This window comes from Xyrauchen texanus, chromosome 2 (assembly GCF_025860055.1).
Source record: "Xyrauchen texanus isolate HMW12.3.18 chromosome 2, RBS_HiC_50CHRs, whole genome shotgun sequence".
Lineage (NCBI taxonomy): Eukaryota > Metazoa > Chordata > Actinopteri > Cypriniformes > Catostomidae > Xyrauchen > Xyrauchen texanus.
In genome coordinates, this window is record NC_068277.1 from 47,796,782 (window position 1) to 48,085,139 (window position 288,358).

Consider the following 288,358-nt stretch of genomic DNA (forward strand, 5'->3'; position numbering starts at 1 on the left):
AAACGTGGCTGGTGCTCCAAACAAACCGAAAGGAAGCGTCACAAATTGGTGTAATCCAAACGGCGTAGTGAAGGCTGTTTTCTCACGGGACATTGGTGTCAAGGGGATCTGCCAATACCCCTTTGTTAAATCCAAGGTCGAATAAAATCGAGCAGTACCTAACCGATCGAGCAGTTCATCAACACGGGGCATTGGGTACACGTCAAATTTAGACACTGCGTTGACTTTTCTGTAATCCACACAGAATCGAACAGACCCATCACTCTTGGGAACAAGAACAACTGGGCTGGACCAATCACTGTGGGATTCCTCTATTACGCCCATATCAAGCATCGCATCTAATTCCTCCAGTACTATTTTCTTCTTATGTTTGGGTAAGCGATAGGGGCGGCAACGCACCACCGCGCCCAGTGCTGTATGATGTTTGTACGACCCGGTAGAGGGGAAAACACATCCGCAAATTCCTTTTGTAATTCGGAAACCTCTGTGAGTTGACGCGGTGAGAGGTGGTCTCCACAAGCAACCGGAGTGTTAAGATTACAGTTTTTGTTTACCTCCGGTCCGAGCTCCGCCCTCTCCGGAACTACCGTGGCCAACGCCACAGAGGCCGCCTCCTCCCTCCACAATTTCAGGAGGTTGAGGTGATAAATTTGATGTGCGCCCCCTCTATCGGTACGTTTAACTTCATAATCGAGATCCCCACTCGTCGTGTGACCTCAAAGGGTCCTTGCCACTTGGCGAGTAATTTAGAGCTCGATGTTGGGAGTAATACGAGTACCTTATCTCCGGTGCAAATTCCGTAGCCGAGCACCCCTGTCATACAGCCGGCGTTGGCGTTCTTGAGCTTGGAGCAAATTCTCCTGTGTTAGTCGCCCCAGTGTGTGGAGTTTTGCTCTAAGATCAAGAACGAACTGAATTTCATTTTTGCTATTAGAAGGTCCCTCCTCCCAAGCTTCGCGGATGACGTCAAGGACACCGCGTGGGCATCGCCCGTACAGCAGCTCAAACGGGGAGAACCCTGTGGAGGCTTGTGGGACCTCTCATACTGCAAACAACAGGGGGTCTAGCCACTTATCCCAATTTCTAGCGTCATCGTGTACGAATTTACGAATCATGTACTTGAGCGTTTTATTAAACCGTTCCACTAGGCCATCAGTCTGCGGATGGTAAACGCTAGTGCGAATCGATTTAATGCCCAAGAGCTCGTAAAGTTCGTGAAGTGTCCGTGACATAAAAGTCATGCCTTGATCGGTGAGGATTTCTTTCGGAATCCCCACCCGGGAGATTATCTTGAAGAGTGCCCCTGCAACACTACGTGCAGAGATGTTGCTCAGAGGCACTGCTTCCGGATATCGCGTCGCGTAATCCACTAGGACTAACACGAAGCGATGTCCGCGTGCTGACCGTTCTAATGGCCCGACGAGGTCCATCCCAATTCTTTCGAAGGGGACCTCAATTAATGGTAGAGGGCGCAATGGCGCTTTTGGGGTGGCCGGTGGGTTTACCAGCTGACATTCACGGCACGCCGCACACCACCTGCGGACGTCACCGCCAATGCCCGGCCAATAGAAACGGGCTATTAGATGGAGAAGTGTTTTCCGTTCCCCAAGGTGACCGGCCATAGGATTATAGTGAGCCGCCTGGAAAAACATTTCCCGGCGGCTCCATGGGATCAATAATTGTGTCACTTCCTCCTTTGTTTCAGCGTCCTGCATCACTCTATATAACCGATCTGTAATCATGGCAAAATATGGGTATGCAATGGCGATGCCCGGCCGGAGCTGTTGACCATCAATTACTCTCACTTGGTCAAGAGCATGTTTAAGGGTTTCGCCCGTGACTGCTCTAGAGGGAAGTCCCCCCTCAGGGAATTCCCTGAGAGGAGGGGTGGCCACCTCGCCCCTTCCCTCGTCATTCCGAGCAGCCGAGGACGGCCCCGTATCTGCCTCCCCTGCCAAAGCATCGTACACCGCACACCTCTTTATGCAGGACCCATCCGCACAAATACCCTCTAAAATATCTTTAAAATTCGGCCAATCAGTACCCAAGATTAGCGGATGGGTGAGGCGGGAACTAACCGCTGCCTCCACACTATGGTTTCTTCCCCTGAATTGAATCGCCAAAGTCACCATGGGATACTCGTGAACATCTCCATGCACACACCTCACCCTCACCAGTTTAGCTAAATCCAAAGCCCCGGGTTAAACCAAGCGTTGGTGGATGGTGGTCTGATTGCAGCTGGTATCCAGCAAAGCTTGGTAAATACCCCCCCTGATCCTTACCGGAATCCGGTATGCTCCAGCCTGATAGGGGGCAGCCTGCGGGACGTCGGAGACCCGCACCACCGTCCCCACCTCCATCAGCGGACACTGATCCCGGAAGTGGTCCGGGTCTCTGCACCTCCAACAAGCCGGCCCAGGCGTTGCGGCCGCACTTGTGCTGGCGGGCGCCCCCACCTGAGGAGGAGAGCGGCTGAATGACGGGGAATGGGAGGGTACATTCTCCCACGGCCGGGAAGTTGGTCTCTGGAACCCTCCACGCCTGCGTGGGGCAGGAGCGGGCCCTGGGGAGAGAACAGAGGGAGAGAACATAGGGGAGGGGGAGAGGGCAGGGGCAGACACAAGGGAAGGGGAAAGAGAGAGAGAAGAAGAAGGCTCGTCCGCCCTCGGGATCGCCGCCAAGTGGTCCTCCGCCATTCGAACAGCTTCCTCCAGCGACGCCGGGCGATGGCACTGGACCCACCCCGTCGTCTTCCGAGGCAGCCGTTGAACGAACTGTTCCAGTACCACCTGGTCGATTACTCCCTCGACGTCGCGGTCCCCCGCGAGCAGCCACCTCCGACAGGCGTCCCGGAGCCGTTGAGCGAACGCGAACGGGCGATTTTACATTTCTAATTTCATGCCCCGGAAGAGCTGGCGATTCTCTTCCGGGCTCCGACCGACCCGCTGCAGAATAGACCTCTTCACATCGGCGTAGGCCAGGAGGTTCATCGCCGGCAGCTGCTGTGCCGCAAGTTGAGCTTCCCCGGACAGGAGGGGAATCAGGCGGGCTGCCCACTGTTCGAGGGGCCAGCCCCAGATTTCTGCTGAGCGCTCGAACAAATCGAGGAAGGCCTCAGGATCATCTGCTGCCCCCATCTTCTGAAGCATGGGGGGGCAGCGTGGCGCGGGTGTCCGGGGTCGCGGTTGTGTCCGACGCGGCCTCTTGGCTGAGGAGGCTCCGGAAGGCGAGCCGGTCCTCTGCCTGAGCCCGCATGATTTCGAAAAATCGGCGATCTTGGTCCTGCCGGAGCTCAAGCAGGGATTGCTGGTGGCCTTGATGCAGCGTCGCGAGGGACTGGAGGACTTCTGCCAGCTGGGAGGACTCTATGGGGCGACCACTTTCCATGCTTGGAAATGTTGTTTCCTTTAAATTCCCGGGTTTCGGCACCAGTGTAGCACTCTTCACATGAAGGACGACAGGAAACACGTATTCCCCACAAGGTAAGCTTTTTAATTCACGTTGCTCTTTACACTATAACTTAACACACACAACACAATAACAGCGCACTGGGTTAGTCTGTCATCTTCCTCCCCTGGAGGCCCACTCGCTGCCCTTTTATGCCGCTCTCCCCGTGCTCACTGAAATTAGAGACAGGTGTTAGACATAATTTAGCTCAGGTGTAAGCGCCCTTACCGCTTTTCTCTCCCGGACGGGCGATTGACCACGCCCCCGCTGCCACAGCCATGTTAAGCGCTTTTCACATTCTGCGTTTTAGAATTTTCTGTATGCTTGACCATTTTAATTGATTGACTGGAACACTTTGTGGTCAGAAGTGGGTAATATCAACTCAGGTATTCTCAGCTGCGTGCCTAAAAGGGAAGCATCATGCAGGGAAAGTCGCACGAGAGTCACATTTGGTTAGGCTTAGGGGTGAGGTTTTAGATAGGCTCAGGGGAAGGGAGAGGTGTAGTAGCTTTTATGTGAGACTCCAAATAAACCAGTGTAAGGGTGATATTTCTTATAATATTGTGATTGCGTGGGAGTGAGTTTTGCACCTACACAGAAAAAAGCAAACAAGCACACACATACAATTTCCAAAGTCAATGGATTTATTTCCGTTGCACTGAAGTTGTTCACAGTAGTTACATGGGGATACATTAGCGGCGATTCTATTTTTCGCGCTCTGTATTAATAAAATCTGTGATACGTTACAATCCAGCTTTGCTCCTTTTTTTTCTCCCAAAGTACAAAATAGGAAGGACAACAATGTGTATTGCTTAGATTACATCTCCGCTTATTGTCCACGCTGTATATTCCCATAAGTGATCATGTGTGTTATGACGTCCCAGACCCCTTACCCCAAGAGCATGATGCAGTAGAGAGAGACAGAGTCTGTGGTGTGAAATCATTAATGATAAGGGAGGTGTGAGGTAAACGAGAAACAGAAAAATTAAGGCATGATAAATGGTGGGAAATAAGTTGCTTAAATGTGATGATGACAAAGGTGAAGGGGAGGAGAAATTTTACATCCACAACATCATGCAAATTAAAGCCAAATGTCAGACATGCAATACGAGAGATTGAGTCAGGAGCAGCAGCATCCCCTTGATGGTTTTTAAGAAAGTCCTTTGCCCAAAGTTGTCTATTTACAATGAGAGATTTGAGCTTGTCCACCTGTTATACAGGCACAATGAGATGAGTGACAGCCATCAATACCCCACCCCCCCACCCCCAACCTCCGTCCACCCTAAAGAGGATAGTCTACATTCTTAAATTACCAGTAAATAATTTAACATATACTACAGGCTCTTTTATCTGGTCAAAGCCGGGAAAGAAAGAGTGCTTGATTCACAAAATTGGATAAGTGTTATCGTCCACAAAACACAAAATCCTTCACACAATCTGACGAGTTGCCCTGTTGCAAAACAATCAAATCTCCACCACCCGGGTTTGTGTACAGTATATAAATATTCCCCCAGCTGAATAAATAAAAAAGAGACAACAACAGATAAATAAGTTACAAAAGTTAGGTTAAAAGTTCTCTGAATCCTGCAGATGTTTTTGAAAAACCTAAAATAAATAAATCAAAATTTTAAATTGACATCATGAGTAACCCTTGAACACATTCAAAATTCAAAACTAATGCTACATGTGGAAAAAAACAAGATGTGGCAACACAAATTATCAAAGCAATGTCACTGACAGACATTTGTTACATAAGGAATATTTTCAGTCTGTACAACAGAATAAATCCCACCCACCACCCTCGTATCCCAGTCCACAACCCACACCCAAAATGTTCTCCTCATAATATTTCAAATAGGATCTCCAAATCTTTTACAGCAATGACTCAGAGTCCATAAAATGCTTAAATTCTTCATTTCACAAAAAAGACTACATTGAAAATAATATAATCCAACAAGAGTCCTTGAGGGCAACTCCTCAATTGCATGATGATGTCCAGAGCAGCAACCTGTCCTTTTGTAACGATATCCTGGTATTTTATTCTCTGTTTTGTGTTTTATCATATGAGAGAAAGAGAAAAAGAGAAGACTAGCAAAGAGATATTTAAATAAAAAGATAGAAAGATGAAGAGTGTGACAGCTTAGTAAAAATTCATTTCATCTTTATTTTAAGGCTTCACTCCAAATCCTTGGATACGAGTGGCTTTATGTTGCTGCAGAAGAAAAGCATTGAAGAATGAGTCGGAACAGGTCTTGTTGGCATTTAGGGTGTTTAGATGCATCACAAGGAGTTTCCCTCAGTTGCATCTACTGTACTTCCAATGTGCCATACATGAATCTTGTGCAATAGCAGGACTTGGGCTTTAACACGTTTTCTGGATAATTCCTGGTAGCAGAAATAAATAAAGGCATCGTAAAACAGAACATAAAGAGACTGTGAAGAACAGACAACATTGGAGAGAAATGCTTGGATTAAAAAATATATATATGTGCATGTCTGTATGTGCCTTTTGTAAAGTGTCAGGTTAGTACATATAGTACTTCAATATTCATATCACAATATAAAACTTTGCAGGCATGTTTGTTGCAGGTCTTTCACACTTCAACTTGAGTCAACAGCATCCTTTCTGTACCATGACTAGATTCCTGTTTTTCTTTACATTTTAAAACTAGTAATCTAGTATATCTCCCGGTTATAAGGTTGTTCCTGTGTCCCAACTGATGGTGCCATCTAGGCATTGTCTTGGCCAGATGGACATTTGGAGTCATTAGGTTCTGGGTCATGTCTCTTGCTGTTGGCAACATGCGTGGGTGTGCTGGGCGGATGGGACACCTGCCCGTTCTTCTCGTCTGAAAAGAGCTGTTTAATTACGTCAAAGAAGTTACTCAATGGGCTGCCTGGGTGCACACACAGGAGAAGAGGAGAACAAGAAAGGAGAGAAAAAGAGACAGAGAACAAAGACATGAACAATGAATATCACAGAATGGGCAAGGTGAGATGACGAGAGGCAGGATGAGACTGCATAAACTGGAGACAATAAGCCATGAATCAGAACACACTCATGGGGTTATTCGGAGGTGAGGTAAGGTATGTTCAGCTGTTGGACAGAACATTTGTATATTGCTCAAAGAAATGATTGTGGTAGTGAGTATCTGTGGCTAGGCAGTCTCCATTTAATCGGTGATCTTGACTGGATGGAATGCAACAAAATATGTGAGAGCATTACATTCAGCATCTGAATTAATGAGGTTCAGGAAGATGGTCAGTGACTTTTATTTTCCTTAAAGGAATATCCTGGGTTCAATACAAGTTAAGCTTAATTATGGCATAATGTTGATTGCCACAAAAAAATATTTTATTTTTAAAAGAGGGTCAAGTCGATATAAAATTTGTGGTAGTCAACATCATGCCACAAATGCAGTTGCTTGATCTTAACCTGTATTAAACACAGAATATTCCATCAATAGAACGCCACAGTGCCCGTCCACTTTTTCATCCATCTTGGTTCTGGACTTATTTTTCCTATTCATTTTTTCCATAGAGATTCCTGAAATCTGTCATAAAACCATTCTAAGCCATGAACCTAAACAACCAGCTCTGAAGTGAATCATAGCATTACAAATTCACTTAACAGAGGAACAGAGGTACTTTTACAAGGTACAAGACCATGTGCTTAACATCTTTTTATGTGGGCACAAACTACAATCTCACGAAGCATTGTGAATGACAAAACTATTGATTTAAAGTTGTTGATTATAAGTATAGAAACCAAATATTTTGAATTGTCTCACAACGGAAGTTTAAGTGTAGGGAGACTGACTTGATTGCGTCATTCGCAGTGTGTCATGGAATAGGCGTTTGCTGTTGGGCTATTTTGTTGCACATTGTTTGCCACGATTCTCTGATTGGTGTATTTTCCCCCTCAGGATCATGGACAGAGTAGTTTTTAACGAGGAACTCCACTATTTACAAGTTGAAATAACATGAACTGATGGCTGTATAACATTGATTAACAACACTCTGAGCTCTTGGTAGGCCTTTTGTAAAGGTTTATTTGTTAAAGTAAAAAAAAAAACATTTGCCTATGGACAAAATGTATGGGTTTTTTACTTCCGGAATCAAGCTGTATTAGAAATCAAACCTCAAATTCATGATAAATATACCAAATTGAGCATTTGTTTTTAAATGAAGAATTTAGCAAATATAGTATATAATATAAATGAGTAAAAATGCATCAATGCATCTGACCATGAAAATTCAGTTATGAAATGTAATAATAAATTAGAATTACTATAATAATACCCAATTTATTATATATTTATTTCTTACTCAAATTACAATTTCTGTCTATGAATGTAAAAGCTGGTGTATTTTTTTTTGTCAATATTCCTTTGTGGTGTAAACCGTCCCTAGTCACGTTTTTGTCAACAGCAGACTTTTGCACAGTACTGTATATGTGTGTGTGTGTGTGTGTGCGTGCATGCTAAATTCTTCATTTCTGATGCCACGAAAAAATCTTATAAATGGTTTGAAATGTAGTGGTAAAAATTGTTGCAGAGTCTGAATACACCTGACAGCCAGCTCAAAAGTATTAGGTAAACATCCTATTTGCAACCAACATAGGCATGAAAACTGTCCTCCCTCTTTCATAAAAGAATTAGCAACATTTGGCCCCAACAGCACTGGCTGCAACATGGCAACACGTTACATGTCTTTCTCACTCTCTTTTGGGTCCTAATCTGAGTGAAAACTAGAATATATTGCAACTTTCTCTTATGTGGCATGCACTGAGCTCCACTGAAATAGCTCTGGGCTAAACGTGGTGGATTTACGCATGTCTCGCTCTAAAAAGTAAATCATATATTTGTATTTGCTGCAAAATCTTCAGCTAAAATATTCCTGATCTTAAATCCACTAGGCTAGTGTAGCCAGATTTGAAATGACACACTATTCATTTTAATCTTATGAAATGAATAGGATGTTATCCTATGGCATATAATAGTCATAAGGGGGAGGATTCATGTTGCTGGTTCTCTTGTGAAAGCAGAGAGACTGCATATAAGCTCACAGATATATAGCCATGTGGAAGCTATGAATATATTTTGTTCTATAAATATAAACTGTGTGGCTTTATTCAATTTTTGCTAAGATCTTGTGTTAGTATCAGATATTACATTATTCAGAAAGAAGGTATAATATGCTTTAACTTATGCATGCTAATGTATTCATATTTTAATAGTAAACCCACAACATTGTTTATCAGACTTCAATGTTGCTAGTTTTAAAACAACACTTCATATTTTATTATGGAGACCTATTAAGTAGGTCACTCTGAGAAAACAAATTTCTGTACAATTCTGATTCCTCATCATACAGGGATTCTACAGATTATTATTTCTACTGTAAAAGTCAGAACAACATTTAAAGGAGGAGATGCTGAGATAGATGGTAAAATAACATCTGAACATTCTGAAGAGCTGGAATTTTGTTTGTGAAGTGACTCAAATGCAACAATTTCTAAGCAAAACAGCAGAATAATGCAATAATTAAATTCTGACACAAACACATCATGAAGTATGTATTGAAAATGTTATGGATTGCCCTACCAAGTGAGAGCATGCAAACACAAATTCAAACACTCACTCACAGACACACATCTGTGCACATTGTCTTTTAAATTGTAAGGGGTTCTGTGTACAGCCATGGCCAAAAGTATTGGCAGTGACTTCAATTTTGTGTTTTGCAAAGTTTGCTGCTTCAATATTTGTAGATTATTTTTTCACATGTTTCTATGGTATAAAAAACAATGAAAAGTATTTAATAAATTTGAAAGGAATGTATTGGCAAAAACATTCAATAGATGCAAAGAGTCAATATTTACAGTGTTGGCCCTTGTTCTTCATAACCTCTGCAGTTCGCTCTGGCATGCTGGATATCAGCTTCTGGGCCAAATCCTGACTGATGGTGATCCATTCTTGCCTTATTAGTGCTCTTTGTTGATCACAATTTGTGGGCTTCTGCTTGTCCACTCGCCTTTTGAGGATTGACCACAGATTCTCTGTGGGATTAAGATCCGGGGAGTTGCCTGGCCACAGATCAAAAATGTCAATGATCTCCGAGACACTTCATTTTCACCCTTGCCTTGTGACATGGTGCTCCATCATGCTGGAAAATGCTCGGATCATCACCAAATTGCTCCTGGATTGTTGGGAGAATTTGCTCTTGGAGGACGTTTTGATGCCATTCTTTATTCATGGCAGTGTTTTTGGGCAGAATTGTGAGAGAGCCCACTCCCTTGAATGAAAAGCAACCCCACACATGGATGGTCTCAGGATGCTTCACTTTTGGCACAACACAGGACTCATGGTAGCGTTCACCTTTTCTTCTCCCGACTATCGATTTTCCAGATGTCCCAAACAGTCGGAAGGGGGCTTCATCAGAGAAAATAACTTTGCACCAGTGTTCTGCTGTCCAATCCTTGTACTTGCTGCAGAATGTTGCAGATGTTTTTTTTTGGGAGAGAAGTGGCTTCTTTGCTGCCCTTCTTTACACCAGGCCATTGTCCAAACGTCTTCGCCTCACTGTGCGTGCAGATACACTCACACCAACCTGCTGCCAATATTGAGCAAGCTCTGCAGTAGTGGTGACAAGATACCATATTTGACTCCTCAGGAGGAGACAGTCCTGACCCTTGCTGGACACTCTGGGATGTCCTGAAGCCTTCTTCACTGCAGTTGAACCTCTCTCCATGAAGTTCTTGATGATCCGGTAAATGGTTCTTTCAGGTGCAATATTCTTTGCAACAATTTTCTTGCATGTGAGGCCATTTTGATGCACAGCTATGATGGCTGCACATCTTTTTTTAGAGTAACCATTGCTAACAAGAACACAATGATTGAAAGTCTTCTTCCCACCTTTTATAGCAATCTTATAATCCAATCAGAATGATTGTGATTTTACCTGACTAGTACTCGTTCACATTTTCCCAGGTGCTGCTGATATGATTAGTGAAATTATGTTAGCTGGTCATTTTGTGTCAGGACCAAAAAAACTGTGAAATTTGGGTTTTTGTGATAAAGTAATTTTTTTTTTGGCCAATGAAGCTTTTTGCAATTATTTAAAATGCATCTGATCACTCTGCACAATAATCTAGAAACAATGTGAATCAACACCACAAAAACTTTGCGAAACACAACATTTATGTCACTGTCAATACTATTGGCCACAGCTGTATACTGTAAGTGCCACGCATTGGATGGCGTGTGTATGACAAAGTGAAGTACACTGTGGCAGAAGAGATAAAATAGACCTCTTACCACACTTTGAATGCTTTCCTGTCAAAGGAACATGACATATTACTATGACATGTCTGATCAAATCAAATATCCACACTTAAATTATATTCTCAATGAACCCGATTGACTTTACAGTAATGCTATAGACACAGTGATTAAATCTTGCACAGATGTTTATTACATGGTCACATCTGTTGAGGGTGAAGCATGCTGGTGCATAGTGCTGTGCAGGTCTGCTCACGGTCAGTAAGGACACATCAGCTCACATGCCTGTTCACGCAACAGCTGCATAGCGCATCCTTCATGACCAGGGAGCCGTGAGAGAGCAAGGGTTGAAGGGCAAAGCCAGAGGGAAGGGAAGGGTGTGATTGACAGAATGAGAGTGTGGCACATCTTTAAAGCTACAGTACACTGTTAGTGAGTCGTGATCCTGATAGCAGCTCTCCTTTCAGACAATCCAATTACAAAGAGATGTAGGACCATTTCAAGAATCAGGTAAATATATTAAATCAAAATGGCAAACCAATTTAACCAACTAATACTATATTTGCAGTATGGAAAATGTAGACTAAACTGTGCACAGTATAGTTTTTATTTAAAACTATTTTGACATTACATGGTTCATTGCATGTATTATGGTGGTTCCGAGGTGAAATGTTCACTGTGTGGCGCTAAAATCAATTTACATGTTCCCCCCAAACAGATGAAGTTAATGCTCTATCGCAGATGTTTTCAAACCGTTTGATGCCATGGACCCCCAAATATGACAATCACCTTGCAAAGGACGTTAATATATTTATGAAAAAATGTTGTGTGGTATTGTGCAGACAATTAAATTAATTAGCTTTTATACTGTTATTGTACCAAAGTCAAAAGAAACTATTAAAATATGATCTGTAGGGATGCACCGATTTACTAGCCAAATATTGACCAAATTAAAACCATGGGCTATAACAATCTATATAACCAGAGTAATAATCATTTGTTTTTCATATCTGCATTTTCATGCTCATGACTGCATAAGAAAACACAGATACAAAAAAAATAAATGTATCTTAATTATCTGGAAAATATTTAGCCTACTTTGTAGTATTTTGACAACATATATTTTTTCTAATCAATAATTGAATAATGTTGAATGTATTAACCCTAAAAGAGAAACATTTCGATTAAACTGAAATGGCAATAATGTCAAATTCTGTAAATAAAGTTTTCAACGTTTTTACCATTATGAACACTTTCTTTATCTTCAATTTTCCACAGACACCCAAGCACCCCTTAGTGCCCTCCTGGTGGTCTTGAAAAAGTTTAAATCCTACTTTCTTTACCCAAACCTTAAACCTAAACCTAAAAGATAGTCATAAAAGCAAATGTGAGATAAAAAACTCAATTGCTGAAGCAACCAGGTCATTTTGTGGTGCTTCAATGACACTTTTGGCTCATGTGTGCACTCAAGAAATGTAAGATATTCTCCTTGACTTGGCAGTCCAATTATATAATAACTCAAAAACAAAAATATTAAAAACCGAGGTTGATATTGCTTCCAGTTCATTCTTCACACTGGTAAATTCGAGCATATTGTGGGATATAGTACAGTGCAGGGCGATCAGATTGTATACTACACATTCTGGCAAATGATGTAGGTCATAAGTGCTCAATGCATCCAACAAATTTGTATACTGGGCACTGTATACTTACTACTCTATCTAGCCTACTGCAAACATAGTATGAGTAGCATGGTAGTACTCTATTTTCAACATATCCTTGTATTACTTTGTGCTTTTTGACAGTAAGATTTTGGAACAGTGTTAATACATCTGTCCAGCAGAGGGAGCTGTAACAGGCTCTTCACCATGCGCAGACAGTCATGTGAGAATATAGGCAGAGGATTTATCTCTTTTATTTCATTTCATCATCTCCAGCAGGAACCACAGTCTAGCCCATCAGATTTCTGCTTGTCGAATGGATAGTCTCTAGACACATCCATTTACTTGGGACACAGGTTTTATTTTAATATAAATTTAAATATGCTTTTGTATTTCCATAACCTTTAATAAGTGCGAGGTTGCTCTAAACATGCTCTTTCAGGGGTGCACACTTGTGTGTGACTGCTAATGAAAGTGAGTGTGTGCATGTGTGACAGTGCCTTGCAATGCAGTTCTGTGCAATGTTCTCTGATAAGGTCAAATATGTATTTCTAGCACCTTTAGATAAGACATCAAATCTAGAATACTAGAATAGCAATTTGGGTGTCTTGTATCTAACCCTTTGAAGTTAGTTTATTTTAATTACATTAATGATGAGAAGGCCTGAAAATGCATATCTTATTAGAAAGCAATGGAAACCACATCGAAAACTAGAAAGACTCATTTGACCTTGATGGGTGTGTGCAACGATCAGTGCTCTGCAAGGGTGGGCTAGGCACCATGCAAATTCAGGATGCCGTGTAGATAGAGACAGGTAGAGAGAGAGATCTGGCGGTGTGTCTCAGTGAAGTAACTGGTCACTCACCAGACAGCTGCTGAACACCAGGCTGCTCATGTGTACTTAACAATTGAGCCTGAATCGTCTCCACCACCCGTTTGAAGCGTCGGCTGGGACCTGCCGGGGACATGCACACAAACGCATGTGTCTCTTTGAGTGTTTCAAAAAACAGTATGTGTATCATTAGAAATGAATGCTCATTTTACACAGATATATCCTGGGTTTATTTCCCTTAGCGGCCGCCACATAAAGTCTGATGTGATGATGGTGCCTTTGGCCCATTTAGCTGACTTTATGACTCTCACTCTCCAAAGTGAAATTAATCCATAAAACTCCAGTGGTTAAATCCACATCTTCAGAAGCGGTATGATAGGAGTGGGTGAGAAACAGATCAAAAAAGTCCTTTTTTACTATAAATCTCCACTTTCACTTTCAGATGTGAAAGTAAAACTAAACATGTGCCACATGTGACATTGAGACGTGAAAATAGTGAGAGAATTTACATTTTTGGGTGAACTATCCATTTAAAATGTGTGACTTTAAGAACAATACTTAAGCTGAGAGAGAGGGGGGGAGAGAGAGAGAGAGAGAGAGAGAGAGAGAGAGAGAGAGAGAGAGAGAGAGAGAGAGAGAGAGAGGGAGAGAGAGAGAGAAAATAGGGTTTGCAGTAATGGCACCGGCAGCGTGGGATTTTTTGGATTGTCCTTTGAAACTCAGCAGGTTCAAAATGCATAGTGATTACCTGGAGGCAAAAAGGTCTCTTTTAGTTAATTTTTTTTCCATTAACCCCCCGAGCACAGTTCCTATTTTAAGCATCTTCATGAGAGAGGGGAAGTTAGGGAGGAGGGGGCTGCTAGCGTAACAAGAGAGAAAAAATTATTTCACCGTTGAGAGACACAGTTCAACTTCATTAACCAGCCTCTATATCACCCACACACACACACACACACACACACACGCCCCTCTGATTTCCAGCATTTCTATAGGCTGCCAAGGAGTTTATGACACCAAAATGAGGTTCTTACTGTCTGCATGGTTACCTGAGAGAAGTGTAAAAGTGACAGAGTAGATGCCATTCTCCTTTGTGGCAGCCGTACTTTCGGTGTAGGTGATGTCCACCTGGAACTTCACTGGTTTTTGGAATACAGTGGGGCCAGCAGTGGACTTGTATTCTGCCCTGAAACTCGTCTGAGACATCACGCTGTGGCTGAGGCTGGGAATCTGACAGAAAAGGAGAACAACATTCAACAAAGCTCTTAAAACTGAAGTGTGACTAACAACATTCTTCTATCCCCACTACATATTCAGAGACAACAATAAGTAAGCCATTCAAAAGTTAGTTTACTCAAAATGTGTAATCATTGTGGCTCTGTGGCTCTATAAATATTCCTCTGTTTTGAGTGACCTGTCCAACCCGACACAACAACAGTGAGTCAAACAGTGGTGTGAGTTTGGGGCGAGACCATCTGTTTGGCAGACTGGGGGCACATTCGACAACCTGTTTAAAAACAACTTTTATATTTGCAATTCCATTCAGTGGCGCTAGTAGTGCAGAAATTACACACTTCATCTTGAAAGGAATAGTTCACCCAAAACTGAAGATTCTCTCATATGCTCACCCTCATGATATTCCAGATGTGTATGACTTTCTTTCTTCTACAGAACACAAATATTTTTAGAAGACTATCTCAGCTTTGTAGGTCCATACAATGCAAGTGAATGGGTACTAACGTTGAAGATCTGAAAAGCACATTAAGGTAGCGTAAAAGTAATCCACACTAATCCAGTGGTTAAATCTATATCCTCAGAAGAGATATAAGCATTTTTACTATAAATTCTCCTACTAGCCCAATAGGTGGTGATATGAACAAAGAATTTGAATCACTAAAAACAAAAGAAGAAAGTGAAAGTAGAGATTTATAGTAAAAAAGGAGATACATATTTATCTGTTTCTCACCCACACCTATCAAATTGCTTTTGAAGATATGGATTTAATCACTGGAGTCGTATGAATTAATTTTATGCTGCCTTTAAGTGATTTTGGAGATTTTGGTCACCATCCACTTGCAAAGCTGAAATATTCTTCTAAAAATCTTTATTTCTGTTCTGAAGAAGAAAGAAAGTTATACACATCTGGGATGGCATGAGGGTGAGCAAATAGTTAGATAATTTGTAATTTTGGATGAACTATTCCTTTAAGGCAAAGAAGTAAAACCAATATGCCAATTGTGCAACACAAATACACTGCATTCCTGCAAATAATGAGAAAGCAGCAAGAGTATGGCAGGTAAGTCTCTTACTCTTTACAAAAACATCCACAAAGATATGATCACGCACTCATTGGAGACTTACTGAAAGAAAGGCGTGGACGATATCTGCTTTGATGGAGCTCAGAGGCTTGTCCCGAATCACCACAAATATCTGTTCCTCCTTTTCAAGGTTAATGAAATTTCCAAACCAAGATTTTTTGGCAAGTCTATGAAAAAGGGAAAACAGGGGTGATCAAGGGAACACAATACACACAAACCTCACTCAAGTCACACTGTACACCAAGCATGAATCAAGTGTAGATGTTTAAATAATACATATACTGTTACATATACTGTCTGGGGTGTAGCAACCATTATAACCACTTTGTTACACATTATATTTTGGAAGAGTTTCAGATGGCGTGCAGATAAATTGTAGCCATCTGCAAAAAACAACGGACTGAACCAAGGAAGGAGTTCTAAATATGGATATTATGCATATACGTAACAAATGCACAAGTGGTGAGTGGTAATTTATCATGGACAGCAACAACTGCTTTTCATTGTAGACAACTAGGTGATCAAAGTAAGATTTATTGTTATTTTACACATTCCAGAGCGATCAACAAAACTTTCCTATAGGAAACTACATTGCAACATTTAACAAGCATGCAGACATACACAATAAGCTATATTTGATGTTTGGCAGTACATTTCAACAGCTACAACATTAAACTACATATAATAAACTGGACTTAATAAGTATTTACACAATAAAATAGTATACACTGATCAGCCACAACATTAAAACCACTGACAGGTAAAGTGAATAACATGTGTTATCTTGTTACAATGGCACCTGTCAAGGGGTGGGATATACTAGGCAGCAAGTGAACAGTCATTTCTTGAATTTCATGTGTTGGAACCAGGAGAACTTGGCAAGCGTAAGGATCTGAGCAACTTTGACAAGGGCCAAACTGTGATGGCTAGATGACTGGGTCAGAGCATCTCCAAAACAGCAGGTCTTGTGGGGTGTTCCTGGTATGCAGTGGTTAATACCTACCAAAAGTGGTCCAAGGAAGGACAACTGGTAAACCGGCGACAGGGTCATGGACGCCCAAGGCTCATTGATGCGCGTGAGGAGCGAAGGCTAGCCCATCTGGTCCGATCCCACAGAAGTGCATCGCAGCTTGCTGTGTCTGGGGCTGTGTAGTTGCAGACCAGTTAGAGTGCCCATGCTGACCCCTGTCCAACGTGAAAGCGCCTTCTATGGGCACGTGAGCATCCAAACTGGACCATGGAGCAATGGAAGGAGGCGGCCTGGTCTGATGAATCACATTTTCTTTTGGATCATGTGGATGGCAGGGTATGTGTGTGTTGTTTACATGGGGATGAGATGGCATCAGGATGCACCATAGGAAGAAGGCAGGCCGGCGGATGCAGTGTGATGCTCTGGGCAATGTTCTGCTGGGAAAACTTGGGTCCTGGCATTCATGTGGATGTTACTTTGACACGTACCACCTACCTAAAAATTGTTGCAGACTACGTACACCCCTTCATGGCAATGGTATTCCCTGTGGCAGTGGCCACTTTCAGCAGGATAATTGTTCAGGAATGGTTTGAGGAACATGACATAGAGTTCAAGGACTTGGCCTCCAAATTGCCCAGATCTCAATCCAATTGCGCATCTATGGGATGCACTGGACCAACAAGTCCATGGAGGCCCCACCTCGCAACTTACAGGACTTAAAGGATCTGCCACTAAAATATTAGTGCCAGACACCACAGAACACCTTCAGAGGTTTTGTGGAGTCCATGACTCGACGGGTCAGAGCTGTATTGGATGCACGAGGGGGACCTACCCGATATTAGGCAGGTGGTTTTAATGTTGTGGCTGAATGGTACATATACAAAACCAAACACAAAGACAATGTTAAGCTTAATTTAATGAACCAAATAGCTTTCAGCAGTGATTGGTATTATGGCAAGTGATATTCTAGTATCAAATTCGCAATATAGCAGGTTTATTCAAGGAAAAGGTGTTGGAATGATGGCGGCCTGTCTACATTTGATAAAAAATTATCTTTTGTGCTGTTTTTTACATCAGTAATGTCCTGACTATACTTTGTTATCAGTTGAATGCCACTTTGGTGAATTAAATACCAATTACCTTCCGAAAGAGCAAAGTCTGTACATTATTCCAAACTTTTGGCCACCAGTGTGTGTATATATATATATATATATATATTATGAGCTCACTGATGGCTGATTCGCTGAGAAAGTGAATCTGATTTAAACCCTAGCTGTGCCAGAAAACACATATATAGGAAATAGTGAATGAGTGAAAAAGTGAGCCATTTTGGACACAGCTCAGTTTTTTTTAAGGTGATTCATGAAAAAGACCATATTCAAAAGAGTCATTGGTAATGACTGGGTTTGTTAATGTGTGCAGTAAGCTCATCACAACAGAACAGGTGAAAAGAACCATGAGACACACTGATGCACGCTCTAAAGATGTATTCAAGATATCTGACGAAACCACATATGAACGCACACAACCTGACTGTCGCCAGTAGCAACTAGATTTTAAATTATTGTCGCAATCAATAATTTTTGGTCCCATTTGTGACCATTTTAATCGCAGTCTGGATCCCTGCACATAGGTTGCATATTAATTGCAATGGGCATTAAATCCCTACCTCAACATGGAGGGAAAAATCTTTCATCCTCCACAATATTCATTTGCCAGTGGACTATGGCTTTCCACTTTCCTACAGCAATCGTGAAGCTGTGCTTATGATTCACGTCAAAGCAGCAACACCAGCATCGTGCACCACTTTAAACTCCATGAAAAGCGCTTGCAAACAAAAATGTCTCATTCTGCGTTTTTTTGATTATTAAGTTTTGGTGTATTTTAATTAAAACGTGCCTTATAATGGCTGAAAAACACTTGATTTCCATAAGTCCTTGTTTTGTATCAAATAGTGTTAAGAGCTCCTTTCTCCATCATTTTATCATAGACAGGGAAGCACTCTCAGAGATTATTTTATTTACTGAGATAATAACCTCTGTGGCTCTATCATTGGATAGCGGATATGAACGGTCATCTAGCGTGTTAAGACAGTTCCGCCCACATTCTGCTGTTTTATGCTAAGCTTGTAGGCTCTCTTTGTAGAAGGGCTCTGGTGCTGTGATGTGTGCCTCAGTGTAATGACTCCGGGTGGACACATTACAAAGTTTCACCCTTCACACCAGTATTTATGCTGTTTTAACAGTAAATGCGTTAATCGTGATTAAGAAAAATGAACGTGTTAAAATGTTTTAATTAATCGCATGCGTTAATGTGTTAATTCTGACAGCTCTAAATTAAATCAATACTTTTTACTTGACACAATTTGAAAACTAAGATGTAGTGCACAGATTTACTAATCTCAGTTAGAGCAGACATTGCACATATAGTACATGACAGACGTTTGTAATCATACAGGATTAGTTTACAATTTAAAAGCCTGAGGCCACCAATGTCTGAAGGAGGCAAAATAAAAAGTTGCTGGTTTCTAAAACATTTCAAGGCCAGTGTTTGCAAATTGAGTTCTGGCATATGACTTATTTCTCAAACCTGCTGGGTTTTCATCATAGGCACTGGCTATCTCAGCCATCTTTGTGCCAGCTCAACATATTGCACCACTACTCCACCAAGAATTAAAAAATGGTAAAGAAAAAAGTGGAAAAACGCCCCAGAAAGTACATTTCTGCTTTGGTGCTGCTCTATAAGTAAAACACTTATTCATAAGGAACTGTTTCCTGATAATGTCTTTAGGAACAAACCAATGGGGCCAAGAACAAAGTTTGGACCACCCCATTAACTTAAGCATTTCAACTCATAATACAGATTTTATTTAGGGAAAATGTAAGTGCAAAAAGCCAAAGTTAAGTGTCTTAATTATGCAAGCTTTAATTGAGAATTTGAAATGTAGCTCTGCACAGCCCAGGAAATTCATGATGTGAAGCATTTAGTCCCACACATAGTAAAATAATGTGTATTGAAGCATCATTTTAATTTAGATATAACTGAGTATTATTATTTTAATGTTCAGTTAACACTCTATTTAATAGAACTGCAAATTGTGATAATATTAGAGAATGGTGATTGCTTACTCAGGGGAAGACTCTGGTGTTAGGCTGGACATTTCCTCTTGTGTGGGAACTGGAGAGAAACAAAGCACACAATCCTCAGTGGAATAAAAACAGTGCATCATACTCTATATCCAAAGAGATTAGGCATTCGCAACCTGAGGAAGGGAATGCTGATTAACCGCTGCTAATTACTCCAAACCTGCAGAGATTAAGAGTAATTCAACTCCCCCTGCTATCAGCTGATCTGATCCTCTCCCAGGTAGAAGCAGGAAAGAGGAACAGCCGGAGGTAAGGGGAGACACTTGTGCAGTTTTCATTATCATTACTAGATATAGTCTCAGATAGAGCTGATAATAGAATATCCTCCATTTTATTACCCAGCGATCTATAAAATCAGTCCTTAGATATCCCTTGTTAAGAGGGGAATATCAAATGAAAACTGCAATAAAAAGGAATTAGAAAGCATCATTCTTTCTTCTAAATACTATCTATATGCATATAGGCTTGGATGCATTACTTTCAGCCTGATCTAGGATATTATTGCTTAAAAGCCACACATAACTAGGTCTTAATTTAGGCTTATCTCATGAACATTGTGACTGTGGCGACATTTTTGCAAAATGACATTATTAGGATTATTGAACATATTGCGATAGTAATGAATTGCCCACTGTGTTGTGCTAAAAGTCAGTTACATTTTCTCTAAAACAGATGCTATTTTAAAGGTTAATGCTCTATCAAGTTTTAAATCAACAAATCTGAGCTCCCTACCCTAAACCCTCAACCTAAACCTAACCGATAGTGTCATAAAATGCAAAAGTGAGATACAAAAATGAGGTTTAATGGTTAATATCTATTGAGTTTAAATCAATGAATCTGAGCTCCCTACCCTAAACCTTAAACCTAAACCTAATCGATAGTGTCATAAAAAGCAAATGCAAGATGGAAAACACATAAGGTAATTACGGTTAATGCTTCGTCAAGTTTTAAATCAACAGCTCCGAGCTCCTTATCCTAAACCTATCCGATACTGTCAAAAAAGCAAATGTGAGATAAAAAGAAAGTGCTGAAGCAACCACAACATTTTGTGGTGCTTCTGTGACCCTTGCATTATATGCCGACTCAATCAGTTGAGCTACCAGGCAATTTGATCTTACTAAAACAAGCTTGTAAATGTAGTTGGTTATGTAATGTTAACATTAAAAGGTATCACCTTACAAGCCATGTGCAATGGCAAAATTTACTTAAAAGTTGTTTTTGTAGTAGCACCTCTAGTGATTTTTTTCCCAGGAAACTTCCACAATACAAGTACAACATGGCACGTACAAATCATTTTGCAAAAATGAAGGTATATAACGTGATTCTATGAGCGCAGGTTGTTTTTATTGAATTTGGATGCCTCCAGCACCATTGGTACCTTGTAGTTTCCTGCGGTGGAAGCGTGGTGAGCCAAGGAAGTTGTTTTTAATGGAATTGAGCCGTGTCCTCCAAGGCAGTCCCCCAATTGAGGGGCTTGGGGGTGGCGTGGGGCTTGGGGTCCCCGCTGGGCTCTCCTTAGGCGTGTGCACCGGCGTTCCTTTTGGAGTTGGCAGAGGGCTCCCCCTGGGGGAGGGGTGGGGCGTAACCTGTATGGTGGGGATAGATTTGCCATTGTGGTCAGTCCCGGCAAGCAGGTGAAGGTGGTGAAGCCGAATGGGCGAAAGGGGAGAAAGTGGAATAGTGAGTTTGGGCGGCACCGTTAGCGGTGGCCGCCGCACTTTAGGGCTGCCGTTTATTGGTGGGGGCAGTGGGTGGCAGGGCGTGGAGGGCATAGAAGGTTCTGATTTGGCTGCTGTTTGCATGGCCATTGCGCTAGGCAGTGGATTTGACCTGGTGGCCTGCAAGGGCTTGTCTGCAACTTTGGGCTTGGCTGGTAGGGTCTGGGTTTTGTTGTTGGGCTGAAGGGCAGCTGTCTTTGGTTGGAAGTTTTTGGGGGAGTGGGGGCCTGTACCATTAAACCGGGACAAAGGAGCATGGATGGGGCTGTGGTTGGGCGACTGTGTCAGTTCTGCGGATTGTGGAGGAACAGCAAACCGCCGCATGGGCTGTAAGAGCGCATGCACAGAGCCAGCAGAATAAAAAGAGCCCAAACACACAAAACACAGCCCCGTAGTTCACAGGCATTATGGCGCAGAGACATACACACCAAGACCAGACATGAAAGGATGGTGAACAAGGCACCGGTGATGAGAGGTGAGGGAGGAAATGCAGAAAGAAAGAAAGAAAGAAAAAAACACATGCCATTAGCACAACCAGCCAAAAGGCAACAAGACAGTGGAAATAAATTGTTCAGCATTACAAGTGTTCTCAAAGCAAAATTTGGCAGCAAAAATTAACAACAAAAAGCTCCGGGTTGCTGTTGTTGGGGCAAAACAAAAAGGTTTTGTCAGCGATGACTAAGCAAGCAGGAAATCTGCACAAGGCATGTGAGCTTTGCTTTAAAAGGACGCTATTGTCGGAATGCATCATATAATTTCCAATCATTTTCATAAAATTGGTAAATATCTCCTATTTTGCTATTAGAAAAGAAATGCTAAGGAAATAAAAAAGTACACAATAATTAAAAGAGCTCTTCAAGACAATAGCGTCACAGTATCAAAATGGCTAGTGAAAGTAAGTGCAATTGACCACTGAACAGAGCATAGAGTACAATGCTGCTGCTTTTGGTATGACATGAGGATGCTGGTGAAACTGGTGAAATTCCCATCTTTTTGAGAGATGTATCAAGTAAATTATGCTGGATGCGGGGGGTAGATACATAAAAGGCCACTTAAAGTAAAAGTGTGATTAGAATCGTTGATGTGAAACCTCATCAAGCATATTATAAAACATCAAATAAGAACAGCAATTGTAGGAGCTATCATACCAAATGCATTAAGAATAGCAAAAATGCATTGAAAAGGATTTTTAATGCTCTTTCATAGCGCAGGGAAGATTCCTCCATGACAAACTTTTAAGTCTATGCCTGGGTGGTAAAATCGAATCTTAGATGAGCTGTATCCAGGAGTTCTTCACAGGCTAATTTAAATTACTTCCACCAAACACTCTACATGAGCCATTTTCATCAGTCAAAGGGCGACACTGCAGAAATTGTGAAAATGTAGAACATTTGAAACCTTAAGAGTATTTGATCAGGCCGGATTCAGATTCAGCTCTGGGCAGAGTCCTGAGGGGACGTCCTTGATATAACTCAAGGACGGCATATTGTGAAGTCTTAGCAGTGGATATATGATCGGTTAGCCTCTTTAAACAAGTCAACTGTAAAATCTGGCTACATCCAGGGCTCCCACTGTTTGTAAGGAATAAGGGATTTTCTAGGGATTTCAACAAGCCATTAGTGACTGAGGAGTCTAATTTTTCAAAGCAACAAGCCTGTGAATTGGGCATAGATTAGCTGTAATTATGCAAAGCATTATAGATTGGGCTAGAAGTAGTAACGATGAGTGCGTCAGAAGGGACAGGCAGCAATTTTGCTGTATTTTTAGAGCTTTAGGTGATATATAGTGTGCTGTCTTGTTTAATGTAACTAAGATTATGATTAGTGTTAATGTTCTACAGTACATATCATTACTAAAGCAATGCAAATTGACATCTGTACATCACTAACAATTCTGAGACATAATCTTTTGTTTTGTCTTATATAATCTACTGTATGCTACGGAAGCCCTGAAACACAAAGTGAAAAAAAAAAAATCACTAGGTGAGGTTGGTACCACATGCTAATTGTTAGCTAGCAAGAAAAAACGTTTTTATTATTTGTTGCTTATTGAGAAGAAAACAATTCAGAGAGAGAGAGAGCGAGAGAGAAAAGATTTTAGAGAAAAAATACATTTCAGAGAGAAAAAAATCAGCGGTTAAAGATGGATGGATGGAAAAACATCAGATGACATTTTGAAAATTATTATTATAATTTATTTATTTTTTCAGAGAGAAAAAAAAATACGGGGAGAGAGAGAAATTGTAGGACAGGAAGGCATTGAGACACCAAAATAAAATTCACCTGGTGATTTTCTTTTTTTTCTTTTTGCTGTTCAGGGCTTCCATGGTATGCATACATGGGCCCCAAAAGTATTTAGACACTCAAGCAACACTTAATAATGAATGAATGTCTTTGCAATTGAAACAAAAAATCTAACAAATGGACAAACAAAAGCAGAACATTGCCGAAAAAAAGGTTGTTAGTTTTTAAATCATAAACCAATATATAGATTGTTTACAATTAAGACAATACTTATTTGGAGACTTTCTGGGTGACTTCATACGTCCACTAAAAATGTCCTTAAGAACAGTTGGTTAAAAGGAATCATAGATATGGCTAAGAAAAGTGAAGTTCTGAGAAAAGGTCCAGGATCATTTGCTTGCAGATGTCAATTGGTTTTTAAACTGTATCTAAATCAAGTGACTCCTTTAGTGTCCAAAAGCATCCAATTAATTTTGGCAGCCACTGTATATTTTGAATGCATAATAAATGCCTGACATTGAATGCATATAGATGCCACACCTTCAGAAGAAAGTCTATCAAGAGAACAGCTGTCTATGGATTGTAACGGCATCAAACTTGCTGAGTGAAGTGAATGAGTAAGTTTGGATTGGGGGCTTACCCGAGGACTGCTGAGGGGACTAGTGGACAGACCAGAAGATGCTCCACTGATGGACCGGGACCTAGAGTTACACAGCATAGATTAATAAACATTATTAATATATATACTGTACAGTAGCACACCCCTGTAAACCTACAGAACATGCCAGTTGAGAGAATGTGTGGATGAAACATGTTTAATCAACTGAGTTTGCAGACCATATGTTTCACTAATAAAAACATAATTTCTCTTAATTATGTAAACTTTCGACATAAGTCTATAAGCCTTTTTCTATAATTGTATTTGTTTCAGTTTATATTGAGCAATTCATCATTATTTGTTCCAAGCATGCAAAAGGTCATCCCTAACCATTTTTTAAGGTTAGGTATGAAATAGATGTTGTTTTTTTATGATTTCTTCTGAACTTCATAGTGCAATAGATGGTGAGCTTCATTGATTAACTCCAATAAATTAATCAGATTTAATTGACCATGGACACAATGGGTTTTGTCATCAAGGCAAATTGAAACTGTAAATCATCCTTAAAGGTTTCAACATTTAGGCTCACACAGGGAAGGATTTGATCCATAAACTAATCAATTGCCTTTGCTAATGCTACTTAAATGAGAATTATGCGATGGTCTCAAATTGTCTTTGATTATCCAAGCGTAGAAATCATAACAGCAAAAACAACATGCCCTGATTCAGTGGAATGCTGATGGTAATTATGTGCCTCCTGCATTTAATATAGATAATTGGCTTGTAGTAACCAAACACAGTGTAAGGGAGAGAGTTTAGACTTTATAAGTGTAATAAATGACTATGGCATAAAGTGGTTAATGGAAAGAAAGATCAGTCACTAGAGGCCAGTAACTACAGTATATAAGGAAATATTTAAACTGTTAACACAATGTACAGTTTTTGCGATTATTATATTTGTAGAACATCATTAAGATTTTACAAGAAAGAGGCTATGACTTCATTAAGTCATAAGTGGCTGTAAAAATGCTGCATAGATTGGTATAAAAGATGCAGGGGAGCTTTTGAATATATTATATAATCCATTCAATTTCATATCAAATATTCAAATGCGTAAACAGGTGAAGAAGAAAGACAAATTTGATATATCAGTTTGTCAGTAAAACATTTTTGTTTCTAGTGCCTGATTCAGTGAACCTCTACACAATGTATTGATTAAATATCAAAAATCAAAAAAATATTCAGGGCCTGTCAAAGTGTTATTATTTGGCTGGTAGACTGAACAGGCTCTGAATGTGCAAATTAATTAGAAGTAGGCTGTAAAATATCCAAAAATCTGTTAACTCAAGGTTAAGAAAACAAATGCTTGAACAGATTAACACAAACAATAAGATAACCACTCTCTTTCACCTATGCATTACTGTTAGAAAAACAAACAATGACGGGTGAAGGGGGAGAAGCATGAAGGCAAAACGAGAGCAAGGGGAAGAAAAATTAACAATTTGAGATCCACCAAGGGACAAAAATGCCAGACATCAAAGAAACATGAAAGGCAAAGTAAGTGAGATAAGATGCTTTTGATGTGTGTAGAGAGAGCCAGAGGGCCGCTTATTTACCAAAACTCAGAGGCCAAACAAGGAGGAAAAAACTCTTATTTACACATATGACCTCTACTTTACTTTTTCTTCTTTTTTTTTAAATCAAGCTCAACTCTTAAGATCTTAAATGTCAGTGGTTGAAATAAAAAGGCCTGTGCTCTCTGTGGCAGCAACAAGTACTATAGATGTTTTGAGTATTAAAAACCCCACTGCATCTTCAGGTCAGAACAAAAGCATGGCAGTGGTTTATACCTCTCCTCCTTGCTTTGCCGTAAAGGGTGGGCATCTGAGATATCCAAGCTTTTACTGAAAACAGATTTACTACAGTAAGAGAGAGTAAAGTTAGAGTAAAGTTACAAATATAATAATGGAGTTGGGCCAAAGCATCTACACAGGGAAAGGACACCGTTCTGATGAAATGGATCACAATGGACATGGAAAAAAGTAAATTTGTAGAGAATTTGTAACAAAAACTTGCATAGATACAGAAAAAAAATTATAGGCAGATTAGCAACTTCCCATTCCCATTACATCCCCCGGAATTAAAAGTGAGAATACAGATTTTACCATATGGCACATTTAGAAAGCGACTTGACTAGCCGAGAAGCTGATTGAAAAAGAATAAAACTTTCTGTCATTGAAATCTTTGCTTTCTGTTTGCCCAAAATTAGTTGAGCTCATTATAGGGTTCCCACACAGTTTGACAAATGCATTAACCTCTTCAACTCTGGGGCATTTTTTTGCTGCCCCCTGCAATTTTTCACACTCAAATTTAAAAGCTTACCATTTACACATGCTGTGGACTAATTGCCAAAAATTTTTATAATTGCTTCAGAATTATTAGGGCCCAAGCCTTGAAAAGGCAAGGCCCTATTGTTTTCGTTAGGATTAATATTATTATTTTTTTTACGACTATTGGGGCACTTTTGGGGCTCTTAACGTGCTCGAAAACTCTTGAAACTTTGCACGCGGGTCAGAACCCGCGGCCATTAGGGCCGGGCTGAAGCTGGTACCCGGGCGTGGCAGGGGGGCTCGACGGCGCCCCCTGGAACGGGGTGCGAAAACTTGGTCCATAAATCAAACACGCTTGCATGTAATAATATGAAACTCGGTACACATATAGATCTCATCGTTTCATATATCCTTCATACATTTTACTTTTTACCTCAGCCCAACAGGAAATCGTCTATTTAGGGTTTTTTGGAAAACGCATGCAATGGAATTTGAAATACTCCTCCTAGAGAATTCCACCTATCACCACGAAACTTGGTCAGCATGAAGTCAAGACATTGAGGATGAAAAATTGCCGGCGGATTTTTTATATGTCGAACGGTTTCGCCGTGGCGAGGAAACGAAATGATGGCGCGAAAAGAGAAACAGGAAGTGTGTTATAACTTCTGCATACATTAATTGATGTCGATGAAACTTCAGCAGTGTGTTCGCTGTAAGAGGCCGATCGCATGGATGTGACTATTGTGAGTCAAAGTTATAGCGCCACCAACTGGCAGAAGGAAGTGTGTCACTTTCACAATGCTTTGAAATCACCCTCTTATTTTTACCCGATTTACTTAAAACTTTAGGTGTATAATGTAAACACACGGCAGATGTAGACATGTGAAAGGATTATTGATATCTTTGATACTGTTGCCGCGGCAACACTTCAAACTCGAATATTCTTTTTGATGCTTTTGAGACTCTTAGCATACTTGAAATTGCATGAAACTCGACAGACACATCACATTTATTAGCCAGTAGACATGTGCAAAGTTTCAGAAACGGGCGTGGTGCAGGGGCTCAGTAGCGCCACCTTTTGACAAAAGTGGGGGTTGCTTTACACTTTGACCCACAGTCACAAAACTCAGCAATTATATTGTTCTCATCGAGCCGGACAACTTTCTAATTTACAGTCATTAGCTCAGACCAACAGAAAGTCAGATATTTTGGTTTGAATGTGGATGTTTTGGAGAATTTTCTCTGCCTCTCTCACTGACCCTACGTCTCTCTGTGTCTGGGGGGGAGGGGGGTAATTTGGCTGTTGAATGAGAATGCTTTTATTTTGGTTTTTCAAGGTTTTGGGGCCCTTAACGTGCTCGAAAACTCTTGAAACTTTGCACACGGGTCGGAACCCACGGCCATCAGGGCCGGGCCGAAGATGGTACCCGGGCGTGGCAGGGGGGCTCGACAGCGCCCCCTGGAATGGGATTCGAACACTTGTCCATATATCAAACATGCTTGCATGTAATAATATGAAACTCGGTACACTTGTAGATCTCATCGGGCCGAACAACTTTCGTGCTCTAAGTTTTACGCCAGCCCAACAGGAAGTCGGCTATTATGGGTTGTTTGGAAACACGTGCTCTGGAATTATATATATTCCTCCTAGAGAATGAATCCAATCGCCACTAAACTCGGTCGGCATGAAGTCAAGACATTGAGGATGCTACATACCGGACGGATTTTTGATATCTCGAACGGTTTGGCCGTGGTGAGGAAATTGATTTATGACTAAAAAAGGACACATGAAGTGTGTTATAACTTAGTTAGTTCTATCTGCAGTTACAAAACTCGGCGTGTATATTGTTCTCGTCAAGCCGAACAACTTTCTAATTTACAGTCATTAGCTCCGACCAACAGAAAGTCAGATATTGTGGTTTGAATGTGGATTTCTTGGAATTTTTCTCTCTCTGACAGACAGAGTGGTGACTCCTCCTGCTCTGTGTTTTTTCTCTCTCTCTGTCTCTCTCTGACAACCTGCCCCCTGCCAATTCTGTGTGTTTCTGGGGAGTGGAGGGGGGGGGGGATTTCTCTGTTGGGTGAGATTTGCATTAAGATGTTGTTTTTCAAGGTTTCCGGGACTTTTGGGGCCCTTAACGTACTCAAAAACTCTTGAAACTTTGCACACAGGTCAGAACCCGCAGCCATCAGGGCCGGGCTGAATCTGGTACCCGGGCGTGGCAGGGGGGCTCGACAGCACCCCCTTGAACGGGGTCCGAACACTTGTCCATATATCAAACATGCTTGCATGTAATAATATGAAACTCGGTACACTTATAGATCTCATCAGGCCGAACAACATTCGTGCTCTAAGTTTTACGCCAGCCCAACAGGAAGTCGGCTATTATGGGTTGTTTGGAAACACATGCTCTGGAATTATATATATTCCTCCCAGAGAATTAATCCAATCACCACCAATCTCAGTCAGCATGAAGTCAAGACATTGAGGATGCTACATTGCGGACGGATTTTTGATATCTCTAATGTTTTGGCCATGGCGAGGAAATTAATTTATGACTAAAAAAGGACACAAAGTGTGTTATAACTTAGTTAGTTCTATCTACAGTTACAAAACTCTGTGTGTATATTGTTCTCGTCAAGCCGAACAACTTTCTAATTTACAGTCATTAGCTCCGACCAACAGAAAGTCAGATATTTTGGTTTGAATGTGGAACACATTGCAAATTAATCTTTGAAGCTCCAGAAAGCACATAAAGGCAGCATAAAAGCAATCCATACGACTCCATTGGTATAATTCATAATTCCCGCAGTGTACTTGCTTGTTATATTAGCTACTACAAAATATATAAATACATTTACTATCTTAACTTTAATGATGTACTTAACATAATGATAAATAATCTTAAAATATTATATCGTATGCTATGTATTGTGAATACACCCATGTTAAACATAAAAATGTACTTCCATTGCATATCATAGGAACACATAAGCGTAAATTATAATTACATTAATAAACCTGTACAAAGACCTCCAGATAAATACTGGCCTTCTGGATTAACATATTTAAGTGCTGCAAAAGATATTGACCTATGACATCCTATGACATTAAAAATTATTCTACATTTGAATTACCTCATAGATGTGACTATTGTGGTTCACGGTCATAGATCCTGTCCCAGATGGCACACTTCATATGAATTTTCAGTCTTGTGTACTTATTTCATGTGTCCATTAACTCCATGAGACCGTAGGGTGTCTACTTTTTCATTTTAGGTATCAGAAGGGTGCTCGCGCATACTTTGTGGTTGATATGTGCCCTCGATGCGCACTTTTGCAGAGCCCATACTGATGCAAGCTCTACAGCACACATCTTCTCGACAGTCAAAGCGAGGTTATGTTATTGCCCATCGTGCACAGCAACCCTAAAGGCACGGGGGTGGCGGTGCCACCGGCTTGGGCCCGCCATCGCTGCTTGCAGCTATATTTATAATTGTTATTGTTGTTGTCCTAACTTTGTAAGTATGTAATTCTGGTTCCCTATCGAGAGGTTTCTCCTATTGCGTAAGTAGCTTACGCTATGGGAAAACTCCGTTTCTCGAGAAATATTGAAGTCTTTATGTAAAACGCATTGCAGCTGCACAGCAGACAGTAATGAGCGAGGCAGCTTGGTCATTGGCTGTGCTGCGGCAACTGCTCAAACCAATGACGGGGTGACTCTGAATGCACGACCAATGGGCGCGCGCCTGGCGTTCGCGCGCTCAGAGCCCGCCGAAATTAGCATAGCCAGGCTATATAATGGGCACCCCGTCATACGAGTTCCTTTAGATTTAATCTCCTTCAGCGAAGACCTCCTCTTCGCTGGATCCTCCGGATTGTTGGAGTCTTTCGCCCGCCGTTGACAAGCCTACAGCAGGACTGCTAAGAGGATGCCGGCGCCTTCAGCCGCCTTCGAAGCCTTCTGCTACGCCATCTGGCGCGCATCACTATATCCTTTTTACTAAGCTACTTTGCAAGTGTTCGCCTTTGCGACACTTTTTGTATTTAGTAAAAGAGCAAATTCGAGGCGTTGTTCCAAATGCCTTCGACCTGCGCCTCGTGCAGAGGCCTTCTTCCTGACAGGGACCGTCACATTATCTGCACTCGCTGCCTGGGACCTGACCACGCAGAAGCTGCTTTCACTCGAGGCGGATGCCCCGAATGTGACTCCCTGGGCCTCAAAAAGCCACGCGCTCGCTTCGCCGCCTTCGCCGCGAACGAGCCTGCTACCACCGTGCTGCCGTCCCCTCTGATCGAGCCACGCAAGAAAAAGCGCCGCTCACGGAGGCCGCCAGAGCACGCGGACTTCAGTGACGTCACGTCTCCCCGCGTGCTTCACCACCACCCGAGAACTCCCCGCCGCCAGTAACCAATTTACGCAGACGGACCAGCACCCCTCCAACAGAGCGGTGGGTCTCATCTCGTTCGGCGCACCAGGGGACGACGGTGAAAAGGATGACAGCCTTTCCAATTGGCGCTGCATCCGACGACTGGCCGGGCTCGGCCTTCGACCCCGCGCCGTCGACATTAGCGGACACGAGCACGGGCACCAGCACGGTAAGAGAGTTCGCTGAACGCTTCACTGCAGCGAGCAAAACGTGTAAAACATTACTCAGTCCCCTTACAGGCGGCTGGAAATGTCTGTACAGCAGTCAATGGGCTAGTCACAGAACTCGCTCACCTGCAATCAAACGCCGTTTTAATGGCAACACACAGAAATCACAAGAGTCAATTTTCTGCCTGTGTCACTAAGGGGTCACGTGTCCACACTAAAGTGCTCACTCCCACATATCAATACTGTCCAAACAGTGCCGAATACTTTCCCAGCTCGAGCTGGACGCCCCATAAATGTAGATTGTGTGCCTATTGTCATGTATGCACCACTACACACAAGCACTGTTCCCACAGTTATAAACACTTCCCCAGTAAAAGCGGGAAATACTATAAATGTAGCACGCGTGCCTGCTGTCCTGCACGCACCCCTACACACAAACACTATATGCATGGCCAAAAACCCCGCCGCTAACGGGAGGCTTTATGAAAGTGGCGCGCGTGCCTACTACAGTAGATGCACCCCACCCATAAGCGCTGCACATACATTTTGCCGGTGGGGCCCATACGTCACTGCGACATGCCCCCAGCCAACATTCAGCCCATATCTGTGCGAGCAAAAGCCTGGGAAAAAATCCCCGACATGCCAAAATGGGTTTTGAACATAATAAAACACGGTTACTCACTTCAAATCGCTCGCAGACCACCCCGCTTTTCAGCGGTGGTCGAGACGAAAGAGAGGAAAGATGTGTCACATGTTCTACGCACCGAGGTGCTCAAACTGATAGAGAAGGGCGCTATAGAAACTGTTCCTCCCTCTATGAGCGAGGCGAGGCCACCGTCCTTTTTCGGGACGAGAAAATGGCGGCTGTAAAAAGGACAGCCGCCATTTTCTCGTCCCGAAAAAGGACGGTGGCCTCCGCCCCATCCTAGATCTCAGACATCTGAACAAAGCTTTAAAGGGGTCATGACATGAGAAACCAAATTTGCCTTGATCTTTTGGTATATAAGAGGTCTTTGTATCATTAAAACGTCCTGCAAGTTTAATATTTTAAGACGTCCTCCCCATTCTAAACGAATCATTTATTTAATCAAGCTCAAAATACAGCTCGTTCTGGATTCATGGTTAGAAGTGACGTGTCGGTTAGAAGTGACGTAACAGCGTTTGCATATGACCGCCTCCAGCACAAGATAACTACGCTTTAAGCGCCAAGACAGCTACGCTCATTTCAGTATCGCCGTCGCCTCACAAGTGTTCAGTCGATGGACAGCGAGCTCTGACAGAGACTACTTGTGCACAGGAAAATTACGATGCCACACAGATGTGCTGTTCCTGGCTGTGGTCAAACAAAACCTCTGAATAAGCTGCCGAAAGATCCAGACGTCAGGGAAAAATGGATGCAGTTTATTTTTTGCGGACGTTCCAGTCACGGCAGTGTTAACTTAAGCGTTTGTTCTGTACATTTTAAGGATGACTGTTTTGAGAACAAATCTCAATATGATGCTGGCTTTGCCAGAAAACTGTTGCTCAAAGATAAGTCCGTGCCGACTATTCTGGGAACAACGACGACGCAAAACTGTAAGTAATCTATTTTAAACTTTAAACTACTTTTTAAAGCGCAATTTCATTCATTATGAATAATCACAGTGTTTTTACTTAGTTTACTTGCATATTGTTCTGGCTGGAGGCGTCAATAATTGATACATAGGCACTGACGTTAGCCAATCATAACAGTGGGCGTTAACACTGAATTCTTAAATGGAAAACGCCCCCAAAACAGACTGTTTGAATCAGAGGATGAGAAACAGGGTGGGAAAAGGTCATAAATCACTAGATTTTAAAAGTTTTTCTTAAAAAAAAATATATTAATACTATAATTGCACCTAAGGGAACATAATAATACAATAAAAAAAAACCATGTCATGACCCCTTTAATGATTCGCTCGTTCAGAATGTTAACAACCAAACATATCCTCGCGCAAGTTCGCCCCGGGGATTGGTTTCTATCAGTGGATTTGAAAGACGCTTACTTTCACATTCTGATAGTGCCTCATCACAGGCCTTTTCTGAGATTCGCTTTCGAGGGACAGTCATACCAGTACACAGTACTACCATTCGGCCTATCATTGGCCCCCCGTACATTCACGAAATGTATGGACGTGGCACTTTCCCCCCGAGACAGCGGGGACTGCGAATACTGAATTACCTCGACGATTGGCTAATCATAGCACAATCAGAGGGTCAGTTAACGACGCACATATCTTGGATTATCAGCCATCTAGAATGCCTGGGTCTGAGAATCAATTTTGCAAAGAGCGTGCTATCCCCCAGCCAGAATATCTCTTTTCTGGGAATAGTGCTAGACTCAGTGCAGATGACAGCGCGCCTCTCATCAGAGCGCGCGCTCTCTATTTGACGCCTTGCAACATCATTCAGAACGGGCACACACGCCCCCGTCAAACGATTTCAAAGAATGCTCGGTCTCATGGCCTCGGCATCAGCGGTACTCCAGCTAGGATTGTTGCACATGCGTCCTCTCCAGCGCTGGCTCAAGAGCCGTGTCCCCACTCACGTGTGGTGCTCGGGACACTTTTTGATCAGAGCAAATCACGGCTGTATAAAAGCCCTGACGCCCTGGAAAGCCGTCAACTGGTATCAAACCGGCGTGAGTCTGGGCGTAAATACGCGGAGAAAAATGATCATGACAGATGCCTCCAAAATAGGATGGGGGGCCCTTTACGAGGGCAGGCCTGTATCTGGCTTTTGGTCAAACCCAGAAAAGCGCCTACATATAAACTGTATGGAAATGAAAGCGGTCGCCTTGGCTCTCAGAGCCCTGCTTCCGTACCTGAAAAACGAACACGTCCTGGTCTGAACAGACAACATGACGGTAGTTTCGTATATAAATCGCCAGGGTGGACTCAGGTCGAGCTCCCTGCACACTATGGCCAGGGAGCTCATCTTATGGTCACAACACCACCTGCGCTCGCTGAGAGCAGCGCATGTGCCAGGCGCCCTGAACCAGGGAGCAGACATGCTGTCCAGAGACAAGGTTCTCCCAGGAGAATGGTCTCTCCACCCCCTGACGGTTCAGTGGTTATGGCAAAACTTTGGCGAGGCAGAGGTCGACCTCTTCGCCTCCAGGGAAAACGCGCAATGCCCCCTTTTCTTCTCAAAGAGCACGGACACGCTCGCCCAAGTCTGGCCGAGCCGCCCCTTGTATGCTTTTCCCCCGATCACGATGCTACCTCAGGTCATCAGTCGGATCAGGGAAGTGAGATGTGCAGTGCTCCTGGTAGCCCCACTCTGGAACAACCAAACGTGGTTTCCAGAACTGATGCAGATGATGCAATCTGCCCCATGGCCGATTCCGTTGAGGCTAGACCTCCTCAGGCAGGCCAACGGGATGATTCTTCATCCCCGCCCCGATCTGTGGGCCCTCCATGCATGGCCCCTCAACGGGTTCCCAAGAACCTCCCCAGTGGAGTTTTGAGAACCATCACTGAACCCTCTACGAGGCGCTTATATGCCCAAAAGTGGAAAGTGTTCAGTGACTGGTGTGATACCAAGAGCTTGAACCCCAAATCGTGCGAGATACCAAGTGTACTCGCCTTTTTTGCAAGAGCTGCTGGAGGCGGGCCGCACACCCTCCACGCTCAAAGTCTATGTGGCTGCCATAGCGGCGTCACACATTCCTGATAAAGGACGTTCATTAGGGAAAAACAACCTAATCATTCGTTTCCTAAGAGGCTTAGGAGGATGAACCCTCCTCGCCCCCTCGGTGCCGATCTGGGACCTGGCCACGGTCCTGGACGCACTCAAGAGTGCCCCGTTCGAACCTCTCCGAACCGTGCACCTTAAACAGCTCTCGCTCAAAACTGCGCTCTTGCTGGCTCGCCTCAGTCAAGAGAGTGGGCTGACCTGCACGCACTGTCATCAAGCTGCTTGCCTGGAATTTGGACCTAACGACTGCAGAGTTGTCCTTAGGCCAAAGCACGGGTATATTCCTAAAGTGCTCTCCACACCCTTCAGAGCACAGGTGATATCTCTGGCAGCGCTATCGTCCCCAGCAGACGAAAGCGACGCTAATTTTCTCTGCCCGGTCAGGGTGCTCAGAGTATATTTAGAACGTTCTGCCCTGTTCAGACAGACGGAACAATTATTCGTATGCTTTGGCGGCCGCACTAAAGGTCTCGCAGTCTCAAAGCAAAGAATATCGCGCTGGATAGTGGATGCTATAGCTTAGCTTATGAAGCCAAGGGCCTTCAATGCCCCTTAGGCGTCAGAGCTCACTCTACGAGGAGCATGGCCTCCTCGTGGGCTTGGTCGAGTGGGATACCCATTGAAGATATTTGTGCGGCGGCGGGCTGGGCCTCGCCTTCGACATTTATCAGGTTTTATAATCTACAGGTCCCCTCATTGCATTCCAACATTCTATCAGCCTGACTGTAGAATGGACTGGAGTATGTATATGCTGAGCATTATCTCCTCCCTTATAAGGTCCGTCTCTGACGGATTTTTTATGGATATCAGTACATAGAAAAAATGCATTCCAACATTCTATCAGCCTGACTGTAGAATGGACTGGAGTATGTATATGCTGAGCATTATCTCCTTCTAAGCTACTTACGCAATAGGAGAGACCTCTCGATAGGGAACGACTCGGTTACTAACGTAACCTTGATTCCCTGAGAGGTGGGAACGATTATTGCGTAAGCTGCCGTGCTTGTGCTTGGTCAGTTCGCTTCAGTCGATTGAACCTAAAGGAACTCGTATGACGGGGTGCCCATTATATAGCCTGGCTATGCTAATTTCGGCGGGCTCTGAGCCGTGAACACGGCAGCGCCCATTGGTCGCGCGTTCAGAGTCGCCCCGTCATTGGTTCGAGCAGTTGCCGCAGCACAGCCAATGACCGAGCTGCCTCGCTCATTACTGTCTGCTGTACAGCTGCAATGCGTTTTACATAAAGACTTCAATATTTCTCGAGAAACGGAGTTTTCCCATAGCGTAAGCTACTTACGCAATACTCGTCCCCTCCTCTCAGGGAACCGAGGTTACGTTAGTAACCGAGTCATTTTGTTCACGCCATCTCCCTCCAAACATTCTTATTTTATTCCAGAAGATGGCAGCAAGTACTATAAAAAAGATTTCCTCCATCGCATTCCATCTCAAAATGCCGATCTGAAATATAGGTGGCACTCTTATGCATTTTAGGCCTCACAGATGTGCTTGTTCATAGACATTTAGTCTCATTTTCAGTTCATGCACCACCACCATTGTTTCATTTAATATCTCGGCCTCCAAGTGGACTAGAAGCTCAAACTAGTCATTTGAAAGCTCAGATTTCCACCTTTGTGATTATGTATAACAATTTATCATTAATAGTCGATAGCTTATATTTACGATGATTTGTTTAGCAGGCTTTTCCTGCTGGACCACATATTTTATTCTGAATGTCTAAAATATAACATTTGATTCTTCAAACAAGCAAGCTCACAGACAAGTAAAAAATGGCACATTTTTTAAAACATGCCTAGGGTAAAAGCAGATTATTTTTTTAGCTATTTGAGGCTTACAGAAGCAGTGATTCGGCGCACAAGAGATGTTTGTAATGTATTTGACATGTTTCAAATATCATATTTCTCTTTGTGATTCTTTTAATATAATTAAACTGTGGTATTAGTGCAACAATAATAAACTGCACAGTCACTTTTGAGAGAATGATAGCTTTCATTTGATACATGATCTGTTTTATATTCATAATAATATTTCCACCACATGAACTTCAGATGGCGCTGATTTGTGACGTGAATGTTTTCAGGCCTTATTTTGTCATTTTGTGTAACGTAAATGCAGAAGTGATGGTGATTTAAGTTCAGATTCTAAAATGATACCACTGATGCCTGAGTTATGTATTTGGAGACTTGAACGTTTTAAGCACAAACTTTTTTCGTGACATAGCGACCCCTTTTGAACTCACCAGCGAGTTTGCAGAGTTGAAGAGGTTAAAAAACATTTTATCGAGATTGTACATGCACAAAGCAATTTCTAGACAATGGCTAGAAATTAGCCAATATAAATTGTATTTTCACCATTTACAACACTTTTTAATTTTTAAGATTCTAATAATTTTCATGAGTTTTCAGGCTTGGGAATCACCATTTTAAAATAACCTGATATTTCCAAGTTTTCCATGATATTGGGAACCCCCGTCATTAATCTAATTTCTTCTGTAAACTCTGAAATTCATTTGGAATTTCCAAAATGTTTATTTGTATTTTTAGACAGAACATCATTGTCTTCAACATTTCCTGTAAAGGCTCTACAAAATGTAACATCTTTTCTAGCATTCTGTCAGATTGTAGAGCTTTGTTAATAACAGAGGAAAGAGAGAGACTATTTTCTGTACCTCTGTCCGTGTTGTGCCATGTCAATGGCTCGTCTCACAGGTACAGGCGAACCGCCCTCAGTCACACTCAGCACCTCCATAGATTTGCGCTCTGGCCTCCTCTTGTTGTGCCTTGTCAAGAGTGGAGAGTCCACACGCTTCCTTGGAGGATCTGAGGAGTCCGGGAAATGAGAATAAATGTAATGATCCCTAACACATTAAAACAGCCCATTAAGCCCATAGCGTTCATAATGGAATCATTTTTAAAGTGAATATTTTTCATAATGTGCTCTCAGCACTCCAATATGCCCAACTATATACTTGACGATAACATGAAATCAAAATTGGCCCTATTTAATTTATTAATAGTGCCCCTCTTGGTCTTGTTGTACATGATTCATCAGTGCATGTAATACTAAAGAAAATAACATTCTTATAATCTTTAATTTTGATAAGTGTAATCATTTTCTCTGCCTTTGAAGCAACCTTTCGTTTCTTCTAATGTATCCAAGACCATGAGGGCATGAAAATTACATCAGATAACAGAGATTATAGGGATACTTAACCAAAAATGAAAATTCTCTCATCATTTCCTCACCCTCATGCCATTACAGATGTGATTGATGCTGAACACGATCAGAGATTTTTAGAAGAATATGTTAGCTCAGTAGGTCCATACAACACAACTGAATGGTGGCCCAAACTATGAAGGTTAAATTCATGTCTTCAGAAGAAATATGATGAGAAACAGGTCAATATTTAAGTCCATATTTTCACTATTAATCTCCATTAATAGTTTTATTATTTTTTTCTTTTGTTTTTGGTGATTCACAGTCTTTGTGCATATCGCCACCTACTGGGCAGGAAGGAGAATTTATAGTAAAAAGCCACGGCACACTTTTTCCGAATAAAAACTTTGATGGCACACCATCCCACATAGGCTAACCATCGTCAATATTTTTCCTTTTCAAGAACATGTCTATGTTTTCAGTCCATCTTAGTAGCGTGTTTGCTTGTAATGTTTGAAATTCAGCTATGCAAAAACAAATATATAAATAAAAATAACGTGCTTGCGGACAGGGTCGTAAAAATTCTGTCATAATCTATTATTACCCGTCATTTTAATTTTCATATTTTAATGATAATAAGACATTTACTAGCTTTTATTTTAGTTCACATTTTTAATCACGAATTTACAGGACCAGCCTATAGCAGATTACGCATTTATTTATTTATGAAGAGAACAGAGGAACAACCGAGACACCACACAAAGCAGATGAATGTTTTTTCCCCCCGCAGTGAAAGTGAAGGCCACTAAAACATGACATATGAACAACAAAATATTACAAAAAACAAATACGATTAAAATATTAACAAAAAACACATAAAAAATGAACTGAATAGAACTCAATAGTATGGATTATTTTCATTTTAAGGAAGAGAGCAGCTCAGACACTCTACTAAACTTCACTTTTGGTGTTCCAAGTAGCATATAAAGTCATACAGGTTTTGATCAACAGAGGGTATATAGAGCTAACTATAGAACCGACAGACACTCAGTGAAAAAAAAAAAAAAAAAAAACGGACTGAAACTTTCTTACCAATTTCATTTCTGGGTGGTAGATTCTGATCCTCATGACTGGGATATCTCTCCTTACGGTCCAGCAGAAGGAAGTAGATCATCTTTTCCTGATTGTCACTTGAACAGATTCATAAAGGTTGTTAGGGCCCAGAGGAAACAAATGTGTGTGTGCATGTGCAAACTTCAGAGCTTTAGAATAATCCTTTGCCTTAGCTAATTAATTTAATTAGTTTAAGAGCAAAGAGTACGAAGAGCTCTCCCCTAAAGAGCTAAAAGATCACAGGATATTTCATTAATGATGCACAAAGACATAAAATATCCGACAGGAGACGGAGAGAGTTCAAAAGTCTTCAAATTCTGCCAGCGAGAGGAATTGTGTTGAACATCTCTGCCCCAGACCACACAGTAGGAAGTAAATATTACCAATCTTTGCTGCAGGCACCATATGAATTGTTTAAACACTGGGCAAGAGAAGAGACAGAGGGTCAGATGTTTAAGGAGAGAACGCCCAGGCCATCTAACAGGTGGGTGAACAAAGTGATTGCATACATTGAAGCATGCAGGAGATAATTGTGAGCATGGGAGATGATATACGAGTAGGCTTCTCTAACAGCCTGCAGGCTGATTGCTATACTATAATGTGGGTTTAATAACCCTAGGAAACATGGATGAAAAATAATAATACCCTCAGATATGGTCTCCCAAAGCAAACACAGTCAGGCTTCTTCCAAATCCTGTATTTTCATTGTACAGTTTAACCACAAGGAACAACTTTCTTGGTATCCATAGCACATCAACTTGAAAGAGCTGCTTGGCAAGAGAAAAACCTGTCCCTGACTGAGGTAATTGTGAGGTATATCCCCTCAAATCAGAGTGGGTGCAGTTTTCCATGACATGGCCCATCTTTTTCTACAACCCCTGCACTTCTTTCCTTCCTCTTCCTCTGTTACTTGTTCTTATTTACTCACTCGTCTGACAGCAGGTCTTTCATCAGTTTGTTCTTGTCTCGAAAGCAGCCCAGCGAGTGCATGCTTTCCAACACATCTGGGTCGATGTCCTCAGTAGAGGGTAGGGTGCGGATAGCCACTTTCCGTGGCACTGGCTGTTCTGGTTCTGGCTCATTCTTCCCTCCTCTGTGAAAAGATCCATACATGGAAGATCAGACACAGGAGAACGGAAATAAGCCATGCTTGTTTCTATTTCATTAATTGAGCACATATGTCTATTCTCTCCGGCAAGTGTTGGGATCCTTGCTGGTGGGATAAGTCACAAGCCATGACTAATACAAAAAGTTGAAAAAGTTATACTTGAGGAATGCAGGTTGCAAAATGAAGAAGTTCAAGATTATAAACAGGTATTGCTTGGGGGGGGCATAAACATTGAGTGAAGCCAGCATGCTAGGACATAGAGCTCTTCACTGAAAGCACACATACACACTTGAGCTCTCTCTGCAGCCATGTATGTATTTAGAGAATATACTAGAGGTTGGCCAATAGTGGATTTTGCTGATATCATAACTAAGATAACTAAGGCAGATAACCGATTAATTGGGAGATAGTTTTTAATGGAATATAATTTCATAGAATGTTAAAAAATTCTTAGTCTTTAATTACTATAATGGGAACAGACACAGAATGAAATAAAATCCCAGATACAGTTTATTGTTCAAATCCCTAAAATTCCCAAAATAACCAACAACATAAAAGGTTTGGTTCACACCAGGGACCAGGAGACTTGGCTCCATTACAATGCTCTATATATTTCAGTAAACCAAGTAGTATTTATTTAAAAGATAGAACAAGCACATTGTTAAGCTAAACATTTAAAAAAAGGTTATACAGATTATACAAATAAAAAACAGTACAAACACAAGTTTATACTCACATGTACCATGTGTGCTTCTGTATCTGTTCTAACTGTAAAGAGAAGTGTAAACAACACATTAGCTAAAACATTTATATCATTACAGTATCACACAATCTTTCAGAGAGGACACTACAACAGAACCAAACAAAAAGAGCAGAGCACGACATTAAAAGCATCTCTGAACATCAGGCAGTTTCCTGCTGGCCGCCTCTAATCTCTCTCCATTTTGTCGCATCTTCTGATCTCGCCAGATTTTACTGTAGAAGCTAGAAAGACATGTGCATTAAAGCAGCCCGCTATAGGAGAGCTAATGATTTTGTGCTTGTACATGTATCATCTACAGGGATAGCTTTAAGACTAGCTGAGATCATTCATAATAGTGGTAACCAACAGAATTAACAGAATAAATCACATCTGACTGATGCTACAGTACATTTTTCCTTCTCACATACTTGCTATGCTTGGTGGTCTCCTTTCCCCTAAAAATATTTAGGGGAAAATTAAAACAAGAAATATAAATTTTTGGCATGAAAATATAAAGTATTGTGAGGTAAAATATTGCAATACTTTGAAATATGGCTTTTCCAACACGATCTCATGAAAAGTCGTACATAATTTACGAGTTGGCTATTTCGTATGGTCTTGCACAATGTTGTTCGCATCAGTTGAGTGTGTAAAAATGATAGAAAACTGTTGTGTGAGACAGAAGCAAACAATTGTCGTGTATTAGATGGAAACGATGTCCAGCGACGTTGGCTGAAGTGAAAGTCATACGAATTCAAACAAGAGTGCAATCGCACGATATAATACGAATTAGACAAATTTTACGAAATTTCACCGTGAGAGTGTGTTGGGCTTTTCCCCACTGTGGTACTTAGTGCTTAGCAAAACTTTGTTGGATCCTTTTAATTGGACACCAGATATTATCGCAAATTGCAATAAGTCAGCTCCAGCATCTAGTGTACTTCCTTCCCACTCTGGAGTCATTGGAAAGATCTCTTTTGAATCATTGACTAACCACAGAGGAAATAGGCTATGTTTGGATAGATCCTAGGAGAGAGCTAATATTTTCAATCACAGAGATGTGGGCAGAGAAGACAGCTTTCGGTTTTCTCTGGGAAGCCAAAAGAAACAGGAACATTTCAAAGGGTTGGAATTAGGACAAGCTTCTAAACCGTTGTCACTCCATCACGCTGTAGGGAAAAGGGGTTTGCTCTGGAGCAGAACAATGAAAAAAGTAGCTGCGAGGGAATAGGAGAGATGAGGAGACACCAAAAGAGAGAAAAAATAGACAGAAGAGCAGACACACAAGCTTTTTGAAGTTCATGTGTGAGATCCGGACAGACAGGCTGGTTGGATTAGTTCTGCTGTGTCTTGACCTGAAGTGACAGCTCAAAAGCACAAGAGCTCTTAGACCCATAACACTTTATTTGATAGAAATCAGCTTAATATACAATACCGGTCAAAACTTTTGAAACACATAACTGAAATGTTTCTCATGATCTTAAAAATCTTTTGATCTGAAGGCATATTTGTAGAAAAAAATACCTCAAGGAGTTGGTTGAGAAAATGTCAAGAGTACATGTCTGCAAATTCTAGGCAAAGGGTGACTACTTTGAAGATGCTAAAATATAACACAGTTTTGATTTATAATTGCCATAGTTCCATTTATGATATTCCATAGTTTTGATGACTTTACTATTATTCTAAAATGTGAAAATTCAAATAAAGTATGTTTTAAAACATTTGACCGGTAGTGTATGTTGGATGTCTGCGGAACTGAGCAGCCAAACACTGTCTGTAGACAATGTAAAGCCGGGGGGGGTCACACTTAATGACTATTGTTGCTGATTTTGCCCTCCTTAGTAGGTGGGCCTATTCTTAAATGGGGAAGTGTGACAGGCCCACCTCCTTAGTAGGTGGGCCTGTCACACTTCCCCATTTAAGAACAGAGGATAGGAGTCACATTAAACGACTGCCTTAGACTTTTTGCAATGCTTCACTATCAAGCCCCAATTTGCAGCCAATCAACCTAAAGCTCACCGAGCTTTCAAGCAGCGTTTCACAGCAGTGGTTGCAGTTTGTGCCTTATCATTTGTGGTAATAAGCACCGAAAGGTTTGGATGAGACCACATCTGCAGGGTCGCAGAAAATATGGCTTGACAATTCTCCAGCGGGAATGGGATGTAAGAACGTGTGCAGATGCTTATAATAAGTGTGAAGGTTTATAAATCGATATTCACTGACGGTTAAGTAAGATATAATGTCCAGTCACTGTGGACGGATTTATTTAGCAATAATGACCGGCTAACTAAATTTATTAAAAAACTACATATGAAACAAATAGACTTTAAAAAATGTAACCCACTTTATATTGGGTGTCCTTAGCTACTATGTTCTGAAGCAATTCATACAATGTACTTATTAAGTACATGCGTGTTGTTGCATTGTACTTACATTTAAAGTACCTGTGTTTAATTACATCTGCAGTTACACTGTTTGATGACCTCCCACTGGCAGACATTAATGGATACTCCATTTATGTGTCCCTCCCCTTCAAACGAACAGCAAGTAGCAAATCATGGCTCATGGCTGTGATGAAACTAAAGCCTGTTTGCTATTTAAAAAGGGGGTTGAGCCATAGGCGGAAATCGCGGGGTGGGGCGGTGTCAGGGGGTCCCCTATCTGAGGGTTGTCCCCCCCTAAAATATCATTAAAATATGTGTATTGTAAATAATATAATGATATATTCTTAAAATAATTGTTTAAGAAATAAAATAATACAAATACAAACGGGGCAACAACAAAAAAAACCTTGGTGTCTCCTTCAAAAATTGCTCTTGAGAATTGTTATGTTTATTGTCCCCCCCAACATTTTGATGAAATTTTCGCCCCTGGGTTGAGCCTTTCATTATGTCCCACCCCAACTTCCTGTTTCAATAAAAAATGTCAACATAAGACAGAAAATTGCACTCATCAAATGTTTTCATGCTTGGGGTCTTTAAATTATGCTAATATTGTAAGATAAAACTGTCTAAAGTCTGGATCAAAATGAGTCAGTGAGTGTGTGTACATGCACACCAATACGTGACTACATAAAATAACTACCAAAAATCAGCTTCTTACAAAAATTAGACAAAGCAAGAAAAACATGTTTATATAAGATTGGAAATCCATGGGTTATTCTCTGCTTTTGACGTAAAAAGTAACAAGTCATATGCACAACACTTGTACATAATATAAACCCATAAGAACTCAAAAGTGCTCATTGATGTCACAAAGCTCATCGTAAGAATGCTTCACACTTACCGTGAGTCGCTTGGTGGCGTCAACCTCGATCATCCCCCTCAGCAGGTTCTGACACTCTGGAGGAATGAAATGGGGCATGTGGAAGACCCCCAGTTTCACTTTCTCCAGCAAGTTCCTCAGGTTATCATCATCAAATGGCAAAGCACCCTGACAGTGAGAGAGACAGACTAAATAAAGTACATATTTACACTTTCTAAACCACATAAATAAGGATGAATGTGAATGTAACCTCTCACATATACAAGGCATTTCCATCCACAGAACTGCCAATCACTGGATGGTTTTTTTTGCTTTTGGCACCATTTGTAGTAAATTCTAGAGACTGTTGTACTCAAACCAGCCCGTCTGGCACCAACAATCATGCCATGGTCCAAATCACTGAGCTCACATTTTTCCCCATTCTGATGGTTTATGTGAACATTAACAGAAGCTCCTGACCCGTATCTGCATGATTTTATGCACTGCACTGCTGCCACACGATTGGCTGATTAGATAATCGCATGGATGATTGCTGGTGCCAGACAGGCTGGTTTGAGTATTTCTGTAACTGTTGATCTCCTGGGATTTTCACACACAACAGTCTCTAGAATTTACTCAGAATGGTGCCAAAAACAATAAACATTCAGTGAGCGGCAGTTCTGTAGATCGAAATGCCTTATTGATGAGAGAGATTAACAGAGAATGGCCAGACTGAACTGACAAAGTCTACAGTAACTCAGATAACCACTCTGTACAATTGTGGTGAGAAGAATAGTGTCTCAGAATGCTGTTCTGAGATGCGGGTTGGTGCTGTTTTGGCAGCACGAGGGGGACCTACATAATCACCATTAATCATGGTGCATTGTACATTAAAACACATTTTAAAATATAATCATATATATATATTTACTTTATAAGTCATCTCAAAGATCTCTAAAGAAATTGGATAGTTATCATTTATATGAAATATTTAAATATATAATTGTTAAAAAATATTTTTTTTGTGGCAGATAAAGTTAAATAAGATACATTTTACAGGTATAAATCTTTGATACAAGTATAAATGCCATACAATCAGTGGACATTCTGTAATTAGAAGTTGGGCAAAATCTTCTGCTGTTTCCATTGGACATTTTTAATAACAGAATCAAATGGGCAGATTCGATTCATATCATGCAAGATAAACTTATGTATACATTTCCAATGCATTATTAGACACTATACATACATATGCTGAAGTTTAGGCTGGGGCCTAAAGACAATATTTTTTAATGGCATGATTTGTAATCGCTTTATTAATTTAAATCACACAATGAGGACTTTAAGACATTTCAGCATTTTCTGTAACAAAACATTTTATCTGTAAAGCTGCTTTAAAACAATATTTGTTTAAAACTATAATTTTCTCTGGCTGCTGGCTCTATTGAGCACACGCTGGGCCTCTCTCGAGCGGTTTCGCTTTTGACACTGGTTAAGATGTCAGTAAGTGAGCGTTTTCGGGTGATGTGAAGAGATGACAGCCTGTCCGTGTCTCTCTCACACCTGGCTCACCACTTGTAGGTGAAGTCTTCATTCTCTGTACAGTAAATCCACTCCCATATTATGCTCGAGACATGCATTGCGCATATTGAATAAGTACAGTATAGCCTGTACTGCTCTACACAATCAGTTTCTGTGCTAGGATGTGCAGTCGAGTTGAGTGTATACCTTATGGAAAATTACCTATGCCAACTGTTGCCACAGGAAGAGGGGAAAAACAACAGAAAAGTTTCAAGAAGTGAAAAAAAAAAACCTAAATACTGCATTAATTGCGTAAAAAAAAACTTGGTGAAATAGGTGAGGAATGTTGAGACAGACAGGGAGCACACTTACTTCATTATAGATAGTGTTTTATGAAGGATATCAGCTGTGGAAGTCAGACCACAAAATAAATAAAGAAGGCTGGCAAAGAGAGATGATTGCACTTTGATAATTAGTTTTGTTTTGTGCCAGATACACTTAATCTTTTTCAAATCAGAGAGAATCATCAGGGGCCCTGACACTAACGAGATGTCAGCGCTTGATAAATGACACAAAAAATTCACAAGCGTGACTGACGACAGGGCAACGTAATAGATTATATAATCTAGTGAATACTAGCAAGGACTAAGAGAAGGATATTATTCTCTAATGCAGTGGTTCCCAACCCTGTTCCTTGAGGCCCCCCAACACTGCACATTTTGTATACCTCCCTTATCTGACACTAATGAAATGTCTTTGAGAAGTGAAAGATCAAAGAAAAAGGTTTCCTGGATACGCAAGAATAATTTGATTGTTTTGTGAGGAGGATGTAATTATAATGGAGCACACAAACACAAAAGAGAACAGGGAATCAAATCGGCTTTTCCATTTCACTGGGGCGGGAATTTCTTACGGGTTGTGATTCTGTTGGGCTCTTGGTCTTGAGCAGTAATTACACTGGGACCAACTTGATTACCCAGACTCAAAGCGAGTCTTCTGCTGTCAGAGAATCAGAGGAGTTGTCATCTGGTTTGAGAAAGATTAAATTATAAGCTTGTCCCATTTGTTGCAGTTACTAGACACTGGATAATGAAGTAAGCATGGAAAAGAAAGCTCTCAAGTTGATCAACAGCTTGGTCTTACACTGTCAACTATTTGATACAGTCACTACAACTAGCATCCACTAAATGTTCCTTTTGCAGACAGAAACCTTAAAAGGTTTGACAAGACAAAGTCACTCAAATGATACTTTAATTCCCTCCACTGTGAACTCGAAATCTTTCAATGTCAAAGTATTTAATGGTAATAAGATAAAAGTAGATTCAACAGGATGAATAAAAGAGCTGATCTCACTCATGTCTGATATAAGCATGATTCAGAACTAAAGTGAGGAACCGTAATGCAGCTTTGGTGCTGTCAGTCGTTTGAACTCAGACTACAGAGACAGTATAACACCTTGCTTCTCTTAAAACCCAATTCTTGCTTAGCTGATGATTAGCCATCATTGAAATATCCTTGTCTGGATTTGTTCACAAATCCGCCAACATACTTTCATTCAGACACAAGGTGATATCTTCCATTGCGAGAGATGCTTTAGCACAAGAATCATGTTTGGATTAGATTAGTTATGTGGAAAGGGCAGAAGGGTCTGTACACTGAAAAAAATGGAAAGCAGCTCTATTGAATATACTATAACAGTACATTTAAAATCAACCTAATACATTTATGTTTGAGATGAGAACATAATTATTGTGTAAAATTGAAAAGTCATAAAAAAGTGACATGATTACATTGATATGAAATTATCAAATTGATTTGTTATTCTAACGTATAGTGTTCACTCAACATTTTTTTTGGTTTCTCAATTTACTTAATTAAATTGAGTTATTGCAACACAATTATTAAGTATTTGGTCTCAACTGAATTTCATTGTGTAAAATCCAACTATGTTTACTTAATCCAGTTCTGTTGGGACTATGTGAAAAAGATTTGTTGCATCAAAGTATTTCTGAAACGTGCCAGGGATTTACATTTCCCAGCATGCTTTGCATGAGACTGGATTGGAAGAGTACATTTTTAAATTAAGTGTTATTTCAATGTATTTCTACACACAATTAAAGAAGTAGGAGACTTGTAAGTGTTTAATGTTATGTTGGGATTTAGTGAAGTTTCTGTCATGGTGGAGGTTACCATTGTGGAGATGAGTGAAGCCTTTGGTTAGGTCGAGGATGGGTGACTTACAACATTGTGCATTGCTAAACAATATGTGTATACTGCTTTTGTCATGAAGCAAAGACTGATTGAGGATCAGTAGACTCTCAACAGCATCATCCTTGTCATACTAAACAAAAAGATATCTATAATATGCTAATGTGTATTGTTGCTAGCTAGCTTATTTAAATGAGATTACTTTAATTCCTTTGGGTTTATGCAACACAAAACATTTAAGTATGTAGAGACTACATTTTAATTTCATATTAAGGAAACACATTTTCATTATGTGGAACCAATGTCCATAATTGAATTATGTAAAACCAACAATTTTATTTTCCTGTTTAGTAAATTAAAGTGGAATTATACGACAAAAATTCTCGTTTTTTTCCTCCGCCATAAAAAGCTTTCACTCACCACTAAAAGTGCAAAGAGAATGACTCCACAGCTCCATACATCAGCTTTTCTGCCATCATATTTCTCCCCCTGACAGAGAGAGAGAGAGAGAGAGAGAGAGAGAGAAGTTAGAAGCAGAGAGGAAGAGAACAGAGGGAACATTAGACAGAACAGGAGGCACAATTATAAAAAGACGCCATTATGAGCACATGCTTACCCTTATAACCTCTGGGCAGGCATAATGAGGGGATCTAAAAATAAAAAAAGAGTACAATATTTAATCATCATGATTTTCCCACCTTGATAAACACACTCATTAGTGGACATATACAATATAATAATGAGGTATATTCAATTTGAAAAAGCATTGCACTAATACTGTCTGAAAATCTAAACATAGATACGTACCAGCAATAAGTAATAATAACACTTGTGAATTGCATTAGGAAGTTTACCATCTTTTTGAACCACCCAATGTCTGCCGATGTCAAAAGATCCAGTAATGTAACATTATATTTTTAGGACTTTCTGCTGGGAGTGCGTAACACAGGCCTGTAATAATTTGACATTTTTAATGTATTCTAATGGCATGGCACATCATCAGATGGTGCTCTCCAGCATAGTACAACATTATTCAGGTATTAAATAGTCAGCTTTGTTGAATGGTGAATGGTGACCAAAATTGTGATGCTCCAAAATGCAGATGAAAGCAGCATAAGAGTAATCCATACGACTCCAGTGTTTTAAACCATATCTTCAGAAGTGATATGATAAATGTGGGTGAGAATCAGATCAATGTTTAAGTCCTTTTTAACAAAAAATTCTCCTCCCTTCCCAGTAGGCGTCGATATGTATTAAGAATGTGAATTGCTAAAATCAAAAGAAGAAGAATGCAAAGGTAAAAGTGTAGATTGATAGTAAAAAAGGAATTTATTGATCTGTTTCTCACCCACACCTGTCATATCACTTCTGAAGACTTGGATTAAACCACTGGAGACTTATTATGCTGACTTCAAAATTCTGGTCACCATTCGCTTAAATTATAAGGAACTACAGAGCTGAAATATTCTTCTAAAAATATTTGTGTTCAGCAGAAGAAAGAAAGTCATACAAATCAGGGATGGCATGAGCTTTAATTTTTGGGTGAACTATCCCTTAAAGTATATAAATCTATAGCAATAAAGCATTTGGTTTATCCTTTAGAAACATATCTCTTGTGAATGGGCATTTAGTTAATTGCTATGATGACCTTATAAAGCTACCCCCTAAAAGTAAAAATTTAAATTTTCTTGTCATAAGACTATAATGAAAATGTGATGCACTTTAAACAGATTTACAGTTGAGTGCATACGTTTTCATCCCTCTTGAAGAATCTTCAAGATGTCATTTGAAAAAAATAAACAAAAATATGCAGGATGGACCATAATTTTTTTATTTTATTTAGTACTACCCTGATGAAGCTATTTGACATAACAGAAATGTAAATATATTCTACAAGACAAAAAAATAACTGATTATACATAAATGATCCTGTTCAAAAGTTTATATCTCCTTGTTCCTATATGGTGTGCTGCTTCATCGATGATCAATTACTGTTTGCATGTTTTTTGGTTACCTAGCATCTTCTAACTGTTTCCCTGTCTGTCGCTCACTTCGACGTTGTGTCGAAGAAGCGACACTAGGGGTCTCTCTTGAGCGCCGAATATGCCTCTGATCTATGAGAAAAGACCATTGAGAATTAGGCAGACAGTATTTGCATACTCCGCCCCCGGACATACGGGCATAAAAGCGGGCAAATACGTCGAGTTCATTCAGAAATTTTCTTCGGAGCCGATGGTCGTGTTGCAGTCAGCTGCGAGTTACACACCCATTCCTGTTCCTCTGAAGCTGCCTGCTGTTGGATCTACGGCGCACGCCAGCGGCTTTCTCCTTCAACAGCACAAAAAACTAAAAGAGTGATTTTCTCTGAAAGAGATATTTTCCTCTAAAAGAGCAATACGCAGCTGGCGCTGAACGTCCTTTTCAGTATGCGTCTTTGTAAAGATGCCCTTCCGCCCCTGTGTAGTTCCTGGATGTGGTAGAGTGCTCTCCACTTCAGACGGCCACAGGCATTGTCTCGTGTGTCTGGGTTGCGATCACACCGAGGCAGCGTTTGTGGATGGTTCATGTTCTCACTGCGAGAGCATGACCATGGCAACGTTCTTCCCACGGGATTGAGGACGATGCAGCTGGCGATGGAGGCGATCTGGGGATGGCAGCGGGTGCTCCCTGGCATGGGGCCTTCAGAGACCCCCCTTCGAGCCGCTAGAATCAGTTGGACTCAGGGTCCTCTCTCTAAAGGCTTCCCTGCTAATTGCGCTAGCCTCCATCAAGAGGGTCGGGGACCTGCAAGCGTTATGTGTTAGCAACACTTGCCTGTAGTTCGGTCCGGCAGACACACATGTGATCCTAAGACCACGACTGGCCTACGTGCCCAAGTTTCCTACCTGTGTCCGGTATGTGCTTTGTGTACCTACTTGGACCACACGCAGAGCTTTAGACGTTCGGAGCAGCTCTTTGTCTGCTTTGGTGGACAGCAGAAAGGGAACGCTGTCTCCAAACAGAGGCTTTCCCACTGGATGGTGAACGCCATTTCATTGACCTATCACACCCAGGCCGTGCCCCACCTCCCCTTGCGATTCTGAGCACACGCAACAAGGAGTGTTGCGGTCTTGTGGGCACTGACCAGGGGCACCTCCCTGGCAGACATATGTAGAGAAACGGGTTGGGCAATACCTAATACCTTTACAATCTCAGGGTTGAGTCAGTATCGTCCCGTGTTTTCTCAGGTCCGAGCCGGTAGAACTCGGTAACACGCTGACGGACTGGCCGGGTGGATCGCTTGCACCTAGCGCCCTTTCCCTCAGTCGAGGTAAAACTGTGAGCTTTCTCTCCCAGGAGATTCCGTATATTCGGATATCTGGATGAAAAATCCTGAATGAACTCAACGTATTTCCCTGCTTTTATACCCATATGTCTGGGGGCAGGGTATGCAAATACTGTCTGCCTAATTCCCATTGGCCTTTTTTCATAGATCAGAGGCATATTCGGCGCTCAAGACAGACCCCTAGTGTCGCTTCTTCGACACACCGTCTCGTTCCCTCCATCAGGGAACGGAGGTTACATCCGTAACCTAGCCGCTTTAGATCCAATTTTGACACTTTTTGTAAAATGTATTCATACTGTACACAACTATTACAAAAGGTACAAACATTAATTTATGCTCAAGAAGACAACACACTATATTATGATCCAAGTGGATGCAAACTTTTGAACAGAATCACTTGTGTAAATTCAGTTATTATTTTATGTTTGTCATATTTTGTATTTAGTACTGCCATTCAGTAGTTTTACTCAACTGTGTTCTTTGGACCTAATAATCTGAAATACTTCCCTACATCAAAAGTCAATGTCAAAGTTCCAGCAATGATATAAGAAATAAAGAAGCCTGATTCCTGTAAGTGTGGTGTGGATATCTCCTATGGTGTGAACATGAGGAAGGATTGATATGACGAATCAGAGAAGCCACAGGGGGTGAATAAGTTGTTGTGAAAAGACCCTGATGGAGAGAAATTACTCATTTAGACGAGATGCGGCTCATGGTATTGTGCTGTTGGTCTGACTTGAGGGGAGCTGTTCAAATAGTCAAAAACACTCAAATTGGCTCTCCTTTTCTCTACATTTGCATGCTTTTTTTTTTTACTCTAAGCTCATCTGCCAGACTTAGTGCTAGTTAGTTTAGAAATATGCTGTTTCTTGCTTTTATGCCTCAGAGAACAAGAAGCAGCAAAGCAAGCTTTCTTTGATGTTACTATCAAACTTGCAAGCTTAAGGGATACTGGGCAATGATCCATATATGACCAGTGGTACCAGGAAATCGTGTTTGCATTGTATTGCGGCGTAAACTAGTTTCACTTGACTGGGAAGATTTAATATTTTTTCTCTAGGTTCTAAGGGAATCAAATTAAATTTACTGGAATTCCAAGCAGCCTTAACACTATTTATATAATGACTACTTCTCCCAAAATTACCACTGGGTTGAGAACATTGCAAGATTTTTTAGAACTAAAGCTATTTAAAAATTGGGTCAATCCATCCACTAGGGAAGGAATGAGGCACAAATACAAATGAATGAATGCCTGGCACAAAGATATGACTTGGTCTTCCTGCATCGTTGTGTTCATCTGTGAGGGGTCTAGCCCTTTCATATTCAATTGGAGTTCATTAGCTGTAGTAAACAGAATATATTTGCATCATTCAGACAGCATTCAAGGGGGCTAAAGATGAATGTGTTTAATTAAAAAGTGTCATATCTGTGCTTAGAGATGGGAAAATCACAATCAATAATTACAGCATGCCTCTGTCGAAGGAAAGCATCAAAACCTTGGCACTAATTTTAGTCATTGCTCATTGGAGAAGCAGTAGGATTGGAGAAGTCAAGGCTACGGTTTGGTCTCTTGGGCAGATATTAAAGTCTTGATTATGCTCTGCTCTGTGGCACCTTTCACCCCTCTTTTTATTAATAATGGTGCCTTTCATTCCACATACACTGTGCCTATGAAAGCCAAAGTAAGGTCAGGACTTCATGTTCATATTTTTCACTAATAGTAAGAGTCCAGGCAGTGCCCTAGTGTCAGCAGGCTTAGGGCTAGACACTGAAAAGAATTCAGCACATCTCAATGATGGACCTTTCTGTTTTTTAAAAACATGCTATTTTTACAGCACCTTCGTTTCCATAAGGGACACTTATCTATCTTAAAATGTTACAAATGAAAGTTCCTTCATATCATTTTAATATTTTCTCTTTTTATTTGAAACATTGTGGATATGAAACAAAAAAATTATATAACATTATTCAAAATAAATTAAGTCTGGCATCAGTGCAAAACTTTACATAAGCTTCACACAAAACAAAAGTCTCAAAACAGTTAAGCTAATCTAATGAAATTGATATTTCTGGGGCCTGGGTAGCTCAGTGAGTTTTGATGCTGACTATCACCCCTGGAATCGCAAGTTTGAATTCAGGGCAAGCTGAGTGACTCCAGCCAGGTCACCTAAGCACCCATATTGGCCCGGTTGTTAGGAAGTAACCTTCTTGTGTTCGCGATTAGTGGTTCACACTCTCAATGGGGCGCATGTTAAGTTGTGTGTGGAACATGGAGAGTAGCATGAGCCTTCACATGCTATGAGCCTCCACGGTGTCATGCTCAATGAGCCACATGATAAGATGAATGGGCTGACCAAGTGAGACTTGTCCTCCATCGCCCGGATTGAGGTGAGTAACCGCACCACCACAAGGACGTAGTAAGCAGTGGGAATTGGGCATGCCAAATTGGGGAGAAAAAATTTATACTGGATGAGCCACACTGAAGCCGTTGTGAAATAGATGATATACTGTACACACACCTGTGACCGCACATAATTCTGAATTCTATATTAATGCAGCAAGTTGCAACCTTGCTTGGTAACCATTAACAACAACACTCCACTTTGTTTTCAAGACTAAACATCCTGGAAACACCCTGCTCTGTATTTTCACATTGCTCAAAAGTAGTCCTGCAACTATAAGCCATGCAGATATATATATTGCTGTATAATAGGTATAGCAAAGTCTCTACCAGCTGACACATATCTACCATTGCACGATACAGTATATACCGTCATACCACCCTGCCCTAGTTCTAGATGTTGTTTTAAAAAATGTTTGATGTATATTCTTAGTAATTGTAGAAGATAGATGGAGTATGACTCACCCGCAGCTTGTTTCTAATAGATTGTCTCCAACCTGTAGAGAAGCCATCCCAAAGTCTGCTATCCTGATGTTATTCTTCTCATCCAGCAGCAAATTCTCTGGCTTTAGGTCTCTGTGGCTGCAAACAACATTGGAAACAAAATGCTTTAGGTATAAACCATAATCATCAATATGCATAGAATATACAAAACATTTTCTTGAGTGTCTTGCTATATACACTGTTCAGCCACAACATTATAACCACCAGCCTAATATTGTGTAGGTCCACCTCGTGCCAGCAAAACAGCACCATAATTGTACGGAGCGGTTATCTGAGTTACTGTATATTTTGTCAGTTTGAACTAGTTTGGCCATTCTTTGTTGACCTCTCTAATCAACAAGGCATTTCCATCCGCAGACCTGCCGCACATTGGATGTTTTTTTTGTTTTTGCCACCATTCTGAGTAAATTCTACATTATTGTGCATGGAAATCCCAGGAGTTCAGCAGTTACAGAAATACTCAAACCTGCCCATCTGGCACCAATAATAATCCATGCGATTATCTAATCAGTCAATCGTGCAGCAGCAGTACAGAGCTTAAATCATGCAGAAATGGGTCAGGAGCTTCAGTTAATGTTCACATCAACCATCAGAATGGTTATAATTGTGATATCAGTGATTTAGACCATGGCATGATTGTTGGTGCCAAATGGGCTGGTTTGAGTATTTTTGTAATTGCTGACCTACTCAATATTAGGCAGGTGGTTTTAATGTTGTGGCTGATCAGTGTACAGTAGGATACTTGTTTAGGGTGTCCACCTCCAATGAGCATATATGTTTTTACAGATATTTTGCCCACCCTTATGCTTTAATGATTGTATTGTATCGTGCTGCTTATCTACATGTTTTATTCCTTGTTTAACGCTTGTGTTGTGTTTGTTTGTGCTGGAATGAACGGCCCCCTAAGATTGTTAATAAGTCTCTCATATTGCATACATTATCCCAAGATATTGCATTAGATATGTTTGTCAACTTCTTTTTTAGTATATGTGACAGGTTTTATAGTTCTTTATTTAACATATTTTAAAAACATATATTTTTATAGAAGAATTAATTGAACTGAGCTTATTCCGAGCTAGTGGGGGGCACTCCGTGCAGAATTTGTTTTTAAATAATAATAATTATGTAATAAATGAATAACCAGTTGTTGATCTAAACAACATTTGTGTCATTTTAAAGCTTAGAAACTGGACTTAACAATGCATATATCTGATCCTATTAATTCATATATAATTTATCTTCATTTGCAGAAATTTAGAACTGTTTTGTTCTCATAATAGCACATTTTGTTATCTAAACAATTATAATCAGAGATGGTAAAAACATAAAGATGACATAATTGAAATGGTCTCAATTAGCAAAATACAATGAGAAAATTTGTTTCACTCAGAGGCAAAACTGCAATGAGAACACATTTATGACACACATAAATATAATAAACAGTATTTTTTGTCATGTCTTTCCTTATTACTTCCTGAAACAAACATACAACATAGACAATTACATAGCGTAACTTACAGCATCTCAATTCAAACAAGCTCAAACACAACATAATATGATAACTACATCTTAAAATATTCCTCAAAGAGTGTACATGAAAAGACGATGCACAAAAGGGTGCTCAACACGTGTGTGTGTGCGTGCGTGCGTGTGTGCATGTGTGTCCGAGGTCTTTGTATGTGCAAACACACATCCACAGATGTGATCATCTAAAAGACTGGGATGCTCCTGAACACTTTTGTATTTTGTAGTCTAATCCATTAATTTCCAATGGCTGGTCATTTATGACCTGGAACACAACAGGTGTAACAAAGGGAAACATAACCAATCAAGCGTAAAGAAAATGGTACACGTGCGCGTGTATGCGTGTGTGTGTGTGTGTGTGTGTTTTCAGATACCATATTTGAGATCAAGGAATTTTATTCCAATTGGATTAAGTAAAAAAAAAAAATAATAATTCTGAGTATAAAAAAAAGTCATCTGGGCCAAAATGACTGGAACACCACATAAGGGTAAAGAAAACAGAGGAGCTGCCAGCATTGGACTCAGCCCAAAATCTATTGATCAGACATCATGGGAAACATCTTGGTTCCTTGTACAATCGTGAAATCCTCTGATCTGAAGATAAAAATTCGAGCTTTCTGTGCCAGTGTCAAGAAGTGAAGACTCTTTCATCCCGAGCAGCTAAGTGATCAAGGAACACAAGACAATTTTAGGCCCAGGAGATCAAAAACAGCTTGTACATTTCAACTATCTTTTCAAAAGACGGCTGATCGTAACATGTTAGCCAATGATAATTTATTAAAGCTCATCATTAGGAATGGTTTGGCAACAACATCTGGCCAATAATTGTTGGTGGGACAGAAACGTGATTTGAACTTACTATTCCCCTTTTGCCATAATAACTATAACTCCACTGATGCAACCAAAGCCCTTCTTGAAACTCATCAACTATCTGCAACCATAGGGAACACTGGCGAAATGAAAACATCTGCCCAGGCACCTAATTACCTGATCAAGAGATAAGAACACTCAGAGGGTTCTTTTTGCTTCCTGTGAATCAGCTATGGATTTCTCTGTTGGTAACTGGCACTATTATCAACATGCTTTAGTTGGATCTCAAGCTCTATTACGTCAACACAATAACCACATTACTTGTAGAGCGTGTAGCCAACAAATTGCACACGTTTTCATACATAAAAGGCTCCACAAGCTGGAGTTCAAGCAACTGATTGGCATTAAGCATAGATGAGGAAGCACGTTATAAAAAAGTAGATAAAGTTAGTGCAAAGGTTAAACCCAGACCAACAATAAAGTTTTTTACTGTCTTTTACCCAGAGATTGAGTCATCTTTCCCATGCCAAGGCAACCAAGAAAAAGGAGGAGCTCTCAGTAATGGAAAGACTGTGTGGGGGTCCCAGTCAATACAAGTGTGTGCTTATTGAGAGTCTCTTCTGATTAGCTGCCAGCTAGAAACTGATTGGGTAAAGCAGGGCTGACTGATTGATCCCAGGGTATCAGGCACAAAAAGTATTGCTCAGGAACAATCATAAACATCTTTACAAAATAAATCCATCTTCTGTTTCAACTCTTTAACTAGACATTCAAGCCTTTAAATTTGCTATATAAACTTGCTAGAAATAACACACAGTATGACAGTGACTAACAGTAAGTAATTACTAAAACAAACCGTTAAACCATTTTGCTTCAGGAAGCCGCATAAATAGAGGCCATTTAGAGGACATTGTTGTGTGTCCACCTGTGTTTTTTTTTTTTTTTTTTTTCAATTGTTTTTCTATTTGAACATGAGCTAGACAGATGTCTTTGGAGGTTGTGCCACAAGCTCTGCATGTTTTAGATGCTGTGTTAAGTTAAACTTTTAAAAATGAGTCTCGATACACCTATGTTCTGTTGTATTCATTGTGCTGCCTCTAGCTTTTTTTAGTGCAAGAGGGTGTTCAGGCTGAATGGTCCCTTGGATGGCATCAATGTGTAATGTGTAACCCTCTGTGGATTTAGACCCATTTGCTTTAGCATAATATTGCCTTAAATACAGACACTATCTGCCAGTATTGAAACAAGATACTATATCTGTTCTATACAGCAATATACAGTAAAACCAGTGACCAAGACATGCCCACTACAGTATGTCCCAACCATACCAATTGAAAGATCAATCTAGAAAAAAGGGTAACTAGGTATTTTTTTATGGTATAATGGGAATATGGGATATTTGATCAGTTTTCCACAACCTGCTTTAAAAAAAAAAAATAACTAAAACATTGTCTCTTCCCCCCAGTTATGGTGCACATGAGATTTAACAGTTCAGTGGTTTGCAGAAACTTAGCTCCCTTTCTCTTTGGTCCTACATCATTACACACCTTTAGGTAGGGAGTTGTGTGGAATGGATGTCATTATCCTCCCTGACCAGAAGCAGTTCATGAAACCAATAAACACAATCCCTCCTTGAGGAGAAAACTAACCTACCCACTAAGTTTAGCGCTCGGTACATTCTTCTCTGAGGTTTTCCAAATCCTAGTGACACTATTCATGATTTCATTGCAAATTTAGAATGTCTCACTGCTAATGCATGGAGCTAATATTGGTCTTAAATAGAGGTCAACCGATATCATTTTTTTAAAATGGCCAATGCTGATATCCAGAGGGCCGGGTGGCAAATAGGTAGATTTAATCCTGATTTATCACACAATTTAACATAATAGTAAATGACATATACAAATTTGGCAAAAAAATTACTAACTTTTATTTAGCATAACTTTTAATTAAACTTTCACACAAAAATTGAACTTCATGAAAATTTAAATCTTAAAGAAATGTGTGTGTGTTTTAGATGGTGGATAGCAGTTTCTCCTGGTTTCTGTTTAGCCTTCCCATTTTAGTAATTGTTTGCACATAAATAAATTGTAATACTTTACAAGAAGGAACAACACAGTAGTCCAGCAACCACGGATGGTATGTGTCACAGACTGATGTTTGTGAATTAAATCTGTTTAAACGAGATATCAGCATATTTGCAGACAATATATGATAGAAGTATAATTGATATTTGCCTTTTTATCATTAGAGAATACAGTTAACAGTTACAGTGAACAGGGAAAATAAAATGCGCAAGCACTTCAGCATCATGAGCTCATACGTGTCTGTCGAGGCTCTGATATGCAGACAGTTTAACTGAGACTGTGTTTCACACTGGTCTATTATTGTGGTAACACAAGGGCACATAACAACATGAAAAACTGAGATTGGTCATTTAAATGTCTCAGACGGCTCCATATGACACTCTGTGATATTTCAGTCGACCACTAGTCCTAATTAAAGGCATACCACAAAACTTTCAATTTCCCATGAAATATGCAAACATGCTTTGCAGTACATAATGCAAAACAGCCAGAACTTGTGAAGCTTTTCATGCCTCACATCACAAGTATAGCTCTTGCATGATTTTACTTACGTTAGCTTTTCTTTTTCTTACGTTACTTAAACATTAAGTTTAAGATTTGTATTGTTATTAACTGTATTGTTCCCAACCGTCCAGTAAAATACATAATAATCCCATATTTAAGGCATCAAATTTATGTTCTGTGTTAATATTTTCCTTATTAATTCCATATTAATCCCTACCGGATGCAATTTGTCCCTTATATAAGCATCTTCAGCCTACAGCTGAGAAAGCTTTGGTACTTAGGCTATTGCATTTAAATCATATACGTTAATATCAACGCTAAAAATATCCGATTTCAATGAAAAACAAATTGCTAAAGATCACCATTGGCTGCTGCTATGTTACATGGTCACTTTGTGTGACACTTTAGCGTGACATACAAATTCATACATTTTTTACAATAGATGCAATTAAGTTGTATGTTAGTACGTCAAAATTGAAGTAAATGCATCTCAAATGCATTTTAGCATTTGAATCCATTGCTCTTTTCATACACAATCATAGCCACAGGCATTTACAGTGTGGCATGGTCAGTTGTAACATGCCACCTTAAATATCACATGGCAAATGTGGTATAAAAGAAACTGAGAGTGACTCTTATTTATCTAAAAAAGAACCTGAAAATGTCCTGATATTTTACTCTGCTAAAGTTGACAACTCTAAATGTGAATCAACTTGGTTAAACTCTCTAGTTTGATCTCTTTTCTTCTCCCTTTAACAACCGTTTGTACCTGACAGCACTTGTGCCATGGATAAAAGGCTGATGAATTTGAATGGCTTGTTACTCATCAGTCTGACAGTCCAGTCCAGACTCTGCAAGGCCTTTCTGCCTGTCCTCAAACTGAGGCCAGAAAACAATCATTTCATCCCTCTGAAGGCAGTAATAGCAGAAGGCTATCAGCCCAGCACATTTGCCGGTTTGAGCTTTCAAACTCCAGAGAGGAAAATGGCTGTGAACGAGCAGAGGAGAGAATGAGTGGCACCTCCCTGCAATGCTGTTTATTCAGTGCTTTCCATCAACTATCGAGAGAGGCCTTCAAAACTATCCATCAGCTAGCTGAGTTGTGCTGGAAGCACACAGCAGTCTTCATTAAGCTGTGCATTTGCTGAGGCACATGGTAAACAGATGTAAATATTGTGGTAATGGCTGTCCCTTCAGTGCATTAGTATATTAGCATATGAAGAGGATATGGTCGTGAAAATGACTAAAATGTGCAGGGAGGTCATTTAAACAGACACATTAATAGCATCAGCAATAGCTCTTCCAATGTCAGTAAGTTAGAGTGAACTTCTTTTAAAATGAAAGTGCGTTCAGGACTACAAATGAAAACAAAGCTTGCCAACTAAATATGACCTGAAGACAGGTTCATTTATATTATTTGAAAGCAAAATCTGAGTATCCATACATTTCTCCCAGTCTCTTATAAGGGTCAGTCCATCTGAAATGGTCCAATAATTGTAAAGTTGTCCCCCTGATCCTACAGAATAATGACTGTGTTGCTTGTGTATATAATGTCCAGTGGTGGTTAGGCTTGGTTGAGGATATCAGCGAGGAAATCTGTGATGTTTTTGTAAAATTCTTCCACCCACCTTGACCAAGAACATCATTTTAAGATATCTACTGAGGACAAAGCGTAGGATCCCATGAACAATGTTCTCAGAAAACTGCCACCTGCCAAGCTGACTACTGCCACCAGACGCCCCCACAACATTTCCAAGAGACTGAGTGAGTAAATCTCACAGCTTCTAATCAAAAATGTAGCTTGAAATTGTATGTCATAAACACAACTACTGTAAAATACTGTTCATTTTTATAATTTGTTATGCATGTGTTCATTTCTCAAAACACATGAATAAAGTAGGCTTTTCCCCAGATTTCTACTAGCCCAAGCTCTGTAACCAATGGACTCTGAAACTCAACATTTTACAGCAGAATGCTACCATAGAGGACTTATAATTGTGAAAATTTCAGGTTCCTATCTGGTCCCCCACCAGAGACAATCAACCTGAAAGTGAGGGGAAATGTAAACAAATATCACATTCTCATCCCATGAAAAAGGGTTCGATACTCGAATCCTTCCCATTATAAATTGACCCTAAAAGTGGAATAATCAGCAAATAATCAACGCTTGTTCTATGTCTAAGCAACAAGAATGTGCAAAATGATTATATATGAAGCTGACCATCCTGAGCTGAGAAACTGAGGTTTCCGTAAACATCTGTATAACCAACAACTGTTGTGCGCCATGACACAAAGATGGCCGTCATGGTTAAACCAAGTAAAATAAATCAAATAAAAAAAATTGTGGTTTTGCAAAACCATTACAAAGAGGTAACCACTCAAAATAAATAAATAAAATATTAAGATTAAAAATTCAACCTATGTTTGACCACTTGAGATGGATTAACCCATAACAAAATAAAAGATTGAAGAAAATCCAAAAGACACAAAATAAAATCTTAATTTTATTTCATGTAACTCAATGTAGAAGGCCAAAACCTTTATTATTTCCTGCTGTTATGAGGTTAATTGAACCCCTCTCGGCTCTGAAGTCAGAAAAGATGGAGAGAAAATATTGAGAAAAGAAAATGCAACCACATTTTTTATTAATATCTAAAAAATATGGAGAGAAAAGAGGCTGGAGGATACACTCAGTGATAAAACCTCTATTTTCCTCAGCTGCACTGGAGGGGCGCTATTAAACTTTGACCCAGAAAGCTTGTGTGTGTGGTTAGAAAAATTAGCAATATCTCAATATTATGGTTTAAGTATTCACAACAATGCTTTGTAATGACTGAAAAATGCTTCACTTGAGGTTGCTTTCACCATACATAATAAATGAGACCACAGCAGTACAACACACAAAGCAACAACAGCTTGTGGGTATACATGATGTATGAAAACAGGCAAAAATAAATAAATAAAATGTGTTAGTGGCTACAAAACCAACACATTTGATTTTCTTGAACTGAAATAATGAGATCCAGACAAGCTGTGACTGCTCAATCTGAATTTTGTTTCCCTATGCAATAGACTGAGATATTCACACAGCACAAATGTCCATAACTCTTACCATATAGAGTGACTGTGGCAGAAGTCCAGCGCAGAGATGATCTGTCTGAAGAACTTTCTGGCCTCTTTGGGTGTTAACCTGCCTTTCTTTACCAGGTAGTCAAAGAGCTCTCCACCTGACACATGCTCTAGAACCAAATATCTGTGGGAAAACAGGAAGTGGAAATAAAAAACACAATATAGCTGTGAAGCTTACAGACAGAGACTATACTTCCAACCAGGGTCCAAAATTAAATAAACTATCAGATAGCTGATAACTTTATTAAAACTGAACAATTACTTGGTTTAAGTCGAATTGTAAGAATGATTGTTTGACCCTCGCCAATATATACTATACGCAATGTTGAGTGTAATCAAATTACAAAGTAATCAGTTACTGTAATCAAATTACTTTTATTCAAAATAAGTAATGTAATGCATTACATTTTAAATTCTTGCAATCAGGTTACAGTTACTGACTCAATTAAGTACATTATAGGGTTATGCTTATTTGTAAAATAGTATTTATGTAGCATACGAGTCATTGTGAAGGAGAAATGTGAGGTGCTGAGTGTATGAATCGATGAACAAGAAAGAAATATAGACATTACTGAATTTATTGAGTTTAAAATAGTTTTGAAAGCAATTTAAAAGTAAAAGTAATTAGTAATGTGATTACTTTTCCAATTAAGTAATTGGTAAAGTAATCTTCTTACAATTTTGGAAAAATTATTAGTAATTTGTAGTGGATTACTATTTTTAAGTATAGTATACACAAGTATAGTATACCCTACAGTAGCTGGGTTTCCATCCAACAATTTTTCTGTGCATTTTCAAATTGCGCATAAGAAATCATGAATGGAAACGCTCAAAATACACATCAAATTGAATGTGCTAGGAGGATGTGGATTTTCTAGAGCTTCGTATTATTTAAAATGCGCATTAAGATGATGGAAACAGTTAATCCGCAAAACGATGATGTGTTTTGACCATTCGTACATGTGTTATGAGTGTGCGATAGTTTGATATGAACAAAAGTCCGACCTTGGCACACAATTCTTCATGCATATCCCTTGGCATATGGAAGTGTTTAACCCACAGCTGGACTTTAATGTGGGTCCTCACAATCAGCTCCCATGTATGCAGAGTTTGGCAGCGTATGGGCATCACATCCATTTCAGCCCTCATTATTTCTGATATTACACTTAATATGTAGCATCTCCTGGCAGCATTTAATAAAACGAGGTACAATTGCTCCAATCCTGAAAATAAAACTCTCCCCTAAGCAAGGAGGACATTCAGCTGCTCCATCAAGACAAGGCGAGCTCCCTCAAGATAATGCGCATGACGTAGTGCAGGGTTTCCCTAAAGGGGGTTCGTGAGAGAGTGCCAATTTGTAAAAACATTGATGGATAATTCCAAATGTTTTCCATCATTGACAAATAAATAAATAAATAAATAAATAAATAAATAAATAAAACAAGAAAGGCCGCAACTTAAAAGCACATACATTTTTCCTTTTTTCCATCCATGTCATTATGGATTCAGTGCCATTTTCTCGCCGTCAGTCAGTTGCATGACAGCGATCACTCTCTCTCTCTCTATCTCTCTCCCAGCTTGCACAGCATATATCAGTGAGAAAGAGAGCAACTGACTGATGATGAGAAATTTCATTTTTTAATCAAAGTTTTTAATCAACAACGCAATCATGTTTCAAACATATCCTTCATTAACCTGACATTTATTTGCCCTGTAGTCCTGAAAAGCAATAGGTGATGGCTGCACCTTCTTGGTCTGTACTGTTACCGCTTGTGAGCTGGTTGTGTTCACTGCCAAACGGACTAGTTGATGAAGGCTTCTGATGGGCCATAAAGGTAACATTTAGCAGTCCACCAATATTTTATTTCACAACTGCTGAAACTTAAAATATAGGCTAATCTAAAAATCCCTGAAAAATATAAATTTTTCATTTAATAAAAATATTTATAGAAGTAAAGGGGGCATGTCCCTCCACCCCAGATTATAATTGTTGCTAAAGACATGGCTTTGTTACTTCAATGAAAATACCTTTCTTTTCTTTTCTTTTCTTTTTTTACAACTGTGACTCAGGGACGGATTATGACTTGCAAAGGCCCTGGGGCCAATTATTTCCAAGGGCCCCCCTCCACCCGAAAGTTGTTGAGCGGGGGGATCACCAAACTAGATCGTGCAGCCTTGAGGCCCAGGACACCCCCAGGCAGTCAAGGGCCCCTGGGCACTGGCCCCATTGGGTAATCCGGCCCTGTGTGACTGTAGTGCAATCTCTGATTGGAATAGAAATTAATTTAATTAAATGTATGCATTTTATAAGAAGAATAGATGTTAAAAAGGTTAATTAAAAAACAACTAAATAATTCCATTGTCATAAGGACAAAAATAGATATTTAATAAAAAAAATATATATAATAATTAAACTAAATATGGCCGGTAAGACATATTTATGGCCAGTACATCGCCTTAAGCAGGTGTGGCAAAAAGTTATTTTTGGACCCTGCTTACATCAACCTAATTTATCTAAAGCTGAAGTATGTCATTTCTGTTTTCAAAAATAGATTTCTGAATACGCCCCGTCTGCCATTGGTCAAACAAAGAGATAGCCTTGCCCCCAAAACTAACGCCATTGGTTGAGTACTGTTGTAGGTCAGGCATAAACAGGTCCATCAAAACAAACAGAGCAAATTTCATAGCACAACAGAATCACAGTGTTAACAGTTTTCTAGAAAATGTACCTATAAATGGCTTACTTGTAATCATCTCTGCTATTAAGCTAGGATAGGAGAAAGTATTTTAACACAGAAAAAGTTACATACTTCAGCTTTAATGTGTTTTTCATTCATTCAGTTCTGACAAATAACACTAAAAGTGTATTGATTTAAATTTCTTAAGACATGAAACATTTTACATTTGTAAATAAATATAATTTAGTTCATACTTTCAGTTTCATCCAAAGCAACCTATGTTTCACTAATTACATGGACAATCCTGTGGAAAGACCTCAATAGAGTGCAATTGTTTGTTCTTCTCCAGTTCTCAGATCGACCCAACCTGAAAGTGAATTTGTAATGTTTGCACTATACTTATCCACTGATCTACCACCATCCCAAAACAGATTTGAGTGAATGTGTAAATGTGTGAGAAATATCGTCCAGCAATTCCGCTTGTCTGATGAGCAAACACATATATTTCATACTCATGCACTCATGTATTCATGAGATACATGCGTATTCTCATTCACACACACACACTGACACACCAGACGTCTGATTTATTAGTCGATTAAAGGATTTTCTCATGCGATTACCTGTCAGTGCTATTTAAATTAAGGATGGATTCATACTTGATTTGTGTGTGTAAAAATGTTCAGAGGCAAATACTTTACGACCGTGCGGGCTATACATCGGTGCCATCAGAATATTAAGAAAACAAATTCCTCTGCTGCTTCCATGGTGGCTCATATATCAATTATTCAAAACTACATTCAGTCCAGCTACTGGAGCACATCAGTGAATGAGAGAGGGAGCATTTCCAGTGATATCATCATGTCCACTCTTCCGTATAGATAGCGTTTACCAAAGTCAGCCATACACTGCTGCACACTGAAATCATGCATTGCATGGCACATTGATATAACAAATGTGGTTTATACTCACAAATATTTCTTATTTTCATAGACATCGTGCAACTTCAAAACATGAGGGTGTTCTATGAGCTTCAGAATAGCTATTTCTCTCTCCACCTGTAGAGAGAGAGAGAGAGAGAGAGAGAGAGAGAGAGAGGGAGGGATTAGAAATATTGCAATTTCTCACCAAATATACAGTAGCATAAAGACACAGAGTAAAACACAAGGAGACATGGCTTTAAACACCTCTGTTTAGTCTAGTCCAGCATTGTGATGTTGTATGGTATTATCTTGCCTGGCCATGTATAATTAGCATCCCACCACTTTCATTAAGTGGTTAACCCATGAATCACTTCTTGGCAAGTAGAAAATAAACAAGACGACAATGGCCCACAAAAATACACCATTGTAAGTGCCTGCCCTCAGAACCAGGGATGCAATTCTTTCTGGAGAGATCAGATGGATTATAAGTGAACAGTACAATAATTGCATTAGGGGCCATTCACAGTAAACAAAATGTTTGCATCCATCTGTGCTGTTTTTAGATTGTTTTTCTATCTAAACATGCACTAGACGGATGTCTTGTTTTTAGTATCTTGCACAGGAGTGGCAAGTTTTTTAAGACGCTGTCTCAAGTTACAGTATAATAACTTGAACTTCAAAAACGTCTTGCATTCTGTTCCATTCATTGCACTTTTTCTAGGTCTTTTTTTTTATGCAAGAACTCGTTCGGTCTGAATGGCCGTTCAGTCTTGATGATGAGGTCATGAGGTCATACAGTACATCATAATTGATGCATGAATTGTCCAGCATCAGATTGGAGAGCATTTCATTCAAATGAGGTGGTACTTAGTGGGCAAACAGTCCTTCACCAATGTGTTGTACAAGTTCATGTGTTGTATTAGGCAGCATAACTCTCTTGGTGGTGTGGTCTCATGTTGCTTTGGGGAGCAACAGAAATAATTAGAGTTCATTATCAGAGGGAATATGTGCATGGCTAATACGGATAATCCCACACTAATGAAAGTTACATTGCAGAAGCCAACACTGCATGAAGTCTCCCATCATGCACCTGCTTCAGAGTCTAATCTTATTTAGCACTATATTTACTCAATTTCACACAAACTACAAAAATGAATATTGTATATTAAATGGTAGATAGCAGTTTTTTCTGATTTCTGTTTAGTCATCAAATTTTAGTCATTTATTTGCACATGAAGGAATTGTTAATATATTAGGAAGAAGGAAATAACATACAGTAATCTAGCAACCATGGATGGCATGTCCACATTAGCAATCGCATTTATCAAACCAATTGTACATTCAGTACACAGTGAATAAGACATTTACTAATAGCACACGTGAAGCGCTTTTACTTTGTGCTGCATCCGAACATGTAGGCAGCTGACTTGCTACCTTGCTGCCTAATCAGTCAATGGCTAAACTGACAGATATTTTGAATGAATGGAACTCAAGGAAACTGGTCTTCGAACAGAATGAAAACACCTTATTTTCATCCTACCTCCATATACAGGGTCCGGAGGCAGCATTTTCCTGGTTTCGGACGCAGGCTTGAAATTGCACTCACGTTCATGTGGATCCAGCACGAGCCTCAATCTCCTGACATATTAAATGGCCTGGAGTGCCTGCTTGGAGTAGCATGATTTGTGAATCAGAGGAACGTTCTGATCCTGAGGTTTTTGATTCTGGCTGATGGAATACGATGGAATACAAGGGAAATGTTTTGGTGAGGATAAATGTTTGAACAAATGGATGAAATCTTTTGCACCCTGCCCTGCCTTCTTCCAGTATGACAGTTTACTGTACAAGTCAAAAGTTTGTAAACAATTACTCTTTGTTTATTATTACTGTGTTCAGATTTTATAATAGTCATTCAAATATAAAATAACACAAATGGAAGTATGAACGCCAATGATGAGTTTTCATTATTTGTTCTCAGATCAGTTTGCAAGAACAGTGTCATCTGTGAATGCTATATCTGACCTCAGAAAATCTCATGATACATACATAAATTATTTTTGGGATGATGCAAATACAATTGGGACCCAGGTGAATTGTCATATGCATCATCACAATTCAGTACAGCCTCAGAAAACGTTCTTGAACAAGAAGTTTCACTTTTGTGCTTGTCTACTCTTTAGCCTACATTTTCATGTTGCAAAATTATCATTATGATAATAATAGTAGCCTATAGTATTACAGTATATTTTTATATTTTATACTGTATTTTATATTCTTAAATAATATTAAAATGATTATATATAATCATTCGCTATTAATCGCGATTAAAGTCAATATATTGCCCTCATAGTTCTTCAAAAGTTCAACACTTGGACCTCTGCAACATAGCAAGAAAAACTAAATAGCCTAATAACATTTCTTTTTTTAATCTATGTCACACTGACTGCCTTATCAATACCTGTCATGGCAACCCCCTCCTAACATTTTCTCTCTCATGCTTTCTCAGTGTTTCTTCTACTTTAGTAAATGGCTTTGAGTTCTGCTTTGGTAAATTACACAGTGAGAGAGGTCTGGGTTGCTTAAAAGCCTGCTCCCTGATCTATAATGGTCTCATTGGTGTTAATGGCAGGGTGATTATTCTCTGTGCTATCTGACCAACTAGTCTCACCTGCATTATTTGGCCCTGCCAACTTGGAATGAGCAAACTGGTTATGAAGCATATTCTGAGCCGAGACCAAAAGGTAATGTCTGCTGGAAGTGATCGCAAAAGTGAAAAAATACTTTACAATCATAGAGATTTAAACTGAACAGACTCTCTGTACAATCGGATTGATTTATCCCAAAGGCAATTCTTGGCTCTTGTCAGAGCTGCGTTGTCAGATGTTAATAGCGGGATACAATCCTCCAAAATTAGCCCTTAGAATAACATGGCCTTTTCTAAATCAGTCAGTGGTCAGCAGAAAAAATAAGGAACAATGACAGACCTCTGTGCAAAACAAATGTGTATGTGTGTGTGTTGAAGGGCTGAGGGACTCAAGAACAAGTTTTTCCATAAAAAAAAACAACAAAAAAAAAACAATGACTTTCCATTGACTATTATTATGTTTATATTGGGCCATTAATATTTCTGTATCCCTGAAACCAATCCCATTACTGTCTGGGACTCATAAAAACATGAAGGTGACAACTGTGAATTGCCCCGATGGTAGGAATATTCCTTATTATGGTCTAGGGTAATGATTAATTGGTTTTATTTTTTTTACATTATTTTTTATACAATTAATCACACTGAATTAATGTGTTAAATCGACAGCCCAAATAATTACAACACACTAACCCTAACCCTCCCCCAAAAAGGAAACTTTTTCCATTTCGAGTTTTATAAAACAGTATTTTGTCCCTTAACTATAGCCATGTATGTATACACACACACACACACACACACACACACACACACACACACACACACACACACACACACACAGAGCCGAAGTGTCGTTGCAAACGAAAGTATTTTTTTTCACAAAGGAGTTTCCACAAGACTATAAGCAAAGGATACATTCATACAGCAATGCATGCTCCCTTTAGAGTGCCCACATCAATAGCTCTGTCCTTCTGAGTGAGTAGGGCATAGGCATGATCACATTCGTTTGGTAATTACCAATAGACACATGAAAGAAAGATGTCAACGGACCCCTGCGACTCAATAAACAGTTGTTTAGCAAGGGAAATCTATAGTGTTACATAAATGAACATATCGGCGACTGGAAGTTACTGCTGATGAGAGCCACAGCAAACACAGGTAATCCAATGCAATCTATCTGTTCTCGTTTTTTGTTTTTTTTCTCTTTATCGCTCATGCACACAAACACACACACACACACACACACACACACACACACACACACACACACACACACACACACACACACACACACACATGTTGTGTTTCCATGTTTTATGGGGACTTTCCATAGACATAATGGTTTTTATACTGTACAAACTTTATATTCTATCCCCGAAACCTAACCCTACCCCTAAACCTAACCCTCACAGAAAACTTTCTGCATTTTTACATTTTCAAAAAACATAATTTAGTGTGATTTATAAGCTGTTTTCCTCATGGGGACCGACAAAATGTCCCCACAAGGTCAAACATTTCGGGTTTTACTATCCTTATGGGGACATTTGGTCCCCACAAAGTGATAAATACACGCTCTCACACACACACACACACACACACACACACACACACAAAACCTTGCTTCTCTAATAAGTTGTTTCTCTAATAAGTGCTCGTAAAAGCAGCGCAAGCCTCCATTGCTGGTTCAAAGGCTTTGGCTGTATCAAAGCAAGACACTCTATTTTTGGTGAAAGAAAGTAGTTTGACACACAAGAAAGTTTTAGGCATGAAAACCAGAAAATATCTTAATAAACAACTGTAGATTCATAAATGACAACTTTTAATTTTCACTGTCCTTTTCTGCATATCGTGGCATCGTTTTGTGGTCTGTTCTGCATAACGTGGAGGCTCATTTTAGCTTATCGTGGCCCATTCAGCCCGTTTTGCGGCCAACCCACCAGCCCGCACGGTTCTCCCGATGGCCAGTCCCCCCCGATCGGCGCCAAAGTGCGTCAGCACACCGGGAAAATGCCCGGTATGCCAGATTACCAGTCCAGCCCTGCTACTCCAATTCTTACACTGAGAATTCAGGTTTGAGAAATTATTTAAATAAGATCCAGCATTGATTGAAAATACAAAAACTGAAGTCATTTTCTCTATGATTCAATAGAATTTCCATTCGTATAACAGTGATCTTTTATAGATTCAGTTTGGTTTTAGTTTTTTGAAAACTCAATTTTTATTTCTATTTTAGTTCAATTTTAGTTTTCTTCTTAGTAATCATTTTCATTAATGATAAAAACCTTGACCCTAATACAGAGTGAACATTTACAGTCAGTCAAATCAACAAAGACAGGGGCAAAACACCATGTATCTGTTATGATTTTACTGAACCAATAAAAACAAACACAAGCACATACATCTGTTTATGCGCACAAATAGGAGCGAAGTATCTCTCTGCATCATTTCTCATTATAAAAGAGAACACCACTTCTCCTTAGTGCCCTATTTCATTGTGTTTCCATGTTTAACAATCATCACCACTGTAATGGCATCTTTCTGGCCAACCAAAGTGATTATCGAGTGATTACTTTCCCTGGAGAGAAAGATTTTAGCTTGGGTATGCCACAAAATTACAAGGTTAAATGGCTACCTGTCACTGACATTAATGACATTGATGTTCTTTTGAGTATTTTATTTCAATCGATGACATGCAGGGCTTTAGTCAGGAAAGAGATTTCATTTCTATATTAGCTTTGACCAGAGAGGGAAAAATGAATGACTATTCACGGATACAGGAAGAGTAAATGGGAGAGATATAGACAGAACGTGTGTGTGTCATAGAAAGCCTTGCAACCTCCTTTTTTTCTGTGCAATTAAAATTGAATTAAGAACACTGCAATATTAAACAGTGTTTAAACAAAAACATGTCCTAAACAAACAACCTTCTACCCCTTCCTTTGTTAATGGATTAAACCTAATTTATTATGCTCAATTATTGTGTGATTTCAGGTTGCAGATGGTGCGTTCAAGCATGCTAATAAAGCTGCACTTGTGGGGATGGTCACATAACACACGGCAAATGAATGAAAGCAGACAGTGCTCATGTTCTCACAGCTGGGGCTGGAAAACCACTGGTGGAGAGAGGCTGATGTATTGGAGAGGTGTCAGATTTTACCCAATAACACAGCATTTAACCATGTACTGTAGGTGACTGTGTTTGTTTGTTAGCTGTGTTTGGGTGTAAGCAAAAGGATTGGATACATGCTATGGGTCTCTTTATGAATGTTTGCTGCAGTGTGTTGTTTTGGCTGCTTGCATGTGTGTGTATCTGTGTGTTAGGAGCTCATCAAGTGATGATGAGACAGTAGGAGGTGCTAGTCTCTTGTCTCCATTGCTCTGCCATTCTGTGCTGTCAGTGCCCAATTGCTGAGCAGCATTGACACCTTTGTTTTTTACATCATGATAGGGACTTTCTAGTGTTGTTATACTGAGTTAATTATATCAGATTCTGCCCTAACCTAACCCCTAAAACTAACCTCCGGAATTTTTTTGTTGCATTATTACAATTTCATTATTATGTATGTTTATTAAAACTGTTGTCCTTGTGGGGATGTTGTGTGGTCTTCACAGTGAAGGTGATTTCAAGTTGTCTATCCTTTTGGGGATATTTGGAGAACAAGTTTTTATACTGTGCTAATGATTATACCAATTCCCTAACGCTACCCATACCCCTAAATCTAATCCTCACAAAAACATTTTTGCATTTTTATATTTTCATTAAGAATAATTTAGTGTGCTTATTAAGTCGTTTGCCACGTAGGGACTGTCGGCTGGTCCCCACAATGTAGGTAATTTCAGATTTAAATATCCTTGTGGGGACATTTGCTCTCCATAATGCAGGCACAACCTGACAAATGTTTACTCAGCTATCTAAATGAGGACATAACATTGACTTCTATTGTTTTTTATAAAGCTAATAAATACTTACTCATGAGTACACAGACCAACAATTAAAAATGGAGCAGAGGGAAGTAGGCAATAATAGGGTAATGTTCAATGATATGGACATAAAACAAAATATATATTTTGAATTTAAAGCCAATTTTGTATTGTCTAACTGCTTTTAAATTGTAATTAATCAGATTAATTAATTGGCACATCATGTAATTAATGAGAATTTTCAATTTTTTTAGAGAATGACCAAAAGCACCAGGCCTTAATGTCTCACCGAATCTTAGACAAGGAACGCATAGAGGCACTTCATAGCATAACTAATACCTCCAGAGACACACCATACAGGATATCAGTGGATATTAAACACAATTGCCATCCCTCGATGATACCCAAGCCATCTATATAACCAACCAGAATAACAAAGGGAAAGAGGACTGTGAGATCTGATCAAATTTAAAGGTAAAGTAATTCATTTCTGCACACTTAGTGGCACAAAATGGTATTGCAAAAATCATAACGGTCCTACCACCTCAGGACGTAACCACATATTCAATATTAGGGGGACCAAATTGAATAACTTAAGATTCAGCCACTGAAAAAATGATGTTAGTCGACCACTAAGCTGAATATTTGGTCAGGGGTGGGGGTGTCATTTTTAATAGAGCACAACAAATGTATCATTTTCTTCATAGATACATTTTATTCATTTTCTCATTAATTATAGCATATCAACTTTTCAAGACAGACCTATCATGAGCTCTTACGTGTGAAAATCTGACAAAAAGACAAAGGTACAAGACTGTGTACTTAACAATTGAACTACAATCCCAAGAATCATTGTGGATGACACAATCAAATTTAAAACAATGTAATATAATTATTGATTTAAAGGTGTTGATTGTAAGTTCATTGCAAATTATTCAGACATATTCAAATATGTAAGGAGTTTGAGAGTGTAGGGAGACTGACTCAGTTGCATCATTCAAAGTGTGTCATGGGAGTGGGCGGTCGCTGTTGAGCTCGTTTGCCAGGGTTTGTTTGCAGCAACTCTCTGATTGGTGGAGCCATTTCTTCAGGATTCATGGGTAGGATCATAATGAAACAGAATTTCACAGCAAAGGAGCTCAGCGATAATTGGAATGTAATGTCGGACATAAAGAGCCATGTTTTCAGTCTTTTGACACTGAAAGCATCAACCTTTAAGACTAATTTAATGATATGCATACCAGCTCCTATCATTGCAAATAAATCAACAGTTGACACAGAATGCTGATATGAATGACAAGTCTATTAAAATTTTAGCTCAATTCTGTTATGAATACAATTAAAAATGTGTCTTAATATCCAAGCAGTCCAAGCATATTTTCATTGTTTAGGTGTAAGGAGACATGTACAGTAACAGTAAACATAACCAAGGCTGCATCACACATCACATCCCATCATCCAGCACAACAAGCACTTCCTGTCTAAAGAGGCACCTGAGTGACCCACTAAACCAGCACTGCTGACATCCAAGAGATCTCAGATTTCAGCTTCAAATTTGAACAAGCAAAATGTTACTGCACGCAATCCTGTTCATCTTGCTCCGTCCTCTCATCTGGACAGAGCAGATAACCATTCTCTCCACTCAGTACAAAGCTGTGTTCTGTTTGCAGTCAATCTGTTTCTTGACCCATGACACGCACAGCGTTTGGTCTCACAGTGTTCAGCTCCTTTAAACCCACACACGATTGCACGAGTGTTCAAAATAAAACTACATGCTCTAAGGCCACACACACATGACAAAATCTGAATATTTATGATTGAAAGGTTGAATTTCTCTAAATTGCTTTAGAAAACCCATTTTAGAGGCGTGTGATTAGCATGTTTGCTATCAAGAAATTCAATTTGGAAATAGAGTGCAGCGAAGCAGACTGTGGGGTGGTGGGTTGGGGGATCTTCAGTGGGGAACCGATAGCTGGGTCCATCCAAGATGACTTCTTGATAGAGTTTCTGGGGATTTTCATAAACCGTTGGCTTTAGTTGAGGTCAACAGTAAACTTTAAAGATTGCACTTGTTGTTATGTTTTTGTTTGCCTAAAGTAAACTTTGCAAATTATATCTTGCAGGGCAATGTCAAAACAAGAAACATTGGGTGTCATGAATACAAATTTATGCACACACATTTGCATAGGAATATTGGTTGCTTTAAGAGTGCCTAGCCTTAGTAAACAAGTGCTTTGATACCATTTGACCTTCTAGAAATTACTTGCCCTGGGCTCAGTGAGAAATAACCATGTAAAACAGTGATTTAAATATGAAAGGAATGTATTTTAATTGATCAAATTTAATATCTAGTGCCAAACTGTCTCTGTATACTTGTGCTGGTTTTTACCCCTTCACTTTGATTTTTTCTTACATATGAACAAGGTAAAGCGGTATAAATGGATGAATGTGGCCAAATGTGGCAAATTTGCTTAGTCCTCACTTTTCTATTGGATATTGATATATGAGAATATAAAATGGGGAGGGGAATCCTTGAATTGCCTGCTGATGAGAGAGACAAGAAAAAATGAGTATTCTTGCAGCGATGGCAACATTAAACGTGAGCACAGTTCTCTGGATATAGACTTATGACAGAAGCCATTATAATCATCCTAGCGTGAGCACGGACACACATGCTAACAGACTTCCAGGCCCATCGGTGAAGTAATTATGATCTATCTTTTGAATCACTCACTCATCCTGGAGAGGCGGCTTGATGTCGCACACGATGGGGCACTAATCACAGCCACACATGCTGTATTTAAATCAATAGTTTAATGGCACATTTCTAGTCTCAGTATTGTGCTGTGTGGCCAATTACAGATCTATTGTATGAAGGAAACCCTATCCAGAGACTTCATTCTGGCTCAGAGAATCATTCTGTAGTCCACAAGTGCATTGATCTTCCATGAATCATAGACTTATCCTGATAAATGACTCTTATCCTTGAAAAATGACTCTGTACTGTACACTATGCACTACGAGACTTTCCTTTAAGGTTAAGCATGTATTTGTTTGTTGTTGTTGTTTACTTTTTTGTTGTTGTTAAAATACTTCTAGTCCACACTCTGGTCATTTCAGGACTAGACTATTGTGATACTCTGTTGGCCAGCCTCCAAGCTAGCAGGATTGAGCCACTGCAGATGGTCCATAACGCAGCAGCGCTTCTGGCCTTCAATCAGCCAAAGAGTCACGCCAATCTTGATTTCACTCCGCTGACTGCCTGTAGCTGCCGGCATCAAATTAAAGGATTTGACACTGGCCTTCAAGACAGCTTGTTGGACAGCACCCTGTTGCTTCAGTTCACTCCTCCAGGTCTAGGTCCCAACTCGCACTATGCGGTCAATGATGGAACAGCACCCGGTTGTCCAGATACATAGAGGCATAAAGTCTGTTTCACAATCATGTGGTGGAATTAGCCTTCAACCTCCACACGATCTGCTGAAACCATTTCAACATACAAGAACCAGCTGAAAACACATCTGTTCAGAGAGAACTTAACCAATCCACACTAAATGCACTTAATATGTGTGTGTGTGTGTGTGTGTGTGTGTGTGTGTGTGTGTGTGTGTGTGTGTGTGTGTGTGTGTGTGTGTGTGTGTGTTTAAAGCGTGTCTTTTTTTCTACGCTCGCTTCTATACTAATCCAACCACTTTGAGAACCTGGCAGTAGGCTCTTGTATGACAAATTGCTTGCTATGTTCCTAATTTGCATCTATATTTTTTCTCCTAAAAATTATGAACACTTAAAATCCCAACCAGCATGTCTGTCCACCCAATAAAAGCGTGTTTAGGAAAGCTGTTTTAAAACTGCTTTTTATTTCTGTTTGGTGCTGCTAATGGCACATAAATGCACACTTCATCTTTAAAACAGAACATTAACAGTAACCTTTTAAGAAAGTTCAGCTATCAGTTTTAGTCTATAAAACTGCTACCAGTTTTTAAGTAGACATGTGTGAAACCATTTTTTAAGTAGACTGATCTGCTAGTTAACATTACGAAGAAACATGCCACATCTTTCACCTTCACATGCTCTCAGGGCGTCTATGCAATCATAATCAAGGAACACAGGTGTCCACATCAATTGATTTATCTGTCATTGTAGGCCACCATGGACATGGACCATAGTTATAAATCTAACACAATGGACATTTTCTCTACTGCTCCTGTCTCGATTCAGGCATAATGACTTTGGTAAGGAAGGAAGGAAGGAAGGTTAAAGGTCACTCAAGGGACCATATGAAATGGTATCGCAGTTATTTTTATCTACTACTTCCTGACTCCTCATAGCCATCTCACTTTGATCAAATAATCATTCAAAGCTGATGCTCGAAGTGTCGGCCAATGGGGAATATGCTGGTGAAGAACATGATTGTGAAGGCCAAAACGGTAAACATACCATAACCACAACATAACCATAAAATCGACATAATTTGGAAAAACAGCTTTACAAACAATTATGGTTATATTTACTTTAAACTGGCTATTAAAAGCTGTTGGTAGCTGATAATTACAGAGAGGCACCATTATCACAGCAATTAGAATTGTTTAGATCTTTCTCAGATAAGTCAATTGCCTATGGCTTATTTAGGTGAAAATGTACAGTAGGTCATGATGGAATAAAAGAGGAAAATATTTAAAGATGATGAACTCCATTGGTTTTTAAGCTCAAAGACAATATATTCAAAATACATACCTATTTACTGTAATCACACCCACAAAATATTAATATATAGTAACCCTTACAAAAAAATCTAAACTAGCAGACAGAGGTGGATAGAGTAGCCAAAAACTGTACTCAAGTAAAAGTACAATTATTTCAAAAACATAATTACTCATAATAATCATTTTTAATAATTACTCATAATAATAACATAAATAATTACTTGAGTAAGAGTAAGAAAGTATCCAATTAAAAGAGTACTCAAGCAGTGAGTAACTCGTTACTTTCACAAATGACATAATGGACGTTAACTCCGGTTTGGAACCACATGGGGGTAGAGAAATGATAACAGAATATTAAATTCTGGCATCTCAGATGTGTATGACTTCCTTTCTTCTGCAGAACACAAATTCAGATTTTTTTAAATAATATTTTAGCTCTGTAGGCCAAAATTTGTATGCCCCAAAAAGCACATAAAGGCAGTATAAAAAAGTAATCCATCCACTCCAGTGGTTAAATCTATGTCTTCAGAAGTGATATGATAAGTGTGGGTGAGAAACAGATCAATATTTAAGTCCTTTTATGCTAGACAGCAGGGGGCGATATGCAGAGAAGAATGTGAATCACCAAAAACACAAGAAAGTGAAAGTGATCTGTTTCTCATCCACACCCATCACATTGCTTCTGAAGATAATGATTTAACCACTAGAGTCTTATGGATTATTTTTATGCTGACTTGTGTTTGTTTGTTTAGCTTTAAAATGTTGCCTTGCCACCCATTCACTTGCATTGTATGGACCTACAGAGCTGAGAAATTCTTCTAAAAATCTTCATTTAAGTTCAGCAGAAGAAAGAAAGTCATGCACATCTGGGGTTGCATGAGTGTGAGTAAATAATGAGAATTGTAATTTTTGGGTGAACTATCCCTTTAAGGGCTCTAGTCAGATCTGGATGAATCTGTCAATAAGAAGAGAGGTTTGGAAACATTTCTAGTAATTATTACAGTGAAAACATGAACTGTCCACAAGGACATTATATATAACGCTGAAATATAAACCAAAGCAAGATTATGCTTTATTAATGCCTTCTTTTGCTATTTCATAGCTTTTAAAGTCCTGTGTGGATTATTTCAGTGTAGTTACAGTTTTCGGTGTCGTAAGTATATAGATAATTAGTTCTGTACAGCAGTACAGCACTCTCTAAATGCAGAGCACACAGCCTAAGTAGGGCACCAACACTGATCGTGGAACACACGCTGTGTCTGAAACTGCCCACTATCCACTATATAGTGCACTATTTCGAGTTTTCGCTATTTTGTAGGAGTGTCTGAATTCTGAGTGAGCCACTCGTTCCCTACTTTTGTTCACTCATTATTACCCACAATGCACTCTAATTTCAAGTGTATATTTCAAGTACACTCGCTGACGGTTAATTTCCCACAATCCACCATGGGGAAGACGTAGAAGCTGGGAGTTTACTGATTCCTTCGCTCCTGCAATGTCTTATTTCATGCTGAATGTAGTAAATTACTTTTTGACAAATCATTACTGGATTAAAATAACATATAGAGAGACAAAACATACAGATACATTTTAAATTGTACTCTTTATTTGATCAAATGTGTTTACTCTTTATATTAACACACAGTATATATTAAAATGACAAACAGAATGAAGATTTATTGTATTAATATATTATTTAATAAGAATAACAAATAAGGCCCAAGTATTTTAAGATTTCATATGTGACGTTTCTGCACCAGCCCCAGAGCTCTGACACTCACGTCTGAATTCACTCATTTCGTTCACTTACTGCTGAGATATAGTGCACTAACTGCCATTCACTATATAGGAAATAGTGAATGAGTGAACGATTGGGGACACAGCCACTCTCGTTGCGGCGATTGTCTCGCGCCCGCACATCTCACATGCTAAATGTACACTTAACAACTGATGTCATAAGAGCCCAGTTACAGAATCACCCTGAAAATGCTCATCTCATTACACAGAACAGCCCATGTTAGAATTAGAGCCAAAATTTACCTCAACGTGCTGCCTGAAGTTGGAGCTGTGACTTTAATCTTGAAATATCAGCTTGTCTTGGTGTTAAATGAAGGCACTGAATGACGGAACTATTATTTTTTTCACTGTGTGGAGCGAATAATGTGTTTCACTTTGAAGAGTTTGATGCTGCTGCACAGATGACTTGAGTGACAGTCTGTGATACCGGCTCATCGCGCGCAGCTGTGAACTTTCACTCTCGAAAGTCCCATTCAATAATCTTTCAATAAATTACACATAATTCAAATTAAACCCAGTAATGTAACAACAGTAACGCCACACATTGTAAAGAAGTAAAAGTAAAAAAAAAATCATTAGAAATTTACTTGAGTGAGAGTAAATAGTACCCACTTTAGTACCCTACTCTAAAACGTTACTCAAGTAAAAGAAATACTCAAACCAGCCCATCTGGCCCCAATAATCATGCCATGGTCAAAATCACTGAGATCACATTGTTTCCCCATTTTGATGGTTGATGTGAAAATTAACTGAAGCTCCTGACTCACATCTGAATGATGTCATGCACTGCACTGCTGCCAAATGACTGGCTGATTGGATAATCACATGAATAAGTAGGTGTACATGTGTAACTAATAAAGTGCTCAGTGTGTGTACAGACAGACAGATGGACGAATGGACGGACGGTTGGATGGTTCTTGCATTTAAATATTTTTTAATAGTGACCACTACACTTGACCTTTGCCCCAGGCAACCAAAAAAGACATTTATACTCAAATTAATATTTCATGGCCATTTATTTCTTCATTTGGTATGTACCTGAAATAAACCCCATATAAAATAAAACCCTTCAGGTTAATAACAAGACCCCTCTCCTCATCACCCTGTCTGCATGGGTTTATTTTGCTCTAATTACAGGCTATATTTATTGTATCCCTTCTTCTTAAAAGCGCAATACTGATTAAATGATAGTAGCCAAACAATTAAGGATTTCTAACACAAAGGTAGTCTGAGGTAGGAGTGACTCACACTACTGCTATATCACCTTTGCAAACCTTGAGCAATGTTCTTCAAGTTGTTCCAGGTGGATCCTCCCTGCAGTGCTGTATGTTGCATTGGTAAAAAAAAATATCTAAAAGGAAAGTAATAAACACTCTGCAGCAATTAGTCACTACAATGTAAATGAAAGGTGCAATAAAGATGAACAAATCCATAGCCTGAGACAGTATATAAATCATGAAAATGACATAAATATATGAATGGGAAACATATCTTTTGAGAATATGTCATACTGCGAAAGACAAACTACATTAATTGACATATATCTTCTCACAAATTCAAAGAATCCATCTTGCCTTCTTTATCAGTTGTATGATGAGAAACTGCATGTAAAAAAAGCAATACTCAAATCAGATATCTTGACTGAAACATGATTCGATTCCATATTAAAGTGAACAAAATAAATTGCAGAGTCCCAAGTGTAAATTCAATCACTCTGTTGCTATAGTAAATGATGGGCTTTGAAATAACACCTTTGTTTTGAACATGCAGACAGCGTGGTGACTTTCACACAGTAGCAAAGCAACAGCACACCGCAAATAACAAGTGAATTCAGCTACAGTGCTGACTAACCGAGCTTACATCAACCATGCTGTGATGGGTTGAACAAAATAACTGTGGTCACTCAAGCAAGAAGACCTCCAATGAAGTACTAAAACTTGGGGTCAATGTTATTAATCGCTTGAGAAGGATGTGTCGATGGAACAGAGTAAAGATATAATGTGCTGCAGTGTAGGGATTTTCCCTTCACATCAAAGTCACACAGTAATATTTCAGAATATGTATGTGAAAGGAATGCCAATGAGCTGCCCACATGGGCATAGTGAGAGTCTTTCTTTCTTTTTTTTTTTTTTTTTTGCGTTTCCTTTTACATTCAACAACATGAGTTGAGTAAATGATGCATTATATATTAATTATGAATTATTTATTTATTTTTGGGTGAACTCGAGAAGTGGATCAGTCAGTCATTTGAGCTTGAGAACCGGATCAGTCCGATTCATGAACAAATTGTGCTTTTGAGTTCATTCTTTTCAGTTAACAAAGTGATTCAGTTCACAAATCGAACTGGTCCAATCACTTCATCAATGACCCAGTCACAATGTATGATTATAAACAAAATATTATAATTGTAGTACTATAGATATAGACTTAAATGTGGGTTTATTCCTCACACAAAGCTATTGTATAGCTTTAAAACACTTGGTAAATAGCATATCATGAGTCAAATAGACTACTTTTATGGTATTTGTATATTTATTCTTTGTCATGACCTGTCTTTATATGGAAAAGAGCTGTGCTAAGAATGTAAAAAATTATCCTTTAGTGTACCAGGGAAAAGGTAGAGTATAGAAAATGTTATTTTTGTTATTATTATTATTATTATTATTATTTCTGGGTGACATATTCCTTTATGCACCTGAGCTTAAATTAATTGTATAGGATAGCTTAAGTTGAATGAAACATGGGCAGTAATTCAGCTGCTTAATGAAGCTGCTCACCTCTAAGTAGCTCTTCATCAATTACATAAGATAAATTGTTTACATTTGCGCCAAAGTCCCTGAGTGAAACCTAAAACACTTGGCTTAAATATATTAATAACAAATACTAATAAAAAATTCAGATTACACATGAATCCAAAATCTAAAACCTTTAACACATAATGTGTAATAGTGCGACAGCAGAGATGCGATGTTACTAAACATAGTATGAGCTGCTAACAACACAATGCTCATTTGGGTTATCAATAAACTAAAATCGTATAAAATCAGCCTGCCATCTTTACTGAATTATATATGCTAATCAGATGGAGATGCACCAAGCCGTGTCAAGGGAGATGATGCATGATACATAATCATTTAGAGCAGAAAAAAGAAATGTAAATGACACCACTGTCATCAATGGCAGGATAACACGATTAGGGTCAGCCATCATTCATCAGCCATTCACTCTGCTTCTTTGTCATTCTCTGTGGTGAATCTTTCATTCCCTCCATCATTTACCCATCCTTTGTGACTCCTAATCTTTTTCCTTACTTTCTCTATCATAGTCGTATAGTTCAAGGACAAGGACTGCTGCAAAAAGTTTTTTGTTTATTTAATATCAGAACTAGATTGATTTCCTGAAGGAAATACTGGTCAGTGCTTGCAAGGAAATTTAAGAACATTGTGAAAGATTTAGATAAGTTCAGGTTTTAGGCTTAGTTTCTGTGTAAATGAAATGTCACCTGGCAAGATCAATCACAATTTAATTTGAAAATGTTATGGTGAGGTTATCGCTGTTGTATATTAAAGGTGCAGTATGTTAAAACATGTTTGCCAATGTGTGAATGGCTTGTAATGCAACTTAAAATATGAGCCCATCCCAGACTTCCTAGGTTGCCTATTAAGACCTGTAGACTGATTTGCATGCGAAGGAAGCGGGTCAGTTTTGCCGGGAAAATCCAAAGGATGTGATGTTTATGCTCACTCCCGAGAGCCTTGCCTTAGTGCCTCAGTGCACAGTCTGCCACACTAGGTAATGTTATCTTAGAGATGGAATCCAGCAAACAGTCGGTTCCCAGCACAACACAAACACCGACTCCAACACAACCTCAGATTAAGCCAAAAAAAAAACATTTATCTACTGAATTCAGTCTGGATATGCAGGAATGTGATCGTGGTTGAGCGAAAACTAGAGTGAACATCGGCAGGGCATTTGATTCCTGGATTGACCCTCGTTCGGTTTGGAGATCAAAACCGACCCTGAATTGGTGTTCTTCTTATTGGACAGGTTGTCTTACATAACTGCAAAACATGTGAAATATAGTGCCACAAGGATTGATCTGTGTCATTTTAGCTAAACTACAATAACTCATGAAATGAATGCTAGACAAAGTTGAAGATAATGCAAAAAGCTTCATTCATTAGTGTAACGTAACTTGGTTATACAGAAAATATATACAATCTATTATGTAGCGAATCAGCTCTATGAAATATTAATAATCAATCATAACTTGTTATAATCGATCATGAATATTTGGATCAGTTACAATTATTATAAAACAATAGCGCATTGATATACCAAAATGACATCACATCAATACTGAATTGTGTCAACTTATTTATAATGTACAGTCTATTTTTAGAAACTACTGTCATCATCCACTAAATTTAGCTAACAGCTATTGATAAAGCTGGCTATCTAGCTAACACCGACATAGGCTATTGTATAAATGCAGTCAATGTATCATGCAAAGAAAAGTGATTAATTTACTTCGTTTTAGCCCTGTTCCAGCACTGGAGAGTCAAATATAATATACAGTCTCAAAGTTTGTAGCAAAACAATCATAACTTTGTAATTTTAATTATGCTACCTCATCTGTCAGCATGATGTCGTTGAATCACGTTCATTCTCTTTGTACGTTACGTCATTGTTTTGGTTGATGCTCGCTCGCGTCCCTATGGAGTGTGTGCACGAGCACGAGCAACAGGTATCTGACTGCAGTTCACTTAACGGCCACAGGTCATTAATAACAAGGGTTTCTGAATCTTACATCCTGCATCTTTAAATGCTCAATATTCTCAATGGGAGATTTTTATACTTTAATCTAAAATTTTCTAAACTGTATAAAGTTGACAAAGACCAAACATATACAGCACATCTAAAGGGGCAGTGCGGCATATCTTTGAGCACACAAATGTTTTTCAGACAATGCAACTTCTGGCGCAATTAAATATTACAATCACAAATGACAATACATATTATATTTAAAATGTTAAAATATATTGTCTTTTCAATTTCCTGCAACAACAAAACATGAAATATGTATTCTTTGCAATGAGCCAACAGGTCAGCGGGTCACGTTATGATCATCTATTGGTCACTCATCCTCTCGTCATGGATTTGCAGGTCATGGTTCACCAAACTTGAATTCTTGTATGCAGCGGAGTATGACATTTCTTTGCATGAGCTTGTGTTTCTGGTCTCCTGCGTTTGGATGCGTTTGAATGGAAGTGAATGGAGCGCAAATTAAAGTGTGACTACCCCTTAAGTCTGAAATTTTAATGTATGTTAAGAGGTTCGGGCTGAATTAATTGTAGAATTTAATACTTACTATAAGCCACATCCATACTAGGGTTTACTGGACTACTGATATTTAATACTCGCCCATTAGTCGAGTCAATATGTAGGTATATGTGTAGCTGTAACGATTGGACAATTCAGTTATTTTCATCAGAAAAGTGCGACCTGATTGGTCAAACAATAACCATAACCCATTACCCAACCCCTATTCCTAACCCTAACAAATCCAGTAGAGCTTTCCACGTTAATATGAATCAGCCTTCTCTTGCTATCCTACGTTTCGGAAATCTCCATTCTCCAATATCAAGTCTCCATTTACAGAGGAACGAAAATGCTGTTTCAGTGTGGAAAAGATCCTGTAGAAAAAAATACATGTGTTTTCAACTGAAAACAAAAAAAAAAAACGACATAACCACCAGAGTATGATGCATTGTTGGAGAAATTAAACTAAATTAAACTAAAAGCGACTGTTTTCCTGTTGTAACTATTTCGCACATCCATCATTCAAACCACGTTGGTACAACAACATAGAGCTGTCGTTAATTATGTTACGGAGGGGGTAGAGTAATAACTTTTTAAATCATAATAGCTTTATTACACATACTCCAGAAAGCTGTTTAATGCACGAGAGCTGCTGAAGGCACGAAATCTGCATGCAATATGTAAATGCGCACATAAATTGCACTGCAGTAGTGGGTTTTCACTTTACATTTTACATTTGGGATTCCCCCGAAGCGTTTGAGCACATACGCACATTCACATTCTTCAAAAACATATCCACTTATGCGTTAACATGGACACATAAGCTGTGTTTTCAGACAAAAGCCACGTGTGTTAAATCACTTTCTCCTAACAGCCTTTAACCCCTTAGTTCGGCAGCATTCGCATTTACATGACATTTCAGAATTCTGCTTTCTGCAAACTAAGCTGTTTTCTTAAGTGCATGTAAACATTGTCAGAGTCTTGAATATAAAGAAGCCTCAGTGAAGTGAAATGATGTCCAGACAGCAAACAAACAAGGAACTATGCTTCTAACCATATAAAGAGCTGTAGTTGTGATGTAACAGCGATGCTGCTTGCAAAGGTTTTGGGATTGATTAACTATATTGGTAATGATGGAACCTGTGACCATAGGTGGCTAATGAAGCTTTTGGGAAACTCACCCCAGAATCTTTGAGGAATATCAATGCAGTGCTGCCTTGTAGCACTGTAATAATCAAAAATTCTATTTAATTAGGCAAAAACGTTTTCTGCTTCAAAGATGCAGAGAAAATGTTTTTGTAACTTATACAACCAATTGAAACTCTAAACATTAAAAAAGCCTCTGAGCTCAAGCAACCATGCTTTCGTTTTCTGCCTCAAAACATTTTTGCAGTGCCTTATCACTGCATCAGTGATCACATCATTAAGACCTTCATCTATCTCTCTTTACAAAGACTAAAGTGCCCATAAATGTGGATTAAACAAACACACCATCTTAAATCACTTCGCTTCTGTACAGCACCATTAGCGAGTCAGTGGTTCATTTGACTGAGGGATCATGGATAGAGCTCACACCAGGGGGGAGCGTTGAAGGATAAGTTATACTTACATGTGGAGCTGCATCTCTGGGTAGAGTGTCACAGTTCATCAGCTCTTGTTGAGTATCGTTGCGAAGAGCGGTGTAGCGAGGAGTTGACTCCATATCTCACTCAGCCAACCGTCATCACCACACAAACACTTGAAGTTCAGCGAGAGCTAACGCATAGACATTAATATCAGAAGGGGTTATAAACATAGTCTTTGCCTTTGAGAGTGTCCAATTAATTACATTTTTGAAACTTAATTTTATCATTCACTTTGGTGCACCACAGCAGCCCCTAATTTTATCTCAGTAAGGGAAATTTAAGCCATCAAGGGCATGGTCAACCAACACATCTAAAAGGCACATCAGGTTTTTCCACTAATTACATTATTGCACCAGCCTAATAGTTCATATCAATATTTAATAATTCCACATAAGCACACGCTTGAAAAAAGAAAATGTCCATAAAGTGATAGTTTACATTTCATTTCCTCATGTTGTTTCAAACCAATTGTAGCGAATACAAGTTGAGACAGTCACAATGTCGGTGTAAAAACTGCTTTATTAAAAATAAAAGCAGGCAACAGTACAAAACAAGGGCAAGTCCAGAGAAGAATGGTCAGGGTGAGCGTTAGGTCAAAAGCCGGGGAATCAAGATATAAACAAGGGGGCAAATCCGGGAGAGAGTAGTCAAAGGGAGCGTGAGGTCGAAGCCGGGGAATCAATATACAAGCAAGACAAGCGAGAGGTAAAGACAGGGGAACAAGGGGGGCTGGCAAGCTAAGGGGTAAACAAGAGGAGAGCAAAACTAGATGAGACTAGCGGGGGGCAAAGACACGGGAAACTAAATACAATAACCAACACCCGTGAAACGGATGTGCTGTGGTATTTATAGGGGAAGGTGCAGGTGTAAACAATGAAAGGTGATGAGACGAGTGCAGGTGAAACGATTAAAGGGCCCGAGGAGAGAGAGACCTGCTAACGAGCAGGCGATCTCGAGGGAGCAAAACGAGCGTGAGAGCTCGAGGTGACCACCGGACAGGAATAGGGTCCGGAGGCCAGGGAAGAGGCCACAGGACAGGGAGAGGGTCAGGAAGTCCGGGCTGAGCCGTGAAAGGCGGTGCCGTCAGAGGCGGCACTGTAGGCGGCTCTGGAGGTGAGGTTCTGGAAGGCTCTGGAGGTGGAGCCGAAGGAGGCTTTAGGGGCGAAGGCCTGAAAGGCTCTGGAGGTGGAGCCGAAGGAGGCTTTAGGGGGGAAGGCCTGGAAGGCTCAGGAGGTGGAGCCAATGAAGGTGGCGCCGTGGGAGGTCCCCGAGGCGACGACCTGGCAGGCTCTGTAGTCTCGGGGGGTAGAGCCGTAGGAGGCTCGGGAGGCGGAGCCGTAGGAGGCTCGGGAGGCGGAGCCATAGGAGGTTCGGGAGGCGGAGCCCTAGGAAGCTCTGGAGTCTCTGGGAGTAGAGCCGTGAGAGGCTCGGAGAAAAAGGTCGTGGAAGACTCGAGAGGCTCTAGAGGTGGGGCCCTGGAAGGCTCGAGAGGATCGAGGGGGGGAGCCATGAAAGACTCAAGAGACGGAGCCCCAAGAGGCTCGGGAGGAGGAGGAGCCCTGGAAGACTCGAGAGACGAAGCCCTGAGAGGCTTGGAAGGGGGTGGAGCCCTGAAAGACTCGAGAGGAGAAGCCCTGAGAGACTCGAGAGGGGAAGCCGTGAGAGGCTTGAGGGACGGAGCCCTGAGAGGCTCGAGGGGAGGAGGAGCCCTGAGAGACTCGAGAGGCGAAGCCGTGAGAGGCTTGAGGGGTGGAGCCATGAAAGACTCGAGGGACAGAGCCCTGAGAGGCTCAAGGGGAGGAGGAGCCCTGAAAGACTCGAGAGGGGAAGCCCTGAGAGGCTTGAGAGGGGGAGGAGCCCTGAGAGACTCGAGAGGCGAAGCCGTGAGAGGCTCGAGGGGGAAGCCTTGAAAGACTCGGGAGGAGAAGCCCTGAGAGGCTTGAGAGGCGGAGATCTGGGAGGCTCGAGAGGAGGAGCCTTAGGAGGCTTGAGAGGAAGAGCCCTGGGAGGCTTGAGAGGAGCCCTGGGAGGCTTGGGAGGAGGAGCCTTGGGAGGCTTGGGAGGCTCGCGAGGCGGAGGCCGCGAGGGCTCTGAGGGGCGAGCAGAGGCTGGCAGAGCCGTGGAAGACTCTGAGAGCGAAGCAGAGGCTGGCAGAGTCGTGGAAGTCTCTGAGGGCGGAGCAGAACCCGGCAGAGCCGTGGAAGACTCTGGGGGCGGAGCAGAACCTGGCAGAGCAGTGGAAGACTCCGGGGGCGGAGCAGAACCCGGCAGAGCCGTGGAAGACTCCGGGGGCGGAGCAGAACCCGGCAGAGCCGTGGAAGACTCTGGGGGCGGAGCAGAGGCCGGCAGAGTCGTGGAAGACTCTGAGGGCGGAGCAGAGTCTGGCAGAGTCGTGGAAGACTCTGAGGGCGGAGCAGAACCCGGCAGAGCCGTGGAAGACTCTGGGGGCGGAGCAGAACCCGGCAGAGCCGTGGAAGACTCCGAGGGCAGAGCAGAACCCGGCAGAGCCGTGGAAGACTCTGAGGGCGGAGCAGAGGTCGGTAGAGCTGTGGAAGACTGAGGGAACCTCTGCGGTCTTGAGCACAAGACGAGACTGGGGAGAAGGGGCCCTCTTCCTTCTCTTACGTCTTCGGCCAACAGGGGACGTGGCCATGGGGACGGTCGAGGCTACAGGCGCTGGCTCTGGGGCGGTCGAGGCTACAGGCGCTGGCTCGCTGACCGTGGCAGACATGGGTGCTGGCTCGCCGGCCGTGGCGGGCATGGGCGCTGGCTCTCTGGCCGTGGCAGGCATGGGCGTTGACTCGCTGGCCGTGCCAGGCTTCGAGACTGGGGCCGTGACAGGCTTCGGGACTGGGGCCGTGACAGGCTTCGGGACTGGGGCCGTGTAAGGCTTCGGGGCTGGGGCCGTGTCAGGCTTCGGGCTAGGGCCGTGTCAGGCTTCGGGGCTAGGGCCGTGTCAGGCTTCGGGGCTAGGGCCGTGGTAGGCTTCGAGACGGGGGCCGTGGTAGGCTTCAAGACGGGGGCCGTGGTATGGAGCGCTGGTTCAGTGTCTGCCTCCCCCACAGTAAACGAGGAACCAGCGTACAGTAGGGCGAGGTCAATAAACTGAGCCAGGTTGAGAGAGCAGCGACCACCAGGCATGAATGATGAGGCTGGCTCATTCAGTCCAAATTGAAAAATGTCTTTTAGAGCCACCTCATCAAAATTCACCTGGTTAGCCAGGGCACAAAAATCAACAACAAAAGCCTCAATGGGTTGGTTCCCCTGACGAAGAACCAAGAGCTGGGCCACTGGGTCCATAACATGAAGGGTAGGGTCTCTCGTACTATATACGCTGTCCTGCATCAAAACCCCTAGGCGAGCGTCCGACGAACCGTCAAACCGCTTGGGGGTTTGAAAGCTTGCGGCGCTGGGAAATACAGTGGGAACATCAACGGACACAGGGACAGGCGCAGGCGGAACAGGTAAAAACTGATTAGAAATCGCACGTACCGTCTGCAGGATCTCCTGTATCTGCTGTCCCTGAGCCGCGATTGTTTGATCGTGTTGGCCGACCGTAGATCCCTGGGCGGAAAGTGCCGTGTAGATCCGCTCTAATGAGCTGCGGAATTCTTCAGCGGTTTCCATTGTGACTGTCTACGGTGAGGTTGGTTATTCTGTAGCGAATACAAGTTGAGACAGTCACAATGTCGGTGTAAAAACTGCTTTATTAAAAATAAAAGCAGGCAACAGTACAAAACAAGGGCAAGTCCAGAGAAGAATGGTCAGGGTGAGCGTTAGGTCAAAAGCCGGGGAATCAAGATATAAACAAGGGGGCAAATCCGGAGAGAGTAGTCAAAGGGAGCGTGAGGTCGAAGCCGGGGAATCAATGTACAAGCAAGACAAGCGAGAGGTAAAGACAGGGGAACAAGGGGGGCTGGCAAGCTAAGGGGTAAACAAGAGGAGAGCAAAACTAGACGAGACTAGCGGGGGGCAAAGACACGGGAAACTAAATACAATAACCAACACCCGTGAAACGGATGTGCTGTGGTATTTATAGGGGAAGGTGCAGGTGTAAACAATGAAAAGTGATGAGACGAGTGCAGGTGAAACGATTAAAGGGGTGATTGAGACGAGTGCAGGTGGTCATAATGTTCTGGCCATAGGAGCGTGCATGTGAGCCCGAGGAGAGAGACCTGCTAACGAGCAGGAGATCTCGAGGGAGCAAAACGAGCGTGAGAGCTCGAGGGAGCAAAACGAGCGCGCGAGCTCGAGGGGGCGGAACGAGCGTGCGAGCTTGAGGAGTGAGTGTGTGTGCGACGAAGCGGGGATGGGGCAGAGGAGCGGGGTTCGTGACACCAATACTGTGTACCTATACTATACTGTGTTCACCACAGAAGAAAGAAAGTCATACAGGTTTTCGAACAACATGAGGGTAAGTAAATGTTGAAAGAATTTTCATTTTTGGGTGAACATTAAAATTTTAATCCCTTTGAAAGTGTCCAACTTCTCTCTTCCTCCCTCTCTATGCAACATTTAGTATGTGTACATTGGCAGTAATCTACATTTTGAGTTATCTCTTCTCTGCAGGGCTCCAACATGCTCCTCCTTCTACTCTCCATCCATTCTCCTGGGCAACACTGGGCTTGGTCTCAGAAATGTTGGCCTTCCCCTCAGGTACCCATCTGGATTCGACACCTCATGCTGAGAGCAACTTTCACTCCCACTATCCTTTGGGGCATTTAACATTAATCACCCAAGACTTGATTAAACCAAAGAGTGATACCTTTCTTAAATGTTTATTCAGATCATCTCTGCAAAGTCGAGCTGATTCATTAGGAGGGGATGATGATTAATGTGTGGTTTGTCATAGATTAAGAGTTTTGAGTAGTCTGCCTCAAGGGAAACTGACAGACAAGAACACTATTTAGCATATTAAAATAGGTTTGAAGCCCAAAATATGTCCAGAATAATCTAAAATGAAGAGCAGCAAGGGCTAAGGAAGCAAAATGCCATACGCCTTTCCAATATTCAAAAAGAGTTAAATATTTAAATTCATTCTCCATATCCACAAAACCTTTGTTAATAACGTTGCACATACATTGAATGCACGACAGCTTGCTTTAGAAAAATGACATGTTGCTGTGAGGCATCTGCTGCAAATCCTCTAAGGTAAAGTAGGCAGAGGTCACATCCTGACATAGCCCTCGTTAGTATGATCGCAAAGTGAGACAAAGAGTCTTTTTTCATGTCTGAAAATGTCAGAGATGACTTCATTAGCACAGACGGGGCAGAGGAGTTCCCTGTGAGGAGCATGTTCTCAAATGTCAGGCCTCTGTTTTGTGTGTGCCATGACCAAACACACAACACCGCCTCTCCCTGGGAGCAGACATGAACATCAGGCCTACACACACACAAGACACACTTTCTTGAGTTTAGACAATCATACCACCACACAGTGCCTTCATGTACTGCACACAAACAGTAGTGGTGATTGAGCCTTGCCCTACAATTACATAATGGCTAAAATGACAAATGTCAATTTTTCAATAATTTAGTGAATGAAAGTGTAATATCACACTATCGCAAGGGTTGGGTATCGATACAGATATCCTGATTTAATTTGATTATGCATCACAAGCTCTCGATGACATTTAATTGCGAGTTCATACCATTTTGCTACCAAATTAAAGAAACTATTTCTCAGCTAATTCTGCACATTTTACAGGGAACCATCTAATTTGGTACATTACGAATATACGGTATGATTTTTTAAATATTAACAACAGGGCTCAAACTGCAGTTCAATTGCTATTTATTTAACATATTTAATAATCAACACGACCAAAACTAAAGCCAACTTTAAAGTAAAATCAAGAGATAAATATTGAGATTTAAAAGGGATAGTTCACCCAAAAATTGTAATTATCTCATAATTTACTCACCCTCATACCATCACAAATGTATATGACGTAATTTCTTCTGCTAAACACAAACTAAGATTTTTAGAAGAATATCTCATCTCTGTAGGTCCATACAATGCAAGTGAATGGTGGACAGAACTTTGAAGATCCAAAAAGCACATAAATGCAGCATAAACGTAATCCATACGACTCCAGTGGTTTAATCCATGTCTTCAGACACGATATGATAGGTGTGGGTGAGAAACAGATCAATATTTAAGTCAATAAATATTAAATATTACATAAATATTCATATCAGTTCTGCAAGAAGAATGTGAATCACCAAAAACAAAAGAAGATAGTTAAGGTGGAGCTTTATAGTTAAAAATAACTTAAATATTTATCTGTTTCTCACCCATACTTATCATATCACTTCAGAAGACATGGATTTAACCACAGGAGTTGTATGGATTACTTTTATGCTGTTTTTATATGCCTTTCAACATGGACTTTCAAATTTCTGGTCACCATTCACCTGCATTGTGTGGACCTAAAGAGCTGAAATATTCTTTAATTACTCATCCATAAAATGTTTAATCAATGTCCTCTGAAGCAATACGATTGGTTACAGGTAAGAACAGGCAAAAATGGAATTCCTCTTTCACTATAAATCTTTACATCGCAGTCCCCTAGGCGTGATCATGAATTGAAACTTGATTACACTTCCTCATGCTTGAAGTATGCGCAGAGCACATGTACATGAGCAGAGTTGTGTGGATTACCTTTAAGCTGCCTTAATGTCCTTTTCGGAGCTTGGAAGTTTTGGACCCCATTGACTTGTATCATATATCCATCAAAATATCTTTGTTTGTGTTCCAAAGAAGTACGAAAATCTAGTGCGGGATTCGAGTCCACCTTAGTCGAGTCAGAGTGAAGTCCGAGTCTTTAAACAATCAAGTCCGAATGAATCTGTTCATGAATCTGAATTAAAATTGTAACCGTAGACTCAACATCAATATTTATAGCTTATTTTACACTTCACAAATAAGAAAAATAGTTTGTCAATATAACTGTAACAAAAACACCTCTGTTGCCTTTCATATATATATATATATATATTATGATTAGTATCCTGCTGAACAATCTTGTGGTTTCAGAATGAAAGAATATGCTTTAGGTGTATGAAGACAAACTTGTCCTTCAACACAACTCTTATTATGTTCTGTTGGCATTTCAATTATTTGTTGATCAAACATAGACTGAAGAAAGTGAAAGCTGTGTTGGTCATCACAACCAAGGTTATTTTGTTTCAAATTTTTATTTCGTTTTTATTTCTAATTCATTTTCAATTTGTCAATTCAATTTAATTTACTTTTATTAAAATGATCCCAATCTAAAGAAATTATATTATATATAATAGTCTGCCGGAAATTTAATGGAGCTCTTCTTTAACCACAAAAACATGGAGAATAATAATTTTGAGTCATGAATTGAACAGAATTGTCCTTCAAAAGTGTTATGAATGCAGACGAGGGCAGACAAGGAGTGGGATCTAAATGCGGGTTCTTTATTAACTGAAATGAGTAAACACAAAACAAGCAGGAATAAAAGAAAACATCCACGGGGGGACAAAACTGAAACTAAAACACGAACACAACGGAGGAACACGGAACTAGGGAAACACAGCAGGAAGAAAACATGGCAAGACAGGCAACGGAGCAAACATAGGAAAATCAACATTCAACGATCGACAAGGAGTGGAGAACAAACAGGATTTATATACACAGACACAGGATGATCACAAACGACAATCAGGTGCGAACAATGACAGAGTGCTGGCAGTGATGAGATCCGGGAATTGTGGGAAGTGTAATTTTAGACAAAGACAAGTGAAACACAGGGCAGACAACAATAGTAAACTGTGAGAGACATGATGTGAGTGACTTGACTCAATGAAGTTCTTGATTAAAATGTTTAAATCATGATGAAACTGCAATGCGAGCACCGTCTTGGCTGCACAAACGCCACACGCAATTGTCAGGTCCCATGTCGTGTGAAACTGCCTTGTTTAGTTTGAGTTTCTAAAACATAAGATACATACCCGTCTTTATGTTTTTGTCGTGCCAGCCACCCCGGTAGTCGATGTTATACAGTAGTCTCTGTAGTAACATTCAAGAGTATTGGTTGAATGATGAGTGTGCATGTGCAGGTCGCGGATGTGTATGTGCATGTGTTTGCTTAAACACAGTGAAACAACTCGATGACTTCAGGAGCAAATACAGCTGCATGCAGACAGAGATATGTTCATTTATTTCTGTTTTGTTAATTATTTTTGTTTACATTTACATTTACGCATTTGGAAGATGCTTCTATCCAAAGTGACTTACAGTGCACTTATTGCAGGGACAGTCCCCCCCGGAGAAACCTGGAGTTAAGTGTCTTCTTGCTCAAGGACACAATGGTGGTGGCTGTGGGAATCAAACCGGCAACCTTTTGATTACCATTTCTGTGCTTTAGCCCACTATGCCACCACCACTATTTGTTTTCATTGCATCAAAAATGTTATGGACTCAGCTGGACTCCCAAAGGCTCGAGTCCGAGTCAAGTCCGAGTCCATGACAAGTCCAAGTCTGTTAAAATTGGACCCGTGACTTGGACTCAAGTCCGTGTCCAAACTCGAGTACCCCAACTCTATGAAAATCATTCAAGTTTGAGATGGCATAAGGGTAAATGATGAACTAGTGAACTATTCCTATAAGTAATTTCGTTGTTTAAGAAGTCGTTTGAGAAGCAGCTTTTGGAAGCAACACTGCAAACACCAAAATGAAAAATAGTCAGTGCTTCTAGTGGGGCACTCTTGAAAAGCACTAACCACCACTGTTACACAGACACGCATACAAACTGATGTGGAGCACCTCTCCCCGCACTCTTTTTACACACATACACACTCTTACTCACACAGTCCTAGTGAGTACACACTGACAGGAAGAGCCCAAACCCCCTTCCTTCATACAGAGACACATGCACTCCCACACACTGACAGCTGCACATTGGCTCCACGCTATGCAAATGCCAACCAACAAGGGGTTCGCTGGAGGCTGAGGAAAAAGAATAGAAGAAAACAACAGAATGATAGGTGACCTCCTTCTGACTGTCTAAAATTATGCTAATAAAGTCATTATTGTTTATTTATTCCTTTAAGACTGTGGCGAGGAGGAACTCCAGGAGGAACATAGCTGACAATGACAATGACTCGATTCCACCTGTCTCTCCCAACCCCCGCAGGTCACATTTCACATTGTATTATTCGGGTCCACACCATGGTCATCAACATGAGTATCAATAAGAGTACAAACTGCACTCCATGGTACTGTTTACCACTGTAACTTGGTAACGACTAGGCAGACGCTAATTTTATTGTGTTATTGAAGTATTTGTTCCTTTGAATCTACCAACAAAAATGTACCCAAACAAAATGGCACTTGCGAATGTCTGCTGCAGATGTACTGCAAGAGATGCAAAGATTGCAAGCTACTCTCCAAATACAATGTATTCAGAAACAAGCAGCTATGAGAAATGCATTATACCATGAGAAATGCAACCGGGAGCATGCAAATGTGCAAATTATACCATCAATAGCAGTTTACTTTCACAAGTTAGGCCAGATTGTTTTCATACAAATTGCAAGCTGTTAACCCTTGTGTTGTGTTCGTTTTGTGCTAACACCTTTTGTGTTCTGGGTAAAGAATGACCAGCTCAAAAGATTGTTAATAAATCTCTCACATTGTATATATTATCCCAAGATATTGCATTAGATCTTTTTGTGAACTTTTTTTGTACACTGTAAAAAAAATTGCCAGGATTTGATCAGATTTAACAGTAATTGCTTACAATAAAATCTGTTTTTTGAAAACTGAATTTGACTGTAAAATCAATGCAATCTAGGTCATTTTCTGTCACAACACAACAAATTATGTCAAAAGAGAAATTAGAATATTGCACTGCACAGTCTGAGGTAAATTATTAAATTTATGAATGTTTTCTAATATTAAAAATGTTAGTCAGTACAAACTAAATGTGAAAATCTTGCGTATGACATCCGAGCATGTTGTTTTCTTTCAGACAAACTGTCTTGATTACATTTTGATAGAAGTAAAATTAAAGAAGTAATTAAAAAAATGATTAATAATAAAATGTGTCAAATTAACCTTAAAAAATTATAAAAATTAAAAAAAGTTACAAATAATCTTTTTCAAAGTATCCTATAGTTTTTTCAAGTTATTTCAAGCAGAAGTCCTTGACATGGGTTTGCGTTTGATTTTCTCAAAATAATAATAATGATAATAATAATAGCCCACCTGCTGGCGATGTCAAGCCCTCTAACATGATTGGCTGATATTAATTTTATTTGATATAAGCTCTATTATTTAGATTTCATAATTTAGTATATGCATCGGTAAATCGCATTCAGTTGACGTTTGGTCAGTGGTAAAACCATGAATGAACACATTGCGGGCAGGTGCGTAAACAATACAACTGGGGGAAAAAAGAAAAAGGCCCGCACACTGTCATAGCTTTTAAATCTGTAATAACTAAAATCATAAATTCCCTTCTAAAGGGACTTTGTTACCTTCTCACTCGAAGCACTCGCGCTTGCTAAAGAGTGGCGCTCTGTCATAGCAACCATGTTAAGTTCCATTTCCGTTTGTCCTATGAAGGCTGACTCGTTTAAACAAGGCTTGTTTGATATATGTGATTAAAATTGTTTTTATTGATTCATATATTAAACAAAGAAAAGCTAAACATATACAAACAGAATCAATACTTAACCTCCACTATTACTATTATATATATATATATATATATATATATATATATATATATATATATATATATATATATATATATATTAGTAGGGAGTAATACACTGATGCCTCATGACCTTTTCCAAAAGTAGTAATCACCACTCCCAGTGTCTTTAGGGGGGTGTATGCTACATCCAAAAACGTACAGCACAGGTGGCGCAGCTGTAAATACCTAAAAACTGAGATCTGGGAATCACAAAATGTTGAACCAATTTCAAAAACCAAAAGGATCTCAACACTCTATTCTCATATAGGTCACCACGTGTAGCAACCCCGCTCACAATCCAATCTGACCAGCAGAAAGGGGACTTATTAATACATAATTTTGGGATCTGCCATATGCTCAAGGCAAAATTTAAATAAATGTCTGAGTTAAACACTCTGGACACTTTTGTCCATACCAAGTGCAAATGCGAGCTAACGGTGTGTAACTTAACTTCTCCGGTTAGTTTCATAGAAATGCTTTGCAATGGCAAAATAGGGGCAATAACTTCCTGTTCAATACAAAACCAGGGAGGGACTCTCTCAGGTGGAAGCAACCAATGAGCCAAATGTCTGAGACCAAATGCATAATAATAAAACTAAATCTTGGGTAGGCCTAGCCCACCATTGTCAATTGGCCTATGCAGCTCACTAAATGCAACTGGGACGTTTACCATTCCAAATGAAGGACTTCGCTATGCTACAAATTGCTTCAAATAAGAGAGGGAGACATCTATCGGGAGAGACTGTAGCAAGTAGTTGAATTTTGGAATACAATCCATTTTAATAACATTAACCTTCCCAATCATAGATAAATGTTATTAAGCCCACCTACTCACATAACTCGAAAACCTTTTTATTAAAGGGTCAAAAATAACTGTAACTAAATCACACAAATTTGGTGGGAATAAAATTCCCAAATACTTAATGCCCTGTTTGGGCCACCAAAAGGCACCCAGCTGAAAAGCTGTTACTGGGCAGTATGCTGTCAGAGACAAAGGTTTGGATTTAACTCTGTATACCAAGAACTTAGAAAAGGAATGAATAATTCTGTGGAGGCAAGGCTTAGATCTAGTGGGGTCAGAGACGAACAATAAAATATAATCTGCTTAAAGCAAAAGCTTACTGTATGTGCCATACCTCCCACCACCTCCCCTGGAAAATCATCTTCCTTTCTTATTGCGGCTGCAAATGGTTCCAGGGCAAGACAGAACAAAATGGGGAAAGAGCGCAACCCTGCCGGGTGCCCCTGTCCAAAGTAAAATAATCTGAAATTAATCAATTTGTTTGGTATCTATAAAATAACTTAATCCATCCAAAAAAAGTATTCCCGAAACCGTATATATATACATTTTTTTAATTGAATCCCATCTACTATATCAAACGCCTTTTCGGCATCAAGTGAGATGGCAGTGACCGGAGTCTGATCATTCACCACTGACCACATGATATTGATGAAATGCCTAATATATCAGAAGAGCTACGGCCTGAATAAACCCCACCTGATCTGTAAGTATAAGAGATGTCATAACTTTACTTAATCGGTTAGCAATAATTTTTGACAATATTTTTACATATAGCTGGATCAGGGAAATTGGATGTTAACTCGTTTACACTCGTTTGGATCTTTGTCCATTATAAGAATCAGACTGATCTGGGCTTGTGTCATGGTTGGATGAAGCTTTCCAGTCTTTAATGATTCTTTATAAACTTCTAACAAAAGTGGAGCCAGTTCTGTAGCATAAGATCTAAAACATTCAGCGGCAAAATCATCTGGCCCCAGAGCCTTGCCTGTAGACAAGACCTTAATTACCTCGTCAAGCTCCTCCAAGTTTACAGTATCTCAGAATCAATAGAGTTTTTTTGCTCATTCGTCAGTTTAGGTAGTTCTAATGGTACACAATGTTTCTAATATCTTCATCAGAAGTTGAAGAAGTTGGACTATAGAGATCAATATATAATTCTTTAAAAGCATTATTAATATCAATGGCTGAGGTATATATTTTACCAAAACCAGATTTCACTGAGGGAACAGTAGAAAAAGACTCTCTGCTTTATATATCTAGCCAGAAGTTTTCCTGCCTTGTCTCCTAACTCAAAGTATGACTGTCTTGCCCTGAATAGCCAAAACTCCACCTTCTGCGACAAAATAGTATATATATATATATATATATATATATATATATATATATATATATATATATATATATATATTTCAATCGGGTAAATTAAATTATGCTATCAGATGACATTCAGCGCTTTAGCTCTGCATCGGCACTTTTAATATTCTCTTCCAACTCCACGAGTTCTCATGCTTTGGATTTTTTGATGATTGAGGCATAATGTGTGATCCAACCCCTAAGAACCACCTTAAGTGCCTCCCAAGCCACGCCCACAGAGGATACTGAGGACCAGTTGGTCTCCATATAAACTTTGATTTCAGTCTTTAACATTTGTTGAAATTCAGTTCAGATCTTGCATAAGGGATACATTAAAGCATTAAAGCAAACAACTATATGATTTATTTTTCTATGTATGTGGCAAAACCTCTAAACTCACCAGGGCATGATCTGAGACTAAGATGTTTCCAATTGAACAGTTAACAACAGATGAAATGAGGGACTACACATCCTGTGACGCATCAGTGTTGCTCTAGGGGGCTTACACACTTTTGCTTCACTGTGATCAAGGACTGAGTCCATCCAAAGATTAAAGTCTCCTCCCATTATTATATCATGAGCGGTGTCAGCGGCTTGCAACATCCCTTCGAGATCTATAAAAAAGCCCTGACCATCAGCGTTAGGTGCGTAAATATTAGCCAAAATCAAACTTTGCCCCTGAATTTCTGCTAAAACAATAATGACTCTTCCTAATTTATCTTTAGTCTGTTTGAGACATTTGAATTGTAGATGCTTATTTATTAATGTAATGACTCCCATGCGCTTACTTGAGCAAGCACTAAAAAAAATGTCCACCCCATATCTTCCCAAACTTTTTAGTTTCTTGCAGGGAAAGATGTGTTTCTTGAAGAAACACTTTATCAAATTTCTTACATTTAAGAAGAGAAATAACTTTCCTTCTTTTTATGAGGTGCCCCAACCCATTCACATTCCACGTGGAGAGAGACAATCGACTATTATGAAAAAATAGATATAGAAATAGAAATAAAATTATAAAGACCACATTCCAACATTATTGCAACAATAAAACCCCAATTTTTTTTAGGTTACAATCTGGTAATTACATTTAAATTTATGCATTTGGCAGATACTTTTATCCAAAGCGACTTACAGATCCCTTATTACAGGGACAATCCCCCCAGAGCAACCTGGATTCAAGTGCCTTGCTCAAGGACACAATGGTGGTGGCTGTGGGGATTTAACCAGTGACCTTCTGATTAGCAGTTTTACCAGATTACCAGTTATGTGCTCTAGACCACTACACCACCACCATAATTCATAATTCAAGTCATTTAAATATAGAAATGCAGAAAGTTTTTTGTGAGGGGTAGGTTTAGAGTTATGGGATATAATCTATAGTTAATACAGTATAAAAATCATTATGTCTATGGAGAGTCCTCATTAGGATAACCGCACTGACGTGTGTGTGTGTGTGTGTGTGTGTGTGTGTGTGTGCGTGTGCGTGCGTGCGTGCGTGCGTGTGTGTGTGTGTGTGTGCGTGTTTTTGTGATTTACGAGGACAATTTTGTAAGTTACAAATTAGTAATTACAAGGGTATTATGCTATAAATGTGATTTATGAGGACATTTCTAGTGTCCCCATAATTCAAATCGCTTAAAAATCATACTAAACAATGTTTTATTGAAAATGTAAAAATGCAGAAGGTTTTCTGTGAGGGTTAGGTTTAGGGGTTGTGTTAGGTTTAGAGGATAGAATCTATAGTTTGTACAGTATAAAAGTCATTATGTCTATGGAGAGTCCTCATAATGATAGGTACACCAACATGTGTGTGTGTGTGTGTGCACTAATCTAGAGGATTGGGATGCTCCTGAACACATAATATTTCTGTATTTTTTTGTGTGCTTTCAGAATACATATGAGAACAAAGTTTATGTTTCTTCTTTTTGTTGATATCAGTTATGTACACTGGGTTGTTTTATGTTATATTTTAAGATGTTCATGTTTTCTGCATTATTTCCACTCCTCATAAAGGGCTACTCTTAATTAAATTTAAGTCACCATGTGGCTTTTACTTTATCACCAGTGTTACTATGGTGGTAATAACATTATATCATTTACTTATATACTGTGAACGGTAATGAACTATAAAATATAAAGGCACCAAAATGACATCCCGTAATGCCTGAAACATGGTCACTTTATTTTTTATGTGAACTTTTGGCAACCACAGCTGCTAGTTTTTCCACTGTAAATGTAACAGGATTTTTTTTTACAATGCACATGAACCGTATCCAGACCAACTTTTCAAGTGTACAAGGTTATAGTTCGCTGGTGTGCACCAGAGCCTAAATCTGAGGTAAAGTTCGAATGTAGGTGGAATTTTGGGAAATTTCACCACAGAGGAGATTAGTCATATATTCGGGGCTCTCTGTGGTAAGATGATATTTATTTTGTTCAATGAAGCAATGAGAACTGCAGGTTGCTCATTCGCTCTTTTGCCTCCTCTGTTGATTCCCGTTGTTTGAAAAATCTTAGACATATTAGAGGAGGCGTAAAATGTCGGAGGCCATTTTTATTATAAGCATATAATTGTCTTCCCCACCTCCCTCCACAAACCAATTGTGTCAGGTTACCATGACAACAACCCTGAGAGAAGCTAAAATAAGCAAGAGATACAATAGGATGGGTTGCAGGGTGACCTTCAGAAGAGTAGGACTAACTATCAATCACAAAAGAGGCTTCGTTTTGACTCTACATTATGATCAGAAAGCATCAGTTTGTTTGCTTACACACTGGTGCTCAACTGCTTGCTCGCGATCCAAAAACGGGTTGCAGATCTGTTCTGATTGGTTCTTCGACAGCAGGGAAAAACAATGCTAAATGCAAATAATAAATGGCATATAACCATATAATTGTGCAAAGCTTAAAAACTTTTAAATGGAGAGAGATAACACTTTCCATACATTTAGATGTTGACAACAAGAGACACAAATGCATGCCTACACATTCACGCTCTAATGTAAACCAAGTCTATTTCCTTCAGAGAGCCAATTTCCCCCTCATTCCAAACACCTTTGAGTGAGGGGGTCTGGGGACTGAATGTCTACTGGATGACTGTAGCCTACTCTCACATCCAATTACAACAAGGAACCAATCAGCTCATCTAAATTACAACTGCCCCACAATCCACAAGGAGTTAATGAGCCATTAACCGTTTAATGAAATCCATATGATGCTGAATGGACACTGTAATAAAGTTGATTGGGTCAGAAGTTAAGGTGATTCAATGGTTTTTTTTTTATCCTTTAAGTTAAAACGCAAAACGGCAACATCAGCACCTTCTTAGACCCATTTTGTCATTTCATTTTTTTTATTATTTCTTTCTCTTTAAAAAAAAAAGAAAATACAAAATGAGCACAGTAGAACTGCCATACAGTCAATTATTCACTACAGCTAAGTGATTTTTTGTTTTAAAAAGGTCAGCGCCCTGAAAAGAAAATCTGCTGCTGACTTTAGATGACATTAAAATAGAAAAGAATATAGGTACCAGCATATTTATATTGCAAAAATCCTATTTTTTCTGTATCTTTATCTTGTTTACAAATAAATATAAACTAAACATCTTCCTAACAAGTGTGTAATGTGTAATGTCTGCATCATTAGCAGTACCAAATAGAATTGCAAAAATAACTAGACACTCCCTCTGTCTTCCATTCTTTAGCCAAACAGTGTGTATATATAGGTATTTTATATAGGTATGTTATTTAGTTGTGTAGTCTCATGTGGTTCTGTGTTTGTACTATGCTGTTTTTATGTAGCACCATGGTCCTGGAGGAACGTTGTCTCGTTTTGCTGTGTACTGTACTAACTGTATATGGTTGAAACGACAATAAAAACCACTTGACTTGACTCCAGATTGCCACTAGTGACACAGTAATTTCACACTCCATCTTAGACATAAACATAAATCTCAGTAATTTTATAATTGTATTTATTATTTTCAAACAACCATTTTTGTAGTGTAGAACTGTTTTAACTTTGGTACTACTTTAATGCAAATCAGGTGCACATGGCTGTTCTTAGATCTGTAATCTGTACGCTATTGAAATAAATAAATAATGCTCTCAGCATGTGCAATTCATTCTAAGTGAATTCTCCCCAAACATTTCATTTTCAACAAATGGAGAGATGAAACTATATGTATCATGTGCTCAAGTGACAAACAGGCCAACCACATTATCACAGGCAGAATCAGACGAGGGCTGTCCAAACAACACTCACTGATGTGATTCGAACTGGATAATGGAAGATTAAGAGATAACCATAAGTGAACTCCTACTAATCAATGTCCAGTTTGAGGTTGTGTCCCCCCCATACTGATGTGGCCTTAAAAACTAATGACATGGGTGAAAGAATAGTGGGCTATTCCTAAAGGGATAGTTAATCCAATCATGCCATCCCAGATTTATATAACTTTCTATCTTCAGCTGTACACAAACAAACATTTTTAGAAGAATATTTCAGCTCTGTAGGTCCATACAATGCAAGTGAATGGTGGCCCGAACTTTGAAGGTCCAAAAAGCACATAAAGGCAGCATAAAAATAATTCACACGACTCCAGTGATTAAATATATATCTTCAAAAGTGATATGATAGGTGTGGGTGAGAAACAGATCAATATTTAAGTCCTTTTTATTATAAACTTTCCTCCTGCCCAGCAGGTGGCGATATGCACAAAGAATGTGAATCGCCAAAAACAAAAGAAGAATGTGAAAGTGAAAGTGAAAATGAAGATTTGCTGTAATAAATGACATACATATTGATCTGTTTCTCATCCAGACTTATAATATCACTTTTTGAAGATATGGATTTTACCACTGGAGTGGTGTGGATTACTTTTTAAGACCTATAAAGATCTGGTCACCATTTTCTGAATTGTATAGACCTACAGAGCTTCTTAAATATTCTTAAAATATTTGCTTGTATATCTCACACATCTGGAATGAGGGTGAGTAAATGATGAGAGATTTTTTTATTTTTTGGTGAACTATCCCTTTAAATATTAAAAGAATCCCTAGATGACAGTTCAGCACCACAATGACAGCTGCCTCTGTTTGTCCTCAAGACTCTTTCATGTTCTGTTGCTATATCAAATACCTCTGCATAGTTAGGTGGGAAATGGCACTAACTTACTATTTCAGTAAGAGCAGACACAAAGAAGCAAACATATGGTAATATATCACAAAAAGCTTTGAGTAATCTTGGGGAAATTGAAATAATCAGACTCACCCACCAAAGCATGAATGTAATATTATTGGCAGATTTGGTTCTCACACCAGTTGAACTCCATTATAGCTCAGTGCAAAGTGATGCACAGGCTTTTTAGTTAAAGAGAAAGTTCACCCTAAAATGTATCAAACGTCATCATTTAATCCTCATATTGTTCCAAACCCTTTCTTTCCTTCGAGGAACACAAAAGGAGAAGTTAGGCAGTATGTTAGTCTTAGTCACCATTTACTTTCATTGCATTGTTTTTCCGTTTATTTAAAGTGAATGGTGACTGATGCTAGCATTCTGCCAAATAATCTTATTTTGTGTTCAATGAAAGAAAGAAATTCAAATTTTGAGTAAATTATGACAGAAGTTTTATTTTTGTGTGATCTATCCCTTTGACTCATGTAGTACAATGATAAAACAGCATTATCTTACCTTCATCAACACAGATTCGCTGAGTTTTTCCCGGTTAACAATTTTTATGGCAACTTTCTGACATGTGACACAGTGGATTCCCAGTTTCACAAGGCCTGGAGCGAGGATGAAAAGAGAGAGAAGAGAAAATAAATTACGTCAACAAGCATAAAAAGTACATCAACCAAAAAACACTTCGATAATAAAAGGCTGGTCCCAGCGTGAGTTTCACTTCAGTAAAATGAGACTTCTCCCTCTAAAGCCCCTGGTATCCATAATGTGACACCCAGGAGCACTTTTCATGTTGCAAAGTAAATGTCAGAGAACATACATAAACACAAACAAGGACAGATCAGCGTTGGATTTCCCTCAACAGCTCTTTGTCATATCAATGATAAAAGACTGTCCCTGCACATAAAGGCTGACACAGGCACATATTTATATCAGCATTCATATTTGGCTAAATGTCACATCTGTGCATTCCTTTATTACCCCCATACAGTTTTCAGCATGGTTCAGGTATGACACTGTTGATTTCCCTGTAGGTTTACCCGTGGGGCAGAGGGGATATAAACACCTGACAGGTCCCTGCATTTCTTTTATATGTATGTCGTTAAAGCCGAATGGCATCTTGCACCACTTTCACGACGTGTCATTGATGTTGTATCACAGGAGAGGATGCTCCGCAGATGCAATCTACCTCATTCGCCCCGGGCTCAAGGGTGCAGCGAAGAGCGTCCGGGCACCCAATGCATATTTCATCTTAGCGTAATTGCCTTGTGCTGAGATCAACACACACAGACATGTGTAAAATGCCACACACTGGATAATGCCATCGTGAAAACTTTTTAGCAAGACAAAAGCCTATAGCCGTTTAACAAAAAAGCAAAGGATGAAAAAGGCCAGGTGCATTTCCAAAAAGCAGCTTTCAAACAGACGTTCTTTTGCATACACATTAAGGGGGAAGATTTTATTATACTGGCCATAGTAAACAAAAAATTATTTGAATGGCAAGCAATGCTGAACCTGCTGAAAACGCTTGTATGGCACGTTGTGTTTTGGATGCTGGTATGCTTGTGTCCCCAACAGGCTTTTTAACTAGTTTAACCAGCAAGACATCATTGATCATCCAGCTACAGCAGAAAGACCATGGCTGCCCCCACAAAGTTTTCTGATACACAGCATGGCTATGCTGGTACACCAACTAGACCAGCACCATAAACCAGCTTGGTCTCCTTCACAAACAAACTATTTTCTTGCAAACACCTGTGGTGCACATTGCCACCAATTTGTCACAAATAAACTGTTTTATAAGGGCTGTTTCAGCAGGGAAGCAAGATATATGCAAACATATCTAACAAAGTGATATCTAAACTAGAGATATGCATGGTAACAGTTTGTAATATTCAGATAACCGCAAGGATTCACAAATGGTTATTCGGTTATTTGTTGGGAGTCGGGACTCGTGAATAAAAAAACGTTCTAAATAACTAAATAACACAATACAAAGATCTTCAAATGATAAAATTATTCAACAACTAAGTCAAACAAATATAATCTAATTTTCACTTCCTGTAACATGGTATTCATAATCAACAGAAAATTTGTAATTTAAGTGCCAAATCTGATTTGTGCTCTTCCCAGGCAGGTTCACTTTTCCATGGCAGCAAATGCTAACATTGTCATGTGCATGGAGTTACACTGCGATTTATTAGCCTCTTTGAGATGCTTTGATTTTTAAAGGAATATTCCAGGTTTAACACATGTTAAGCTCAATCGACAGCATTTATGGCATTGCTAATTAACACAAAAAATAATTACAACTCGTCCCTCTTTTTCTTAAAAAAATAAGCAAAAATAAAAGTTACAGTGAGGCACTTACAATGGAAGTGAAGAGGCAAAAACATAAAGTAAAGTTAAAGTTTTTAAAAGATTTAAAGGCAGAAACATGAAGCTTATAATTCTGTAAAAGCACTTACATTAATTCTTCTTGTAAAACTCTTTTATTTGAGTTGTAAAGTTGTTTAAAACTGTCATGGATTTGGAGGGAGGACCCAAATGCAAGAGATGAATTTAAATTTTTATTAAACAAAGTAACAAAATACAAACCGCAAACTCTCAAGGGGAGAACAGAACAAAAAGCAAAACAAAAATAAAACAATAGCAAAACAAAGATAACAGGAACATGCTGGAACAGGCTTATACAGGGGAACAAACAAAACCCAACGATCTGGCTGTGCAGACGAGACAAAGGAGAAACTAAAAAGAAAAAAGAACATTGAAGACAGGTGGTGCAGATAATACTAACGACCAGTGCAAATCAGCACTGCCAATACAACGCTTACAACATTGTACCTGTGAGAAACACGTGGGACGACTCCCAGGCATCCCATGATCAAGAAAAAACAAAACTATACAAAAGACCATACAACGGAATGGGAGGGTGAGTGAAACAGGTAGGCAGCACTAAATAACACAAGGCAGACAAGAAAAAACTGAGTCTGACTAAAATAAACAGGGGATAAGGTAAGGTCCAGGGAGGAACCAGTGGAATGGACCAGGCCGGTACCAGTGGGACAGACCAAGGAGACCCCAGCAGGACAGACCAGGACTGCACTGGCGATATGGACCAGGGAGGAGCCGGCCGGTAAGAGCAGTGTTGTGCCAGCGGGATGGACCAAGGAGGTACTGGCAGAACAGACAAGGGCAGCACCAGCGGGATAGACAGGGAGACACCGGCAGGACAAACCAGGACAGCGCCGGCGAGATTGACAGGGGAGGAGCTGTTGAATCAGCCAGAGCCAGTGGGACAGACCAGGGAACAGCAATTTGGCTAGGTGTGACTGATAGACTTGGCTTGGCTGGTAGATTTGACTTCGCTGCTTGACTTGGTTTAGCGGCTTGCCTTGGCAGCATGACTTGGCTTGGTGGCATGACTTGGCTTAGCTGCTTGACCTGACTTGGCGGCTTGGTGACTTGACGGCTTGACCTGATTTGCCGGCTTGACTTGGCTTGGTGGCTTGACTTGTCTTGGTGGCTTGATTAGGTGTAAAATTTGGCTTGAAGTGTCTGCTTGACTAGGTATAGCATTTTACTAGGAGTGGTGGTTTGGCTTGGTGTATCGACTTCACAAAGTGTGGTGACTAGACTTGGCATGGCAACTTGTCGTGACGTGACAGCTTGACTTGTTGTAACAGCTTGATTAGAAGTGATGTCTTGACTGGATGGGATGACTTGACTGGACATTATGACTTGAAGTGCCAGCTTGACTTGACAGCTTGGCTGGATGAGAAGACTTGACTGGACACGGGGGCTTGAACAGGCTCATTGACGTTCAAATGGAACTGGACTGGCTCGTCAACAGCCTCAGGGGACTGGAAAGGCTTGATGACCACAGGGAACTGGACAGGATTGTCAACAGGTAAAGGGAACTGGACAGGCTGTGCAGCAACCACTGTGGTTGAGAGCACTGACAGCAACTTGGGAACGACCTCCGAGGCTGTGAGTGTTAACAGAGGTAGCGGAATGGCGTCTGTGGCCACGAGTGCTGGCAATGGCAGGAGATGACCTCCATTGCCGAGAGCGCTGGCAGCTGCAGGGGAAACGCCTCCGTGGCTGGGAACGCAGGCAATGGCAGGGGAACGGCCTCTTTGGCCAGAAGCAATGGCAGCAACAGGGAAGCTGGTGCACCATCAAGCTGTTGGCTATAACTTTACACAGAAATGTTAGTAAGCAACATGTTAACATGCATATTGTTTGTCGTGTGGCTATACTATGAAAGTGGGTATTTTAATATTTACGGATTGGCCCCATTCACTTCCATTGTAAGTTCCTCACTGGAACTTAGATATTTTGCTTCTTTTAAAGAAAAGAAGGGATGAGTTGATTCGAATGAGCTAAACTTGTATTGAAACCAGAATACTCTTTTAAATGGTTTAGCATTAAACTATTGATGTATGTAATCATGCTCAACAGAGCAAAAGAAAAAACATTGGCTCAGCATTTTTCAAGTGATGAATCTTTGCTGTGTGAAAAAGAATCTAGAATCATGTGTAATAATGTGACAATGAAACTAAGTCTTCTTTGCGACCTACACTACTTCGAAACATTGAATCTTTGGATATTGTAGTGTCCCATCAGACTCGGGTCAGGTTGCAGACATCTATTGCACATATAGAATAACCAAATAGTGATTTTGGTGTTTGAAATTAAGCATATAGAATGGTTAATCGAGTGGCCAACAATCCGTGCGCATCCCTAAATTAACATATGCCAGACAGGCAAAGATGGTGCACTGTGGCATCTGAACTTAGCAGGCCAAAGTTTAATGTAAAATATAAAAATTAGTAACCGACACCCATTTATTCCACACACAGGCACACACTAAACTGCAAGCATATTTAACCACATACTCTTGTGTCTGATACACCTATCAGTAACTATTTTGTCGGTGGCTGTTGGATATAAGGAACAGACTAAAGTTGGAGCCAAAATGGGTACTCCCCTAATTTTCTGTGTCACAATTATGGGGAAACAGCTGAACTCTGATATTTTGGATCTCCACTAATTCCATTCTGGATACTCAGTCTTGCTAAACAGCATTAAAGCATACAGAAAAAAACTTTCTACTAGGCAGCTGGAAAGGAAACCATGGAAACCCATGCTTGAGTTGTACTGCCACAAATCGAAGAAGCTAAAGATAGGCTAGCATGCCTCAGTCAGTGTTCTGTGCAAAAAAACAAATACAGATTAATTAGTCAATGACGTATAAGTTTTCCGAGCAAGTAAACAAGATGTGTTCTTGATATTTTTGTAGAGAAAAACAACACTTGCAAGAGTTCAACACTTGTTTAACACTTGTCACGTAACTCAAAAAATCCGAGTTTACCGAGTTGTGAACTAGTCGTGTGAAAGCTTCCAATTACTGGGAAATGCAGAAACCAGAATGTTGGGGAAAAAAGAAAGAAAAACAAACGGTAAAATGGAGAAATGAATGTGTTTAATCCATATTAACAAAAAAAACGTCGGACATCACATCAAAACATGAATTAATTAACTAAACACATGGTAATTAACATATGTAAATAGTTAACAAAAACAGACAGAGCTTGATTTTTTAATTTTCTCAAGAAAACGTGAGTGGTTCTTGTCAGTGCAATTTGCTGCCACAATGCTATAGGTGTTGTCTGTGAATGTTTACGAAGGCATTGCCGTGCGCTGCGCTCTTAGAGGTTTTTAGCATGTTGTTACATGGTTTCCAGTGTATTCTTGGTGGTTGTCAAAAGAGCCCACTAATAATCTTCAAAATATTCTGGTCCCTAGATACAGTATGTCTCAAGTCTCTCCTTCAAGGTGAGTCATTGGTATTTTTTTTTACATATTTTATGGCTTGCCGGGCAAAAATCCTAAGTCTTATTGCTTTGAAATTATATATTACACTTTTCCTCAACAAGCCGAGGATTTGAGTTCAAAAATGTGAATTTTGAAATCATTTCCATTTGTTGTTGTTATCTGTATGACTTTCTTCCATGGAACAAAAAGGGAGATGTTAAAGGTATAGTTCACCAGTCACCATTCACTTTCATTTGAATTTTTATTCTCTTCATACAGTGAAATTCTGCTTAAACGAATAGTTAACAAAATGAAAATTCTCTCATCATGTACTCACCCACCTATCATGCCATCCCAGATGTGTATGTCTTTCTTTCTCCTGAACACAAAGATTTTTAGAATAATATCTCAGCACTGTTGGTCCTTACAATTCAAGTGAATGGTCCAAAAATCCAATGAATCACATAAATGCCACATAAAAGTAATCCATTAGACTCCAGTGTTACAATGTATGTCTTCTTCACCGATACGATATGTGTGGGTGTGAAACAGATACAAATATAGCTCTTTTTTTTACTATAGATCTACACTTCCACTTTAAAAATGTGAAAGAATGTAAAAGTGGAGCTTTTTTAGTAACAAATGACTTAAATATTGATCTGTTTTTCACCCCTATCACATCACTTCTGAAAACATGAATTAAACAACAGGAGTCTCATGGATAAATTTAATGTGGCCTTTATGTGATTTTTGGAGCTTTAAAGGTCTGGTTACCATTCACTTGCATTATAGGGACCAACAGAGCTGAGATATACTTCTAAAATCTAGAAAGAAAGTCATACACATCTGGGATGGCATGAGGGTGAGAAAATGATGAGAGAATTTTCATTTTTGGGTGAACTATCCCTTTAAGCAGAATGTTAGCTTCAGTCACCATTCACTTTCACTGAATATCGAGAAAGAGAAAATGCAAATGAAAGTGAAAAAAGGTTACTGATGCTAACATTTTGTCTTACATATCCTTTTGAGTTTCATGGAAGAGAAAAACAGGTTTGGAACAACACGAGAGTGAGTAAATGATGAAATAATTTACATTTTTAGGTGAACACAAATTAATGTAATAAAAGTCCACATATGTAGCGAGAGCTACAATATATTCAAATAAATGTCCACTGCAAGTGGTTTAATCAAAATAAACCATCGTGGGTAATCAATTATAGCTCTATAACTAGTACTAAACTGGAACATGGTGCACAGCTTTGATAAGCTATGACACACAGCAGCATGATATCATGCTGTTAGCCCATGTTTTCATGGCATGCAGCAGAGTGGTACTGCATCCCCAGAGACTCAGCATCTCTCCTCCGAGGCTTCCCTCATCCCCCCACACAGGGGCTCAAAAGATCGATAACTGGGAGTTCATCAGTTAAGAGTGAATTGCCTGGTGGTGACCTTCAGCAATAACATGCATCAGTAATCACCAAGGCTTCCCATCAACCACCACTCTGTGTCAGATCCTCTCTCTTGTACGTACACACAACACACACACACTGGGCCTCCCCTATCATACCAATATTTCCCATACTGTACTCTCTGCCCTCCTTTCTTCTATGTACTACACACATTCACACAAAGATACACACAAAGTCTCTTTTTAATTACACTGCTGCTCTGTTCTTAAATCTACTGAGCTGCCTATGGAGCCAACATTTTAATGCATTATATTATATTATATTCAACAGTGAAAGTTATAGATTAAAAAATAGTTGTAATTGAAAATGTGTGTTATGTACGTCTATGCTTAGTATTGCACCATTAGCTTAACAACATTTTAATATCAACCACTATTGAACTAAATTGCGAGTTGAGTTTCTTGTGCAAGTTGAGTTGCTGCCTATGTAGAGTGTTCCAAATCGGTCACTTATGGGATTCCAAGATGGTTAGGATGCAGCCTAAAGTACATAGTATACTTCGGTTAGACGCAAACGTTAGATGTCTGTGTGCAGGACGCATGATGCAAATTTCATCATCAGCAGAGTGCTCGACCAATAAACGCATGCGACCTGATTTGTTTCTATCTCTGAACACATTTGCATTTGCCTTGAATTATTTAAACTAATTAGTGCATCCACAAGATGGCAATACTCACAGTTGAGCCATTGCTGTCTTGAAGAAGCATTTGAAGAAGATGTAATTGATGCTAAACTACAAGAGACGAATCTGGAAACAACAACAGTGGATGTGCACACCATTAATGTGTGTTGGAGGTCAGGACATACCTGCATTTGTATAGCTTGAGTCTGAAGGAATATAAAGACACCTTTATGGGTCTAAACTCCTGAAGATAAATATTTCAGAATCTTAAAGCAGTTGTAGCATGTATGCGCCAACCCCTTTTGTATGCACGCACAGTAAAATTAAGCATACTCTGAAAGGCTCCAGTTCGACTAAGTGTTCGTGTCAAAACCAAAGTATACTTTGGGCTTAAGGGGCCACAAAATTCTGGCCCGTTAATAGTTCCTAGAATATCAAAATCCACAAAAGGATATAGATACTTTTCCTATTTGGCTCCTAAACTATGGAATAGTCCCCCTAACACTGTTTGGGATGCAGTCACACTCACTCAGTTTAAGTCTAGACTAAAGACTCCTGCACCTAATTTATCCATCAACCCACAATAAGTCCGCTTTATTTTGGTCTGCCAGAACCAGAAACATTTATCATGATCTATAACTCTTCAAAAACATTTTATGGCATCTATGCTAATATTATTCTATTTGTTTCCCTATCTCAAACGTGGGATCCACATCCCGAGGTTAGCGGAACCGGCCAGATCCACCTGCATTCCTGCTTGGTGTAGGACTCCACTGCTACGTGTCTCTGAATGATGATGACTACATGCAGCCGTTGCAAGCCAGACATCACTTCAGTCTATTATGATGGACTTCAGAGGATGAACTGATGCCAACTCCAACCATAAGACATGGGATACTTCATATGCCACTGCCTGAACCTTGAACTTAGGATAGACCTCACCGAAATGACGCTGGTTGAACTGCGATGCACCTCCATTGATCTCTGCCTGCATCACTTTTATCTACTGATGGACTACACTCTTAAAATGGAATACATAGACTATCAATTAATTGCCAACAAAAGCCTTCATCAGCCAACTAACAAAGGGCAATTCATCTTTGTGAACTTCTGTAGTTAATCTAGGATGAACTTCTAAGACATTAGTTATTAATCTTAAAGTTCATACAAAATCATTGTTTAAACACTGGCCCTTAACACTTACTTAATTTACTAATTTTAAACAATAACATGCACTGCACATAAATAACTAATATTGGCATTATATTCATGACGTTTAGCCAGAGGTAAACTGGCCCCAACATTGAGTCTGGTTTCTCCCAAAGTTATTTTTCTCCATTAACCAACATCTGACTTAAAAAGAACCTCAACTTTTCGCTGTTACGCATGTGTTCTGTTCTATTCGATTTTCTGCATCTAGCTTTTTTAGCGGATGAACAAGTTTATTCTAAATGGCCCTTTAGAAGGCAGTAGGCAGCAAGGGAAATCAAAAGGTTTTGTAGAAAAGCTTGTGCTTGTAATACAAAAAATAAATCCCAAGTTATGCCTTAAGAATATAAGATCCATTCGTTTCGCCAAGACTCATTTTCTTTTCTTATCTGAGAGCAATAGCATGAAATTTGGCTGCTACAGTAGATGTTGGGCACACAGTAGATAACCACGGCTCATGCCAAGGCCCTGTAGTCCTACTCAGATCTATTTTTGATTAATATACTAGCATCAGCACTCCAGAATATAAACTTCATAATTAAACAGTGACGGGAACAAAAGGAGTCTGTTTGAGGCTAAATGGAGAGGGTTACTTGTGTTTATTTATAATGCTTACTGATACATGTATAATGTAAGTGGATCATGATAGTTAACTGTCCTGAATATCCACAACTGTTTGTCAACAACCTATGGATTGATTGTTGACCAATCATCTAATGTATGACTTCAATTAAAAAAAAAAAAAATCTGGTCTATAGTCACCATAACATAGAGCTTAACATAGTGCAAAACAACATATACCTGCTGTTTGGGAATATTATATGTATGGTAATGAATAGAAGCTGGCAACCATCCAACTTAAGGCCCTGATACACTTCCTAAAAAATCAAAAGGTACGGGTGTGACGTAATTTGGAACAAAATCTTGTCAAAAAGTAGTTGTTTTATCGTTCGTTTCGGTTGGTTCCGTTGGTTCGTAACAGCTCATCTGGGTGAACATTTGGGAAAAATTCTTACCGGCTGCTAAACAACTTACTGCCATTGGTCCACGTCCTCGGTAGGTGTGAACTAGAGCTCCACCTACCTTGAGGCTGACTGCTAATTTTATTTAAATTGTTCAGTCAGTCAAAATCAGTCAAAATGAACAAACCACCGTGCAGAGTTATTAGCGAGCTGGTGCAAATTTACCTACATCCGTACAATCGTTCACTTAGAGACATTTTCCAAGACCATGTCATGCATTTTGTTAGTTATTTTTTAATAGTCTTCAAAAGGTATAAAATATATAAAATATATAAATCTATCAAATACTCTCAAGTGCCCATTCTCTCATGTGACTGCAGCAAAAGCCATTCACACATCTGTCCAAAGTAAATGCCTACGTCATTCCTTTGCTTTTATCTGCCCATTAACACTCTTTTATACACCCATCTTTGCAGTAGTATCAATGTCACCTTATATTACAATTACAGAGTTTAACTAGTGCATATTATGGCTGCGTATAGCATGTTAGCGCATTAGCGTCATCAATTCTGAATGTAAACAAGACAAATAAAACCTTTTCTTCTGCATATATATTACCTTAAATCATCGAGTGGTTAAAACAACTTCTTTTACTGACCTCATGTGAATTCTACTCACAGCATGGTGCATAAAGTCATTGATAACACATTTTAATGTCACATTAGTTAAGATTTTACTGAGCATCCTTATATTTAAATGCTCCTCTAAACGCCTCTAAACGGTGTGGCAGGTGTCTGCATGTTTGCAAACAGTATACAATTGCTTGGCTGTGTAGAATGTCTTTTGAACCTTAAACAGAGAACCAATAAGAACTTCGAATAAGACGTATATCGGAGCCTTTAGAAACACTTATTTCCCATTCAGCCAATGTGGCTCCAAACATAGCCACTCAAAAGTGTTTGACAGTGACTCTGGGCAGGTGTGAAATGTTTAGAACAGGTCAGCAGGGGTGTCTACAGTGATGATGAGCGCCAACCCCTGAAAACAATAACACAAACTGCTCTTATAACAGTCAGTAGCTCATAAACCCTGGAAGTCAGGCATTATCTTATTTGTTTATTTATTTCCTCGCATCCGTCATTGGTTTCACTGTATCAGTTAGTCCTTTTATAGCCTTTGCCTGGGGGAGATGGCTTGATATCACCACCCACATTTCCACCAATGCTCTTCCCTTTGCTTTAATTTAAAGGCAGTTTTTAGCATTTGCTGGTGAAGCCAAATATAGCGCAACAGCCTGGTTCCGGAAGTAAAAAGTCCATTCATTTTCTCCAAAGGTGAATAAATTTTTAACTATAAAATTTAAACCTTAAAAGACAGACCTACCGTTAGTTCCGAGATTGGTAATCAATGGCATATGCTTCTGTTAAAGCATAAGGCCACGCTGTATAAACTTTGACCAATTAGAGATTTGTGCCGAACAAAGCACATAAAACAAGCTCTGCAGTGACCACCCACTTCCATGAAACACTGTTTATGATTGAGTCTGTCTTCCTACAATCTCATATACCTGTATCAGAATATTTTGCAATAGATGTAAAATATATTGTTCCTATGTTCATAATTAACTACTTTAAATCAATAGTTTTATGTTTTTCCATTGTTTTCAGGTTTGTAATGTTGTGATTCCCCTCGGAGCTGATTTGCTTACTTAATGGCTTAGAATTATTTTATTATTATTAAATCCCAATGGAAGAAATTTATGGAAAAAGAACAAAAACGGCTGAAAAAGTGCGGAGGCACTGTTTGCGCTGGTTGTATATCATAGTCAAGCATTTATGGGGTCTCTTACTTTCTGAGAAAAATACCAGTTGGCACCAGCTTGACCAGATCAGGAGACTAGCTAAGACCAGCAAACTAGTTTAGGCTGGTTTAAACTGTTTGTTTGTCACCTGGAACCCCCTGACCTACTTATGTTCACAGATTTACTACAACCACAACTTGAGAAAAGGCAAAAAAAATCTTCCACCAGAGGGTTGGAAAGAGGAATGCTACAGTATACTCCTCATTGTCACACTTATTGAGGGTGTGATAGATTCATCTATCTAGATTTGATGTGGTTCTTGAATTGAAGCAACACTCGGGGTAAAATGAATATTATCAATTTTCTCTTAAAATGTTTTGGGCCTGAATAATCAGAGTGCTACCAGTAAAGAGCAACTTTGCATTAAATATGAAATAGGTATCACAGTTGCTTAGTTATTATCTTAATATCAGCAGTAATTCTGATTACAAATGATGGAGAATAGCGTTTTTAACCAGGCATATAGGTTATCCAGATGTACAGGCGCAGTGTTGCCATGTTTAAATATAATTCTGACACATGAACATAGTAATGCTGTACAGTCCAGGCAGTGTGTGTCATATACAGTGGTCTGCTGCATTCTACACTATATATATATATGATCTATATGGATATATATATATATATATATATATATATAGTGCTCAGAATCGGCCCACAAGATCAGAATTGCACATACATATTATGTTCATCAGTGATTTTGTGTTCGTTGTTGCACTGTTGCCTGATCTGCATTATTCCTTTAGTGAATTGGTCACTAAACCAGCAGAGACAGCGCATGCAGAAAAACGGCACTTTTACCGGGTGCAATTAATTCTTAGTGAATTCCCCAATGTGTTACTCGGGCCACCTTTAATTATATGCATGTTCTCGCAACAGATGTGAAGCACGTGAGATTAAAAAAACAAGCAGGCACTTTTATTAAAAATAATAAATCATAAAAAGATCATGCTGGCGAGTTCAGCTTTCTGTGTATTTATAATTGTGCGAATTCATATTAGCAGTGTATTTTAATTGTTGTTATTTTCTTCCTCATTATGTTATATGATGCATATTTTTGAATATTCAGAGAATATTGGTAAGGTGATGACACTTTTTTCATAACATTTAATAGGCAGATGACATTAAGTTGTTGATTCTGTAACCCTGCTTGATTTAAACCAGATACGTATCTGTATTCATGAACAATTTAATTTATTTTTCAATTATTTGTCCAGTAAATGTTCCCGATGACGTGTAAACCTGTTACGCACACAACATTTTTTTTTTACCAAAATATGTGCATGGTAACATCTAAATTAACTGGTTCAATTGAAGTCAGAAAAATTATATTACATCAGTGAATCAACCTCAATGAAATAGGTTTCACCAACAAAGGGTTAGATCATCGAGCACTTTAAGGTAAAGAATGCAGATAATCACCTTTTACAGTTCACAATCAACAGTCTATTTACCATATGTTTGTCTTTATTTACGTCAAGTCAGACATGTCATAATTGATTCATATTGGCTCAATAATTAAAGAGTTAACCATAAGTATTATTTTTCTGTTTAAATTTGCATATTTATATGTCTGTTTATATTTGCACATTATTACATAAACTAAATCTTCCTGTACTCCTAAATGAATAGAAAGTTCAGTACATGTTTTGAATCTTCTTACTGCTGTGCATTCTTCTGTTCCAATGCATCACACGTATTTCTTATACAAAGTTTGAATTAGTAAATGTAAAATCAGGTTTATAGTTTTTGTCTATATTTATGTAAAATGTCAACTGTCCCTCCATTTACATTTGTGCCTCCAGCATTTTCTGTAAAAAATTATTAATTGTTCCATAATAATCATAATATGGTGGAATTTCATGATTAAATATTTTGCTGATGAGCAGCTTAAAAAAGACAACAGGTGGAACAATACCAATATAAATTAGATCATAAATACAATTGTAAATATAATAATAATATTAATAAATGAAAAATCTGCTGGTTGAATCTCCAAACTGCAAATGTGGGAACTGATTTTAAACTTTGCGCTGAAACATGCTTTTGAAACTTCTTTGCGCAATGACCTATTTCTCAGAAAAAGATAGCAAATTTCGCTTTGCACCACTTCATTAACATACAATACTCCCACAGTTTGTGTGCATACACCCACAAATAGCGCAAACACTCCCACCCATTCCAGGGACGTGCCGTCCATATAAGCAAGGTAAGCAGTGCTTACCTAACAGAATGAAAAGAAAAATTACTCTATGAAATATTTTAATATACTTGTTAATATAAACTATTGTTTTCGTTCAAATTCGACATCTTTCATCTCAGTTGAGCAGCACAGGCAGTTATTCATTTATTTGATTTGGCACCACCCTCAGGTATACAACACTGAACACTCATTCAAAGTCACTCCCGCTACTACAAATGGCCAAGGTAAGCATGCTTACCAAAATGAGTAAACCAATCAGAAGCTCCTTTCTTCAGTCACGCATCTGATTGGCTAGATTTTAGTTTTGCGTCAAGACGTTAAAGTTTACATAACTAATTTGTTATTAAGCGCTAAAATGGATGCATTCTGCATTGTAAGCATCAACGAACTACACGGATTTGGCAAAGAAATTAAAAATCGAAAAAGAAAGGCTATCAAAACTTCAACTTCAACTTTTACAACAAAGTGACAAAGATGTTAATTCACAAGGTGAGATGCATGGGTTTTGTGTTCAAGTAAAGGTAAGTTAATATATTTATAAAAAATCTGTGTTTTTGATACTAGGTCATAGAAACTAGGTAGGTCATTGTTTCTGGTTAGTCTGAGGCTATGAAGTGGTGATCTGGAAATCATGTCCTTCTTGTGTTATGTAAAAATAAATAAATATATATATATATATATATATATATATATATATATATATATATATATATATATATATATATATATTAAGGAATGTAGACTGCCTTGTTTACGTTACATTTGCTTTGTGCATTCAGGTTAAGATTGTTGGCTTTGGTGGTGAGATTAGTTAATTGCTGCTATGGCATAATTGTTTCCATTGACTGGTGGGTTCTAAGGCAACAATTTACATCTATATCATTTCCGTGGCATTACACTCACCCCTATAATGTGTTTTTGGCACAGCGTTAATAATACGTATTAAAAATCTCTGAAACTTGCCCAGTCTCAAAGTCCATGGCACGTGCCTGACCCACGCCTACTTGCACTTTGTGCTGGCATAAAAATTGGATAAGAAGTAATACATGGTCATTGCGTGTAGCGCTACTAAAATAGAGCCCTAAAACGGCTACAGATTCAGAATTTTTCAATTTCTACCATTGAAAATGTGTAACATTTATCAATTTATGCACTGAGCCACATTGGGAGCCCCACATTTCTGGGATTTAACCACTTAGGGCCTTAAAAATGAAGATTAAAGAAAAGTAAATAAAAAAGGAAATTACAATATTATTACTTCTGGAACTATAGGCACTCTACTTTGGAAAAACAAAACAAAAAATTTGTTTTTCTAATTTTTGGACTCATACTATTGCATATAATGCAAAAAGCGGTGCTAAAGTCAACCAATATTGGTAAAACCTGCCTATATTTGTCCAAAAATCTAATAGTGACACTACAACCTTTCTATGGTTATTTTTTACCTCTAGTTTTGCTCAAAAATCATCAGGTGAAAACTGTCATATTGACCGCCCTGCCAGTCACTATGGATTGCTCAATAAATAAAGATCCATGGCATTTAATATTTTCGCTTTGGAAAGTGACTATGCACCTTGCTGTGATGGTAACACCGGGCACTGCCCACTCACAGATATCCAAGGGACATTTGTATCTGTGTAGGCAGGACATCCAGTGGCTGTTATGTAGGCAATAAACAATGCCTTACAAATGTGATACGCAGCTACTCTTAGCCAGTGGAGTGAAAAAGTTAAAGATCTTGTATCTACAAAACAACAACTTGTCAATGAATGAAAAAATGTGTTGCTGGCCAGAATGACACTAAATTATATTTATGCACATTTTTGGAAAATGCAGATGTAAAATGAAGCTATGAGGTTTTCATCGAATTGCACTGCTACATAAAAATGCTTAGTAGACATTCACTCAATATTCTGTCAAGGCAACTACTTCTCTCACCTACAGGCAGAAATAAATAAATTAACAAGTCTCACGGCTTGACCAAATCCCAGATCTTATTTTGGGCCAATGTCCAAAAGCCAGTCCCATAGCACCAACACAGGATCCATGGAAGGGGGAAGCATTGGACAGCAGACATATCTCCAGCTGCCCCTTAGCAGCACATGCTCCATCAGCATCTTGGGTCCGATTCAAATAAAGAGGCTGTGTGCTAACGGCATTAAACATGTGTTTATTGCTCTTAATGAAAGCCAAGGGAAGCCAAATAAATCCTCCAAGGCTAAGCTGTTACTGCTGCCTCCTGGTGGGCTATGAAAGTGACCAAGATATAATAGCAATTGGATAGTGAGGGAGTGCCGAATCAAATCCTTAATATGATCAAATTTACAAGCAAATATATCTACAAAACCAATTGCTAAAGTGAAAGTTTACCCACAAATAAAAGGTTTGTCATCATATACTCACCACCCCCCCATAGAACACAAAAGGAGAAGTTAGACAAAAGGATTAGCTTCAGTCAGCATTCCATGAAAGTGAATGGTGACTAAAGCCGGTGTCACACTAGCAGACTTCAAACAACTCGATTTTGGCCTAGGGTGTCACACTTGCCGACTGTTTTGCTCCCCCATAACGACTCCCCTAACTCTCTCTCTCGCTCTCTCTGATTCCCTGTCACATAGAGCTCTCCAATTACAACAGGAGTACTGCGTAAACATAAACAATTGTAATAGAGTGATTTAGGATGTGATTTTTGGAGTAACTTCACTTTTTGAATGTGTGGCCACATGTATGTCCATATGCAGCTTTCAGTGAATAAATAAATTGCTTTCCATAAAAAAGACTGAATGCCTCTGCTTTCCAATTTCATTTTAGTGTAGAAGAATTCCAAACAACATGAGGGTGAGTGTCTGAAAAAGCTTGAGGGTGAATAAACGTTGCATTTTTATTTTTTAGGTAAACTACCCTTTAACATGTCCGTAACATGCTTCCAGGCACATGAAATGCAATGCAAAAGTATTTGGGGACAGAAAAGGGAGTGTTTTTTTAGTTTTGGGGGTTGCAGGGTGGTGGAGCCGTTATAATGGTCACATTGTAGAAAGCTGCTGACATCTCTATCAAGGACTAGACGATTCAAGTGCTACGTCAGTGCTCCTCGCAGTCTTCCTTTTGATCCCCTGTCCTCTTCATTCATTACTGATAAAGAAGCCTCTAAAATGGCTCTGTCTGGTTTGGATAAAGACAACAGAGGATCATGGTGGTGGTCGAAAGGCTTAGTCAGTTACTGCAAATGCCACTGCAATAAAAAATAATACTGACCTTTAGTATTCAATCTATTTAAACTAATTAATCACACAGTTTTCTGATTAATCGCAATTAATCCTGGTACATAAAAACGTCAAAATATAATCAAATCTATTTTCTTTATACTTTGTCTCAAAGAACTTGCAAAAAATGGTTCGTCATCATTAATTTTAATTATTTAAATATGTACGTGTTAAATTAGTCAAATTTTTACAGGTATAAATCTTTGATTCAAGTATCCACCGATCAGCCACAACATTAAAACCACCTGTCTAATATTATGTAGGTCCCCCTAGTGCCACCAAAACAGCTGCAACCCACATCTCAGAACAGCATTCTGAGATGACATTCTTCTCACCACAATTGTACAGAGTGGTTATCTGAGTTACTGTAGACTTTTTCAGTTCAAACCAGTCTGCTCATTCTCTGTTGACCTCTCTCATCAACAAGGTGTTTCCATCTACAGAACTGCCGCTCACTGGATGTTTTTTTGTTTTTGACACAATTCAGAGTAAATTATAGAGACTGCTGTGTGTGAAAATCTTCTTGTGTTTTCCAGTAGACGTTTTTAAATAATAGGATCACTATGCCACCACCACTCCCAAAAGGTACAATGAAAGTGAATGGTGACTGAAGCTAACAGTTTGCCTAAGATGTACATTTATGTCCCATGGGTGAACTATCCCTTTAAGAAAGTGCGAGCTACAATACTAGAATATAATAAAAGTATAGTAATATTAGTATAGACACACAAACTACCACCATGCCATTTAAAATAATGCAGCATTATTTTATGACATGCCTTCCTGCTATGTATCAATAAATTACATTTACATCTCAAATTTGCGTCATGTGGCTAGTTAATGTGAGAACTGTGAGACCAATATTAATGTCATTCAATTATTTCAGCTGAAGAGCTGATGACCCGCTCTGCTCTCCATCCTTATTTACTGTAATGACAGCTTGCTGTCACTCTCCCTCCCTCCACCTCAGCCAATCATGTCAACCCGCTGAAGCTGTTACAGCCAATGGGGTATTGATTAACTGCCTTTGTTACTCCTTGGATGAGATTTAGGACACTGCAGTTGGGGTCAGTTCTGTGACCACAGCAGAGGGGAGATTTATATTTTCACATATCATTTAGTTACTTAATTTATCACGCAATTAGGTTTAAATCTGTCCTCAAATCCTTAAAAGGAGTGAATTCATTTTAATGATGCTTTGACAATGGAATACTGTATATTTATGAGACAAACCCATCTATCTTGTTTTTTTATCAAATGAAGGACTGTTTACATTTTGCTGTTGTCTTCACTGACAAAAATGGCCAAAAATTTGCATGGCACTACCATGTTATTTTTGACATGGTACTATGGTAATGTCGTGTTTTTTAGACATGTGCCATTGTAATCCATTGTAATTCACGTCCTTTGGAGTTCCTTGGAGTGCCATGTAAATACCAGGGCAGAAGAATATGGCAATCATTTACTGTAGTACAATTATATTTAACAAATTACAATGATATTACCTGGTAATTCCAGGTGATGATTTCTTGAACATGTGCGATTGTAATGCAATTGCTTTGGAGTTCTACTACCTTTGTAGTACCATGTAACTACAAAGGTATATGAATACAGTAATCATTCAGTACCATAAATCAGTCCCAAAAAGCATTACCATGTGATATCATGTACCGTGGTAGAGCCACATTACATTTTTGTAAAAGTGACAGGTACTTCCTGCACATCTTGTACTAATCTGTAACTGCAGTGGATGTTTGGTCCTCTGCAGCCCATCAGTGATGGGTATCAGCCGCAGCAGCATGCATTACCTTGAGTAATCAAACCGCAGTCTAAGACCTGCACCTGGGCATCAGGCCAGCATCAAAGAGCCTATCAGACCATTGACACAACCTCTGCTTTCCTCTTTCCCAGCACTCTTTTTTCAATCAGCCCCTACACAGGTGCACTCTGGGACCGGAAGAGGGAGCGAGACAAAGAGAAGTGAAAGATTAGAGGAGACATGCCTTTCAGAGTCATGAGTATTCACACAGCATCATACACAAGAGAGTGAGCATGCCTTGCATCCAGAGATAAGAACACAGAGAAAAGGATGAGAAGCCTGTTACGCTGCATGTCCACGCAGGGGTGTAGATTCCGGGGGGATGGGAGGGAGGTAACCACTCCAATAATCAAACCAAGCAAGTACAACCCCCAAATATACATACCACGATCAATGGAAACATGTAAATGCTTCACGCTGCAAACCCAATGCTTCACGTTTCATTACCAATGTTCAAGATAAATCTATGCCCTTGTGTGCACGTATAGAGAATTGATTCTCAACTGGTTTTGCTTCAGGACCTAGATTTTATATTGGACTATACCAGTGACTCAATACAGTTACAAAACTGTTGAGTGCACAAAAAGAAACAAATATTTGCTTAAAATCAAACATGAAATGTATTAACATTACCATGGACTGCACAGGCCCAACAATAAGCAAAATACAAGCTTAATTAGAAAATGGACTATTTTGTAAATGCATGAACAACCACAGCCTTTTTTTAAATTGTGTTGAAATTGAGATCTTAAGAATAGGCCTGGAAAAGGACGTGTGTCTATATTGTCTCCACGCACAGTGAGGAGGATGGTTCAAGTGGCCAAAGAGTCTGCAAGGATCACAACTGGAGAACTGCAGAAATGAGTTTGGTCTTGGGGTCAGAAAGTCTCAAAAAAATATCAGACATCACCTACAACACCACAAGTTGTTTGGGAGGGGTTCAAGAAAAAAATCCTCTGCTCTCATCCAACAACAAACTCAAGCATCTTCAGTTTTCCAGATGCTACTGGAACTTCAAATGCAACTGGGTTCTATGGTCAGATAAAACAAAAAATAGCTTTTTGGCAGCAAACACCAGAGATGGGTTTTGCGCACACAGAGATGAAGAAGTGCCCAATACCCACAGTTAAATGTGGTGCTGTATCTTTAATGTCCAGAGGTCCTGGACATCTTGTCAGATACATGGCATTACAGACTCTATCTAATACCAACAGATATAAAATAAAAACTTGACTGCCTCTGCCAGAAAGCTTACAATGGGCCCTTGTTTGATATTCCAACATGACAATGTTGATTATTATTGCTATCCTAACAATTATATAGATTGTTGAATTTTATTATTTGCATTCAGCACTGTTTTTTTTTTTTTTTTTTATCAGTGGTGTGTTTCCCAAAAGCATAGTTAGCCAACTATGGTCGCAAGTTCTATCATTACCAACATACATAATGATTTAGTTTCACCCCAGACCATAGTTCCAACAAACATTTGCAAACAGCATTGTAAAGTTGTGTGGTTGGTACTAGAGCTCTACACCTGTGATTAGAAGCATAGTTTCTTGATAGTTGCTATGTGGACATCATTTAACATAGCTGAGGCTTCTATATCTTTCATTCCATACACATTTGCATGCATTTAAGAAGGCGTTCTAAAACATCACATAAACGTGAACGCAGTCATTTAAGGGGTTAAATGCTGTTAAGAGAAAGCGCTATATCATACATGTCGGAGAACACGGCTTTTACTGTATTAATTTATGTTAATGCATAAGTGGTGTTTATGAAAGGTGTGCATGTGCGTATGTGCTCTAGTGTGTCAGGGGAACCTCTAAGTCTGATGTAAAAAGAAACCCCACAGTTGCAGAGCAATGAGTCTGTTGCATTTACATATTGTATGCCGTTTTCATGTTTTTGCATGTCAACAGCTTTTTGGTGTTCGTGTAAATGAGCTTTTATCATTTAATATTTTCGGAAGTTATTACTCCAACCCCAGAGTAACATCATTAACGGCAGCTCAACTAATGATGTTCGAAAGATGGATGTGCGACACAGTTACTACTAGTTTCGGTAACAGTCATGACTAGCTAGTTAATTTCTCCAACGATGCATTGTACCACGTGAACAAAGCTGCAACCAATTTTCTGGTCACGACCCACCAGTTGATAACCACTGGTATAGAGTATTCCTCTGGCACTGCAAAAACAGACAGGCATGTCCCAAGACCAGCCATCTCTCACTTTCTCACACACATTTCTCCTGTTCTCCTGTCTTATTTTTCTTGTATATGCCTAAACTTTTGGTAACCCCTTTGGGGTGTGTGTATGTGTGTGTGGGTGGGTGGGTGGCAGTAGATTAGTTCAGCAGGAGTGTAAGAGCACAAGGTTAGGGAGGTTACAGAGTTAATACCTCTGTGTTCTGGGGTTTCTCTGTGATTCTCTCATCTCCCCAGGGGAGAGAAATAAAGAGTGACTTAAGACAAGGAGTGGAAATACAAAAATAAAGAAAGAGAGGAGAGTGGGAGAGAATACGCATAAGATTTTGAACAAAGTTTCTAGAGAAAGTGGAAGTCGCGTTTCTGGTTTTTATTTATGATGGCCATATGCAAGAATTATGCCAAATGCATGCTGGCAGAGCTAGACATTGAGTTCTGATAGAGATCAGTGTGGCATCTGGTTTGATCAAAGGACTTTGGTTGAAACTGCGGTACATTTTGTGATTTGAACATCAACTGGAACAAAGTTTTTCCAATAATATTAAAGGAATGGTTCAACCAAAAATGAAAATGTCATTCAATTGAATGCAATTTAGATTGTTATTCATGAAAATGTTCCCATTTGCCATAGTTCTCAAATCAAATATAGCTCCATTAGATGTGTTGGGTGAGGTTTTACATCAATGATGCCTGGTCGTGAGACACGTGAGAACTAGGTATCTGCAAAACTGTGACAGTCAAGCTCCAAAATCACATAAAAGCATTGCACATTGAATCCTTTCTTTTTTCTTACTTTGATAGTTTTGTGCAATAAGATGTTATTGTTAGACTATTGTTATACAGTGTTATACAAGCATTTAAACTTAGTTAACCCTTTCACATGTACGATCAAACCAGTGTGATTACACTAGGCTAGGCTCACACGAGTGCGATCAATCCAGTGTGATTACACTAGGCTGGGCTCACAAAAGTACGATCAATCCAGTGTGATTACACTAGGCTGGGCTCACATGAGTGCGGTCAATCCAGTGTGATTACACTAGGCTGGGCTCACATGAGTGCGGTCAATCCAGTGTGATTACACTAGGCTGGGCTCAGATGAGTACAATCAATCCAGTGTGATTACACTAGGCTAGGCTCACACGAGTACGATCAATCCAGTGTGATTACACTAGGCTGGGCTCACATGAGTGCGGTCAATCCAGTGTGATTACACTAGGCTGGGCTCAGATGAGTACAATCAATCCAGTGTGATTACACTAGGCTGGGCTCACATGAGTGCGGTCAATCCAGTGTGATTACACTAGGCTGGGCTCAGATGAGTACAATCAATCCAGTGTGATTACACTAGGCTAGACTCACACGAGTACGGTCAATCCAGTGTGATTACACTAGGCTGGGCTCAGATGAGTACAATCAATCCAGTGTGATTACACTAGGCTAGACTCACACGAGTACGATCAATCCAGTGTGATTACACTAGGCTAGGCTCACATGAGTGCGGTCAATCCAGTGTGATTACACTAGGCTGGGCTCATATGAGTACAATCAATCCAGTGTGATTACACTAGGCTAGGCTCACACGAGTACGATCAATCCAGTGTGATTACACTAGGCTAGGCTCACGCGAGTGCGATCAATCCAGTGTGTTTTACACTAGGCTGGGCTCAGATGAGTCAGATCAAACCGGTGTGATTACACTAGGCTGGGCTCAGATGAGTAAGATCAAACCGGTGTGATTACATTAGGCTGGGCTCAGAAGAGTACGATCAAACCAGTGTGATTACACTAGGCTGGGCTTACACGAGTGCGATCAATCCAGTGTGATTACACTAGGCTGGGCTCACAATAAAAGAACATTATAATATATGCATTCCTCTTCAATGTAAGCGCACCATAGTTCTAGCAGGGAGACTACAAGCTGTACATCATAGCACCATTAGCTGGGTAATTCCTAGCCAATCACATGTAAGCCATTGGTTTATAAGTCTGCTCACAATCTATCACATTGTTGTTTCAGTGTGCTAACACGGCAACCTCCATCACCCCACCACCACTATTTGCACGGGGTAGGCTCCTTGCCCCTGCCTCCTATCTCCGGAAGGATATGATGGTTCAAAGAACAACTTCTTCGGACCGCCAGACGGGGCCTACGCCAAAGAGAGACATTACTTTCTGTTTTGTATTCATCAAATAAATGTAATCTTAAATGTCACTCAAGTCTGCGAGTCTTCCTGATAGAACTATATTACAGCCTGTACAGCTGAAAACAATTTGTTTCACAACTCGCTTTTGGCACCCCTCCTTGGACGTTTCACCTGGAAAATAGAGCTCACATGTGCCTATACACCCAAGATCACTTACTGCTTTGGCCATTGGGGGCAGTATTTTGAATTTTGTTAAGCACAGGCCGATTTTAGCTTTACAAAACAAAACAAAAAAACAAAGTACTTTTTGCAACACAAATCAAACTAATGTGTATTCAATTTATATTCTTAATACTTATGCAATATAACTGACAATAAAGTGAATAACATAACAAGCATCATTACACTGTTTTTAAGCATTTCCACTCATTCTCACTCTCTCAAAAAAAAAGACCTCTAAAAAACAAAAATGTAAGTCCGACATCAGCCTGTTAGAGGCCGTTTGAGGAAGACCCATGTCTGATTAATCTTCCCCCACAGAGCAAGAGCACCCCACTGGGGCAAAAGGAGATACCGAGCTGTCCCATTCATTATTAACCAGCTAATTAAAAAAGGTTCACTCCCCTTATCACACACTATATGATGAATGGAGAAGGAAGGATGAGAAAGCAGGACAAGTCCCCTGAGGTAGAAGGAAGAAAGTGAGATAGAGAGACCAAGTGGGGGAAGTGAGATTGAGCTGCATCTAAGATGTGCAAGTAACTGCAAGCAAACAAACAAAGTTTCTTCACATTTTAAGCAGTTTAATCCCTATACAACAGAACAATCATCTTAAAACCACACAGATTGTTGGCAGTCTTGATATCCATTGGTGTATCTAAATAAGAAAACAAATTCATCACTAGAATTTAACTTATCAAAAAAACAAGCTACAGCTGGAACTATAAGCAAGAATGTCATGCACTAACATTAATTTTCTTGATACTTTGCTCAGGATAAGATCATTTGAAAGTAGGGTTGCAACGGTATGAGATTTTCACGGTATGATAACCGTTTCAGAAAATATCACGCTTTCACTGTATACGGTATATCTCCTGACCTCAAGAGGTGCACTAGCGACTAATGCTATAGGCTGAAGCCTTTAGCCTCCTTGTTAGCGCACCCGCCTCCCATGCTGGAGATGCAGGTTCGAGTCCCGTACGGATCGGGTAGAACAGAAGCATCACACATAGCATGTTAAATTAACTAGACTGACTGTAGCCAGACTGCTCCTGTCTGTACCTTTAACTCAGTAATTCTCAACTGGTTTTACTTCAGATTAGATTTTACATTGGAAATCAAGTGGCGACCCACCATATTAAAAATGTAACCTGTATTTGCAGATGAGATGCCTTTAGCTGATTGAGAGATTATCATTAAGGGAATGTTTACACGACACAATGTACTAAAAACTGAAACGTTTTTCCTTTGCGTTTTTAAAAGTCTCGTCTACAGATGACAACATTGTCGAAACGATCCCCGTTCACACGGATCCATTAAAACAACTAAAAATGCTGTATTATGCATGCCAGGCCAGTAGTTAGCGATGTCACTTTATAAAGAAACACTATGCACCTGTTCACATAAACATTCTTTCACAGAGCGGAAGGATAATGTATACACGGTGATGACAAAGGCATAATTTTCAAAAACTTGCACTTTGAAACAAGTTTTCAAAAGTTAGCATTTTCAGGCCCCAAAACGCCGTTGTCGTGTAAACGAACAGCCAAATCGCATACAAATCGCATATTCTCTGCTGCATATGTGTGGCGCAAGTTGACGAGTCTGACAGGCAGTCGAGAAGGAAAGGAGATGCGCAGGTGAAATTCTCCGTCTGGTTGTATTTTTTCCTCAATACCGTAGATAAGCAAATGTACATGGTATGAAAACCATAATTTTTCCTAACGTGTTATACCGTGAAACCGGTATACCACTGCAACCCTATTTGAAAGCACACAATCTTTCTGACCAACATGTTCTCACTCACAAGGCATCAAAAACCACTGATGTTTCAAAAATGTGCTTTTGGACATGTAACATGGTAACACAATGATATTCTTTCATTTTCCATGTAAACACTATGGCATATGAATAAAAGGACAATTCAGTACCATGGTATAACCATCTGATACCATCTGACATCCATCATATTTTTGAAGGGACAATTTTTACAGTTTCATTTCACTGTGTAAACAAACAAAAACTGAGTAAAATTTGGCAAACATTGCATATAATGAGTTGAACTAGTTTTCTTTACCTTCTCTACAAATCTCACAATATACGATGGTATAATCCACATAATGTAGCAGTGTGTTAGTCTGCAATTCTGCCCTCATGCAGACTTTTCTCAGAGGTGATGGGGAACTCCACATCTCCTCCTTAATAGACCCTTTTCACACTCCTGGTTTTGGAATGCGGAAGTAAACGTTTGCAGGGTAAACTACGACAGCGATGAAGACTATTACATTTAAGTGGCTTTCCAAAAGAGGAAAAAATAATAGAGGATAGTGGATTAAGACAGTAAAATGGGAGAAGATGCCAAATTTATTGTCACTCTCTCAGCAGCTGCAATAGAAACCCCCTTGCAGCTGTGGTAATTATTTTTTATATATATAATTCCAGGGTAATAAAACACAAAGCATAATGTTATTACACTAATTTACACTCAATATTTAAAAAATTTATAATATAAACAAATTGCACTGATATATAAGGCGGAAATGCATCTTCACAGTCTGTTAAAAAAGGTCTATTACAAGCCTTTTATATAACACACACACACACACATGAATTCATACACACATAGACACTCTGCTCAATCTGCCTCCTCAACTTAAAAACTAATTAAGCCACAGGACGGTGTATGCTCCAGTTTCCTCCTCATCAGCCATTTGATTGGAGAGACTGAGTGAAATAGTCCTGGCATCTGAGGAAGTGGAAAAAAGAGAGGAGGAAGCAGAGAAGGTGCCATGCCACAGACACATGCTTTGAAAATATACTTAAAACATTTTGTGGACATCCTACATTCTGTCCTAAAAATGATCCTCCTTCTGCCCAATAAACACAAACTCACAAAACATATAATTGTGAGTGATACTGGTCATTGTTAGTTTTTGATTTGGCAACCCAGACTCTTTACGGTGAAAAAAGTCAACCAGCTTATCTTTGAATGTCAATTGAGTTTGTCTCATTCCTTTTTCATTCAATAAATCTTTGAAGTGAACGAATCATCCTCATTCTCTTCCATTGCTCTGGTCATGAATGACTCATTTGTTGCCACCTACTGGCATAAAGATGTAATCTGCAAAAATGATAACTGAACAAATCTGAATGAATCTCTCTTGAATCAATGAGATCAAATTCCTTACCACTATAAAACACAGTAATCTTGCACCCCTGTTAACAGGGGCCCATCAGTCTCCACTTTCACATTCTTCTTCTTTTGTTTTTGGAGATTCATGTTCTTCATACATATCGCCACCTACTGGGCAGGGAAGAGAATTCATAGTAAAAAAGTACTTAAATATGTATGTTTCTCACCCACATTTATCATATCGCTTCTGAAGACATGGATTAAACCACCGGAGTCGTATGGATTACTTTCTATGCTGCCTTTATGTGTATTTTGGAGCTTAAAAATGTTGGTACCATTCATTTACATTGTATGGACCTACAGAGCTAAAATATTCTTCTAAAAATCTTTGTTTGTGTTCAGCAGAAGAAAGAAAGTCATACACATCTGGGATGGCATGAGGGTGAATAAATTATAAGAGAATTGTCATTTTTGGGGAAAAATTACGACCCTTCAACTATTTTTAAGTCAAAAATATTGCTAACACTTTATTTTCATCTCTAACATCACTGTTCATATAACACCTTCAATGAATCTGCAACAGAAGCTGAATCAGCTTCATACATACTGACAGTGTCCCTAAAGGAAAACAGCTGGAACCACATGGCTAAGAAACCAGTCAAACCAGTGCCAGACAAGTTAATTGAAATGGAGTAGACTGATATAATGATTGATTTATAGCACTTTTAAATATTTAATTTACCTTTAATTAAATTAACAGTAAATATAATGTCAATATATGTGTCAATGTATTTTAATATCAATATAGTGTCAATGTATTTTCTAGACAGATTGTGTATTCTATGGGTGGGTGCAAGCAGAACAGGTCTTAGCCTGACAGACTGCCAAAGTTCGCTATACTCCACAGACATCCCATCATGCCTGTGCTTCCTTTGATCTTCACATCCAGAAAAGTGTCTTGAATTAGAAAGAAAAAAACCCACAATATTCCTCATTTACCTTACTCATTAACTCCAAACAGATGTCCTCACAAATTAAAATATGCAAAACTCTTATGCACAGATATGCATATACAGATAAACATGTTAATTCATAATTCAACCATATTTTTCAGGATTCAAGGCATCTGTATGAGGGGAAATGTTCCAAAAATGCAGACATAATGGGTTTGTGAAGAGATATTCATGTTATCAAGCAAGTAGGATTGTGTTTGAGGCTACTATTGCAAAGAGTGCTGTATTTTAAAATACATTATCCCAACTGTATTCCTCAGAAGTCTGAAATGAGTGCTGACCAGGGAGCCATTAGGCAGCAGACATTCCTATTTTACTTAAGCCTTATAACATCATTTTATGACAGATCTGTTCACATTAAAAATTCTTTCATGTCAGTAGCTTTATTGACGAAGAAAGAGATTAATTGTAAGTCTTTTGAAAATGGTATTTAATTGGACACTGCATCATATAGAGTTTGACATTTTGAGTTTTAGTTGGTTCTCATTAAGTACTAATCTATTATCTTTATCCTCAAGTTTTTTAATCATTGGGGTTATTTTTCATTGGAGTACCATTAAAATAATATGATATATGGGATATATAACACTTTAAAATAAGGTTCTGTTTGAAAACAATAAACACACATTGAATTATTAAATGTTAATGTTAGTTAATGTTAGTTCATTACACATAAAGTGAATTATTTCAAGTCTTTTTTTGTTGTAATATTGATGATTATGGCTTATAGCTCATGGAATTCAAAAATCCAGTATCTCAAAATATTATAATAAAGAATTTATAATACAGAAATGTCGACCTTCTGAAAAATATGATCATTTATGCACTCAATACTTGGTCAGGGCTCCTTTTGCATGAATTACTGCAAATAATTATTGCTCAGTGGTCCAAAGTCCTCTTTCCAGATGAAATTACATTTTGCATTTCATTTGGAAATCAAGGTCCCAGAGTCTGGAGGAAGAATGGAGAGGCACACAATCCAAGATGCTTGAAGTCCAGTGTGAAGTTTCCACAGTCTGTGTTGGTTTGGGGAGCCATGTCATCTGCTGGTGTTGGTCCACTGTGTTTTCTCAAGTCGAGAGTCAATGCAGCTGTCTTCCAGGAGATTTTAGAGCACTTTATGCTTCCTTCTGCTGACAAACTTTATGGAGATGCTGATTTCCTTTTCCAGCAGGGCTTGGCACCTACCCACAGTGCCAAAACTACTAGTAACTGGTACGCTGACCATGGTATTACTGTGCTTGATTGGCCAGCCAACTTGCCTTACCTGAACCCCATAGAGAATCAATGGGGTATTGTCAAGATGAAAATGAGAGACACCAGACCTAACAATACAGACGAGCTGAAGGCCACTATCAAAGCAACCTGGGCTTCCATAACACCTCAGCAGTGCCACAGGCTGATTGCCTCCATGCCATGCCGTATTGATGCAGTAATTCATGCAAAAGGAGCCCCAACCAAGTATTTAGTGCATAAATTATAACACTTTTCAGAAGGTCGATATTTCTGTATTATAAATTCTTTATTCTAATATTTTGAGATACTGGACTTTTGATTTCCATGAGCTGTAAGCCATAATCATCAATATTACAACAACAACAACAAAAAAAGGCTAGAAATATTTCACTTTATGTGTAATGAATCTAGAATATAAGAAAGTTCCACTTTTTGAATTAAATTACGGAAAAAATTAAACTTTCCATGATATTCATTTTTTTTTTTAGATGCATCTGTATGGTTATTATTCAGTACAATGGTATTTAAAGGTACCATGTTACTGACACAGTACTTGTTTATAAGGGCCGTATGAAGAGACAGAAAGAGACAGACCATAAGTAAAAGGGGGGCAGGTATTGGGTGCTCGTGGGACAGTCATCGTATTAATGTCAATTACACCTGCAAAACAAATTTGTATGCAACCAACCAGCTAGAAGCAACATATACGCTCAATACGTTGTGCTTTATCAAGCCAGAAAATCCTCATTAACTCCAAGCAGATCCTGAAGTATCGGTGTGGAGACATTTAGCTCCTGCCCATTGCATCCATTACACATGCTTGTGAGTGGCTTGCAATGATTAATTTCATTAGCTAAAGCATGTCTGGCAGCCATATTGAGCTTACAAAAGACTGACAAATGCTAATAGTGAGATGGAATGGATGAATACATTATATATATATATATATATATATATACAGATACTTACATGGCATACTTGGGCATGATCACAGAAGAGCATTATAATCAGACAAATATCCAGTCGTGCAGTGTAGTCGAGTGGACTTTGGATTACATGGTTGTTACATTGTACAGTCCAAGATAGGGCTTTGGCTTTGTCAAAACAATCAAAGTAGAAGCAAACAACTTTACAGCTCAAATAATACACAGAAGAATAAAAGTAAGTGCTTCAATAAAATTGAAAGCTTCACATTTCTGCCTTTAAACCCTCCAAAAATTGGCCCCATACAGTTCCATTGAAAGTGTCTCACTGTAATCTTGATGTTTGCTTTTTTTAAAGAAAAGGAGGGATGAGTCGAAATGATTTCATTGTGGTACAAAAAGCTGCCGATTGAGTTTAACATATATTTAAACCGGATGGAAAGAGAAACATTTTAGAGAAATTCCCCCTCAGATCCACAATTTCTATCTGGCCAGATACACAAACACCGTTGTACATTATCAGCCACCCACACTACACCTCAAAGAAATCATCACAACACGTGCCTAGACTAATAACTACGTCCTTCTTTCAGAACATTAACACAAACACACACTCACTGAGTGAGAGGGTAAACCACACTAACATCTACTTTCATCTGCCCAATGAGATTACCATCAAAATACGCAAACACCAACAAACTTCGCTGCATATGGTGCGGTTTTAACTGGCAAGGTTAGGCAAGGTCTAGACAATAAATAATGTCTAATATAATTATATGACATGAGAATTGTACTGGGACAACAGCAATAGGAGGAAGGAAGATGCAACATGGTTCCCCTCCAGCACGACTGCACTGTTAGCAATAACAGGTCATCCTGAGGCAGTTAGGCCTCGCTCTCCCCCCGCTGAAAGCATACCAGACCGCTCAACCTTCAGCCTATAACATTAACACACACAAAATACATTTGCATACACACACAGTTGGACATGAATACTCATGTAAACCCATGTAATAGTTTCTTAAACAACACTGGAATAGGGGAGGCCGAGGCTAGTTGTCACAGGGAGAAGTTGTCAAAAGGATTATATCTTAGTAATTCTCAGTAACTGCAAGGTTTGTGAATTATATCCTCCACACTAAAATTACAATTTCATTATATATTTGCTATAGCTATTGAATAAACAAGCAAACAGAATAAAATTTATTCTAAAAATCATTTATTCACCTTCATTACATCCCAGCTGTGTATGTCTATCTTTTTCTGCTCAACACAAACAAATATTGTTAGAGGACATATTTCAGCTCTGTAGGTCCATACAATGCAAGTGAATGGTGACCAGAAGTTTGAAGGCTCAAAATGCACATAACGGCAGCATAAAAGTAATCCATATGACTACAGTGGTTAAAGCCATGTCTTCATAAGCTATATGATATGTGTAGGTGAGAAATAGATCAATATTTAAGTCCTTTTTTTATTATAATTTATCCTACCTGCCAAGTAGATGGCTTTATGCGCAAAGAATGGGAATCACCAAAAAGGGGAGATTTATAGTAAAAATGGACTTAAATATTGATCTGTTTCTCTCCCACATCTATCATATGGCATCTGAAGTCATATGGATTACTTTTATGCTGCCTTTATGTGCACTTTGGACATTCAAAGTTTTGGTCACCATTCATTTGCATTGTATGGACCAACAGAGATGAAATACTCTCCTAAAAATCTTCATCTGTGGTCAGCAGAAGAAAGAAAGTCATACACATCTGGGATGGCATGAGGGTTAGAAAATGATGATTTCTTTGGGTGAATTATCCATTTAAGGCAAGGGGCAACTAATGGTATATAATGAAGGTAGATTTTAATTAAAAAGTTGAACTGTGTTCACAGGACAAGTGTAATTTTTTATACATTTCAGGTCAAGGTAAGTTTTCAAATCTTATTATTGGGTGTTTGAACATTTTAAATTTTTTTGGGGTAAAAACAATTATTTGTTTTTACAGTACCTTATACAATTTTGTCATTTCCTTTTCATTAATTTGTTTACTAATTGTTTTGGTGAATAAAAAAATTAAGCCTATGATACACTATTTAATGGCAGGTCACGTTGTGACAACTTACCCCATATAGAAATACAACATGCACCTTTATATATGCGTTCTTTGAACTGTATCTTTTTCTTTCTTTCTCTATAAAAAAAACTGTAAATGTTCAATAGCTTTTTTCATGGCCCAGACTTTAAGAACGTGTCTAAAAAATAAACCTACCATGAGAAATATTCACTGGAGTAAAAAGTGTGAAAACTAGCTCCAATCTCTCCTATTAATTGAGAATTTCTCATCTACAGTAAAGGACGTTCCTACTGTACTCCTGCTGTGAGGGGAATTCTGAGCTGCTGTACTTACGTAAGCGGTCAAAGTCTGGAACACCACATTACTCTCTTTGCTCCGAGCTAGAACCCCTCCTCAAGGATCCCTGAAGTGGGCCAAAGCATCCATCATGAAAGCCCAGAACTGAAACAAGCGCAGTGGCTCAAAAGGGCCATCTCAGGGGACCAGGCCTCATTCCTCAGAGATTCGAGAGGAGATCAACAGTTCAGCATGGGTTTGATGAGGCCTGCTTTTTTGCTCAATTGGTGTATGAGTAGTTGACATGTCCAGCAATGTGACAGCTACACTCCATCATAAACTATTTTAAACAGCTCAATTTGTTATTAATGGAGAAATTAGCCTAAATGGAACACTGACACTACGTTTACATTTACACCAGAAAGCAGCTTATTGCGAGAAAGCAACGTTCCCCTTTGCATGCACTGTATAAGCATTGTTCTCTTTACTCCCATATTTATGTGGCTCAGTCAGCAGGTTTCATCAAAGCAACATAATTTCCCCACATCGCTTGTGTAAATAACAAACATGGCACCCGGGGAAGACTTTGCTATTTTATTCTCTGATGCTTTGCTTTATTTCCAGATATTCCAGATTTGTTGCTGTGTTGTTTCATTCACTTTCCATCGCGACATGCGACAACTGTGCTGCAATAGTGGGGTTTCCCTCTTACGTAAAACCATGGGATTCCGGGACTGTGTATGAGCCCATACACGTAAATATAAGGGACAGTCGATATTTTAAATTGGTGTGTATAAATGGGTATAGTTATTTGTTACTTATGGGTATTATTTTGACAAGTTTTTGGGCTCCAACCTAGGGCGTTTATTATCCGGTCTATTCACGCATGTGTACTTTCATCAAACAGCCAGCAGGGAGAAGTTGTGTTAAACCAATTTTCTTAATCCCTTAAACGTTGTTAGGAAATCTGCGTTCTTGTTTACATGTCGTTTCAGCAAAAACCCTGAAATAAACCAATTCCTTAAGTGCATGTAAATATGGTTATTTATACTATCAAAAATGAATTTGTCACAAAAATCACACCGCAGGAATGAAGTAGTAAAGTAGAAGGTGTTTTGAAATGGAGAAAAACTTGGTCCAGATGAAATGGTTACCAGTTACAGGATCTATGACACACACATACACATTATTCATTCATATACATTTTAACCAAATATACTGTAAATTATAGGGAAACCTGTTTGAAAACACTTCACCTTCATTTTCAGCACAATAAAGCAGAAATCTACATGCACAAACCATCTATCTAAACTGTGAGCACATATGCATTGTTTTCCTGTTCCTCTCTCATCTTAGGATGACACACAAACAGCTGCAGATACTGCTTCCCCTGCAGCAAAGGGATATAAAGTCAGGGGAGTAACTGCAAGGCTAAGTGGTTTAGGAAATGGACTGCCGATAGGGCCGCGCTGCCTTGGTGCCCTTGAGCAAAGCACTCAAACTAAATTGCAATAATATACGTAAGTTCAATCACTCAAGTACAGAAATGACTGTCAGCTCCCAAATAACAGGGTGCGAGGGAAAGAAAACATTGCATTTAAAAGCTGTCTCACATTTCGTTTAGCATACATCAAGTTCTAGCTTAGCCATTTCAGCAAGCAGAGTCATTTTGGTTATATTCTGCAGCCATCAAAAGAGCAAATCACTACATACAATTGTGCTTATAACTTAATACAGGTGGCGACACAATCAATAAAGTATAGTATTGCATCATTTTGGAATGAGATTAAATAAATATACAGAAGCCAAGAAACTACAGTTTCATTTATTTGGTATTAATTACAAAATCCATTGGTTACAAATTCCATTACATAGCATACTGAACTTTTATTTTATGCGAAAGCAGAGGCAGAAAAATCCAGCATAATTCATTCATTTCATTAAAATGATTTATTTCACTTTATTCACTTTCGTTTTACAGCATTAACAGCGAGAGCAAGCTGAATAAGGATCATGAAATTTACAAGCAATGTCAAGTAAAATTATGTAACGGCCAATCGGCAAATTGCCTGAGATTATCTAATCAGACAATCGTGTGGCAGCAGTGCAATGCATAAAATCATGCAGATACGGGTCAGGAGCTTCAGTTAATGTTCACATCTACCATCAGAATGGGGAAAAATCTCAGTGATTTCGAGTGTGGCATGATTGTTGTGCCAGATGGGCTGGTTTGAGCATTTCTGTAACTGTTGATCTCCTGGGATTTTCATGCACAACAGTCTCTAGAATTCACTCACAATGGTGCCAAAAACAAAAAACATCCAGTGAGCGGCAGTTCTGTGGACAGAAATGTCTTGTTGATGAGAGAGATCAACGGAGAATGGCCAGACTGGTTCGAGCTGACAGAAAGGCTATGGTAACTCAGATAACCACTCTGTGCAATTGTAGAGAGCAGAATAATAACTCAGAATGCACAACAAAATCCTTGAGGCAGATGGGCTATAACAGCAGAAGACCACATTTGGCACTTTATTAGGACCATAGTGTTCCTGATACAGTGCTCAGTGAATGTATATCTCAACACAAAAAGAAAAGAATCACAATGTAATTGTACTAGTGGTCGACCGATATACTGGCATCGGCCAAATAAATTGTCCTGTATGGCCGATCTTGTCCAATGACGAAAAGGTAAATATCAATAAAACTTCTATCATCTATAGTCTGCAAATATACAGATATATTGTTTAAGCAGATTTAATTCTCAAACCTAACAAACTTTTCTTCCAGTTGGGTGCTCATATATTTTCCTCTTATGCACGGTTTATAATAGCCTCGATCAAAACAGTGTCCCTTCTTACTCACAAATGTTGCATGATGGTCAGTTTGTGACACTTCAAACAAGCAAATGGAGCCGAGTAAACTGGAAAAAAAAAAGATTTTTTCTTTTTGTGAGAAAATGGTATTGCTAATGTGCACTTATGCTCTGTTGTTTCTGGACTATTGTGTGCACTGTTATTATTTCCTTCTTCCTAATGTATTACAATTTCTTTATGTGCCAAGAATTACTAAAATGGGATGCCTTGACAAAAATCAGGGGAAACAGCATTCTACCATCTAAAACACACAAAATTATTTTTTTTATTTATATTTAATATTAAATTTGTGTGTGTGTGTGTGTGTGTGTGTGTGTGTGTGTGTGTGTGTGTGTGTGTGTGTGTGTGTGTCTGTTTGTGTGTGTGTGTGTGTTTATTTTTACACAGTTAAAGTTTTGTGTGAAAGTTTGAGTAAATATAATGCAAAATATTAGTTACATTATTTTTTTGGCCAATTTATATACAGTATATGTAATTTACTATTATATCTGATTTGTATTGTCTTATCGGCCACCCTGTTCTCTGGATATCGGCATCACCCATTAAAAAACTCATACTGGTTGACCTCTATAATGTACTGTGTGTTTCATGGGACCCTTGGTGATTCCCACATCTGTAACTTTGTTTCAGTACAGCATAACTTGGTGCAGCACAGCAATCCATAAAGCAAGGCTTTGGAAATTAAATCCTCTCCTTTTCTCTCTCCATCCCGTTTCTCTGTCTCTCTGCTGTTTCTGTACTGCTGTACTGGCAGGCTACAGAAGTGACATGTGAGAGCACTCGAAAAACCAAAATTGACTGAGAGGTTTTATTCCCTGCTGGCCGCCAGCATGGGCACTTTCTGTGCCGGAACACTCTAAAGACAGAGAGAATAAATGAAGGAGTAGAGAGCCGTCTGTTCTTAGATTTTCAAAATAAAGCGGTGCGAAAGGGATCTAGCGGGGCACAGTTTTCCAAAAGCTTCTACCTTTTAGTTCAGTTCTGCATGTGTCCAGCCATAACTGGGCAAAGTGTGGCAGGCTTTTTTATTATTATTTTTTTACAGATCCTGAACCATATGACAATGTAAAGTCTTGCATAACTCTTGCAGAAATACTCAGTTATTTACATTGAGCTAAGATCATTTATTTGAGATTCAGATGTGCACTGCACTTGTGTCTAAGACAGGTGAAACTTAAAAAAGGCCATATTAACATTTAATATATGCATTTTAATATATTTTACAATATTCTGTTCTAGGCCTATCGTGATATGGGTATAGTTCTCCGCAGACACTGTAAAGACCTGTAGCTGTCGGATATCTGCAATCACTAGCTCAGAGGCAAGTGCTGAATTTGTAGATGCTTTTCTTGTAAAAATTGTAAATCAACTCAGAAATTCTGAACATAAAGTCAACACTACCATTTACTCTAAAACAACAACTAAATGAAAATCTATTGTGATGATATTCAGTACAGGGCTATATAATCTAACTTAGAGACCGTCCAGTTGTATAAAATGTAATTCTATAAATACAATTATTGTGTACAATACCTTGTGCATTATAGCTGCTTTTGTATTTGAGTTTTAGTAATTGTAAAGATTGAACATTTATTTCAATGAATTGATTCAACTTGTGCATTTTACATGGTTTGGAAAAAATACGCCCACATGTGGGTACGCGAAAAGAATTGGACATTTCTTTGTTTAACCTATAAAATATAATGCATGACTTAAAAATACAAATAGTAAGGATAATGGGTATAAATCTCCAATCTTCAACTGAATGATCTCGATATATTTTCTTAAAATCCCAAGATCGATCTTTTACTATGCAAAGTTCAGCACCGAGATCCTTTTACTGCGTTTTAGGTTTGCAGCGGTATACCGGTTTCACGGTATACCACGGTATGAAAATTGACGGTTTTCATACCATGTACATTTGCTTATCTACGGTATTGATAAAAAATGCAACCGGAAGTCAAGTCAAACCTCTCAAACTGTAGGCAGCCCTGACATGCCAAACAGCACTGAGGAGGAAAAGAGCAACACTGCTATGTGCCAAAAAAATAAATAAAAAAATTACACACCATCACCTTTACAAATTTGTTTCACGACTTTACATGAGTAAAAGTAACTGTTCATTTGTATTATTTTTGTAATTAGGAAACATCAACAACAAAAATAATGTCACTTGATGCATGTCCTTGTACTGGAAAACCATGGACAAAACTATGCAGCATAAAAGGAAATGCAACCCAGGATACATTAAATACAGGTTACGTTTTTACTGTGGTGGGTTGCCACTTGATGTCCAATGTAAAATCTGTCCTGAAGCAAAACCAGTTGAAACTACTGAGTTAAAGGGACAGACAGGAGGATTCTGGCAGTGCTGTCATGCAACTACAGTATGTTAACTGTTAATAATCATAGGACATTACTTTAAAGCTCACACAGCTGATGTTATTTTTCATTTAGTAGTTAATTTAACATGCTATGCTAACATGTACACTAACATACTTTAGTTATATGTGTTATAGTTACATGTTTTTTTTATCATGTTTATAATTTGGTTTATTATAATTCTGTTAGCTTTCTTCTTTTTTCTAATTATTTTATTTTCATATTTTTTTACAAAAATATGGTTTTAAGTTTAAATTATAATAAAGTGTTTGCTCAAAAAAAATAAAAAATAACCCTTCTGTTTTCACTGATAATGTGAACCCGTGATATTTTCTGAGATGGTAATCATACCGTGAAAATCTCATACCGTTGCAACCCTACTGCGTATTGAGAGTTTGTTTTGACTCAATCTGCTAAACGGGATTTCAAAGATGAGATCCATAAAATCCATTTGCAATTGATAATGTCTCTTTTAATTTCCTTTGTGTCCTTCGCAGTCAGTTGTTGATCAAAATGTTATTCTAATAAAGAAGCCGTGTGTTAATATGTGCACACAAATCAAAATGCTGAACAGCCGGTTGTCTTAATAAGTGACAGTACCGTTCTGCACTGGTTTTACATATCAACTTAAATACTTGTAAATAGTACAAATTATGCAAGTAAACAATAAACATGTACACCAATAGTTTGTTTCAAGTTAAAAGTTTCCCTGTAAAATTAAACCACATTAGTCTGTTAGGGCTGCATTAGGGCTGCAACTATAGATTATTTTGATAATCGGTTAATCTAACGATTATTAGAATGATTATTCGGCGATTATTGCAACGATTAATCATTAGCTCTTAACCGTTTATTCAGCTTGTGCCCTGACATAAAAGGTTGTAGTATACATGCTTACTAACATTAAAGAGGAAATAAAATCATCTTTTAAAAAATACCTCTAAATGACATTCACTGAATTATAGGAAAAAATACTTTTTATTAAGTAACAAAAAGAAATGCACTGCAAAAAAGAAAAAAAGAACTATTGATATCAAGTGTTTTTGTCTTGTTTTCCATTTAAAATTGCCTACTTAAGACTTAAAACAAGATACATTTACTTGAGAAGCAACATATAAGATATTAAGACTTGCTTTAAGAGAATGTATCTTAAATATACATGTATTTTGTAAACAAAAATGTTTGTATTTTTTATTTGGTTATACTTCTGTGAGTAAAGACAAAATATACTTACATTCAAGATCTATTCTTTAAAAGCGAGTCCAAATATCTCATATGCTGCTTCTCAGGTGAATGCATCTATTTTTAAAGGATTTTTAGATATTTTAAAATATTTGTATTTTTAATATTATAATTTTTCTTCTGCAGTATAGCTGCTAAAGAAAATGTACATTGTTTTAAAGGAGTTTTAGATATTTATATTGGAAAACAAGCCAAAACAAAAACAAATCATAAATGTATTTTGTTGCAGTGTATAATGGGTGAAGACTTCCCTCTCACATTTCTGTTCACTTCAATCCATCTTTAACTCACAAAAAACAATCTCTCTATTATTATTAATAAAGCTGCATATTGCCAATTTTCTTCACGATTAGAAATGCACAGTGACATATATTATGATTAAACAAGTCACGAGTCATCACGTTATAATCTAGCTGCATTAAGTGCACGCTTGAGGGATTTGCGTTCCGTGACAGCATGCGCATCAGCCAGGTGCTGTTTAAATCTCTCCCCCTTAGATCAGGACATTCGTGCAACTCATAGAAGACCGCACAGAGAAATGCCAATGCCAGAGTTTGTAGTTAATTACATGACCTGCTTCTGTATTATTTGAACATTAATAAAGCTATAACGCATTAAATATAACTGAATTTCCTTTGAAAAGTTTCCTTTAAAGAGCTCCGGCTACGCTTATTCCACTGCGAGAGTGCTTCTGTATGTACTTATTTGTTATTTTTATATAATTCCCTTGTACTTTGCGATCTACATAAGATGAAGCTGTTTGGAAAGTTTAGAGTGCGTCTGGACTGTGATCTGTGTAATTCTTCCTCTTCGAGCTGCAGCACTGCTCTCACGAGTTTAATGTGATCTCATATTACGTTAAATGAGATCAAACGACTATTAAACAATGAAAAAGTTTGGCGATAACTTTGACTAATCGTTTCAGCCCTAGTTATAGTAGTTTCGTCGCTTATTTGGCCTGGTTTTGTTTTAGTTGTTGTTAGGGTTAGGGATGAATAAACATCATAACCGACTACTTCCTATTACAAAATGGGAGAAAGGTGCCTGCTGTTGTTCCTGTCAGGCTACTCCTCTTACAGGCTCCATATGGTTAGGAATAGGGATGGGAGTAGGGTTAGGGCACTGCTGCCTGCAGGAACAAATCTAAGCACCTTTGAAAAATGGCCTTACAGTACTGTTAGGGTACTTATGGCATAGATACATACACATGCCCAGTCATTACCAAATGTGTGACCTTCCGTGACCTTGAACTATTCACATCCACTTTTCAGTGCTCTCATATCTGAAACTGGTGAAGTAAAACAAGAGAGAACAGATTTGACTCTCAAGACATAACCATTGACTCGATTGGAGCATGGTGATCAATAGACACAATCACAGAAGGGAAAGAGACAGCTGAAACCACTGTGACTGACATGCTTCCAGCCTTTGGATTGCGGCCCAGATGTTCGCAACATCAATGAGAATCAAACAATGAACAACTGTTCAAGAACACAGAGATAATGATTTTAGATGGATGTCAACTTCTCCCTCAAAATATGTCCATTTACCTACCACTCAAACTGTCATAAGAGATTTCATCATGATTTGACAGAGCTGCTAATTAGCGGTTACTGAACCTTATCTAAAATTCCATCCACACGGTAAGACAATTCCTACAGCATTGCTTACTGTCAGGATAACTGACTGTCCCGGGAATGAAAAAGATGAAGTAATTAAAATGTGGAATGACTTAGACTATTGATGAAACTATTTCATGATAGATTTCCAATCAGTAAAAATGCATGAAGTGACGAAGAGTAAATACCCCCTAAATATCCTGAATAAAAGTGAGAATGTGAGAAAGCTGCATACACAAGATGGTTTCTAAGGGGTAAAGGGTGAATCCCTTAAATAGAAACGTGCTATTCTGCATGCAACTTCATCATTCACTCCACTTTCTCTCCATCCCTCCTTCTGTCTTTCCCTCTCTCTCTCTGTCTCCTTCTCTTTCTGATGATAGCACAATGGCATGACCTAAATAGACAGCAGCTCTGCTCTGATTGGTTGAGATTATACTCTTTCACATCATCAGCTTTAATAATTCATTGATTTACACGCTGACTCGCAATCAGTGCAAGTCCTGCCGGATGAATGTCAAAAAACAAACTGCCAATGTAGAACAAAATATTTCTAGTACCTGTACATTTCTTTACCTTTGGGCTACAACATCACAAAATCAGCATACAGACAGCCTCTAAACTTTAAACTCTTTGAAGCATGTACAACTATAGAAACATATAAAGGTTTCAAAGGCAGGGTGTGATGCCCTGTGTGTTGCAACAGATTCCTCCTGTAACCATCATTAAAATGTTCTGTCACTTGTGCCACAGTAGACCTTCTGTCGGTTCGGACCAGACGGGAAAGCCTTCGTTGCCCTCACACATCAACGAGCCTTGGGCGCCCAACACCCTGTCGCCAGTTTGTGGTTTGTCCAGGACCACTCTCGGTAAGTACTCACCACTGCTGACCGTGAGCACCCCACAAGCCTTGTTGTTTCAGAGATGCTCTGACCCAGTCATCTGGCCATATCAATTTTGCACTTGTTAAAGTTGCTCAGGTATTTACTCCTGCCCATTTCTCCTGCATTCAACACGTTGACTACGAGAACTAATTGTTCGCTTACCATCTAATCTTCCCAGACCTTACATGTGGCCTTATTAGTAGATGATCAACATTATTCGATTCACCTGTGAGTGGTCATATTGTTTTGGCTCATCAGTGTATATACAATATATATATATATATATATATATATATATATATATATATATATTACTTAATGTTAAAACTTGCGCTGTCTTCATCAGCTGCTTTCAAGCCTTCGTGCGTACCTCTAAGGGCATGCATGCAAGAAGAGCACTCGCGATACAAGATTGAAGAATGTGTGTCTTGTGGGGCAACCATCCTGTGTTGGTATGAGATTGGAAACGGTGTTCATCCAGGTGCATGGTGGTGGTGTAGTGGTCTAATGCACACAACTGTTAATCAGAAGGTCGTTGGTTCGATCCCCACAGCCACCACCATTGTGTCCTTGAGCAAGGCAGTTAACTCCAGGTTGCTCCGGGGGGATTGTCCCTGTAATAAGTGTACTGTAAGTCGCTTTGGATAAAAGCGTCTGCCAAATGCATAAATGTAAATATTCAAATGTGCTCGAGGAATTTGCGTTTTTTGCAAAAATCTTTAATTAAAGCTGAAGAATATAGAACACTAGCGCCAACAAAGGGAATTGCAAAAATAAACTATGTTTTCAAAATAGCTTTCTGAATATGCCCCTCATCTGCCATTGTGAAAATGAACAAATAGCCCCGCCCCCAGTTAGCACCATTTGTTGAGTAATGTTGTTTGGGTGGGTCTAAACGAGTCTCTCAAAACAAATACAGGAATTGTCATAGTACCACAGAAACACAGTGATAACACTTTTCGAGAAACACTGAAAAAGTTACATCAACTTTAAGACAAGATACAATAAACCTTGCTGATTTTTTTTCCCTAATAAGTACCTATTTTAGCTTATTTACAACCTGCTATCTTCTAAACTAACTTAAAGCACCCGAAGAATCAGTATAAAATTGTCAGTTGTATGCACCGGTGTCGAACTATGCAGAAAGCCAAAAGGGACAATATAGTTATTGTTGTTTTTTATCACGTTTTAATGTTAAAAGCACACAATTATCTGAAGCTGAGACAAATGTTAGTGGGACCTTTCAGTTTCAGTAATATTCAAGGTTTACTATATAAATGTCCTCTCACAGATGTATCATTTAAACTTTTATTATAAAGTGTATTATAGTTCCAATATTTAATCAAAGGATGGCTCAAAATGTATCCACAGAGGTCTGGGTAAAGCGCCGAATATCCTCTGACCCTGGAACCCCCCCTGATATATATTGTATATGTAAAGTAACTTTTATAAGTATACTACCATCAAAGATTACAAAACCACAGACTACAAACAAGATTGGAAAAATGTGATGGTGATATTCTAACATTTCTATCTGCTCCACTGTGTTTATCTCTACAAATATCTATCATCACACATAATCTCTAAGCAGAATAAATTAATCTTTATGCGCTAGTATGTGTGTAAGTACTACACAGCAGTAACAGCTCTTTCCCACTGGATTGCACTGATGCTATCTCTCTAGCAAGGCTTACGAGTAAGAAACCCACCTAAAGCCCTCATCCTGACAGACACTCATGTTGGGGCAGAAGGTGAGATGCAGAGATGAGAAAAGGAGAGATGGGGTCATTGCTAGAGGAGAAGCAGATAGAGGGTGACTGACAGACATATAAATGAATGCAGAAAGCTGTCACTTCATTTCCCACCAACAGCTACATGAATTTATCCATTCAATTAGACATCATGGTCAGTCTAAAGAGAGAAGGAATGGATAAGAGAAACGATGGAATAAGTGTTACAAACAAACCCTGCATTCCAAGTGAAAAGTAAGTAGAAAATATTGGATATAGATGAGAGCAATGTATTTGATTGGTTTTGAGGGGCACCATTGCCATGTGTATTATTGTTTCCTCTCTGTATAGTACACTCAAAACAGTCTCACACACACACACACAATCACAAGCACACACACACAAACACAAGCACACACACACACACATAGAATGTGTAATGTAGATGCACCCCCTGTGCCCCAAGGGTATGCTTTACAATGCAGCTGAGGTGACACAGAGTGATACGGATGACAGCAGTGTGTGTGTGTGTGTGTGTGTGTGTGTGTGTGTGTGTGTGTGTGTGTGTGTGTGTGTGTGTGTGTGTGTGTGTGTGTGTGTTTGCTTGTGTTTGAAGCGGTATGGATTTCAGGCTTTCATTGGTATAACATGCAATGTCGCATGTCGGCTGAGCTTAACAATCCTAAGCACGAGGCGAATACAAGAGCTGAGAGATCAATACAACACAGACAGACAGAAGAGAAGAGCTTTGATTAGGAGGATTCACTTACAGCCCTGATTCGCTTCACATTTTACAGACACACACACACACACACACAGAAAATGTTGAGTGCAATTTTATAGGACACATGCACACTGAGCTACAGGTATCTTCTCTAACACATGCGGCGGTAGGTAATCATGATCTCATATAACTGCAAACGATCTATTCAATTTTAAATATTACAGCAACATAAACATTTATGGTGCAAATATTATCCTTATTACCAGTCTAGACTATGGCTTTGAACTATCAGACATACCCCCACTCCTCTCACACACACACACACACACACACACACACACACACACACACACACACACACACACACACACACACTATATGAGGGCCAAGGTACAGCTAGCCCATGGCAGTATGTCATGTATTATAAATGCATCATCTCTAAATGCCTCTACTTCTCTCTCTTCCTTCCTCTTTCTCATTTCTCATCATTCTAAGATGCAGATATACATAAACACTGCTTCATGACACAACTGACCTTTGTTCCAAATTACCTTTCTGTCCCTTATTACCTTAGAAAAACAGGAAGAAATTTATTTATATATAATTTATATTACTTAAATCAGTACATAGGCCTACATAGATCATTAAAATGGACTGATTCACAAGGCAAAGAAAATACCTGTATATGTCAAATGTAACGTGAGATGGAGATGACAGATGTAACAGGTGTTAATAAGGATGATGTAGCGTTTCTCTTCACACAGCAGTAGTTCAGGTAGCTTTACACTAAGCATTTTAGCAGTAATAGGTGCTGTAATATGAGCCATACGATGTGATGGAGCAAAATAGACTGCTCCAATGTCACACGCTTTCACTACCTAGATTTGTTGTATATAAACAGGAGCGATAGTTTAATCGTGTCGCTCGCTTGCACAGACACGGTATAATGTTATTTGCATGTCAGCAAAAAAGACAACATTATTGATTTAATGTACATCTTAGATTATATTGTAGATGTTAACGTGAACAAATGTGTCCGGGAATTCCCCACATTATGAACGTAATACTTGCTGGGATGATTAAAAAATTTGCGCAATATTGCAATACCTGCAATCCCACTTCAAATTTCATGCCCTGTATTATAAGAGAGAAAGAGAGAGAGAGAGAGAGAGAGAGAGAGAGAGAGAGAGAGAGAGAGAGAGAGAGAGAGAGACAGATAAAAGATTGAAATTTAAAAGAAAACATGTTAAATTTTTGAACTTTCTAACAAATATTTAAAGGGAAAGTGTATAATTTATGCGCAACTATCAAAACTATATGGAAATGCAAATTTACTGTAGAAAATAGGTTTTTCCAAAAACACCCACCCATCCCTTCAGTCCCATCCCCTGTTGTTCCAAAAACTAGCCAGGCTGGTCAGGATGCTCAAACAAAAACAGCAACGATGTGACACAGCTCCTTTAAAAACAGAGGCAGTTTTTAAAATATGGAGAGGCAGGGAGTTCGAATTCTGCAAAAAATCTGCTTTCTCAGCCCAGAATCTGTGTAAGCCCAGATAAAATGAATCTTCACATCTTTGCTGGTAATATAGAGAAGTTTGAATCTCTTATCTGCAGAAAGCACAGTGTACAAATAAAGAAAGCTGGTGCTATATATAGATGTTTGTCTCTATCTTTCTCTCTCTCATTCAAAACACATAGACAAGCCCACACCAGCTCCCACTTGTTCTTAGCACTGTCACAGGTTTAATTCTCCATTCTAAACAATCTCACACACCTACGCAGGCACATACGCGTAAACGTGTGCAGACACGGGTGTGGGATTTTCCTTGCAAAGCACTCGTATCAGAAGGCACTCTGCTTTCCCATCTCATGGAGAAAACTGTGTTCATAAAAAATTTCTTCCAATAATAGACTCACAATGAGGCAGAGAGAGTAGCCCCGGGGCAGAAATATAGAGGAGAAGACATACGAACACACACACTCAAAAGCCTGATGTAACTCTATCTCCAATAACATCCATCACTCCCTGAATTAGAGCTAATAAACTCACTTTAAATCAGAAATGCATAGAGAGCTCAAGCTGCAGTGACACAAACTGAAGTCTGAGCGTCACACTGTTGGCAGTTGGGTGACTGACAGACAAAATACAAATACAGTAAAATAACACAAATTCAAGTAACATTAAATGTTTTGCAAAGTCTAAGTGTTAGGTTGACTAATTTAAAGAACTGTTGCAATGCACATTAAATGCACATTTAAATCTCATAACTCTCATCCTCCAGAGATTGAGGCATTTCGTTTCGCTACAGCAATCGTGAAGCTGCATTCACGATTCGCATCAGGGCGTCAGCGTCAAGCCCTGCTTTGGCCTCCACATGGAAACTGCTTGCAAACAATGTCTCATTCTGCATTTCTGTGATAGTTAAGACTTGACGTGCTTCTGTGGTAATCAAATGACACCTTACAGAGGCTGAAAAGTACTTGATTTCTGTCACAAATCCCATCTGGCCTTGTTTTGTACAACAAATAGCATTAAGAGGTCCTTTTCCCATCATTTGATCAATGATACGGCTGCTGTATGTGTTTGTGGTTTGTGTGTTAGTGAAATTACTCCGGGCAGATGCATCGCTAAGATTTAGCCCTAGTCCCACTAGTGTATATGCTTGTGTATAAATTAGTTCATTGCGATAAACAAAAATTAACACGTTAATCTTTTTTTAATTAAATGCATGAGTTCACTTTGACAGCTCTAGTTATATCATACAATCACATTAATATATTATATCCCCTAACCCAACCCCAACCCCATCCCTAAACCTAACCACTAATATAACCATACCAACAATCTAAAAGACATAACAAGCAAATACAAGTAGAGTCAAAATAACTTACCAAATGGCTCATGATGCATTTAAAGATTTATTATATGAAAGCTTTGTTTGAGGGACAGAGTGAAACTAAAGGTTTTAATCCCTGAAAATGTTCCTTTTTGTGAAAATAAATCCAAATATTTGATTGTCAATCGGTCACATGACATACAAGAGCCAACGGCATTTGAGTGATGAGTTCAATAACAAATATGCAGGTCGGATATCTCCAAATGGGGTGGAATCTCCAAAAGAGGGTGTGATTCCTTCCGAAGGGGATGGGGTTTCTCCAAAAGGGGGTTGTGCCAACTCCAAAAGGGGACGTCACTTCAAAACACGGTTAGGGTTAGGGGAAGGGTTAGTTAAGGGGCTCCCTATATCTTTGTTTGCGGTTTGGAGCTCTCGACCCTTTTTGGAGCTATGCCTGCAGCTATATATTTCTCTGTATTTTATAAACATTAATTAATTAATATAAAACATTTAGCAATAATCTCTTCTGTTCAAATCTGAAATCATCTCATAATTTGGTAAAAGTCTAATGAGGAATCAGAAGACGAACCAGAATCATTAAATTCCTTATATTTCTTATCCCTACACATGACAAAATATTTTTTATGAGTATGTTTTTTATCAGAACATCCAATTATTTCCTCCAAAAATGTAAAGCTTGCCATTAAAAACAGATACGTAAATAAGTCATCAGAAATTGCCTTTTCGTTCTTTGGGTGTGTGTGCCAGTTATGTAGGAGGTGGTGTGCCATGAATTTGCGGCCCTGCGTGTATGCAGTGAAGCAAGGCCAAGCAACACCTGGTGCCACCTGACAGTGCCCCACATCCATACACATAAGACACTCACATGCAGCACAGCAGATGGGCACGCAGCCAAGTGGAGAGAATATGTGTGAGGACCTCATGGCCAGAAAAATACTGTCAACAACAAGAAAGATAGAAAAAATGAAAGGAACAGTGTTAAAAAAAGAAAAGGGAGAGACAGGGAAAAGTCTTGAATGGTAAACACATTTTGCATCACATGCAAAAACTCTGAAGTGTTGCCCATATCCTCTCTCCCACATTTTCTCCATCAGTTTTTCCATCTCATCCCTTTTCTTCAGCCCTCCCTTCTCTATTAGGATGTGTCTTAAGCAGAGGTCTTTGCCTGCAGTCAGCTTGTCAGAACATTCTGATACCTGGCCAGAATGTGTAAGGGTGAATTCACCTTGCTATTTCCTGTCACAATGCACTTCCAGCAGTCCACCACACCCACCCAAAAATATACAGGAATGTACATGTGTGAGTGTGTAGGTTTTTGCCTACTATATATTGTGGGAGCCAACAGTTCCCACAAGGAAAACTTACTAAACATATTAAATAATGTTTTAATGATTTTCTAAAAAAGTTGTGGTTAGATTTAGGGGCAGAAGTATAATTAGCCCAGAATATAACAATGGAATAGACGTCAAAGGAAAGTCCCCAACATAATAGAAAAACAAACCCATGTGTTCTTCACTGCACCCCTTACATAACACTGCCACCTTACTAATGACTGTGAGTGCTCCGAGAATAGATGAAGCCTGGTGATATAAGCAGCCCTTTGTTCTCTTACTACAGCCAAGGGATAAAAAGAGAAAGGGGAACAGAGACAAAAGAAAGAGATTGAGAGAGGAAAGATGGAAGGAAACTATAAAACTGTGTGACACAGCCTGCTTAAGGGATGTAGACAGAGTGATGTAAGGGATTGAGAAGTGTGTGTGTGTGTGTGTGTGTGTGTGTGTGTGTGTGTGTGTGTGTGTGTGAGTGAGAGAGAGAGAGAGAGAGAGAGAGAGAGAGAGAGAGAGATGCTCCATCTTCTCACCCATCAGCAGAATAATCAATAATAATGTTATTGTGCTGTAGCCTGTGAGAAGAGAGTGGAGGATAAATGGAATGAATGACATATGGCACATTACAGCAATGTAGGATACTGGTTCACCCCAACCAAGCCTGTCTGGCTAAACATCATGAGACACGAGACTGGACCAATAAAAGCATCAGCTTAAGTGGTATATGCTTTACAGCATATATATGCTTGTACAAATATGAATATTTTTGAAAGTCATTGTTAGACTTGCTGAACCAATTATCACTATTGATCATCCAATGATCTTTTAAGCATTATGTTATGTCATAATGTTTGGTGATGTTTTGAAAAATAATATTCCAAGTAGGGCTGGGTGATTGGACTATATATATATATATATATATATATATATATATATATATATATATATATATATATATATATTCCTGACATTTATTCATAGAAAACATTCCCTGTCTTAGGTCAGTTAGGATCACTACTTTATTTTAAGAATGTGAAATATCAGAATAATAGTAGAGAGAAGGATTTATTTCAGCTTTTATTTCTTTCATCACATTCCCAGTGGGTCAGAAGTTTACAGAAGAATATTTTGTTAGTATTTGGTAACATTGCTTTGAAATTGTTTAACTTGGGTCAAGTGTTTTGGGTAGCTTCCACAAGCTTCTCACAATAAGTTGCTGGAATTTTGGCCCATTCCTCCAGACAGAACTTGTGTAAATGAGCCAGGTTTGTAGGCATCCTTGCTCGCATACACTTTTTCATTTCTGCCAACAAATTTTCTATTGGATTGATGTCAGGGCTTTGTGATGGCTACTCCAAAACATTGACTTTGTTGTATTTTGTTCCTACCGAGCTTTAAATCCTGGCTGATGTCTTTGAGATTTTGCTTCAATACATCCACATAATTTTCCTTCCTCATGATGCCATTTATTTTGTGAAGTGCACCAGTCCCTCCTGCAGCAAAGCACCCACACAACATGATGCTGCCACCCCCATGAATCACAGTTGGGATGGTGTTATTCAGCTTGCAAGCCTCGCCTTTTTTCCTCCAAAAATAATGATGGTCAATATGGCCAAACAGTTCAATTTTTGTTTCATTAGAGCAGAGGACATTTCTCCAAAAGTTAAGACCTTTGTCCCCATGTGCACTTGCAAACTGTAGTCTGGCCTTTTTATGGCAGTTTTGGAGCAGTGGCTTCTTCCTTGCTGAGCAGCCTTTCAGGTTATGTAGATATAGGACTGTGGATATAGATACTTGTCAACCTGTTTCCTCCAGCATCTTCACAAGGTCCTTTGCTGTTGTTCTGAGATTTGCTTCCACGTTTCACACCAAACTAAATTCATCTCTAGGAGACAGAATGCATCTCCTTCCTGAGTGATATGATGGCTGTGTGGTCTCATGGTGTTTATACTTGCATACTATTATTTGCACAGATTAACGTGGTACCTTCAGGCGTTTGTAAATTGCTCCCAAGGATGAACCAGATTTGTGGAGGTCCACATTTTTTCTTGTGAGGTCTTGTCTGATTCCTTTTGATTTTCCATAATGTCAAGCAAAGAGGCACAGAGTTTGAAGGTAGGCCTTAAAATACATCCACAGATACACCTCCAATTAGCCTATCAGAAGCTAATTGTCTAAAGGCTTGACATAGTTTTCTGGAATTTTTCAAGCTGCTTAAAGGCAGTTAACTTAGTAAATGTAAACTTCTGATATAGTCAATTAAAAATGAAACAATCTGTCTGTAAACAATTGTTGGAAAAATTACTCATGTCATGCTCAAAGTACATGTCCTAAACGACTTGCCAAAACTATAGCTTGCTAATATGAAATCTGTGGAGTGCTCAAGAGAGCAAACATTTCTTGAGTAAAGTTATAATAATAATAATAATAATAATATTGGTCAACAACATTTTAAACTGAAATGTGGCACAGTGTTTTTTTAGCATTTTGGAAATTTTACTTTGACATTGTTTGTCTTGTAACAAATAAAGAGGAAGTATTTTTAATTTATAAAGTATTTAATTCACTGAATAGGCATAAAATGTGGTTATTTTAGATATGAACCAATTTGAATTGAATTTCCAGAAAACCTTTACTATATCATGGTAGATATCGTTGTGTTGGTGTAAAATTACTTATATCATGATATAAGATGTTGGCCATATAGCCCACACCTAGATCCAAGTTTAACACAAGTTAAGCTCAATTGAAAGCATTTGTGGAATAATGGTGATTACCATGTGGGCTCTAAGTCCTTGTGGTGGTGTAGTGACTCGCCTCAATCTGGGTGGCAGAGGACGAATCTCAGTTGCCTCAAACGTCAATCCACGCATCTTATCACGTGGCTTGTTGAGCGCATTACCGCGGAAACATAGCGCATGTGGAGGCTTCAAACTATGTTCCGCAGCATTCACACACAACTCACCATGCGCCCCACCGACCACAAGAACCACATAATAGCGACCACGTGGAGGTTACCTCATGTGACTCTACCCTCCCTAGCATCAGTAATTTGGCCGACCGCATAAATCAATCACTCATGTCGCAAAAGACGTGTGGCTCCTTTTAAGATTTGAGCAGCACTGTCATGACATCACGGAGAGTGGAGTATACTGGCATAGTGTTGTAAGACAACAAACTTGATTCAGAATTTAAGAACGATGCAGTGGGAGAGATATGACGAATATGAAAAGTTTGTGTACTGTGCTGTTAATGAAGCGTATCGCATGCAACATGGCAAAGGGAAAACAGATCGGTTTTCTGTTTTGATCTGTTTCTCACCCACCATATCACTTCTGAAGATATGGATTTAACCACTGGAGTCATATGGTTTACTTTTCTGCTGCATTATACACTTTCTGGAGTGTCAAAAACTTGGCACCCATTCACCTGCATTGTAAGAACCAACAAAGCTGAGATTTTCTTCTAAAAATCTTTGTTTGTGTTCTGCAGAAGATAGAAAGTCACATCTGGGATGGCATGAGGGTGAGTAAATGATGAGAGAATTTTCATTTTTGGGTGAACTATTCCTTTAAAGGTTAAGTCATTTAAATAATCCAATAATAAAATAATCCATATCTAAAATAACCAATCCATAGGATTCTTAGCAATCACTGTATGACGTTTGTGAATAAAATCATTATATTTCAGAGAGATTGAAATAGAAAATAAAGTATCCAGATTAGCGGTGCAACACATTAAAAATGGGGCATTCGTCAACTGAAGGCCTGTTACTACGCAGCATGATGCAGTGAATATGGCACTTGTAGAGTACACAGCTCAGCAGCCCCTTGCAACAAACCCCTTCCAAGCATAATTAAGTGATTTCTTAGCGTAAGGGGTTTGTTGCAGCCGCCCCCAGTTGATTATAGTTGGAGGGATCTACATTAGGTGTATTGTGACGAGGCACATGTCTAGTGTAGGCATATTTATAGAAGTGAAATTTGAGGGAGGGTCACTCTTCTGTTTTGATACAAATATCTCCATTAAAACAGTGAAGTGAATGCATCTGTTTATGTGTGTGTCTATGTACTTATGCCTGTTAAACTGTGATGTGCACTGCTGTGATGGGATACAGTGAGGATAAACAGGAGTTGACAAGTAAGTAAAGGTCAGAGACGCATTTCTCTTATCTCTAAACTTCCTCTGTAACATTTTATCTTCTCAAGCAGTATGTTACTCCTCTGAGCGGCTCCAATTTCTGTACACCCTTCCCTTATATTTGAACGCACTGTCAATTTCTAAGAAGAAAACACTAATCTGATAACATGAGGTATGTTTGTGGGCGTATGCAGTAAACAGCGGATTTCTTGAAGGGTGTTTCATGACTTTCATGACAAATATTTCACTCGCTAAATTTGTGCATTTCACTATCACGCTTACCAATCTTGACATTTATTTAACTTATATGCAGAAGTCTCTTGCCTGACCTTCAAAATATGAGCAGTATACACAAAAAACAAATATCCTTGCCCTGATTTACCAGCGGCAAATCCTCTTTGCTGTTAGTATCAGAGGAAAGTAATGGTGTTTGTATCGGTCCACAGAGGTGGCATTTATCTTAACCCACTTTTAGGCTATAATCTACATAAACTACACCATCTCCTGGGAGAGTGACGGCACAAGACAGATTACAGCTTCAGGCCAAATGTGATTGCGCAGTCTTCCATGTGTATGTGTATGTGTGTGTGCAGTTATTGTCCTTTGACAGCAATTTACAACTCTACAGAGCATTCCCCCGCCATGTAATCCAGTAGCGTTTAACACAATGGGAGCCGGCTGCAAATATCAGCCTTGAAATTTGAAAGCCAGTGGCTGAGATAGGATTTCCTATGCATGTAAACTCACTCCCTCACACTTCCCTTCACAGGAGGTGTGATAATGACAGTTTGATTAGCTTTAAAGGGAAGTCCTCCCTGGCATGTCTCCTGTGGGGCTTTTATACCTCATTCCCTATTAGCATGATCCACAACATCTGACCAGAGCTGAACACATACATTAGTCACATGATTAGAGAGAAAACATTGGTGAGTGAACATGTGCTAAACTACTTTACAGGCAGTATTCCCATGCTAAGAATACATAATATCCCTCCACAAGAAAGGGAATGAAGCAAATCAATTTCCTCAACCAACTGAGAATTAGAATAAAAACAATTTTAGCTGGTAAATGATGCATGCATCATTGGTGGTTTGTAACTATATTGCATGCACACAGAGAGACCACAGATGCTGGGGTAAGGAAACTCTCAAGAACATAACCAGATTAACATATTCAGGACCATGGACAGCAGCACATTGACTAAGCGGCACATACAATAACAGTTTTTGTCTGTAATCTTTATTAAAGTGCTTGCAAGTCAGAGCTGTATTGATATTCCTCTAGCATTCTGGTTAGGGGTTTTCTTCTAAACCCTAAGCATTAAACTTCTGCATTTAATTCAGCCCGACTTCTTTACATACAGACTCCATTCATACTTGTTTTTTTGTGATAATACATTCACTAAGCACTTTATTAGGAACACCTACTTATTAATGCGATTATCTAATCAGCTAATCGTGTGGCAGCAGTGCAATGCATTAAACCATGCATATACAGGTCAGGAGCTTCAGTTAATATTCACATCAACCATCAGAATGGGGAAAAATTTGATCTCAGTGATTTGGAGCATGGCATGATTGTTGGTGTCAGATGGGCTGGTTTGAGTATTTCTGTAACTGCTGATCTCTTGGGATTTTCATGCACAACAGTCTCTAGAATTTACTCAAAATGGTGCCAAAAACAAAAAACATCCAGTGAGAGGCAGTTCTGTGAACGGAAACTATGAGAGAGGTTAACAGAGAATGGCCAGACTTCGAGCTGACAGAAAGGCTAAGGTAACTCAGATAACCATTCTGTATAATTGTAGTGAGCAGAATAATATCTCAGAATGTACAACACACTAAACCTTGAGGGGGATGGGCTACAACAGCAGAAGACCACGTTGGGCACTTTATTAAGTCTATAGTGTTCCTAATAAAGTGCTCAGTGAGTGTATTTAACCATTTATGTATTGCGTGTATTTGTGACGCATCAGTTTATCAGCCTACGACTCGTGCTGTGTGTGAAAGAAAAATTCTCTTGTTTGGAATTAACTCTTTGAATTGAGTGACAGTGACAGCAGAGTTGCAATTTGCCTTGCCTTAAAATGTTAAAACAACTAATTTGATTACTCAACTTAAAGCTTGACACAAGAAGCAATATGATGAGTTTGTTTAAGCTAAATCGGCTGCTTCAGTTAAAAAAGGGACAAGCTTCATCATTTATCATTCAATTAAGTTCTTACCAATTAATGTGAGTATAACAGAACGCTACTCAGAATTAAGTTAATGTGAGATAATACAAAGTAATAATGTGGGCAGTTTTTTTCTTCAGATTTTTGTTTATAATTGAGACTAGTTACTTGGATACATGGAAAACATGTATAGACACAGAGAATGAAGTTACATTTCTTAAGAAGATTTGTAATTAATTATCAGTGATTTGAAACAAAGTAGCATAAACAAAAAACACAATCACCAAACTTTCTTCATTGGCACACACAATTTATATCGGTGCATCCCTAATTTGAAGCTGCCTTTACACTGCACACAGTTACTAAGTGTTGATTTTTCAGTGCCACAAGATAGGTGTTCGGTCAAGACAATTGCAAAGCAGCTCTGATCAGCCTAAAATCTAAAAATCTAAGCTTACATCAAATTTGAACACTATTCTTTTGCTGTCTTGCGAGCACTGGTATGTCCTTCAGGAAATGCAAATCTAGTGTTATTTCTTTTATCTACATTAAACATCTGATTACACAACAGCACACATAAAATATTCCTTTAAACAACAACTAAATGAGCCAACACTCCACAGCTTCAAAACTTTCCCCAGAAATAGCAGAAGCACGACAGCAACAAGGCGGGAAAAGTGACTTAATAGGCGGAAATTATGAAAGCATGTAAGGGGAAGTGTTTCTGTCCGTTCACGGAAGCGTTTCCATCCCTCACCGATGCCTGTTCTCCAAACACAGAGACCTCACAGTCAGATAAATGATGTAGCCGTGGAAAGAGGCATTCAGGTGGAACATATTGCATTCCAGGCGACATGGCTCGCTCCTACATTAACCATCATCATTCCACTCTCTCCCTCCTCCCCTCTAGACTACATTTCTTCACGGTAATAAATGTGACTTGATAGTAATCAACACAACTGATCAAGACACTTTTTTATGTGAACATAACATGACATTCAAATATTGGATTCAGTATCGGAACACACTAAGTTTGGGTGTCAGCATCCTTATGCATGTACAAACCATAGTATTAATTGCAATAAGAGAAATCAGGGAGATTTTAATCTTGTTTAAATAAACAATCCTGCTGTGTTTGTGATTTGGCAAACTAATTAATGTCAGTTCACGGTACAAAGCTCAAGTTGAGTCTAAACAAACATCAACAAGTTTTTCCAAACCTAATAGGGTTAGTTTAGTATAAAGCTTAAAGATATTTTAAAATACATAAATCAAAATATGCAAACGATATTACACTAGTGGTGGACTTATAGAACTACATGATTCAAATCAGATACAATCACAAATTCTGCCTTGTTGTCCACTGCCGACATAGGATGCTGCCTTCTTAGTAGGGATGGAACGATTTTTTCTCTTCTGATCCGATTCCAATATCTGTATACTAGTGTCGGCTGATACAGATACTGATCTGACCAGTGTTTTTTTTTTTTTTTCAGTTTAGAACATCTAAAATGACCTGTGTGGAACTGATTGGGAGTACTCTTTATGTAAAAAACTAAAACCTCTAACAATCCATTATTTCATTATAAAATAGGAAAACAAAAACAATTACATAAGGACATGTGCAACACTTTATTGTTAACTAGTCTGCAGGATGCTCTCTCTCTCTTTCTCTCTCTCTCTCTGTTATTTATTTATTTATTTCATTTTAGTTTTATTAATATATCAATCCACTTTCTCAATAACACAGTAATTCTTGGAACCCAATAGTTTTTTTATTGTAATTAATAATAATAATTTCAGTCACAATTTCTTAAGGCTTTTATTTTGAAAGTCCGGCACTGAGCACTCCAGGAAGTCTGAGTTGAGTGTTTGTTTGTAGGCTAATTCACAGTAGTGTTATATGCTTCTCATTTAACATCTGGTAAAATGCTTGTCTGGTGCTGTTCTCAATGCATTTAATAGGTGGACCGAACTATTGATCATCTGAGATGGAGTTTGTGTGGAGCAACCATATATTGCGCTGAGCAGCGGATCACGAGCCTCTGCACGTGTTTATGTGTGTCAGCAGAGCGGCGCTCGTTCGGTAAAGTGGGGTGCCAGAGACTACTTAGCTGTGCATGCTGACTGTATATTTATTAATAAACACAGCCTTTTGCAATTCAATCGGGGAAAAAATTTCAGTATCGGACCCGATACCGATCGAGGCACAGGCGGAATGGGAAGAGAAATCAGGTGTGGGGGGTCTGTAGCTGTCCTTTTCTGCATATAGCTGCCCCCCCTTCAGCATATCGCGGTGCCGGTTTGCAGCCCTCTTCAGCCAGTCGCGGCCCGTTCGACATAACGCGGCATCCCCTTTCAGCTTGTCGCCACCCGTTCGGCCCTGTTTTGCGGAAGTTTAGAAGTTTAGCTTCTACCTGCTTGAATGGAGAAAGACCAAAATCTCCAATATGGTTGGTCAAGGTTTCGGTCAAAGAACATGTTTCAAATCAGCAATAAAATCTGACAACACTGGTATCATAAATTGGGCTTCTTTCCCACAGATTGCACAAAAAAAAAAAAAAAAATCTGTCTTGTATAGCTAATGTGCATGCAAGTTCTCGAGTTGATTGTCATGCGATGTCTGCATCTAAAAGGTGATTGGCTCTTTTACCTGTAAGGCGGGACTTCCTATCTACATTCGCTGACTGTTGGGCATTCCAATTTCTCCCATTCATTTTTATGAGAAGTTGCCCATCTCTGCTAAATAGTTGTTACGAATGTAGGTGAAGGCAGACGAGGGGCGAGGATCTATCTGCAGTGGTCTTTATTGCAACAAAAATGGAAACAGACAAAACAGGAACAAAGGAAATACCCGCAATGGGGAAAAGAAAGCAAAAACATGGAAGACATACGATGGGTTCACAGGTAGGATAAACATAGACGGAGAGCACGGAAACACGCATCCACAAACATTAACGACCGACAGGGGAATGGAGAAACAGCAGGGTTTAAATACACAAAGGAACAAACAAGGGAATGAGGGACACCTGGGGCAACAATCAGGGAAGGAGAACCAGTCATAAAAAGAAACTACAAAGGACTACAAAATCCAAACAGGAAACAGGAACTAAACTAAACTTCAACATAAAAGCACAAAAACAAAAGACAACAGTGAACATGACAATAGTCTCTGGCAATACCAAAGACTGCTTAGCCCAAGACCAGCCACTTGTGTTAAAACGAATGGGATAAATCGGAATGCCTAATATGGCGGTTGTAGAAAATGGCCAATCACCTTTTAGATATAAAAAAACGTCTGTTAGTTAACTCGAAAATGTGCATGTGCATTAGCTGGACCAACCTGAAAAATAGTGTTTTTTTTCCTTGATCTGAGTTAAAGTAGCACAATTTACTGTATGATACTACTGTTGTCAGATTTAACTGCTGATTTTAAATATGTTCTTTGATTGTAATCTTGACCAATTTTTTTTAGATTTCGGTCTTTTCCCAGATAGAAGCTGTACTTATATGCCACTTGTATCCATAGAAAAAAGCAGCCCAGGAGCACTGTGTATGGACAGACTTTACTTAAAAGGCACTTTAGCGTTCCTCTAATAAGCTTAAAAATACAGAGCACACACATCTATTGGGTCAAACATTCTGAGATTGCCTCAACCGCAAAAGATACATGTGATGCTGCCTTAGTATTTGGCACTAATGAAATATCTTCAGGCATTACTATCCCATTTACCTTTTGGGACAGCCTTTCTAGTGTGCGCCTAAAAATGCTGTTTAGGTAAACAGCTCATTAGGTTTTGCAGCAGAGCTAGAGAGACTAGCTATGTTATGGTTAAGGTCAGTGTAAGGGCATGGGCTGGTGATTTCAGGATGTCTCCTGAACAGCAGCCCTATTCCCCATCTCAGCGTGGCCCTCTGTTCCAATCACAGTGCTCCCTGCTGTGGGATATTAAGGAAGGCAGGTGGAACCCTCTAGTTAGATGGCCTACCAGCATCACAGAGGTATAATCAGCACAGGCAACCTCCACCCTGCACACACACACACACTCACACACACACATGCAGACAAATAATTCATTCCATGTCCCGCATTCCATCACTAACCACTCTGGTCTCCCCGCTTCTCCATCATTGATTACTTCAGTTGTTTTCTCCATCCGCCCCCCAACTTGCGCTCGTACGTGATGTGCTTGCTGTAGTCAGCTTGAAATTTCTACAGCTCATCGGTTGCTCGGGTGAGAAAGTGGCACAGTGTGTGTCGACTTGCCATTTGTTCACCCCGCAAAGAACGCTCACATTGCACCAGCAGGATGGCAAACAGGAAAATTGCCCATTTCTGAGTCAGCGGTGTATTTATGACACATAGCATGTCAGACCTCAGTCAAGACCGTCACATGAACTAACTGTGAGCAATGATGAAATCATGGACTGTGTCCAAGAGCATGTCCATGTTGGTACATTTGCATAAATGCCTCAAAGACATCAGTGCCTCAGGTCTAAACTATGCTTAAGTTCCTCCCACTCAGAGAACGGAATCGATTCATGAGTGATGCTAAGCGATGTGCAGCCTCAAAGGCACAGGCTCTACCAGTCTGCTTCAGGAAGAGGTCTGGGTTGGCATGTCTTTCTGTCTGTGCGGCCCACTCAGGCAACCTCTCAGGCACCCACATACACTGTTAAATATGTTTTGTGAGGTAACTGAAAAAATGTGCTTTGCGTGGTAACATCTAAATTAACTGGCTTTATTTTTTGTCAAAACTAGTTCCTTAAACGTATAGTTCACCCAGAATGATACAAAATGCATGTACACACACCCTGGACTTTCATCAAATGCAAGTGTAAGTGTAAACGAACATCAAAACATGATTGTGCCAAGGAGACTGCAGATTTATAGTGAAAAAGGAGTTACTTATTTTACTGTTTCTCACCCAAAACTGATCATATCGATTGGAACACATGAAAGGCCAAAAAAACTAAAAATATTTTAAAGAGCCACAATGACAAATAAATAGAAGAAAAATAACTATTATGATAACATGATGATTGATGTATAAATATTACTTTGTTCTTCTGACTAAAGCCCTGACTGAAGCAGTAATTGCATATTATATTTTAATAAACAGCCTTTTAAGGCTTAGTAACCATGCTGGTTTCAAAGCATTTTAGATGGTTTCCCTAATTATGTAGCCTATAGGTTAGTGCTGCTTTTACAACAATCAAGTCCGTTTTTGGTGTTTGTTTCGTATTAACATGAGAGCAAATTATATTGCATGTTCTTAGGAGTGCCAACCCTTTCACATATTGTGGCTATTATTATTTCTGGATTGTGCATTTTAATTCACATAGCTTTTACAAAAAGTAAAACAATAGATTTTTCATATCAGCATTTTCATGCTAATAACTGAAATATCAATGGTTTTAATTTGATCAATAATTGGCCAATAAATATCGGCAGCCAATACATCGGTGTTACCTTAGTAAAAAGTAAATATGGGCAGTTGTTACATACATATTTCTACCTGATCTGACTATCATTGGTCTAATCTTGTTTTTGTTTTGTTCATGTTTATTCATTCATATTTTTACTTGAATACAGCAATTCATTTAGATGTTGTACATCCACATGACGTACACTGAAAATAAAACCTAAACATACGTTTCAGCTTCATGTGGTAACATTTAAATTAACTGGTTTGACAAAAAAGTCAAAAGCATTATTTAACATCACTGAATCAACCTGAATACATTAGGTTACACCAACAAATGTTATTTAAAGAGCTAGAGCATAATAGGTCCAATCGCAAGTTAACACTTCTTACAGTGTACAACTGGAAAAACATTTGCACTGCAATCAGTAACACGAAACTCATATCTGACAGGCACTTAAGCAAAAACAATAATTTATCCACAACACCAGAAATGAAGAAAAAGCCAATTTCAAACTATTACACTATTTCACTCTGCAGCTGTGCTGACCAGTTTTATTATAAAGTCACTGAGGTGTTGTACAGCTAACATGACAGAGGATACCCTCGTAAGTAGTGCTATAGAGGCCTAAGCACTATTTCCCTGGCGTAAGCAAAACCCACTTTGCATGTATTGCAAGGGAATGCCAATGCAAACCTGCTTGGTGATACACAAATCTAATGACAACGAACACGGCATACATACAGTATTCAAGCAAGGGCACCCTAAAAAAAAGCCTCAAGCATATTGCATAACTAAACTCATAACACTTACAAATAATTCCAGTGCAGTACACACCCCAATAGCATACACTGCATTGACGTCATACTGAGAGCTGTGTGAGGTTAAGGGTATGTGGATGTTAGAGGGTCTCTAAGGTGGATAGATAGTGCCAGCTCAGCTCTGTCTACAAAATCCAGAGAAAATTTCAGTTTGGATTACATCAAGAGCAAGGAGGAGGAGGTGAGAGTGTAAGGGTTAAGTCCTCATTGCTCTACTTATTGGAGCACAAATATGGAAAGTAGCAGCATGGCAGAGGGAGAGAAGTGGGGCTTAATCCATTTTGATGCCCTCCCCTCCCCTCCCCTCCGCCAAGCAAACCCCACAAACAAAGCCATGCCCAAAATCTCTCATCCACCTCCACTAGAGAGATCTCAAATGTAGGCACAGGATGGGCTCTGCAGCATGGTAATCTCGATAAAGCAAAGTATGCCAAAAGTCATGAGATTATTCTAAATGTCACCTTTTAATAAACATTTCAAACATCTATCCCAACCTTCACAACAGATAACATATCTATCTTCTGGCAAAAAGGTTTGAGAAAAGGTGTGCATGTGGGAAATGGGTATAATGTTAAACTGTTTCCTAAATCTTCAATCAGTAGTGACTCTTTCCAGTAATGGCTCAAATGTAATGTCCCGCGTAGATGCAGGATCAGCTTTGTGATAGTTTGCATATATATATTTGATTTGGCACAAGTTTTACGCCAGATGCCCTTCCTGATGCAACCCCCAGTGGCTGGGGGACTCTCACTCACACACACACACACACACACAGGGCAATTTAGAGTCTCCAATTCACTTAACCTGCATGTTTTTGGACTTGTGGGGGAAACTGGAGCACCGGAAAGGAAACCCACACAAACACGGGGAGAACATGCAAACTCCACACAGAAAGGCCCTAGTTGAGCTGGGACACGAGGCGACAGTGCTATCCACTGAGTCACCGTGCCACACAAACTCCAACATATAACAGAGGAATGCGGACTCATATCTACTAGACTCATATCCACAAAAAAAACGTCTTAAATCGACTGTTAGGGAGCCTTTCAATGACTGACTGAAGACGATGGATGTATTACTATGAATTCAGACAGAATTCATAGTAAGAAACACATCCTACAAATGGGACAGGATGTCATCCAACAACAAACTGATGAATTAAAAGATGCAACTTTATATAATGTTTAAGCATGCTAACAGCATATGGTGTCTTGCATGTAGCTACTATCAACGAGTAAACTTTAAAAAGTTTCATCTTCATTATTTAAAGCATTGCTTTGTACAAATTCATCACGTTTAACAATAAATGTTCATTATTGTGTAGAGTATGAACGGAAAATCATGAACTCATTAATTCTAAATGCAATGCACACATTTGTGCGAAGGATCCTAAAACCTCCACACCCTGTGATTAACCCATCTAAATCACCAGGTAGCGCCAGCAAGTCTGGGAGTTAGAATGCTTCTTGACGTTTTTACAACCCAAAGAGCCTCTCCAGAGACACTAGTGATATCGCCATCTACACACTGAAAATCTATACACGGTCATACCATTTAAAACCAAAGAAATGGCTTATTTTATGGAAATATGTTTTATTCCCGTATGCTTGGGTATTTCTGCTGTTATATCAAACTAGTTAAGATTGTTTAGTTGTGTAGTTAAACTCTGAGGCCTTATATAAAGGGTCTTAAAATATATACTCACTTTTAAGTGTACCAAATACAAGTTTCTTGGTATCAAATTAAACCTTACGACTCGCCCTAGCTGAATATATATATAAGGATACATTAAAATGTATTCTGCTATGTTTTACCATCTTTTGAGTGATTCAAACCACATCCAGGACACTGTCGTAAATTAGGCAAATGACGAGCCTTGACAAGACAAAGGGAACCTTCTTGTGACAAAACTGAGGAGCCTCATTGGGTCATTCCTCCCAAAGGAGGTGTGACCTCCCTATCTTAAAAGTCCGGATCTGGTGTTGAATCGTCCTCTTTTGTCCTCTTGCCCTCTTGTTCTTTTATCTCTCTTCAAGCTCTCTTGCTTTTTCTTCCCTTTTTGTGTTACTCTCGTCAGACATGTCTTTTGTTTTATTTGGCGTTTATCTCAGCCTTTTCCTTGTCTTCGGACAAAGCTCAACACTCTACGTTTTTGGAGCAGTCCGATATCCTCCGGGTGAAAGGACTCTCTCTCAGTTTCAACCATTACTCCTAAGCAGAGTTTCCGCTAGAAAAAAATGGTGCCGGTCAAAGTGACCGGCAGAGGTTTCGTTTTACGGACATTTTGATGATATGCCGGTCAAATATATCGCCTCTTAATTAGTCAAGTTGAGGAAAACTGGAGGCAGTCTATGTAACTTAAAAATGACATAATCAGGCCGTATAGAATGCAACATATTATTATTAGCTTAACTTTCAAATAGACGAAAAAAAAACATGAACGTCCGATTGGCGTCAATCAACGGCAATTGTTTTTTACTGTGGTTTCACACACATTCACTTTTTGAAACATTGAGGCACGGATGTACCTAATACAAATAAATAAAACATCTCCAGTTAACTAGCAGATCATTCATTTAGTCCGTTATTAAATAAGAGATCTAGCGCTAAAATCTGTTGTTTTTGAAATCAAGCTGAGCTTCGTGGTCGCTGCTATCAGTTGCATGGACAACGCGCTGCGCGAAGTTGCGCAATCTTCACTAGGACGCTGCGTTTCAATCTATCGCCGTTGCGGAGACTCTCTATTAATTCGGTGAAATCACAAAATAAAATGCACACAAACGTGTCGCTGCTTGATATAGACTGTAACCATGCACTGATGAACATAGGCTATTCAGTTTTGATGATAGAGAAAAAAACTGCACAAATGCGCGGATTAGATGCACTGATCTATCTATAATGAGATGTTCCTGATTCACCATCGTCTGGCCTCTGAAAAAGCTTTTAAAGCTAGTCTGCCTGGGCCTGGCCATATTTGAAACGTCTCACTCAATCGTTCGTTGTTTAGGTCTATATTGCAGCCGTTTTAGGCGTGCGCTTTATTTGAAATGCAGCATGCGATGTTGTTTCATAACTTTCAAACGATAGAGCCTGTTCCTTTATAACATAGCAAGAGATCGGTGTATTTTTGCTTTATACATTTTAGGCTTATTCTCAAATTCAGATTGTGTTAGGGGGACGGGATTATTAGGCAATTTTAATCGGACAATTTGACCGGAGAGATTTAATTTTGTCGGACATTTAATTTTTTTACCGGCCAATGTCCGGTAATTACCGGACAACGGAAACCCTGCTCCTAAGATGCTTTGAAGTTCCCGCGAGCGATCCACGCTCCGGAAGCACCAACAGAAATCCTCCAACTCACAGACGCAACGAGGACATTCACGCACACACGCAGTCTTGCTCAGCGACACAAAGGTCCATTTTGCAAGTATTATTCCATCTAAATTCAAATGCGTTAAAGTGTTTAATTCCCTTGCTGGCTCTTAAGGTTTAATTGTTGTAACAAGTTTGCTATCCCTGAAATCTCTTTATTTTTCCTTACTGTTTTACGTTGTTTGTTCTATGTTAAATGTTTGTTGTTAAATATGTTCTATGTTTGTTTAAGTGTAGTGATATATCCTAGTTCCTTGTATTAAACCCAATTATACGCTTGATTGTCTGTGTTTGTTGGTCATAAAGCAAAGCCTCTTGAATGTGCGATCTAAAGCTACGAGCTGATATTATCAAAGTAAGTTAACGTGCTTTGATTAAGTAAGCTTATACTAAGAATAAACCTTCTGGAGAATTGATCACGAGTATCGAGCAAAGTGGTTTGCTGGACGAACTGGTTAGTTGCGGTATGGGTCAATTCCATTAAGGTGTTCTGAAAATTAATACAGCCTGTCTGCATACGATGTATATTCCTAATTAATTATAATTCGTTGTGTTTAATTATCTATATATATCTGAAGCAGACTTTTGGGCTATATAACCCCTGTTTTGGGGCAATTTAGAATGTATTGGTATCTGGTTCAAACCGTATGATTAATCATTGATTACAATCATTAATATTAATTGTACATTCCCCAAACCTGAACCAAGAAACCCTACAATTGTCATTATCGGACTTTAAGTAGGCAATGTTCACATTGTTATGCATAGTCTACAGGTTTATTTGTAAAGTGTTGTGGACAGTAATTTTATAGAGTCTGTTGCATCCGTTGCATATTATTTTAATAAACTGTTGAAGAAAAAATGGTTGGATGCCTTGAACTAGGCTACATGTTGCACACCCACAATAATCTTGCATTTACACATTGTTGAAGCTCTCCGGTTACAATGAAGAACATCACCCTGAGCTCGGAATACTCATAAGAGGTGTCGTGCCCTAGATTGAAGCTTCAGTTATTATATACCTCCTATTTATTTTTGTGTATTTATCAGTTTTCTTATTGTAGGGCTGCCCTTAGCGTCCACATATCCCCCAGAAATACATCCACTAAGACGTTCGATTGTGATATGTATTTTTTCCAGTAGTGTTGTTGTATAATAAGAAAAATATCAAATAATCGTGAAACCGGTTAACCGTGTTTTTTTCAGACAGCAATCTATCCGTCAAAAATGTACACCACGGCATCCCTAGTTCCTAAAAAAGTGCTCAGTGAGTGTACATAAACAGTATGATAAATATAGTCTTTTTGGGAAGAATATAGAATTCTTCATCAAATTAGTTGATCACACATTGATTGTGCATAACTCCTCTTAATTACCCCTGTTGTAGGTTTTGTAGGTGTTTAAGAAAAAAAAAACAATAGAACAGCAGCATACTGTCACTTGCCAACTGAAGTAAACATTTATTCACTGAGTATATCCTGTATACACTAAACTGCAATGTTAGATTGCACAGTGGCCTTCTTACTATAGTTGTGACAAAGCCTAACAATTCTTTGGAGATCATTTACAGAAAGTAAATTAAACTTATATTTTGCCAATAAAGGACTTTTTTGGAGGGAAAGTCCTCTGGGGATTTGAGGTGCAAAAGTTTGAAATTGGCAGGAAGGTTTGCTTTATTACTGCTTGCTAGAACAAAGCTTTACTCTGATTAAAAGTCTCAGTCATTCTCTCCAAACTCTGCAAATTCTGAGGCCACGTGCAGACACACGCACAGATCTGTGAGAGACAGCACTCAGACAGACAGTTCAGGTCTTCGGTTCATTACAGCAATAAAACCGCAGAGCGGCGAAATCCTCTTTGGCCCTCTGTAATCCTCACCAATCATACCAAATTATATCTGCAGAATGCTATATGACAAATACCCAGGAGAGCTGAAGAAGAAGAAAGAAGGATGGAAGAAACAGAGGGATGAAGGAACGGAATGACAGAGCGCTCTTTTTGTGTGACCTTTACACAGGCACAGTCATCCCATCAGACATGCTTCACAGAGGAGGATGTTGGGATTGTCAAGTCACCCACTCCCCACTGTCATGTGCGCTAGAGTGTACTCTGGAGTCTGGACTCGACGCTAGTCCGCATAGAGCAGTGTAGAAAAAAACACCTAAAGTCAGCATGAGCTGTCCTTTGAATTGTGAGGCTGCGCTGAGCCATTACTCAAATGATGACAGGAAAAGTGAAATGAGAAATTTATTCTCAGACTTTCAATCTGGCAAAACCTATCAAACATGATTTAAAGGGATAAATGGAATGAAAACAGATAAAGGTCCAAATCTCTGGAGGACTGAGAAGACACAGTTGAGCGTGAATGAATATGAATAGAGACATAGCAGTGGAATTTCTAAAGGACATATCTTACCCAGGCAAAACTGCTGACAAGCAGGGAAAAAATCCCTTTTTTAAATTAATATATACTGTGCTATATTGAACTATATTACGTACTGTACTATAATGAAAAAAACGCAGCACATGAGCCGATAAAGGGAATAGCCTTGGTTGATTTAACCGTTTTCTATATATAAAATGGAAACTTTTCTTCTTTACAATTCTAGTGCACATAAAGACTGAAGTGGTTCAGTACAAATCTTTCTAAAAAGCTATGTTTTATTTATAAATAACAAACAGATTAATCAGGCTCGCTGCAGTGACAATTTGCATGGGAGGGGTCACAGAAGAATGAATCGGCACTCGTATTAATAGACTAGTACACACTTGCCAAGCTGAAACCTCCCGTAATACCCTCCCAGCGATATACAGAGAGGTGAAAGTGCTAAAAGGGGAGGGTTTGTTTTGAAATATCCCTGTATTCCCTTCTGTAGAAGATCAATTTGTTCTATAGAGAGCAGAGAGGTTCAGCCTTCTTTTGTATGTGCAAAGTGAAGCATTGGACAAGTGTGGCAGGGGAGTCAGCCCCTGAAACCAAATCTCCAAAACACAAGCGACCGCTCAGAATGAACGCATGGCATAATTCCAAGAATGGTCCCTATTGATCCAAGCCCTGAGCTTTCCTCTCCTCAAGTAGCCCCCATTCCAGACTGGGTGGGCAGGCTAGTCGACCATAAAACTATTGAGGATGATAACAATTAGAATGAAAAGTAAAACAATGTCCTCTCAAAATAACATTTAATCTTTAAGTTAATCAGCTTCTTATTGCCAATCTTAGAGGCAGCATCTGAAGTAAACCCAGCTTCTACAGTTTGAGATCAATAACATGGAAGACATAACAAATACCGTCTTGGGCATATCGCTCAAATATGTAGCTGGCTAAGCTTCCAACTTCTCTATAGAATAGAAATGACTAAACAAATACTAAAAAGCTGAACGCTACAATTTAGGGAACAAGCTACACTACAAGCAACATGGCAAAAAGAGCTTATACTGTTCCTTTAGTATAGTGTTTTGATACTCTGTGGGGTGGAAATGTGTTTACCTGCTGTAAAATGTCACTCACAAGCTGCACCAGCATAGTGTCTTTAATGCTGGCAAACGATAAGAAATTGGATTCAATTGTTTAGCGGTACGTATTCAGCTTCATCAAATGATATTTTAGTTCTGTGTTCTTAAGTATCCCATCACTTTTTTACGGATAGAGCTGGGGTGGACTGGTAATCTGGCATACCGGGCATTTTACCGTGGAATTTTTTTTTGTGGAATAAACTTAATTTAATCACTTTGCTTTGTTCTATGGCAAAAGAAAGAAAGAAAGAAGGAAGGAAAGAAAGAAAAGAAATCCATCAATAACCGCAGTACTATTAAGTGTATGAACACGGAGGGCAATATTTGTCCCACTAATGTATGCACTGTGATATATACATTTTAAATTTATATATTCAATATTAATCTAATCACATTTTTTGTCTGAAGTGGCCGGTTAAACTCTGACACCAAATAACCTCAATCTTACCTGAAATATTGACTTTGTTATAATCTCTTTTTTCAGTCCTAACAGCATATATATGAGGATCTGATAATACAAAATTTAAAAAGGAAAGGAAAATGCTGCCAGCAATTGTTTCATGGGTGCCTGCTTTTAGCAAAGAAAATGAAAAAGGAAAAATAATTAAGAAAATCTCAGAGTACTTATCGACATGACAGAGTGGATAGGCATCAGTAGAAAAGTAATTTCACCATTCCTGATTGTGTCCCAGGCCTTTTGGGGGATGGCAAAGCGTTAAATACTTCCTCTTGTGCAGTCATTAATTTCCTGTGTGCATGGCCCATGGGCTCTCAGTTGACCTTGCATCTGGGAATGGGTGACTGTGTGCAAGTGAGGATCAAAGGCAGTGCTCATAAGATCAAATGTGTCTTCAAATATTAACCATCATCTCTGTCTGGTAACCGCTGTTTTGTCTGGTGTTTTACCTTAAAACCCTTAAACGAGGAGACGTCTCTTGGTCAAGCAAATTGCTATGACAATTTAAGAACATTCTGTGTTCAGATACTATATTTCCATGCATTGTTGGAATCAACAAACTATGGTAAGAGAGAACCTAAAAAATAAATGAGAAAAAGGTCAAGTTCAGGGCATGATGCAACAAATTTAATTTGTTCCTTTAACTGCAGTGGATCTCAACTGGTGGGACATGACCAAAAATGGGTCACAGATCTGTTAACATCCAGAACAGCAGGGGGAAAAACAATGCTGAATGCAAACAATAAAATACAACTAACCATGTAATCATGCATAATTTTAAAAACTAAATGCATAAGCTAAAGAACTTTTAAAAGGAAAGACAATGCTTCCCATATATTTTGTTGTAGACAACAAAGGCTGTGCGTCCAATCAAATTTAGCATTTTGGCACAAATTAATATGTCACTCGTTAATATGGCTTATACTCGTAAAATATTTGGCCAAGTGTTTATTCCATGTTTTAAGCTATTAAATCACACTTCTATTGTTGTTTTTGCATTTTCAAAATTGAGCATTGATACAATAGAGCGCAACAGTGCCACTTTTTCAGCCATTTGGGTTCTGGAACTATTTTTCCCATTCATTTCTTCCAAAGACTTTTCATAAAATCCTCTTTTAAAGAGTTGTAAAGCTTGAACCAAACCAACAAGCTCTGAGGTAAATTGAGCATTAAAGACTTTATTTTAGGGCAAAAAATTATTTGAAAATCGGTACAAAAGGTACAAGTCTGTGTACTTACCGTCTTTCATGAGGGCACAGATTGCAATCCTATAAAGCATTGTGAATTACTTAATCAAATATAAATTAGGAAATTTATAAAACTATTGACTTTAGATTGTTGATTATAAATATAGAAACAATATAGTTTACGTTAATTATGAAATATTCCGATATACACAAATATATAAGCAGTTTAAGAGTGCAGGGAGTAGGGCTGCACAATTAATCGAAATAAAATCGAAACCTTGTGCGATTATTAAACTAGAAGGGCTGCGATTTAATAAAATAAAATAATATTCTACTCTCTTCAAAGTTTATATTAAGTTAGAGCATTGTTGGTGTTGTCAGAGCCGTTCTGCACTCCACAACTCCCTCTCTTGATTAGAGTAACAGAAGTGCTCAGAGTTCGGTTCCTTTTCTTACGTGCGCTAAACGCTTTATTTACACTAAACTGGCGCGTCCTGCATGAAGCGTTTTCTATTTTTATAGCGGTAGCAGCATCTCAGTCTCCGCAAGAAACAGGTCTCATAATAATATCACAGAACACAAGATGGGGTATAATTCAAACATCTTTATTAAATGATTGCTGAGCAAACAGCATTAACAGTAACACCGACCTGTACAGTCCAGAAACATCTCTTCATTCTCAAGAGAGTGTGTCGACCTTATTACACTCCCCGTGGAAACAAGTGAAAGCGGAACTAATATTACCAAAATCCAACAAAATTAAATAAGGAAGTAACGTACATATAATAAATCTATATTAAATATTTAGTTACTATACATAATGCATTACTAAATTAAATATAATAAAATTATGAATAAATATTATTAAATTAAATGGTGACAAACTAACCAAAATTTTCACTTTAAATGTAATTACCCAAATGGGTTATCAGTTCAACTTCACTTTGACATTAAGCCTCATTCTTAAGGACTATCTTATATACAGTTAATAATAATTTGTATGAGCCAACTAGTTTTTAAGGCCTAGAATAAAGAATAACATTTATATTTAATAATTATATTTTGTGTTTAATGCATTATTCAGTCAACCAAAATTATTTTTGATGATGGTTGAGCAACAACTATAGCAGAGAAATTCAGCTAACAGTGACATTGAGCAGAAAGTTTACATATAACCGGTTTTGACAGAGCCTCTGATAAAAAGTTAAATGATCAGCATCGATTGATGAGATGAAAAGAAAACTGGAGATCGTATCGGATGTTAAAATCCTGATTGGAGCATCCCTAATATTCAAGTTGACTGTTTCAAAAACTAATGTTGATGATGACGATTAGTGGGCTGAGACTCTATCACAAAATGAACAAAAACAGGTACATGCTGGACGGTAACATTTGGATATGAAGAAGACTTTGTTTCACTGTTTATTTATTTATTTGTTTGTGGTTGAACTGAAAAAAGGTCTCAGTTTGGTTCTTTTTAAGAGGGCTCAAGTGTGAAACCCCCAGAAGCCTTTTTGCAGTTGAACATGTGGAAAGCATTACCATCATAATCGCAGTTCAAATCGCAATCGCAATATTTTTCAAAATAATCGCAATATGACTTTTTACCGAAATCGTGCAGCCCAAGCAGGGAGTCTGACTCGTTTGCGTCATTCAGAGTGCGTCATGGGTGGATGCTTCTAGGCTTATTTTGCGGGCTTTGTTGGCTGCGGTTCTCTGATTGGTGAAGCTTTCTCTGTTGGATCATGGGTAATGTAGTTGTTCAACAGGAATTCAGCAATTAATCTCATGAGACCCCTGCGTGACTGCTGTATGCATTTTCCATTTCCCTTATTGATTTGTAACTAATAGCACATTATAAACAAGCAAAAAATATTTATCTCCACATTTGTTGACAGCGAGATTCGTTGAGAAATTTTAAATAACACTAAGCTGCAGAAAGTCAGATTTTTTTCATCAAATTGTTTATGTTTCCAGAAGTGTTGATTATTCATATTTTTGAGACATTACAGCTAATTTTCTGTAAAGCTGACAAAATAATTCTTATTCAAAGTAATGTCCAGCATCTTCCAATCACTGCCAACCATGTTAAAATAAAATTTTACATTATAAAATTCTGAATCTATGTACTAATGTTTGCCAAGCATGTTGAGTGGTCTAAACTCTAAACATCATGTGTAGCTTGAAACTGAGCTTTTGGTTGGATTTTAGGATTGAATGCACTTAGCTGTACAGAAAGCTATAGGATGCTCCCTTGCTCTGCATTTAGTGAATGACTTAACCTCCAGTGTGCTGTCTGTCTTCACTGGTCTCAGAACAGTTTGAAATGTATCATATAAAGCTACTAAAAGCAAAAAATGTTCAGCTTTTGGATGCACCCGAATTCTCGCACAGGTGTGCCATATGCTCAGTCTTTGTTTAGTTTGTTTGCCATTTGCCATTCTCTCATCTGTCGGTGATTTGAGCTCATGCCATTTGGGTGTTTATTGTCTTGTGAGAGCATGTGGCTTTGTTTTGTTTCTGCTTTGCCACGTGTCTCTCAGTCTTACGTCATACCCTGCCTCCTTGTTTGCCTATTATTAGTACCTGCCCTGTCTTTTAACCTGTTTGAATTCTATCCCTATTTTAGGCTCCTCATGTGTGCTGTCCAGGACCAGTTCAGCTTGTTTCACATCTCATGTCAGTCCTGTTCCCTTTGCCTGATCTTGTCTGTTGGTTCCAGTCAGTCCTTGTCCCTATTCATCTGCACTAGCCCCACATCAGTCAGCTCTGCCTTGGACTTGGACTTACGGTGTGATTATCTACTCAGTCAATCCTGTGGCAGCAGTGGAGTGCATAAAATCATACAGATATGGGTCAGGAGCTTCAGTTAATGTTCACATCAACCATCAGAATGGGGAAAATGTGATTTCAGTGATATGGACCGTGGCATGATTGTTGGTGCCAGATGGGCTGGTTTGAGAACTTCCGTAACTGCTGATCTTCTGGGATTTTCACACACAACAGTCCCTAGAATTTACTCAGAATGGTGCCAAAAACAAAAAACATCCAGTGAGTGGCAGTTCTGTGGATGGAAATGCCTTGTTGATGAGAGAGATCTACAGAGAATGGCCAAACTGGTTTGAACTGACAAAGTCTACGGTAACTCAGATAATCGCTCTGTACAATTGTGGTGAGAAGAATATCATGCAGAATGCTGTTCTGAGATGTGGGTTGGTGCTATTTGGCGCAAGAGGGGACCTACACAATATTAGGCAGGTGGTTTTAATGTTATGGCTGATCAGTGTATGTGGGCATCATGTTTATCAGCATGATGATGTATGAAAAATGAACAGATTTTTAAAGCGGTATATCAAAAGAAACTAGAGCCTATTTACAACCAAACAGGTTTCAATAAACAATTTAAAGGGATTTCATACAAGAGGCACTTTTGTTGGCGCTGCATCCGTAGGAGCACTTCAAGGAAATCAATGGAAGTCTGTTGTGTCACGCAGGGTTGGGCGATGTCCCCTAAATTGGCAGTAGACGATGTTGACAGTAAAACATCACGATGGACGATGATATCGTCCAGCGGGCTAGGGGGTTATATAATTTCATATAATTTTCAAAAATGATATGACAAATTATAATTTCGTTATTTTACTAACCCAACTAATGACTCGTCGGCGCTTTATCAGTAGGTTGCACGACACGTGAAGCATTTTTTTTTAGCTTTCACTTAAGAAGAGTTGTGCACTTTTTATTTTAATATATCTCTTTACATACTATTTTCCACTTAAAAACTATAATTTCGTTATTTTACTATCCCAACTGACTCATCCGCGCTTTCCAATAGGTTGCACGTAAGGGGGAAAAATATTTCTTCCACTTAAGAAGAGTTGTGCACTTTTAAGCACTTTTTATTTTAATATATCTCTTTACATAGATATTTTTTTTTTTACTGAAAAACTATAATTTCGTTATTTTACTAGCCCAACTAATTAGTAGCCTACTCATCCGGGCTTTTTAATATATTGCGCCTAAGAAAAAAAAGTCGTCTTTGGGCAGCCTCAGCCACGCTCACTGATGAGCAAATGGTCGAGGCAGAAATGACCATGTACCTGCAGGAAATGGTCATTGATGGGGAAGAGGACGACAAAATGTTTCCGTTCATTGCAAGATTAGCACCGAAATATCTGTGCATATGTGCTACCAGCATCAGAGCGGGTCTTCAGCACAGCGGTAGTGTAGTTACTCCAATCCGCAGCTTATTAAAACCAGATAAAGTGAATATGTTGGTATTTCTGGCCAGAAACATCGAAATTTAAACATGGTCTATGGTGAAAGATATTAGACTTCTTTACGCATTTTTACGCCATCCGTTCTGGAGCTATTCGATTTTGCATATTATTTTTTAAACGTTCATTTGTGTAGTTCATATGACCACTTTACAATATTTCAATAACATAATTTATTTTGTAGCCTGTGCTGAAGTTAATTGTGCTGCTAATTATAAGTGAAATGTTAATGCCGAGTTTCGGTCTGAGTGTTGTTCCCGTTTTCTTGTTTTATTTGTTGTTCTTCTATGTTTTATGTTTGTTATTCATATTCAACTTGTTTCTTTCATTTGATTTGACATTATGGATTTATGGCCAAGGAAATTTTTCTTTAAAAGTATTAACCAGACGAAAGTTATTTGACGTTTGCTGGTCTGGGTTGATCTTAAACTGCCGCTTCAGTGTATACAAGAGCTATGTGACAATGAGCAAGATTTTCTGAGACACTACAACTACTAATAATTAATTAATAAAGGCTTAAAATAAAATATTTTAATCTAAATGTACAGTGTAAGACATGTAAAAAAATGACAAGAAGCTAACAATGTCAAGATCAATATTTGTGTAGCCTGCCTGACACGGTATTTTCACAGACTAACACGTCACGTCTCTGGCATATACTTAAAATAGCATATATGCATTAGTTATATTCTCAATTTAATTTACAGAGCAATCCCTGCAAAGTTTTTAGGTTAACTATAGAAGAGACTAGGATTAGTGAGTCACACTAGCAAGACTCGCAAAAGGGGGCGTGGCATCACGATGGTGACTCTACATCGTGATGTTGGTCAGCCATCACGATGGACGATGATATTTAGATACTCTAAAGCTTTGAAAGTTAGCATTGAAAATCAATTAATCTATGGAGGGAATTAATGGGATTTTTACTTTCGGAACCAGACTGTTGCGCTCTATTGCCATGTTAATAATTGTATATATTTTTGGGCATACACAATTCATGCTATTATTAATAAATTTCACTGTCTGATATTGAGGAAGTTTTTGTTTACTTTTGTGAAATAAACATTATTGGTAGTGTGTTGTCTCACAACTCCAAAGTTAAATCGGGCCCTGAAGTGAAACCAGTAGAAAACCACTGTTTTAGAGTATGTTAATTATAAGAAGCCATTGCTATGACATTTGTAGTTCCACTATAGCTCAAAGCAGATCCTGTTGTCAAAGCCTGCTGACCTCACAGGAGAAAGACATATTTGATTTAAATAAACCACAAGTGTTCAAGGGGTTTCTCTAATCTCCAGTCATCTATGACTAGGATGCTTTTTTTAGAGTGGCTGAACTGATGTGGGTTTGCCAGGGCAAACATGCATCTTGAGTAACACAGGTGTAATTGAAAGGCTGAAAATATGAGATGTCAAAGCCAGCAATATATTGCAAAAGCAGCATTAATAACCTACTATCACTAGCTTCACAACTCACACCAACCCACATAACACACATTCTTCAGTGGGCAAAGTTCAACGCATGAGTGTTTAGCATCACAGGTTTTGAACAGCACTGCTATTATACTGGAAGTGATGGTACTGTGTATAAGGGAACACACTTCACGGACAGGCTTCCATTGTTTCTGCATTGCTGTAATCATTGCACATGCATGAAGTATCAAGCCAACAGGACTGCACCATTGAAAAGCACTATGATGTCAATGCATTTCATTGCATGCCATGCATGTACATTTCCTTTCACTGGATGTTTGCATTTCCAGCAGCTTTCTCCTTCTCTGCACGCTGTGCAGTCCACGCCCCTGGGCGCTTCGACAGCACTTCTGTAAAGAGTGTATACCCTCTAAAAGAGAGTATTTTTAATTAAAAAAAGAGTAATACACAGCAGGTGTTGAACGTCCTTTTCAGGATGTGTCTTTTTAAAGATGCTGTGGCAAGGCGGAGGGCGGGGCCGGGTTGTGATTATACACACTTGGTCCCTTATCAGGCTAATTAAGCCTCAGAGAGGGATAAAGGCCGATGGCAGACGGTGGTGCGACGAGAGAGAGAGATAGTTTACGGACATGTCCGTCATGTGTGTGTTTGTCTATTGGTTTAAGTTATTCATTAAAATATTATTTTTATTGGAAGTGTTCCCTGACCACCTGGAGTGGTAGGGCCGCTGCCAGGGGCGGAGGAGTGTCCCCATGAGTTGCCGAGAACGCGGAGGGGCATTCTGACCGCCGGGGGTCGTGAGTCTGACTCCAGTCCGCCCGGGGAGAAGAGGCTGTCCTCCACTTGAGAAGATGTAGAAGTGTTCGAGGACCATGCGGCAAACCGGTGAGTAGGTTTTTTTTTTCATCTCTCTCACCTCTCTCTCTCTCACTGCCGCTCTGCGTTGGACTTTTCCCTCTTGTTTGAATTTTACAGTGTTTTTTTGGGGTGGTACTACACTGTTACAGGAAGTATCCCCCATTTTAATTATTTCTGTTTCCCTCCCCTTGTCCCCTCCCTCGTCCAGGTAGATGGGGATGACCTGCCGGCAGACCAGACTTAAAGCATGCCCTCCCCCAGGGAAAGAGGGGGGGTGTACGTCAGGCCAGGGGCTCCCCAGCCTGAGAGAATGAGGGAGGAATGTGGCAGGGTGGAGGGTGGGGCCTGGTTGTGATTATACACACCCGGTCCCTTATCAGGGTAATTAAGCCTCCGAGAGGGATAAAGGCCGATGGCAGACGGTGGTGCAATGAGAGAGAGACAGTTTACGGACATGTCCGTCATGTGTGTGTTTGTCTTTTGGTTTAAGTTATTCATTAAAATATTATTTATATTGCCAAGCCAGTTCTCGCCTCCTCCTTCCCATTGAACCCCTTTACAGATGCCCTTCTGCCTCAATATAGTTCCTGGATGTGGGCGATATCTCTCCAAATTTGACAGTAATAGATGATGCCTTGTGTGTCTGGGCCATGATCACACCGAGGCAGCGTTTGTGGATGGTACATGTACTCACTGCAAGAATATGACCATGGCAACGTTGCGGTCGTGGATTTCATTCCTCAAAGTGAATGCCGCTCCAGCTGCCCCCCGAGTCGCTCCTTCTTCCCATGGGATTGAGGATGACCCGGTTGGCGATGGAGGTGATTTGGGGATGGCAGCGGCCTCGGTTTCGCCGGGTAAGTCCCCATGAACCACCCGCCCCCCCAGAATGCCCACTTGCTTCCGTCCGGGTTCGAGGTGAGGGCGGCTCGCCTCACGGCCAATCCGTATTCTCCCTTGAGTTGGATGATGATGTCGCCGCTGCATCGGAGAGCGTCCAGGCGTCTGATGCAGAAGACTCTACTGGGCTGCCAACTTCGGGTCAGCCCGCCCAGTCTGAGGCTGATGCGCAGATTGGCTTTACTGGGCTGCCGTGAGCATCGGGTTGGACTGGAACCCTCCATCCTCCCCACAGCCTTCACGGCTTAATGATTGGTACCTCGGGTCAGGAAGACGCTCTCAGCCACGCCCCCCTCGGTGGGGCCCCTGGTGCATTGCAAGGTCAGGGAGGATGGGGAACAAGTCACATTAGTGGCCCCTTACTGGCCCACTCGGACTTGGTTCTCAGATCTCACACTCCTCGTGACTGCACCTCCCTGAACCTTTCTTCCCAGAGGTGCATGATGAGCTGATGAGGTCGTGGAGGGCACCTTTTACTACATGGAACCGACCTCCTCGCTCATCCGCTCTCACTACTCTTGACGGTTTGGTAGCCTACGGGTACACGGAGGTCCCCCAGGTGGATAGAGCGGTTTTTATCCACCTGTGCCCCGAAAACGCTGCCACCTGGCGGAATCGTCCGGTACTCCCCTCCAAGGCCTGTAGGATGACGTCGTCGCTGACCTCGAAAGCCTACAGTGCCACTGGTCAGGCCGCCTCCGCCCTGCATGCCATGGTGTTCCTGCAAGTTCACCAAGCCAAGGCACTTAAAGATCTGCACTTGGGTAGTCCTGACCCCGACGTGCTGCAGGAACTGCGCTCTGTCACTGACCTCACTCTCAGAGCAACGGTCACAGCGCAGGCACTCGGGCAGGTGATGGCCACCCTAGCGGTCCAGGAACGTCACCTGTGGCTAAACCTGGTTGAGATACGTGATGTTGACAAAGCCCGCTTACTCAACGCCCCCGTCTCCCAGCTTGTTCTCTTCGACGACACCGTCGATGACATCGCCCAGTTTATGGCGGTAAAGAGGCAGACGGAAGCAATCTCTCACATCATGCCGTGGCGCCACCCCAGTGCAGCCCGTGCCCCGTCTACCCGCCGAGGCCGTCCCCCTGCAGCTTCATCAAACAAACAACAGCCAGCTACGCCTCAACCTGGACCCAGCTCTCAGCACCAGCATCGAGCACCTCGCAGGCGGTGTACGCCCCCTGTCCCCAGGACCCCCTCTAGGACCCGGAAGGCTCCTAAGTGCTGCTGAGACAGAAGACCCAGGCAGTCAGATGTTCGCTCTGGAGCTGGTACCAAGACCACTCCTTCCCCCGCCGGAGGAGGCTGCAGATCTTGGTCAATCTAAGACTTGCGAGTTCTCAACCGGGCTTGATGCTTACGCAGAAACTAACCTGTGTTTGGCATCAAGATTGGTTCGCAGTGGTAGACCTGAAGGACGTGTACTTCCAAGTCATTTTGCCTTGACATCGACCCTTCCTACGGTTCGCGTCCGACGGCCAGGCGTATCAGTACAAGGTCCTCCCCTTCGGCCTGTCCCTGTCCACACGCGTCTTCACCAAGGTCGCAGAGGCAGCCCTTGCTCTGCTACGGGAAGTGGGCACCCGCATACTGAATTACCTCGACGACTAGCTCATTCTGGCTCTCGAGAGTTACTATGCGCTCACAGGGAACAGGTGCTCAGGCACCTCAGCCATCTAGGGCTTCAGGTCAACCGGGAAAATAGCATGCTCACCCCGGTTCAGAGCACCTATTTTCTTGGCATGGTCTCAATGACAGCGCGCCTCACGAAGGAACGTGTGCAGTCAGTGCTAAAGTCCCTTGCTCTCTTTGAGCCCGGCACAGCAGTTCCTCTAAAACAGTTTCAGAGGCTCATGGGGCATATGGCATCCTTAGCCGCTCGGGTTGATGCATATGCGACCGCTTCAGCAGTTCCCGATGGCGGGAACAGAGGTTACAACAGTAACCATGAGGTTTCCAATTAGCATGCAAGCATTCACTGTACTAGCTAAGTTTTCTCTATTTTAAGTTATTTCAATTAAGATTACTAATTTATTAAGTTCAGTCAAAGATTTAAAGTTCCATCAAAATGTATTAGTTATCTTACTTAATAATTCAAGTTAAGAGCAATTCACATGCATGTGAAGTTAAAAATTAAATCTGAAAAGTTCTGTTAACTTAAATTTGGCAGTTTATTAACTTAAACTATTTATGTAACTGTTGATTACCTAAATTTGTTTTAGTTCTGCTAACTTAGGGTTGAATTCGCTACCTACCAGAGTCAGCACCAGGCTAAAGCCTGTTAGATCACTTAACAAATGCATGATCTTACTTTAGAGACCTTTCTGTGAGACAAACCAGCATCTCAGACACAGCACATTGAACTGCACACTGCCTAATATGGCATGGACTTACACATTAGAAAGAGCTAACATGGAAAGACGGGTGCATACCATGGTCTATAAGCAGTTCATCCAGACAATAACATTGAGCATGGAGGTTATGATGTGATATTAGATATTAGAGTGTTAGGGGACCTGAAGTCTATGGAGAAAATATGCCAAAAAAAAAAAGAGATTTCTGCACAAAGTCATAGCTTGAAATTGAATAAAACTAAAGACAAGGCTAGCAGCTAAACAGCGATACAAATGCAGCACCTATTGTAAATCTCCCTATAACTGTCATTCATGTTGCCTTTTTGTCAACACAATTGCTACTAAAAGTACTATTACTTTTTATCATTCCTCTTACACAATTTAGAATTTTGAGCTTGAAATATAGCAAAGAAGATATTTCTGGGCTCCTCTGTTTGAGTAGGGCCTAGTTTTTAGTATTGTTAGTGAAATGTCTACCACTTTGACAAAAGAGAAACTCAAGCATACTACTTTGCATATAAGAGTGTGTTCAAAAATCCATAAAACAGCTTTGTGGAAATGCACCAAAACAAATTATGACTGGCCAGACATAAGGGGGTATTAAACATCAATAGTACTGCTGGCTTTCAATTTGCTTAAATTGGGGCCACTCTCGCACCAGGGGATGATAGTCAGGAAAGGGCATAACTAGCATTACAGCAGGTGGTAAAAACTCCTAATGGACAAAAACAGCAGCTTTTTCATTGTCCAGATTGTGTTGATTGTTGCATATCCATGCATAAAATTTGCCCCAGTTTTTGCTCAATCTACTTACACTGCATTTTCCACACTATTTTGGGAGGTGCAAGAAGGCAGCAGTGCAAGGAAGATGGGGGAGGACGGCACAGCATGCTGCAATCAAAGCCTATGCTAATCGGCTTTAATTTAAGTCTGAGTTTAACAGAACAATGCAGGGAGGAAGTCGAGAAAGCGAGATTGAAAACGAGAGCCGTCTTTTAATCATTCAGAAACAAAAACAGTGCAAGTTTGAAGTCAAATACGAAAGGGTCAAAAAGTGAAAGTCATAACTACTTCCTTTTTTAGCTCGTCATTACCGCAGTGATAAAAATAGATGGAATGATCCATAAAGTTGCTTCGAAATGGTCAAAGACATAAAACATCCAGGTTTGAGCATCAGTGGTATTTATTCCCATGCGCCCCTCGTGTTTTTTAAATGTGCGGCTAGCACCTGCTTGATAATGGAGAGACAAGAAATGTGCTCCATGGGTTTTTATATATTTCTCACAGGAAGTACCACGGCAAGGGCTGAATAAAAGCTAAAAATACCATGCCGATGTACTATGAGTCATAGGCCCCCTCCAGCAGGCATGCAAACACAAAGGATGTGCTGGGAGAAAGATGGAGGGAGAAAAAGAGACATGCAGAAGCACAAAGAGGGAAGTAATGGGCTGGGGGTGGGGGTGCATTTATTGAGATCTTGCAAAAACTGGGATGTCATCCAAACATGCATGCAGAAAAAAATGACGTAATCAGTAACTGTTGCCTTGTTAGCTTTTGATTATTGTGGAAAAACGGCCAATCAGCAGTCAAGTGCTAGCGACGTGAGAGGACAGTTACTAACGTGCACACCACCAATTCAATTTCAACACCACATGCCATTTCTGAAATAAGCCTGGCTTATTCATGCAAGTAGGCAAAGGGAAATAATGAATAATATTTCATTATGTTAACATCATTACAGAACATCAAACAAGTCTGATCTGCTAAATTATGGAGTAATGTCATTCCTTCATTTCAATTCAATTAATGAGACCTTATTGTCATTATAAACAACAAAAACCAATCCATTTGCCCAAAATGAATGATGTTAAATATGGAATGACTGTAAGTCTATTGTCAACATTACAGGTATGATAAATAACAAACATATACTGTAGATATCCATAAAACAAAAGCCCTGCACCAAGGTCAGAATGCTTCATGCAAAATCACACACCAAGGGTGTTAGAGCACTTAACCAACCTACACTAATTGCACATACTACTGCACTTAACCTGCACTTAATGTACAAAAAAACTTGTCAGCCCTGTACTGCAGATGTTGTTAAACTTTGCATGACAAATTGCTTGTTATATGACTCATTTGTAAGTCGCTTTGGATAAAAGCATCTTCTAAATTACTAAATGTACAGGTGAAACTCGAAAAATTAGAATATCGTGCAAAAGTCATTAATTTCAGTAATTCAACTTAAAAGGTGAAACTAATATATTATATAGACTCATTACAAGCAAAGTAAGATATTTCAAGCCTTTATTTGATATAATTTTGATGATTATGGCTTACAGCTTATGAAAACCCCAAATTCAGAATCTCAGAAAATTAGAATATTGTGAAAAGGTTCAGTATTGTAGGCTCAAAGTGTCACACTCTAATCAGCTAAACACCTGCAAAGGGTTCCTGAGCCTTTAAATGGTCTCTCAGTCTGGTTCAGTTGAATTCACAATCATGGGGAAGACTGCTGACCTGACAGTTGTGCAGAAAACCATCATTGACACCCTCCACAAGGAGGGAAAGCCTCAAAAGGTAATTGCAAAAGAAGTTGTATGTTCTCAAAGTGCTGTATCAAAGCACATTAATAGAAAGTTAAGTGGAAGGGAAAAGTGTGGAAGAAAAAGGTGCACAAGCAGCAGGGATGACCGTAGCCTGGAGAGGATTGTCAGGAAAAGGCCATTCAAATGTGTGGGGAGCTTCACAAGGAGTGGACTGAGGCTGGAGTTACTGCATCAAGAGCCACCACACACAGACGGGTCCTGGACATGGGCTTCAAATGTCAAACGTCTTACCTGGGCTAAAGAAAAAAAGAACTGGTCTGTTGCTCAGTGGTCCAAAGTCCTCATTTCTGATGAGAGCAAATTTTGCATCTCATTTGGAAACCAAGGTCCCAGAGTCTGGAGGAAGAATGGAGAGGCACACAATCCAAGATGCTTGAAGTCCAGTGTGAAGTTTCCACAGTCTGTGTTGGTTTGGGGAGCCATGTCATCGGCTGGTGTTGGTCCACTGTGCTTTATTAAGTCCAGAGTCAACGCAGCCGTCTACCGGGACATTTTAGAGCACTTCATGCTTCCTTCAGCAGACAAGCTTTATGGAGATGCTGACTTCATTTTCCAGCAGGACTTGGCACCTGCCCACACTGCCAAAAGTACCAAAACCTGGTTCAATGACCATGGTATTACTGTGCTTGATTGGCCAGCAAACTCACCTGACCTGAACCCCATAGAGAATCTATGGGGCATTGCCAAGAGAAAGATGAGAGACATGAGACCAAACAATGCAGAAGAGCTGAAGGCCGCTATTGAAGCATCTTGGTCCTCCATAACACCTCAGCAGTGCCACAGGCTGATAGCATCCATGCCACGCCACATTGAGGCAGTAATTAATGCAAAAGGGGCCCAAACCAAGTACTGAGTACATATGCATGATTATACTTTTCAGAGGGCCGACATTTCTGTATTTAAAATCCTTTTTTTATTGATTTCATGTAATATTCTAATTTTCTGAGATTCTGAATTTGGGGTTTTCATAAGCTGTAAGCCATAATCATCAAAATTATATCAAATAAAGGCTTGAAATATCTTACTTTGCTTGTAATGAGTCTATATAATATATTAGTTTCACCTTTTAAGTTGAATTACTGAAATTAATGAACTTTTGCACGATATTCTAATTTTTCGAGTTTCACCTGTATATGTAACGTAAATGTAGTGTGGCTTCTGTGATGGATGAGTCTGCCACCTCACCTTATCCAGCACCCTAGCTGTATCCAGCACAGAGTGCAACACCCTTGAATCTATTTGGAGTTGAGCCACAGGCAACGTGACACTGCCCAGCTCAGAGCGTCTGCTGAGTGTCTCTGAGCGCCAGCCACTGATCAGTCAGTGTGCTCCACAGCAGTGTAAACATAATGATGTACACTCAATCATTACATAATAATGGAACATGAATAATGTAAATAAAATTATGTCACAATGTCACGATGCTACTGTATTTTGTGCATTTGGGTATGTGTGTGATGTCCGGGTGCATAGATTATGGCAGTAGTGGGGATGTCTGCCCCAACACATAGACGGCCATCTGTTCTACTCAGTGCTCTGGCTGCAGCTGTGGGGGTCCAAAATAATCCCCAAACCCCCTCATCTGGTCAGCTAGTGGGCAGCACGGCCTGCTTTCAGACAGTTACCAAACCAAACATGCCAAATGCCTTACTTACTTTGAATCAGTAGCAATGAATATTTACCATTGACCAAGTATACATGCACATTATTGTGCGATTAAAGTTGGAGTGCGTCATTTCAACACGGAATTGCAATTATTATTTTTGTTTCACAAACACGCTTCCCATCTTCCATTGGTCAAACAAACAGGTAATCCCACCCCAAACTCACGCCATTGGTTGGGTCAATGCTGCTTTGTCAGGCTGGTCAGGATGCTCAAACAAATAATGCAAATTATTTGATAGTACCACAGAGCCTAAGTGTATACACCTTTTTGAGGATTTCAACATTCAAATGGCTTACTTATATTTGGCTCTGAAAATTAACCCTTTAAGCTTGAATGGGCCCACAAAAAAAATGCAAACATATTATCTAAATATTAATAACTAGTCTTTATCAACACAAAATGGATATCATTGAAAAGCTTAAAAGCTGTACTTTACAATGTATGTAGCCATTATGAACAAAATTTAACAAGTGCTTTCAAATTTGCAGAAAAATCCGAAGTGTTCCATTTTGATGATTTAGTAATAATTTTCCAAAGTACATATTATTGTAATTGGTTAAAACATCAAACCGATCAAATAGTCCTGTGTCATATGTTGTTATATGTCATATGGGCTAGTTGGAATGCTCTCAATGAGTAGCATACAACCAGCCTATGTGTTTTACTCACATACAAAAATATAGCCAGTAATAGCTTTATGTCTTTGACATAAATGTTACATGTAAACATTTGTTGCTTATATGCCGCGTTTTCAATTATAACTTCACGAGGAGGTGGGGATTCCAGAGCTCACACACAATGTAATAGGATGTATAAATCATTAGATCCACATGAAGGACAATGTGCACATAATGTGCTATATGGCTAAAAACACGTTAGCATTCCTGGATAAGATGACCTCATCGAAAATTATGTAGTACTCCGTCCAGTGTCATGTAACGCTAAATCAATTGTAATAGGATACAGATTGCTGCAACCAGAGGTGGAAGTCATGACAGAGCTAACAGCAGAAGGGAGATGCCCACATGTAATGCACTGAAATAAAAGGGTTCCCTATCTGTCACTCACTCGACTCTGTGCCGATGTAGTGACACTAGGGGTCACTCTTGGGAGCGCCAAACACCTCTGATCTTTGAGAAAAGGCCAATGAGAATTGGTGAGTGGAATTTGCATGCTACTCCCCCGGACATACGGGTATAAAAGGAGCTGGCTTGCAACCACTCATTCAGATTTTTTTATTCAGAGTCGAGCGGTTGATTTGAGAGAGCTGATTTCCACTGCCGGTCCATTCACCTCTTTAAGAAGCGTATGCTGTTGGATATATGGCGCAGTAATAGCTTAGTACATGTCTTTGACATAAATGTTACATGTAAACATTTGTTTTCACTTATACCTTCACGAGGAGGTGGGTATTCCAGATAAAACGAGCTCACACACAATATATAGATGTATATAGATCATTAGATCCACATGAATGACAATGTGCACATAATGTGCTGGATAATATGACTTCATCGGAAATGATGTAATATGCCATCCAGTGTCATGTAATGCTAAATCAAATATGGGCAGAGAAGATTGTTTACGCTGATTACATTTGGCCATCAGGAGATAGCACCAAGTACATGACACAGACTCAATGATGACTCAAATGACAGAATGGAACTGAAATAAATGTTGTTACTCATGCCTGCATGCTTTGGAGAGAGAGCTTCTCCATAGCAATTGTTGTATTTGCATGTTTAATTAGTTCTTATGTAAAACTATTATGTTTTATTAATCTGGAGAGGCTTTTGGACACTTGGAGACGTTTTTGGACACCAGGATAAATACTTTTTGTAACACTATAACTTCTGACTGCTTTGTCATATCAAGACAAAGTTTTACTAAGTTACAGTTGAGTTTGTATATTGATTTAACATTTTTGAAGATATAAAGATTCTGTCCCCTCCTTTCTCCAAAAATGTGTTTCTTTGTAAGTTTGACTTTGCACATCTGCCTGTGTATTGTAGCACTCACATTTTCTTCAATTTGAATAAGCACAGATATAGTTTACATGAACAATGGATATTCCAAATAAAGTGTTTACATGATACATAATTCTAATTACAGAAATACAAGTACATGAGATGCAGCTGCCATATTCAGATTTCTAGAATTGCAATATAATCATATATGGGTTATAGCAACTGGGTTTACATGACGCATACATAATCAGAATATGACTAAATTCCGAAGTTATTCAGATTTTTATGTGCCTAAAAGAAAGCTTCAATTTTGGATATTTGCTCTTATTTGCTCTGGTTAACATGCTGTTTTATATGCTGCTATTTACTGACAATCTCAGTCCATTAAACATATACAAATCCAAAAAATTGTGGAACCATAGTGACAGAGCTAACAGCAGAAGGAAGATGCCCACATGTAATGTACTGAAATAAAAGGGTTCCCTATCTGTCACTCACTCGACACTCTGTCACTCAATCTAGACACTGATCTTTGAGAAAAGACCCAGGAGAATTGGCGAGTGGAAATTGCATGCCACTCCCTGGACATATGGGTATAAAATGAGCTGGCACGCAACCACTCATTCATATTGGATAGGACCACGACTGTGTGGAGATCACAGTTCTTCGGCAGAAGGACACGATAGAGCCTGTCCCTCCAGCCGAGATGAGGAAAGGGTTTTATAGCCCTTACTTCATCATGCCAAAGAAAGGTGGTGGGTTGTGGCAAATCTTGGACCTGTTGTAAAGGCTCCCGTTCAAGATGTTGACACAGAAATGCATTCTAGAGTGTGTCCGGCATCAAGATTGGTTCGCGGTGGTAGATCTGAAGGACACGTAGTTCCATGTCTCAGTTCTACCTCGACACAGACCCTTCCTACGGTTTGCTTTACAAGGTCCTCCCCTTAGGCTTGTCCCTGTCACCTCGCATCTTCACGAAAGTCACAGAGGCAGCCCTTGCCCCGCTAAGGTATGTGGATGTTCACATCCTCAACTAACTTGAGGACTAGCTGATTCTAGCTCACCCTCAAGACCTGTTGTGTGCGCACAGGGACCTGGTGCTCAGGCACCTCAGTTGTTTGGGGCTTCAGGTCAACTGGGAAAAGAGCAAGATCTCCCCGGTTCAGAGAAAAACTTTTCTCGGCATTGAGTTAGACTCAGTCTCGATGATAGTGCGCCTCACGAGCGAGTGTGCGCAGTCGGTGCTGAACTGCCTGAAGTCATTCAAGCGGAGAACAGTGATTCCACTGAAACACTTTCAGAGGCACCTGGGGCTCTTTTCATGGAATCCTCTGCGGCGGTCTCGCCACTTGGGTTGATGCATATGAGACCCCTTCAGCACTGGCTTCAGACTGGAGTCCCGAGATGGGCATGGCACCATGGCACACATCGTGTAGCCATCATGCCGATCTGCCATCACTTGTTCAGCCCTTGGACAGACCTTGCATTTCTGTGGGCAGAGATTCCCCTACATCAAGTGTCCAGGCGCATCATGGTTACAACAGAAGCCTCCAAGCTAGGCTGGGGCACCGTGTGCAACCGCCGGTCCCTGGACAGGACCATGACTGTGTATGCATATCAACTGTCTCGAGTTGCTGGCAGTACTGCTCGCCCTGCGGAGACATTTGCCATTGATCCAGGGCAAGCACATGTTAGTTTGGATGGACAACATAGCGAAGGTTGCATATATAAACCACCAAGGCAGCTTACGCTCAAGTCGCATGTCGTAACTCGCCTGCCGTCTTCTCCTCTGGAGTCAACAGCAACTAAGGTCTCTCTGAGCTCTCAAATATCAGAGCTGTTTTGGGCTCCCACAAGTGACCTCTAGTGTCACTACATCAACACATGTCTCGTTCCCTCCATCAGGGAACGGAGGTTACGACAGTAACCAAGATGTTTTTCTTCTACGGCATAATGCTAACAGCAGGAAATAATACCTTTCATAAAGCTGCTAAAGTTAGGAGCAGATAATACTGGACACTGCACACATGTAATATTGGTCATATAAAACCACAGAAAAAGCAATAATGCAAAGGCCAGGGACACATACACCTAGGGCTGGGCGATAAAACGGTATCGGTATTTACCGATGGTACACTTTTCTCGATAACAATATACATTTTTTCCGATATAATGCTTGATAGTTTCATTTAAATGCATTTAAATGTAAATAGACATGAAGTTTGGTTGTATGAACAACACTCAAGCATGTACCGTCCCTGGATCACAAACAGCCCATCATATGGCTTGATAAAGGAGTGTGCTACGAGTGACAAACAAACAGATAATAACGCATTGCGTTGTGTTGCTGTGGGGTTTGGTTGCGCTATCGCCATGTGACGTCAGAATATGAGAATGCCATGCGAAAATTATTCGTTTCTTTACGTCTGACCAACATCAGAACACTGTTGTGTGTAAGCCAACATCAGAACAACATTGTGTGTAAGCTTTGAAAAAAAAAAAACATCCTGGCAAAGTACGGAAACACAAGCTAATTATTACTAATTATTTCATCACTTTAACCGCTTCCACCCTTTGGAATATGCTGCATGTTGTCCGCCACAACCTACATTTAGCTCACCTCAACAACTGTTCTCAACAGCAACCCACAAGCAGTCCATGATGGAGAGGTACTCGGCAACAATGCCTAATGAGAAATCCTCCAAACGATATTTGTAACATTTTATTTATTAAGTTCAATAATTTCTTTAACACTTGTGTATTAAATCTTCATTTAAGATATAAGAAAGAAGATATCTGTTTATATTTTATTTTGTTTTTGCTAAATAACTAAAATTATATTTTGTTTAAAAAAATACTGATGTTTTTTAAAAAAGGTTATTAAAATGTATCAATAATTATCGATACTGAATGATATGAAGCATTATACCGTGATACAATTTTTAGCTGTATCGCCCAGCCCTACATACTTATAAAACTACAAAGCAGCCATTTCTTATAAGGTAGAAGATAAGATTCAGACAAACCAGACTATGTACCAATGTAAGCAAATCTGCCACAGAAATCAATTTTACACTTTAATAATAAACTATTCAAGGTTGAATAAGTCATCTTGTCAACGGTTTAGCAATAGCCTCAGAAGAATGTTAGCCTCAGTCATCATTCTCTTTGATTGTATGGAAAACGATGCAAAGAAAGTGAATGGTGACTGAGGATACAATCACCTAACATCTCCTTTTGTGTTCCATATATGAAAGAAACTTAGCGGTAAGAGGGTGAGTAAAAGATGATAGAATTTGTATTGAGGAAATTGTTTAACAACCAATAGCTTGACTTTTAGTTCAGTTCAGTCAAATGTTTATGTAAATGGGCCATCTGATCTGCATTCAGGTGGAGGGGTAAGAACTGAGCACAGACCAGGCCCTGACCCCTCCTTGTGACGGTCTGCAGGATTGTGTGATGCTGTTGCCATGCTGAACCAGGCAGCACTTGCCCAAGCCAGATGTGCTCAGTATGTGTGCTGCACCATCTCCACGGAGACACGTATGGCAACAGTTGCTGTGCTGTAATGCAGTAATGCAGCCTCCCTCCTAGAGTCGCCTCAGTCCAGCGCACAACTAAATTAGAAGGACCAAAGCGTGCGCACGCGCTGGAATTGCTTGCAACTGAATTCTCTCTCTCTCTCTCAATATGCCTATGGCACTACCTGTCATCATTGCAGTCAAAGTGAAAATAATGTCGGTTCACTCTCTCTTCACCTTCCTAATCTGATTATGCCACTCGTTCAGAAGCCTACGCTGGGGCTAAAAGCTGTGGAGAATCACACATGCTACTCACACAAGCGCACACACACAGACACACATGAGCAGTCGCGGGCCATCTGTGTGTATTCTGTGGGGTGTGAGGGTCTTGACATTGCGGGGAGATCACAACCCAAATGTAGCCTGAGGCGGAGCACTGCTTTCTCTTGTAGTTTTGTTTTTAAACATATTTTTAACAGGAGCAGAATGACCAAGTTGCTCGGTGCATGTGCTACACCAATATGTGGGTGGATTTCAAATGATGCCAGGGAAGGATTATTGCATTATTTCTAATGGGGGTAAATGAGACACACACAAAAAGACTCTGAACCATATGCCCTGCTGGTCTGATGTGCTGGCCGATATCAATAAAAATGATTCATGTTGACACATTTATCTAGTTAGCAAGACCTCTCATTGGCTGTGTCCAGGTCATATGGAGATGAGGGGCTCGTCACCTGATGTCATTAACAACACAAAGCTAATTCAGGTGTGAGAAAAGCCGCTAGTAGCATGTCTACTTGAAACGGAAACTGTAATAATTTCTTGCCAATTGATCCAATAAATCCAGACCATAAGAATTCCTATCAACCTAAAAATAAATAATATTTGGCAACACTTCATGTTACATTTTACATGTAAATATAATTAATTTCAATAGTACTAAATAATTCTAAATCTAAATCAGCTTATAATGTAAATTCCTTGAAACAAAAATAAAAAAATATCCGAGATGATTTCCTTTAATTAAATCATATAAAAAAGAAAAAAAAAGAAAAATAGATGAGCAGCACAACCACATGCTAAAGTTGAGCATTGGGCACAAGACAGTTAAATAAAAACAGTTACAGGTTACAGTTACACTTCATGCTTGTGGTATGAAAATTTCCTAGTATTACTATGAGATACTTCATATCTATTGTTTCTACTTATCTTAGATTGAACAAAGCTTGCCATTACTTGATTGACTCCACTGTATGTGTAGGCATGTAACGATACACAAATTTCATGATAAGATATGATGCAGAAGCCTCATGATATGATACGATTAAAATATTTTTTTTTATTTTAGAAGCTGGTTTGTGATAGTTATGTGCGTCTTGCTGTGCATGTGATCATGCACGAACTTGCTGCTGCTATTTCTGCCTCGCAAGTCCACCAATTTGTGTGGTGATGTCGGTGTACTTATAATTACATGTATGATGTACTGTAGCTCTGGGACATGACACCTTTGTTTGGCAAATTCGACAAGCTATACGACGCTATAATCTACTTGCTGTTTGCATTCGATCTTCAAGCTCTGAAATCACCTATGTAGACTAGTTGCTCTGTTTTCCTGTGCGCACTCAGTGCCACCTCTCCTGGGAGGAGACTCCGGATTTCGCAGCTCTTAACGTTGCATTGCTTGGATTTAATCACACGTATTTATGTATTTATTTATGTATTGTACGATGCATATGATATTGAATTGAGAGTATCATATGATATGCAATTTTTTAAATATTTGAATTCCCACTACTTAGTAGGTCCTCGTGGTGGCACGGTTACTCACCTCAATCCAGGTGGTGGAGGACAAGTCTCAGTTGCCTCCGCTTCTGAGACGTCAATCAGCGGCTCATTGTGCATGACACCGTGGAGACTCACAGCATGTGGAGGCTCATGCTACTCACCGTGATCCACGCACAAATTACCATCGCGACCACTAGGAAGTTACCCCATGTGACTCTACCCTCCCTTGCAACCAGGCCAATTTGGTTGCTTAGGAGACTTGGCTGGAGTCCCTCAGCACACCCTGGATTCAAACTCACAACTCCAGGGGTGGTAGTCAGCGTCAATACTCGCTGAGCAACCCAGGCCCCCAGATACAATATATTTTTACACCCCTACTGTATTGATGAAAACCTGTTGGCCGCTTCTCAGTTATTATATTGTAATATATTGTAATATCTATACTATTTACATAATGCACAGTGGCCACCTCAGCTTGGCTCAAATGCAAATCAAACTTATAAACCCCTCTATTAGCATTAATTAGCGATAATTATGAGGCGGCACGAAATTTGATGGAGGAGGCTGCCTCATAATTATCTATGCAGGAAAAACCCTAGATATACAGTAATTGTAATAAAATATTCAACTGTTTCTCCACTCAAATATTCAAGAGTTTAGACACCATAACCATACACATTTCTACCATTATTAATAATGCTAATAGAGGGGTTTATAAGTTTGATTTGCATTTGAGCCAAGCTGAGGTGGCCACTGTGCATTAGGAACTCAGGCAGGCAATCACGTGCACAGATAGACCCCAAGTGGTGCTCAAGCACCCGCCCTCTTTCACTAGATAAGTGCCCTTTTTGCAAGTAATTTCTTATTTTTTTCATTTATATGAAAAAAATGCACAACATCTGCATTTAAGTTGTAATTCTACGAGACCACACAGTCAAGGGTTTTGTTTTTTACTTATTTTTTCATATTTTAAAGGGTTTAAATATAAATTCTAAGATCAGTGTTGCAAAATATTTTATATAAAGGCTTTTTTGAGTGGCTAACTTTGTGAATAAAACATTTTGCTAAAATAATTAAGGTATTAAGGATATTCTTTTCATTTTCTGGAGTATATGGGTTTTCTAAACAAAGTGAAAAATCACATGGTTCTAAGCTTATGGTTCGCCATGCACACTTACTAGACCGTCTCATTCTAGCATTGAGTGCTGAGGAGGAGTCTAGCCTACAGCCTCAGAAGCACTGGTCTAGGAAGGACACGGCCTTACTTGGCTGCAGCCTTCCGTTTTAGTAGCACTAACTGAACCCTAACTGAACACAGTCTTTAAAAAAAATCTCTCTCTCTTGCCGCCCGCTTGCTTTCTGCGTGTGCAGCCACACATTGTAGTGTGTAGGCAAATTGTCACCAGACGTGCTCTGTGCTCACAACCAGAATCATAAATAACATTGTAAGTTGCGAAAAAAATGCTGACTTTGAAATATACTACTTATCATGGAAACATAAACTAATAGGATGGATAAAATAGTCCATGATTAAAACTGTACAACCATTACTCTGATATTTGAAGTGCTTTGTACTTGACCTGTAAAGCTGGTATTTCATTGCTAAAAAACATTCTCACAATGCCACATCCTGTAGATATGAAAGTGGCTATGAGCTTTAAAGGCAGTATCTTATGGTCTTTCAGCCATTGTAGACTTGAAAGTACAGTTAGAAATAACACAGAACCATTAATCTCAAAGGGTTCAGATCAATAGGAACATTTGGCCATTCACTAAGTCCCAGGGTGTGAAATTATGAGCTCACAGATAATATCAGACAAGGTCCTAGCACAAATTTGGCCTTGAAAGGCGTTATTCAGCACATATTAAGAGATGGGGAGATCCTAATTCACATTCTAATAGCTCAGGCAGAGAAACTACAATCAATAGCCGGACCCTCCAGGCAAGGTTGAGGAACCATGCAGCACAGCCATCAGGAAACATATGTATAAAATCGCATGTAGCCTCCCTCGGTTTCCATAGAAACCCTCAACGTGCCTTAGACTGAGGGAGAAATATGTGTGGTGCCATTATTCTATTGCTGGATATTGTTGTCGTGATTGGTTGGAAAGGCGTAGAGTTACCACAGTGCTAGTGCCACAGCATTAATGCTTTGTGTATGTAGGACTTGCAAATAGGATTCTATGGGCTGTGTGTACATACACTCATCCCCTCAAACCCCCTTAAGTTTAACCTGTAAATATTCCCTCTAATTGACTCAGTAAAAGAGAGGCAACGCCTTTCAGTTCTGAATGATGGGGTCACCAAGCATCAGCAACCACCTGACTAATGACGCAGCTTGACCAAACCCCACCATCTGGAAAAGATATTCAGCCCTTTTGAGTTCTTTACCAATCATTTATGCGTACAAACTGGCATGACACCTCATTTCATTCACAGAGTACGGATACAATGGCAGAAACACCCAAAGAATTAAATGAATGAATACATTTATATAATAATGCCATCATATAAGTTGGCATTTCAATGTGCTTTGTCATTAACTTGTTTGTTTGGCCTTCGATCACTTGCAACTGGGTGAATCGGACAGGTTTTTGTTGAGTATACGCAAACTTTTGAGCAAGTGCTGCCGTTACAAAACAGTCAATTTGTTCAGCTTTTTTTCCCTTTCACAAAAATTTTCTTTTTTTTCACCTACTTTATCTCAACCACTCTATTTTTTCCCTTGCTCTCTTTATCTCTTACTTTCAGCTTGTCTACACTCTTTTCTACTCTTTATGTTGTCTTCCTTACTACTCTCTCCTTCCCTATCTATAGTATGTCTCCACCTTTACATTTTTCACCCCTTTTCCCTCTCTCCTATCTCTCTCAATGTACTGACAATGCATCCCCTCTTACTCTACACTTGCAGTCTCTGTTTTGGCTTGAATTTGCACATAAGCAAAGAGCATTTGCACGGGCTTCAGGCTAAATGTCTATCCCAATTAATCCTGGAATTAGTCCATCTGTTGAGCTATTGCCAACAGTTAGAGCTCCTGTGTCATTACGGATGTACTGTACTATTATGTACTAGTAGCATTTCAGGATATTAGCCACATATACACACAACAATATACAGTATAAGCTGCATAATTAGTAACTGCATAACTGCAACTAACAATTATTTTGATAATCAACTAATATAACGATTATTAGAATGATTAATCGACTATTCAGGTTATTATTGCAACAATTAATCATTAGCTCTGAAGTCAAGTGAAGTCATTTTTATTTGTATATCGCTTTTCACAACACACATAATTTCATAGCAGCTTTACAGAAAATAATGATTTAACAGAAAAAGAAGCTGCAATATAGTACTAGAGTCATAATAGTGTGGTTTAATAAGCAACATGGTTGTAAATTGTGCCTTCAAATAAACTATAAACTAAATAAATAAATTATATTTGTATTTAGACACCCAGTGAGCAAGCTAAAGGAAAATCCTCTCATGATTTACTTACCTTTAAGTAATTCCAGATGTGTATGTCTTTCCTTCTTCAGCAGAATGTAAATTAATATTTTTATTATCACATTTCAGTTCTGTATGTCCATAAATTAAACTTTTCTTTAAAAAAAGCAAAAATTGAGGTTACAGTGAGGCACTTAAAATTTTTGGAGCACTTCTCATTTCTAACTTCTAATTCTTCTGTTAAAACTCATGTATTATTTGAGCTGTAAAGTTGTTTAAATCATTTTTACAGTCATTTTAGGGTTTGTTGACATTTCAGCATCATGGCAACGAGTTATAGCTAACTTTAAACAGAATAGGTTAGTAAATAAGATACATACTGCATCAAATATATTACAATTCAATACATCACATATCATCTGAAGCTGTGGCAAACATGTGGAGAGACATAATGTGTTTCTGTGTGAGAAACTGCATCTGCCGGGATCAGTTTCAAACTTTCTTGCACTGTTTGCATAAACTTTACGCAACTCATAGAAGCGGCTCTGACCACACAGAGAAACGGCAGTTTTAGAGTTTATGCTTATATAGATAACTCGCTTCCTTATTATTTCAACTTTAATAAAGGATGTATTAAAGGAGTCATGACATGAGGAATCAAATTTTCCTTGAGCTTTTGACATATAAGAAGTCATTGTACTATAAAACATACAGTAAGTTTCAGAACTGGAAACATCCTCCTAAATAGAAAAAAAGCATTTATTTAAACCAAGCTGCAAAAACGGCATGTTTGGAATTTGTGGAACTTGTGATGTCACAAGGATCGAATACATCTGCATATTAATGCCTCTTTAGCAAGACAGCATGCCTATTTTCCATCATTGCACCCTTGCATCCTTCAGTCAGTCACACAGGTGAAGAGGAGAGAGAGAGATGGGCCTGTCGTGGGAGATTCATCCAAAGTGGACTTACACAGAACACCTTTATGCGCCTATCTGGATTTAAATGTTTTTCTACGTAATCGTGCATGGCTTTAACCATTATCATACATCTCGCGCCACTTTTGAAAGACCCGATGTCAAGTTAAATCTCTAAAATAAAGACCCTCATTGTGTTTCATTCAGCTGCAATGTCTTGCTGTTGTGCTGTTTTGAAGGGATCAGGACCATTTTTGCACCATCTGTGCTATTTTTAATTGGTTTTAATTTAACTGGTCTTTTGTACACATACACTCATTGGACATCTTTGATTGTTTTAATGCGTTTCCGGCGATGTACACTGCGTTTTAAGAGTGGTAAATTCACAAATTTAAAAATGTGTCTCATTCTGCTGCTGACACTGATTGGGAGAAACACCCCGTCCTGTGTGTAAACAAACACGGAAGATGTGAGATGTGAAGACCAGCGTCTCTGCTTTGGCTTGTTGAAGCACCCAACATCATGGATTGTATTACAGTCACAATATAATTCAAGCTTTGCAAAGGAAATGTTATTAAAGGATGGGGCAATTAAAACACTGTTGGACTGCAAATTCGTAAGTAAACTATTTTATTAATGAATATTTCATATTAATATTCTATGGAGCTGCTATTTGTATGTATATGTTATGTGTTAACCCTCAAATGTAATGTGAAGTTTGTTCATTTTCTTTGTATTGCATTTCAAATATAGCTGTATTGGAAGGGCTGCAAGATGTTAGCCAATCAGAACAGTGGGCATTTACATTGAAGTCTTAAAGGGCCAGAGAGCTTAAAACCGAGCGTTTCAAACCACTTTGTGATCTACATCACCTTAAACTGTTTAGAATGTTTGGGGTGCATCTAAATAGTGAGCTTTGTCTTCTTTGTCTCTCCCCACTTCTATCATGCACTAAAGCAGTTCGATACTATTGCCCCTGCAGCGCTCTCACGTGTCACCATTACAGTTTCATATGATCTCATGTTATGTCCAATAAGATCAAACGACTGTTCCACAACTAAAATATTTTTTATTGATGTTGTCATCAATAACGACTAATCGTTTCAGCCTTATTCTTGGTTGAACTATCCCTTTATCATGTCAAGTTGCACATCACGACACAGCAGAACTAATCCTAGTGGGTTCTGTGACTCAGATCTTAGGATTGCCTGTAGCTAAAGTCTCCATAGGTTGTGTAAAGAGCAGATACCACACAGAGCATCCGTGGCAAGACAGCAAAGGTAGAAGGCAGTGCAGACAGTGATGATGTGATGGAGATAGAGAGAGGAACATGGTAGGGGATATCATAGGAGTTAAGGGTCTCTGCTGCTGCTCTGATAAAAGGCTTCACAGCTGCATCAGGCACTGGAGAGCAATTCTGCAGTGAGGGAGGGGGGCCACCAAAACTACATAGACAATGCAACGTACAGCACCATATGATAGCTAATACAGGCACTGCAAACAAAACAGCTTAAAGTCAGCACAAATGACCACCAAAATAGAAGAGATTAGCTCCTACTTAAACGTGTCTCTTATACTATCAACATAGTTATTAACTCTTACATCCTGCCAGGTTTGCCAACCTGCTCTGCCTAGCGTGAGTGGCCTTTAGCTAGTGGGTTTATGCTATGCAGGTTTCAGGAATTACAACTTATTAATGAGTATATCCATGTACAATTTCTCAAACTAAATATAATAATCTAAATCAACACTACCGCTATTAGTGAACCTTTTAATTTGCAATTTCTCACTATGAAAATGTTTATCCATGAAACACTGGCAGCTTTTGCAGGAAAAACACATGGAACCTCACTTAAGATTCAGCGAACAGAATAAAGGAGGAATAATGAGCAATAAAGAAACAACTATATATGCAATATATTTAGGTAATTGCTAGTCAACAAGAAACAAAACATTGCCTGTTAATTACAGCTGTATATGAGAAAAATCATAAGAGCCCATCAGTGGAATCAACTCTATGCTCAACATTTTTCTGTAGATTAATTTCTCATTTAAGACATAAAGACCATGTAGTCCTATATAGATTCATATGTGTGCATCTTACAGTGTTAAATAGGGGGGGATGAATGTAATCTACATAAATCAAAGGTGTGAAAGAGGGGGTTTGAGGAGTGCTGTTGTCTGTCTCTGATCTCCAAGATGGAAAGCATGGCCATTGTGAGAAAAAGCTTGTGGGAAGGGGGCGCAGCCATGACAACCAACCACTGCTATCCGGCACTCACCAAATGAGAGCCAGCTGAAGGCTGGAATATGCCTAGGAGACTGCAACCCCCTCAGACCAAAACAGACTAACAAATTGTTCACAAAGTAAGCCCAGCAAGACAGCTGACATTTCAAACAGGCTTTTCAGGCAAAAACGAAACACATCCTTTGAGGTGATGTATAAACTAATCAAATTTTCCACTACTAACTACATTACTTTAAACAATGGTTCACTCAATCAGTCAAGGAAATCAATTGCACAATACAGGTAAATTCCATTTTTATTAGAGCTGTTGATTTAGTGTGTTAATTCAGTGCAATTAATTACATAAAAAAATAGCAGCCTTTTATATATTCATTAAAAAATAATTCAATCAATTTATTACGCCCCGTAATTAGGAATTTCCTACAATCGGATCAATTCAACTTTGAAGTATACTAACACCTTCATGTTTTTACAAGTTTCAGTCAATAAGGGGCAGTAAGCACAACTGCAGCAGTACAGGCAACAAACCAAACATGCATTTAACGACAATAGACAGCACAAGGTGAGGACACGTCAAATGCAGGGTTCTCGTGGCATGTTTTCAAACTACATTGAGTTTTTGACACAATGAAACCAAAGTGAGATGCTCCAAAAGTGTTGTGTACATAGATGCGTCCTTAGAAAAGCCCTTATAATAAGTCTTCCTAAGACAGATTGACGAATTAAATTGCAAAATGGAATGTGAAATGGATGGATTTTGTTCAATAACATGGAAATAAACATATCTAGCCTTGTAAGGCCACTTTTTGTATCGCCTACTAAACAATTTACTGGTCTGCTACAATAATGTGAATTAATTATTATATTATGCATTATACTATGTCTAAAATGTAGCAAAAGGTATATTATCCTTTCTTAAGTAAGCCATTCATAGGTCAATTCACCCAAATAGAGTAAACACTGTGACTCAGTGGTGCAATCAATAGACAGCAACATTAAATCAACCAATGGTGTGAGTTTAGGGCGGGACTATCTGTTTGGTGACCAATGGAAGATTTTCCAGGAAACCTGTTTGAAAACAGACATTATTTTTGCTATTTTGTCTGTGGTGCTAGTGGCATTGAAATTACACACTTCACTTTTAAGTGTCACTGCATAGGCCTGTGGCTAATTCTGAGTTCTTGTTTTTCTGAATTAGATCCTGGGAAACAGGTGGCCCTTATTTGCTATCTTAGATTTAGATGAACCGTACGTGCACTGCACCAAAATGACGGTACTTCATGTAGTTCTGCCAGTAGCTCTTCACATTCGCTTTGCACCAGTGCTTCTGCAGTAGCGGTCACTCACTGGCCCTGAGCTAGTGAGTATATATAGCTTGATTATCTCCATGTCCATGCTGGAAGTGCGATGGAGGCCTGGGGCTCTAACAACACTCTGCATGGAGCCTGCCCATACATGTCGTCTAGCCCTGACCCAGTGAGCAGGCTCTGTTTCTGTCCATTACAGTGTGCGTGATTCAGGTACTTCACCGGTTCATTAACAGGCCTCCTCTGGGAAACCCTGACTGAGTGAGAGAAGGGGAAGGGGGAGAACGATATGGAGTAGTGGGCATATGAGCAGGCCTGAGAATATAGAACCTTAAAGAAAAAATAAGATGAAGCAATATAACAGAGCTCTCGGCAATCAAACGCATGATCCTCATAAAGCAGGTATTGTTGTAACGTTATTGTTTTTCAGAGTTGCACTGCTTGAAAGGACCACTTTTGGTAGACAGTCTAATCCGTCTCACCTTGTGATCTAATATAACATTTCTTTGCCAACTTTCAACTGACTGTACCACTAAGGATGCTACGTGTGATGGCTGAACCATCACAAAGAAACAGTGTAGGCAAAAATACAGGCACATACATCCATTTTGATTTGGGGAGGTGAGGAGGGGGGTAAATTAAACCAAAGGGTCCTTTTTACTGTTTCCCATGGGGGTCCCGCTTTAGCACTGAGAACTCTCTCTAGCTCCCTGATCCCCAATCCCTCACCCGTTCCCATCCATCCCCACCCCTCCCCCAAACACCTCTTTCTCCGTGTGAGCCTCTCTCATGACATATGGGCTCTCCTCTGCAGCGGCAGCACTGAGAAGCAGCATTTATTGTGCAGCGTTCTCTCAGCAGCCATGCCAACGCTGGCAGAATGAGCAGGAATACCCTCGGTTAACCAGTCAAAAGCAGCTCTCTCTTCTAACCGCGGGCTACACAAGGATTGGTGCCAGTAGTTTAATTGCTGACAGACCATTCTATTCACAAATTTACAGTGTGAGCCCTCTCCTCAGAATGTATTTATGTTACAGTGAATATGGTATATCATGTAATTACATCAGAGAACATAAGCACATTGCTATGAAATAGCTGCATGTAGCAACTTCAAACTTTACAATCTTGTTATTAGTTTAATTGGAAAAGCTGTCTGCAATTCTGCTGATTTCTTTAAATACCACATGAAATGGCTTGAGGAGCACAGTTTACTTTCCTGTGTGCATTACCTATTGACAGAGACATATTAAAGGGCTTGTTCCTTTACTAATCAATAGCCTTTAGTTTAAATCACAGCCATGAAGCATGATTGGCTGCTTGCTATTGCTAGTCAGTGGCAGATGGCAGGCATTATACTGGACACAAATGTGAGTATGAGTGCAAGTACACAAACAAAGGTGCTTCATGTGTCAGACCGTGATTAAATTATTACGCATAACAAATACTCATTGCATTCTCATAGTTACCACAAGGGGAGCTATAGCAAATTGCGATAATGTGAACTGTTTGCTTCTATGGTGAGCTTTCTCTTTCAAGTCAACTACTGTCATGAGGGAGCAACAATTTGAAGAGAATATTGCTGAGCATGTAAGTTAAAATCAATATATTCTTAGCAACTATCAGAATAATAACACATTCAGTTTATGGCCCAGACTATATTGCCCCCTTGAGTACTGACAATTTTGTTACCGCTACAATAACGCAAGAACTGAAGCATGTTCAACCAGACCGAGCGTTGACAATGCATTGGTCAAGCACTCCTATCTTTGTATGCATGTTGATGCATGTTACTGGCTTAAACTGTAAATGCATATATCAGATAAAAGTTTATTTTATCAACTTTTAGGGGTACACTAGATTATAGCTCAAAGCTAACCGACATCCACTAAATCCATGAAACTCCGATCCTGAACTCATGGGGTCTTTAAAGGGTATCTACAATTAGTTTTTATGCTAATTCTATACCTGTGTAGCGTGCAGCCCTACTGGCTGTTCCTTACGAGAGACATGGGTGGCTAGAATTGATAGTCCGTCATCTTCACAGTTGCAGTTTGTGTGTTGCATAACAGCTGTATGTACTTGACATGGATATTACTTCTGGACAGGGATATTAACAGTTAAATGCCACCCTAGAAGAAGAAGAAGAAGAAGAAGAAGAAGAAGAAGTCGCCGCCACTGGCCAAAGAACATTGAGCACTAAATTGCCACCAGATCAATAATTTCATCATACACCCATTCTAAGCAATATAGCAGCATTAAGTGAAAGGCAACAACATTTAGGAAATGTGTACCTATTTATGAGTGAAAACATTTTGCCAATCCTCATGTCTTCATTTAATCTATAAAAACTGTATAATTGTAGTATTGATTATTACAATTTGTCAAATCATGGCACAGTCTTTCATGTTGCCAATAACAGGAATAGGCTGGACGGGCTTCCCTCAGCTAGGAACTAAAGGCTTCAACCTCCAATTACTGTCTCTTTATATACTGTAGACAGTGAGTCTTGAGTACAACCACAGATGTTCTTATAGATATACATATCACTCCATATGCTCATATTTTGATGGGTGTTTGCATTTGTTTCCTCAGGGCCGAAAACCATGCACTCATTAAAATCTATGCACTTTAAAACTGATGAAAACAGATGAGATATAATACAAACAGGTCTTTTATGTAAGACATTATTTCAGAAACTACATGTACAACACCAGGGGGGAAAAATCTCCAATTTCACTATATTTCAACACCACAAGACCGCAGAGGGAATCAGAACACATGGTGCACTGAAGGATGCACCGAAACTGTCCCAGCATCAGCAGCATCTGAGGGCCACCTGTACCCTGATGTCAAAGATTCAATTCTAGCTCGTGTATGATGCAAACAGATTAGGCAGTGGGACCTGCAACCAGACCCGTTGTCTGACAAATCGGGATTAACGGCATTAGATTGGAGCGAAGCGGAGCCGCAAAGCCAAACTGTCATTTGCGAAGACCAACTTCTTGTTCTAGGATTAAAATACTAACGTTACATTCCTTATTTCACACCAAAGTGCAGATTTAAAATGATGAAGTCCTTACTGATTTTACTGGATGGTCAGAAAAGTAGGCTAAATCTGTTAATCTGCGAGAAACCACCGCGCAATTGTCCCACCTCTCCACACAATGACATGTCAGCAAAGGCATGTTTAGGCATCACGCGAGTGTATCGAGCAGCAGTGGTGAAAGTAGTACATCATCATCATCATCATCATCATCCCAATCACAAGCACACAAAATGACAAACCTGTCTGTCCTTTGCCAAGCGTCTTTTCTAGGCGATACGGTCCCACGTAATTCGCATGTTGGGAGCTGTTGTCTTTTCCCGACGATGACATGTTTGCCTTATACGGACGAAGTTGCGGTGCCGATCAATTGATGCAGTTCGGCAATAAAGTATTTCTTCAGTAGGCTACCGCAGATATTTCCCCGCCCAGCTCGCGCTCCAGACGCTGCCTCTCTCTCTCTCGTTTGAGGATCGGTGGGGCTGCTGCTCTCCTCCGCTTCTACCTCTTTCTCTCTCTCTGCTGCCGAGTGCTCTGATTTTCGCTCTCTCTCTGTGTGTGTGTGTGTGTGTGTGTGTGTGTGTGTGTGTGTGTGTGTGTGTGTGTGTGTGTGTGAGCGTGTATTTATCACTTTGTGGGGACCAAATGTCCCCATAAGGATAGTAAAACCCGAAATGTTTGACCTTGTGGGGACATTTTGTCGGTCCCCATGAGGAAAACAGCTTATAAATCATACTAAATTATGTTTTTTGAAAATGTAAAAATGCAGAAAGTTTTCTGTGAGGGGTTAGGGTTTAGGGGATAGAATATAAAGTTTGTACAGTATAAAAACCATTATGTCTATGGAAAGTCCCCATAAAACATGGAAACACAACGTGTGTGTGTGTGTGCGTGCGTGTGTGTGTGTGTGTGTGCGTGTGTGTGTGTGTGTGTGTGTGTGTGTGTGTGTGTGTGTGTGTGTGTGTGTGTGTGTGTGTGTGTGTGTGTGTGTGTGTGTGTGTGTGTGTGTGTGTGTGTGTGTGTGTGTGTGTGTGTGTGTGTGTGTCTCATCATTTACACCAAAGAGCGCTGACTGATACTGTATTGTATTTTAAACTTTTTTTAATAGATTTAATTTAGTAATTTTTATTTAATTGTTTATAATTGCATAATTACATTTGCCCTTTGTACCCTAAATATATGTATACAGCATGTGTGTATAACAATAATCATGCAATAATAAAAAAATTAAATACAATTTACACACACATACACTGGTGGCCAAAGGTTTGGAATAATGTACAGATGTTGCTGTTTCTGAAGGAAATTGGTACTTTCATTCACCAAAGTGGCATTCAACTGATCACAAAGTATAGTTATGATATTACTGATATAAAAAACAGCACCATCACTATTTTAAAAAGTATTTTTGATCAAATCTAGACAGGACCCATTTCCAGCAGCATCACTCAAACGCCTTATCCTTGAGTAACCATGCTAAATTGATAAATTGCTAATTTGGTACTAGAAAATCACTTGCCATTATATCAAACACAGCTGAAAGTTATTTGGTTCATTAAATGAAGCTTATCATTGTCTTTGTGTTTGTTTTTGAGTTGCCACATTATGCAATAGACTGGCAAGTCTTAAGGTCAATATTAGGTCACAAATGGCAAAAAAGAAACAGCTTTCTCTAGAAACTCATCAGTCAAACATTGTTTTGAGGAATGAAGGCTATACAATGCTTGAAACTTCCAAAAAACTGAAGATTTCATACAAAGGTGTGCACTACAGTCTTCAAAGACAAAGGACAACTGGCTCTAACAAGGACAGAAAGAGATGTGGAAGTTCAGATCTGTCTCTAGTTTGAGAAATAGACGCCTCACATGTGCTCAGAAGACTCAGGGGTGCAGATCATATGGGAAGAATTGTAAAGAAAAAACACTTTTGAAACAGAAAAATCAAAAAGAAAAGTTTAGATTGGGCAAAGAAACAGACATTGGACAACAGATAGTTGGAAAAGAGTGTTATGGATCTTAACCCCATTGAGCTTTTGTGGGATCATCTAGACTGTAAGGTGTGTGAGAAGTGCCCGACAAGAGAGCCACATCTATGGCTGTGCTATATATGCTACAGGAAGTGTGGGGTAAAATGTCACCTGAGTATCTGGAGAAACTGGCAGCTGTCATTGCTACACGTGAAGGATTGTTTAATGATAACTATTTGAATTAGTTTAAAATAAATTCAAATTGTAATAGTCATTTTTCAAGTTATTAATGTCTGACTATACATTGTGATCAGTTGAATGCCACTTTGGTGAATAAAAGTACCAATTTCTTTCCATAAGAGTCCAAAGTCTTTATTCAAAACTTTTGGCTGCCAGTGTATACGTATATATTAATATAGAGGGTACAACGGGCTTAAGGCACTCTTAAGGAAAATGTGCTAAGATGTGTCAAGATTTAAAAATATGAATTTCTTTTTATTGAATATTGAGGGAGCAACATAATAAGAAATAACAACAGAATGCTGTTTTGTTGAAAATGTTAATAAATACATATTTATGAACTAATTTATTAACTCCCAGAGGGGGTTAAAGTGATATCTTGTAAATAAAGGGCCAATAGTTACAGAGCAAATACTACATCTATAAACAAATTAGTCTCCATTGTGATTGGATCAGTCAATGTGAGCCCACTTTTAATATTTTCCATAACAAATCTATTGCCCCACTTAAGAAAAACAATGTGTTGAAACAAACAGGTGTTAAGGAAAGTACTGTTGTGGTTTTTGTCGCTGTTTAGTGTTTTGAGAATGAAATCAAAAGTGCCATTTGGGTAAATGAAGGGCCTTTAGCCCCATTTTACCCTATAGCTAACAATTATTCACTATTATACATTGGTTACGTAATGTGTTTTTAAAAGCAAATTATTAAAAAATGCACCTGCAGCTATGTGTGTATTGTATTTAGTATGCTTGTATATAAAATAGCCTATATAGGATGGATAGATCAGTTCAAACATATTTTTGTTTCGACCTAGTCACATGGCACCTCACGCTCTGAGGTGCTACTGAGATTTTGGCTGTGTTTCAATATTGTCCCAGGTAACTTACTTCAGAGCTTCTTAAGCACTTTGAAGTCACTCAGAACATCTGGCCAGGTTGTCTATCTCACCCTCTCTTCCCCTTTTCTCTATCCTTTCCCTTTCAACTCTCTGGCTGAGACTGGGTCCATGTGCTGTGTAAACAAATGTCAGATACTTTGTTTAATGTAATGATACAAGACCTATGGAGAGCAGTGGATTGTTTTTAGCTATTCAATCTCAGCATTTCACTCAAAGCGGATTTCATAATTGTTTTAGTGATTGCCCTGTTACAACAATAAATCTCAGCCCTAGTAGTGTGTGTCAGTCTGAGAATGCACTGATGTGATTAAACCGGTCGGTTGTGACCATCTGCCTTTATTTTTATCACATAAGCTGGAGATATAGTGAATAGGCGGATGAGACTGACATTGGAATATCTCTCTCACACATAGGCAGACACTTACCACGATGACAGACTAGAGAGACTGACAAGTCATTGGTCTTTGCAAGTTGACCTCCAGAGCCCATAACAATGGGTTTTTTACAAGCTGAAATTCCCATTAATTAATTGCATCCCCTTCCCCCGTTTCATTTAAGCCATTGTCTAAGCTGTAAAATCTATAACCTGACAGTTAAATCAATCAACAATCTCTTATGTCATTCAGCAATGGCTCACACAATGGGAAATCTGCTCAATCTGAGTCAAACATTACATACATTACTCCTCTCCTGTTGAATCTGATCATTTTAAGGTTAATTTGATGATAATGGTTTGTATAGCTAAAGTTTGTTTTGAAGGGAGAGATAGAGATGGAAGGGTGGGAAGATTTCTTTAATCAGCCTACAACTCAGATGGTGCTCAAAGAAAATCAGACATATTACAGGAAGATGAAAGTTTGATTAGCTTGCCACTTTTTCCATAAGAATTCATAGGAGATATTATGAACTTCCATGTTTCTAGCTATGTTTTACTATTATGAGCTATTATGTCTTAAAAGTGATTATGAATTTTCACTTTTCAATATTCTGTCATGTTTAAAAAATAACCCTAATCCCAGCTAATCCTAAAACTCATTTACAATAAAAATCAGACCATTTGCCAAATATAATTTTCAGTCAATAGAGGTGAATCTAAGCATTGCTGCTTAATGGCCCCAGAATGTTACATCTGTCTCAAAGAAACCGATAGCTGTCCTTCAACATCATTTAAGGGGCATGACGTGGGTTCATTAAAAGAACAGTTGACTCAAAAATGAAAATTCTCTCATCATTTATTCACCCTCATGCCATCCCAGATGTGTTTGACTTTCTTTCTTCTGCTGAATGCGAATGAAGATTTTTAGAAAAACATTTCAGCTCTGTAGGTCCATACAATGCAAGTGAATGGGTACATTACTTTGAAGGTCCAAAAAGCACATAAATGCAGCATAAAAGTAATCCAGCAGACTCCAGTGGTTAAATCTATGTCTTCAAAAGTGATATGATAAGTGTGGGTGAGAAACAGATCAATAAATCTTTTTAACTATCAATCTCCACTTTCACTTTCACTTTCTTCTTTTGTCTTTAGCTTTGTGCATAACTCCACCTACTGGCAAGGAAGGACCATTTATAGTAAAAAGGACATAAATATTGATCTGTTTCTCACCCACACCTATCATATTGCTTCTGAAGACATGGATTTAACCACTGGAGTCGTATGGATTGCTTTTACACTGCCTTTATATGCTTTTGGAGCTTCAAAGAGAGTGATATAATTATGATATATACTGTATCAAGATCCTGTTTCTGCTACAAATTGTGATTGTTGAAGTGTTACATTTCCATGTAAACATTTTCAAACTGCCCAAGCTATCTCACAAGGGCAATTAATGATAAATTAGCTCTGCTCTGAAAAACAAACAGATTTTGTAGTTCTTTACGTTCATCACTGTGTTCATTTGGGAATTTATACTGTACAAGGTGAAATATGATAGACGAAGTGGCAACATGCATTAGAAAACATACAGAGAGCACAAAGCAAATTTCTCTCTCTCTTTCACCTCCTCTTTTATCTTCATCTTTCTTTCATTCATCTTCGTTTTGATGGGCATGGGTGAAGAAACCATGGTTGGTGACTACCCTTTAGCTCAGTGAAGGTGACTTTCATCATAAAATTCCTGTTGTTTTTTGTAAAAGACCTCAAACAGAGAAATTCTTATGTAGATAAATGTGATCAATGTATAGGCCTAAAACATTTTTGTTCCCTCTTATAGGAATATTCTTAGTTCAATACAAGTTAAGCTCAATTGACAGCATCTGTGGCATAATGTTGATACCACAAAAAAATATTTTGACTTGTCCCTCCTTTTCTTTAAAAAAAAAAAAAAAAGAAGCAAAAATGAGGTTACAGTGAGGCACTTTCAATGGGAGTGAATGGGACCAATTTTTTTAAGGGTATAAAAGGCAGAAATGTGAAGCTTATCATTAAAATAAAAGCACTTACATTCATTCTTCTGTTAAAACTCATGTGTTATTTGAGCTGTAAAGTTGTTTAAATCATCATCTTTACAGTCGTTTTAAGGTTGGTTGACATTGCTTCATCATTGCAACTAAGTCATAAAATTGGCTATAACATTACACAGAAAAGATTAGTAAGTGATTTTATCACACTAAACTCATGTTAACACACATATTGTTTATGTTGTAATATTATTAATAATAATAATAATACATAAGTCTTATATAGCGCTTTCCAAGGAACTCAAAGACGCTTTACAAATGAAACAATCAATGGTGAGAGTGGTATTATAGATTGTAGGCAAGGTGAAACAGATGGGTTTTGAGCAGTTTTTTGTAGGTGGTTAGTGAGTCCGAGTTTCTGATGTGGATGGGGAGTGAGTTCCAAAGGGTCCTTTAAAAGGTCTGTGACTCTTTAAGAATAATTCAATTTGATGTTGTCATTTGCTCACATTCATGTTGTTTTAAACCTGTATTCCTTTCCATGTATTGTTGCATTCTATATGAATACAAAAAGAGATTCTAGGCAGAATGTTAGGAACTGACAGACTCAGTCACCTTTCATTTACATTGTACGGCAAAAGATATGTGAGAGTGAATGGTGACTGAGGCTGTAACATCATTTGTGCTTAACAGAAGAAAGCCATGCAAAAACAACATGGTGGTGAGTAAATAATTACAGAATTGGCAGAACATGTTTGGATAAACTATCTCTTTAAGAGAGAGAGAGAGAGCGAGAGAGAGAGAGAGAGAGAGAGAGAGAGAGAGAGAGAGACAGAGACAGAGATAGAGAGAGAGAGAGAGAGAGAGAGAGAGAGAGAGAGAGAAAGAGAATTTGTAAGCACTTAAATTAAGTAAATTGTATTTGTATGCCCTGTGACTTTGGACATCAGCTGCTGCAGTTGGGTGTGATGACTCCATTGCCAAAGCCAATTCAGGCTGCAATGCCCTCTTCAGGACATATCTAAAACAGGCCACTCATAACTGCAATCACATTCTCATGGATTTTTTTTCTCTGATGTGCATTTGGCAGCAAAGGTACGGAAGAGGATTAGGGCCAAGCAATAATAAAAAAATAAAACCATCTCGACATTAAAGTCATTATAATGCGAGATTAAACTCGTTAAATTTCGAGAAAAAAGTCGAAATACAATCTCGAGAATAAACTCATTAAATATCGAGAATAAAGTCATTATAATGCGAGATTAAACTTAACGAGTTTTTTCTCGAAACACAACGACTTTATTCTCGATATTTAATGAGTTTATTCTCAAAATTGTATTTCGACTTTTTTCTCGAAATTTAACGAGTTTAATCTCGCATTATAATGACTTTAATCTCGATATTTAATGAGTTTATTCTCAAGATTGTATTTCGACTTTTTTCTCGAAATTTAACGAGTTTAATCTCGCATTATAATGACTTTAATCTCGAGATGGCTTTATTTATTTTTTATTATTGCTTGGCCCTAATCCTCTTCCGTACAAAGGTAATACCAACCAAGACAAAAAATTGCAATTTGAAGTACTATTTCAAAGCAAAGGTCCAGTAAATAGAAACATAGTTCTTGTGTTTGCAAATGTATGTACATTGTTGTGTTGCCAGAGGATATGGCTCCTCAACAGTTTTGACAAATTCCAATCAGGAGAACAGGTAGTAAACAAAATACCATTTTTAAGTCCTCTGCAGAATTCGTACATGAATTTGGTATTCATTAATTTCATTGGTTTTTGAATGCTAAATCCAAAGCTCTAACTAATCCAAGAGTGTTTGCAAACTCTTTGCTGTTTCACCAGCATATTCAGCATATCCTCCTACTAGTCAGACATCATCTAAATATAAACTTGCATTTTACCAGCTCACCTTTTCTATGTGAGCTCTTCAGAGTGCTTCAGTTTATGGGTGAAAATGTGGTAAACTTGCATTCATTAGACACTGTCAAACAAAGTTATAGGTATCACATGGTTGCCAGGCAGCAGTACATGTATCCATGCATCTCTCCAATTAAAAAACAAAAAAAGTGAGAATCAGCTGCTAATTAATTTACCACCACATAAAGTAGGCTTAAGAGAGAATAAATATATACTGCTCATCCTTAATTATAATTAGAGTGAGATGTTTCTGGGGTAAATAATTACTACATATGGCACAAATTGTTAGCAATTAGGAGACTCTGGTGCAAGCAGAAATAATTAAGTCTGGACTGCCTAAATAATTGCACCTTGGCTTTTATAGAGAATGCTGTGTTGCAATTGTAGTCCCTTCAAATCAATGCAGTAACATTAACCCAAGCTCCATAGTTAACCCCTGACTGAATGCATACAACTGCTTTAAGACTACACACTGTTAACTGTTTGTTTGTGATCTAAAAGTGCTTTTTCCTGAAGCATGGGTGTTGGTTTGATGTTTATTTGTAGTCTTACTTTGCCATTCTTTGTTTGCTATTAATACTGGACAAAGTGTTGCTCGAGCAGCCATCAGCCACCAGTTTGGGCAATTTGACTTGCTCACTAAAGCCTGACTGAATTGGATTGTGTCATTTCAAACAGTCTTGCATTTTTGAGAGGGTGGATTTCAAATTCTGATGCCCGCACTGTGCACCATGTTGCCAGATAGCCTATGTGCATCTTCAGAGGATTCAAATTGGTCACTTCAGTTAAACTCTTGTGCCTTAGGTTTTGCCCAGAAAGCTTTCTTAAATTGAGCTCAACAGGCTGTCAGATAGCAGGAAACCTATAACATTCACATACGACTTCCACCAGACAGACAATCACTGTTTCAGCTTGGTCTTGTCACCGCAGGATACATCACTCCAGCTGAGAGCAATGGCCATGACCTGACAGCCAATAAACACACTCACCAAGGTCCTCTGCCTCGCACACAGAAGCCAGTCAAAATCGACAATGCCAAGGTGACACATTAAGCCCCATAAAAGCATTTGTGTGGTTTTTTTATGAGCTTTTTGTCAAGTGTTTATGGGCCTGATCTGAGGTACTACATCAAATGCATACCACAGTAAATCAAACATGACTTTTTGCCACCTTTGAGATAAAAGACACTGAGAGTGCTTGCAATCTGTTCGCTTAAAAAAGAAAAAGAGAATGAGAAGGTTATAAGTCAGTGGAGTTGCACTGCAAGCATTTGAGGAAAAGAAATACAACAGAAATAACTTTAATAGGATTGTTCATCCAAAAATGAACATTTTCTCATTATTTACTCACTTTTATGCCATCACAAATGTGTATGACTTTCTTTAACGCTGAACACAAACAAAGATTTCAGAAGAATATCTCAGCTCTGTAGGTCCATATAGTGCAACTAAATGGTGACCAAAACTCCTAGAGTTGCCTTTTTGTGAGAACAAACCAAAATATAACTCCTTTTTCACTCTACATCTTGACAGCAGTCGCCTTGGCGATTATGATTTCTAGACCGATTACACTTCTTATAGCACCATCTAGCGTTCTGCACATGAGTCAAATACTAGGAAGTGTAATCAAGCTTGAAATCATGATTGTGCCTGTAGAATGTTGTCAAGATGTCCAGTGAAAAAGGAGTTAAATTTTGGTCTGTTCTCACCCAAAACCAGCTAAATTGCTTCAAAAGACATTGATCAAACCACTGGAGTTTTGTGGATTAGCCTATATTGACTTTATCTCCTTTTGGAGCTTTTAGAGTTCTGGTCACCATCTTTGTTTGTGCAGAAGAGCGGTGAAGTGGTGGTGGCGTAGTGGGCTAAATCACTATACTGTTAAGCAGAAGGTCGCCGGTTTGATCCTCACAGCCACCACCATTGTGTTCTTGAGCAAGGCACTTAACTCCAGGTTGCTCTGGTGGGATTGTCCCTGTAATAAGTGCACTGTAAGTCTTGGATAAAAGCGTCTGCCAAATGCATAAATGTAAATGTAAGAAAGAAAGTCACCTAGAAATACACTAGATTGTAATGAAAGGCAGAGAGGGTTGGTTTTAAAGGAGCATAGGCTGTTATGGGGTTTCTCTGAAGGTTAGTGATTGAGGTTAGCAACTATGACAGGCCCATTAGCTCTAACATCTCTACCTGCTGACACATCACTGCCTAGCAGCAATGAGTAAATTTAATTTAACATTGCATCCAGCCTCCACACACTTCCTGTCCCCCCAACCCAAACCCAAATCAAGAACTGCATAGGTTCCAGTTGTGGTAGGCTGTTTCTTTCTCCAGCATGTAATAAAAGCTGATTGGAGTTGAAACAGTTGGCCGGTCCTACCCTCCTTCACAGCTGCTAGATTAGAGGTTGAAGCCCATCATCTGTGAAATGAAATTTCAGATGATCGAACAAGGACAGTTTGAGGTGGAAAGTTTATATCAGTGAAAGAGGGCAGAAGGTAGAAGTGGGCACAAGACACAATATCCAAGTCACACATCACAGGTAAAAGATTCACAAAGTATATGATAAAAAGGTATCAGCCAAGTGCTAACAAGACATGCTGCATTGCAAGATATGAAGCACATGCATCTGTAATTACAGACAAAGGATAGGTCCAATGATAATGTTCTAAAAGTTCAAAACGGTCACAATTTAGTAATATATGATAATTTTCCACCCTGTTTTTGGCCCTCTGTCTGAAACACTCAGTTTTGGCCTATGCGCCCCCTTAAAACGTCATCGTAAACGCCCACTGTTATGATTGGCTAACATCATGCAGCCCCTCAAATTAAGAAAACTCAATTAGAAGAGAATGAACAAGCCCCTCAACATTATAAATAAAAATGTCAGGGTTTACACATAACACACATTCAACACATTGCATCATAATACATTAAACTGTTCATCTCAAGCATACCTCTTAACACTCAGCACCATAAACAGTCATGACATTTAAAATATTCATTAATGAAATGGTTTACTTGCGTTGTTGATTGTGTCCAAGTGTTTTTGCCCCATTCTTCAATAACAGTTTCTTTGCAAAGCTAGAATCATATTATGACTTGATCACAAGCAATCCATGCACACATCATAGTCAAAAGAACGGTGAAATGACTCACACACATCACCGGAAACACATAGAAACAGTCAAAGACGTCCTTCTAGTCTCTGTTTACATAAACCAACAATTAAAAATAGTGAAGATTGGTGAAAGAATGTGTCCATGAGAGAGGCTGCAGATGAATGAGAGAATTGCTTCTCCCTTTCAGAATAGTAACTTGACAATGCGTCTTTTAAAAGTGACGAGATACATGGCAGCAATCAAAGAGTCTGTGTAGTTCATGTTTATATACAAAATAATTCAAAATAGTCCAGATAGGTCCCCTTTGGTGTCCATGAATAATTAGCCTCACAAAGTCTGCTCAGAGGTTTTGAGTTCTGAAATTTGCAGTATGTTTTTTTATAGAAGTTACCTCTTATGTGGTTCCGGTTGCTGCTGGTGTCTTGAAAATATATGCTACCTATCAGGATGTGCAACCAATGTTATATTTGCAAAGTTTTAGGGTTGGGGTTAGGGCTTAGTACAGCCTCACACCACATCACACTATCTGATAGTTATGCTGGTAGAAAATCCTGATGGGTATTATCTGCCTGACAAGATGTGCTACCTATATTTTTAACAAAGTTCATGCTACATACCAACAGGTTCTCCTGTGCCTCCTGACATGTGCTACCCATGTTTTAACTTTACATATCACTATTTTGAGCAGGTAGCATAGATTGTCAGAACACCGGCATGCTGCATGAGTCTGTGCCTGTAGCTTGCTAGCCTGCTTAGCATTGCTTATTCTTATACGTTCATCGTTTTATCCTTTACCATGTGCTTTTCTTTTCTATTGTTTCAACTGCGTGTATTTTAACCCACACACCAGTTTTCTCTCTTTTTTATTTTCTTTTTTCTGCTTGTCTACATCTCGTGTCTTGACTGCATGCATTTGTTTCTCTGTGTTTTACATGGATTATTGCAACAATCTCAAACCTCTACTTATCAATTGTGTGAGGGATTCACATCGATCTCAAACCCTTGCTACTCAAGAACAACCATAACAACAACAAACAATTGTTGTGAGTCATGGCTTCCGCACATGTGATTTCTTCCTGCATTGCATGCCACATGTTTACTATGGCTTCTTCCATAAGCGGTGAGGGATTTACATGTGATAAATGTAAGGAATTAGTCAGGCTGATGGAGAAGGCTAATGTGTGTTAGAGACACACATCTGAATGCTAGTGGAGGTCTGTGAGAAAGAGAAGCCTGTACTAATCGCCATAATCATATGCTAGATTTAATTCTGTCGTATGGAGTTGATGTTGATACTATAGAAATTCTACCACAGAGTGATGACATCTCAGATCATTACCTTGTCTCTTATTTGCTGTGATAGTCTTCTCTTGCACTCTTGATAGTGTCACCCCCTTTCGATTAAAGAAAATGAAAGAAAAAAGCCTGCAGGTACAATGATCACACTCACACTCTCAAGAGTTAATTGTGCCAACATATTAATGTATTTAATTGCAAAACATAGGCATGTGTGGCCACTTTGAAGATGCTAAAATATAGCATAGTTTTGATTTATTTTAGATTTTTTTAGTCACAACATAATTTCCATTTCTATTAGTCCATAGTTGTGATGACTACAATTATTCTAAATTTGAAAATATAAAATAAAGAATGAGTAAGTGACCCTTACTCAGTAACTTAAGACCACAGTACTTAAGTTACGTTCTAACATGCTATATTCATCACGTTGATTTTGATCACAAAATTCTGGCCTGTTAATAGTTCCTAGAATATCAAAATCCACAAAAGGAGGTAGATCATTTTCCTATTTGGCTCCTAAACTATGGAACAGTCTCCCGAACGCTATTCGGGATGCAGACACACTCACTCAGTTTAAGTCTAGACTAAAGAATTCTGCACCTAATTTATCCATCAACCCACAATAAGGCCGCTTTAGTTTGGTCCGCCGGAACCAGAAACATTTATCATGATCTATAACTGTGCATTATTTGTTTTGGATTCATATCCCGAGGTTACCAGAGCCGGCCAGATCCAGCTCCATTCCTGCTTGGTGTCAGACTTCACTGCTACGTGCCACTGAGAGATGACGACAAACTACAGACGGTATGCCTCTTCCTGACCCTTGGATTTATGATGGACCCCACCGAACCACATCAAAATGACCTACCGGTTAAACTGCGATTTATCTCATTGATCTCGGCCTGCATCACCTTTATCTATTGATGGACTACGCTCTTAAAATGGAATACATAGACTATCAATTAATTGCCAACAAAAGCCTTCATCAGCCAACTAACAAAGGTCAATTCATCTTTGTGAACTTCTGTAGTTAATCTTACAGTTCATACAAAATCATTGTTTAAACACTGGCCCTTAACACTTACTTAATTTACTAATTTTAAACAATAACATGCACTGCACATAAATAACTAATATTGGCATTATATTCATGATGTTAGCCAGAGGTGAACTGGCCCCCACAGTGAGTCTGGTTTCTCCCAAAGTTATTTTTCTCTATTAACCAACATCTTATGGAGTTTTGTGTTCCTTGCCACAGTCGCCTTAAGCTTGCTCACTGGGGTTTATAAATACAATTATTATTTAATCATTTTTATACTCAATTTAAAATCATGTTTAATCAAACTACACAATGATCATATTAGTTTCATTTTCTGCCAAAGCATAATTTTCTTTAAAGCTTCTTTGAAACAATGTGTGTTGTAAAAAGCACTTACAAATAAAAATGACTTGACTTATGTCTAAATATCAAGGAACATTTGATTCTCCATTTCATGACCCCTTTAAGAGGTTATGATGGAAGTTGACACTTTTCCAACAAAGTGCCAACCTTGCTGATATATAAAATCTTATAGAAAAGGACAAAGATCTACTGATGTAGTCGAACACATTTAGATAATAGAAAAACAAACCTGCATCAATGTTAATTGTGTTTTATTTCAGATACCATATGTAATTCATAAATACCTTCAAGACATACTACACAATAATTTGGTTATTCCCTGGTTTCATTCATGATTACAATGTAGTTACAACTCATTTCAAACATACTTTTAGTGATTAAACATTACTCGACATGTCTTTGCAATAATGAGTCCCCATCATACATTGTGGTTTTTATATATCATATATCAAACAGATATCTAAAAATATCTTTATAATATTCTGTGAATTGTGCAGGACCATTTCAACCTGCTGTTTAATGTTTCTCTACACATATTCAAAGTACATTGACTGTATATTGTAAATAAGAATAGTTATGTCAGGCAAAGCAGATCTGCAAAAGTGTGTTATGCAATAAAGAATGATTCAATTCTGGATACAATTAAAAACATTATTTACTATCTAAAAATAAAAGCGCTGATTTTTTTTGACAATCAATTAAGAATAGCATAAGACAAACATTCTGGGTTGCGCATGGAAAATTCCCGAACCTCGGTCCCTTTACCCTATTTATAAAAAGACGATTAGAAGAATAGGAGGCAAAATGTCCAAAAAGTGCAACAATTGCAGTTTATAAGGCTGCGTTTCACAGAGATTTAGGATTTTGGTCCTGGTAATATTACAGTTAACCTTCAAATCATTCTATACTGATAAACAGTGTGATTTAGGTTAGTGTCTGGAAAAGGAGAACCCAAAGCCTCCTACTTGGAAGGATAAAATGCAGGGTCCTTGCCATACAGTACAAGCGGTATAACTAAGAGGGTCAGAAACTATTTGGGCAAGTCAGTACAAGTCACTGAGACCTGCTATTTTCCTGGCTTTCTGCATCAAGGCTCGCAACTGGAACTGTTTTCTGGAGAGAAGCCTTACATGCTGCAAACAACCACAAACACAAAAAACAGAATCATCATCGGTCATATTCTGGTTTGTTTTAAAGCTCGGCAATAACGACAATGAAGAAAATGAAAGAATGGCTGTAGACTCACCTTGAGGAAGACATCCAAGTCAATGACATCTCTGTGTAATGCTTCACCCAGGTAGAAGATAGTGTCTTCTATGGCATTTTCCTCAGCATAGAGGTTCAGAATCTGCTTATAAAGTGGAGCAGTGGGCACAATCACATCATCAATGTCATTGTCCTCTGACTGGTTATCCATTTTCCCCAAGGCAACAGTCAGCTCCTCATCTTTCTGCTTAAGGAGCTCAATCTTTCGGTCAACATCAGTCTGCAATCCAACAGAAATCTTTAGTACCAGTTTTCAAGCAGATACCTTTTTTTCAAAGTGACTTATTGGACTATTTATACAGTGCCTACAGATAAAATCCTTATCGATTGTTACATTACACCATGGAAATGTAAATAAATTAAATCTAACCTTTTCCAGCTGTATTTACACATTATTACCTTCAACATCAAAGTGGAAATAACATGCAAACAAATTCTCAACAATTTGTAAAAATGATTTACTAAAATGCCTGGTTAAAAGTGATCAGTCCCCTAAGAGTAACAATTACCGGTACAAACTTGCTCAGGTTCAAGCAATCACTGTTCAGATCACATCTGAAGTGGCCCCCACCTGACATCAAGTGTATGGGTTTTGATTCATTCAGAATATAACCTGCAATGGAACTGCCGGTGGATTCCATTACTAGAAGTGCGTAGTAATGAATTCAAGAGTTTACCATGGTTGGAAAGGTGCTTTTAAAAGGGATCTGGGATAAAATTGTGGAAAGAATCAGGTTAGGAGAATGGTACAAAAAGCATTTCAAAGGCTTTTACTATCCCTGTGAGTACCGTTCAGGGCATTATTAAGAAGTGGAAAGTGCATGGCACCACCAAAACTTTGCTTAGATTGGGCCGTCCCTCCAAACTGGATGACCGTGCAAGGAGGATATTGACCACAGAAGCGATCAAGATGCCAAAGGCAACTTTGAAGGATATACTGGCTGATATTAATCAGTCTATGCATTTGACAACAATCTCCCAAGCTTAACACAAAGCTGGCCTGTATGGCAGGGTTGCAAGAAAGAAGCCACTACTGAAAGTGTCGCACCATGTCTTGAATGCACTTTGCAAAAAACACTTGGAGGATTCTGATGCAATGTAGCAAAAGGTTTTATGGTCAGATGAGACAAAAATTATGCTATATTTGGAGAAAACCAAACACAGCATACCACCTAGAACATACCATAGAGACTGTGAAGCATGGTGGTGGCAACATTATGTTGTGGGGGTGTTTCTCTTCACCGGGGACTGGGCAATTGTTTAGTATTGAAGTGAAAATGGATGCTGCCATGTGCACCTAAATTATTTAGGAAAATATGTGGCCCTCTGCTCGACAACTGAAGATGGGCAGGTGGTTCACCTTTCAGCACAACAATGACCCAAAAGACATTGCCAAAAAAACAACGCAGATAGGAAGGTCAAAGTCCTTGAGTGGGCAAGTCAGAGCCCTGACCTTGTGGATGACATAACGAGAGCAGTTCATCACCACTCACTCCGCAAAAAAATTCTGAACTGAAACAATTCTGCGAGGAAGAATGTTATCCTAGTTTTCATCATCAATATATTTTTGAAACGGTTGCCTTTTTGTTTATTTGAATTTTATAAGGCAAAATTTGTAAAGAAAGCTGGTATATTTGGAAAGAAGTATTTTTTTTTATTGTTTTGATTTCAGGCTTTAAGACATACAAAAGTGACCATTTCAAATTGGTATGATGATTTTCTATAGACACTGTAATTTAAGGTCCAAAAATCTGAGACAACTTTTAAAATCTGGGACATTTTTATTTTATATAAAAGTTTTTGCACTATTTCCAGAACACTAATCAAATGCAAGCTAATTTGTGACACTGACCACATTCTTTGTAAAAAGGAAAATTCTAATTCTAATGAAGCGCACAAAATGCTCCTCTGAACATTCTCCAATCATGCTAGGATTACATGGATCATCACGTTTTACACAAACTTGTGAAGTCGATGCCAGCTCGAGTGTAAACTCACATTAAAGCGAAGTGGAAACATGAAATATTAGGACATTTTTAAATTAATTAAACTTTTCACTTAAACTGTTAATATATTTTGTAAATTGAAATAAAAACATGCAAAATATTTTCACTAGTAATCTCAGACTCTTGAACACCACTGCAAATGAGTTATGTTAAAAGCATTGGTCATAATTAGCTGAGATATTTCCAAGGTATTAAATGAGAATGTTTCACTCTTGTACCATCTCTAGGTCCAGTTTAGTCACCATATCCTCCAGCTTCTGGTGGCCTTTTTTCAGGTCCTCCTCTGTCCGTTTCAGTGCATCCAGCTCTGCCTGAGCTCGATCCATCTCTTCTTTCATCCTCCATCGCAATTTGTCACTTACCGCAGACACCAAAGATGCACGGATTGTGTCCTCTCCGATGGTACCGTAAGCAGTGGGACCTGAAACACAGAGATTAATTAAAGTCATCACGAATAAACCTTCAAAGCAAAATGGTTTGCATGCATTTAAACAGTGCCTTTCTGAAATAAGTTTGAGAATGCTAAAAGATGTGTGACCGATTAGCAGGGCTATGGAATTCAGTCGCATGACTTGGACTCGAGTTACAAATTTTATGACTTGCGACTCCACTTGGAATTTGAAAACAATGACTTGCAACATGACTTGAGCTTGACCGGACTTGGAAAGACTTTGTCTTTTAAAACCAAAGATCAGAGTTGTACATTTGAAAATGTTCAGCAAATCAACCATTTAATTCCCCAATAAACAAATTCAACCAATCAGACAAGCAACCAATCAACTTCCTTGAGAATAGGACCAAGTTTGAAGATTGCACATTTAAGAATGATTCAGCCAAAATGATAACAAAAGGTGATTTAATTTGAAAATAAAGAATACAATATCAAGGGCAACAAAAGGATGGCAACATGTAGAACCTGTGGTTAAAAAAGATGAAAGATGCTTCATCAACAATGTTACATTATGTGAGGAATCTGAAAACCCACAGACATGGGTAAGTCTACATTGTTAACTGTTACACGTCAACTATGGTTCAGCAGCATATAATTTGTCATGTTAGCTGGGTTAGCTAGATAGCTGCTTAGTTCCACAGACATCAGTGCACTGTAACAACAGATTTTACGCAAGTTATTTTGCATGCTTCATTGCTAAAATCAGCTAAAAGTGGGAAAGGGGTCTTCTGAAAAGTCCACACACATTGTGCTAAAAATTGCTGATGCAATGGAGGGTGTGTGTTAAGGGACTGTCTGAAAAGTCCACACATTGTGCTAAAATGTGCCAATACTGTGGAGAGTGCAATTACTATAGTAATTAATACTCTAACACTAATTTGGGCAAAGAGCACTAATGACTTGTTTAAGACTTGATGCTTAAAGTTGAGGACTTCTGACTTGACTTCGACTTGCCTGTTTTGATTAGGATTTGAGATTTGACACTTACTTTTGACTTGCAAAACAATGACTTGGTCCCACCTCTGCCTATTAATCTCTTTTGATTCTTGATTTCACTGTGGATATAAGTAACTAGCTCATTTAACATGCTCTCACCGACTGTGGTGACAGGAGACACTGGAGTATAGACTGGAGCAGTTGTAGCGGGGTATCCAGAAACTGACGCAGGATAAGGATAGCCCTGAAAACCACTGACAAAGGGAAGTCAAATACATGGTATATATCAAGTGCATAATGGAGACAAAGCAAACCACTTAATGGCTGATTGCTGGTGAGACTTGTGGGAAGGGGTTGACTTTTATTAAATGAAGTATCATCATTTTACATGCTGACTGGTACACTCAAAGCACTTACCCTGAATTGGTATTGGTAGCATGACTTTGGCTAAATGGCAAGCCTGGTGAGTTTGGCATACAAGCAGCTGGAAAAACATGCAGTAGTTTAAATACTCATAAAAATGTTATGCAAATCAAAAATGTTGTATCTATCAGATCCAAAATATCAGTACACCAAAATGGTTTGATACAGGTTTAAAACTTACTGTTGGGTGGGCCAGCTGCTGGGAATGCTGGGTAAGATGGCTGAGTGCTGGGCCTTGAGAAGACAGGTGGCTCCTCTCCAAACACCACAATCATCACCTGGATCAGTCCGAACAAATGTGACTGAGGCTAAAGACAGCAAATAATATAAAAAAAGATGCATGCATGTTAAACAATGTCCTCCAAAAACAATCTTGTGTAAGTTTATGCCCTCCTAAATTTAACAGAATATGATCTGGGTAATAAAATGGGTGTGAGGACACCAATAAAAATAACACAAGACACTTACAGGTTTCCATTCATGCAGGTAAGGGAGGTAGACCTTTCCATTAGCATCAACATGTTTCCCTGTTTTGATCATCATGGCACTTGTGGGTTTGACAAAACTGATGGGGGGATTGTAGGGATAGGTGTCGAGAAGCCACAGGCAGACAGGAATGTTATACACATTTCCTACAGATGGAGGATTATTAAATCGGGAAAAGCATCAAACCAAAATAAGCTACTGATCTTGATAGTCTTAAATATGTCTTGGTTGTAATAGTCAATGTGTAGTATAGGTTTAGATTTATATCAAGTTTGTGAAGAGTTGATGATGAACAATGAGACAATCAGTCTCAGAGAGTCTGAAGAGTGAGGAAATATTTCATGAAGTCATTGCTCTCTATACCTCGATAACCTACTGGCACTGTTCCTGCAAGACTCAGCAGCTCTTTGGTGGAGCCATCATTGAACACTGAAATAAAGAAAACTAAATTAGTGCAGGACATAATTTTCTTATGAATAAATATTACTTAGATGAGTCAAAAGACTAGATATAAAATTTCCAAACTTAAATCCCTGACTTTATAAGGCATGACTAAGTAGGCATGTGAAGAAAGACACAATCAAAACACAAGGTATTGCTTTACAGTGTGTATATATAGTGTATATCAGTAATTCCCAACCGGGGGTACATAAGCAGGTTCCAAGGGATATGTAAATACTTGTAAATAGAACAATTTATGCACGTAAACAAACACGTTATTAATCAAATGTGTGCAATATAATATATGCATATTTATTGATGGAATTTTGACATTTTTAAAAAGCTAAAAAGTGACCAAATTGAGGAAAAAGTTCCCTTTATATTAACCACATTAGCCAAGAGATCATTTCTTTCATATGTAAGCAAAATGGACATTATAACTAAATATATGCACACACACACACACACACACACACACACACACACACACGACACACACACACACTCACAAAAGTGAGTACACCCCTCACATTTTTGTAAATATTGGATTATATATTTTCATGTGACAACACTGAAGAAATGACATTTTCTACATTGTAAAGTAGTGAGTGTACAGCTTGTATAACCATGTACATTTGCGGTCCCCTCAAAATATCTCAACACACATCCATTCATGTCTAAACTGCTGGCAACAAAAGAGAGTACACCCCTAAGTGAAAATGTCAAAATTGGGCCCAAAGTGTCAATATTTTGTGTGGCCACCATTATTTTCCAGCACTGCTTTAGCCCTCTTGGGCATGGAGTTCACCAGAACTTCACAGGTTACCACTGGAGCCCTCTTCCACTCCTCCATGACGACATCACAGAGCTGGTGGATGTTAGAGACCTTGTGCTCCTCCACCTTCCATTTGAGGATGCCCCACAGATGCTCAATAGGGTTTAGGTCTGGAGACATGCTTGGCCAGTCCATCACCTTCACCCTCAGCTTCTTTAGCAAGGCAGTGGTCGTCTTGGAGGTGTGTTTGGGGTCGTTATCATGCTGGAATACTGCCCTGTGGCCCAGTCTCCAAAGGGAGGGGATCATGCTCTGCTTCAGTATGTCACAGTACATGTTGGCATTCATGGTTCCCTCAATGAACTGTAGCTCCCCTGTGCCGGCAGCACTCATGCAGCCCCAGACCATGACACTCCCACCAACATGCTTGACTATAGGCAAGCCACACTTGTCTTTGTACTCCTCACCTGGTTGCCGCTACACACTCTTGACACCATCTGAACCAAATAAGTTTATCTTGGTCTCATCAGACCACAGGACATGGTTCCAGTAATCCATGTCCTTAGTCTGCTTGTCTTCAGCAAACTGTTTGCGGGCTTTTTTGTGCATCTTTAGAAGAGGCTTCCTTCTGGGACGACAGCCATGCAGACCAATTTGATACAGTGCGCGGCGTATGGTCTGAGCACTGACAGGCTGACCCCCCCACCCCTTCAACCTCTGCAGCAATGCTGGCAGCACTCAAACGTCTATTTCCCAAAGACAACCTCTGGAAATGACGCTGAGCATGTGCACTCAACTTCTTTGGTCGACCATGGCGAGGCCTGTTCTGAGTGGAACCTGTCCGGTTAAACTGCTGTATGGTCTTGGCCACTGTGCTGCAGCTCAGTGTCAGGGTCTTGGCAATCTTCTTATAGCCTAGGCCATCTTTATGTAGAGCAACAATTATTTTTTTCAGATCCTCAGAGAGTTCTTTGCCATGACGTGCCATGTTGAACTTCCAGTGACCAGTATGATGGAGTGTGAGAGTAATGACACCAAATTTATCACACCTGCTCCCCATTCACACCGGATACCTTGTAACACTAATGAGTCACATGACACCGGGGAGGGAAAATGGCTAATTGGGCCCAATTTGGACATTTTCACTTAGGGGTGTACTCACTTGTTGCCAGCAGTTTAGACATTAATGGCTGTGTTTTGAGTTATTTTGAGGGGACAGCAAATTTACACTGTTATACAAGCTGTACACTCACTACTTTTCTGTTGTACATGAAATTGGTGTTGAGTGGGTAGAATTCAATGAAGCTGTCAGCTGAGGACATGTGAGGCGTCTATTTCTCAAACTAGAGACTCTGATGTACTCATCCTCTTGTTTAGTTTTACATCTGAACTTCCACATCTCTTACTGTCCTTGTCAGAGCCAGTTATCCTTTGTCTTTGAAGACTGTAGTGTACATCTTTGTATGAAATCTTCAGTTTTTGGCAATTTCAAGCATCGTATAACCTTCATTCCTCAAAACAATGATTGACTGACGAGTTTCTAGAGAAAGTGGTTTCTTTTTTTCCATTTGTGACCTAATATTGACCTTAAGACATGCCAGTCTATTTCATACTGTGGCAACTCAAAAACAAAAACAATGTTAAGTTTAATTTAATGAACCAAATAGCTTTCAATTGAGTTTGATATAAAGGCAAGTGATTTTCTTGTAGCAAATTAGTAATTTAACATGATTACTCAAGGATAAGGTGTTGGAGTGATGCTGTTAGAAATGGGGCCTGTCTAGATTTGATAAAAAAATTACTTTTTTTCAAATAGTGATGGTGCTGTTTTTTACATCAGTAATGTCCTGACTATACTTTGATCAGTTGAATGACACTTTGGTGAATTAAAGGACCAATTTCCTTCTGAAACAACAAAATCTGTACATTATTCCAAACCTTTGTGTCCAAACATTGTGTGTGTGCGTGCATATATATATATAAAATCAATATTAATGATAATGTTAAATTAAATATATAATCTTTGGTGTTGTGTCAATGACAGGGAACTTTAGCCTTACTGATGGTGCTGTGGGGATACTTATGGAAACAAATGTTGGGAAAAACTGGTGCGTGTATATGATGGTCCCATAATAATGTATTTGAGCACTTATGCCAGACTTAAAAATGAATTTCACTACATAAACAAACCAGCAAATCAAGTATCTTCTGCAAAACAAATGATGCTTCTCATCTCATAACTAACTTTATTTGAGCCATTTTTGCACTGATTTTTGGAGGTATGAAGCATGTTCCCTCAAGTTTAGAGCGTACTGTTCCACTTAGTGTTCCCCTACTTACTGACAACCAGACAGTGTCCAAACGGTTTATTCGGCTTAATTTTGAACCAGATATATATTGTTCTATGATTCAAAACCAAACAAATGTTTTGCTTCAAAGGCGCGATTGTGCTATCGTTCTTTAAAACAAAGGTCACTTGGCTTGATATTTTGTTATCTAATGGAATGGCTTTAGATGAAAATCTTACCGTAGTTGTCCATCACAGGTTTAAGATCTTTGTACTGAGACGTCACGTTCATTATGTCCCGAACAGTCAGATCCCTGTATTTATAAGTCTGTACAAAGAAAACAAATATTTCCGATTTAGTGACAGATGAGCTTTGTAATCAAGTTCTTTGTTAGGCAACTGTTTAAAAACATACCTTTGACAAATTTTTCCGCAGAGCAGCTTCGTTCAAAGCCGTCATGTTTAAAATTATTATGACCTGATGTAGTGTTTTAATGACCCCAGTTAAATTATTTCGATGTTGTTTAAGTTGATGTAAACTCGTAAAGATCAAATCGTTGCATTTCTTACTGTCGGAAACAACAGCTGGAAAGCATTAGGTCATTTCCGGTCTGATGACGCTGTAGCAAAGTTGACAAGCAAGTCAGTTCACTGTCGGCACAATAAATATTATGTGCACCCTCATCTTTTAGTTTTAGTTTTTTTTTCTTTTTTTTTATGTATATTTGTTTCAATGTATTTTGTTGTTGACTGTCACTTTTTACTGTACTCTTTTGAGCATCAATATAAATAAATAAATAAATAAATATAAATAAATACATAAATTTTATATATATATATATATATATATATATATATATATATATATATATATATATATATATATATATATATATATATATATATATATATATATATAAAGTTCACTGTCGGCAAAAAGAAAAAGAAAGTTCACGCTCTCAGAATGCTATTTCCAGTCAAGACAGTGCATCTCCTTTCTACTTGAATGGGGAAAGACCGAAATATCCCAAACGGGTTATCCAGATTACGACCAAAGAACATATTTCAAATCAAAAATACAATTTAATAATATTGGATTCATGAATTGTGCTTATTTCCCACGGATTACGTTAAAACACGCAATTTCCCATATTTTCTAGTTAATGCGCATGCGCAGTAGCAAGTTGATTGACAGGCGATGTCTTCATCTCTTTTACCTGAAAGGCGGGACTTCCTTTCTGCATCTGTTGCCCCGTTGGGCGCTAGGGCTTCTTTTTTGGGCGTTCCAGTTTTTCACATTTATTAAAATATAGGTGGTCCGTCTCTGCTAAATACTCTCTAGCTGTAGTCAGAAGTTTGACCAGAGCCCTTCTATCAACTGAACTAAAAAGCTTAGCATAGCAATGCATAATGCTTCGCTCCCATACATACAATGGGCGTTACACTGGCGATGAGACAAGAGGCCGTTTTTTAACGGATGTCTATGGAGGAGACACTTCAGTTTGTTGAATAAACTGCTTTTGTGAGAATACATTTAATCACTGAATTAATGGTCCGCCTGTCCGTTAATCTGCAACAGGTTTTACACCAAATAATCCTTTTGGAATCAACTTTGAGTTTACGACAAAACGTTGATGTTCTCTGCAGGAAACTTACCATAAGAAATCTCCATGAAAAGATTCTAGTGAAAACTATATAGGATATAGAGAGGTGTTATGTCATGCTTGGTGATTATTTTATATAATATTTGTCAGTGGAATGGTATGGCCATCAAAAACCTTGGACAGACAATATTATTACAAAAAACACTATTCAGTAAGTGCCAGAAATCACACTCTGATACCCACAATCTACAGTGGCTATACATTGGAGCTAAGATTAAAGAGAAAACCTATCAGAAGGTCTGATGACCCATTCTGACCGAAACCTCTGGACATTATATCTATAGCTACTGACATGTGATTTAAAGGAAGAATCATATTCACCCATGTATGTCCTTGAGAACACGCTATAGACTGTAAGGGAATAAAACACTCCACAGTCCTTACCAAGAAAAATCATAAATTCAGTGCAGATGCACTTAAAATATGGTGGAATATGTAAGGATGACTCACATATTCAATGGTCAATGAATGCGGAGACCAACCATCATCTAAATTTTAACCAGAAAGAAGACACCCACAGCTAGTCAAACACATGTTACAAATTCATCGGATTCACATAAATGTATTATTAGGTCTTTGTTTAAATTGTATATCTTTATCCCCTCCCATGTTTAGCAGTCACAATAGAAAAGTCCAGACTGTTGCTCTACTGCAATTACACCACATGTTGCTGATGGACAGCATGAATCTATATGCATATATGACTACAGACAGAAAATGTTTTCTCTTACACAAATATTCACATAAGGGAGAATTACAAGCAATAGTGTGTCTGATAGAGGTATCGAGAAATAAACCACTGAAATAAATGAAAAAAGAAAGAAAATTCTCTCGTTTACTTTCACTCATGCCATCACAGATGTGTATGACTTTCTTTCTTCTGCTGAACACAAATGAAGATTTTTTAAGTGAAATGGTGCAAGTGAATGGTGACCAAAATTTAGAAGCTTCAAAATGCACATAAAGGCAGCATAAAAGTAATCCATAAATTAAATCCATGTCTTCAGAAGTAGTATGATAGGTGTTCCTTCTGAAGACAGGGATTAAATCACTGGAATCGTATGGATTACTTTTGTGCTGCCTTTATGTACTTTTGGAGCTTCAAATCACTTGAATTGCATGGACCAACAGTGCTGAAACATTCTTCTAACAATCTTAGTTTGTGTTCAGCAGAAGATAGAAAGTCATACACAACTGGGATGGCATGAAGGTGAGTAAATAATTAAGAGTTTTCATTTTTGGTGAAATTTCCCTTTAAGCTTAATGTCTTCATTTGCTCATTATACAAACATGAGGAATGACCACTGAAAGGCATAAGGGAAATAATGCAATTGAAAAACAGAAACAATCTGAAATATAATGTCTACAAAATGTCAAGCTGAAGTCTTGATCAATGAAACAACACAGCGGTGGGCAACAATATTGCAGAATGCTTTTCAGACTAACCTGTTAAGGTTGCCTGTAGGTTTGCGCTAGTTTTCCAGTAAGTATGGTAATTCTTTAAAGGTGCACTCAGTAATTTCTTGGTTTATGTCATCTTAGATTACACTGACACCTAGGGGCGTGGATGCAGTTTAATTCAAAAATAATATTTTTCAGTTACCGATGACATTGTTGAAATTCACTAATATTGACAGTCAACCATGTTTACTTTAATCAAGTGCAAATGTCCAATAACAGGGAAATTGCTGAGATTGAGTAAGTAGTATTCGGCTGGTTCATGTGATCCTAACATGGTGGCCCCCATGAGGGGACCCTCTTCATGTACATTTAAACAGCTTTCATTAGAATTAATTTCATTATGAGTGCACCTTTAATGAGACCTTCAGAAATTTGTGGCCGATTCAGTTATATGCAAACTGTGTGCTTGTCCGATACACTCATTTAAAAACATCTTGATGTTTAGTCAAGCCACAATTAAGACACTGAGGGCCATTCAAAACCAGAGGCTAACCAAGAATAAAGGCGAGTGCGTCCGCCAATTTAAAACATTATCCTATATGTGCAAATCAAACCCTTATTGGAGGTGTCCCTTCAAATCCACATCACAATCTATTGCACCATAACCTGTGATAAACACACTGCATAATAATAAATGTCCTCTTTGAATTATGTACAGTTTATTAAGTTTGACTTCCTCTAAGCAAACTGCAATACAAATCTTCTAACAGATCTAACAAATGCCACAATTCTCCTTTCCATATGCTAATTTGAAGTGTTTGTCCTAACATCCACAGCAGTTTGAGAGGTTATTTTCTGAGCTATAACTTCCAGTTAAGAGTAGATAGTTTGTTTAATGTAAATATATTTGTGGCATTTTTTTCATCCAGTCCTTGCCACTCCAGTGTTCAGACCATTAAAATGAGGTACAACTTCTTTCATCCCTATTAAAGGCGAAAGACTGGGACGTCCCAAAGAAGACTGCAGGGGTGCCAGAATAAAGGTTTCCCATTAATACAGTCTGCTCTTACATCCAGCTTCTGTGAAGGTCTTGCATCTTTTGTGGTCTGGCAGACTGCACTGCTCTAAAAGCCATGTGATGCACATTCACTGCAAAGAGAAGGGGAGAATTGAGGATATGCGGTATGATTGTACACATGAGCGGCACTACAAAATGGCTTAATCTGTTACTCCTTTAAAGCATCACTTATGCATGAACACTTGTACGTTTAAGCTGTTGTGAATCATATTAAGCTAAATACTAAGTTGCATGGTTGGAATCATAAGCAAAATGAAATGTACAACAGCTTACAGAATAATGTTATTTACCGGATCATGACACCACACAATGGCAATTCATACAGTCTTGGCTGTTGTCATCTGGCGGGTTCAGTTTCCTCAACTTGTGCTGCCTGATTTCACGGACAAGTGTGTAAAAAGCATCTTCCACTCCCTAATCAGAAACATATACAGCGATCATTAGGACTTCTCTTCTAATACCAAGCTGCTTTCATATAGCTTCTCCTCAGATATACATGTATGTATTTATTTTTGAATTTTTTAAACTTCACACTTAATGATAGACAGTTTTTTTAATATAATTTTTTGTATCCCTTTTCTACCCAATTTGGAATGCCCAAATCCCACAACTTACTAGGTCCTTGTGGTGGTGCAGTTACCTCTGCTTCGGAGACCGTCAACCTGCGCATCTTATCGCGTGGTTCGTTGTGCATGACACCGCGGAGACTCACAGCATGTGGAGGCTCATGCTACTCTCCGCGATCCACGCACAACTTACCACATGCCCCATTGAGAGCGAGATCCACTAATCGTGACCACGAGGAGGTTACCCCATGTGACTCTACCCTCCCTAGCGAATGGGCCAAATTGGTTGCTTAGGAGACCTGGCTGGAGTCACTCAGCATGCCCTGGATTCGAACTTGCGACTTCAGGGGTGGTAGTCAGCGTCAATACTAGCAGAGCTACCCAGGCCCCCAATAACAGACTGTTTTAATAGTTTTAAAAGAACAATTGTTAGACAATATAATACATTGTTGTTATGAAATGGCAGAAAGTGTTTCAAACCTGTCTCGTTTTGGCTGAGGTTTCAATGTAGGGTATACCATAGCTACGGGCCAGTTCCTGGGCTTGCCTTGTGTCCACTGTGCGTGCTGGCAGGTCACATTTATTGCCCACAAGTACCATAGGCACATCATCTGAGTCTTTGACCCTTTTAATCTGTTCCCTTTTGAAAGCATTGCAAAAAAATTTACAATCATAAAAGATGCACATATTGATATTTTCATTATGGTAAAAAAGAAAACAAAGAGAAGTATTTTTATGTACCTTGTTCCAAGTAGTGCCACGTTTGATTTTTAATGGGGATGAAAACGAGGCTGTGAGGGATAGACTTACAGACGCCATTTACAACTGGTGTTAAGATGTGTTTTGGGTGATCCGATCACAGGTGGTCAGCGTTAAATATAGGTGAAAAAGGTGGTGTAAGAGGTGTGAATCTTCTCTGGGCTCACGATTCGATTGTGATTCAATGGGAAACGATTCGATTAAAAAATTATTCTTGATGCATCACAATGTATATTTTTCTCCTATTTTTTTTTTATCAATACACACACTCAGTATCAAATAGTTTTAAAATATTAAATTAGAATCAATCGATCCCTAGCCTATAACAATAACCATTTGTTTAAGCACACTGTGTGGCCGCGGTTTAAACTGAACTCAGAATTTAATCGTTTGAGGAAGAATCGTGTTGCATCGAAGAATAGATTTTTTCTCCCACTCCGAGTAAATAGGGTTTAAAACGTTTTGTGAATGGATCACAAAAACCACAAACGGAGGTAGTCAAAAATGGATGTGACCACATCGCATTTGAGATTTAAATGCTAATCCATCCTGAATGCTTCCTGGACAGCAGCAAAACACCACCTCTTACTTGTCAGTCAACCGCTGCACAAAAACAATAGTTTAAACTTTGCCATTTCGGGGTGTCTTTAAAAGTAAACATGAAAAAGCAAATATATATCAGCACGAGAACTTACCAGATCTTCTTCAGTGTGTCTGGTATCAACATGCAGTGACAAAGATGAGACGCACACACATGCAGTATGAAGCCCAGCAATACTCCACTAAAATAATGAATAATTCTGCTGGAATGTTGCGTTAGTGCTTGGATTAAATTCAACTGCATCTGGGAGAAACATTGCTCCATTTTCTTTCTTTGTATTTTTTGACTTTTTTGTGGTTTATTATCATGCAGTAATGCAATGACATAGGCATTGATGTATGTAGTCATGAAATTAGAGACCCTCCCCTTGAAATCCAAACATAAGTGGTCACAAAATATGCATTTACGTGACCAGGTGTAAACAGGTACATGTCTCAGCTGACCACATGTGATCGGATCACAAGAGATGCATCTTAATACCACATGTAAACAGAGTCACTCTCTTTTAATAGGTCGACCTGTGTTTAAAGTTTTATTTTTTCACAGAAAAAACATTTTAAAAAGCATCTTTAAAAAAATACAAATACAAATCAGTAGACAACAAACACCAGAAAGCACAAGTTGTGAAAATTAGATGTGATCTAGGACCTTTATATGACTTTATACTGTACAGTGCATCCCATTGAAGAAACAGTAAATCTATTCTTCACAGCCTCATTTTCATTACTGTCAAAAATCAAACAAGGCATTACCAAGTTCTGTACTTTAGTTCTTATAATCTAACCTGTACTGATGAATGTCCTCAAAAGACTTGGTATTGTTGATGGCAAAGACACAGAGAAAGCCCTCTCCGGTCCTCATGTACTGGTCTCTCATTGCACTGTACTCTTCCTGACCTGCAGTATCAAGGATATCCAACAGACATGTCTCCCCATCAATCACCACCTGTTTCCTGTATGAGTCCTGTGAGGATGAACCGTGTTTATAAGTCATATCAAATGTAAGATATTGTGCACCATGTCCCTGGACGATGGATCTTAAAATATAGAGCGAAATATATCATGTTATTAATTGAAGTAAATTAAGACCAATTCAATCACAGTACCCTCATTTTTCCCTTATTTATTTTCTCCTGCTAGCCCATCAATACTCAAACATATCACCTGCTCATAGCAAACATTTTGGAATTACAGGGAAGCACAAGTTGCACTGGGGTTTATTTACCCCAAATTATTTACAAAATGTTGATATTCTGAGTATTCTTGAGTTTTTTCAATAAAAATTGGCTCGAGGCATGTTTACTTTTCCCACATTTGCCACCTAAACACAAAAAACATGTGACTAGCTTTGATCAGTTTAGGCCATGTGACAAAAAACGTGATACTTGTTGTTTGTGGTCAAATTTGACCACCCATAGGAAAAGAATGGGCAAGACTATACAACAGAGCGATTTTATAAATCACATATATACAGCCACAATGCAGAACACACACTGACAGAAATGAAGGGGTGAGACCATAACAAATCCACAATGCAGAACACATGTGCTCACACAAATACACACAGGAATAAATGGGTATATAAAACCGATCAGTTTTTGGGGAATTTGTCAAATAAAATAAAAAAAAATTCACCCACAATGCAGAACACACACAGACAGAAATTAAGGCATGAGACCATAACACATCCACAATGCAGAATAGATGCGCTCACACACACACACACACACACACACACACATGTTGGTCTACCTATCATTATGAGGACTCTCCATAGACATAATGACTTTTATACTGTACAAACTATAGATTCTATCCTCTAAACCTAACACAACCCCTAAACCTAACCCTCACAGAAAACCTTCTGCATTTTTACTTTTTCAATAAAACATTGTTTAGTATGATTTTTAAGCGATTTGAATTATGGGGACACTAGAAATGTCCTCATAAATCACATTTATAGCATAATACCCTTGTAATTACTCATTTGTAACTTACAAAATCGTCCTCGTAAATCACAAAAACACGCACACACACACACACACACACACACACACACACACACACACACACACACACACACACAGACACAGACAGAGGAATGAATGGGTGAGACTATAAAACAGAGCAATTGTTTTTTTATTGTCAAATAAAATCTATAATTCAGCTCAATGCAGAACACACACACACTCCTTTTGTTACAACCAGGAATGAATATAATGACATGATTTTCAAGTCATGCAATGTTTCTTTTTTACAATACCCAATACATGACACATTCTCATATTTTCTGCGTTTCAACATATATAAATTTATGTTTTTCCTGTAGTGAATATAACATACATTTGCTTAATTGCATATGCAAATGAATGGTGTAATTGAGAATTTGAAGGTAGAAAATATCTAAATAATAAAAAATCCCTCCAAAATGCACAACTTTAGTGTTCTTACTTGATTGAAGTTAGTGTTATTACATTTCTTTCATACAAAAAAACAAGTTACACATTTATTGTTTTCTGTCTAATTTGACTGTGAACAGTACAAGTGTGAGTCTAAAACAAATAGTGGACAAGGGTTAAACTATTCACTATGAGATGGAGGTGCGATGAGTAAATGTCTTACCTCGATGGTTGGGTCGTATTCATCAACAAAGTGGTTCTGGATGAGCTGGATGGTCAGAGCACTTTTGCCCACGCCACCTGCACCTACCACCACTAACTTATATTCCGTCATTCTCACCACTGCAGTGTCAGAAGCTGCAGGAAAGCACAGGGTTAAATTATTCAATGTGAGATGGAGGTGTGATAAACAACTACGATATTGTTTGCAAATGAGATTAGAATGAATTATGGGTTTTAATCTTTGTGCACTGTTATAATGCATTATGCCAAGCCACCATGTTCAGCTGTGCTGTCTCACTGGACACTGCATCAAGTATTCAATTTGAAGCTACTCCACCTGCCATGTAGCCTTACCTGTGAAAATCATATATGTTTTCCCTGCTGAAGTTTTAAGTGTAATATGTGGCAGTCTAGATTTGTCTTGAAGGTTCATGAAGATTTAACTTTTACTGTTTTAAGCATTGCTTTTAATCTTCAGATCATCACAAGCATGACAGGCTACAGCTTCTAATAACTGAGCAGAGTCAAAAGAGTTTCCACATTGTACCTGGTAGGGTGTCACCCATTACAAGATTGCTTTAGCAATCACTTGTGTTTGACAAAGGGAATGGGAGTTATTAAAAATCATAATAATAAAGAATACAGTTTCTTTCCTCTCTATAAATATATAATAGACAGCAAATTCAGTCTCATTTGTCCTATTATTCCTGTCACAATGACATTGCATGACATCACCTTTATTGATTTCTCAGATCGAGAGCTATGTAAACAAAGTGGTCATTTAATTGTGCTGTACTCTGCTGGTCTTACAGGACAATAGCAAGCAATTAGAAGTTAAAACACAACCCCACAGGGTACAAAAACTGGTAACATTAAAGTACACCGTTCTATAAATGATAATAATTCCTCAAATCCATGCAGCAGCAAACCACTGTGGCTATGTGATAGTTTTCACTGCTCGCTATAATGCAACAAACTAGATTAGATGAATTCATTTGGGCGCGCGCAGTGATTTGACGCATTTGTTACGTTTTCCATGTTTCACTAGTAGAAGCAGTTCTCTACAGCAATAACAAAATGTTCCACGACACGCATCCGCATCATGTGGACAGCGGCTGGACTACTTACAAAACACACAGCGTTGTTCACTGGTCTCGACGACAAGTCAGTAATGTGTGGACATCCTCCCCGCTTCTCCTCTCACAGCTCTGCTATAAACTGTTCTGCGTAATAAGACTGTTGATTTTCCTTCTTCCCGCGCGCCACAGATTCACTGAAGCAGATGCATTCAACGCAAACATCGAACAACGAGCTGCCGGTGTGCGTCGACTGATACGCAAACAGTGTGTGTGTGTGTGTGTGTGTGTGTGTGTGTGTGTGTGTGTGTGTGTGTGTGTGTGTGTGTGTGTGTGTGTGTGTGTGTGTGTTTGGAGGGGGGAAGAAAAAGAAGAGGCCGCTTAGAGCCACAGCACACGCCCGAACACTGTGTGGCTCAATACACAACACCGCCACACACTAAATATTCACTTTCATTAGTGGGCTGTATAAATCTACAAAATACGAAAACAAAACATGCGTTTTCTTTCTTTTCTTTCTTTCTTTCTTGACAATTTTGTAAGTCTGTGGGACACACATGTATAGGCTATTATTTTTGTTTGTTTGTTTCATTCATTCTTCCTATGATTTGTAGTACTAATGCTTTATAAACTTGTTTTAAGACTAGTTTTGTGAGGCTGTGGGACACATTTACATTTATGCATTTGGCAGACATTTTTATCCAAAGTGACTTACAGTGCACTTATTACAGGGACAATCCCACCACAGCAACCTGGAGTTAAGTGCCTTGCTCAAGGACACAATGGTGGTGGCTGTGGGGATTGAACCAGCAACCTTCTGATTACAAGTTAAGCACTTAGCCCACTACGCACCACCACTCTAGGCTCTATGTATTTGGACACATGTATAGGCTTTTATTTTGCTTTGTTTGTTTGTTTTTTGTTTTTGTTTGTTTCATTAATTCCTTATTTCTTTCTTATATTTATTCAGCATTAATTAATTACACCTTTTAGTACTAATGCTTTATAAACTTGTTTTAAGACGAGTTTTGTGAGGCTGTGGGACATAGGCTATTATTTTGGTTTGTTTGTTTGTTTTTGTTTGTTTCATTAATTCCTTCATGCATTCTTTCTTTGTTTCTTATATTTATTCAGCATTAATTAACTACACTGTTTAGTACTAATGCTGTATAAACTTGTTTTAAGACTAGTTTTGTGAGGCTGTGGGACATAGGCTATTATTTTAGTTCGTTTGTTTCTTTGTTTTTGTTTCATTCATTCATTCTTATATTTATTCAGCATTAATGAGCTATAATGTTAAACTCGTTTAATTTTATAAACTTTAACTTCATATGAAACATATGACGCTTCATAAACTTGTTTTAAGACTAGTTTTGGGACATTGCAAGAAGGATAATAGTTATAATGTTGATATTAAGGAAATGTGAGAACGTTAGTTCTAGTAATATAGGCAAAATAGAACATTTTGTCATACAACAAGTCTCATTTTACAATTTCTCTGGCCTAACACAAATCCTGTTTTGTTCTTTTACTCTTTCTCTGAAGAAGAAACAGGTTTAGATCTGACCATTATAGATCTGCATGATATGAAGGAAAAAATGCTTGTGGGATTATGCATTGATTTGATTGATTGATTTACCTGTAATGTGTCAAAATCAACTTAAATTCTCTTCAAGTAGATCTACGTCAAGAAAACGGTGATATCCAATGGACACAAAGTGACATTCTATAAAATGTATTATTCATGATTAAACAAATGGACATCTAAACAAAGGATGGGGCTAAATTAAAAAGCTACATGTGCAAAGTGACTCGCAAGTTAGATAAAATTAGGGGGAGAATGGAGCATTGACACCACTTTTAACTTTTCCCCACTTTCTGCTTTCCAACTCTCTCAAATGTTTTCCTGTATTGCCATCTCAAATCAATTGTCTGTGCAGTTCTTACTAAAGATGCCGTAAAAGCAGAATTCCTTGAGCCTATTATTATATATGATTAAATCTATTATTTTTTTAAGTTGTATGCGGTAATCACAAACTACTGTGAACAGCACTGAGAAAAGGAACAGGTGACACGTGACAAAGCCGTTTAATAATTACATGCATAATGAAACTGAGAAACTTTTATTCATTCAAGTTAAAATAAAAACATGGTATAAATTTAAAGTACTTTTAGTAAGTTAAAAATGAATGTGTTATATAAAGTCTCATTCTCTATTTTTCGGCTATTGCTGGGGATTTTTTTCTCATATTATAATCCCAATTCATTACATGCTATGTTTTAGTCACTAAGCGTAATATCAACTGTAAATTCACTCAAATGCCACGCTCAATTCTAATACGTGCTCTGAAGTAATTCTCTGAATTGTCCAGTAGGTGGCAGTCTTTCATCTTCGTAATCACATGCGGTGTGCAATTTCAGCCCCTGTTTAACCTCAAATACTGTATACTTCCACTTTAGTTAGGACGACCGCAAAGATCATCAAAGCAGAGTTACGAGAGAGAGAAAAGAAATATAATATTGCTGTCTTTCCCCTTGTCATTAATCCTTAATCTTCTCGTCTTCGGCCAGAGTGTCACATGGCCTTTTATGTGAGTCTTTCATTGGCTGGTTTGCTTGAAAAAGCATCCGTCGCCAAGGCAACCAAGAGCCGCAGTCTCACTTCACTTGTCTAGTGAGGCCTTGACAAAGTCACACAGATCATTTCTCAGCCTCTGCTTTTCCCATCTCTCCTCTGCTGTGCATCTCAAGAGTCTACAGGAGGTAAGGCAATAGATAAGATCAGTGTGCTGGTTTTAACATAGATGCATGTTTTCTTGTAACAACTGATGAGGGGTGCTGCTGAAAGATAATATGTGACATTTTATAATAATCAAACATGTTGTAGGCCTATGCCAGGTAAGTTACATTTTCCTTTCTTTGCTTATGGTTGATGAGCAACCAAAAGATGAAGTATGTAAATGAAATAGTTTACTTAAATAAGGCTACAATTCTCTATATCTCTTAAGCTGTTTAAGGGTTGGCTTGTTAAATGTGATCTGAGCAATTAATCTTCTCATTTGTTTTATCCTGGTATTCATCGCTTTCAGACTTTATTCGTGCCATTTCTAACAAGTGCAAGATGTTCCATTGCAGATAACGGTGGCGGATGTCAGTCTGGCCCTCTCTGTCATGTAAATTAAGAGCAAAGAGGCAGTCATCAAGGTGGCCATGGTGATAATGAAAGCAAAATTTTGAATGTCATTTTTAAGTAACCTCTAGAGACGTGACAAGTTGTTATAATGTGTATAAAAATAGTATTTGATTTTGAAGCATATAAAGACATTTGTGTATAAAAGATTTCTGTGAAAAATGTTATATGAACAAATATTGTCCCAAGAGGTCATGCAGATTTTGAAATTATTATCTATATTCATATATATATATATATATATATATATATATATATATATAATAGCTCCATGCTCCATTTTGGGTCATCAGATTATTTTAAGAGTCACTGATCATTTATCAAGGTTGTATTATTGGCCAAAGACATGTAGTTCAAACATTTTTAATTGATTGCTATTTGGCACTCCAAACTCTAACATGTATGTTGTGTGCAAGTTTATTTAAAGGGATAGTTCACTCAAAATAGAAAATTCTCTTATCATTTACTCACTTTCATGCCATTCCAGATGTGTGACTTTTTTTCTTCTGCTGAACACAAATTATGATTTTTAGAAGAATATTTCAGCCCTGTGGTCGCATACAAATGCAAGTGCAAAATGACCAACATTTTGAAGTTCCAAAAGCATATAAAGGCAACATAAAAGTAACCCATATGACTCCAGTGGATTAATATAGCTTTATAGTTTTTCCAGTGGTTTTCCACCAAATATTGATTTCTGAACTCTTCCTAAGTTAAAACATTATTAATGTGTTGTTTAAAAATTAATATTAACTTGTTTTCTTTGCATTATTCAAGGTCTGAAAACACTGCATCTTTTTCATTATTTTGACCAGTTGTCATTTTCTGCAAATAAATACTCTAAAGGACTACATTTTATTTGGAATTTGGGAGAAATGTTGTCAGTACTTTATTGAATAAAACAAAAATGTTTATTTTACTCAAACACATGCCTATAAATAGAGAATCCAGAGAAACTGATCATTTGCAGTGATCTCTTAATTTGTTCCAGAGCTGCATGTCTTCTGAAGCCATGCAATCACTTTGGGTGAGAAACAGATCAATATTTAAGTCCTTTTTCACCATCAATCTCCACTTTCACTTTCCCTTTTTGTTTAGTAATTCCCATTCTTTGTGCATATCGCCACCTACTAGGCAGGGAGGAGAATTTATGTTAAAAAGGACTTAAATATTGATATGTTTCTCACCCAGACCTATCAGATAACTTCTGAAGACATGGATTAAACACTGGAGTTGTATGGATTCATTTTATGCTGCCTTTATGTGCTTTTTGGACATTCAAAGATCTAGCCACCATTCACTTGCATTGTATGGACCAACAGACACATCTGGGATGACATACACATACACATCTGGGATGGCATGAGTTTGAGTAAATAATGAGAGCATTTTCATTTTTGGGTGAAATAACCCTTTAATAGTATCAAGGAGATGAGTGATATTACTTTTGTAAGTGATCTGACTTATGATTTTCACCTGGCGGACAATTAAACGGACATAAAAATACTACAGATTTACATTAATGAAGGGATATAAGCAAAATCTAGGGCCCAGACAACTCAATCTCATGAAAAGTCATACATAATTACGAGTTGGCTATATCGTATGGTGTCGCATGATTTTGTTCGCATAAAGTCATCAATTTCCGGACGTGTAATGCGGAAGTAAGCTCGAGTTCTACGCATGAGGCGTTGAGGACATTCTTATTAATATTATGTCCTTACCCAAACCCCTTATGTAAACCTAACCGATCAGTAGAGTGTGTAAACATGATAGGAAACTGCTGTGTGTGACAGAAGCAAGCAATTGATGGAAACAATATCCAGCGAGATCATTGGCTGTAGTAATAGTCGTTGGAATTCAAACAAGTGCAGTCGAACGATATCATACGAATTAGACAAATTTAGAAAAGTCATACGAATCCTGACGATTTCACCATGAGAGTGTGTGGGACCACAACATCATAAAGACTTGGGCCAGTAATCAACCACCTAGAAATCACCCAGAACACCCTAACAACCACATATCAACATATTAAAAAACATTCAAAACACCTTAACAGTCACAAAATGTCCTGGCAACCACCCACAACCCTGTAGCCATGTTATGACGCTCGTGTAATGTAAAGAACTAGTTTAGTTTGTGTGTTTAGTGTCTGTACACACTGTGTATTGAAATCTACTTACAGATCATGGGACATCATGGGGAATTTATTCAGTTTTGAGAGGAAGCCAAAGCAATTTGACCTGTACAGAAACTGTTTGTCTCATAAACACAATGGCAAGCTGCAAAAACCAAAAGCATTTTGATTCTCTCTTCTCATTTTTAAACCTGTGAAAATATTCAGTCTCAGAATATAAAGCACTAACTACTGCTGCCCCAGCTAAGCCAGTTTCACAAACCACTGTAAGATCTTTGACAAATTACAAAATACTGACCCAGAAATATTATATTAAAATACTGAGAACAAGAACAAGACAGAAAAGAGAGAGAGAGAGAGAGAGAGAGAGAGAGAGAGAGAGTGATAAGATAATGAGAGCACTGTTATTGGTCTTACCTGTGTTGGGGGAGGAGCATAGGATGGTTGTGGTATGTGTCAGCATTTTTGAGAGCGGAAAGAGAGTCATTTTCAAGAGACGGAACAAGAGGTGCGCCATTAATCCTACTCCTATAGCTACGGAAAAACAACACCTGTTGGACACCATCATCTGTGTGACGTGTGTGAACTCTTTGGTTTTACATGAGACAAGTTTGAGGACAGAGCTTTTGGAAATGTATTCAAAATGGTAACCAGGAAGGAGGACACTTAGAAGTGCACTTTCAACTCTAAGGTAAATATAGCTTACTGTCTGACCAGCAGGGTTGTCTAGTTAGTCTGCAGACTTGACAGTAAAATCTGTCACAATTTTACGCAGGTGTTTCCACCTTGTCTGGAAAGAGACATGCTTAAACATGGAAAAGTTGGAATTAGGTTTGAATTAAACTATTTGAAAATATAAAGGATTTTAATCAGTAGTAAGGAAATTAAAGGTAATTCACAGAAACTTTCAATCAATAAATATGTAATCTTATAGGGTTTGGAAGTAAAAACTTAACAAATCTAATGTAATGAGGTTACCAGGTTTTGTTGAAGCATGCCTTGATTCGTAGGAAAACTAAAAGATGCCTGAAGGTATCAGTCAGAATGATTTAGTCATTATTTAACTGTGTATTATCCCTGGCTAATTCAGATCATTTATATTAAGTGCAGATTGGATTATTAGGATTGGCGGATATTTGGCTGTGTAATGGTAGTTCTCCCAGTGAAGGGTTTGGGTCCTTTTTTGTACCGTAGAGCTGAAAGTTGTTTGGCTATTTCTCAGTTTTCTAGAGTTTGTATTTAGTTTTGTATTTGTGCATAGTGGTAATATGCATGTATTGCTTATTCAGCATGGACCATGTAAGCATTCCGTTGAGTGACTGTTCCCTCCAAATTTACCATCAAAGTGTCTGAGGCAGGTCTATTACTAAACAATAATAGATACTAAACAATAATTTTATTTTGCATTTCTTTTTTGATTTTGTAACAACAACAAAAACAAATTGTTGTGGCAAATTTGGTGGCAATGTAGATAAACTTATTGGCTTTTTTAAATTCTATTTGAAATCAGGTGTTAATTGTATTAGGGTTAAAGCAATGCAGCTGATTCTGTTGCCTTTGCAATATGATCATTTAATATGCCCAGCATAAACAAGGCCACAGTTAGTTTACGTTGTACTTTTTACACTTGAATTGCTTTGCACTTTATACACCATACAGTACTATGTTCATTACTGTAAAATTCTTTCCCAAATATTTAGTTAGTAGATTTCCATTTAAATTATGTCACTCAGCTGACAAAATGATGTCACTTTATTTGACTATGCAAAACAATGAAGTCACCTCTACTGCTGTTCTCAAACTATATGAGTTAGTTCAAAGAGTCAGTGTTATTTGATCAACCACCTGCTGGTGGGAATGGTGAATTTGAATAGATTCAGTTCAAACTTTGGATGTTGAAACACGTTAAAAAATATTATTGAGGTAATTAGTATGTATAAAAAAGATTTATGTTCATTTAGCTTTAGGCTACGAACCATGTCGTAAATTTAGTGTAGACGCTGTCTCGCTCTGAGGATGGTTTGAAAGGGTGGACCCCTCCCAACACTGAGTTTGTTGTTATTCATAGTTGAAAGTCGATCAAGTCCAAGCCTCTGAAAATGAGCATTGCAACCCATTGCAACAGCCCAGTGCCATAAATAAAAGGGATAATTTAAAGGAATGGTTCACCCCCAAATAAAAATTCTGTCATTATTTACTCGCACTCATGTTTATTCCAGAAACATATGTCTTTCTTTATTCCGTGGAACAGAAAAGATGATGTTAGGCAGTAGTGCAAAACTACCAATTTTCATAATAGACAATCGGTCGGTTGTTTGAACGACTAGTCGATTAGTATTAAGAAGAACAATTTATAATTAGTTATGTTCACATGACCCCGATCAGATGCTATAAGCTGCAAAAAAAATTGTATGCACATCCTGAATGCAGAATGAAGTTTTTCAAAGTTTTTCAAGGCGATCATTGATATGCATTCAAAAGTGCAGATCTGCAAGATAATATTCCAGGTACACATCTAGTTCACGACATCAAGCATTTTAAACCAGTGAGACAGAATCAGCAAAAGACTCATATCTCTCCATAGCACCTCACATGAACATTACTCACAGCAGAGGATTTATTGTCTGACAGTGATCGTTTTGAAATGTATAGTTGCTAACAATAGCGCATAAAAAGACTAAACCTAAAGCAAAAGAGACAAAATGTCTTGCAGAGGGTTTTACCATTCTTACTGTAATTCTCTGATAAGCACAGCAAGCTATCATCACGAAATAAAAGAAGTTGCGTCTTTCAGATCATTTGAGAACTGCATATCCCAATTAAACAACTACCACTAAAAATATGAATATCGAACCCATTAATTGGCTAATCCATTGTTAGAAGACCAGTTGAGTAGTCGACCACCCTGACACATCCCTATTTGGCTGACTGTTAGGGACTGACAGTCTCAGTCATCATTGACTTTTATTGTAATGGAAAAAAAAAGTAATGTAATTTCCATAAAGTCATACAGATTTGGAACAACATGAGCGTGAGTAAGCTATGACAGAGTTTTCCATTTTTGGTGAACTGTCCCTTTAAATACTTTCCCTTAAAACTCTTATAGTGTTTAACATAATAAAAAGAAAGTATCACTAGATCTTTCCTGTTCCTTTTTTACAATACGATACTACTTTTTCTTTGTAAACTGGTTGGAATTCTTTAGCCAGAAAAGCAAGGTTGATCCACCTGTAATACTGCATACCAAAGGTATCATACTTTGGAGATATTATTTACCTCCTGCCTACAATGAACTCATATGAGAAGGAGGGAGAGTGCACTCCTTCTTTCGTACACAATGGCAATGGATTAAATATGCTGTTGTATGTGGGCCAGTTTCACCCCTTTTAAAAAGACACCTAATTCCTGTGAGACACGTCCCTCAGTCTGGTTATAGCTGGTTCACATAACAAATTGGATTCAGTCTGTTTGAGCATTTTTTTGCTATCTGGTTCACTGGGTGAGAATTCCATCTACATACTGCCCTTTAATGAGGAAGTCTTTGTTTACTCAAGGTGAACTCTCAGATGACGTTTCCAGTCAAAAGAGATTTTCTCATGTCATTTAGCTGCCAAACATGTAGAAGTCTCATCACCACAATAGATCATCTGTCGTCATTAGACGGAATGCCATGAAAACATGTATTTCTAGTTTGCCATATGTTTCTGGGCGGCATGTGCTCTCCTGGGTACTCTGGACTACCTGATACTTTTTCATGTTTCCCATTTTGAAAGGGAAACATGAGAAAAGGTATGACTGTCTCAGGCTTATTTGTTCACAGGATATAATGTTTCACACCTAGAAAATACTGTATTCAATCTGACAGTGCACCAATCTCACATTTGAAAGAAACATTTTCAAATGAATATTAATAATGACACATTCTAAAACAAAGATTAATTGCATTACTTTCATGGGCGCACACTACCTGCCTATCTTAATTTGTTTAGAATATGATAAAGTTGTGGCATGGGGGGCATGGTCGTGTGTCGATCAGTGGACAGAGTCGTGCCAACAGGCCTTCCTTAAGGTAAAATCTGCACTGTGTGGGGGGCCGGTTTTACAAGACACAGGTGTTAGCGATAATTACAAACCAGGTGACAAACCTTACCGCTCTCTCTCTCTCCAGCAGACCGACACACGACCACGCCCCCCATGCCACAAAAGTATAATCCCCCTAATGCGTATATAAACCCTGATTCCTGTTTCATCACAAAATACCATGAGATATGGGTGTAATCTTATTACAAAGTAATTATAGTTATTGAATTACTTTTTAGTCAATTCGTTGTGTAATACATTACATTTTTAATTCTAGTAAACAGATTATATTGACTGCCTTTTATTTACTTCTAAGGACACTTTTAAGTCTTTTAGACGCTTTTCTACTATTGGGCCAGTGTGAGTTAGGGCTATCAACTGGCCAGTCAGGGCCAATAACCTCGAGCCGCAAGACCAAAATCAATCTGCGTTCCCACCATCGGGCCAATTGCCCCGCAGAGTTGCCCTAAAACATGCCGCCCCGGTGCCAACATTACACATCTCATAAACAAGAAGGAAGCTCGAGCTGAGGTATCATGTTATCTAGTTATCTACAATATTGAGTTTATATCATTTGTAAACATTAGCTAGCAAGCGAGGTAAGTTAGCATTGACAACTCAGCAACTGTTACTCCCATGGTGTCCTGAGTGGTCTCTCCACTAACTGCTGGATAATTAATTCTTGAATGAAATATACTCAATGTAATTGGATTACAATTTTTGTAATTAGTAATTTGTAGTGGATTACTTAAAAATAACATATCCAACACTGCGAATTGGCAAAGTCAGTAAGAACTACTGAATTTTTTATGTTCCTGCTCATGACACTGGTCAAGGATTAAGGGTCTTAAATATCAGGAGCGGAATGTCTCGAATTGGGCTGATTTCATGGTTGTTCACACTCAGACTGTCCTACAGACACCAGGCCTGATCTACTGAATGTTTGCTGAGTGAGGTATGTGGTGTATGATTACACTCACATCATCAAATCCACTGTAGAAAATAAAGGAAGGAAGATTTTCCCAAACTGTTTTTGTTAACATCAAAGAGCTTTAAAAAAAAATTACGTCTAGCTTGTTTATATCACTGTTTAAAGCACAAAGGTTTTGGGTTTGTCTCATAACACACTGACCTAAAGTCTACTAAATCGACCGGTATATTTAAACATACTTTTTATAACATTATTCATAAAAACAAGACTATAGCAAAATACAGCAATATAGCATAGACCACACTTTATAAGTGTATTGCAATGACATGACTGTATTTCTGCACCTGTAGAAATGAACACCTCCTTAATGAAAATGTAAGGTTTTTCAGTGCAGTTTTGTGAATGACATCTCTTTGGATGCCGAATCTGGTTGTGGCCCGTACATAAACACAATAAATGCTCCAACATTTAGTTGAGGTTAAATTTGTCAAGGCCATTGTGCTGTAATAAGTCAATTACTACAACATTTCACAATGAGGTTTGATTTGATTAAGCCAAAGACATGACATCTCTGTTAGATTATACTATTATGAAATAGAAACCACAAAACCTGAGCCATAATCTTCATTGAAAGACAAACAAAGTATTTCAAAGTATCTCTAATCTCTTATGGTTGTTATTACCATTTTAACAATCAAAGTTTATATGAAATGTAGCTTTGTGGGTCAGATCAAGCAGTCTAATTAATTATCTATCTAGACTCTCAAGCAGAAGTGTTTTGATTGTGAGTACAGTACACACATTTTTTGAGCATGTGAGCACAGTTTCAAGGTTTATAGGAATGTGAGGGCTTGTTAATGATTGCCGCAGGAGTCAAGCATTATGTGCAGGTTGAGGACAAGTAACACACTTTGTAACACACCTAAATATTTCTAAGTCTCCACCTGTCTCTCTGCAGCTTGACAGATTGTATATTAGGACTTCATTAAAACGTATGTAAATCCCAAATGACTTGCAAAATAGGGGTAATTGTTGTTTTCAAGGACATGTCCAAGGGCACATTCTTAAATCCACTTAATCTGTTGCCTAAAAGTCAGTCATAAAGTATTAAGTCAAACTTGAAATTAGTTTTTTACTTGCTAATCATTAATGCGTTGAATGAAGGGTTTATTGGCTTGCATATTACTGAAATCTATGATGTGAAGCAGACCTTATTTTGGAGCGATGCCTACCATAGTCCCTTAAACACAAACCTAGTCATAGTTAATTTATGGTCTGTTAACTAAAATGATTTCCCCATGTTTCTCATTTTTCCAAGCATACATACTTTTAGAGAACTGTAGTGTCAGGTTGAAAGTGATCATACTAGTGTACCTCTTTTGAACAGTGTTCTCCTACATGACATGAATCTTTTACACTCACCTAGCTGAGCACCGCAAAGCAGCAGCTCTTTTAAACATGGTACAGAATCTATTGTTTCTCATTTAATTACAACCATAGCAGTGTCTTTTATACATCATGGCATTCATCATTTTGTCTATGGCATGTGCCACATTGTTCTGCTGTTTCAGACATGAAAAGCAGCATTCCTCACATTCGAATGCCAAAATCTGTTTGAGTGGATGATGACACAAATTCTCTTGTTTTACCTTTTGGTGAATTAAATTGAAATGATCAATTTAATTGAACTGATTGTGCATGACAAAAAACATAATCTGAAAAACTCTCACCTTGGCTACTATTCACTTCAGTTTAAAAACAAAGGATCATTCTCGTTGAATGGTATTAAAAAGTGAAAATGTCTGGGGGGGGGCTGGGTAGCTCAGTGAGTATTGTCACTGACTACCACCCCTGGAGTCACAAGTTCGAATCCAGGGTGAGCTAAGTGACTCCAGCCAGGTCTCCTAAGCAAACCAAATTGGCCCAGTTGCTAGGGAGGGTAGAGTCACATGGGGTAACCTCCTTGTGGTCATGATTAGTGGTTCTTGCTCTCAATGGGGTGTGTGGTAATTTGTGCATGGATCACGGAGAGTATCATGAGTCTCCACATGCTGGGAATCTCCGCAGTGTCATGCACAGCAAGCCACGTGATAAGATACGCGGCTTGGCGGTCTCAGAAGCGGAGGCAACTGAGACTTGTCCTCCACCACCCGGATTGAGGTGAGTACCCGCGCCACCACGAGGATCTACTAAGTAGTGGGAAAACTCAAATGTGGAAAACTTTTCTCCACAACACATCAAAATAGTCGGAGGAGCTGCCATGCTGTACAAGCACACTAAAAGACACAATGTGGGAAGCGAGCCGGCGTGCTGGTCAAACGAGCTCACAGATACTGTGACGTCATATATCAGTTTCTGTGAGGACATGTGCATTCCTACTGGGACTTATTTTTGTCTTGGCTTCTGCCACCTCTGTGAAAAATCACTCTTAAGTTTTGGGGTTTTGATGTCAGAAAATAGACTTTATAACAAGATATAAAAAAGCCTAGTTGTCTGCAGAGCAACTGAAGCGTCTGGGTTTATACCTGCTTATATACATATGATCTACCAAGGCGTGACTAATACATTCCATACATGTCACTATTATTTATCTTGTGACTCCAGTCTGTTGTTTTTTAAGAAGTAGATAGGAAACCTCTGTGAAGGGGCCTCACCATATATTTTCTCTAGTGTCAAACCAGGAGTATGTGAGCACATTCCATTCCTACTCAAGCCTCTACACAGACACACACAGTAAGATACATGGTTGACCATCAGAAATAATTGTAGTATAAAATGGCTATATTTACAGTACATTGATTATACTTGATTAATTTACAATCAATTTTATAAAAAATATTCTACACTTTACATAAAACAATGACAATCCATGGTTTACAGTAAAACACAGGCAGCAAGAGGATGCTTACAGCATTGGTGATAAAATCTTGTAAACTCAGAAAAAAAGAAACATCCTCTCACTTTCAACTGCTTTTATTTTCAGCAAACTTAACATGTGTAAATATTTGTATTAGCATAAAAAGTTTCAACTACTAAACTGAACTGAAACTTTCACAGACATGTGACTAACAGAAATGAAATAATGTGTCCCTGAACATTAACAAAGGCAGTAACAGTAACAGTCCGTCAGTATCTGGTGTAGCCAACAGCTGCATTAAGTACTGCAGTGCATCTCCTCCTCATGGACTGCACGATTTGCCAGTTCTTGCTGTGAGATGTTACCCAACTCTTCCACCAAGGCACTTGCAAGTTTCCGAACATTTCTGGGGGAATGGCCCAAGCCCTCACCCTCCGATCCAACAGGTCCCAGATGTGCTCAATGTGACTGAGTTCCGGGCTCTTCGCTGGCCATGGCAGAACACTGACATTCCTGTCTTGCAGGAAATCACTCAAAGAACGAGCAGCAATGGCTTATGGAATTGTCATTCTTGAGGGTCATGTCAGAATTAGCCTGCAGGAAGCATAGAGTTGACATTGCCTGCAACAGGCACTGCTGATACAGTTCTACTCAGCATTCATTGAGTCTGTCCTCTGCACTTCTATAACTGTCTGGTTTGGTTCAGCTACCAAGTCAGACAAGACTTCAAAGGATAGTCCGGACTGCTGAATGGATTATTTGTTCTCACCTTCCCACCCTCCAAGATCTGTACAACTCCAGAGTGAGGAAAAGGGCTGGAAAAATTGCTTTGGATTCCATTCACCCTGCAAACCACCTTTTTGAACTGGCTGGTGCTACAGAGCTCTGAGTGACAGAACAGTCAGGCACAAGAACCGTTTCTTCCCTCAGGCCATTCACTGTATGAACAGTTAAAACTGCCCCCATTTATATTTTTTTGACATCCTTCTGCACAATACATTAAACCACCGTGCACATAACTCTAAATCTGTATATAAAATGTTTGAACAACGTTATTTCCCTACTGTAGTTTCCTCTATATGTTTATCTGTTTATGTATATATTTTTATACTTCTGTCACCATGACAAATTCCTTGTGCGCATACTTGGCAATAACGCTCATTTTGATTCTGATAGTTCACCCAAAAATGTTAATACTCTCATTATTTACTCATGCCATCCCAGATGTGTATGACTGTCTTTCTTCAGCAGAAAAAAAGGGTTTTTAGAAGAATATCTCAGCTCTGTTGGTCATTCTAATGCAAGTGAATGGTGGCCAGAACTTTGAAGCTCAAAAAAGCACATAAAGGTAGCATAAAAGTAATCCATTCGACTCTAGTGGTTAAATACATGTCTTCTGAAGTGATATTATAGGTGTAGGTAAGAAAAATATAATTTAATAATATTTTTAAGTCCTTTTTTTACTATACTTTTCCACTTTCACTTTCAATTCCACATTCTTCTTTTTTTCACATTCTTCGTGTATATCACAACCTACTGGACAGGGAGGAGAATTTATAGTAAAGTACATAAATATTTATCAGTTTCTCACCACACCAATCCTATCACTTTAGAAGACAAGAGCTGTGTCCCAAACAACACACTATGCACGTTCAAAATATACTATGCACTCAAAGTGTAGTATCGTCCCAAATGGAACACTTAATGCTTTTTTACTACACGGAGGCATTCACCAACAGCTGACGAACACTTGTATCTTAAGCAACGTACACATTCATACAGCTTGGGGTGATGGTAAAGCATTCAACTCACAATTGAAAGTTGCTGCATCCACTGAAGTTTCGCTAGCTGCTACATTATTCATTATTTACAACTGTTTTGTCAGACCAGCAGTGCAGCCAGGTAACTCTGCCGCTTCCGCTGTGTACAGCAAGCCACGAGCTCTGAGTACATGAAGTGTCCAACATTCTAACTGAAGTACACTTCTTTTTGCTGCATTTTCAGTGTTATCATACTATTCGCAATACTTACACTACAAAATGGCATAGAATAGTGCAGAAGTGTCCGGTTTGGGACGCACCTATAGATTTAATCACTGGAGTATTGTTGATAAATTTTATGCTGCCTTTATGTGCTTTTTGGAGCTTGGTCACCATTCACTTGCATTGTATAGATCTACAGAGCTGAGATATTCTTCTTAAAATCTTAATTTGTGTTTAGGAGAAGAACGAAAGTCAAACACATCTGGGATGGCATGTGGGTGAGTTAATGATAAGATCATTTTCATTTTGGGGTGAACAATCTCTTTAAATATTTTACATCCAAACCTAGGTATTGCAAATGTAAAAAAAAAAAAATGTGTTTTAATTTAATTAAACTTAATTTTTTACTGTTCTTACTAGTTTTAATCAAGTTACCATTACACTGTAAACCCTAAAGTTGTCATTAATTAAAACGGTCATGTGGCCCTAATTAAACATTACTTTGCATGTCACATTTTGTAATTATACACTAACTCAAATATAAATGGTCTTTAAAATTTGGCTTTTAGTACTACTAACTAAAAATTTTCAAATACAGAATTGCAGCTGTGTGGAATAAAACATTATGTATGCTTAGTGAAGACAAGGAAACATATGGAGAAATATAATAATTATTATTATTAAGAATAAGTTTTAGCTCTTTTGACTATTGTTGTTGTTTTGTTGATGCTGGTTGGTAGTTTGATTTGTGTGAAGGTAAAATAAGGGTGATTAGTTTTACCTCTGGTGAACTTGGAGCCTGTTAAATTCAAGCCAGTTCTTTCCACTCAAATGTTAGTACTTTACAATAGTGCCGATGTATGTGTATTAAGAAGGATTGAAGAGAATCCAATATGCTATATGACTGACAGTCCAGTCATAATTCCCCTTATACTGTATAACATGTGCTATACTTATATATATACACTGCATGCACAAATATTAGGCAAGTGAGTATTCTGATCTTTTCATTATTTCCATGCACATTTTCAAACTACAAACTATATAAACTTGAATGCTTATTGGATTCAATCATTTTCAGGTGATATATATTTGTGTAATCAGGGAGGGTGTGGCAAAAGTGACTAACTCCTTAAAACAAGGTGTGCATAATTATTAGGCAGCTTCATAACCTCAGGTAAAATGGGCCAAAAAAGAGATTTAACTGGCTCTGAAAAGTATAAAATTGTAAAACGCCTTTCAGACGGATACAACACTCTTGAAATGGCAAAACCTTTGAGGCGTTACCACCGGACATATCAAATGTTTTGTTGCGAATAGTCAACTAGGCCGCAAAAACCGCATTGAAAAGAAAAGGCAAAAATTAACTGCAAAAGACTTGAGAAGAATTAAACGTGAAGCTACCAGGAACCCATTATCCTCCAGTGCCACCATATTCCAGAGATGCAACCTACCCAGATTGTCCAGAAATACAAGGTGCCAAGTGCTCAGAGACATGGCCAAGGTCAAGAAGGCTGAAACACAACCACCAACTGAATATATTCACAAGTTGAAGCGTCAAGATTGGTTAAAGAAATACACGAAGACAGATTTTTCAAAGGTTTTATGGACAGATGAAATATGAGAGTGACTCTTGATGGACCAGTTGGATGGGCCCATGACTGGATCCCTAATAGACACAGGGCACCACATTGAGTATGGTGCCAGCAAGGTGGAGAAGGGGTACTGGTGTGGGCTGCTATCATTAAGGATGAGGAAGTTGGCACTTGTCGAGTTGAAGATGGACTGAAACTCAACTCTCAAACCGGCTGCCTGTTTCTGGAAAGTACTTACTTCAAACAGTGGTACAGGAAGAAGTCCTCAGCATTCAAGAAGGCCATGATCTTTATGCAGGACAATGCTCCATCACATGCATCCAAGTACTCCAATGCTAGGCTAGCCAGTAAGGGCCTCAAAGATGCCCAAATAATGACTTGGCCCCCTTCCTCACCTGACTTATATCTTATTGAGAACTTTTGGGCCCTTCTCAAATGTGATATTTACAGTGATGGAAGACAATACACCTCTTTGAACAGCACCATGGATGGAGGCTCATGGGAAGTTATTGAAAAGAAGGGTGGCTATATTGGTCACTGAATATTTTTGAAAGGCCAAACTTTTATTTAATTGTCGTTTTGTGTTACTTATTTGTTGTACCTGCTCTAAAAACTGAGAATAAACAATTGATTTGGGAGAAATATATTTTTTAATTTAGTTGGCTAATAATTGTGCACACTTATATTCCCCTGAGAAAGACAAAACTCACTTTTCCTTTGTTAAACATTCAGGTTTGAGGTTCAATAACATTTTGGATTGACTGAGAGCATTGTGTTTGCTCAACAATAAAATTAATCCTGAGGACTACAATTTGCCTAATAATTGTCCATGCAGTGTGTAAATGTATGTATATATATATATATACATATATATAAATGTAATGTTGTGTCTGATCGGTGTATATATTGTATATACTGTGTGTGTGTGTGTATATATATATATATATATATATATATATATATATATATATATTCATTTATACAATTTAAATGATTATTGATGTGAGTTTAGTCTATTTGTGACCAGTTAACTGTACTGAAATAGTTAAGTTAATATTACTTGATCCAAATAAGTATGCTAACTTAGAAAAAGCATGCAAAATTTAAGTCAACTAATTAGATTTGACAGTACTAAATCTCCATTATGCATCATAACATTCTCACAACACAGGAAATAGCCAGGGACATCAGTGCTTAACAGTTCTCATCTGTAGTCAGATTGCCATCTTTACATACCATTTTTTTATATTAAAATATGTTCTCTCTTTACCAACAGTAAATTAACTATGCCAATTGATCTTGCATGTTTTAAAATGAAAATCCCAAACTAACAGTTCAATTTTGTGATTTTATGCATTTTAGTAAATGACCCCTCACTGCATCTCATCTCTTTAGCAGAGCACTGTCATGTACAGTAGAGACACTCCTTACTGACTTTTGCACAGAGTCATGGAGCTGAAGGTATGGGTGGATGGCATTCCACGTGTAGTTTGTGGCCTATCCGAAGAGACATCTTGTCAGGATGTAGTCATTGCTCTAGCCCAGGCTATAGGTGAGTTATTGAGTATTATCTCTCTCTCTCTTGCTCTTGGAATATAGTACTTTCATCCTTTAATGTTTGTTCTTAATGTGCTCTCCAGGGCAAACTGGTCGTTACGTGCTCGTCCAGAAACTAAGAGATAAGGAACGGCAGCTTGTGGCTAATGAACGCCCATTGGAGTCCCTGGCTAAACTGGGCCAGTTGGGTAATGAAGTGCAATTTATCCTACGTCGCACTGGCCCCACGACCAGTAAAGGCACTGACCAAGGCCGAGTCCCTGCCTTTCCCAGGCCCCCAGATCCCCCCAAACACAAAGAGCCAAAAAAGGCTCTTACTTTTAATCTGGGGCCTTCCACATCACCCCGAACCCATGTAAAACATTTTGAAAAACCACAAAGAGACTCTCAAGCGCCGAGGGTGTCCCCGTCTCCTTCCTCTTCCCTTGTCCAAGCTGGTTCGTCAAAAGATGCACTCCATCAGCAGATCCTTCGACAACAAGGGCAGCTACAAGCTATGCAGGCACAGCTGGAGACTCTGGAAAGGGAGCTTGGTGTTTGGGAGCGGGCTCCTCCTCCAACCATTTCCCCTGACATCCTTGAGAAAATGAACTACCTACAGCAGGCTGTGAGGCATAATGAGGCAGAACTGGGCCATAAACAGTACTGGGAAAATGAATTTCGCTCTGAAGTTCAGAAAGAAAATGACATTCTAAAGCAAAAGAATGAACTCCATGCAGCTCTTGAAAAACACAGTCAAATGCTACATGACACAGGCAACCAATCGGAGCAGCTGGAGCGTGATATTAAGCTGCTTTTTGAGTGCAAGAGAAATGGTATGCATCAAGCCAGGCCCAGTGTTGAAGAGTCAGTACTCATTGCAAAGGGAAAACTGGACAACGAGCAGCACCAAGGGGCTGAACTGCAGGCATTGATCGAAGAGACAGAAAAGGTGTTAAGGCTGGCAGATGAGCAACTGCAGGTCAGCATTTCTGTTTTTAATATTAATAATGTTCATAAACTCCATATTGCCAAACATTGGTTGACTATACTGTAAATTAAAGGTGAAGTGTGCAATTTCGGCACCACTAGTGTCATAAAACGGAATTGCAAAAATAATGACTACTTTCAAAGATGTTTTCCAAACACTCTCCTCGTCTACCATTGGTTAAAAATAATAATAATAAAAAAATATATATAATTAATCTCTGCATATTTAGATAGGATATAAGAAAGTATTTTAACATAGAATTTTATCATCTTCTCATTTTTACAAGATAATATTGGAATTAATTTTGGGCTCAATGGATAAGAAAATACCAGAGTTTCCACATCATGTGTCCTGCACATGCCAGTGTAGTAGTCTGGCAACCAATCTCCAATTCTCCTTTGTTAAAATCCCTTCACTAGTTCACACCTGTAAAATGACATCTAATAACAGTCAAACAAAACTACATTGTATGCTTATGACTAACTGAACCTCAGGGCACCATACACACTATTGCTTCATTCGTTGTCTCACGCTTATCTTCAAGTGCAGATCTGTATTCATTCATGCTTTAGGTTGTTGTCGTTACCAACAATACTGAAGTCACATTAGTCAAATTAGTGAGTTTATAAACAAAAGGACAGGTTATGGGTGATGGAATGGTATATCACCTGTCATCAAGTATATATGTATATCAAGACCAGTGTTGGGTAAGTTATTAAAAGTAATTTACTACAAATTTCTAATTACTTTTAAAAATTGTATTATGATTACTTATTACTTGATTGCAAAAAGTTATCATATTACCAATTACTTTACTTTTAAATTACTTTACTTTTTTTTCTGCTTAACAATTTCAAATTAATGTCTAAATGTCTTTATTCATCATTGCACCAAAGTCATACACTAAGCACCATGAGTTTCTCCCTTACAATGACTCTTTAGGGAATGCACACTTCAGCTGTCATAGAAATGCAAACAGTTTACATATGAACATAATTCATGTTTTCACATTTTAATGCAGTGTACATAGAGCAGTAGAAATTAATTTCACATGCAATTAATGACAATTTTATATGCTGTATTTTATTTTTAACATTTCTATTGCGTGAAACAAAAACAAACATTGTGCCACAAGCAATCTCACATTTCCAATTTTTTCTTTTTGCACATAAAAAAGAATAACAAGTAAAAATAAATAAAAACATATATTAGTTTTATTGATGGAGGTAATATCAATAATAATTATAATATTCTGATATGGGGAAAAAAAAGCGAAGGAAGGAAAAAATAGGAAGGGCAAAAAAAAAGAAAAGGGGGGATGGGTGCATGATTAGTCCAAGGGGAGAATCTGTAAAGAGTTGAAGTAGTTTATAAAAGGTTGCTGTCACGAACCCCGCTCCCTCGCTCCGCCCCCTCGAGCTTGCACGCTCGTTTTGCTCCCTCGAGCTCGCACGCTCGTTTTGCTCGCTCGAGCTTGCACGCTCGTTTTACTCCTACGAGCTCACATGCTCGTACACTATCTCCCCCCCTCGGGCTCACATGCCCACTTCTATTCCTATTACACCTTATCTTTTCAAGTTTAAGGAAAGCCATAGTTTCATAGCTATTGTAAAACAGTTGGAGGCTTGGAGGATTTCCAAAGAAATAAAATACAATGTCGAACTAATAAGGAGTTGAAGGCTAAAATATCTAACTGTGTGGAATAAAAACTAGTCCAAACTTTGGGAACCCTAAAAGCTGCAATAGCAGAGCACACACCTACATTGATTTTAAGTACTTCGGACATAGTTATGAAGTAATTCATCTTATACTTTTTGAAGCACCTGGCAAAGAAAAAACATGTAACTGAAATGATATGAATTGAAGTGACAGCCTTTTGAGAAGCGTTGAGTTGAAGTAAATCTTCCCACACCTGTTTAGGCTGTAAAGAAGGATCATTCGGGAAAAGGGAAATGGAGCAGTGCCTGTTATACGTGCTATTTTGACATTAGCTTTTACCAATTTGACATTCGATTTTGACATTTTATTCAGCTCTGTGTGAGTTCTAGTTTAAATAAGGCAGAACATTTGCGATGTGTCTGGGGACTAGAGGACCGCCGATAGGGTTTTTTAATGACCGATGCCGATAACTAGAGAGCAGGGTGGTCGATAGGCTGATTTAATACCAATATATCACATAATTTAATATAATAGTAAATAACATATACATAAACAATGAAAATTTTTACCCAGTTGCTGCTGAGCTTTCGTAGTGGAGATTAAACTTCAGAGTGGCGCTTCAAGCTTGCGTACAGCGGTGTGTGACGCTCTGATGCGAACCATGTGAATGCGGCTTCACAATTGCTGTTGCAAAGTGGATAGCCACAGCCTGCCAGCCGAATTATATTGTGGAGGATGAGGCTTTTAACAGCTTTTATGTGACTTGCAATGAATACTCAACCTACAGGGACTAGTTCTTTCATTAAGTCAAACTCTAAATTCAAGTCAACTTCAATTGGTGCCATTTTAGTTTGAAAAGTGGAAGGTTTTGTTTGGAACATTTACTAAACATTATTGTTTCATATTGCTTTGTTTTCTTTCCTAAGAAGGAACTAAATGCATTTTGACAGGAAAAGAAGTATAGATAGTCAAATTTCAGCACCTTTAAAGTCTCTGATTAATTGCAATTGACTATGAAAAACCATGCGATTAATCATGATTAAATATTTTAAACGATTATTTGAAGTAATAGTAATTAACAGAATGTCGGTATCTGTAATCAGATTACAAGAATTTTTGACAAAAAAGTACTAATTACGTTGTAATTAGACATCTCCCAACACTGATCAAAACAAAGCTTATCTAGCTATGCACAGACAGTATATTTATGTTATTTGAGCTTGTTTGCATGCTGGCTGCTGCCACTCTGTGGCTGCTTTGTGAAAAGAGCCTGGGATAACAAAGTATATATAGATTAAAAGAACATTAACGTTTGAAAGGCACTGCTTTTTCCTCCAGCCCAACTCTACATATCTCTTTGGTTCCCCTATAGGCTAAAACAAAGGAACTGGATGATCTGAATAAGGAGTTACGCCAGTGTAACCTGCAGCAATTCATAAAGCAAACAGGAGTCACCCCAGCACAGTTCAGTCAGCAAACAGATGACATTGATTTTGCCCTCCTCATGCCTGATGGACAGAGTGATGAAGGTGTGTGAAATTAAAAGCAGTCTGTTAAAACTACTAGTCTTTTGGAAGCAAGTTTTTTATTTTTATGAATGCATTTAATAAAGAGACTACATAGAAGCTAAAAGAGAGTAATATTGAAAATTCGATCATTATTTAATCACTCTCAAGTTTTTCCAAATCTGCATGACTTCAGTAGAACACAAAAGGAGATGTTCAGCAGAATGATGGCCTCAGTCACCGTTCACTGCAACTTTTTTTCCATGCAATGAAAGTAAATGGTGACATTCTGCTTAACATCACCTTTTGTGTTCCACATAAGAAAGTCATACGGGTCCCTTTAAGAGAGAAAGAGAGAGAGAGAGAGAGAAAAAAAAAAAAATGGTTTAACAGTAAGTCTCTTTTGTCTATGATAGATTGTAATTCCTCCATCTTGGAGTTCAAACCTCGCACAACTGCCAAGCAAATTTTGGGGAACCCACGCAGCCTCCAGAACCCACTCATCTCCAGCCTTCATCCGGAGGGTGTGTATGTGTGACACTCAGCTTGCACGCTGCTGCCCTGCTTAAGACTTCTGCTTGTCCACCTCTACCTCTGCCTGCTTCCCAGAATGCATGCTAATTTACTGCACACTTCCTCTTCTCTCTGGTGGCACTTTGTCTCAACAAATGTATTGTAAAATATGCTGTCATGGGCATTTATTGACCTGACAATTCAACTGCACTGCCAATAAGACAGACTATGAAGAAACAAATACATATTTATTAATTAGATCTTTTTTTTTTTTTGAGCAAGAAAACAAAACAGCATGCTTTCAAGTCTCCTTCTGTGGTATTCTGCTAGCAGTGACTATCAAGCTACTACAAATATATTCTTCACAATATGCTGAAACCTGCACTGCCTTAAGATTCTCTTGTCTCTTGTAGCCTTTAGAAAAGCATGAGCTTTTACTGTGTAATGCTCCAAGTATTTAAAAGGATTGGTTAAACCCTAATTGAAAATTCTGTCATTATTTACCCACCTCATCGTTCCAAACACATGTGTGTTTTCTCTTTCTATGGAGCACAAAAGTAACAGTTTTTTAAGAGTGTTTACTCTTAGTCTTCTGAAGCCGTACATTACCCAGTCCCTCTAGGAATTAGCGATCGTGCGATCGCAAGAAATTACCCAAGATCAACCAGTCAATATTTACCATAGCTTGCAATTTTGTATCATTTTGTCAATTTTTCTGCATAATCTGTAAATCTAAGATAATCCGATTGCTTTTCTCCATATTGACAGCGGCAAAACAAGTCGATATACTGTATATTCAATTGCACAGCTTCCATTCATCTCCACAGTAACAGAGTAATCATCTCCTCCTCGTCTCCTCTGTGCCATTGCGTGCCATTGCGTGCCATTAACCCTGCGTGTATGACCCCGTATCAATAAATAACATTTGCAAACCGGAACATTTTGCGTTCACTATTGAAAGCCTTATCTAAACTTTCAAATTGTGCATGTACATCACACGCAGTGTTTAATCTACATACGCTCTTTTGGAGCTAAATAAATGTTTCCTTGCTAGCTTTATACTAGCCAGTTTACATGCTCACCAATATGCCAAAAGTCTGACAAAGCCAGAAAACCATGTTTACATGAGATTTGAAATAAACGTGTTACTCTCTGCTTTTGACCTTACCATGAGGCACGCGCATAACACTTGCACACATTGGATAAGCCAGTAAGAATGCTGATAAAGGTGTTTAGAGGCAAATGCAAACTCGGTCAATTGGCAAAGACCTACCCGTGCTGATCGGTTTATTCTTAAGACGTTTATGACCTTACACTTATAATGGAAATCTACATGACCACACACATTGTCGGCTTATATTAAACATAATCGCTGTAAGAACGTGGATGTAAATGCCCTAATTGACAAAAATGATGCAAGTGAACTATGATTATTTGTGACTTTTCACTGCAAAATAACACAAAAAATGGCATCAAATTTTTTTTTTTAAATGCTGTGAAATCCCGGTGTGACTGATTACATTTGTGTTAATTACGCCAGGTGCCAAAGCTTGCGTCTAGTCTTTGTTTGTGCCCAGATTTAAAAAAATACATGACAACAAAATACATTGGCTCTTACCTGTACTGTATAGTAACAGAAGAAATAGCAGCACACATGTTTGGAATGACATGAAGATGAGTAACAAGCTAAGACTTCTTTTCTTTTACTTTTTTCCAACTTATAAAAAATGATCTGTCTTCTTTATATCTGTGATATGAAACATTAATCCAACAAGAGTAGCTTGTATTTTAAAAATCATCCTCTATGACGCCCCAAACTTTATTCCATTTTGTGTGTCTTGCAGTCTTGTCATCAACAGAGACATCATGGCGATAAAGTCTGGAGTGCAATCCTAAGGAATTATTCACTGTTCACTTTATATTATAATGTTTATGTAATTTTGTTTCTGTATATGTTAATGATATTTACTTTTGTATAATACTCTTTGAAATGCATTTGTGACTTAAACATAATGTAAATACTGTGTTGTCTTTGTAATTATAAAACAGATGAAGATTTTTGAATGTTTTTTAACAATCTACATATATTTCTTTTACTAAAGACATAACAAAATAAAGAAAAATTGTTACAAGCTGGCTTACTGAATCCCCACTGCAAAGCATTAAAGAGGCCCTATTATGTTTTTTGGGATTTTACCTTTTCTTTAGTGTGTAATATAGCTGTTAATATATGCATGTAAAAGGTCTAAAATGTTAAAAGCACATAGTCCACGCCGAAGGGAGTCATACTAGAAAACACTACTCCTGAACTGCCTGAAATGCCTGGTTTGCAGTCCAGCCATTACATCCATGACATAGCTATGTCACTACGTAACACATTTGCATAATGCCAGCCTAAGGGCTTTTTCGGTTATGGTAAGGGGCGTTACATTTCTGACACTAGCTCTAAGTGATTGACCAATCACAACAGACAATTCAATTGGATGTCTTTCTTCTCACATAATACATCATTCCAAATCAAAATGTAATTTCCATCTATTTATTTATCTATTACTGTAGTTGTGTAATAAACACAATTGTACAGTACACAATAATGTGAGGGAGACTAACTCCTAGGGGTATGGATGCAGCATTATGTAAATGCAGTAGTTTTCATCAAGATTGTTTTATTGCCCAGCCCTATTGATAACATTGCCTTAATCTCTCAAAGCAGCCCAATAATCTCAGTGATAGATAGTTACATTTCTGGCAACATTATTGACACACAGAATCTAGTAAGCAGAAATATTAAATTTACCTCGTTATGTTTCTTCAAATTAGAGGCAGAATCAATGCTGATATCTGGCTTGAGCAAGTGAAACTCACATGACACGATCAAGCAATTGGCCTTTCTCTCTGCGAAAAGCCCTTTCAGGTGCGGCTGTGTTGTTCAGGTGTTGAAATGTGCTTGAGGCATCCTCCACATCCATAACAGATGGCGCCATATTTACAGCTGCCATTCACGATTTTAATGTGTGAATTAATTTGACGGGAGTCACAAGACTGTCTCTAGACAGTCATATTGATAGATAAAAATAAAATCAGGGCAGGGAAGTAGCAAACACAGACGGTGGGAAAATGGAATTACAGTAAAGTGAGTATTTGCAATTCGTTACTTTATGCCCCTGTTTGTATGTTTACATATATGAAAACCAATATGCCAAACCAATTTTTTTATTAATTTAATCAAATTAATTATTTCATATTTATATTACAAAAGTTCCAAATATATCTCAAGTAGGAAAACAAAATGTAAGAGGCCCCAAGAGACTAAATAATGTGCGAAATCTTTATATTATAACAATAAAAAAAAAAAATCTAAATGTAAATTTTCTTATTATTATATGAATCCCTAGAATAATTTGATCCAAAGATGTCAAACCAACTGCAAAAAAACAAAACAAAAAAATAACTAAATATTATTCCTTACACAGCACATGAGTTATTTTTGGGAGTTTAAACTTGGTATTTTTTGTAGAGATTCTTTTTATCCATATAAATCTATGAAACTCTTTGACTGTTTGACCTAAAGATGTCAAAAGACAAAACCTTTGGGAAAGCTAAAACAACTTAATAGAACACATGGAACCAGATTGTTTTTAACAGTATGCTTGAGAAAATAAATTCCACAAGCTTTGCAATTGTCCTTATTCACAACAGCGCCATCTTTGATTTTTGATGGGAATGACTACGAGGCTGTGAGGGATTGACCTACAGTTTCTTCTATGAGCTGTACAATTGTTAAAAGTGTTTTTGGATTGTTCCGTTGACAAAACACTGAAAAAATATCCTTCCAAGAAACTTCAGAAGACAATAAACTCTAAACAAAATTAGATGTGAACTAGGAGCTTTTTAATAGATTCATAAAGTAAATGTCATATCCCTCACAGACTTATTTTTCATTTACATCAAAAAATGACACGGCTGTGAATAAGGTCTATTTACATTATCTGTCGAATACAGGCGTTGTCATATATTTCACTGTTTTTGTCCTGACTTTTATTGTTATGAAGGTAAGTGAGGACCCAAAGTCTTTAATGAAGCTCAGAAAATAACGTCAACACAAAGTCTTCTCCTTGAGAGGAATACAAACAAAAGCAGCCCGCAGAGAGGGCGATAACAGAATGGCAAAACAAATGCTTCCTTCGAGCTGTAGTTAGTCCACGGGTAGCTGAAGAGTACCACTCTCTCGTGGCGTCAGGTAACTGGGCACAGAGATAGGGAATGGCCTTTACCGGTGAACAGTTTAGTGACGGCAGATGCCAACAGGACAGGACTCTGGACAGAGACACACAGGGCTGTAGTTGCTTCTAGAGATAGTAACACACAGTGAGAATCCGACAGAGAATGTAGTGAGAGCGATGAGAGAAATAGAGAGCTAATCAGAGGAAAGAGGGAACAGGTGGATTAATGAGGAACTCAGGGAAGATGAGAAACAGCTGGGAGCGGAGGAAAGGAGAGGGAAAGTAACATAGAACGACCAACAGAGGGAGACAGAGTAGAGGGAAAGAACAGAAGTGAGACATAACGTGACATTTATGTTGTAATTCCTGGTTAGTTCCCGGTTCCTGTTTGTTTTGTAGTCCTTCATAGTTTTATTTCATGTTTGTTTCACCCTGATTGGTTACCCTGGTGTTCCTCTTTTCCTGATTGTTTCCACAGGTTTTCCTCGTTTTCCCTTGTGTATTTATGTCCTTGTTTCCCCCGGTGTCTTTGTCATTCTTTACATGTCAGTCATCTCCGAGACTCTGCCCATCTTGACGACCACAGAGGTGGTCTCCGAGACTCTGCCCATGTTCACGGCCACAGAGATCATCTCTGAGACTCTGCCCATGTTCACGACCACAGAGGTGGTCTCCGAGACTCTGCCCATGTTCACGAACACAGAGGTCGACTCTGAGTCTCAGCCTATGTTCACGAACACAGAGGTCATTTCCGAGTCTCAGCCTCTGTTCACGACCACAGAAGTCGTTTCCAAGTCTCCGCTAGTGTTCACAACCACAGAGGTTACTCCCAAGACTCTGTTCATGCCCACGACCACAGAAGTCGCTCCAGAGTCTCTGTTCATATGCACGACCACAGAGGTCGCTCCAGAGTCTCTGTTCATATGCACGACCACAGAGGTCGCTCCAAAGACTCTGTTCATATGCACGAACACAGAGGTCGCTCCAAAGACTCTGTTCATGCCCACGACCACAGAGGTTGCTCCAGAGTCTCTGTTCATATTCACGACCACAGAGGTCGCTCCAAAGACTCTGTTCATGCCCACGACCACAGAGGTTGCTCCAGAGTCTCTGTTCATATTCACGACCACAGAGGTCGCTCCAAAGACTCTGTTCATGCCCACGACCACAGAAGTCACTCCTGAGTCTCTGTTCATTTCACTACCACTGAGTTCATCCTCCAGTCATCCTGGACTCTTAGCCTCGATTCTCCCATGGCTCCACTTTCCATGGCTTCACCCCTCGAGCCTGCCACGGCTCCGCCTTACACAGCTTTACCTCTCAAGCATGCCATGGCTCCGTCATCCCCGGATTCACCCCCATAGGCTCCACCCACAGAGTCTTCCACGGTGACGCCTGCTCCTCCAGAGACTCCTCCTCTAGTGGCTCAGCCCGCTCCTCCAGAGACTATTCCTCCAGTGGCATCATCCTCAGTCTCGGCCCTGCGACCGCCTCCCAGGCCTCCTGACCCTGTCTTGGCCCTGTGACCACCTTCCAAGACTTCTGACCCAGTTCCTACCCTGAGGTGGACTTTGGTCTCCTGTCTGCCCATCTGATCTGCTCTGGTCTCCTTGGTCTCCTGGCCAACGCATCAACAGTCCTACTGAAGGCCTGTCTTTGGACTATAAAATGGTCAAGACACTCTAAACAACCTAATTTAAAGCAAAAATTGGTCAGAAAGGTTTGGTCAGAAAGGCCCCTCAGCATGACCTTCTGTACTTCCATACAGAGTTAAAGCAGACTTTTCCTTGAAAGGTTTCCAAAAGACCATCAGATTTATACGACTCTAATACTAACACATTTCATCTTAATCCAGGAACATTTTACACAAAGTCACAGTACTTTACCGATTTAACCTTCTAAAATGTACGGAATGCATTATTCATAATGATTATAGTCTGATATACCTTTTTAAAATGTGTAATGTTTTTATCCATGTTGTATAACCAAGGAATTAACCAGTATGATTTGTAACCAGGGATGTTCATGTTTTGTTACCTACACGTATAATATTCATGAAAGAATGTAAAATTTGGTATGTAACGGCTTGCTTGGTTACACAGAGGAAGCTGATGACAACAAATATCATCTGTCTCTTGTACCATTTTCAAGATATAAAAGTTCATGATTAAATATGCACTATTTTTGAGCTGGAGATTTGAAAGACTCTGAAACAAAGGACCATAAAATCAACTGTCAGAAAGGACAGCCCAGTCGACTATGTGACTCTAAAAAGTCACTTATGATTGGTGCAGGACACGTTTGTGGATGCGGCCAATTTCAGTTCAAATATTTCCAAACAGGAAGAACACTCTTCTCCTCTCCTCTCCTTTCGGCTCTTCTCTTGTCTCTTCTTCTGACCACTGCACTGCACTCTCTGACTCTTGCCTCGTGGTCTTCTCTAGATCTCTTCGGAACCAGATCCATGCCATGTGAGTTCCAAGGAAGCTCAGGACTCAAGGTCCCGAGGAAACCTCTCACCCTCTATGGTTCACACACCCAAAGGGAGGTGCGGATCCTCCATGAGAAGGCCTCGCTTAAAAGCCAACCTCATGTTTCATCCAGACAATAACTATCTGATCTTACAGAGGTCAAAATCAGAGCCAAGAACCAAGCAACACAAAGAACGTAAGGAAACACAAAGACACACAAGTTCATCTTTACACTTTGCTCAAAGTGCTGGTGTATTAGTTAAATACTTTGGGTAATCCGATAGCAAATCGATGTAGACTCAAATAAGGTTAAATGGTTCTTAAGGTATTGTCAACAGACTCCATAAAGTTCATTTTCACAGTATTGATAATTTATTTCACATTCTGTCACTCTTCTCACCAACCTCTCTCATGTATATATGTGTTAGATTAGATTTATGTTTAAAATAGCTGATGATTTGACTGTGGTATATTTTAATAAATAATCTAATACCTGTTTTTAAAAGATTTCCCTTCAAAGCTGTACCTAAATACGTGTGATATTATTTTCAATAAGTCATGAGAATAATATTACTCCAATAAGTGAATTAATCATAATTCCCATATTAAATCTAATTCCTTACAGTATAAATTGTGAGCGGAGACAATGAGACGTTGTATTGCAATATTAATGGTGGACAATTTTATTCAGACAAACAATCTAGTTGAATTTGTCATTTATCTAATTTATAAAGGTTGTCGAATGGTTGCTCCATTATATATTTCATTACATAATAATGTAGAATAAGGACAGTTTAATTTAGTTCATAGCTCACATATTTCAAGACCCTAAATTCCCTTCCATACATTGGTGTGAGAAGTTGAGCATTTTAACGGTTACCATCTAAATTTAGCATACCAAATACCCTACATATATTATTCTGTCATGTTCTGAACTTGGATTCCCTTTGTTTTGTTTAGTTTTATTCTGAGTTACTTTGTTTATTTTCGTGTTATTAAAGCTGCACCTAGATCCTCATTCCTCAACTGCCTCATTATAGGCGTTAAGGCGAGAATAGAGTATAATTAAAATTGGCTGCCAGTCCATATTCCATTTTGCTACTGTAACATGTTAAATAGAGTCACGTTAATAATGGTTGTAAATCCCAGTGTTGTAGATTTGGACCCTTAAATGAATAGTTCACCCAAAAATTAAGATTGTCTCATGATATACTTATCTTTAAGCCATCCCAGATGTGTATTACTTTCTTTCTTCCGCAGAACCAAAGTGAAGCTTTTTATAAGAACATTTAAGCTCTGTTTGTCCATAAAATGCAAGTAAGTGGGTACCATTAGGCTATTTGGTATATTTAGGCAGCATAAAAATCAATTAATGTCTTCAGAAGCAAATTGATAGGTTTAAAAAAATAATAATTGATAATTAAAACTTTATTAAATAAAAAAAAATTGACTTCCTGCCAGATCAATTAATGTCTTATTAAGCAAATCCATAGGTTAGTGTAAGAAACAACTCGTTAATTAACATTTTTTTTTACTTGAAATCGCTGCTTCCTGCCAATGCTGCATTGCTGTTTGAAATGACTTAACTCTTGCATGACGTTCGTTCCTCTGTTGTATAGCAAAGCGCTCGCTTACAACTTCTCGCGTGAATGCATTGTGCTTATGCCACGCGACAGCTCCATGATGCGTCGGCTGCTGGTAGGAAGCAATTTTTTTTAAAGTTATTAAAGTTTTAGTTATCTATTTATTTTTTACACAAACCTATCGATTTGCTTCTGAAGACATTAATTGATCGATTGCAGTCATGTGGAGTACATTTATGCTGCCTAAATAGGCCTTTTGAATCGTCAAATAGCCAGTGGCCCAATGGCACCCATTCACTTGCATTGTATGCACAAACAGAGCTGAAATATTATCAAAAAATCTTAATTTCGGTTCTGCTGAAGAGGGAAAGTCATACACATCTGGGATAGCTTGAAGGTAAGTAAATCATGAGAGGATTTTCATTTTAGGATGAAATTGTCCTTTAAGAATGTCATTCATCTGACTTTTTATATAGGCCCTATACAATTTCAGATAAAAAACATTCTTATGGGTCCCTTTATTATAGGGCCTACTTCCACCAGTGAGTTTTTTAATGCACTGGTTTAAAACTCTGTTGAAAATATATGCCATATTGTTTTTTGGCCTACATAAAAGGGTGACCTTAGTTTCTGCCAAAATTATTTTAACATCATGTGACCAAATACCTTTGTAAGAGGCATGACAAAACAAAAAACATGCAATGTTCAGACAGATAAAAGAGTAAAAGGAAACACTATGTCTAAGAATAAGCGTGCTATTTCACGTCCACTGTCTTTTTATAAGTACATTGACAAATATCCAGCAAGTAAAATGCAGTCTGTGCACACAATAGACTAGGATTCTTGTTTATCAGCAAAGCTCACTCAAGTTTCACATTTTAGCCAGATGATGGCAGTGACACGTTGTTTTTAGAGGATCTTTTTATAATCCACAATGAGTCATGTTACAGGAACTGAGAAAGATACTGCTTCACTTTCCAGAAAATGAAAGTAGAAGAGCTTTGCTGTTCTTTTAAAACGCAAGTCTCTACTCTACTTTTATGACACATAAGGGATTAGATTACCCACCGGTCACACAAACGAAGAGAGTGGGAGTAAAAAGGTTTTTAGCAGCTGTTCGACAACATGCTAAATTTAAATGGTATGTTCTCACGCCTCATTTTGTTCTTTAACTTAAGGAAATGCTATTGATTTGTATGTAATAACACAAGGAATGTGAACTATATATTGTAATTAGTATGTACATAGTCATGTTGTGTCTATGCTGCGTCCTCTTAAAGTCTACATCTCAGGTTTTACTGTATCGTCATAGTGGGTGTAGTAATTTCTAGGATTTGTACGTTTGACTCATTTTATTGAAATATACTTCTATAATTGGTGCACTAATCAACCTGAATGTTCCTTTTTGGTGGGCATAATTCAATCCTTTTCCTTTTCTTCAATCTTTAATAATAGTAATAAAAATATTTAGGGCAGAATTTTTACATAACATTTTTGTTCACATAGGCAGACAAAATGGCAAAAAGGAAGAAGACTATGCTGGGAAGAAACTCAAAACACTTCCCACTGAGCTACTACGGAGAGGCCAAGATGCAGTCAAGGTCGACCTACAACGCAATAGACTCAAACAAATCACTGGAATCGCTCAACTGTTGAACCTGACAGAGCTCAACCTAAGCAGGAATGAGATGACTGATTTTCCCTTTGAGATTAAGGAGTTATGCAACTTAGTAAAACTTTATATGAATCAGAACAAAATGAAAACAATTCCAGAAAATGTTTTCCCGTCCTTGGAAAGATTACAGTTCCTAAAGTTGAGCACCAATCGGCTTGACATGCTACCGCAAGATATGAACAAGTGCCAGAGCCTCACCTACCTGAACCTGTCCAACAACTGCCTGAGAAATCTGGAACCTCTTGTGGGTCTTCCTTGCCTTAAAGAACTATATGTTGAGAGGAACCAGTTAGCTGAATTACCAGATTTGCTGTTTCAAAACAATTGCTTAACTCAGTTCAAAGCCATTGGCAACCCTCTTAGGAAGCCCCCTGAGGAGGTCTGTGCTGGGGGATTGAGAGATGTCCAGAATTACTTTGCAATGCTGGATGAAAACTCATCAGATGTTTATACTGTAAAGACCATGTTTCTGGGGTCCTCTATGGCAGGCAAATCCACTCTGTGCCGCAGTCTAAAGCAGGGTTGCCCTGTACCAGTGGCTGAGGCTGATCGTACTATTGGAATTGAAATCAGTGAAGTTGAGAGCGATGGTATCCGTTTTATCTTTTGGGACTTTGCAGGACAAGAGGAATACTATATAACACATCATGTATTTATAACAGCTCAAGCCTTTGTCATACTTGCCATCGATCTAGCCAGGTATGCACTATATGCATAAATAAACTGTTTTCTTGTAGTTACAGTCATTTTGGTACCATTGACTTTCTCTTGCTAAATTTCACCATACAACACAGTACTCTACATTACTCACTAAACGCACAATGCTATTTATAATATGTGCAGTATACACCTTAGTAGCAATAACAGTAGGTCTATGTGGTTATAAACTTTATAAATAACTTTAAAATCACATTGTTGAGCCCTTGGTGTTAATTATGGCACCCCTTTGCATTGCATACATGGTTTATGCGCTTATGTTTAATTCACTTGCTCAGAAATATTCTCTTCAAACACGACAGTAGTTGGCTTGAAAGAGAAAACTTGCTGGGGACATAGAAGCAGACAGTTCACACTAATATCTGCTATAGCGCCCCTTGTGGCAAAGTTGAAAATGCAACATGTATGTGCGTGTACGCAAGTAACTCTTGCTCAACTATTCCTATGTGCTGCTGTATTTATAAGACTTATGATTTTCGGCAGGCGGACAATAAAAAAAGACTAAAAGTCCCATAGACTTGCACTTGCACTCATTATTTACTCACCCTCATGTCATCCCAGATGTGACTTGGGCCAGTATGCCACCCTTAATGCCCTAATAACCACCCAGAAATCTCTGGGCATTGCAAGGTCCTGGCAGCCACCCACAACATGTTTTGTGACAGAAAGTTTTGAACAGGTGTAAAAATGTAAACATCTAGTTTAATTATTTTTTTATTTCTTCAGCTACCAGATTAAGAATCCCCTGTCTTTCAATGAGAAAGTGGGCTTCTGGATCAAAAATATTCAGCTTAAGATACCAGATTCAGTGGTCCTTTTGGTGGGGACTCATGTTGACCAGTGCACCAATGAGACTGAAATGAAAGAAAAGAAAAAAGACATTGAAGAGAATGTGGAGGAAATGCTGCAAAAGCATAAGGATAATTTAAACCAGCGGAAAAAGAACCTCCAGGATCGGGAGGACCCATCTCTGTACTCTGATCAGATAGATCAAATTGAAAGACTCACCGAGTACAAACTAAAGGTAAGCATGTTTGGTTTTGGGAATACTGTCTTCTAAATCATGCATCAAAGGCTATGTGCTGCCATGATCCATGTCATCTCCTTTTGCCTTTAGGTCCTTGACCTTGTACCTATAGATTGCACAAAACCTCTGGATATTTACAAATTGCACACTCACATCAAAAGTGAAGTCTTGAACAAAGATACATTCCCTAACATAGAACAGACATTACCTAGATGCTACCATGAGGTGGAGAATGATCTCCAAGAACTTCTGAAAAACGGTGACATTCCTCAGCATGGTCAGTATGTTTTTTTTTTGGTTATAAAGTGTCGTTTTTGCTGTTTTGTTGTTCAGTTAGTTTCCTAGTCTTATAATTTATAATCTGTTAACAGGAATTGTCACTCAAAAGGACCTCCTGAATGAACTGCAGAATAGACATGGTGCACTGGACCATGAAAAATTGAAGTTAATTCTTCAGTATCTTCACCGAATTGGGGTCATTATGTGGTACAAGGAAATCTCAGAATTGACTGATTCTTTGTTTGTGAAACCAACATTCCTCATCTCATTGTTCAAGGTTATTTGTTCTAACATATAAGCTGCAACCCTAAAACTACCCCAAAAGCCATATACTAACCAGTGTTTTACTTTATTTAGCAATACAATTAAATATCTTAATGTCCTGTATTCTGTCATAGACCATTGTGAGACATGACCTAGTCGAGGAGCTGAACAATATTTCCTCTGCAATGCTGAAGTCAGAAAATGTCCTTTCAAAATACAAGAACAGATGGATCAAAGACTACGAAGACAGAGCAACTTTAAGCAATGTGGCTATTAGGATCCTGGTTCGAAATGAGCTCCAAATATTAGGCTTTACTGAAGAAGAATTCATTGAGGAGGTGGTTGGATCCAAAAAGAAGGAAGGACATCTTCTTTCGTTGCTGAAACACTTTGATGTTTGTTTGTCATCCAAAAATAAGTGTGACCTCAATCCAAAAGCCAATGAATTCCAGCCAAAGAAAAAATGGGAGGCCTCAAATTACCTGGTGTACGAGCCAGATGCTTGTCTGTTCCCAAGTTACCTGACAAACAATGAGCAGGTACAACAACAGTGGGGAGAAGACAATACAGAGGATCTCAACATTCATGTTTATTTCCTACCTGATAGACCGCATGGCTTTTTCCACAGGTGAACACTTTGTCTTGCCTCTTCCAGACAACAAATGCATTATACAAAAGCTGCAATGTTTTCTGTATTTTGAATTTGCAACGTGTTATCACCCTTCTTATTCACAACCAAATTTACAATGAGTTGGCTAACTCAAACAATTTGATTGTAATCTTGTCTATGGCATGCTAACATTTATTGATCCTTTCCTTTACAGGCTAGTCATCAGGACGTGTACCTTTTTCTCTCAAAACTGGATTGGCAAAGACCAGTGTCTGTTCTTTTGTGGCAACAAACGTGTTCTGCTCAGAGACAAATGTAATGAAGAAGACCAATTCATTGAGATCCGCTGCAAACACAGTGATAGTAAGTTGTAACCCCATGTATTTATTTTGGTCTACTTGTAAGTATCCATATATTATTACACTGGTCTGAATTTTGCACATTAAAAGCCTTCTGTTTTGCAACACATTACCCTCTCTGAATAACTTCTTAGTGTAGTGAAAAGAGCAAATTTCCATTCATATTCACTAGCCACCTTATGGATTTGCCAATTTAAGCATTACAAAAAGCTTTCGATATAAACATTAGTGTTTATTGACGAAAATGTTTATGTAGAATACTAATACATTACAGTCAAATACATTAACAAAATATGCAGATTGTTGAACCCAAGCTGGACTAATAGGGTCCTCAAGTGGTTAAAAGGGGAAGTCTTGGGTCAACACACTGACTGACAAACTAGAATGCCAATCCACAAAACAGTATACAGAGAATGTAGGTTAAATATCATTAGCTATTTTACATCAAGATCTCTTCATGTAATCCCAGACTGACTCAATGTTCAGGTGGGGGGCTCTGTTTGGGTCATGACATCTGTTGCAGGGCTCCCTATTCTTCAATCATAATATATAATACGATCTGAGTGAAATGGTGGTTCCTTTATATACAATTAATGAATATTTTAATAATATATATTTCTATTCTGCTTTAGTTGCAACCTCAACAGATATCCAGAAAGCATGGCAAGTGATAAAGGTGATCATGCATCGGCTGACCAAACTCACTGAGCAGTGGCAAGGGCTTTACCTTATTGTCCACACTCCCTGCAAGGCTCCTGGCTGCTCAGACTTCTTTGAATGGAAAGACTGGCAAGACTGGTTGGAGGATTCAGAGACTGACAAATTTAATGTGTAAGTTGTTGATTTTGTAGATTTGTCCTCTTTTCATTTGTCTCTACAAAGGTATACTCTTTTAGCACGATATGTGTTAATCTCATCTTTTTTTAAATCTTGTCGAAATAAAAAAAGCACACCCTGTACCATGCTAGCTGCACAAAAACTAAGGTGACTGAATGCTTTGTTCTTTGTTCTAGAGGACTAGATGAGAAACATTCTTGCCGTAATGGACACACACGGAGGACAGAGTTGCTGTTCCCTATAAGTAAATGCATTTATTTACTGAGAAATACAACACACACACACACATATTATTCTGCCTTTTAAAATTCCTACATATTTTGTCTGCAGCTTCTAATGCCTGGACCTGATGGGAGGACGTGTGGGAAAAGCCTTGATGACCCTCATCAAACTGCACTTTTTGCATTTGTAAAAACAGCATGAAACACAACTTGAAAATTATGTTTACAAAAAAATTCAGTAAATACTTAATGAAATGAAGTACATTGATTATTTAATGTAGTCTCTAATGAAGGAAACTTTATGTCTGGGAGAAAGCAAGATTTCTTAGATGTTTACTCGATATGTTCAGTAGATAAAACACATTGTAGGTACATACAGTCACCGCCAGGGGGTGGTCTTTATTCATTTACACGTCAGAAGTTGTTTGACGAGAATCAGAGGTGGAGGGCCAGAATCAGGCAAAGTTTTACTGTTGTAAAGTCGTTTATCATGTAATGAATTGTATTAATAAAGTTATCCAGATTCCATAACACCACAAGTTTGACCAGAGTCTCTTATTGTTAGCTTTTACGCCCTTCTAATAAGCTTAAAAATAAAAAGAAGGCCTATATGTTCCCCTAAGAACATAACTGTACTGTAACTTTAACTGAGGAAAACGTTCTCATTTCACTGTTTTCTCCACGCATGTCAGTCCCATTTTGTGATTATACTGTTTGCAATGTTCTGGGAACATTAGTTTTGAGTTATAATAATAATAATAAGAAAACAAACTAAAGAGTATGATTCTAGAACAGTAGGAATTGGCTCCCCAGAAAAGAACCAAATGGGAACCATATGCAATGTTAGTGGAACGTTATGTGTTTGCTCGGTGTGATGTAAACTATTGGGCTTACTTGGTAACACTTTACAATGAGTTTCCATTGTTTAACATTAGTTAACATGAACTAACAATGAATAACACTTTTACAGCATTTATTAATCTTGGTTAAATTTAATTTCAATATGTAGTAAAACATAAAATGTTAACATTAGTTAATGCACTTTGAACTAACTTGAACTAACAATTGTAACTAACATCAGGGGCGTGTCTAGAGCATTTTCAGTGGGGGCATGCTGGGGCACTGCCTCCAAACGGGGTGGCCGCCAGTGACCAAAAAAAAAAAGGTAAATTCTACAGTATATTATGTAAATACTATTGATTTTATTATTTTTTTTAACTTTAATAAAGTTACTTGTAAACAAATGTAGTAATAAAGCATATTTTTGATTAATTTCGTTTTTTGTCATCCCTGTATATATCCATTAAGTTAAATTTGAGAGCCAGTGTTTATTATTGTTAGTGTTTTCATAAAATAACAAGTTTATAAAATAAAAGCTATTTTAATAATGAGCAATTTTAAAAACCCAGAAGCAGAAACGATGTCAACTATTTTCTTTTAATTAGTTTGGCCATTACAATATACAGTAGTTTTATTCACAATCTCTTTCAAATAATAATAATAATAAAAAATATTCCCCCCACTGTAATAATTCAAATGGTTTGGCCAAAACATCATAGTGTTTCATTCAACATTTATTTCAGATTAATTTACAAAAAAGCTGAGTAACACAGAGTTCAAATGAAAACACCACAGTTTAAAAATAAAATATGGAACCATTACATTGTGCTCTGCTAATATATTAAAGAACAGTCTTTAGTTTAGAAACAATAAAAACAGTAGCAGAAAGAGAGGAAAACAGTCGAAAAAGAAAGAAGGCAGACCTCAACTAAAACAGCTGGATTCTTCTGTTTCGGTGGTGACTGGCAAGCTCACCATTATTATTTATAATGGTTGCAGAGTTATTATCTATATTGATTAAAAATAATGGTAGGCTATTGAAGGTCTTTCAGTGTTGGATAGACATATACTTATAAGTCAGTTTGCTGACGATACAACATTGTTTCTAAAGAATGAATATCAAATTCCATTAGCTTTACATTCTATTAACCAGTTTTCTAAAGCTTCGGGGTTACATTTAAACCTAAGCAAATGTGTAATGTTAACACTGCATGAGTTTCCTTTGCAGTCATTATCTAATATACAAATTAAAAGGGAAGTTAAATATTTGGGGATTATTATTTCTAAAGATAAAGATGTTATGGAGAATAACAATGTGTTGAATAACAGATAAATGTAAGTCCATATTGAATAGATGGCTGCAGAGGGATCTTACAATTTTTGGAAGGGTTCTTTTATCTAAAATGGATAGTTTGTCCAGACTCATCTATCCAGCCTCCTCCTTGCCCATATCGACACGAATGATTAAATTAATAAATAAGGTGAATTTTAAATTTATTTGGAGAAATAAGTGTCAGTACATTAGAAAGGAGGACATGATTAACAAATATAAAGACGGTGGGGTGAATGCTATCGACATTATGAATGGTGTTTTGAAATTGAAATGGTTAAAATCCTTCATTCAAAATAGCCACTCCTTTTGGTTTATTGTCCCCAATGCTATCTTTAACAAACTGGGGGGAATACACTTTCTGTTATGTTGTGACTTTTAGTGCACCTCATTACCAGTTAAACTTTCAGCCTTCCATCAGCAAGTGCTGCTCTATTGGAAACTATTGTTCACACATAACTTCACTCCTCACAACACTCCAGTGTGGAATAGTAGATATATAAAATTTGGCAGAAAATCTGTATATCTTGAAGAATGGATATCTAAAGGGATTTGGGCTATTGCCCATTTCTTGGATGATAATGGAAATTTGTTACTGTATAGAGAGTTTTGTGAGAAATTCCAAGTACAGTGTACCGTTAGTATGTTTAATAGAATGATTAGAGCTATACCACTTCCGTTAAGATTAATGGTTAAAGAAGACATGTTGTACTCCAAAATCTCCCCAGTACTGAGACAGCTCTCCTTAGAAGGTTGTGATTTTTGTGATAAAAAATTTACAAATAGAGTCATTAGAATTTATTTTTTACAGGCTTATTACCCAAACCCAATTAGATTACGTGCTTAAACATTTTGATAAGGTTGAAATAAAAAAAATTAGGAAAAATTATTTGTCTTTTCCTCTCCCTCCTAAAGCTAAGGAGGTGAACTTCAAAATTTTAAATGAGATTTATCCTACTAAAGAATTTTTAATATTGAAATGTAAATTTTGATGTGAATAATTGTGTTTTTTGTGAAACAAATATTGAAAATCTAGAGCATGTCTTCTTTGATTGTGATCTGGTGCAACCCTTTTGGAGTGAGGTGCAGAATTGGTTAAGGTCTAGGAGGGTTGAACTCCCACCTCTCACATGGAAGTTAATTAGGTTTGGTGTTTGTCTGGAAAACAAAGATTGTGATTTTGTTATTAATTTCTTGTTATGTTTTGGAAAGTTTTTCATTCATAAATGCAGATGGTTTAAATCTGAACCCAACTTTAATCACTGGATGAATGAGGTTAAACTCTTGTGCAAATCTTTAAAATTTGTTAAAAATCAGAAAGCCCTTAAACTGATTTCTCTTTTGGATACGTTTAAATTAATTTAAAAAGTCCCTTTTTATTTATTTTTTTCATTTTATTTTAATTTTTTTCTTTTTTCTATTTAATTATTGGTTTGTTCATAGTGTGTTTTCTGTTCTTTGTACTAGCTATGCTCAACCTATGGCTGAACAATTGAGGTTATATTCAGAGATTTGTTGATGTACCTTGTTTGTTTGTGTTGTTGAAGGATAACAGTAGTTATTTGAGAAAATTGTTATGTATATTTTGATAAGTCACTTGTGATTTGTATCCTTTTTTTTGGCAATAAAGATGACTTTATTAAGTTTTAAAAAAATAAAAAACAAACTTCTTTGAATCACGAAGTTCAGTAGAGTCTATAAACTGATTGGCCGTAAAATGAACCAATCACAAGACATCTTATGGGGGGCTCCTGGTGTGGCCAATCGAATTTCAGGGGGGGGCGGTGCCCCTGGCCACCACATAGACCCGCCCCTGACTAACATTAAAGGAATATTAATGGTTCAATACAAGTTAAGCTCAATTGACAACATTTGTAGCATAATGTTGATTACCACAATATATATATATATATATATATATATATATATATATATATATATATATATATATTGAGTTGTCCCTCCTTTTCTTCCAAAAAGCAATAATAGAGGTTACATTGAGGCACTAACAATGGAAGTGAATGGGGCCAATTTTTGAAAGCTTAAAGGCAGAAATGTGAAGCTCATAATTTTATAAAAGCACTTACATTAATTCTTCTGTTAAAATTAATGTATTATTTGAGCTGTAAAGTGCTTAAAAATAGTTATTTTTACAATAATTTTAGGGTTTGCTGTCATTACGTCATCAAATTGTAAAATTGACTTTAACTTTAAACAGAAAAGTTTAGTAAGAGATTTTATCACACTGAAATCATGTTTACACGCATATTGTTTAGGTCTTGTAGCTATACTTTTAAAACAGTGAGTATTTTAACGTTTACAGTTTGGCCCCATTCACTTCCATTGTAAGTGCCTCACTGGAACTCGATTTTTGCTGTTTTTTAATAAAAGAAGGGGCAAGTCAAAACGAATTATTGTAGTAATCAACATTATGCCACAAATGCTTCAGATTGAGTTTAACTTCAATTTAACTGCTTTATAAAAATGTATTGTTCATTGTTTGTTTATAGGCATAATGCAAAAACTAGAAATGGTGGTCACAACATCGTTTTATTTGACAGTAATAGTGGAGAGCATTGCAACTTATTCCATATCATTGAACATAAGTGTTTGTAAGCAGACCATTATTGGCGCATCAAAGTGTGCACTTGCGTTTATTTACAAACTTCAGTTGGTATAATAGGCTATTATGTAGCTATAGTGCGCATAAAATCAACAGACTAACTGCAAATACGTCTTAAACTTTTTACTTTTGTGCAGACTATCCATTGGTCCTACTTCCAGATTATATCACCTAGCTGACATACAGTTAAGTAACAGCCTATAGTAGCCTAACGTGTCGAACCAGCGTTTTATAATTAAGACTATTGCAAACTTTACGGAGCATAAATATGCACTAGTTGACCATTATTTCAGAGACGTTGGCATAGCGTCATGCGCGTGGCGCAGTGTGCGCACAGAATAGTTGTTTTCAATTAGTCAAAGCCACGCGTCCGGCGCGCGAAGCCTGAACGGGGGATTCATGCAGGGGGCGGGGTTTTCCTCTAGGAGCGTGCGACTCTGACGGGGGTGGAGGTGTGGCGCACGTGTAGAAAAGTGAGAGCAAGTTCCTTTGCCCCCAAATCAGCCGCTGAGCAGGTGACAACGACATTCAGCAAAAGCCTCTCACGATACGCTTCTTGCGAGCCACGCGAAAGGCACGAGAGCCGTACTTCACTCTGAAACCGAGCAGCCGCCGCTTTCCACCTCATTTATTTACCTTTTTATTCATTTGATGTGTTTTACGGAAATGGAGGCAATCCAAATGTCTCACGGTGCGTTTTATCAGCCGTTTTCGCAGAACCTTATGCCTTATCAGAAACAGGACAGGGAGCGCAGCTCTCCACGCGCTGACTCTAAAGTGCTGAAGAGACAGCTCTCCAGCAGCCCGGATCTGCTCAGGTGCAAGAGGAGGCTGAGCTTCAACGGACTCGGCTATTCCATCCCTCAGCATCAACCCATGGCTGTCGCCAGACGGAATGAACGCGAAAGGAACCGAGTAAAGCAAGTAAACATGGGCTTCCAGACTCTTCGCCAGCATGTGCCGAACGGAGCGGCCAACAAAAAGATGAGCAAAGTGGAGACGCTGCGGTCTGCGGTCGAGTACATCCGCGCGCTCCAGCAGCTTCTGGACGAGCATGACGCCGTGTCTGCTGTGTTTCAGTGCGGCGTCCCGTCTCCAACGGCCTCCAATGCGTACTCAGCGGGGCCAGAGTCTCCTCATTCAGCTTACTCCTCTGATGAGAGCAGCTACGAGCATCTCAGCTCTGAGGAGCAAGAGCTGCTCGACTTCACGACATGGTTTGACAGATATTAATCAGGTAAGAGCAGGTCTTCTAAATCACCAATTTCATCCAACACACCTTCTGCATGAATTCAAATAGGATTGTGATGTTTGCGCTGGACTCATAACTGGTTCTATTTTTCAGGTGCTTTGTGGACTGGTAAAGATGGGTGCTGAAGGAAAGCACATGCACATGACACATGATGATGCCTGCTGGAACCGAGATCAAGAACTGAACGCTGAATCAAACTCTGGACATTTTTCAGCAATATGCTCATGCACACAAATGCAACACTTGTTTGCAATGTTTGAACTACAGGGGACTTCAGGTGTGGGCATTAATCCACACAGAGGACATATGCTGACTTGTTTGATTGTCACCCCACACTGAATCAATGTGCTTTTATTGAAGTTAAAATTAAATGAACCTTCAAACTTTAGATTATGCCAACAAAACTAATTTTAAGTGTTACATCAGGTACAAATAGCACCTTAGGGTAATAACTGCAGGTTTCCACCTTGTTACAGTGCATAGGGTGTCTCATTATTCACAACATTGTTTGCTCTGTTTTTGCAATAATCTGTAAATGTGATTGAATGGGATATGAATGGTTACAATCCTTCCATTATGTAATAATAATGAGGAAAGCAGAGTTAGGGAATTGAGTGAGGAAAAATAGTTACAAGTCCCATATGCAGTGTCTGGTAGGGAATACACTAACGTTACACTAGGCAGCCCATAGGTAACCTGTATGTTGTAATATTTTGTGCTTGATGTGTGACAACCTTTGTACTGGATGAATAACTTTTCTATCAAAGTGGGCACTTGTGTGTTTTTATACAAACTTGTGTATATGCAATTTTTTATGAAGAGAAACCCTATTTTATGTAAAATAAATATTTTATTTATTCAAATACTTGCCTTGTGTATATCTTCATGTTTTATCTTCACTGTTAAAAAATGTATGTTACATTTCCGGTAAAATAATGGCAGCTGTGGTTGCCAGAAATTTGCTGTAAAAATACAGTGACCATGTTTTAGCCTTACAGGATGTTATTTTGATGCCCGTATATTTTACGGTTCATTTTCACTTTAATTATTAAATTTTATAAACTTGATTTTCTAACATTCTGGAACTATAAACGTCTGCTTTTCACTTTAAACTGTATTGCTAATCACAATAGTAATTACAAAAGGCCTCATGATGATTTAAAGTTCATCACCCTTCCAGGAGCAATAATTATTACACACGTAGAGACAGTACACAGTGTCACTCACACAAACACAAAACATCATCAGGGTAAAACATGTGACACTAAAATAGCAATAAAACATTAAACTACATAAAATATAACAGAACACCCCTAATGTACATAACTGATATATTAAAAATAAGAAAAAAACAAAACAATTTATTATTCACTTAAAATAAAATGCAATGTGATGGGTCACGCAGGGACTTCTGGGAATGCCCGATTATTCGTTTTTCACCATTATTTTAATAATAATTTACTGTAAAAAGTACGTATGTTGCTACTTTTGTTATCTAATCTATTTTACTGTAAAACTGCATGCATTGTCTTGTTATATATAATCTTTTTTTAAAGTCTATGTGAAGGTTACTTCCCTTAACCAATTAATGTTTTTTACTGTAGATATTTTATTTATTTCTTTACATTATTTTAATTTTAAAATGATTAAACATGTTTACAGTGCTGGTATTATGCATGCCCACAAAATACAATAGAATATAGGCCTACATATGAAGACAATTTCACTTTTACTTACACAAATATAATGTAAATAAAATACATAAAATTGTTTGTAAAAAAAAATAAATACATATATATATATATATATATATATATATATATATATATATATATATATATATATATGGTAAATACATCATGTATAAATATATTGGAATAGCAATGATTTACATTTTACTGTGAAATACATCCCAGTGGTCTGAACTGCAGCTACTTATCTTGATGTCAAATATTTGAAATAATAAAAGAAGCGGCTGTGAGTTGTGTCAACATGGTTTAATTAATGGGAGCCATTTATAACCACATGGGAGAGTGACAGCAAGCTGTAGAAGGGAAAAGCAAGGATAACCTTGGGATTCAGTGTGTGAACAGTTAATTTTTAAGCAACAACAAAAAGTTGAAGTGCACAGCAATTTATAACCCATGAATACCTTTGTGGTGTAACCAATGGGTTTGTACCAACCTATGGAGGCAGTGAATAGAAGTCAACAGAAGACTAATGGTTATGAACTAACTGTTCTGGAGGGCATCCAAAGGGGCTTTGCTGGTAAAATTTACAACCAATAATTTCCTGTGTTCACTTTCTGTGTGTTTTTTTCATTTGGACTTATTAGCATACAAGAGTACCAGCAATAACAAGCAGAATTAGTTTTGTGAATACTTTGTGAAAAAATACAGAAGGTAAGCATGCTAAAAGCACCCCATTCTTGCTTCGAAGTGCTCCAAATGCGAGTCAACCAACCACTAGGGTTCTGAGTGCATGGAAATTTGCATTTGCTATTGTGCGTGTGAAGTTTGGATGCGCTGTAAGGCCTTTCGCCATCATCCAATCAGACAGACCCGTGCTGATTTCGAAAGGCCTCTGATTTAAGTGACACAAAAGCACTTTTGTGTGTGGGCTACACCATATTCATCACATAGTGCCTTGAACATAAATCTGATTGGATGTCTTGGGCACTTTGATGCTGCATCAATGTACGAGTGGCATTGTGAACTTCAATCTGTTTTGCCTATTTTCAGCAATTAAGAGCAGGAGGTCCTTTTAATATGTGAAAGAGTAAATTCATAAAAATTCTCCGCTCTGATAAAAAAAAACAAAAAAAACAAACTGAATGATTGACACTGCTTTACAGAGCCCCAAACAAAAGCCTGATTTGGGTCCAGTGACAAATGAAAGGGGCAGGGTGTGGACTTCTTATAGACACATTTTAATCTTTCACTCCCTCTGTTTTTGTATATCTAGTCTCCATTTTTTTCTATCCGTGCTGAAGATGCAAAGGGCAGTTCTCTTCTAGAAGACCTGATAATTGCAGAATGTGAAACAGTTACTGAGATAAATCTGAAATCAAAGGAAGAATATTTGAAGCCCAATGTTATATGTAATGTTGGAAAACAATTGCCTCTACTTTCCCATTACACTACAGTCAAACAAAGAGGTACACAATATTGTAGACTTGGATTGCATGCCACACATTGAATTATTTGCTCTGATTCCCTTTAATCATAAAAGAATGAAAAAGATCTCCTTTCTCTCTCAGCTCATGATTGTGTGCAGTCAGGTTGATTTACCCTGTCTGGCTCTGCATGTTAAACGCTGTCTTAAATTGCCCAGCACCCTCCGCACACAGCGCTTCTTGCACACACAATAGTTATCTGTCTCGGCCAAGGGCCAAAGCCCCCTCCCTAAAACTTCAATACAGACACCCAAAACAAACCGTGCTCTGAGCACTGTATACCTCAGTTCTGAAAGAGTGCAGGTTTAATTCTGTATTCATGATTTCATTCCCTTTGAGACAATTTTATCAGTAATATTTGAAAAAAGAGATAAGGGAGATAAGAGAAAGATTATTCCTGTAATTTACGATCTTCAAATAAACAGTGATTTTGCGAACGTGTGTGGTCATTGAGAATTGTTTGTGTGCTGGTCCTGGCCAGGGGCCTTGTAAGCAAATACACTCCTCAAGTTCCTATCTCTCAGCCACACTTCCATTGTAGTGAGGCATCTCATATCCCCATGGCTTCTGCTTGTTTGAGGAGCTGGTCTGATAGAGGCCCTCTTTGTGGGTGGCTTTCTGAATTTACTCAGCCCCCTTAAATGTAATCCAAAAAATCAACTAGCTTTTTCAACTGGTATGGAGGCTGGGTGCAATGGCTGATAAGATGTTTCTGTTCCCATTTTTATTTCCTACTGATCAGCTGTGTTGTCTCATTTACTTCAGATGTTTGTTTTCAAAATGGGTAGTTATGACCTTGCCACTTGGCTTTATTTTGAACGGCCCAATGGTTCCCATTTTCCATTGGTGTTAGGATGTCAAGAGAAAATTTTAATTGAAACCCTTCCAAAATGTCAGTAAAGAAACACACTATTTTTGCGAGGCCAAAGGGAATGCAAAATATATCTTAAGATCCACCAGAGTTTTCTCCTTTTAACCACACTGGCCTTCATCAAATTGTGTGTACTGATTTGATGGACTTTGTCTTATTTTGTACTTTAACAGTTTATTTCCAACATGATCTCATGAAAATTACCTGACTGTGGCAACATTTTTGCAAAATTACATTTCATGGTACATTACATGTATCGCGGCAGTTCTGAGGTAATATGTCCACTGTGTGGCTCTAAAACAATGCTCTGTCTCATTGTAAATCAACAAAACCATTCTCCCTACCCTAAACCACAAACCTAAACTTAACCAATAGTATCATAAAAAGCAAATGTGAAATGAAAAATGCAACTGCATCATATTGTGGTGCTTTTCTGACCCTTTCTCCACACGTCAACTTGCATGCTTTTCCAGACTCGAACGCAAGTTCAGCGTACCCAAGTGCAATGCTCTATCAGTAGAGCTACCATGCAATTTGATTGCATTTGAACATGTAAATATTGAGCTTGTAAATGTAGTTGATTTTGTAGTACAAACATTAATATGTACCGTCTTATAAGTCATGTGCTATGGTAAAAGTGTTTAGATGTCATAAGCAGGGGAGGTTACTGTAATTAAGTAGTTTTTCCCAGAAATGTAAGTAGTTCAAAAATGTTATACTTTTACTTGAGTACATTTTAAGTGCTGTAACTTAACTGTACTTTTACTGCACTATTTTCCCACCGTCTGTGTTCGTTACTTCCCTGTCCTGATTATATTTTTCTCCATTAGCATGATTGGCTATCGTGCATGATACATCTTGTGACTCCCATCAAATTCATTACATTGATGGCGATATCAAGACAATCACTGGTTAGTTGATCTAGAGACAATATAAAAGATTGACTTTTAATTTCCTGGTGTCTGAAGCTGTGTGCTGTTTGATTAACAGGCAGCTTATGTTTGTGCGCTGCATTAATGTAAACGTCATCAGTTATGTCTAAAGTAAATGTAAACAGTGGGACAAAAAAGGTATTTGTATCAAAATGTCGAACTTGAAGTGTAACCGAATAGACCACTGTCTAGTATGTCATTAAAAATCTATTAATCAAATAACAATAACAAGAAAATGAGAAAATGACTCGGTTACTAACGTAACCTCGGTTCCCTGAGAGAGGGAACGACTATTGCGTAAGTAGCTTACGCTATGAGAAAACTCCGTTTCTCGAGAAATATTGAAGTCTTTATGTAAAACGCATTGCAGCTGCACAGCAGACAGTGATGAGCGAGGCAGCTCGGTCATTGGCTGTGCTGCGGCAACTGCTCGAACCAATGACGGGGCGATTTAGAACGCGCCACCAATGGGGGCACGCCCCGCTTTCACGCGCTCATAGCCTGCTGAAATTAGCATATGAGGGCTATATAATGAGCATCCCGTCATTCCGGTTCTTTAGGTTCAATCGACTGAAGCGACTGACCAAGCACAGGCACGGCAGCTTACGCAATAGTCGTTCCCTCTCTCAGGGAACCGAGGTTACGTTAGTAACCGAGTCGTTCCCTTATCGAGAGGTCTCTCCTATTGCGTAAGTAGCTTACGCTATGGGAACCCCATGTAAAACGCCGTGCGTGCTGACTTCGCTGTATAAAGCCAGAGGCAGGTGCCTGAGCCTTAAAGCAAAGTGATTATTCCACGAGCCGGCCAGAGGTGAGCTATTTAGTGGGGTATGACAGGGCTCCTTACCTACAAGGTGGGCGCTCCTTGTACAAACACAAGTACACATCTTATGTACTGAGTTTTTGTGTACTGGTACGCATAATAAACCCTCTAAGTCGGTCAGAGACGGACCTTATAAGGGAGGAGATAATGCCCAGCATGTACATACTCCAGCTCATTCCACAGTCAGACTGATAGAATGTTGGAATGTAGTGAGGGGACCTGTAGGTTATAAAACCTGATAAATGTTGAAGGCGAGGCCCAGCCTGCCGCTGCACAAATATCTTAAATGGGTATCCCACTCGACCATGCCCACGAGGAGGCCATGCTCCTCGTAGAGTGAGCTCTGACGCCTAAGGGGCATTGAAGGCCCTTGGCTTCATAAGCTAGCGCTATAGCATCCACTATCCAGCGATATTCGTTGCTTTGAAACAGCGAGACCCTTAGTTCGGCCGCCAAAGCATACGAATAATTGTTCCGTCTGTCTGAACAGGGCAGAACGTTCCAAATATACTCTGAGCGCCCTGACCGGGCAGAGTAAATTTGCGTCGCCTTCGTCTGCTGAGGACGATAGCGCTGCCAGAGATATCACCTGTGCTCTGAAGGGAGTGGAGAGCACCTTAGGAATATACCCGTGCTTTGGCCTAAGGACAACTCTGCAGTCGTTAGGTCTAAATTCCAGGCAAGCAGCGCTTGATGACAGCGCATGCAGGTCGCCCACTCTTTTAACTGAAGCGAGTGCCAGCAAGAGCGTGGTTTTGAGCTTGAGCTGCTTGAGGTGCACGGTTCGGAGAGGTTTGAACGGGGCACCTTTGAGTGCGTCCAGGACCGTGGCCAGGTCCCAGATCGGCACCGAAGGTGGGCGAGGAGGGTTCATCCTCCTAGCGCCTCTTAGGAAACGAACGATCAGATCGTTTTTTCCTAATGAATGTCCTTTATCAGGACTGTGTGACGCCGCTATGGCACCCACATAGACTTTGAGCGTGGAGGGTGTGCGGCCCGCCTCCAGCAGCTCCTGCAAAAAAGGCGAGTACGCTCGGTCTCTCGCACATTTTGGGGTTCAAGCTCTTGGTATCACACCAGTCACTGAACACTTTCCACTTTTGGGCATACAAGCCCCTCGTAGAGGGGGCTCGTGCCTCAATGGTTTTCAGAACTCCACTGGGGAGGTTCTCGGGAACCCGTTGAGGGGCCATGCATGGAGGGCCCACAGATCGGGGCGGGGATGAAGAATCATCCCGCTGGCCTGTCCGAGGAGGTCTTGCCTCAGCGGAATCGGCCATGGGGCAGATTGCATCATCTGTACCAGCTCTGGAAACCACGTCTGGTTTTTCCAGAGTGGGGCTACCAGGAGCACTGCACATCGGGGGAAAAGCATACAAGGGGCGGCTCGGCCAAACTTGGGCGAGCGCGTCCGTGCTTTTGAGAAGAGAGGGCAGTGCGCGTTTTCCTTGGAGGCGAAGAGGTCGACCTCCGCCTCGCCAAAGGTTCGCCATAACCACTGAACCGTCAGAGGGTGGAGAGACCATTCTCCTGGGAGAACTTTGTCTCTGGATAGCATGTCCGCTCCTTGGTTCAGGACGCCTGGCACGTGCACTGCTCTTAGCGAGCGCAGGTCGTGTTGTGACCATAGAATGAGCTCCCTGGCCATAGAGTGCAGGGAGCTCGACCTGAGTCCACCTTGGCGATTTATATACGAAACTACC

The 288,358-nt window shown here is 38.9% G+C and overlaps 6 protein-coding genes across 9 annotated transcripts; 3 read left to right on the top strand and 3 right to left on the bottom strand.

The window, feature by feature from the left end:
* Positions 1 to 4,736: 4,736 nt before the first annotated feature.
* On the bottom strand, positions 4,737 to 206,054 carry LOC127659167 (serine/threonine-protein kinase BRSK2). 3 transcript variants are annotated; one of them, XM_052148851.1, is made up of 20 exons: positions 205,720 to 206,054; positions 104,443 to 104,537; positions 65,901 to 65,986; positions 62,234 to 62,374; positions 54,158 to 54,274; positions 48,583 to 48,616; positions 48,387 to 48,455; positions 44,280 to 44,426; positions 40,989 to 41,020; positions 40,073 to 40,237; positions 39,124 to 39,221; positions 37,544 to 37,694; positions 26,061 to 26,129; positions 24,253 to 24,313; positions 21,030 to 21,696; positions 19,634 to 19,682; positions 15,579 to 15,702; positions 14,267 to 14,447; positions 13,254 to 13,343; positions 4,737 to 5,832 (listed from the first exon to the last, which is right to left on the bottom strand). In XM_052148851.1, exons 1-20 carry the CDS (start codon positions 205,808 to 205,810, stop codon positions 5,810 to 5,812), a joined length of 2,490 nt encoding a protein of 829 aa, XP_052004811.1. In that variant the 5' UTR covers positions 205,811 to 206,054; the 3' UTR covers positions 4,737 to 5,809. The 3 variants fall into 3 exon arrangements, with proteins under 3 accessions (XP_052004811.1, XP_052004803.1, XP_052004821.1); XM_052148843.1 differs by having other exon boundaries at positions 4,737 to 6,344; XM_052148861.1 differs by lacking the exon at positions 26,061 to 26,129 and having other exon boundaries at positions 4,737 to 6,344; positions 21,030 to 21,237.
* A 12,919-nt stretch (positions 206,055 to 218,973) lies between these two features.
* On the bottom strand, positions 218,974 to 228,392 carry LOC127658597 (tumor susceptibility gene 101 protein-like). Its single transcript, XM_052147976.1, has 10 exons — positions 228,215 to 228,392; positions 228,040 to 228,127; positions 224,660 to 224,725; positions 224,279 to 224,442; positions 223,992 to 224,118; positions 223,805 to 223,871; positions 223,547 to 223,641; positions 222,219 to 222,421; positions 219,975 to 220,214; positions 218,974 to 219,861 (listed from the first exon to the last, which is right to left on the bottom strand). The coding sequence occupies exons 1-10, from the start codon at positions 228,257 to 228,259 to the stop codon at positions 219,772 to 219,774; spliced, it is 1,185 nt and encodes a 394-aa protein (XP_052003936.1). The 5' UTR covers positions 228,260 to 228,392; the 3' UTR covers positions 218,974 to 219,771.
* A 1,600-nt stretch (positions 228,393 to 229,992) lies between these two features.
* LOC127662442 (GTPase HRas-like) lies at positions 229,993 to 237,935 on the bottom strand. The gene is made up of 6 exons (XM_052153615.1): positions 237,617 to 237,935; positions 236,490 to 236,623; positions 234,653 to 234,831; positions 232,989 to 233,148; positions 232,233 to 232,356; positions 229,993 to 232,013 (listed from the first exon to the last, which is right to left on the bottom strand). Exons 2-5 carry the CDS (start codon positions 236,598 to 236,600, stop codon positions 232,237 to 232,239), a joined length of 570 nt encoding a protein of 189 aa, XP_052009575.1. The 5' UTR covers positions 236,601 to 236,623; positions 237,617 to 237,935; the 3' UTR covers positions 229,993 to 232,013; positions 232,233 to 232,236.
* Positions 237,936 to 243,391: 5,456 nt separating this feature from the next.
* Positions 243,392 to 262,688, top strand: LOC127660767 (ras association domain-containing protein 7-like). 2 transcript variants are annotated; one of them, XM_052151183.1, is made up of 6 exons: positions 243,392 to 243,585; positions 255,735 to 255,891; positions 255,980 to 256,857; positions 259,898 to 260,054; positions 260,447 to 260,554; positions 262,388 to 262,688. In XM_052151183.1, exons 2-6 carry the CDS (start codon positions 255,789 to 255,791, stop codon positions 262,417 to 262,419), a joined length of 1,278 nt encoding a protein of 425 aa, XP_052007143.1. In that variant the 5' UTR covers positions 243,392 to 243,585; positions 255,735 to 255,788; the 3' UTR covers positions 262,420 to 262,688. The 2 variants fall into 2 exon arrangements, with proteins under 2 accessions (XP_052007143.1, XP_052007151.1); XM_052151191.1 differs by having other exon boundaries at positions 255,738 to 255,891.
* Positions 262,689 to 269,733: 7,045 nt separating this feature from the next.
* On the top strand, positions 269,734 to 275,341 carry si:ch211-210p4.6 (malignant fibrous histiocytoma-amplified sequence 1). The gene is made up of 10 exons (XM_052149978.1): positions 269,734 to 269,961; positions 270,327 to 271,194; positions 271,939 to 272,236; positions 272,330 to 272,516; positions 272,611 to 272,795; positions 272,917 to 273,410; positions 273,607 to 273,755; positions 274,384 to 274,582; positions 274,765 to 274,832; positions 274,919 to 275,341. Exons 1-10 carry the CDS (start codon positions 269,946 to 269,948, stop codon positions 274,936 to 274,938), a joined length of 2,484 nt encoding a protein of 827 aa, XP_052005938.1. The 5' UTR covers positions 269,734 to 269,945; the 3' UTR covers positions 274,939 to 275,341.
* Positions 275,342 to 280,119: 4,778 nt separating this feature from the next.
* Positions 280,120 to 281,675, top strand: LOC127663140 (achaete-scute homolog 1b-like). Its single transcript, XM_052154620.1, has 2 exons — positions 280,120 to 280,839; positions 280,948 to 281,675. Exon 1 carries the CDS (start codon positions 280,254 to 280,256, stop codon positions 280,833 to 280,835), a length of 582 nt encoding a protein of 193 aa, XP_052010580.1. The 5' UTR covers positions 280,120 to 280,253; the 3' UTR covers positions 280,836 to 280,839; positions 280,948 to 281,675.
* Positions 281,676 to 288,358: the final 6,683 nt, after the last annotated feature.

Coding starts and splice junctions, on each gene's coding strand:
- LOC127659167 (XM_052148843.1), bottom strand. CDS start 205,810: ATGTCATCGTCGGGAAAAGACAACAGCTCCCAACATGCGAATTACGTG. Junction 48,617..54,157: donor CTATTAGAAACAAGCTGCGG/GTGAGTCATACT, acceptor TTTTATTTTTAG/ATCCCCTCATTATGCCTGCC. Junction 48,456..48,582: donor CCTGCCCAGAGGTTATAAGG/GTAAGCATGTGC, acceptor TCTCTCTGTCAG/GGGGAGAAATATGATGGCAG.
- LOC127662442 (XM_052153615.1), bottom strand. CDS start 236,600: ATGACGGAATATAAGTTAGTGGTGGTAGGTGCAGGTGGCGTGGGCAAA. Junction 234,832..236,489: donor AATACGACCCAACCATCGAG/GTAAGACATTTA, acceptor TCATCCTCACAG/GACTCATACAGGAAACAGGT. Junction 233,149..234,652: donor GAGGACATTCATCAGTACAG/GTTAGATTATAA, acceptor TGCTTTCAAAAG/GGAACAGATTAAAAGGGTCA.
- si:ch211-210p4.6 (XM_052149978.1), top strand. Junction 272,237..272,329: donor TCACCGAGTACAAACTAAAG/GTAAGCATGTTT, acceptor TTTTGCCTTTAG/GTCCTTGACCTTGTACCTAT. Junction 272,796..272,916: donor TCCTCATCTCATTGTTCAAG/GTTATTTGTTCT, acceptor ATTCTGTCATAG/ACCATTGTGAGACATGACCT.
- LOC127658597 (XM_052147976.1), bottom strand. CDS start 228,259: ATGACGGCTTTGAACGAAGCTGCTCTGCGGAAAAATTTGTCAAAG. Junction 222,422..223,546: donor GTCTCCTGTCACCACAGTCG/GTGAGAGCATGT, acceptor TCTGTGTTTCAG/GTCCCACTGCTTACGGTACC. Junction 220,215..222,218: donor CTAAACTGGACCTAGAGATG/GTACAAGAGTGA, acceptor GTTGGATTGCAG/ACTGATGTTGACCGAAAGAT.
- LOC127660767 (XM_052151183.1), top strand. CDS start 255,789: ATGGAGCTGAAGGTATGGGTGGATGGCATTCCACGTGTAGTTTGTGGC. Junction 255,892..255,979: donor TGCTCTAGCCCAGGCTATAG/GTGAGTTATTGA, acceptor TGTGCTCTCCAG/GGCAAACTGGTCGTTACGTG. Junction 260,555..262,387: donor CTCCAGCCTTCATCCGGAGG/GTGTGTATGTGT, acceptor TGTGTCTTGCAG/TCTTGTCATCAACAGAGACA.
- LOC127663140 (XM_052154620.1), top strand. CDS start 280,254: ATGTGTTTTACGGAAATGGAGGCAATCCAAATGTCTCACGGTGCGTTT.